Source organism: Scyliorhinus torazame, chromosome 10 (assembly GCF_047496885.1).
Source record: "Scyliorhinus torazame isolate Kashiwa2021f chromosome 10, sScyTor2.1, whole genome shotgun sequence".
Taxonomy (NCBI): domain Eukaryota; kingdom Metazoa; phylum Chordata; class Chondrichthyes; order Carcharhiniformes; family Scyliorhinidae; genus Scyliorhinus; species Scyliorhinus torazame.
The window spans coordinates 144,956,743-145,245,100 of record NC_092716.1 but is presented as its reverse complement, the minus strand read 5'-3'; the positions used below and the strand labels follow the sequence as shown (position 1 = coordinate 145,245,100).

General features: G+C 48.4%; 1 protein-coding gene across 1 annotated transcript; it reads left to right on the top strand.

Moving 5' to 3' along the window:
* The first annotated feature begins 50,428 nt into the window (after positions 1-50,428).
* LOC140430266 (low choriolytic enzyme-like) lies at positions 50,429-233,668 on the top strand. Its single transcript, XM_072517691.1, has 9 exons — positions 50,429-50,491; positions 57,186-57,331; positions 57,647-57,825; positions 107,421-107,538; positions 131,395-131,573; positions 184,757-184,838; positions 202,270-202,397; positions 233,200-233,321; positions 233,579-233,668. Exons 1-9 carry the CDS (start codon positions 50,429-50,431, stop codon positions 233,666-233,668), a joined length of 1,107 nt encoding a protein of 368 aa, XP_072373792.1.
* The last annotated feature ends 54,690 nt before the right edge of the window (positions 233,669-288,358 follow it).

Genomic DNA, 288,358 nt, shown 5'->3' with positions numbered 1-288,358 from the left:
TTTACTCACCCACCCTTCTGCGCCTTCCTCTCGGTCATTGATAAAAATGACAAACAGCAACGGCCCCAGAACAGATCCTTGTGGTACTCCACTTGTGACTGTACTCCATTCTGAACATTTCCCATCAACCACCACCCTCTGTCTTCTTTCAGCTAGCCAATTTCTGATCCACATCTCTAAATCACCCTCAATCCCCAGCCTCCGTATTTTCTGCAATAGCCTACCGTGGGGAACCTTATCAAACGCTTTGCTGAAATCCATATACACCACATCAACTGCTCTACCCTCATCTACCTGTTCAGTCACCTTCTCAAAGAACTCGATAAGGTTTGTGAGGCATGACCTACCCTTCACAAAGCCATGCTGACTATCCCTGATCATATTATTCCTATCTAGATGATTATAAATCTTGTCTCTTATAATCCCCTCCAAGACTTTACCCACTACAGACGTGAGGCTCACCGGTCTATAGTTGCCGGGGTTGTCTCTGCTCCCCTTTTTGAACAAAGGGACCACATTTGCTGTCCTCCAGTCCTCTGGCACTATTCCTGTAGCCAATGATGACATAAAAATCAAAGCCAAAGGTCCAGCAATCTCTTCCCTGGCCTCCCAGAGAATCCTAGGATAAATCCCATCAGGTCCGGGGACTTATCTATTTTCAGCCTGTCCAGAATTGCCAACACCTCTTCCCTACGTACCTCAATGCCATCTATTCTATTAGCCTGGGGCTCAGCATTCTCCTCCACAACATTATCTTTTTCCTGAGTGAATACTGACGAAAAATATTCATTTAGTATCTCGCCTATCTCTTCAGACTCCACACACAATTTCCCATCCCTGTCCTTGACTGGTCCTACTCTTTCCCTCGTCATTCGCTTATTCCTGACATACCTATAGAAAGCTTTTGGGTTTTCCTTGATCCTTCCTGCCAAATACTTCTCATGTCCCCTCCTTGCTCGTCTTAGCTCTCTCTTTAGATCCTTCCTCGCTACCTTGTAACTATCCATCGCCCCAACTGAAACTTCACACCTCATCTTCACATAGGCCTCCTTCGTCCTCTTAACAAGAGATTCCACTTCCTTGGTAAACCACGGTTCCCTCGCTCGATGCCTTCCTCCCTGCCTGACCGGTACATACTTATCAAGAACACGCAGTAGCTGATCCTTGAACAAGCCCCACTTATCCAGTGTGCCCAACACTTGCAGCCTACTTCTCCACCTTATCCCCCCCAAGTCACGTCTAATGGAATCATAATTGCCCTTCCCCCAGCTATAACTCTTGCCCTGCGGTGTATGCTTATCCCTTTCCATCATTAACGTAAACGTCACCGAATTGTGGTCACTGTCCCCAAAGTGCTCTCCTACCTCCAAATCCAACACCTGGCCTGTTCATTACCCAAAACCAAATCCAACGTGGCCTCGCCTCTTGTTGGCCTGTCAACATATTGTTTCAGGAAACCCTCCTGCACACACTGTACAAAAAACAACCCATCTATTGTACTCGAACTATATCTTTTCCAGTCAATATTTGGAAAGTTAAAGTCTCCCATAATAACTACCCTGTTACTTTCGCTCTTATCCAGAATCATCTTCGCCATCCTTTCCTCTACATCCCTAGAACTATTAGGAGGCCTATAAAAAAACTCCCAACAGGGTGACCTCTCCTTTCCTGTTTCTAACTTCAGCCCATACTACCTCGGAAGAAGAGTCCCCATCTAGCCTCCTCTCCGCCACCGTAATACTGCTCTTGACTAGCAGCGCCACACCTCCCCCTCTTTTGCCTCCTTCTCTGAGCTTACTAAAACACCTAAACCCCGGAACCTGCAACATCCATTCTTGTCCCTGCTCTATCCATGTCTCCGAAATGGCCACAACATCGAAGTCCCAGGTACCAACCCATGCTGCCAGTTCCCCTACCTTGTTTCGTATACTCCTGGCATTGAAGTAGACACACTTCAAACCACCTACCTGAACACTGGCCCCCTCCTGCGACGTCAAATCTGTGCTCCTGACCTCTATACTCTCATTCTCCCTTACCCTAAAACTACAATCCAGGTTCCCATGCCCCTGCTGCATTAGTTTAAACCCCCCCAAAGAGCACTAACAAATCTCCCCCCCAGGATATTTGTGCCCCTCAGGTTCAGATGTAGACCATCCTGTCTGTAGAGGTCCCACCTTCCCCAGAAAGAGCCCCAGTTATCCAGAAATCTGAATCCCTCCCGCCTGCACCATCCCTGTAGCCACGTGTTTAAATGCTCTCTCTCCCTATTCCTCATCTCACTATCACGTGGCACGGGCAACAACCCAGAGATAACAACTCTGTTTGTTCTAGTTCTGAGCTTCCATCCTAGCTCCCTGAAAGCCTGCCTGACATCCTTGTCCCCTTTCCTACCTATGTCGTTAGTGCCAATGTGGACCACGACTTGGGGCTGCTCCCCCTCCCCCCTAAGGACCCGGAAAACACGATCCGAGACATCACGTACCCTTGTACCTGGGAGGCAACATACCAAACGTGAGTCTCTCACGCTCCCACAAAATCTCCTATCTGTGCCCCTGACTATAGAGTCCCCAATTACTAATGCTCTGCTCCTCTCCCCCCTTCCCTTCTGAGCAACAGGGACAGACTCCGTGCCAGAGGCCCGTACCCCATGGCTTACCCCTGGTAAGTCCCCCCCCCCACAAGTATCCAAAGCGGTATACTTGTTTCTCAGGGGAACGACCGCAGGGGATCCCTGCACTGACTGCTTTTTCCCAGTCCCTCTTACAGTTACCCACCTATCTCCAATCTTTGGTGTAACTAATTCCCTGAAGCTGCTATCTATGACCCCTTCTGCCTCCCGAATGATCCGAAGTTCTTTCAACTGCAGCTCCAGTTCCCTAACTCGGTCTTGGAGGAGCTGGAGATGGCAGCACTTCCTGCAGGTAAAATCAGCAGGGACACTAACTGCATCCCTCACCTCAAACATCCTGCAGGAGGAACAGTGCACTCCCTTCCCTGCCATTCCTCTAACTTTCTACCAAGATCTGGCTAACAACTAAATTAAATTTTTTATAAAAAATAATAATAATATAATAAAATATGGTACTTACCTCAGACCAATGGGTTTTATTATTAGGTTAGAGGAGGAGGGCGGGTGGGAGACACTACACGTGTAGTGTCTCGGGTTTCCTCTCCACCAGAATTTATTGGTGAGGGTCTTCCCAGACGTCCGCGGGTCGACTTCCTGTTCCCGCCTAAAACACTAATTTAAAAAAAAATAATAATTCTCAGCTCCTGCTGAAATTGACTAACCAGCCAGCTCCACTCCCGCCGAAATCGACTGGCCTGCCCCTGCAAAGACAAGTGCTTTTAAAGGACAGACTTACCTCCCAGCAGCCACTTCCGCACTGCTCCCGCTGAAACTGACTCACCAGCTGATTCTCCCGCCGAAATCGACTGGCCTGCCCCTGCAAAGACAAGTGCTTTTAAAGGACAGACTTACCTCCCAGCAGCCACTTCCGCACTGCTCCCGCTGAAACTGACTCACCAGCTGATTCTCCCCCCGAAATCGACTGGCCTGCCCTTGCAAAGACAAGTGCTTTTGAAGGACAGACTTACCTCCCAGCAGCCACTTCCGCACTGCTCCCGCTGAAACTGACTCACCAGCTGATTCTCCCGCCGAAATCGATTAGGAAACTGAATATTATTATTAGCATTGGTTTTCCTAGAAACTTACTATTAATCATTGATTTTCAGATTATTTGAAAGCAAATTTCAAAGATTACACTGATGTGGATGTGTTTACTAGGATTTTAGAATCTAACAAATGGATAGGTAAGCATCAAATGGATCTCTTTTCAGAAGAAAGTGTGCTTAACTGATGTTTCACAAAAAAAGGGAGCAAAAGACACAACGAGACATTCAGAATAGCTGTGAAACATTGCTCAAGTTGGAACTATGACATGCAAATTTGAAATCTTTGGTTGGAGCCCTACTTCATGCAGAATTAGCTAACTAATTAATTAGTGTGGAGATGAGTAGAGCAGAATAAGCCACGCTGTAGAATGTTGTGGGTTCCTGAAATCACTAACTTCAAGGAATTCCAACAAAGGTAACTTATTCCTGAGTTCAACAGCTATACACAACACCTGAGCTCTGCCCGCACTCCCATGGATAACTCCCGCACTCATACCACGTGAACTCTTATGTAGCCACATCAACACATTCTCACATGACCACTTGGTCTATATCTTCCCCATTTAGTTGGGACACCCAGTGGCATGAGATGCAACACTGTGTCCAAAAGAAAACTATGCACAGACCATTGTGCGACATACAATTAAGCAAACTTGACAATTGATATGCATTTACATATGAATATCTATATTGAGGCATGGATTAGTACATAGCCCCACTTCTACCCTCCACAGAATCTTGTTTCGGCCTGCTCAGGGACCCTGTATTACACTAGTTGATGTTGTTGTAGTTTTTCTGTGGCCAGTGTCCTTTCTCTTAGCAACATGGGATATTTCTCTGTGTGTTTGTTAGGTTCAGGATTCGCTGTTTTGGTCCCTGTGGGAGTCTGCATGGCCGCTGATGCGAGGGCTGATGCCATGGCCGCATGTCTCAAGAGCTGTGTTATCAGTTGGTGCTGGTTCTGCTACTTGCAGAAGGTAATGGTGATTGCGTACATAATAGGCACCATCTGAGGCTACCACGGAACTGTTCACTTGCAGGCATTACTGTGCACCACCAACTTATCTTGGCTATGTGCAGTCTGAATCTTTACTATTTGACCTGGCGTTAATGGACATCTCGATCATAGTGCGTTTTGCTTTTCAATCTGTGTTGCAGGAGGAAATAATTCATGGTGGTTTCAAGTTTAGGCTGCAGCGGAACTTGGCAGTAAGAATTGTGATCCTAGTGTGCCTGAAGAAATATCGTGCTGCCGAGGGTAGGATTTGCACACTGAGAAGTGCAGGATAGTAGTCTCTGCAATCCCGTACACACATCTCTAGAAGACGCTTGGCTGAGCCAACTGACTTTCACCAAATCGTTTGGCCATGGATTTAGAGGACTTCTCAAAGTCCCATGTATGGACAAATTTGCAAAATTCAGTGGCAACGAATTGGCGAGCATTGTTTGTCATGAGACATGAAAGTACTAGCCCATGGGACTATCATGACCCCCCCTTATCCAACACCCCACCAAGGCTAGGCCTGTCCGATCCTGTGCAAAACATGGGACCGGAAGAAACTCTCCCAAAAGGGACTAGCCCACCAACATACCACCTACCACCAAGAAAAAGAGGATACCAAGGACAACCTCGCACAAAGGTTCTGACAGCAGAAGAACAGTCAAAGAGGGAGGCCCAATTCAGGATAACTGACTCACTCTCCCCTAAAGGAGAGCCCTACAAACCACAGTTCACAACAGGATAAAACAGTGCTTGCCTGGGCCCAAAGAAGAATTAGCATATCCAAAATAAAAGTATTATTTCTAACTATGGGGGACCTTCCTTGGAAATAGCAAGGACAGTACAAAACTTGCCATCTGCAACGCTCATCCCTCACCCTGCTCTGGCTCTGCGCATCTTCCCCCCGCAAGGATTCAAAGCGATAAAGAAACTGTACACAAATCCTGCATATAATATCCAGCTTGACATGGTACAACCTTATTAATTTAAGCTAATTGACAGTGGAAGTCAACCCCCCAAATAATTCACTTGCCTGCAAGCAGATAAAATAACAACATTAACAGACAACACCATGATTATCAGGAAGTCAAGTTCAAAATCACAACTGACGACCGAGGTAGCCATCGAGAAGAAAAGATCACTCCACTGGCACACAAAGAAGGTAGACATCAAGGATAAAGCAGGATCTATAATGGAGAGCATCCTTCAGGATCTTCTAACGATTTCAACGATCAGACCACAAGCTTCATTACTTCTAGCCTGCTGACTCGACCAGGTCCATGCGGTCAACAACCTAGGCTCCCGCAGGGGTAGACAGCCCGATCGGCTCAGGCAGTCCCTATCCCTCTCGGCCAGCATCAGGAACAGGACCACATAGAACCAGGGGATGGAAGACCACCCCAACATCAGGTCTTGAAGGCAGGATCCAATGTGCTCCACCAAATCTCAGCTGCTCACTCTGCAGTTTGAGGCTCCTGAAGTACGGCAACCAGCTCCAAAACTTGGCTGGGAACTTTCATTGGAGAAACCAGGTGCAGCAATGCTCCTCGCCGTTTCTCTCATCCTCGTCTGCACCTGCCAGAATAGACAACAGGCCATGCAACAATACCTCAACTTGGGCTCCCACCAAGGATCATGCTCTCTCACAAGAACCACCATATGCCTACACTGCCTTCATAAAGACATCTTGCAACACTTAAAACTGGGCCCCGATGTTCCGCATCACAGAGCTAAGCCACCCAGATGGAGCAACCTCAACGCAAGCAGCCACCATCCACCCGCAAACAATGCACTGTCAGGGTGAGAATCCTCCCAAAAGCGGCTACGCTACCAAACACAGGATCCCACCCCAACCTCTTTCAACTCAATCCAACAAAGCCACCAACCACCAACATGGACAGAGCAGGGATAGGAATGGTTGTTGCAGGTCCCGGGATTTAGATATTTCAGTAAGTTCAGGGAAGGTAGTAAAAGAGGGGGAGGGGTGGCATTGTTAGTCAAGGACAGTATTACGGTGGCAGAAAGGACGTTTGATGAGGACTCGTCTACTGAGGTAGTATGGGCTGAGGTTAGAAACAGGAAAGGAAAGGTCACCCTGTTAGGGGTTTTCTATAGGCTTCCGAAAAGTTCCAGAGATATAGAGGAGAGGATTGCAAAGATGATTCTGGATAGGAGCGAAAGCAACAGCGTAGTTGTTATGGGGGACTTTAACTTTCCAAATATTGACTGGAAACACGATAGGTAGAGTACATTAGATGGGTCCATTTTTGTCCAATGTGTGCAGGAGGGTTTCCTGACACGGTATGTAGATAGGCCAACGAGAGGCGAGGCCATATTGGATTTGGTACTGGGTAATGAACCAGGACAGGTGTTAGATTTGGAGGTAGGTGAGCACTTTGGTGATGGTGACCACAATTCGGTTACGTTTACTTTAGTGATGGAAAGGGATAGGTATATACCGCAGGGCAAGAGCTATATCTGGGGGAAAGGCAATTATGATGCGATGAGGCAAGACTTAGGATACATCGGATGGAGAGGAAAACTGCAGGGTATGGGCACAATGGAAATGTGGAGCTTGTTCAAGGAACAGCTACTGCGTGTCCTTGATAAGTATGTACATGTCAGGCAGGGAGTAAGTGGTCGAGTGAGGGAACCGTGGTTTACTAAAGCAGTCGAAACACTTGTCAAGAGGAAGAAGGAGACTTATGTAAAGATGAGACATGAAGGTTCAATTAGGGCGCTCAAGAGTTACACGTTTGCTGGGAACGACCTAAAGAGAGAGCTAAGAAAAGCCAGGAGGGGACATGAGAAGTCTTTGGCAGGTAGGATCAAGGATAACCCTAAAGCTTTCTATAGATGTGTCAGGAATAAAAGAACGACTAGGGTAAGAGTAGGGTGAGTCAAGGACAGTAGTGGGAAGTTGTGCTTGGAGTCCGAGGAGATAGGAGAGGTGCTAAATGAATATTTTTCGTCAGTATTCACACAGGAAAAAGACAATGTTGTCGAGGAGAATACTGAGATTCAGGCTACTAGACTAGAAGGGCTTGAGGTTCATAAGGAGGATGTGTTAGCAATTCTGGAAAATGTGAAAATAGATAAGTCACCTGGGCCGGATGGGATTTATCCTAGGATTCTCTGGGAAGCTAGGGAGGAGATTGATGAGCCTTTGGCCTTGATGTTTAAGTCATCTTTGTCTATAGGAATAGTGCCAGAAGACTGGAGGATAGCAAATGTTGTCCCCTTGTTCAAGAAGGGGAGTAGAGATAACCCTGGTAACTATAGACCAGTGAGCCTTACTTCTGTTGTGGGAAAAATCTTGGAAAGGTTTATAAGAGATAGGATGTATAATCATCTGGAAAGGAATAATTTGATTAGAGATAGTCAACACGGTTTTGTGAAGGGTAGGTCGTGCCACACAAACCTTATAGAGTTCTTTGAGAAGGTGAACAAACAGGTGTATGAGGGTAAAGCAGTTGATGTGGTGTATATGGATTTCAGTAAAGCGATTGATAAGGTTCCCCATGGTAGGCTACTGCAGAAAATACGGAGGCATGTGATTCAGGGTGATTTAGCAGTTTGGATCAGAAATTGGCTAGCTGGAAGAAGACAAAGGGTGGTGGTTGATGGGAAGTGTTCAGACTGGAGTCCAGTTACTAGTGGTGTACCACAAGGATCTGTTTTGGGGCCACTGCTGTTTGTCATTTTTATAAATGACCTGGAGGAGGGCGTAGAAGGATGGGTGAGTAAATTTGCAGATGACACTAAAGTCGGTGGAGTTGTGGACAGTGCGGAAGGATGTTACAAGTTACAGAGGGACATAGATAAGCTGCAGCGCTGGGCTGAGAGGTGGCAAATGGAGTTTAATGCAGAAAAGTGTGGGGTGATTCATTTTGGAAGGAATAACAGGAAGACTGAGTACTGGGCTAATGGTAAGATTCTTGGCAGTGTGGATGAGCAGAGAGATTTCGGTGTCCACGTACATAGATCCCTGAAAGTTGCCACCCAGGTTGAGAGGGTTGTTAAGAAGGCGTACGGTGTGTTAGCTTTTATTGGTAGAGGGATTGAGTTTCGGAGCCATGAGGTCATGTTGCAGATATACAAAACTCTGGTGCGGCCGCATTTGGCGTATTGCGTGCAGTTCTGGTCGCCGCATTATAGGGAGGATGTGGAAGCATTGGAAAAGGTGCAGAGGAGATTTACCAGAATGTTGCCTGGTATGGAGGGAAGATCTTATGAGGAAAGGCTGAGGGACTTGAGGCTGTTTTCGTTAGAGAGAAGAAGGTTAAGAGGTGACTTAATTGAGGCAGACAAGATGATCAGAGGATTGGATAGGGTGGACAGTGAGAGCCTTTTTCCTCGGATGGTGATGTCTAGCACGAGGGGACATACCTTTAAATTGAGGGGAGATAGATATAAGACAGATGTCAGAGGTAGGTTCTTTACTCGGAGTAGTAAGGGCGTGGAATGCCCTGCCTGCAACAGTAGTGGACTCGCCAACACTAAGGGCATTCAAATGGTCATTGGATAGACATATGGACGATAAGGGAATAGTGTAGATGGGCTTTAGCGTGGTTTCACAGGTCGGCGCAACATCGAAAGCTGAAGGGCCTGGACTGCGCTGTAATGTTCTATGTTCTATGAGAGTGGAGATGGCGATGTCAACTGCATACTGAAGTTCCACGAGCGAAATCAGTGTCGTTCTCTTCTTGCATTTCAACTGGTTGAGGTTGGAAAGTTTTCTGTCCATCCTGTAGACCATGCCAACTCCACTGGGAAGCTTGCTCTTGGCAAGGTGAAGGATGGTGGTGATGAAGATGGGGAAAAGCGTGGTGGCGATGACATATCCCTGCTTAACTCCAGTCTTGACTTTAAAGTTTCTATCTTATTTCTTAGCATGAGCTGTCACCGACATTCTGTTGTGGAGGGTGTTGCTGAATTTCTCTGGTCAGCCAGCCTTTGACAGGGTCTTGCAGAACACTTCCCAATTGACTGAGTCAAAAGCCTTGGCCAGATCAATGAAGGGCATGTAGCGTGGTTGATGTTGCTCCTGGCATTTCTCTTGAAGTTGACGAGCAGTGAAAATCATGTCCGCTGTTCATGTCCTCATTGGCTTTCTAGAAGGATTTCTTCAGAGACTGGGAGAAGGTGGCTTATGAGGATTCGGGTGATGACTTTCCTGGCGAAGGAGAGTAGGCAGATTCCTTGGTAGTTCCCACAGTCCGCTTTATTTCCTTTCTTGAAGATGGTGGCGCTAACGGCATCCCTGAGGTAGGCAGGAATTTCTTCTTTGTCCCAGACTTTCAGTAAGAAGTCTTACAACACCAGGTTAAAGTCCAACAGGTTTGTTTCAAACACTAGCTTTCGAAGCACTGCTCCTTCCTCAGGTGAATGAAGAGGTGAATGAAGACAGCAGTCAAGGGCATTCAGCCTCTGATCTCCGGGTAATTGTTCTCCAAGACGGCCTTCAGGACGCTCGACAACGCAGAGTAGCCGAGCAGAAACTTATAGCCAAGTTCCGCACACATGAGTGCGGCCTCAACCGGGACCTGGGATTCATGTAGCATTACATTCATCCCCCACCATCTGGCCTGGGCTTGCGAAATCTTACCAACTCTCCTGGCTTGAGACAATTCACACCTCTTTAACCTGGGGTTACCCCTATCTCTGGATCTGTAAACACTTAATGAACTGCAAATGCTCACATTCAAAGCATTGTCTTGCATCTTTGAATTTGTCTATATATATATATATGTTTCTGGAACATACCTCTTCATAGACTCAGACTTTCAGCAACAGCTGATGGAGATGACGAGTGATCTTTTCAAAAGTGACACTAGTTCTACTTCATTGACGGTATGTTACTATGTTGTTGACTGACAATACTATAATATATACATATAATATAGAAATAAAGTTGAGCACAGATTGAGCATAAATTTACAGATTTCAAATGAACCAGCTTCAAATTTTGCCTAACACAGTATTGGCTGTGTGGGATACATTCACACAACTAAACATTTGCAGTTTAACTTCTCTAAACACAAATTCAATAATTATCTGGTTCGGAAAAGGACTGGTGGTTGTGTGTTTCTTTGAAAACTGCAATGATCAATTATTCTCCAGGTCACAATTAGTCAAGTGCAACATTCCCTCTAATTGTTATGGACTGCATGAGCAATCTATTCTAGTGTGTTGTGTGTCTCGTAGAACTTAAGGCAGACTGCATTTTGTTCCCACAGCAAGCTTTTCTTGGAACAAGTTGTTAGCCTATCGCCAGAGGCTTTTAGCTTGAGTGGCGTCATTCCACATAATAATAATTTTTATTCGTGTCACAAGTCACTGCAATGAAGTTATAGTGAAAATCCCCTCGTCACGACGCTCCGACCGGGAATCAAACTCAGGTCCCTGCCGCTTTGATGCAACAGTGCTAACCACTGTGCTGCCATTAAGTGGGGAGGCAGTGGCATGGTGGTTTTGCCATTGGACTAAAAATCCAGAGACCCAGTGAAATACTCTGGGGACCCAGGTTCAAATCCCGCCATGGCAGAAGGGAAAATTTGCATTCAATAAAAAAATCTGAAATTAAAAGTTTAATGATGACCTTGAAACCATTGTCGATTGTTGTAAAAACCCATCTGGTTCACTAATGTCCTTTAGGGAATAAAATCTGCTTTCCTTACCTGGTCTGGTCTAAATGTGACTCCAGACCCACAGCAATGTGGTTGACTCTTAAATTCCCTCAGGGATGGACAATAAATTCTGTCCCAGCCAGCGACGCCCACAGACTATGAAAAGAAAATCAAGCACAGTTGACCAGGAGTTTCTCCCACTTTTATTGCCTGACATTGGTGTGTGCTGGAAGGATTTTGCAGATTGATGCTCAATCTGTTGGCCATGCTATGAATGCACTTTCCATGGCCATTGTTATAATTCTATAATAATAACTCTCTAGAGTTATTATTATGCATCTTCTTATTTAAATACATTACTGATGTCATCAGTAAGTGCTGTGATGCCATTAGTTGTTGCTTTTGTTACCTGTGTATAATCGGATTTAACTGTCGTTAGTTATAATTATATTCTTACAGTTACAGTTATTTCAAAGTCTAGCTAGCTGCTCCCCATTTTTTGAGTCTATGTTGTCTTTCAAACTTTGATACTTTTATATATTGAAGAAGATTCACTATTACTTTAAGATTAATGCCTTTCAACTTCCCTTTTGGGGTCAAGTTGCCATATCTTTTTGGCATTGAGAATTAAAAAAATTGAGTTTCACTGCGTTCAACCTTTTTACCAACAGAAGACAGGTTAGCAACAACATCACTAAGTTTGGGTCATTCAGTGAGTTTATGGAAGAGAACGTGAACTGAATATATGGAAAGGTTGGAACACATTTTCTTTTAAATGGGATTGCAGACGAGGCTGGAAAGTGCTCAATTCGCCTGAGCATGTGTGGGTAGAGGACTTATAAGCTAGTGACAAATTTAGCGACACCATGGAAACCAAGGTTGCGGGGGGGGGGGTGGCGGTATTTAATTTGCAGATTTAGTTACACTTGTTCAGAATCACCATAATCCTTAACTCTCGGTAATTGTACAGTGTTTCAGGTGCCATGGTCATTTTCAGACGTGGGACAGTCAGCAGCTAATTTTGTTGCTGAATTCTTCCAGCTCTCTGAACATTGCAAGTTCGGGGCAGTTTTGATAGACGTTGGGACAGTCAAATTTGTGGCATTGACGAATACAGCATTCAGAGGCACTTGCTGGGAGAAGCCACACTTACTTTTAATAAGGTTCTAGAAATTTCTCAGAACATGGAAATGGCTTCCAATAATGCAAAAAATACTCAGAAGGCCAGATGTGGCACACAGGCAGGTGCACTGCATCAAGCAGTGGAGTGTTTTAAGTTTGGAGGAGCACACTATACGAAGCATTTTAAGTTTTTGGCCGCTGTTTGTCACCAATATGACAAGAAGGGGCATTTAACGAAGAAGTGCTGAGAGAAAATCGAATGCGGAGCAGGGAAATTTAAATGCACGGAAGACTCAGTCGACAGCGCATCACTTGGAAAACAGAGACTAGGCAGAAGAGCACTATTACGACTAGTTTAATATGAGTGAGGGGCGTTCAGAGTTTATTTTGGCTGCAATAGAAATCGATGGACAGAAAATCAAGATGGAGGTGTACCCAGGAGCCTCTGCATCAGTAATCAGTGAGGAGCCCTTCAGGAAGACTTGTGGCTCGAAGCAGGTACCAACCAGTACTCAGGCAGGAATCAATCTTTGGATATATACCGGCGGGACTATTCCATTGTTTGGAGCATTAGAGGTTGATATTGCATATAACAAGAAGCAAGAGCATGACTCCTGATAGTAAAAGGGCATGGGCCTCGCCTACTCAGGTGTGACTGGCTCAGGAAGATTCACTTGAACTGGAGTGAGATGAAGTACACAAAAATGTCATTCAGAAGCATCCTGAGGTTTTCAGAGATGAACTGGGTTCATTGAGGGGCACTACAGTTAAATTGTTCGTTGATCCTCAAACCGAAGACAGTGCCCCACATCATGAAAGACGAAGTGGAGGAGGAGATGGAGTGGCTGCAAGGCTCTGAATCATTGAGCCCATTCAGTTTTCACATTGGGTAGTTCCAATTGTTCCTGCTCTTACAAGTTATGGTACTGTGCACATATGTGGGAATTACAAATTTACTATTAATCGTGTTTCCAAGCTGGACACTTACCCGTTGCCGAGGGTAGAAGATCTGTTTTCAAATCTTGCAGGAAGCAAGACGGTTTCAAAACTGGACATGAGCCAGGCCGATCAACAACTCTTGCTGAAGAAAGATTCGAAGCAGTATGTGTCGATCAACATGCAGTAAGGGTTGTTCAAGAATAATCGTTTGTTTTTTGGTGTATCCTTCAATCTGACGATCTTCCAAAGTACGATGAAGAACCTGTTACAAGGCATTCCTCATGTTGCAGTTAACTTAGATGACATTTTAATTTTGAGAAAGACTGAGGAGGAGAACCTCAGCAACCTGGATTGGGTTTTAGAAAGGTCTTCGGATAAAGGTCTGCATCTGAAATGGAGCAAGTGCATTTTTCAGGCACCAAGTGTGGAGTATCTAGGCCACTGCACAAGGCTTATTGCTTGAGGAAGGGAAAATTCTAAAGATTAAGGAAGTTCCAGTGCCCAGGAATGTGGCTAAGCTCAGATCATTAGTAGGTCTGATAAACTATTCTGGAAAGTTTTTGCCAAACCTGTCTATAGTGTTTACTCCATTGTACCTCCTTCTGCACAAAGAAACAAAATGCAAGTGGGAGTCAGCACAAAAGAAGGCTTAAAGATGTGAAAGTGCTGCTGCAATTGAAAAATCTGCTCTTCCATTTTGATCCGGACAGGGAACTTATTCTGTTGTGCAATGCCTCGCGCAACGGTGTGGGGCGGTACTTTCTCATGTAATGGAGGTTGGTCTGGAAAACCCATTGGCTTTGCATCTAGTATGCTGATAAAGGCTATAAAGGGGTATTCACAGTTGGACAAAAAAGGTTGAGCTATTGATTTTGTGGTAAAAAGATTCCATCAGTGCCTCAATGGTCATTTGTTCACCATATATACCGAACACAAGCTTTTCAGTGAGTCAAAATGTATTCTTCCCACAAAAAACAGAAAATACTGGACAATCTCAGCAGGTCTGACAGCATCTGTCGAGAGAGAAGGGAGCTAACGTTTCGAGTCTGGATGACTCTTTGATAAAGCTGTATCCTCCCATGTCCTCAGAAAGACTACAATGCTTGTCGTTTACATTGTCAATGTATCATTAACAGCATCATGCACAGAGTAGGAAAGGAAAATGCTCATGCGGACACGTTAAGTCGTCTCCCATTACCAGATTTGCCAACCCAGGTATTGTGTCTTCCCCAGACAATTTTCTCACCAGAGAGACTTGCCCAATCTCATGTAATGGAGGATGGGTCCGAAAAACCCATTGGCTTTGCATCTTGAACGCTGATAAAGGCTGAAAAGGGGTATTCACAGTTGGACAAAAAAGGTTTAGCTGTTGTGAGTGCTGAACAAATTAAGCAGTGGACGGACAGAGATCCTATTCTGTCACAAGTTGAAAGACTTCTGATACAAGAATAGCTATCTATCATCGAAGATGGTGGGTTGAAGCCTTGTGTGAGGTGCAAAGAATAATTAAGTGTGTGGGATAGTTGCGTACTGTGGGTATGAAGAGTGGCATTCCCACCCCTGGTCATTCGCAAGTCATGGATGAAATTCATGAGGCACATCCAGCTGCCTCTTGAATGAAATGTCTAGCCAGGTCGCATGTTTGGTGACCTAATGTGGATTAGAAGAACAAAATGAAATCCCGTTCTGCAAGTCAATCTAACCAGAAGATGATGACACTAGCACCTTTACATCATCGGAAGTGGCTTGATCATCCTTGGTCGAGTGTTCATGTAGATTTTGCAGGTCCTTTCAGGGGTCACATGTTTTTAGTCATTGTGGATGCACATTCCAACTGGTTAGATGTATACACTATGAGAAACATCACAGTTCCGAGTACCATAGAGAAGGTATAACAAGTCTTTGCAACTCATGGGTTAATGGATTCTTTTGTTTCTGATAATGGTATAACATTTATGAGTGAGTTGTTCCAAGAATTTATGCAAAGGTATGGAATATGCCCTATGCATACTGTGCCTTTTCAGCCAGTTTCAAATGGTTTGGCAGAGCGAGCTGTTCAGACATGAAGGAAGGATTGAAGAGGAATGGCAGGTGATACTTATGGGACCAAGCTCTTGAGGTTCTTATTTCAACATTGTGGTAACCTGACCGCAATAAGCTAGTCGAAAAGATGTGGTAAAAATTAATCCTTTTTAAGATATACAAATAGCAAAGTTTAAAATATAGTATGGACTCAAAAATTGGAGCAACTAGCTAAACAGCAAAATAACAATTGCAGAATAGAATTAAAACTAATGACAATTAAATACGAACATTCATAGATAACAACAACAACTAATAATGTCACAGCACTGACTGATGGCATCAGCAATGTATTGAAATACGAAGATGCATATCTTATAATAACACTTATAATAAATATTACATCACACCACACACAACTACGGACTCTCACCAGCTTACTTGTAGATGGGTAGAAGACCAAAGTCTCATCTGGATTTGCTACATCCAGATGTCACAGCAAAAGTGAGAAGGAGACAAGAAAAACAGTAAGAGAGACATGATTATCATGCTAAGGAGAGACAGTTTTAACCTGAATGATGGTGTTTATATTAGGAATTTTGGCAGTAACCAGCATTGGCTACCTGGAGCTATTCTTAGCTAAAGTGATCCAGTATCATTGGTCGTGAAATTCAACGATGGAAGAGTTGTTCGCAGACTCCAAGATCATATTCGTCTATGCCATGACTCGGAGTCAGCAAAAGTTCCAGTTAACAGAATCAAAGGGAATACAGCTGTGGAAATGTACCAAGAAGTGGTTCCTTGTAACAGGACTTCCAATGCACTCTACTTTAGGAGAGCGACTCTCATGCACAGATACTCAACCTACTCCTCCGCCAATAAGTTCAATTGAACAAAGTCAAGCATCACCAGATGCTTAATGGAGTCACCAGTGGTACTGCAAAGATCACAGCGCAGTCGCAAAGCACCTGAAAGACTGACATATAATTAAGGCATTGGTCTAATTGTATTTCTGTCTTTAAACGGGATAAAAATTTAAGGCGGAGGGAAGTATTATAGAGTGTTATTATTATGCATCTTCTTATTTAAATCCATTGCTGATAACATCAGTAGGTGCTGTGATATTATTTGTTGATGTTGTTACCTGTGTATATTCATATTTAACTGTAATTAGTTCTCATTCTATTCTGCTGCTGTTATTTCGATGTTTAGCTAGCTGCTCTCATTTTTGAGTCCATACTGTATTTTAAATTGTTATTTTTATATATTAAAGAAGATTTACTTTAATATTACCTTTTTGTGGTCAAGTAATCACATTAAGTCCTAGGGTGGGACTTAAACCAAGAGCTTCTGGCTCAGAGGCAGGGAGGATACCTCTTTTGCCACAGGACTTTCCTATCCAGTTTGTGGTATATTTACATCTTTACGGCACACACAAATAGTAATTTGAAGAAAGCCTTGTGTGTGGTTTATGGAGGGACTTTGGAGTTACTATGTAGTCACACAGCTCAAAAGAAAAATGGGTCTCTCATAAGATCAAATAAATTAATCCATTTGTCTCTGAGAGATTTAGCCTTGATAGATGAACTGCTCTTTTCTCATTCCATGCTTTATGTTCTCATCCCGCCAGGGACATCTACCTTAAGTGTCTTCAGTCTGGTCATGGTTACCTATACTGGGTCTGTTTGTGAAACTTGGTCAGTGAAGGGAAACTAGATCTAGGAAACATATTTTAATCTTCAAATAAAGAAGGAGTTGTGGTCTTCGCATTTTGTGTGATCTGCTCCAGAATCAGTCTCAAGTGCAAACTTGCCATCCAGATCAACTTTAGCAGTGGTGATGATTGATGTTGGCAGGATGCTGGTTGTTGTGTCACAATTCAATGTTTCAAATCAAGCTTTGCTTCACTGAGTTTAACCAGGTTTGTCTTCAGAAAGTGTAAAGAAATATATGTACAAAAGGCACGAGTGTCCAGTCCAACATCAACTTGTTCCTAGTAACTGGCAACATGTGACACCGACTCAAAGAGCATGATATTAGGATAGGCCACCGAAAACTTAGTCAAGGGATGAACCACTCTAGCATCTTTTCAGCATTAGCTCCCCAATAATAGTATCGAAAGTTTGGCAAGATCAAACTGATGTGACCATCAATTCACGTGAGACAGTGAGCGGAAGTGAACTGTGGCTTTAATCGACTAGAACAGTGCCTGCCTGCGACTCCTCTGCTAGTAAGAGCTGCCTACAGGGCAGCTGCTCTTTATACCTCCCCTCAAGGGGGCGGAGCCCACAAGGGCATCAACATGATACATTCTGTGTCGTACAGTACAATGGCCCATAGGTGGAGCCCACATGGGCAACAGCATGATACAATGTGATACAGTGGTGAATGGTTGGTACAATACGTTCACCACATTCACCCCATGTTAAAAAAATTTAAGTCCGGCAGGGGGGAAGGGCTCACAGTTTCAGTCTGTCCGGCGCCCAGATCGTGCTGTGATCGCCGGAGCTCTGGTACCACAGTGGGCCCGGGCGTCGAACTCGTCGGTGCAGGCACAGGCGTAGACTCCGGGAGTGTGTCTTCAGGAGCTTCATTCCTGTGGGCCGGCGAAGGGGGGAGGGAGTATAAGAGGGGGTGTGGAGGCCATGTAGGGGCGGGGGCGCTGGTCGGTGTAGGTTGAGGGGGGTAGGTTGGGATGGTGGTAGGGGAGCCTGCGGGTGCCAGGTCCCTGAGGGAAACCGTATCTTGTCGGCCATCGGGGTGTTCTATATATGCGTACTGGGGGTTTGCGTGAAGGAGCTGGACCCTCTCGACCAGGGGTCGGACTTATGGCTCCTTATGTGTTTGCGGAGTAGGACGGGCCCCGGTGTCTTCAGCCAGGACGGAAGCGAGACCCCGGAGGTGGATTTCCTAGGGAAAACAAAGAGGCAGCCATGAGGGGTCTCATTCGTGGCTGTGCAAAGGAGGGACCTAATGGAGTGGAGTGCATCAGGGAGGACCACCTGCCAGTGGGAAACTGGGAGATTCCTAGACCGAAGGACAGGAGGAGGGCCTTCCATAACGTCGTGTTCTCCCTCTCCACTGGTCCGTTTCCCCGGGGGTGGTAACTGGAAGTCCTGCTCGAGGCGATGCCCTTACTATGAGAAATGACAGGTACTGACGCAGTTCGTCGCTCATAAACGAGGAGCCCTGGTCACTGTGGACATAAGTGGGGAAACCGAACAAGGTAAAGATACTATGTAGGGTCTTGATGACGGTGGCCACGGTCATGTCGGGGCAGGGGATTGCAAAGGGAAGCACCGTTTCAGGGCCTTGGGGCAGTGGGGAAGAGGGAGTTGTAGGAGGGGGCACATACCGTCGGGGTCGGGCCCTAGAACTCCGTTTTTCACGATGTAGCTGAGGATGGCTAGTTTGGTTGTGCGGAAAACGCATTTCTCCTTGTTATAAGTGAGATTGAGGGCTTGGGCGGTTTGGAGAAATTTTTGGAGGTTCACATCGTGGTCCTGCTGATCGTGGCCGCAGATGGTGACCATTCGGTCCATCGTTCTTTGGAAGACCGAGATCCCGTTTGTGACGCCGAAGGGGGCCCGGAGGAAGTGGAAGAGGCGGCCGCCTGCCTCAAAGGCCGTGCAGTGGCGGTCCTCTGGGCGGATTGGGAGCTGGTGGTATGCAGACTTCAGATCCACCGTGGAGAAGACTCGGTAGTGTGCGATCTGATTAACCATGTCCGCTGTCCAGGAGAGGGGGTACGCATCAAGGTGCGTGTACCGGTTTATGGTTTGGCTGTAGTCTACAACCATATGGTTCTTTTCCTCGGTCCTGACGACCACCACCGGAGCTCTCCAGGGGCTATTACAGGCCTCGATGATCCCTTCCCGCAAGAGTCGCTGGACCTCGGACCTGATAAAAGTCCTGTCCTGGATGCTGTACCGCCTGCTTCTGGTGGCGACTGGCTTACAGTCGGCTGTGAGATTTGCGAAGAGCGGGGGAGGGTCGACCTTAAGGGTCGCGAGGCTACATACGGTGAGTGGAGGTAGGGGCCCGACGAACTTCAGGGTTAGGCTCCTGAGGTTGCACTAAAAGTCCAGCCTCAACAGGAGAGGAACGCAGAGATCGGGGAGTACATATAGTTTGAAGTTGACGTACTCGGTGCTCTGTATCATAAAGTTCGCGACAGTGTACCCCTGGATCTGTACTGAATGTGACCCGGAAGTGAGGGAGATTGTTTGAAGTGCGGGGAGGATTTGGTGCGCGCAGCGCCTTACCGTGTCGGGATGAATGAAGCTCTCCGTGCTCCCGGAGTCAAAACAGGCAAGGCGTTTCGTGTCCATTGACCCGGACGGTCATCATGGAGTTCCGAAGTTGGTTTGGTCGTGACTGGTCGAGGGTGACCTCGCCGAGTTGCGGGTGGCCGGCGTGGTCGGAGGTGGTGCGGTGGTCCCAAGATGGCTGTCCCCGTCGGTCGCACGTGTCGAGCGGCGTTGCAGATGGCAGCCAATATGGCGGCTCCCGTTGGTCGCACGTGTCGGGCAGTGAGGAAGATGGCGTCCAAGATGGCGGCCCCGGTGAGTCGCACATGGTGTGCCGAGTTGAAGATGGCTGCCCCCACGGACAACACAAGGCAGATGACGCATCCGGAGGGAGCGGAGCCGGCAGGCACGCAGCCACACTGCCGGGTCTGCGGGCCTGTGAATCCGAGAGTCGGGCCTGCGATTTGGAGGATTTGGACCTGGCCAGGCAAACTTTGGCAAAGTGTCCCTTTTTGCCGCAGTCGCTGCAGTTCGCGTTCCGGGCTGGGCAGCGCTGTCTGGGGTGCTGGAGCTGGCTGCAGAAATAGCAGGGCAGCCCCCCGGGTTGGTCGGGCAGCCGCGCGGCACCGGCCTGGGGTACTCTCTGGTCGGGGTCCACGAGGGGGTCGCATGATCAGACGGGAATGTGTTGAGGCTTTGGAACGCTACTTCTAGGGAGGTGGCAAGTTTTACCGTCTCTTCTAGGTCGAGGGCGTCTTTCTTGAGCAGGCATAGTGGGACCTGACTCCAGCCACGTAGGCGTCCCGGACGGCGGGGTCCATATGTTGAGAGGCCGTGACGGCCTGGTAGTTGCAGCCTCGCGCAAGGACTTTGAGGTTGCGTAGGTACTCCTCCAGCGATTCCCTGGGGCATTGGCGGCGAGTGGTGAGGAGATGCCGCGCGTACACTTTGTTCACCAGTCTTATGTATAGGCACTTCAGGAACGCAAGGGTGTCCGTGTATGTGGAGACTTCCTCGAGTTGTACAGAGAATCAATGGCTCACCCGGGTGTGGAGGAGGCTCAGCTTCTGATGGTCAGTGACGGAGGGCGAGGAGCAGGCGGCGAGGTAGGCCTCAAAACATCGGAACCAGTGTGAAAAAATCCCTTTGGCTTCCACGGCCTGTGGTCGAGTTCTAGTCGGTCAGGTTTGAGGGCTGATTCCATTGTGGTGTTGTTGTCGATTATATTGATGCGACCATCAATTTACGCAAGACAGTGAGTGGAAGTGAACTGTGGCTTTAATCGACTAGAACAGTGCCTGCCTGCGACTTCTCTGCTAGTGAGAGCCGCCTACAGGGCAGCTGCTCTTTATACATCCCCTCAAGGGGGTGGAGCCAGAGGCGGAGCCCACAAGGGCACCAACATGATACATTCCGTGTAATACAGTACAGTGATCCATAGGTGGAGCCCACATGGGCAAAAGCATGATACAATGTGACACACAATGTGATACAGTGGTGAATGGTTGGTACAATACGTTCACCACAAACCCCCTCATTGTCTCTCCTTCTGGAGCAACATCCTTCTGATCCTTGGGCTCTTCCCCACTATCATGTGAGAGTACCTTTCAGACATGGATGTTTAAGCAATGTACCTTTAAGAAAACAGTGATGTCAGCGAGTGGGTGGAGCTGGGCTTTAGGTCAGCCATTTTGAAGGTTTTTAGTTTCAGTTTAAAAACAGCTTGTGTGTGTCTGTGTGTTTCCAGAGAGCTGCAAGTTTGAAAAGAGCTTGGGAGTGTGTATTTGCAGGGAGCTGGATCTCTGACATGAAAGACTATCTCTGGATCATTTGGGTGATTTAAACTTATAATAGTGAAGCCTTTAACCTGATGTGATTTTGTTTAAAGGTGTTAAGTCTCTTGGAAGTTTGAAGGAACATTTTAAGGAATTATTTACTGTTGCAATATTTTCTGAGTTATCTTTGAAGTAAGGGGTGTTAAGAGATCCAATGTTTATTTAAGATGTTAAGTTGAGTTCATGGAATAAACATTGTTTTTGTGTTTAAAAACCATGGGCGAGATTCTCCGACCACCCGCCGGGTCGGAGAATCGCCGGGGGCTGGCGTGAATCCCGCCCCCGCCGGTTGCAGAAGTCTCCACCACCGGATATTCGGCGGGGGCGGGAATCGCGGCGCGCCGGTTGGCGGGCCACCCCCCGCGATTCGCCGGCCCGGATGGGCCGAAGTCCCGCCGCTAAAATGTCTGTCCCACCGGCGTAGATTAAACCACCTACCTTACCGGCGGGACAAGGCGGTACGGGCGGGCTCCGGGGTCTTGGGGGGGTGAAGATACCGGGGTCTTGGGGGCGCGGGGCGATCTGGCCCCGGGGTTGCCCCCACGGTGGCCGGGCCCGCGATCGGGGCCCACCGATCCGCGGGCGGGCCTGTGCCGTGGGGGCACTCGTTCCCTTTCGCCTTCACCACGGTCTCCACCATGGCGGAAGCAGAAGAGACTCTCTCCACTGCACATGCGCGGGAATTCCCTCAGCAGCCGCTGACGCTCCCGCGCATGCGCCGCCCGGAGATGTCATTTCCGCGCCAGCTGGCGGGGCACCAAAGGCCTTTTCCGCCAGCTGGCGGGGCGGAAATTCGTCCGTCGTCGGCCTAGCCCCTTAAGGTTGGGGCTCGGCCCCCATAGATGCGGAGCATTCCGCACATTTGGGGCGGCGCGATGCCCGACTGATTTGCGCCGTTTTGGGTGCCAGTCGGCGGACATCGCGCTGTTTCCGGAGAATTTCGCCCCATGTGTCCATTATTGTAATATCACACCTGGGGAACCAGCCGCGTGCTCGGAAAAGCAACAAATCCATTAAAGGGAGAGGTTGGTTGAACTCCATGATACATTTTGGGGTTCTGAAAAGGCCTCGCCCATAACACCCACCCACACCCTCGGTACAACGCTCGACCCAAATCCAAATTTTTCAAAAATCGCAAACAGATTTCCCACTCTACCCGGTCAAATGCGTTCTTCACGTTGAGCGAGATTATGATCTCCGGGACCTGACCCTCCCCCAGTGCAAGCATCACACTTAACAGTCATCACACGTTCGCTGTCAACATCCACCCCACCCAAATCGACCCAGTCACCAGGCAGTCAATCTCTCTGAAAAAAACCTTGGGTAAGAATATCAGAAGGCACTAGAATAAAAAATATCTCGGCAAGGTATTCACCGGGCTGGATTCTCCATCCTGCCACGCCAGATTTCTGGTTCAGCACACCGGCGGGATGCTCCGTTTCGCCAGCTGGTTAATGGAGTTTCCCATTGTGGGGCAGCCCCACCCCGTCGGGAAACCCACAGGCTGCCGGCAGAGAATCCAGCCCCCTATCTTTAAGATTATCTTTTCACCAGAAAAGGCCCCAACACAATGCAAGATTCCCACAGTGTTACCTATTGATGACTCCGGAACCCTCACGTACAATAGTAAGTCATAGGCATCCAGCGAGACCCTGTGTTCCACCCCACCTCTAACTATTCCTCCCGTGTATTCGAAGACCTCTGGGCCATGGCTAGTAGCTCTATTGCTGTTGCAAACAGCCGAGGTAAAGATGAAAGAGGCGGAGGTCACGTTGTTCGTGTGAACACTGGCAAAAGGAGCCTTATATAGCAGCCAAAGCCTCGCTACCATGCACGACCCAAATCCAAATTTTTCTAAAATTGCAAACAGATAGCCCCACTCTACCCATTCAAATGCCTTCTCCACGTTGATCTCCGGGATCCGACCCTCCCCCAGAGCAAGCACCACACTTAACAGTCATTTCACATTCGCTGTTAACCTCTGCCCCTTAACTAAACCCATTTGGTCTTTCCCCACCACCTCTGGCAGACAAGGTTCCAGCTAACAGCTTCACGTCCATATATAAGAGGGAGATTGGACGAAGCGACCCACAATCTAGGGGGCCTTACCTTTTCTCAAGAGCACGGAAATCGAAGCCTGCCTCAACGTCTGTGGCAAAGCAACTCTCTCCAAGGAGTCCCTGCCTTCGTGCTGGTATAAGGCCTCCACATTTTTCAATTTCTCCGCCTGCGTGCCTACCGCTTTAATTGTTTTGCTCAGCTGCTCCCTGACTGGGCCCAAAGCTTCCTCCACCATGGCTTCAAATGAAGTCTTCAATTCCAGAACGTGTTTCTTGAAGCGCTCATCCATTTCTTCAACAAATTTCTTTAATTCTCTGGCTACCACCCCTGCCATCATGTGGAGGGTGATAGGCATAGCCATCTCCTCCGCCATCTTTGATGTCTCATTGCTAGAGCTTGACATCTGCAATTTAACCCCTCCGCCCCTCCTCAATGTCAGTTTTGACATTGAGCTCTTTGTGGTCAATTTCACTGCCGGGATGTCCATTTTAAAAAAAATTCCTCGAACGGGCAGGAATGCCCAAAGTGCCAGCGACTGCATGGGAGACACCCAAGATGCGGCCGCTACTTCATGCCGCTGCACTGGAAGTGACCTCCAGATACTTTCCAAGAACCTCATAGAGGTTCCCCATTACCATCCGGAAAATCTGCTGCCAATCGAAGCAGAGTACTCGCAGCCAATCATGACCCAACAGGTTGGGCCCCAGCCCTTGCACCACAACCAAAGGTAGCCTGACTGTTTGGTACCCGTGGGTCTCCGGAGTCATGGTGGATCCTATGATGTGAAATGGTTTTCCAGTATACATCGCCTATCTAGCATTGGTGTTGTGAAGATTCAATGGCAGGATTCCAGTGAGAAGCCGACACAAGGTCTTCTGACCGATGATGGAGATGGTAACTCCTGTGTCTATCTCCATCATTAGGGGTTTTCCATTCACTTGTAGTTTAACTTGTATCAGTGTCACTTTCGGGGCCTCCTCAGATGGGGCCTCAGGCAAGGCCCTGGCTCAAGGCAACCTCATCACCTGTCTAAAGCGATGCGCTTTCAGCCAATTCCCACGGCCTTGGTTGCTATGTTCTTCGCCAACAGAATTGGAAATGTTGCCAGAGCTCGCCCTCGCCCTCAGGGGAGGTGTCCCGCTGGTCCGTGGTGGCCAATGAACATTGAGCCTGGACGCAGTATTGTACCCTTGGTTGCCGTTTGTGAGGTGACCTGGCCATTGGAGCACTGCCCTGAGATGCATCTGGAGTCCGGTAAGGGGGTTAAACACTATGAACACCATAGTCCATGGAACCTTGGAGTTCCTGAATCTCTTTTTCTGCATTTTTGTGGAACAGCGCTAGCTCAGTAGCTCTTTTTAAATCCAGCGTAGGCTCCACCAACTGCCTCTTCTTTGTGGCCATGCTACTAATTTCGCACACCAGCCGATCCCTCATCAACTCAAAAAGGAATGGCCCAAACTCGCAATGCTCAGCCAGCCATCAGAATCGATTCAAGAAAGCCGTAACTGACTCCCCCAGAATCCGAGCAGCAGTGTTGAACCGATGCCATTACATCATTACCAACGTTTTCGAGTCATAATGGTTGGACGCCAGCTCTACCAATTCATCAAACAATTTGAATCTGGAGTAGTTGGGTACTTGAGGCTTTTTATAATGCCGAGGGCAATCAGGAGGATTATCTTCTGTCGGTCCTTTCTAGCGATGCTGTTTGCCCGGAAAAAGTACCTCAGCCGCTCTTCGTAATAAGTTCAATCTTCCAGGCCTGCATCGAAAGCCCCAAAATGTAGCATATTTAAAAGTCAGTTCCACACGTTGCTGTACAGCAATCTTCCAGAACGCAGAAACTGAGTGAACATTTATTTTACCTCATCGCCAATATTAAGATGCAGGAAGCTGAGCGGTAAGGTGAATGTTAATTTATTCATGGCCACAAAATGTCTGCTGATGGCAGCGAACAATTTATAGTGTACAGTCTCATTAGCACAACCAACATGCCAGTTCCTGTCCGGGCCGGCATTTATACTTGGTTCTTATGAGCCCAAGCTGGGCAGGTCTCCGCCCACTAGCGGGGAAGCGCATATTCCATGAGTCCCACAAGGAGATCAGTCAGGGTATCCCCATGGGCCTTGTGGGGGTTATTACATCTCCACAGCAGCTTCCCTGGTGGCAGTTTGGATAAGCCACGCAAAACACCATAGACATGGGCACGACTGGAGGATCCATTGATGCACCACCTCTGCTGCTGGAACACACATCGTTGAGGGGCGAGAAAAGCTGCCCAAGGAATTGTAATGGGACTGGAGGAGCTTACAAATAAAGGGGAGCTTACAAATAAAGGGGAGCATTCAGGCCCGGAATGGATTTGAAGACAAGTTTAAGAGTATTAAAACTGAGATATTGCTGGACTGAGAACCATAACAGGCCAGAAAACACTGTGGTGAAGTACAGACTTGAATGGAGGTGACATGTATGATGATATGCATAAGCAATCATGTAACTACTAATAGATACGACATCCAACCAGCAGGTGACAGTCGAGAACAACCATGTGACGCTGTTACCTCAGGGAGTCTGGAGGTTGTTGTTGTAGTGGATAGTCGCATTTGTAGTAGCTCTTAGATAATAGTAATTTATAGTTAGTAGATTTTGATAGTTTTCTTATTGTTATCTGACCCACGTTATTGTTTAAAAATAAACATTTAACTAGATGCTCTCTAGTGCATGAATTCCGTCTGGCCAAGCACCAGAACGTAACATGATACCAGGTGTGGTTTTGAAGATCTAACGTGGTACCAGGAATAGTTATGCAGATCTAATTATATGATACAAGGATTGGTTCTGAAGATCTAAGAAGACCAGAGACCAAGATAACAAGGGAAATAAGAAAAACATTTCCACTAACCACAAAGAGTAGTGGCAAGATATATCAACGGACTACTAGTCATTGAAGGCGATGATGGAAGGTTTGAAAACACCACACCAGCTTTGAGTGATTGGTAACGTAGATGTGAATTAGCGTGTTTTTAAACAGCAATTCACACTCTACGTAACAGCCCTCGGTCTGCAGGCACAGCCTGATGAACGGAGAATAGCGTTGCTGCTCACAGTATCAGGTCCACAGGTGATAGAATTTTTTAGCACCTTCACATTCAATAATAAAGCTGATAGAAATAACTTTGACGAAGTCAAGAAAAATTTTGATCGGCACTGTACACTGAGACGTTTGAACGGGACGTTTTTCGCAAGCGTACACAACAAGCAGGCGAATCGTTCAGCTTCTTTAAAAAATTTTTTTAGAGTAGTCAATGAATTTTTTCCAATTAAGGGGCAACTTAGCATGGCCAATCCACCTACCATGCACATCTTTTGGGTGGTGGGGGCGAAACCTACGGAGAATGTGCAAACTCCACACAGACAGTGATCCAGAGCTGGGATCGAACCTTGGACATCGGCACCATGAGGCAACCATGCTAACCACTTGCGCCACCGTGGTGCCATGTTCAGCAGCTTCATTTTTTTAAAAAAATGTTTTTTATTGGGTTTTTGAACAAAGTATATTTACCGTTATGTACACAGAATAAGATATATATATATATATGGAAGAGAAGGGCACACACAAACATACCAACAAAAAAAAGTAATAATAAAAAATAAATAAAAATAAAATAAAGTACCTGGTAAGGTATTATGCACCAGCTCAACAGCAGCAACTCTGTACAATTGGCAAAATTATTTACAACACATAAGTAGGCATCTGTCGAGGGGGGGGGGGGGGGGGGGAAGAGGTGGAGACTGGAGAGATAGATATACATTTTGGTGCCGGAGAAACAATTACAGAGGGCAATACTTAAATGGGTCTGGTGTTGGTGTTGTCACTTGCTTCTCCTGGACGTATTTTACTGCCGTTGTCATCTCGCACTCACCACTGCTTCAGGCGTTCCTCCCGTCTTTTGCCTGTATTCTCCTTGTTCTCTGTTCCTGTAGATGCCAAGTTTGTTTTCGTTTCCCGTGCCCTCCTTCCGGCTATCATTTCCCTGCCTCACCCCCCCCCCCCCACCTCCCTGGTTCTCCTCTATTGTTCCCTGTCTCTTCTCCCCCTCCCCTCCGCTTCTGCCCCCTCCTGTGGTTCGCCTTTCTTTCCTCTTAGGTTTAGCTGTCCCCCCGCACCTCCCCCCTCTTCTGGTCTATCTATCTCTCTCATGCTTTGGCTACTTTCCCCTGATTTTTGGCTACCTGGCTATTCTTCTGCTTGTTCGTTAGCACAAACAGGTCCCGGAACAATTGGGTGAATGGTTCCCACATTCTGTGGAAGCCGTCGTCTCCCCCTCGGATGGCAAATTTAATTTTCTCCATTTGGAGAGATTCCAAGAGGCCGGACAGCCAGTCTGCAGCTTTGGGTGGTGCTGCTGACCGCCAGCTGAACAGGATTCTGCGGCGGGCGATCAGGGAGGCAAAGGCAAGGGCATCTGCTCTCCTCCTCAGGAATAGATCTGGCTGGTCTAAAACCCCGAAGACCGCCACTTTCGGGCATGGCTTGACCCTCATCTCCACCACTTTGGACATTGCCTCGAAGAAGGCTGTCCAGTACCCCGCAAGTCTGGGGCAAGACCAGAACATGTGGGAGTGGTTGGCCAGGCCTCTTTGGCACCGTTCACATCTATCCTTCGCCTCCGGGAAGAACCTGCTCATACGGGTTCTTGTTAAGTGGGCTCTATGTACCACTTTTAGTTGCGTTCAGCAGCTTCTTAACAGATTTGAGGTTAAAGGCTCAGACATGTAACTTTGCAAGCATCCACGATCTGCAATCAACTTGTGTTTGGTATTAGCAATGACAAAGCCCGTGAGAGATTGTTGAAGGAGAATGAACTCCAGCTTGACAATGCTGTTAAAACTTGCCATGCCAGTGAGTTAGATTCGCAGTAGGTTAGCACCCTAAACTTAAAGAATTTTGGCATGAAGCTCGGAGATGCAGCCGATGCCATAAATGTCGTGACACACCCTGAGGCAAAAACGTGGTCCCAACAGCGGCAGCCATTTTAAACGAGTAACCGATACCACCATTTTGTGTAAACGAAGCAGCAACAAGCATTTGCAACATCAATGTCCAGCATTTGGAAAAGTGTGTTTTTTAAAAATAAATTTAGAGTACCCAATTCATTTTTTCCAACTAAGGGGCAATTTAGCGTGGCCAATCCACCTATCCTGCACAACTTTGGGTTGTGGGAATGAAACCCACGCAAACACGGGGAGAATGTGCAAACTCCACACAGGCAGTGATCCGGAGCCGGGATCAAGCCTGGGACCTCGGCTTCGTGAAGCAGCAGTGCTAACCACTGCGCCAGCATGCTGCCCTGGAAAAGTGTGTTTGAAATGCAAAGGTAGGAATCACTTTGCAAAACAATGTTTTTTCATATGAAAAATAAGAAGTACAAAAATCAGTCAACGTGATTGAACAGAGAAATCTCAAAGAAATTTTTTATTGATATAATGCTTATCTTCACTAGACATTACAACAGAATGCAAGCGGAAAAGTCTTTGAAGTCTGCAGTAAAAGCAATGCAAATTCATCTGTTCAAAGAGATAACTGGACAGTTTCTCTCATCATTAATAAAACATTAATCAATGTTAAACTTGACACGGGAGCGAGAGCTAATCTTATAAGCTTATCGGATATGCAAGAAATGAACATTAAACCGTACATTTTAAATAAAATGGTACTTTTCATAGAAGTTACAGTGCAGAAGGAGGCCATTCGGCCCATCGAGTCTGCACCGTCCCTTGGAAAGAGCACCCACTTAAACCCCACCTCTCCACCCTATCCCCTTTGTCCCCGTAACCCAGTAACCCCACCTGCCCTTTTTGAACACTAATGGGAATTTAGAATGGCCAATCCACCAAACTTGCACATCATTGAACTCTGGAACGAAGCCGGAGCACCCGGAGGAAACCCACGTACACACGGGGAGAACGTGCAGTCTCCGCACAGACAGTGACCCAAGCCGGGAGTCGAACCTGAGACCCTGGAGCTGTGAAACAACTGTGCTAACCACTGTGCTACCGTGCTAACCACTGTGCTACCAATTGAAGGATTATAACGGCAAAAGAATTAACACGCTAGGAATATGCGAACTAGAAGTCAGTGTAAAGAATAAAATGCATAAATTGAACTTTTCCATTGTAGAGGCTGAGCGTGAATTACTGCTGGAAGTGGAAATATATGAAGCACTTGAATTGGTAAAAAGAGTATGCAGTGCTGACTGCTGTAACCACACAAAGTACATCAATGGATTCAATCCTTAAAGCTTTACCAGAAATATTTCAAAGAATCGGAGTTTTGCCATTCCTTTATCGGATTCAACTGAAAGAATGTGCAACCAGCTCTATTGAAGGATGACTGAAAAATGAACTGGAGAAAATGACTAATCTGCGGGGGGTGATAAAACAAATTGAGGAACCAACGGATTGGGTGAACTCTATGGTTTGCGTGTAGAAAGGAAACAGTGACTTGAGAATCTGCATGGACTCCAAGATTTCAATTTAAATATAAAGGAGAACATTATCCAATCCAAAAATGAGAAGAGATTACGTGTGACATGTCAGGAACGACATGCTTTAGCAAACTAGATGCATTGCAGAATTTTTGGCAACACAAGTTGGATGAGGAAAGCACAAAGCTGTGCACTTTTAACACTCCATTCAGGCCATACTGTTTTCTCAGATGCCATTTGATTATTTCAGCATCTGAAAGTTTCCATAGGGCAGTGGAACACATCGTAAAAGGAATTCCAGGCGTCAGAGTGCACGTAGACGATATGATCGTTTGTGGTTCAACAAAAGAAGAGTATGATGAAAGACTTGTCAAAGTGCTGAGAAGCATAAAAACATATGGGGCGGGTTTCTCCCCCGTCAGATTTTTGGTTCAGCACGCCGTCGGGATTCTCCGTTTTACCGGCTGGTCACAGCCCTACGCCGTCGGAAAACCCCCGGGCTGCCAGCAAAACGGAGAATTCCGATGACGGAGAATTCAGCCCATGGTCTCAGATTAAATAAAGCCAAATGCCAATTTGGTGTTGAAGAAATTACATTCTTGGGAGACAAACTGTCTGCTCTAGATATACAACCAGACCAGGAGAAGATAAAGGCGATATTAAACATGCCACGTCCAACAGACGGAAAAGGAGTCCTCAGGATACTAGGTAAGATAAATTTCATATGTAAATTCATTCCTAATTTATCAGCAAAAACAACATGCTTGCGGGAAATAATCAAAAGGATACTATTTCCCAATGGTCTGAAAAACCTGAGCAAGAGTGGTGAATGCTACAGGAAGCATTGGCGACAACTCCAGTGCTGACATTTTTTGTCCCAACAAAGAAGACAAAAGTATCGACAGATGCGTTGAAAGATGGTTTGGAAACAGGTTATTGCAGCAAGACAATCATGAAAATTGGCTTCCAATTGCCTATGCTTCTAGGTCAATAACTGACACCGAGCACAGATCAAGAATGAATGCTTAGGTCTGATAAGTGGCTTAGACAAATTCCACGATTATGTACCTGGCCGACCAACATTCTGAAACTGATCATACACCACGAGTAGCAATCATAAGAAAAAATTTCAATGAAATGTCACCGAAAGACAAAGGATGATGATGACACTATGGAGGTACGATTTCAATCTCATTTATTTTCCAGGAAAACATATCGTAGTAGCTGATGCACTCTCTCTCGAGCTACAGATATGATGGAAGAAAAGCGCATTGATGAGGATGTGCAAGTACACGTAAATCTTGTGACAGAAACACTTTCAGTGTCCGATGCGAAATTAAAATTGATCAAAGAAGAAACCAAGAAAGACGAAATGCTACAAAGAATCATAAAATATCTCAGTGAGGGATGGCCAAAAGGATCCTGGGCGGGATTCTCCAACCCCCCGCCGGGTCAGAATCGCTGGGGGGGCGGCGTGAATCCCGCCCCCGCTGGCTGCCGAATTCTCCGGCGCCGTTTATTTAATGGGGCGGGAATTGCGCCGCGCCAGTCGGGGGCCGTTGGCAGCGGCCCCCCCCGGTGATTCTCTGACCCGCAATGGACCGAGTGGCCGCCCGTTTTCGGCCGGTCCCGCCGGCGTAAATCACAACAGGTCCTTACTGGCGGGACCTAGCTAAACGGGCAACCTGCAGAGTCCTCGGAGGGGCGCAGGGGGATCTGGCCTCAGGGGGAACTCCCACGGTGGCCTGGCCCACGATCGGGGCCCACCGATCCGCGGGCGGGCCTGTGCCGTGGGGGCACTCTTTCCCTCCGCACCAGCCGCTGTCAACCGCCGCCATGGCTAGTGCGGAAAAGATCCCCCCTGCGCATGTGCTGGGATGACGCCAGCACACGCTGGCGCTCCCATGCATGCGCCAACTCGTGCCAGCCGGCAGAGGCCCTTCGGCGCCGTTTGGCGTGGCGCCAAGCCCTTCCGCGCCGACTGGCGCGGTACGAACACTCCGGCGCCAGCCTAGCCCCTGAAGGTGTGGTGGATTCCGCACCTTCGGGGCAGCCCGACGCCGGAGTGGTTCACGTTGCTCCTCGGCGCCAGAGTGGCCCGCCCTGCCGGTTCGCGGAGAATCCCACCCCCTGTTCCAAATATTACAACATTCAAGCAGAGCTAAATACAGCCAATGGTTTTTTTGCTCTGGAAAAGCAGGATTGTCATACCACAATCTCTAAGATCGATGATTTACCAGAAGATTCATGAGGGGCACTTAGGCATAAAAAAATGCAAATGAAGAGCTAGAGACACGGTATACTGGCCAGGCATCAATCAAGACATTCACATCATGATAGAAAACTCTGCAGCTTGTCAGAAATTTCAGTACAACCAATGAAAAGAACCAATGCAAATGGGTGGAATAATAACAATTCCATGGCAGAAAGTAGGAATGGATCTTTTTATGTGGCAGGAAAAGAATACCTGGTAGCAATTGACTATTTCTCTAATTTTCTGGAAGCATCAGCTAGGTGTGGCAACAAATATAACAAAGACATTTTTGCTCGTCATAGAATACCACAAGTAGTCATGAGCAACAATGGTCCATGTTTTAACAGTCATGAATGGACAGGGTTCACACAGAGCTATGATTTTCGTCATATTACTTCTAATGCTCTTTATCCGCAATCCAATGGGAAGGCTGATAAAGGTGTTCACATTGTGAAGCAGCTACTCAACAATGCTATGGACAGCCGGGAAGATCCATATCTCGCGTTACTTAGCTATTGAGCAGCACCATTGATTCATAGGTTGTCACCTTCACAGATGTTAATGAATCGACAACTCAGAACTACCTTACCATATATCCCACAGGAACCAACTAATTGAAAACTTGTGAAGAAGCTCACATTCACCTGAGGAAGGAACTGCGCCCCGAAAGCTAGTGATTCGAAACAAACCTGTTGAACTTTAACCTGGCGTTGTAAGACTTCTTACTGTGCCCACCCCAGTCTAACACCGGCATTTCCACTTCAAAAAAGGAGTCAGAAGAAGTATTATGACAGATCTACAAGACGTCTGCAACTGTTAGCAAAGAATGACACAGCCAGGATAGAAGATCCTGATGGATGTGGATGGTTGAGGTGTGCAAAGGTAAAACAATCATCAGGTCCACAGTCATCCATCATCATTATGGATGAAGGGCAAGTTCTACGAAGAAACAGGAGAGCCTTGCAGAAGGTTCATCAACCCTCTGTTTCAGAACCCCAGGATGATGTAGAAAGCAATCTCAGGACAACTGAACAAACGCTACCTCAGCACACAGAGACAGAACAAGCTGAAGATGTACAAGACACAGAAACAAAGCAAAAACCATCTTCAGAAACAGTTCAAAGCAAATCAAACTCACAAGTTCAACCAGTGCTTAGAAGGTCGACAAGACACAGAAAAAAGCCAGACAGATTGAGTTTGTGATAGACTTTAAACATGCAAATAATTAAGGTATTATGCATATCATGTGCATTATACATTGAATTTAAATAATGTATTTAAATATTATTCATTTCCAAAGGAAAGGGGATGTGATGATATGCATAAGCAATCATGTAAATACTAATCGATATGACCTCCAGCCAGCAGGCATTGGAAGAGAACAACCATGTGACACTGTTACCTCAGAGAGTCTGGAGATAGTCGTCGTAGTGGATAGTCTCATTTGTAGGAGCTCTAAGATAATAGTAATTTATAGTTGGTAGATTTCAATAGTTTTCTTATTGTTATAAGAACATAAGAACTAGGAGCAGGAGTAGGCCATCTGGCCCCTCGAGCCTGCTCCGCCATTCAATGAGATCATGGCTGATCTTTTGTGGACTCAGCTCCACTTTCCGGCCCGAACACCATAACCCTTAATCCCTTTATTCTTCAAAAAACTATCTATCGTTATCTTAAAAACATTTAATGAAGGAGCCTCTACTGCTTCACTGGGCAAGGAATTCCATAGATTCACAACCCTTTGGGTGAAGAAGTTCCTCCTAAACTCAATCCTAAATCTACTTCCCCTTATTTTGAGGCTATGCCCCCTAGTTCGGCTTTAACCCACCAGTGGAAACAAACAGCCTGCATCTATCCTATCTATTCCCTTCATAATTTTATATGTTTCGATAAGATCCCCCCTCATGCTTCTGAATTCCAACGAGTACAGTCCCAGTCTACTCAACCTCTCCTCGTAATCCAACCCCTTCAGCTCTGGGATTAACCTAGTGAATCTCCTTTGCACACCCTCCAGTGCCAGTATGTCCTTTCTCAAGTAAGGAGACCAAAACTGAACACAATACTCCAGGTGTGGCCTCACTAACACCTTATACAATTGCAGCATAACCTCCCTAGTCTTAAACTCCATCCCTCTCGGAATGAAGGACAAAATTCCATTTGCCTTCTTAATCACCTGTTGCACCTGTAAACCAACTTTTTGCGACTCATGCACTAGCACACCCAGGTCTCTCTGCACAGCAGCATGTTTTAATATTTTATCATTTAAATAATAATCCCTTTTGCTGTTATTCCTACCAAAATGGATAACCTCACATTTATCAACATTGTATTCCATCTGCCAGACCCTATCCCACTCACTTAGCCTATCCAAATCCCTCTGCAGACTTCCAGTATCCTCTGCACTTTTTGCTTTACCACTCATCTTAGTGTCGTCTGCAAACTTGGACACATTGCCCTTGGTCCCTAACTCCAAATCATCAATGTAAATTGTGAACAATTGTGGGCCCAACACTGATCCCTGAGGGAGACCACTAGCTATTGATTGCCAACCAGAGAAACACCCATTAATCCCCACTCTTTGCTTTCTATTAATTAACCAATCCTCTATCCATGCTACTACTTTCCCCTTAATGCCATGCATCTTTATGTTATGCAGCAACCTTTTGTGTGGCACCTTGTCAAAGGCTTTCTGGAAATCCAGATATACCACATCCATTGGCTCCGTGTTATCTACCGCACTGGTAATGTCCTCAAAAAATTCCACTAAATTAGTTAGGCATGACCTGCCCTTTATGAACCCATGCTGTGTCTGCCCAATGGGACAATTTCCATCCAGATGCCTCGCTATTTCTTCCTTGATCATAGATTCCAGCATCTTCCCTACTACCGAAGTTAAGCTCATTGGCCTATAATTACCCGCTTTCTGCCTACCTCCTTTTTTAAACAGTGGTGTCATGTTTTCTAATTTCCAATCCGCCGGGACCACCCCAGAGTCTAGTGAATTTTGGTAAATTATCACTCGTGCATTTGCAATTTCCCTAGCCATCTCTTTTAGCACTCGGGGATGCATTCCATCAGGGCCAGGAGACTTGTCTACCTTTAGCCCCATTAACTTGCCCATCACTACCTCCTTAGTGATAACAATCCTCTCAAGATCCTCACCTGTCATAGCCTCATTTCCATCAGTCACTGGCATGTTATTTGTGTCTTCCACTATGAAGACCGACCCAAAAAACCTGTTCAGTTCCTCAGCCATTTTCTCATCTCCCATTATTAAATCTCCCTTCTCATCCTCTAAAGGACCAATATTTACCTTAGCCACTCTTTTTCGTTTTATATATTTGTAGAAACTTTTACTATCTGTTTTTATATTCTGAGCAAGTTTACTCTCGTAATTTATCTTACTCTTCTTTATAGCTTTTTTAGTAGCTTTCTGTTGCCCCCTAAAGATTTCCAGCCCTCTAATCTCCCACTAATCTTTGCTACTTTGTATGCTTTTTCCTTCAATTTGATACTCTCCCTCACCTCCTTAGATATCCACGGTCGATTTTCCCTCTTTCTACCGTCCTTCCTTTTTGTTGGTATAAACCTTTGCTGAGCACTGTGAAAAGTCGCTTGGAAGGTTCTCCACTGTTCCTCAACTGTTTCACCATAAAGTCTTTGCTCCCAGTCTACCTTAGCTAGTTCGTTTCTCATCCCATTGTAATCTCCTTTGTTTAAGCACAAAACACTAGTGTTTCATTTTACCTTCTCACCCTCCATCTGTATTTTAAATTCCACCATATTGTGATTGCTCCTTCCGAGAGGATTCCTAACTATGAGATCCTGAATCATTCCTGTCTCATTACACAGGACCAGATCTAGGACCGCTTGTTCCCTCGTAGGTTCCATTACATACTGTTCGAGGAAACTATCGCGGATACATTCTAGAAACTCCTCCTCATGGCTGCCTTGACCGACCTGGTTAAACTAATCGACATGTAGATTAAAATCCCCCATGATAACTGCTGTACCATTTCTACATGCATCAGTTATTTCTTTGTTTATTGCCTGCCCCACCATAATGTTACTATTTAGTGGCCTATAGACTACTCCTATCAGTGACTTTTTCACCTTACCCCAATGGATTCAACCTTATCCTCCATAGCACCGATGTCATCCCTTACTATTGCCCGGATGTCATCCTTAAATAACAGAGCCGCACCACCTCCCATACCATCCACTCTGTCCTTCCGAATAATTTGATACCCTCGGATATTTAACTCCCAGTCGTGACCATCCTTTAACCATGTTTCAGTAATGGCCACTAAATCATAGTCATTCACGATGATTTGCGCCATCAACTCATTTACCTTATTCCGAATACTACGAGCATTCAGGTAAAGTACACTTATGTTGGCTTTTTTACCTCTGTTCTGAATCTTAACACCTCAATCAGTAACCTCTCCTAAGTTATATTTCCTCTTAACTTTTCTCCTAATTTTCCTTGTCGTTGAACCCATATCTTCATGTAACAACCTGCCGCGTCGCTTACCATTAATGTTTTTACTTCCCGTTTTATTCCTTTTAGTATTCCTGGTCCTATTCACTGAGCTCCCCTCAGTCACTGTACCTTGTACTGTCGTCCTTTTAATTTTTGACTATGGCTTCTCTGCCTTACACTTTCCCCCTTACTGCCTTTTGTTTCTGTCCCTGTTTTACTACCTTCCAACTTACTGCATTGGTTCCCATCCCCCTGCCACATTAGTTTAAACCCTCCCCAACAGCTCTAGCAAACACCCCCCCTCGGATATCGGTTCCAGTCCTGCCCAGGTGCAGACCGTCCCACGTTATCTGACCCACATTATTGTTTGACAATAAACATTTAACTAGTCACAGACTAGACGTTCCCTAGTGCATAAATTCTGTCCGGCCAAGCACCAGAACGTAACAGCAAGAAGAGGCAACTAGAGTATTAAGAGAGCGAGAGAGAAAGCCCAGAACAAAGCTATGACGACCAGAAGTGACAGGCTAATTTAGAAGCAATAAAGCAAATCAAGGAGCGGTGTCACAGGACAGCATGTAAATGATTTGATTGGTGAGTATTACTGTTCCGTTTCTCTAAGGGGTTATGAGTTGAACTAAGAAATTTAGTTGGTAGCTTATATAGAGGGATTTTTGGACAGCCTAATGCTTGTCATTTGCCATGTGTGAACTCGAGAAAACATTTCTTCGGTGGGATTCTCCGTTTCTGAGACTAAGGACGGGATTCTCCGATTTTGAGGCTATGTCCGGGGGGAAGTATCTAGTTTTACAATGAAAAAATCGTCGGCACACCCGCACCGATGCTCCGCCCAGTGGGGGGGCTAGCAGTGGCGCCGGGTAAAACACCCGGCATTCCCGACATAAAAGACTGGAGAATTGCCGGATCCGTGGCCGCACATGCGCACGACGACGACCTGCAGCAGTCGCGCCATACAACATGCTGCCGGCCGCACGCGGACCCGGCCAGCCAAATAGTGTCCCTCTGGAAGCACCCTCGCCACCCTCTGACCACCCGTCAACAGTTCCCCCAGCCCTTTCCGAAGCCCCCCCTGCCAGCAGCACGGCACCTCCTGACAGTGGCGGCGCTGGACACAGGTTAACTGGTCGGGTTAACGAAAACTCAGACCACACACGGCCCGCGCGGATGTGAACTCGGCCCATCAGGTGCGGAGCATCAGGGGAGTGCCTCAAAGCAACGCGCCGACGGCATTGCAATGGCATGTGCCGCTCCTAGATGATGCCGATTTGGAGGGGGCGGAGCATCCGAAAAACAGCGCCAATCCCGATTCGGTCGCAAAAGGGATTCTCTGCCCAATCGCCGGATACGATTTTGTCGTCGGGCAACAGAGAACGCATGCGGCCTCTCCTTGGCATCTCCTCCTGTTGGGCGGCTCGCTCTCCATTCTGTGCAGCTGCCACCAGTTCCTCTGGGCACGCTCCACTGCTGCTTGCTTTGCTGCTGCAGCTTCCTCCTTGAGCAGCTCCAGCTCATACAGCTGCAGGGCATCCCCCAGGACTGTGGCAACTATCGGGAAGGCCACTATCGGGAAGGGTTCTCCAAGGCGGCCTTCAGGACGCGCGACAAGGCAGAATCGCCGAGCAGAAACTTATAGCCAAGTTCCGCACACATGAGTGAAGCCTCAACCGGGACCTGGGATTCATGTCGCATTACATTCATCCCCCACTATCTGGCCTGCAAAATCCTACCAACTGTCCTGGCTTGATACAATTCACACCTCTTTAACCTGGGGTTACCCCATCTCTGGATCTGTAAAGATTTAATCACCTGCTAATGGTCGCATTCCAAGCATTGTTTGGCATCTTTGAATTTGTCTATATATATGTTTCTGGAACATACCTCTTCATTCACCTGAGGAAGGAGCAGCGCTCCGAAAGCTAGTGACATCGAAACAAACCTGAAGTAAGACTTCGTACTGTGCTCACCCCAGTCCAACGCCGGCATCTCCACATCATGAAGTTTGTGACATCCCTGTGGACTTTGACCTTAGACAACTTGGTCTATTTATGACAGTGTGAGTTTGAAGTGAGGAGATGATTCACTTCACCTGGTGAAGTGCATCAGATGATTAATCCTTTGCTACACTGCAGGGAAGTCTTTTTTTGTGGCTCATAGATGCTGACCTTCTTCCAGGCTGGCAGGGTCAAGCTAGTGGACCTCCTGTACCCATTCATTGGAAAGAGGATGCTATTTTTGTTTGGTCTGTAAGGAATTTCCAAGGAAGCTTCGCTGAAGCATGGAGTGAGGGGTTTATTTCTTTTGACTGTCAGGCTAATTTACACCTTCAACCCACAACTGTTCTGCAGTAAATGAATGTGTATCCTGGTGGTGGATATTCGACCCAATGAAGTAATGCCAATGTGGATGAACTCCTGACCATCTTTTTTTTTATTCGTTCATGGGATGTGGACACCACTGGCTGGACCAGTATTTAATGCCGTTCCCTGAGGGCATTTAAGAGTCAACCACATTGCTGTGAGTCTGGAGTTACATGCAGGTCAGACCCGGTAAGGGTGAGAGATTTCCTTCCCTAAAGGACCATTAGTGAACCAGATGTTTTTTTGCGACAATCGACAATGGTCAGCATTAGACTTTTAATTCCAGATTTTTTTTAATTGAATTCAAATTTCACCATCTGCCATGGCAGTTTTTGAACCCGGATCCCCAGAGCATGACTCTGAGTCTCCAGCCCAGCAAAATATCACTATGCCACTGCCTCCTCTTGCTACAAGGTTCCAGAAGCTCCATGCTGATGCATAAGTAATAAACCGAAAAGCGGAAGATCTGGTGCAAAATTCCACCACGCCAACCAGTGGGAATCATGCTGACTTTACTGCCTGCCACTGTGCTTGGTCTCCAGAACAAAAAAATTTGACTTAAATTTCTGCTTTCTTGGTTATGATTTTCAGTCAAGAAACCTATTTGCATCAGTTAAAGCAAAGAAAAACTCCAAGTTAACTCCAAAGTAATTGACGTGTGCTGTTTGACATAATTTGGTAGGTCTAAAATAAGTCTTCGTAGTCTTAAGTCAGTAAGTCAGTTAATTATTGTCATGATATTCAGATAGACATCATGGTGCAAACACACATACACACTGATGGACAGATCAACGGACCAATCAATACACACGCAACATCACAGCCAATCACAAGCAAGAGCAGACACACCATAAAACGGGGAACACAACGCTTCCCGTCCATTCCAGCAGGAGACAGCTCAGGGCACAGAGCTCACAGCAAGCCACTCAGACATTCACCATGTGCTGAGTGCCTCTCCAAGATAGTGTTAGGGCTGGGTCCACAGGTTAGAGGGTAATGAGCGAACCACAGTAACCAGTTTACAAATGTTAATATTGTTATTAATAAAACTGAGTTGTACCTTCCGCAACCGTGTTGGTTCGTCTGTGTAGCAGAGCACCCAACACGACAATTATTTGTTTATTGCTTTAAAAACATTGCCTTAAATACAAGAAAGGCTTCAAGCTAGGAGTTGTCTCCATGCTTGGTTGTGCACACGGCCCCGCCAACACCAGACTAACTCCTAGTTAATGGATGGTGATTTCTCTCAGATCACTTTGTGGGTGGTGATGTCCTCAGACCCATGTTAACACTATGGCGATCCTGCCGACGGGAAAGGCCAGAAAAATCCACACTTGATGTGCCAGACCCTTTTACTGAACCGTCCCCAAATCCTTATACAATGGCCCTGATTCTCTGTTCTGGAGCCTAAGTGCTCCCGCCAGTGGAGAATCGGGACTGGTATCTACTGGCATTAGAAGCTGGGTCCAGGATGTGGGTGTCTCTCCTTAACCAAGCAAATATATGCATGATGGAGAGCTCACTGGATTCCGCTGGCATTCTGGCATCGGGCTGCCATTTTGAGCTGGTAGCCTGATCCTGAGGTCCGGCAGCGGGCCCCCTCCCTCCCACAACACTAATCATGCCCCCGCTAAAAAGTAGGGGCATTCTCTCCCCCCCCCCTCCACCCACCATGGGAATAACTGTCAGTCCCCCCACAGCATGCATGCATGACGGTGACCAGACCCCTTTCCCACCGACCCCCCTAAACACCTCCATCAGTCACCCCATCAGACCCCTTCAGAAACCCCATTAGACTCCCCCATCAGAGACCCTGATCAGTCACCCCTGCCAAAATGTTGAAGAGTAGTCGAAGCAGCACAGTGAAAGATCACTGCATTTTCACTTAACCTTCCAAAACTGTGACCTCAGACAAAGGTGTTTAAACCAGAAGTTGTTGCAAGTGTCAGAGGTTTCCTCAAAAGCCAAGTACACTTGAAAGGGCTTCAAATCCCTTGACAGCCTTTGAAATTAACAGCTACTCACCACATCAAAAGGAGCAGTGTGCTTTCTGCTGTGAATAGGAGGAAGTGAAACCGGAGGCCCAAAAACCTTCGATATCTCATTCACGCTACTTTCGGAGGAGTGTTAGGCTCAGTTGCTGCTTGTAAACTTTGTTGATTTGGATGGTGTTTTAGCATCTGAGCATCTTTCTGTCTTCTTTTCCATTCCTTGGCATTGAACTGCTCTTTTTTTTAAATTATAATTTTACAGTACCCAATTCTTTTTTTTCCAATTAAGGGACAATTTAGCGTGGCCAATCCACCTACCTTGCACATCTTTGGGTTGTGGGGATGAGAGCCACGCAAATACAGGGAGAATGTGCACACTCCACATGGCCAGTGACCCGGGGCTGGGATCAAACCCGGGTCCTCAGCACAGTAAGGCAGCAGTGTAACTACTGTGTCACCATGCCAGCATTGAACTGCTCTTTGTTGATTTGACAATTGTGGTGATAGGTAATTATTAGATCCCCTTCCTTACTGAGTGGGTGAGCCTTGAATTCACCTGCATGTCATTTATTTTATTTTCTCCCTTCATCGTATAGATTGTTGTGATGTCCTCTGTGACAGAGGATGATCATTTCTGTTATGAAGATGTGGCGGGATTCTCTAGTCCGCCAGCCGCGTTTTCCGGCACGGCGCTCCCTCTCCAGCAGCCGGCCAATGGGGTTCCCACAGACGTGGGTGTGCTGCCGGTGGACCGAAGGATCCCGGCAATGGAGAATTCTGCTGGTGTTTTTTTAGTAAGCTCACCTCTGTGTTTGGTTATGTGGTGTGTTATAGCAATGGATGGCTGGTATTCAGTTCCAGCATAATCCGTGGCAAACTCATGCTGGCTGGGAGTTTCAGTGTTTGCTATGTGGTTACAGTTGTGACCTCATCAATAGCCATCAGAGCTGGAGGTTGAGGATCCTCTGGTTGGTGGTTCATCTCTTGTGTATCCTCTAATGGAGGTGTCATGGTAACCATCTAAGTTGTTGGCTCGTCTGGCCCACGAGGACTTTCCAACAACAAAAATGGACAAACCTGCTCTGCAAAGAGAGAAGATAGTTCAGACCACAGATCCATGTCAGACTATTCTTTCTTGTTTGAGCTCTCAGTAACATGCAGTTTAGTATAATTTATGGCAGCGGTTGTCTTGATCTCTTATCTGTTTTGAGATTATTTAGGGTTGTGCAGGCATCTCTGCTCAAGAGAAAAAAAATCTGGTTAAGTATGACATACATCAGCTCAAATATTCATTTATGGTTCAGGACCATAATATTGGCATATGTGTCCAATTTAAAGTGAGAAATGGCTGTTCACAGAAATGTCTACATTCCAGAAAGAAAATCAAGAATCTTTGACCTCATCCAAGAAGCATGGCTGTCTGCCTTTTTTTATTTTTATAATCTTTATTGTCACAAGTAGGCTTACATTAACACTGCAATGAAGTTACTGTGAAAAGCGCCGAGTGGCCACATTCCAGCACCTGTTCGGGTACACAGAGGTAGAATTCAGAGTGTCCAAATTACCTAACAGCATGTCTTTCGGGACTTGTGGGAGGAAACCGGAGCACCTGGAGGAAACCCACGCAGACCCGGGGAGAACGTGCAGACTTCGTACAGATAGTGATCCAAGCCGGGAATTGAACCTGGCACCCTGGAGCTGTTAAGCAACAGTGCTACCCACTGTGCTACCGTGCCTCTTGGCACTTGCTCGCAAACTCATTTTTGGGTTTGCCGTGCTTTTAGATGTTTCGGCCTTGCACTGTTTTCCAAGCTGTCTCTGTTAAGTTAAAATAATTGGGCTGAAACTGCAGGACATTGATTTCACCTGTGGGGTGTGCTTTGCTCCACAGCGCTGGCATGGCTGCTCTGCTAGTTGGTTAGGGAATTGCTTTCCTTGGACTGAAGAGTCACTGGGCAATATTTTTCAACCCTGAAGTGATGACTGTCAAAAATTAAATAGATACTTCCGGTGGCGGCCATGGAGTAAACGGTCGTACATTCAGCAGCTCTCGCCCTTACTGGTTTTTTTAATGGTGTTTAAGCTGGATTTTTCAGAAAATTTCTCAACATAAGTTGATCAAAGGGAGAGGAAAAGGAGGTGACCCTCAATTTATGGAATCGTGTCCAAATAAGAGTTGAAAAAGGAGAAACCAAAAGTTGAGTGGAAGCAAGAACCAGAGGTCATCGAGCTCAATGGTATCGAGACAAAGCGTGTCCACGTCAGCTGACTGGTCGATGGAGCAATGGGTCGAGTACCTGGATGAGAAGTTCGCCCGGCATCGCAAGGAGTGTACAGAAGATGTAACCCAGATGATAGCCTCGACTAAGGAGGTGGTTGACCGGGTGGAGGAGAAAATGACGACCCAGGGACAGGAGATTCTAAAGCTGTAGGAGCTGGCGACTAAACGAGAGGAGGAGTCCACTGCAATGGCTTTGGAAATTAGCATACTACAGCACAGACAGGAACGACTGCTTGATGAAATGGAAGATTTGGAGAATCGGTTTCGCAGGCAAAATATCCGAATCGTCGGGCTGCCAGACGGGAAGGAGGGATCAGATGCGGGAGTGTATGTGGGGAAGATGTTGCAGGAGATGATCGGGGCCGATGTGTTTGACAAGCCACTGGAGTGGATCGGGCGCATAGGGTGCTCGTACGTAAGCCCCAGGGTCGTGAGCCCCCGAGGGCCATGGTGGTGAGGCTACATCGATTCGTCGACAAGGAGCATATCATGAAGTGGGCCAGGCAGACGAAACGGTACATGTGGGAAGAATCAGAGATCCGGGTGTACCAAGACTGGGGACCAGAACTCGCAAAGAGGGGAGCAAGTTTCAACAAAGTTAAGGCGGCCCTGTTTGAGAAAGACATTAAATTTGGACTGTTATACCCGGCGCGTCTTTGGGTGACCTACGAGAACCGGGAGCTGTACTTCACTTCTCCGGAAGAGGTGGTTACTTTCATGAAAGACAATAGTCTGGCTTAAGGACTCTTAAATGAAGGACTCTTAAATTCTATCTGTGGTGCGCTGAGTTTGAGGGATGGGATGGAGTGGCGGGGTGGAGAGAAACATGGTTATCTGTTCTGCTTTGACTTGTTTAAAATTTCAGTCTTTTAATTCTGTGAGTTAAGTTGCGATTTTCGGGAAGAAAAGGGTTTGGGTGTTTTATTTTTGGAAAAAAATGTTTTTCTTTCTTCTTTTCTCTCTTGTGTAATTTGATTTTGATTTAGTCTCTGTAACAAAGATGGTTGATTCTTGCATGCATAATTTTGATTAAGTTGCTTGGAGCTTCTTCTATTGTGTTTGATTCTCTTTGAAAGTGATGGGACTGATAAGAATCGGTCAAAGGGGGAAGGGTAGAACCTGGCAATTTGGTGTAACGACTTTTAAACTGAAACTGTGGGGATCTGAGTTTGGGGGAGGAGACAGGATGGCGGGGAGGTGAGAAAAATGGTTCTATGTTTTGCAATGTCAAATTTAAAATTTCGGTCTTTTAATTCTGTGAGTTAAGTTGCGATGGTCGGGAAGAAAAGGGGTTTCGGTGTTTTCATGTTTTTTTTTCTCTTCCCTCTCTTGTGTAATTTGATTTTGATTTACTGCTTTATGTATATCATAGAGGGAAGAACTTTTAAGATGCGATGGGCTGTTTTAGTCTCTGCAAGAATGATGGTCGATTCTTGCATGCATAATTTCACTTAAGCTGCTTGAAGCTTCTTCCTTTGTGTTGGATTCTGTTTGAAGGTGATAAGACTGATAAGAATCGGTTAAAGGGGGAGGGGTTTGCATCTTTGCCTGCGCGTTGGGGGAGGGTATGTTTGCTTTTTGGGATTGTTGTTACTGTGTTGAGTGCTTGTTTTATTGATCGGTGTGATAGAATCTAGCAGTCGGCAGGCTTTTTGATGCCAGAGGGTGGGAGATGCTGAGCTGGATAGCTGGTTCACGGGAGCAAAGTGGGGGGAGAGCTGAGGAAAGACGAAGTGGGGGAGGAGGGGGGTGTGGGAGGGGGGGTACTGCTGACGGGTAAGGGACAGTTAGGAGACTGGAGATGGAGATCAGCTGGCAGTCGCCGCCGAGGGGCGGATCAAGCGAGGTGTGGAACACGGGCTTGGAGCTGGCCCAGGAAACGTCATGGTTGACCGACCGGGGAGGGGGGCAACCCCCCCCCCCCCTCCCCGGCCATCCAGACTGGTTACATGGAATGTTCATGGACTGAATGGACCGGTTAAGAGAGCTTGTTTGTTCTCAAACCTGAGACAGTTAAAACCGGACGTGGCTATGTTACAGGAGACCAAATGTGATTAAAGAAGGGATGGGTCAGGCAACTGTTTCACTTAGGACTGGACTTTAAAACAAGGGGGGTGGCTATCCTGATTAATAAATGGGTGACATTCGAGGTGGGGAGGATAGAAGTAGACCCGTGAGGCAGATTTATTATGGTTAGTGGGAAGCTAGAGGGAATGGCAGTGGTGCTGGTGAATATATATGCCCCAAACTGGGATGATGTTGCGTTTATCAGGAAGGTGCTGGGGAAAATCCCAGACCTTGACTCGCACCGGCTGATCATGGGGGGTAACTTTAATACGGTCCTGGACCCGAGGCTGGACAAGTCGAGTGCTAGGTCGGGGAAGCTATCAGCAATGGCAAAGAAACTACGGGGGTTCATGGAGCACATGGGAGGGGTGGATCCGTGGAGATTTGCGAGACCAAGGAGCAGGGAATATTCATTCTACTCCCATGTATATAAGGCATACTTCAGGATAGATTTCTTCGTGCTAGATAAAACACTGCTAGCAAGGGTTGAGGACACTGAGTACTCAGCAACTGTGGTCTCAGATCATGCACCACACTGGATAGACCTACGGGCAGACACGGGAATGTCCCAGGGCCCACAGTGGAGACTAGATACAGGGCTATTAGCGGATCAGGAGATCTGTGAGCGAGTGAGAGAGGCCATTCAGGGATACGTAACGATCAATGACACGGGAGAGACTGCAGCTGTAGTGGTCTGGGATGCACTGAAAGCGGTCATTAGAAGGGAATGTATTTTGATTCGAGCCCACAGAGATAAAACTGAGTGGTCGGAGTTGGACAGGTTGGTAGGAGAAATCTTACAGGTGGACAGGAGATTCTCGGAGTCTCCAAATGAGAAGCTCCTGAAGGGTCCAAATGAGAAGCTCCTGAAGGAGCGTCAGAGACTTCAAATGGAGTTTGGGCTCCTTTCCACAGGAAAAGCGGAGGGTCAGCTGAAGAGGGTAAAAGGGGCAATATATGAACATGGGGAGAAAGCTAGCAGGATGCTGGCACATCAGCTGAGGAAACAAGAGGCGGCGAGAGAAATAGGGGAAGTAAAGGATTTGAGAGGGAAGACGGTGCGGACTCGGGGGCAGTGAATTAAGTGTTCGGGGAATTATTTTAGCCAGCTGTACGAGTCGGAACCCCCGGATAGGGAGGAGGGCATGAATCAATTCCTGGGGAGGCTAGAGTTCCCGAAGGTAAATGAGAAGCTGGTGGAGGCTCTGGGAGGCCCGATTGGGCTTGGGGAGGTGATGGACTGGGGGCGATGCAATCGGGTAAAGCCCCGGGGACCTGATGGGTTCCCAGTGGAATTTTATAAGAAGTTCTCTGGGTTACTGGGGCCGCTCCTGGTTAAGGCTTTCAACTAGTCCAAGTAGCTGAGAGTATTCCCCCCAATGTTATCACAGGCATCAATTTCTCTCATCCTGAAGCATGACAAGGATCCGGAGAGCTGTGGATCGTACAGGCCAATCTCCCTCTTGAATGTAGATGCCAAATTATTGGCAAAGGTCCTGGCCACTCGATTAGAGGATTGTGTCCCAGAGATAATTGGGGAGGATCAGACGGGATTTATAAAGGGCAGGCACCTCACATCCAACATTAGACGTTGTAATTATGATGCCAGTGGAGGAGCACGAGGCTGAGGTGGTAGTTGCCATGGACGCGGAGAAGGCTTTCGACTGAGTGGAGTGGAAGTATCTATGGGATATTTTAGGCAGGTTTGGGTTTAGGCAAGGATTTGTGGAGTGGGTCCGGCTACTGTACCAGGCCCCGGTGGCAAATGTAAGAACTAACCGAGTGCGGTCTTTAGTCTGTGTCGGGGTTAAGGCAGGAATGCCTGCTCTCCCCATTACTGTTTGCCATGGCCATAGAACCCTTAGCAATGGCTCTGAGAGCAGCGAATACCTGGAGGGGAATAGTGAGAGGGGGGGTGGTAGAGCACATGGTCTCTCTCTCTGCAGACGATTTGCTGCTTTATATCACGGACCCGGGGTGGGGAGATGACCAAAATCATGGAGGTATTAGGAGAATTTGGGCGATTTTCAAGCTATAAGTTAAACATGGGAAAAAGCGAGATGTTCGTGATTCAGGCACGGGGGCAGGAAAGGAGGCTGAAGGAGCTACCTTTTAAAGTGGTTGGGAAGAGTTTTAGGTATCTGGGGATTCAAGTGGCCGAGGATTGGTCTGTGACAATCACCGGTTTGTCCCGGGGGGGCTGGATGGGAACTTTAAGGCAGAGCAGTGGGCAGGGATTGAGTGGTTTGGGGATCTATTCTTCCAGGAGAGCTTCCCGACCTTGGAGACATTAGAGGAGGAGTTTGACTTGCCGGGAGGGAACGGGTTTCGGTATCTTCAAGTGCGGGACTTTGTACGGAGCCAGGTCCCAAGCTTTCCTCGCCTCCCCTTGAGAGGACTACAGGATAAAGTGCTGTCAAAAACAGGGGTTGGAGGTGGGTAGGTTTCGGACATATACAGGGAATTGTTGGACTGGGAATGGGCCCCTATCAGAGAGGTGAAGAGGAAATGGGAAGAGGAGTTGGGAGGGGAGCTGGAAACTGAACTGTGGGGAAAAGCCTTGAAAAGGGTAAATGCATCCTCGTCCTGTGCTAGACTCAGCTTGATTCAGTTCAAGGTAGTCCACAGGGCCCACATAACAGTATCCCGGATGAGTAGGTTCTTCGAGGAGGTGGAGGACAGATGTGAGCTGTGTGGGGGTAGCCCGGCTAACCATGTTCATATGTTTTGGGCATGTCCAAAATTGAGGGAATTCTGGCAGGGATTTGCAGATGTTATGTCAGAAGTCCTGGAAGGTAGGGTAACTCCGAGTCCAGAATTAGCAAGATTTGGGGTGTCGGAAGATCCGGGGGCAAAGGGATCTTCTGGCCTTCTCCTCCCTGGTGGCCCGGAGATGGATCGTGCAGAGATGGAGGGACTCGGAGCCCCCGAAATCAGGAGTGTGGGTCAGCGATATGGTAGAGTTTCTCAGTCTGGAGAAAATCAAGTTTGGTTTAAGAAGATCAATACAGGGATTCACGTGGAGTTGGCAGCCGTTCATCAATTTCTTTAACAAAAACTGAACGTCAACAGTAAGGGGGGAAAAGGGAAAAAGGGGGGGGGAGGAAAATAGGAGGCATGGTAATGTTAAACAAGGACAGGGAATTTAGAATACGGGTAATTGGGGATAGGGCGGGAGAAGTGGGGTACATGGTTTATTGTGTGTTGTTATTTTTTATCATAGAATTTACAGTGCAGAAGGAGGCCATTCGGCCCATCGAGTCTGCACCGGCTCTTGGAAAGAGCGCCCTACCCAAGGTCAACACCTCCACCCTATCCCCATAACCCTGTAACCCCACCCAACACTAAGGGCAATTTTTGGACACTAAGGGCAATTTAGCATGGCCAATCCACCTAACCTGCACATCTTTGGACTGTGGGAGGAAACCGGAGCACCCGGAGGAAATCCACGCACACACTGGGAGAATGTGCAGACTCCGCACAGACAGTGACCCAAGCCGGAATCGAACCTGGGACCCTGGAGCTGTGAAGCAATTGTGCTATCCACAATGCTACCGTTTAGGGGGCATTTTGTGCATCGACCCGCGCGGTTGTTGTATAAACGTCAATATGTTAAATTGTGAAAATTACAAATGCTTCAATAAAATATTTTTTTTAAAAGAATATTATATAAATTATATTTCATATCTGTTACAATAAGTTTTTTAAAAGCCTGGGCTAAGGTATATATTTGTTGCAGTATTATTATGAAAGAACCTAGGTTAAGGTATCTGGACTCCATGTCTGGCAAGGTGGCACAGTGGTTAGCACTGCTGCCTTATGGTGCCAGGGACCTGGGTTCAATCCTTGGGTCTGTATGGAGTTTGCACATTCTTCCTGTGCATGCATGGGCTCTCTCCAGATGTGCAGTTTCGGTGGATTGGCCATGCTACATTGACCCTTAGTGTCCAAACGTTTAGGTGGGGTTACGGGAATAGGGTGGTGGAGTCAGCCTAGGTAGGGTGCTCTTTTGGAGGGTTGGTGCAGACCGATGGGCTGAATGGTCTCCTGTGCTGTAGTGATTCTATGTCTGCTAAAGCTGCAATTAAGAAGTCATAAAAGGCAAATTCATGATTGATTCTGTCCACTTACTTGGTTACAGATAAAGAACTAATGGAATATTGTTTTGAGTGTTGGAGATTCCCTGGACAGTAGACTATTTAAGAGGGGTTGCATTTAGTCTTAGCTAAGCATGTCATATGATATCTTAGTGGGATACAGATGATTTAATTAATTGGAAGAGCCAGGGCTGTCTGTAGTTTTGCAGTTTGTCATAGGATTTGAGTCGGACAAGAGAGAGGATTTTAAGTTGAACTGCAGATTTGCCAAATGCTACTGGGTTGAGCAGGAGTATACTGGTTCTGCCCCTGAAAGGGCCTCTCTCTCCAAAATTCACCTAAGCAAATAAGCTGTTAATTTTATTTATAAGTGACATTTGAATTATCTTTGGTTGCTTAATTGGAGTTAGTACCAGGTATAGATAGTAAGTTTAGGTTTTTCCTTTTGTTTAAGAAATGTTTAACTTATAATTGTAATGCTATTTTATTTGATGTTAATGTGGTTAAATCTGTGTTTAAATTAAAGTTTGTTTTAACATAAAATATACCTATTGGTCAGAGTCATCACTCCTGGGGTGAAGTATCTTTTCCTCATAGTTTTACAGATTTAATGCAATTGTTTGGGATTCTTGTCTGGTATCCAAACAAATTTTGGGGTCTGGTCCAATGTCCTAATACCGCCCATTGCCGGGATCATTTGGTCCCGCTGAAAGTCAATGGACTTTTGGCTGGGCAACCAAATATTCCATGGTGGTTCCTGCCATGATGGATCTTGAAAGTCCCAGCCTCTGCTTCTGTGCTACTTTAAAAATAGGACAATGGGATTACCTTTGCACTGCGGTTTACTCTTAAAATGGACCTGGAGTTCAGACTGCCCAACAATCTTTCTCAAGGGTTAGACCTTCTTTCACTTGCAGTATGTCTAAGAGTATATCCTGTGCTACTCTTCTAACAATTCTATCTCTGATATGTTCAGATTATAGATTTCTACACTTATAGCCCTCAAACATCCTGCACAGATCATTAATGAATGGATTGACAGGTTCTTCTGGGTGCTAGATATGATTGCTAAATTAAGCTCTTCAGAACATTTGTTACTCCTTAGTTAAAATCAATATTGAATGATTTTAGTACTTCAAATTAGCTGTTTATTTGTTGATTTCTTGCTTAACAATAATATCTTATTGCCTGTTTTTTGGTTTTGTGAGGCCCCCGCTGCAACGACTTTTGTGCTCAGTCCTGAAAACATTCGAAACAATGGCTGTTTGGTTGGACTATCTTCATATTTTTCAATTTTATCACTATACTTTAGCATCATGAAAACATTGAATCTTGGCCTTTGCTGATCCTTTAATCTTAATTTTCTAAATTGTTCCTCAGTCCTACTTTCTGATTGAAAGACTTTCTGACCAGTAGATTACTTAAAAGTTTCTCAGGACTTGTTTGATCCTAAAAGTTTTAATGCACCCCTGCTAGACTTGATGCACCCTGATAATTGAAGCTGGACGTCCAAGAGACCCTATGGAATCTTCTGCTGCAGTGAGCCATTTTATGATTCTGCCTTCAGCTTCCAAGCCTTTCTTTGGAGCTTTATCCTGCTGATTTTCCTATGCGGGCCAGCTTCACTAGCTTTTGTTCAGGTCAGAATGTTTTTTCTCATTCTCTTTTAGTCTTGAGGATTTTAGCTTCTCCCTGCATTTTTTTACAAGGATTTTGGTGTTCCCATTCACTGCTGCCATATTGTAGGCTGATGGATACCATTTTGGCTCCATAGTCTCAAGTAGGTTAATTGTAGGTACTTATTAACTACACATTTACAGTCAATGGTTCACACTAGGAGCTTTCTCCATGCTTGTTTGTGTACAAGGCTCTGCCGAACCCTAGACTGACCCTAGGTGTGGGTCACGCATTCTCTTACATCACTGTTTGAAATCCAGACCCACATTAACCCAATATGTGCCAGACTTTAATACTACAGCAATCAATGATCACTGATTAGGAGTTACTGATTCATATTCCTGTCCAAAGTCAACACACCTTTGTGGTAGTCAGTATTAGAGGTATTACGGTACTATGTAATGCCGGAAGACCATTATGTTACTCTGTTCTCTATGGTTAAGCCTATCTGCTGGCTCCGCCCAGCAAGGCGGGGTATAAGAGCCCGTGTCGCCCCAGCAGCTGCCTTCTGTACCTGCGCTGTTGGGGGAAACATCTAGTGTAATAACGCCTTCAATTGTCTCCAATCTCGCTTCTGGAGTTATTGATCGCGCATCAATTTATTACACTAGATTTTAAAGAATGGAGCTCCGAATCAAGCCAGAGTGTCTGCAACTCAGCCCCCATGCGGCAAACTCAGCAGCAACCTTCAAGCACTGGCTGGCGTGCTTGAACGGATATCTTGGGATGGCCGAAAACACACCCACGGAAGACCAGAAACTACAAATTCTGCACTCGAGGGTGAGCCCAGAGATGTGCACCCTCATCGAGGATGCGGGCAACTTCGAGGCCGCAATGGATCTGCTGAAAGGACATTATATTCACCCTGTAAACCAGGTCTACACCCGACATCTACTAGCGACGAGGCGCCAAATCCCCAGGGAATCGCTGGAGGAATTCTTCCATGCGCTCCTGGTGTTGGGGAGAAACCAGGTGCCCGCAAGTTTCGGCAAGCAACCACACAGAACGTTTGATCCGGGACGCTATCGTTGCAGGTATGCTGTCCTCCCAAATCCGCTAGCGATTGCTGGAGAAAGAGACACTAGGCCTCAAGGAGGCACGGGCCCTTGCCAGCTCCCTGGATGTGGTCTCCCGAAATGCCCACGCTTACGTCCCCTTGGGCAGCGTGGAACCACCCCGCGGCCGACCCCGATGCACCTCCCATTCCCCCCCCCCCCCCCCCCCCCCACCCACACGCTGGTACTGCGAGACTGCCGGGGGACCCCGCTGCTATTTTTGCTGGCAAGCCAAGCACCCCCGACAGCGCTGTCCGGCCCGCTCATCCTTATCATAGAATCATAGAATTTACAGTGCAGAAGGAGGCTATTCGGCCCATCGAGTCTGCACCGGCTCTTGGAAAGAGCACCCTACCCAAGGCCAACACCGCCACCCTATCCCCATAACCCAGTAACCCCAATCAACACTAAGGGCAATTTTGGACACTAAGGGCAATTTATCATGGCCAATCCACCTAACCTGCACATCTTTGGACTGTGGGAGGAAACCGGAGCACCCGGAGGAAACCCACGCACACACTGGGAGGATGTGCAGACTCCGCACAGACAGTGACCCAAGCCAGAATCGAACCTGGGACCCTGGAGCTGTGAAGCAATTGTGCTATCCACAAGGCCACCGTGCTGCCCTTATGCAAAGGATGCGGCAGAAAGGGCCACTTCATGGCGGTATGGCCAGTCCCGGGCGGTCGCTGCGGTCCCAGGAGGCGAATACGGACCGCCACCACAACCCTCTCCACGGGCCCCGTGCGGCCAGCAGGCACCGCAATCTTTCTCCTCCAGGGCCACGTGTGGCCTCCGGGCGCTGCCATCTTGTCTCTCGGACACCACGTGTGATGGATGGGCGTCGCCATCTTGTACACCCCCAGCCATGTGCGACCAGTGGGCGCCACCATCTTGGCTGGACTCTCAGGACCCCAATTCGGATGACCACACACCGCCCGAAGAGAACATCCAACTGCTGCCACGACTAGCCTCGGTGACCCTGGACCAGTCGCGGCCCCGAACACTCTCCACTGCAACGACAACGGTGCTCATCAATGGGCTTGAGATGTCCTGTCTGATCGACTCTGGGAGCATGGAGAGCTTCATACACCCCGACACGGTAAGGCGCTGTTCTCTCCCCGTTCACCCTGTTAACCAAAAACTCTCCCTGGCCTCCACGGTCTCATTCAGTAGAAATCAAGGGGTTTTGCATAGCGAATCTCACGGTCCAGGGAAGGGAGTTTAAAAACCACCGGCTCTACATCCTTCCCCACCTCTGCGCTGCCACACTCCTAGGGTTAGATTTTCAGTGCAACCTCCCAAGCCTAACTTTCAAATTCGGCGGCCCTATAACCCCCCTCACTGTCTGTGGCCTCGCGACCCTCAAGGTCAATCCGCCTTCCCTGTTTGCGAACCTCACCCCGGATTGCAAACCCGTCGCCACCAGGAGCAGACGGTACAGTGCCCAGGACCGGACCTTTATTAAGTCGGAGGTCCAGCAATTACTGAGGGAAGGTTTCATTGAGACTAGCAACAACCCCTGGAGAGCTCAAGTAGTGGTTGTAAAGACCGGGAGAAGCATAGGATGGTCATAGACTCTCGCCAGACCATCAACAGATATACACAGCTTGGCGCGTACCCTCTCCCTGGCATATCCAACCTGGTCAACAGGATCGTGCAATACAAGATCTTTTCCATGGTGGATCTCAAGTCCGCCTACCACCAGCTCCCCATCCACCCTAGCGACTGCAAATACACTGCTTTCGAAGCAGACGGGCGGCATCTACCACTTCCTAAGGGTTCCCTTCAGTGTCACTAATGGAGTCTCGGTCTTCCAACGAGAGACGGACCGAATGGTTGACCGGTACGGTTTGCGGGCCACATTCCCGTACCATCTACGGCCACGACCAGCAGGACCACGACACCAATCTCTTAAAATTCCTCCATACCGCAAAAACCCTTAACCTCACATATAACAAGGATAAATGCGTGTTCAGCACCGACCGCCTAGCCATCCTCGGCTATGTAGTGCATAATGGAGTTATAGGCCCAGACCCTGAACGCATGCGCCCTCTTATGGAGTTCCCCCTCCCTCACTGCTCCAAGGCCCTGAAACGCTGCCTACGGTTTTTCTCTTATTATGCCCTGTGGGTCCCCAACTATGAGGACAAGGCCCGCCCGCTGATCCAATCCACGGTTTTTCCCCTGTCGACAGAGGCCCGCCAGGCCTTCAGCCGCATCAAAGCAGACATTGCAAAGGCCACGATGCACGCCATCGAAGGGTCCCTCCCCTTCCAGGTCGAGAGCAACGCGTCCGACGTAGCTCTGGCGGCCACCCTCAACCAAGCGGGCAGACTCGTGGCCTTCTTCCCACGCACCCTCCACGCGTCAGAAATCTGCCATTCCTCAGTTGAAAAGGAGGCCCAGGCCATAGTAGAAGCTGTGCGGCATTGGAGGCATTACCTGGCTGGCAGGAGATTCACTCTCCTCACTGACCAACGGTTGGTTGCTTTCATGTTCGATAATGCAAATAAAAAAACGACAAGATCTTATGGTGGAGGATCAAACTCTCCACCTACAACTATGAGATCTTGTATCGTCCCGGGAAGCTAAACAAGCCTCCTGATGCCCTAACCCGCGGCACATGTGCCAACGCACAAGTGGACCGCCTCCAAGCCCTCCACGAGGACCTCTGCCACCCGAGGGTCACGCGATTATTCCATTTCATCAAGACCCGTAACCTGCCCTACCCCATCGAGGAGGTCAGGACAGCCACCAGGAACTGCCAAATCCGCGCGGAGTGCAAGCCACACTTTTACAAGCCAGAGAAAGCGCACCTGATAAAGGCTTCCCGTCCCTTTGAACGCTTCAGTATGGACTTCAAAGGCCCCCTCCCCTCCACCGACCGCAACACGTACTTCCTGAACGTGATTGACGAGTACACCCGGTTCCCATTCGCCATCCCCTGCCCCGACATGACCGCAGCCACCAACATAAAACCCCTCCACAGTATCTTTTTGCTGTTCGGTTTCCCCGCCTACATACACAGTGATAGGGGGTCCCCCTCTATGAGCGACGAACTGCGTCAATTCCTGCTCAGCAAGGGCATTGCCTCGAGCAGGCCGACCAGTTACAACCCCTGGGAAAACGGACAGGTAGAGAGGGAGAAAGGAACGGTCTGGAAGACCGTCCCACTGGCCCCACGGTCCAGGAATCTCCCAGTCTCCCGCTGGCAGGAGGTCCTCCCGGATGCCCTCCGCTCCATCCGGTCACTGCTGTGTACCATGACCAACCAAACAGCTCACGAACGTCTCCATGGCTTCCCTAGGAAGTCCTCCTCTGGGACCTCGCTCCCGACCTGGCTGGCAGCTCCTGGACCCATCCTGCTCCGCAAACACGTACGGGCGCGCAAATCGGATCCATTGGTCAAGAGGGTCCATCTCCTCTACACTAACCCTCAGTACGCCCACGTGGCGTACCCCGACGGCCGACAGGATACGGTCTCCCTACGGGACCTGGTGCCCGCTGGATCCCCACACACACCCCCACCACCAGTCCCACCCTCCCTCCCACCGGCGTACCCCACAGCCGCTGCCCCCTTCCCAGGTGGATCGGTTCTACCACCGGTACCGTCGAGGGGTGATGAAGCAGCTGCCGAAGAAGCCGAAACCACGCTCCCGGAGCCACAGACGCCCGAGCCGCCGCCTGCATCACCAACAAAGCTACGACGATCGCAGAGGACGACCAGGGCCCCCGATCGACTAATTGCTTCATTCTGAAATGTAAATAAATTTTGTAAATAATTGCGATGTGACGAGGCGAAACACTGTACGGAGGAATACCAGGTACCTTCATACCTTAACTTCTGTCACTCTGTAATGCGAGGCCACCAACCCCGCCAGAGCCACCACCCCCGCCGGACTTTTAACGGGGGGGGTGAATGTGGCAGTCAGTATTAGAGGTATTACGGTACTCTGTAATTCCAGAAGACCATTGGTGTAGCAGATACTCTGTTCTCATTGGTTAAGCCTGTCTGCTGGCTCCACCAGCAAGGCGGGGTATAAGAGCCCGTGTCGCCCCAGCAGCTGCCTTCTGTATCTGCGCTGCTGGGGGAAACATCTAGTGTAATAAAGCCTTCAGTTGTCTCCAATCTCGCTTCTGGAGTTATTGATCGAGAATCAACCTTTTGTTGGCCTGTTAAATTATTCGTCCCACCTGCTATGCTTCCCTGGTGGACAGGACCAGAAAATTGAGGCCAACTGCAGATGCAGTGCAACATGAATGACAAACCATGAAATCAAGGAAGAAATGGTTACTCACAACAATTTAAACAAAATTATTTTTTGCAGTTGACTGTTTTGATTTTTTTAAAATCCAGTAATACTCATGTAGTTGTTTGGTAGTACAGAAATTGAGTGTTCTGAGAAAAGAGATGCATCAAAGCTGTTCATCATGCGCTGTACTGGAAACTTCACAAGAATACCAGTATAAAGTTAAAACAATATTTAATACTGCAGGAGAAGAGAATGCTGATTGGTTGGAAAATGTACTCTGATTAGTAGAGACATTGTCATGGAGAATGCCCCAGTTGACAAAAAGACCATCTTCATTGCAGGCAGAAAGAACATTTTCATATAGTGCGCCTGTTTCAACCGAACATTGTAAGTGACAGCCATCCACTGAACCATTTCCTCGGGCAATGTCTTGACCAATCAGGGTCAAGCTGCCTGGTTTAATTTTCAAACATTGTTTGGCAGTTATCTGCAGGTCACCATTAACTCTTGCATTCTCTATGACAACTCCTCAACCAATTAGAATCCACTTGTCAACCCTCAATATTATCTTCTCATATCGTATAAATTATTGTTTTTGCCTTATTCTTGTGTTCTTGCGAAGTGTCCCGATGGGTGCAAGAAGCAAAGCTTGTACATGTCTCTTTTCTTCAGCAATAATACTTCAGAGTTAGAGTTGCTATTATATGGGAAATCTCACTGTGGGAAAATATCTCTCTGGAACAACCTAAGAATTTTCTTAAGAATTTGGTAATTCAAAGCATGTTACTTTCTCTGCTGCATATTTTCCATTATGAATGAGATTACTTGCAATATTTTCCTGGAACAAATTTTATTCTTTCAATTCATGATTTTGCAAGAAAATAGAATGCTATAATTTGACCTCTGCCAAACTGACTTGACATGGAATATAGTATGCTTTTTATTTTGAAGGCATAGGCCAAAGTTAGCCTCAGATTTCCATTGTTTTGGCCAATTGATAAACTCCCTGGTGTGTAATCTCAAGAAAATCTTAAAACCCTGAGTGAATCGATAAAATTGTATTTTTATATTTCATATTTTTAGCATTTGGAACTTCTTTCTTATCTTAGAGGAAAACAACAAAAAGGAAATTGTGTATGGAGATATTGCAATTGGAAGTTCCAAAAATGCCATGAAATGTTTAGTTAGCCCAAAATCCTGCTTGTGGCCTCGTTCAAGCGATGGGATTATTTATATACCATATACCATGGAACAAACCTTCAGTAAGCTGAACTACCTTTCTTAATATTTTCTTCTGATGAAAGAATACATGTGTAATCTTGTAATAATATTGCGATAAAATATATTACCAGTCACATATAAATTTAAATTTATTCTTTATTCACAAGGCTTATTTAATGCATGAATTAGCACGTCAAGAGTCATTTTTAATTCTTACACATTAATCTGGTAACTCTATTGCTATAACGTATGTAGTTGTACAGAGAACTAATAAATATGTTTTGGACTACTGATTTAATTACGTTGAACTTTGCATACTATTTCAGTGATGCATTATTCTGAATTTAGAGTTTCTTGATTACCAAATTAATCCAAGTAGATGAATTTATTTCTGAACTTGATTTAAGGGCAAAATAGAGTCAAACTTTTACTTGATTGAGAATTGCTTTTATTTATGCCATTGTACATGTTGAATGTGTTATGATATGTGGCTTGCTCTGTCTATGCCTTAGAATCAGCATGGTAGCACAAGTGATTAGCACTTGTGGCTTCACAGCGCCAGGGTCCCAGGTTCGATTCCCTGCTGGGTCACTGTCTGTGCGGAGTCTGCACGTTCTCCCCGTCTCTGCATGGGTTTCCTCCGGGTGCTCCGGTTTCCTCCCACAGTCCAAATACATGCAGGTTAGGTGGATTGGCCATGATAAATTGCCCTTCGTGACTATTGCGTTACGGGAATAGTGCTTAAGTGGGTCGGTGCAGACTCGATGGGCCGAATGGCCTCCTTCTGCACTGTATATTCTATGTTCAATCCCAGAGAATAGTGCATGAGTGACAAAAATTGCTGAAGAACTGTTTGTTTTTGTCACTGGCCTCAACAAATGAATATAAATTAACGGGCATAATTGTCATTTATCAAATTATTATCTCATTGAATTTCCATAATTCTTGTCCTCACGAGGCTACTCATGGTGCGGGATTCTCCGTTTGCAAACAACAAAATCGTGAAAAACGATTGGGCGTAGAATAACAAAGAACAAACAAAGAACAAAGAAATGTACAGCACAGGAACAGGCCCTTCGGCCCTCCAAGCCCGTGCCGACCATACTGCCCGACTAAACTACAATCTTCTACACTTCCTGGGTCCGTATCCTTCTATTCCCATCCTATTCATATATTTGTCAAGATGCCCCTTAAATGTCCCTATCGTCCCTGCTTCCACTACCTCCTCCGGTAGCGAGTGCCAGGCACCCACTACCCTCTGCGTAAAAAAACTTGCCTCGTACATCTACTCTAAACCTTGCCCCTCTCACCTTAAACCTATGCCCCCTAGTAATTGACCCCTCTACCCTGGGGAAAAGCCTCTGACTATCCACTCTGTCTATGCCCCTCATAATTTTGTATACCTCTATCAGGTCGCCCCTCAACCTCCTTCGTTCCAGTGAGAACAAACCGAGTTTATTCAATCGCTCCTCATAGCTTATGCCCTCCATACCAGGCAACATTCTGGTAAATCTCTTCTGCACCCTCTCTAAAGCCTCCACATCCTTCTGGTAGTGTGGCGACCAGAATTGAACACTATACTCCAAGTGTGGCCTAACTAAGGTTCTATACAGCTGCAACATGACTTGCCAATTCTTATACTCAATGCCCCGGCCAATGAAGGCAAGCATGCCGTATGCCTTCTTGACTACCTTCTCCACCTGTGTTGCCCCTTTCAATGACCTGTGGACCTGTACTCCTAGATCTCTTTGACTTTCAATACTCTTGAGGGTTCTACCATTCACTGTATATTCCCTACCTGCATTAGCCCTTCCAAAATGCATTACCTCACATTTGTCCGGATTAAACTCCATCTGCCATCTCTCCGCCCAAGTCTCCAAACAATCTAAATCCTGCTGTATCCTCTGACAGTCCTCATCGCTATCCGCAATTCCACCAACCTTTGTGTCGTCTGCAAACTTACTAATCAGACCAGTTACATTTTCCTCCAAATCATTTATATATACTACAAACAGCAAAGGTCCCAACACTGATCCCTGTGGAACACCACTGGTCACAGCCCTCCAATTAGAAAAGCATCCCTCCATTGCTACCCTCTGCCTTCTATGGCCTAGCCAGTTCTGTATCCACCTTGCCAGTTCACCCCTGATCCCGTGTGACTTCACCTTTTGTACTAGTCTACCATGAGGGACCTTGTCAAAGGCCTTACTGAAGTCCAGATAGACAACATCTACTGCCCTACCTGCATCAATCATCTTAGTGACCTCCTCGAAAAACTCTATCAAGTTAGTGAGACACGACCTCCCCTTCACAAAACCGTGCTGCCTCTCACTAATGCGTCCATTTGCTTCCAAATGGGAGTAGATCCTGTCTCGAAGAATTCTCTCCAGTAATTTCCCTACCACTGAAGTAAGGCTCACCGGCCTGTAGTTCCCGGGATTATCCTTGCTACCCTTCTTAAACAGAGGAACAACATTGGCTATTCTCCAGTCCTCCGGGACATCCCCTGAAGACAGCGAGGATCCAAAGATTTCTGTCAAGGCCTCAGCAATTTCCTCTCCAGCCTCTTTCAGTATTCTGGGGTAGATCCCATCAGGCCCTGGGGACTTATCTACCTTAATATTTTTTAAGACACCCAACACCTCGTCTTTTTGGATCACAATGTAACCCAGACTATCTACACCCCCTTCTCCAGACTCAACATCTACCAATTCCTTCTCTTTGGTGAATACTGATGCAAAGTATTCATTTAGTACCTCGCCCATTTCCTCTGGCTCCGCACATAGATTCCCTTGCCTATCCTTCAGTGGGCCAACCCTTTCCCTGGCTACCCTCTTGCTTTTTATGTACGTGTAAAAAGCCTTGGGATTTTCCTTAACCCTATTTGCCAATGACTTTTCATGACCCCTTCTAGCCCTCCTGACTCCTTGCTTAAGTTCCTTCCTACTTTCCTTATATGCCACACAGGCTTCGTCTGTTCCCAGCCTTTTAGCCCTGACAAATGCCTCCTTTTTCTTTTTGACGAGGCCTACAATATCACTCGTCATCCAAGGTTCCCGAAAATTGCCGTACTTATCTTTCTTCCTCACAGGAACATGCCTGTCCTGTATTCCTTTCAACTGACACTTGAAAGCCTCCCACATGTCAGATGTTGATTTGCCCTCAAACATCCGCCCCCAATCTATGTTCTTCAGTTCTCGCCTAATATTGTTATAATTAGCCTTCCCCCAATTTAGCACATTCATCCTCGGACCACTCTTATCCTTGTCCACCAGTACTTTAAAACTTACTGAATTGTGGTCACTGTTACCAAAATGCTCCCCTACTGAAACATCTACCACCTGGCCGGGCTCATTCCCCAATACCAGGTCCAGTACCGCCCCTTCCCTAGTTGGACTGTTTACATATTGTTTTAAGAAGCCCTCCTGGATGCTCCTTACAAACTCCGCCCCGTCTAAGCCCCTGGCACTAAGTGAGTCCCAGTCAATATTGGGGAAGTTGAAGTCTCTCATCACCACAACCCTGTTGTTTTTACTCTTTTCCAAAATCTGTCTACCTATCTGCTCCTCTATCTCCCGCTGGCTGTTGGGAGGCCTGTAGTATACCCCCAACATTGTGACTGCACCCTTCTTATTCCTGATCTCTACCCATATAGCCTCACTGCCCTCTGAGGTGTCCTCTCGCAGTATAGCTGTGATATTCTCCCGAACAAGTAGCGCAACTCCGCCTCCCCTTTTACATCCCCCTCTATCCCGCCTGAAACATCTAAATCCTGGAACGTTTAGCTGCCAATCCTGCCCTTCCCTCAACCAGGTCTCTGTAATGGCAACAACATCATAGTTCCAAGTAGTAATCCAAGCTCTAAGTTCATCTGCCTTACCCGTAATGCTCCTTGCATTAAAACATATGCACTTCAGGCCACCAGACCCGCTGTGTTCAGCAACTTCTCCCCGTCTGCTCTGCCTCAGAGCCACACTGTCCCTATTCCCGAGTTCTCCCTCAATGCTCTCACCTTCTGACCTATTGCTCCCATGCCCACCCCCCTGCCATACTAGTTTAAACCCTCCCGTGTGACACTAGCAAACCTCGCGGCCAGGATATTTATGCCTCTCCGGTTTAGATGCAACCCGTCCATCTTATACAGGTCACACCTGCCCCGGAAGAGGTCCCAGTGGTCCAGATAACGGAAACCCTCCCTCCTACACCAGCTGTTTAGCCACGTGTTTGTCTGCTCTATCTTCCTATTTCTAGCCTCACTGGCACGTGGCACAGGGAGTTATCCCGAGATTACAAACCTCGAGGTCCTGTCTTTTAACTTTCTGCCTAGCTCCCTGAACTCCTGCTGCAGGACCTCATGCCCCTTCCTGCCGATGTCGTTAGTACCAATATGTACAACGACCTCTGCCTGTTTGCCCTCCCCCTTCAGGATTCCCTCTACCCGTTCAGAGACATCCTGGACCCTGGCACCAGGGAGGCAACATACCATCCTGGAGTCTCTTTCACGTCCACAGAAGCGCCTATCTGTGCCCCTGACTATAGAGTCCCCTATTACTATTACTCTTCTGCGCTTTGACCCTCCCTTCTGAACATCAGAGCCAGCCGTGGTGCCACTGCTCTGGCTGCTGCTGTTTTCCCCTGATAGGCTATCCCCCCCGACAGTATCCAAAGGGGTATATCTGTTCGAGAGGGGGACAACCACAGGGGATTCCTGCACTGACTGCCTGCCCTTTCTGGTGGTCACCCATTTCTCTGCCTGCACCTTGGGTGTGACCACATTTACATAACTGCGATCTATGACGCTTTCCGCCACCTGCATGCTCCTAAGTGCATCCAATTGCTGCTCCAACCGAACCATGCGGTCTGTGAGGAGCTGCAGTTGGGTACACTTTCTGCAGATGAAGCCATCCGGGACGCTGGAAGCCTCCCAGACCTGCCACATCTCACAGTCAGAGCACAGCACCCCTCTAACTGACATTGTGTCACTTAATTAAAATTTGTCTTTTTTTTTTTAAATACTTTTTTTTTTAAATTGCAAAGTTACTGTCAACTATCTGTTTCCTAGCACTAGATTTCTATTAGAAATGCGATAGTAAACTATAATACTCTCCGATCTCTGGCTTAGATATCCTCTAAATTATAATTAAATTATTATGTTTAATTAGTTCCCAAATACTCAAATTTTTTTTTTTTATAAATTTAGGTTAGAATCCCAACCAGCCACTCAGGTCACAGCTTTTCTGTGATGTCACTTCAGTTTCCCCCCGACACACAATTTGAAAAAAGGTATAAAAGTAAAAAATCACTTACTTACCTTCTGAGTGTCTGAGATGTTCTCAGGTTTTCTCGCTGACAGAGACTGCTCCTCCACCTCCGATCCTTGACCTGCACAATGCTAATAATATAATATGGCACTTACCTTACACCAATGGGTCTTATTATTAGGTTAGAGGAGGAGGGCGGGTGGGAGACACTACACGTGTAGTGTCTCGGGTTTCCTCTCCACCAGAATTTATTGGTTGGGGGGGTGGGGGGGCGGGGGGGGACTTGCCAGAGGTCGAACTTCCGGTTCCCGCCTTATATAGATTCCGATGCCAAAATCGCGGCGGGTGACGATTTGACGACAAATTGCGATATCCGTCACTTCAACAGCGGCGTCAATGCATACGGGAATGCACGTACAGTAAACACCATTGGCCTATGATTAGCGGGCCCGACCCGATATTCTCCAGGGCCGCCGCGATTCTCCTCCTCTGATGGGCCGAATTCCTGATGGCGCGGTTCACTAGTGCTTTTAAAAATTGTAAAACGGCGTGGTGGCTGATGAGGGAGAGAGAGAGGGGATAGGACACAAAGAGGAGGGGGGGGGGGAACAAGTGGGGGCAGAGTCCCCAGTGCCAACCGGAGCCACCATGTAGACCGATGGACGTCGTTGGGCACGGGGGTACCCACTATGCTAACATATCGGTCTTTCACCACCTGCAGACAACGGATATTGGAATTCAACCAGCAATGATGGCCTTCCTGCTGGTCACCGCAGCCCTGAGGGATGCCCATCGGTTATACGAGTGGGCACTGCTTGAGGAGGATAAAGCTGTGGCAAGCACAGCATGGCAGTGGAGCGTGCCGCAGAGGAACAGGTGGCAGCCGCCCAGGTTGGAGACCCAGTCACCCAACAGGCTGATGAGGAGGAGATGCCAACGATGCGCTGCATGAGGCCTCGTGTGCACCGGCAATGCCTGTCATTCGGGGAGCTGCTGGACCCGGCATGCCACCAAAGACTCTGGCTGAGCAGAGAAGCAGTGTGACATATCTGCCGGATGATGGCACACGTGGCAGCCCGGGGGTATGGGGGAGGACACTCGCTCCCGGTGGCTATCAAGCTGACGGTCGCCCTGAACATTTACGCCCTGGAGTCCTTCCAGGCGCCGAGTGGGGACCTGTCCCGGATCTCGCAGACCTCGGTGCACAGGTGCATTCGGGGCCGTCACGGAGGCCCTATATGCCCAGGTGGTTCAATACATCCTCTTCAATGTGAACAGAGCCCACCAGGATGCCCAGGCAGCGGGGTTCACGGCCATCGCCGTGAAGCCCAGGGTCCAGGGGGTAATCAGTGGGATCCATGTCCCCCGACAAACATCTGCAGATGACAGGCAGCTCTGCACAAACCGAAAGGGGTTCCACTCAATGAGTTGTTATGGGCCAGAGTTTAGAGAACCCCAAAGTGTATCATGGAGTTCGCCTGACCCACAACCTTTAATAGATTGTGGTATGGGGAGCACACAGCCCACTCCACAGGTGTGGTACAGCAGAAAAGGACAAGTATTTTTTAAAACAAAACAATGTTTATTCGATGAACGCAAGTTAACCTTTTTTAAAACAAACAGTGAACATCTAAACATCCATTAATTCAAATACAACCCCAAAGACAACAACTCTAAGGACAGCCCTGTAAGCTGTCCTTTTAACATCCCAAAAACTTAACAAACCTTCAAACAGTAGCACATTAGGTTTACATTCAATACTGAGACCTTTTACAACTCTGGGTTCACAAAATGATCCATAGATAGTCTTTGGATGACACAGATCAACCGTACAACTCACTGAAAAACACAGACACACCCAAGCTTTTTCTCAAACTGAAACTAAAAAGCAGAAGTAGAGCTCAGCTCCACCCACACTCTGACATAACTCCAGTAATATGAGCAGCTCCATTTCTTAAAGGTACATTTCTTAAACACCCATTTCTTAAAGGTACTCTCACATGACATCTCCCTCCAAGAAACAAAAATGAATCATCAACTACAAGATAGTTTCATTTTTCACCTTTGCACTATCCTTTAAGAAATGCACACAGTAAATTTACTTTATCATTTCAAAAAACAACACAGGCAAACAGGCATACATAATAATATCGTCCTTTTGTTTTTCATTCTTCTTCCTCCATTTGAAATCCTTCCTGATTGACAGTCTCTTTGAACAAGAAGGTCTCTGCACGATCCGTCCATTTCTCTGCTCCTCGGCATTTCCCTTTAAAGTCAGATACTTTAGCTCAATCTGATCACAGAGTCCCTTGTAATCCTCCAACACATGCGCATTGGTTATCACAGGTTTCAGGCAGTCAAATGCCTGTCGAAAGTCCGCTGTCCATTGAATCTCGACATTTCTTAAGCAAGTCCATCCGTGGAGCAATCACGCTACAAATCTTTTGCACAAATGTTTGTTCAAATCCACTCATGCCAAGAACTCGCATTATTTCCCTTTGTCTTGAGGGTATCGAAAACTCCTCAAGGAAAGTGACTTGGGCTTTTCCAAATTCACTTTTGGCTAGGATTATCACCAAACCCGCCTCCTGAAGTCGATCGAATAACTCCATCAGATGTTTCAACTGTTCTTTCCATGTCAGGCTGAAAATTATCAGATCGTCGATGTATACCGCACAATTGGGTAATCCTAAAACAACTTTGATAGTTAACCGGTGAAATGTGGTATACCAAATGGCATAACTTTAAATTGGTATATATCATCTGGAGTCACAAAAGCTGAAATCTCCTTCGCCCTTTCGGATAAAGGTACCTGCCAGTAACCTTTAAGTAAATCCAATTTGGAAATAAAAGCGGACTGTCCCACTTTCTGAATGCAATCCTCCAAACGTGGGATAGGATAAGAGTCCGTTCTTGTAACTGCATTAACTGGGGCAGCACGGTAGCCTTGTGGATAGCACAATTGCTTCACAAGTCCAGGGTCCCAGGTTCGATTCCAGCTTGGGTCACTGTCTGTGCGGAGTCTGCACATCCTCCCCGTGTGTGCGTGGGTTTCCTCCGGGTGCTCCGGTTTCCTCCCACAGTCCAAAGATGTGCAGGTTAGGTGGATTGGCCATGATAAATTGCCCTTAGTGTCCAAAATTGCCCTTAGTGTTGGGTGGGGTTGCTGGGTTATGGGGATAGGGTGGCGGTGTTGACCTTGGGTAGGGTGCTCTTTCCAAGAGCCGGTGCAGACTCGATGGGCCGAATGGCCTCCTTCTGCACTGTAAATTCTATGAAATTAACCTCTCTATAGTCCACACACAACCGTTGGGTACCGTCTGGTTTTGGTACCATCACTATGGGTGAGCTCCATTGGCTGCAACCCACTTCAATTATGCCATTTTTAAGCCTACTCTCAATCTCTTTGTTAACCTGTGCCAATTTTAAAGGGTTAAGTCTGTATGGATGTCGTTTGATCAGAACAGCGTTTCCTACATCTACATCATGTATAGCCATTTTAGTACTTCCCAATTTATCTCCACAAACTTGCCCATGTGATATCAATAACTCTTTCAGGTCAGTTCGTTTTTCCTCTGGAAGGTAACTCAACAAATTATCCCAATTTTTCAGAACATCCTCATTTTCCAATTTAATTTGAGGTATGTCAAATTGACAGTCATCTGGATTTGGTTCGTCACTTTGAGTTAGAATCATTAAAACCTCCTCCTCAATCATTTTAGCTGTAATATTACGTACTGGAATGGCCTCTGGAAACTAGTAGACACATCCATTATAGTTAAAAGATATTGATTCCCACTTTTTGTTTTAGGAAGCGGTCCTACGCACTCAATTCGGACCCTTGTAAAAGGTTCCTCAAATACTGGAATGGGTATTAAGGGCGCTGGTTTTATCACTGCTTGATGTTTCCCTATCACTTGACATGTGTGACATGATTGACAAAATGTAACTACATCTATATGTAATCCAGGCCAATAAAAATGTTTCTGGATTTTAGCTTGAGTTTTCCTCATTCCCAAATGACCTCCCACTGGTACCTCATGTACAACTCGCAACACTTCCTTTCGATACCCTTCTGGCAATACCACTTGATGAACTTCTGCCTATTTTTCATCTGCCTGCATATGTACAGGTCTCCATTTTCTCATCAAGACATCACTTTTACAGTAATAACACTCTGGTATACACTCAGATTCCTCTTCTGTGTATGCTTTCTGATACATCCGTTTTATTTCTACATCTTTCTGTTGTAACTCCGCCAATTTTCCTGAAATAAAAATATCCACCTCATCCTCCACCTATTCTTGTTCTTTTTCAACCACCTGATCAAAAATCATTTCTGATAATTGCAGTTCAAATTCATCTTCACTCTTTGATTCCTCCTCTTGTCTTAACCTGTGACTTTGTGACCTTGTTACTACACTATCCGGAGAAATCCCAGGATACTAGTCCTTTAACACTTCAGTTGTCTGATTTTCCACTAGCTTATCAACCACAGTAGGCATCACTCCCACTTGCGATCCAGCTATATCATTACCCAAGATTAACTGTATTCCTGGACAAGATAGTTTCTCTATTACTCCAACTACCACTTCACCATTCTTCACTGGACTTTCCAACCTTACCTTATATAATGGAACGCTACTCCTCTCACCCTGAATTCCACATATTACCACCTTTTCTGGCAACATTCTTCCCAAACTACATAACTCCTCATCTCTTACCATTAAAGATTGATTAGCTCCCGTATCTCTTAAAATTGTGACTTCTTTACCTGTTCTTCCTGATACACATGAGTAAACTTTACCCACACAAGTAAATTCTTTGAAGAGATCTGGCACCTTCTTATCAATCACCTTTTGATCAGGCTGTACAATCTTTTGCACCTCCTTCGCTTCATTTGGGCTTTCCTTTACCACTTTAACAAACCCAACTGTCTTATCCTGTTTTACCACATCAGCCTTCCCAGTGCTTTTATTCAACCACCAACACTGCGACTTTACATGGCCTAGTTTATTACAGTGAAAACATTTGAAACTTTTCATTTCTTTTCCAGCCTCCTGGATTTCTTTTTTAATCTGAGGTACAGTATCCTTATTATCTCCCATCAGATCACCTTTACCTTTCCCTCTTGAGTATTTCTCATGTCCCCAGTTTCTATCCCTCACAGGCTGAAACTGATGTCGGAAATCAAGCTTCGATTTATGAACTAATTCATAATAGAGCATAGAACATAGAACGATACAGCGCAGTACAGGCCCTTCGGCCCACGATGTTGCACCGCAACAAAAGCCATCTAACCTACACTATGCCATTATCATCCATATGCTTATCCAATAAACTTTTAAATGCCCTCAATGTTGGTGAGTTCACTACTGTTGCAGGTAGGGCATTCCACGGCCTCACCACTCGTTGCGTAAAGAACCTACCTCTGACCCCTGTCCTATATCTATTACCCCTCAGTTTAAAGCTATGTCCCCTCGTGCCAGCCACTTCCATCCGCAGGAGAAGGCTCTCACTGTGCACCCTATCTAACCCCCTGATCATTTTGTATGCCTCTATTAAGTCTCCTCTTAACCTTCTTCTCTCCAACGAAAACAACCTCAAGTCCATCAGCCTTTCCTCATAAGATTTTCCCTCCATACCAGGCAACATCCTGGTAAATCTCCTCTGCACCCGCTCCAAAGCCTCCACGTCCTTCCTATAATGCGGTGACCAGAACTGTACGCAATACTCCAAATGCGGCCGTACCAGAGTTTTGTACAGCTGCAACATGACCTCATGACTCCGGAACTCAATCCCTCTACCAATAAAGGCCAACACTCCATAGGCCTTCTTCACAACCCAATCAACCTGGGTGGCAACTTTCAGGGATCTATGTACATGGACACCTAGATCCCTCTGCTCATCCACACTTCCAAGAACTTTACCATTAGCCAAATATTCCGCATTCCTGTTATTCCTTCCAAAGTGAATCATCTCACACTTCTCTACATTAAACTCCATTTGCCACCTCTCAGCCCAGCTCTGCAGCTTATCTATGTCCCTCTGTAACCTGCTACATCCTTCCACACTGTCGACAACACCACCGACTTTAGTGTCGTCTGCAAATTTACTCACCCACCCTTCTGCGCCCTCCTCTAGGTCATTGATAAAAATGACAAACAGCAACAGCCCCAGAACAGATCCTTGTGGTACGCCACTTGTAACTGAACTCCATTCTGAACATTTCCCATCAACCACCACCCTCTGTCTTCTTTCAGCTAGCCAATTTCTGATCCACATCTCTAAATCACCCTCAATCCCCAGCCTCCGTATTTTCTGCAATAGCCTACCGTGGGGAACCTTATCAAATGCTTTCTGAAATCCATATACACCACATCAACTGCTCTACCCTCGTCTACCTGTTCAGTCACCTTCTCAAAGAACTCGATAAGGTTTGTGAGGCATGACCTACCCTTCACAAAGCCATGCTGACTATCCCTGATCATAGTATTCCTATCTAGATGATTATAAATCTTGTCTCTTATAATCCCCTCCAAGACTTTACCCACTACAGTCGTGAGGCTCACCGGTCTATAGTTGCCGGGGTTGTCTCTACTCCCCTTTTTGAACAAAGGGACCACATTTGCTATCCTCCAGTCCTCTGGCACTATTCCTGTAGCCAATGATGACAAAAAAATCAAAGCCAAATGCCCAGCAATCTCTTCCCTGGCCTCCCAGAGAATCCTAGGATAAATCCCATCAGGCCCCGGGGACTTATCTATTTTCAGCCTGTCCAGAATTGCCAACACCTCTTCCCTACGTACCTCAATGCCATCTATTCTAATAGCCTGGGTCTCAGCATTCTCCTCCACAACATTATCTTTTTCCTGAGTGAACACTGACGATAAATATTCATTTAGTATCTCGCCTATCTCTTCAGACTCCACACACAACTTCCCATCCCTGTCCTTGACTGGCCCTACTCTTACCCTAGTCATTCGCTTATTCCTGACATACCTATAGAAGGATTTTGGGTTTTCCTTGATCCTACCTGCCAAATACTTCTCATGTCCCCTCCTTGCTTGTCTTAGCTCTCTCTTTAGATCCTTCCTCGCTACCTTGTAACTATCCATCGCCCCATCTGCCATTTCTGCTGCTAATCTCGCAGTTTTAACCCTCTGCTCTTCCACATGAGTTCTCACTGCATCAGGAATTGAATTGTTAAACTCCTCCAAAGGTATAATTTCTCTGAGAGCTTCATACATTTTGTCTATTTTCAAAGCCCTTATCCACCTATCACAATTACTCTGTTTGAGCCTTTCAAACTCCATGTATGTTTGACCAAATTCTTCCCTTAAATTTCTAAACGTTTGTCTGTAGGCTTCAGGCACTAGTTCATATGCACCTAAGATGGATTTTGTCACCTCCTCATATGTCTCAGATACCTCCTCCGGTCGTGATGCAAACACTTCACTAGCTCTACCTACCAGCTTTGTTTGAATCAGTAATACCCACATGTCCTGTGGCCATTTCATTTGTTTAGCTACCTTCTCAAATAAAATGAAAAAGGCTTCCACTTCCTTCTCCTCAAACCTTGGCAATGCTTGGACATATTTAAATAGATCCCCACCAAGCCATCGACTTAGACGCTCTTTCTCACTATCCTCATCACTATCATCCAACTCTACATTTCCCTTTACGTCTGCCACTTTTAACTGACATGTTTCATAGCCATTTTCTGAAGTTCAAATTCTCTCTCTTTTTCCCTTTCCTCTCTATCTCTTTCTTTTTGTTCTGCTCGGGCTACTCTTTCTTTGTTTCTTTCTTCTCCTTTTCTTTTTCTCCGATCTGTATCTCCCTCTCTCTTTCTTTTTCCCTCATTGCATATTCAAGCTGCTTTCATTCTTTTTCATGTTCAAGTTGCTTAATCTGCAACTGTACCTTTGCCATTTCTAATGAGTCAGACTATCTCAGGCAACTTTAAATGCTTAGCCACCGCCATAATTACCTAACCTTTTAGCATTTTGTCAGGTAATATTAACTGCAATGTTTTTGCCAAATCCAAAAGTCTGTTTTTAGTCTCTGTCCGTAAGGTACTGTGTGTGACCGTCTTCACCCTCAAAAACATCTGAGTCTGAAAGAGCCATGGTCCACAACACACTCCCCACTTAAACTAAAATACCACACCTGAAAAGCAACCACAATATGCTCATCCCTCACTGTCTTTAAGTTCACTTAGCCAATCCAATAGATAGGCTTTTATCCCCCTCGAGCCCCCAATTGTTATGGGCCAGAGTTTAGAGAACCCCAAAGTGTATTTTGGAGTTCACCTGACCCACAACTTTTAATAGATTGTCGTATGGGGAACACACGACCCACTCTACGTACATACGATTGATCCGGATTACTGATTTGAAGTGTGGGTAATGTTGTTCTCACATCACGGTTGAAAAGCATTGGAGCTGGAGGTACCCCTGAGCTTAATGGTGATGCTCCATAACAAAGCAAAACCAAATGAATGTCGGATTGCGAGTCATTCGCCTTGCTTATGAGTTGCTTGATAATGTGCACACCTTTCTCAACTTTGCCATTTGACTGTGAAAAGTGTGGACTCAAGGTGACATGGTTAAAATTGTACTGATTGGAGAATTCTGTCCACTCCCAGCTCGCAAAGCAAGGACCATTCTCGGACATAACCATTGGTGGAATCCCATGTCTCGAAAACGTCTCCTTACAATCCTTAATTACTGACGAGAAAGTGAGATCCGGAAGTTTCATCACATCAGGAAAATTGGATTCGTAGTCCATGATGAGAACATAGTCACAACCTGTAGCATGAAACAAATCGATGCCCACGTTTGTCCACGGTGACGTAGTTAACTCATGCTGCTGGAGTGTCTCCTTACATTGTGCCTGTTGATGTTTTTGGCAAGTGGCACAAGCTATTATCATATCGGTTATCTCTTTATTAATACCAGGGCAATATACAGCCTGCTGTGCTCATCTCTTGCATTTCTCGATTCCGAGATGACCCTCGTGAATCTTGCTGATCACCTCTGACCTGAGAGTTAGCGGAATGACGATCTGGTCATTCAGAGCAACAGTCCATCCACTTCTGTCAATTCTGTCTATGTTCTGATACTGTGGACACCATCCCTTTGGCCAACCATGCTAGAGATGATGCATTACTCGGAGCAAGGTCACATCTTTTTGTGTCTCGAGACAAAGACAAATTTGTTGCAGCTTCTCGTCAGATGCCAGAAGATTCTCTGTGCACAACTGCATTTGAGATTCAATATCGTCAATGGACTCAGATGGTGAGCTTTCAAAATTGATAGATCTAGACAGTGTGTCAGCTATGATGAGGTCCTTTCCTAGAGTGTATACTAGTGTGACGTCATACCTCCTCATCATGCGTTGTAGGTGAGGAGTCATGTCATTAGTTTTTTTTCAATTATGTTGACTAGTGGTTTGTGATCCGTTTCTACGAAAAACGTAGGAAGCCCGTACATAAAGTCGTGAAATTTCATGATGCCTGTGATCAGCCCAAGACACTCTTTTTCAATTTGTGCATACCTGCACTCCGTGGCGGTCATTGCTCTGGATGCGTATGCAACTGGAACCCAGTCTGATTGATCATCTTGTCGAAGAAGCACTGCACCGATTCATCTTAACTGGCGTCGGTGGAGATCTTTGTAGTTCTGATTGGGTCAAAGAAAGTCAGAATTGGAGCTGTCATCAGTTGATGCTTGAGATCCACCCATTCTCCTTGGTGGCGTGGAGTCCATTCAATTTCTGTGGTCTTCCTGATTAAGTTTCGTAGATCTGACGTCCTCATTGACAAGTTGGTTATGAACTTGCCTGAGAAGTTAATGAATCCTAGAAATCTTAGCACAGCTTTTTTATTTTTTGGTTGCTGCATATTCTGGATTTCAGAAATTTTATCATCATCTGGCCTGACACCTTGAACTGATATTGTATCACCCAAGAAGTTTAAAGATGAACTGCAAATGTGCACTTTGATTGGTTGAGTTTCAATCCATATTGGTGGATCCTATGAAACACTTTTCTCAAACGAGCAATGTGGTCTCCTTCCGTAGTCAACCATATGATTATGCCATCTACAGAGACTCTGACACCTTCAATATCCTCCATCATCTGCTCCATGATTCTGTGAAAGATTTCAGAGGCTGAGATGATTCCGAAAGGCATGCAGTTAAAACAGAAACGTCCAAAGGAGCATTGAACGTACAAAGCAATTTACTTGAGTCATCTAGCTGCATCTGCCAGAAACCTTGCGAAGCATCGAGGTTGGTACAAATGCGAGCATTTGCCATCTCACAAGTTATCTCCGCTCGCTTAGGGATAGGGTAATGTTCCCTACGAATATTCTTGTTCAGATCCTTGGGATCTATACAGATTCTGGGATCACCTGATGGTTTCTTGACACAGACCAACGAGCTGACCCAGTCAGTCGGTTGCATGACTCTTGAGACTGTAATCGTTGTAATTCTAATTTCAGCCTTTCGCGCAAAGGAGCTGGAACCCTCCTAGGCGGGTGTGTCAAACCCCAAATTTCTTTACCCGTCAGTCTGGCCTCAATAAAAGTCGAGATGGATTTGCAGGTACAGCATTAGTTATTTTATTTGGCGTGCAAGCTTGATTCATCTCAGAGGCATAAGACACATCCAGTCTCCTACACCCCGGAAAGCGAATGAACAAAGAGACAAAGAGATGTCTGCAAATCAATTCAAATGGTATCAAGTTTCACATACACGATTCTCATAGGTCATCCTATGCCCCTCCTGACCTAGCCAGACATTCTGATTGGCTCACTTCCAATCCCTTCCTCTGGCCCCTATTACCCAGCATCCTTTTCTCCTCCTTTGGTGGACACACCTCCTCCTTGCTTTGCCATGTGGTCTGAAATCCTTTGTCTGTGAACTCACCAGAATGAGACTGGCCTATCTCTACATTACAGTAACTAATATCTCTAAAGTAACTATTTTATATCACATTCGTCATTCCCTCCTTTTATCATTCCATGATAACCGAACTATCCAATCCATAGCTACGGTCCCTCATCTAAAAAGATCCGTCGCTGCATTTCCAATTCCTGGCGTAGCCCCCCTTCATCTGCTGCACCCTCATGGATTTTGGCAGCTAAGATTTTAGGGGCGTTGATCTGTTCCAGTGTACCCCACATTCTACCCATCACACATTTAAGGATGGCTGGGCCCACAAAGATGCAGCCGATAGCCACCACTAAATACATGACCATATTTATCAACCAGTCCTTCCAACCTCCAAATCCCCAGTTACCCCAAGCGCCAGGATCCTGCATTCCGTCTAGGTGATCCCGTATGTGATCCATAAATTTAGTGATGTTAGCGGTCAAGTCCTGAACTCCCATGATACACTTGCCCTGCACTATGGCGCATACCCCACCCTCACGGGCCAGAAGATAGTCAAGAGCATACCGCTTCTGCATTGCAAACAACCGTAGCTGAGACAATTCCTTGGTTATTGCCCCGAGGGCTCCCAAGGTTTCATTTCCCAAGATGGTAAGGCCACAAATAAAATAATTCCTATTGCTGACAGCTAAGGAACCCCCCAGTAGCCCAGTTTACCTAGCTTCGAAACGCCCATTCAGGCCGCCTAGCAATGCGGAAAGCCCTCGTCCCAACAGTGATATGAGAGACATTCCCCCAGCCACAAAGGAGCTGGAGGCCGACGTTCAATGGAACGCAAGTGGTGTTGTAACAAACGCATTGGCCAGACGCCTGGGTGATATGGCACCTCCTGTCCGTACAGGTGGGGAACAGACATGTTATATTCGTTTCCACCTCTACCAGCAAACAGCCGTATCCTTCACTGCTGAAACAATTCTCGTACGACCGGGAATCCCTATTGGGAGTGAAGTGGCTTGGTATATATGCCCTCCACCGTTGCAGTCTATCATACTGTGAATGGGAATTATCCCGAGGAAGGGGAAGGCAAATAGCCGGTGGTGCTGAACCCGGATCGTAAGGAAGAGTGACTTGCTCGGGCGGTGGCTCGGACCGCTGACAATGAACCACCATTTGGGGAGTGCCCCAAAGCGGTGAAACAGAAAATAACCTAGACACCGCTGCGGGGTTCGGGTAGCAGACAACCCGTCCGTGGCCATACAAGCGGTGGTAAATCTGGTAGAAGTGATTCATACTGCCCAGGTTTTCCTCAGTTTGGCCTTTAACTAAATTAAGTGTATCTCCCGATAACCTACGTTCTAGCTGTACTTCCCTTCTCACACGCCCCGTCCTCTCTCTCGTCCCTCTCTCTCTCTCACAATCTCTTCCTACGCTCTCCTGACGGTCTGATGTTACCTTTATCGCACCAATCTTAACACATCCAAAATCAAATTTACATGTACTCCAAAAACAAGGCAATGTCCATATAATGTTCCCTTCCCATCGCCGGGACCGGTGCAATTGCTTCATGACTCCTGCATTCTCCTTAACTTTGACGACCTTCCATGAGTCGATACCATGTCTTCGTATATGGGGGCAGCGAAGAACATCACCCTTGCATAGGTGATGTATCCTTGTAAATTGGTTGGGGTTACAAATATAGATAATATTCCCCTTTTCTATGTCCGTCGCCAATAACACTCCAAGCGAGGTGATGCCAAATATCACACAGACGGTGCGTAGCCACCCCATCATGCTCCACACCTGTAAAATAGCACTGGAGAAGGGAGGCAGGTTAATCTGTCCAAGAAAATGAGGCCCGATCAGAACTCAACTGAGCTGGTCTACTGTACCGGGGAATGATTTCCCGCATCAAAACTTTAACCACAGTAGCAGCTTTATTATCGGTATTATATTGATACGCCTCAACCCATCTGCTGAACCCATCCACAATGTCCAAAACATATTTATAACATTGACACCTTTCCAACTCAATGTAATCCATTTGGAGCGTCTCAAAGGGACCACTGGGCAACGGGGTTTGCCCCATCCCACAAGGGATACCTTTTCCGGTGTTATACTGCTGACAAATCAAACACCGATTACTGATACTCTGGGCCAACCCCTGCATTTTAGGGTGCCACCAAGTGTCCAGCAACAAATCACTGTAACCATTTCCACATTTGTTTATCACTCTCAGAACCGTCCTCCTGTAACCTTATGACGTCTTGGATGGTTGGCATTGACTTGTCAGAAGCAGACATATTTATAGTAGATCGTTTAGTCTGACTTAACATTTTAGGCACCATCACTTGCTGAATTTGCGCGGCTGTCCGCGCTGCACAATCTGCTTGTTCATTACCAACGTCAACTGGGGTCTTACCATTTGTGTGGGCAGCGCATTTAATAATGGAAATCTGCGCGGGCATAAGGAGGGCCTGCAGTAAGTCATTAACTAAACCCCGGTGGGATATTTGACCACACATAATCATGTCAGGTTGTTCTGACGAAATGTCACTCAAATCGTCCCTTATTGTGGTAGTTTCCTGAATCAAGGCTAAACAGTCGTGGCCAGGTGCGTCTTCATGGACAGGGGGACCGCTAAGAAAACAGGATGGATTGATAGTGGTACAGTGTTTAAATGTCAGACGTGGATTGTTCAAAAGGTATACCTCATACCTATTCTGACGAGCTGCGGTAAGATGCTGAGTCTGCAGTTGCCTCAGTAGTGCGATGACCGAGTGGGAGCTATACACCGTAATATCCTGTTGGAGGGTGAGAGTATGTAACGGCTATGCGATGGCATTGATTGAACGTAAATCCTGTACTAATCGGTACTGGTCTGGTTTGGCTGCTTTAGGCACAGCAAGTATGGGGGTGTTACATTCTGATTGGCAAGGGACCAAAATACCCTGTTGCAACAGCTCTTGAATTAATTTGTCTATAGACGGAGCAGCTTGGGATTCAGGGGGTATTGCCGAATGGAAGGTAGCTTTACATGATGCTTAATCGTTACCTTTATAGGTGTAACATTTGTCTATCCCACTTGTGATGGGTATTTCGCCCAGACCTGTGGATTGACATATTCCAAAACATCATGTCCCATGTTAATTGAGTTTCGAGTCGAGTGTTAATTGTTTCAGGGACCTCAAAATATTTTATGGCAGTGCCGTCCGGCATGACTTGAAGTGCGTACTCTGTTGGATCCGAATGATCCACTGCCCTCCTTACCATTTGCCCCAGATCCCTGGCATGGTACTGGTCGTGGACCTGACGTGTAATATGAGGGCTTACCGAAGCTGACTGTGACCATAAATGTGGTGGTATTGTAACAAAATCGGCTGTACCTTCTTTTCCCGTGACTGTGGCTGTACCTTTGACTGGCCATTCTGTCCCAATTAATGGCCGGTATTTGTCCTCCAACTCCCTGTTTTGTCCGGTTCTGTCATAGGCCAGGGTAACGTGATGCAGTGAATGTTCAGTGTCTAACGTCCACCACTGGGGGTGATAGAAATATAGCACTGTTGTCTCATCCTCCATGATTGGACCGTTACCCCTTTGTCTCCGTACTCTAGCTGTAGCTGGAAGATACACAGTAAATCTCAGGCCAACAAATTACAGTCCAATCCAGTAGTCACTACAAACTGATGATCTGCAGACTTATTCTCGTAAGTGACTGTCACAGGTTCAGAAATAGGATACTCACACACCTGTCCTTGGAACCCCGACAATTGCTGCGTGTGGTCGGATAATGGTAGTCGAAGTTCTGATTGCACAGAAGACATGGCTGCTCCAGTGTCGATTACAAATGAGTGATGTTAATCTCCTATCTGCAGAGAGATAATAGGTTCACTGTCCGATTGGAGAGTCCTTATGGCTAAATTAGCTAGTCAATCCTGTGTTGGGAAAGGGTTTGCCTGGGAGAAGTCAGTGTATCTCGTCTGTCCTCCCCTTGGTGGGTACCCCCTCCTTTGGGTCGGATAATCTCCTTCTGCTGCCTGTCTTTTAAAGGGGCATTCCTGTTGCCAGTGATCTGCACGGCCGCAGTTAAAACATGCATTGCTCCCTCTATATCTGCCCCGTCCTCTTCTCCCAGTAGACCAATGGCCCCTCAGAGGGGGCGGCGGTTGTAAAGCTGTTGGTGCATACGGTGGGCCATAAAAAGGAGCTGAGGGTCCCTTTGGGTGGGTTTGATATCCTCCCCCTCGCTGATCCACCCACCCAAAGTCACAATATTGGGGCTCCTGCTGGTAAACTACCATTTCTGCCGCTTGTTGGGGTCGCAGATCATCCTTTTTCATTACATACTCAGTCTTAACCTTTGTAACTGAGCCTCCTTCCTGGCCTACACCCTCCTTCCAATAAAATCTGACTGCCCTTGCCATCTGGGAAGGGTCGTTCTCTGTCCAATTCATGTTATTACATTTCACAGCAGTAGCCACAGAAGGTGGTAGGCAATGCATTAACATAGCACAATATTGAGGGGAATTCTGACCATTTTGATATGGCAAGTCGCCTGACTGCCCACGGTAGATTTCATTAAAACGCTCCAGAAATTCTTCTGGCTCTTCAGTCTTCTTAGGTTTTAGGTCTAAGATAGCAGAAATGTTTATGGGCTTTTGAAATGTGCTATTCAACGCATTCAGGATCTGTGTCCGTCTATCGCCGTCTAACACATGGGCTTGCTGAAGTGCGGCGTGGCTAGCATAATTCAGGTGATTGGTATCTTCCTAATCGGCAACTGTCTCCGAGTCTCACCAGGGGGCACTCTAGCTATTTCCTCTGGTTCTTCCAAGACTTCGACGTCCCTCCCTGTCACTAGAGCGAGTTCTTTCTCTTCAAAATCATCTGTTGCAGCTCCCTTTGTTCTCGAAATTTGCGGTTTCACCTTGGTTTGGAGGGATTTAGGTGGTATGCTTAATTGTTTCTGGTTAGGATCAAGCCCTTCTCTCGCTGCCCGAGATCTGGTCCTAGAGCTAACTGGGCTTGCGGAACAGAGCTCCTCTTTCTCTACTGATCGTGAACATGGTAAATCAAGACCCACACTATCAACCAAAAAGGGCTGGAGTTACTGGCGTGATTGGAATCTGGGGAGCAGTGACTGGATATAAATTATTATACTCTGGTGGTTCTGGAATTAGTGCAGACAATGCTACAGGTGCAGTCAAAACTTTTACTGACATTTTTAAATTATTGAATTAATCATTTTCTGTCAATTCAAGGCCAGCCATTGAACTACGTAGCTCATCTTTTGTTTGACCCGAGCCTTTCCTGTCTCTACTTGCGCATTTTTTTTTTCTTGGCAAAACGATTGAAAAGGTTCTAACAGTGTTCTTTTAAAACTTAAAAATGTTTGAAAATTCAAATTGAATTACTGCAACTTACAAGCTTAGCTCTGATCTCAACTCAGAACTAAATTTATGATTTGCTTGACACAAACTTGTATAACATTTACAACTTAATTAATTCTTTATCTTAACAATTTTTCTTTTAACAAGTTTTTCTTACATTCACAAAAATGTTGGCAAAGTCAACTATCATCTCCAGATTTACGCTTTTTAAAATGGTGTCAGTGATCTTCTTTAAGTTTCTATTAATTCACAAATAAAATGAGATAAACATTATTTCAAGTCAGTAAAACTTAAGATTCTGGCAATTTCAATCAATTGCTTTCGAAAATAATAACTTTTATCAAAGAGGTGGAGAAACCCACTGGTTTCCTTTAATTAATTCAAAACGTAACTTTGCTGGAGTTCACTGACTCAAAGGAAAGGTATCCGATTACACTACAGGCTGCTGCTGTTATCTCAAGGCCTGAGTGAGAAGCACTGTCTGTCGTCTTTAACTTTGGCTGCTGCTGTTAACCCTTTGAGAGACTTCTGCTTCAACCAAGATGCAGCATTCCCCACAATCTCAACTAGTCCTCAGAACTGCGTCCTTCGCCACTACAGTCCAAGGGTACAATTTTTTAGCTTAATCAACTATAGATTTAAAACACTCACACATGGAATTGAATCATCTTCAGATTTAAAAACACTTATACTTGACTGAACCTTCACTACTGAAGTAACATCAGCCATAAAAACACTTATACTTGACTGAACCTCCATCTACTAAAGTCACATCAGCCATAAAAACACTTATACTTGGAATTGAATCATCTTTTAGATGTCCCATCAACCCAAAACCTAACCCAAGCCGAATCAACAATATGAAATCCCATCAATTAAATTTCTAATCCCCAGACTGACCTTTTATTTCGTCGAGACGATCTTTCCGTACCAACCGCGAGTGACCAGACTAATCAGACGATAAGAAGAGGGGAAAAATCAATGCGCAGCCATTTTCCAGCTGTACATTGTGGGCCCTTTTTCCCCATCCTCCTGTTCATAATCAGTCTAATTCTGATTTCGCAGTTGGTCAGAACCGTCTTGAGAAATCCCGGGTTTTCGGCACCAATTGTCAAATCCCAAATTTCTTTATCCGTCAGTCTGGCCTCAATAAAAGTCGAGATGGATTTGCAGGTACAGCATTAGTTATTTTATTTGGCTTGCAAGCTTGATTCATCTCAGAGGCATAAGACACATCCAGTCTCCTACACCCCGGAAAGCGAATGAACAAAGACACAAAGGGATCTCTGCAAATCAATTCAAATGGTATCAAGTTTCACATACACGATTCCCATAGGTCATCCTATACCCCTCCTGACCTAGTCAGACATTCTGATTGGCTCACTTCCAATCCCTTCCTCTGGCCCCTATTACCCAGCATCCTTTTCTCCTCCTTTGGTGGACACACCTCCTCCTTGCTTTGACATGCGGTCTGAAATCCTTTGTCTGTGAACTCACCAGACTGGCCTATCTCTACATTACAGTAACTAATATCTCTAAAGTAACTATTTTATATCACATTCGTCAGGTGAATGACGGGTTTTGCATCTTACTTGAGCAAAATTTTATATTGGTACGTTAAAGTATCCATACCTCGAAATACATCAGGGTATTCACTGAGCAGTTTCTGGATGTCATCGTTCAGTGTTGATGTGTCTTTGGTATTCATGAAAATTCTTTGGACAAGCCGCAAGTCCTTGCAGGCTTGGGCACCTAACAGCGAAGATTTCTGGTCATCCACGATCTCAAACCGTAGTACTTTCTTGACCTTATTAACTACTTTCAAATGGCACGATCCTCTTGAAGCAATCTGGTTGCCATTGTAGTCTTTCAGCTTACATGCAGCAGGTGTCATCTCGTGTTCCTCTGGAATTGATGCGAGATCTTTGCTTGTCATTAAGTTTTCTGAAGCCCCAGTGTCAAGCTTGAACAGGATTGGGAAGTTGTTGACTTGCACTGTTGAGGTCCATATTTGTTGAGGAGCCTTGGTCGTTGCTTGAAGTTTCTATGTTGTGTTTATGATTCCTACGAAGAAACTGTTCCCCAAGGAAAAATAATCTGCTTCGTCTGAAAAATCTTTCTTAGATTTGTGATTCTCCGTCTTATCAATGCTGCGAACATTGATGTTTTGTTGTTTCTGTGTTGGAGAATGATATATCACTGTTGACTTGCATTTGGAGGCAAAGTGATTGAGTTTGGAGCATTTTAAACATCTTTTCCCTTGTGCAAGGCATTTCCCCTTTAAGTGGGTGTTACCACAGCGGTAGCACATCATGACATCGTCTCTCTGACGCACGGTGCACGTTCGCACATGCGCAGACTTCTTTTCTTGACCCCCGCATTTTTGTATGAACTGCGCATGTCCCAGGCTAGAGTATGCACGTGCAAGATAGCTGCCATCCAGAACGTGCTTCTTTGCTGCCTGCAACACCATTTTTACAGTCTCAATCTTGTGGTGGACTTCCGCGCACTTTTCCCGGTGATAAACTCTAAATATTGATTCTTGCTTTGCTCACACGAAACACATTTTTCAATCGTGATTTTAAGCGTTAGATTATTTTGTCTTAATCATACTTCCCTCAAACTTTCATCACAACTTCCACAAACAATTTGATCCCTTATTAGTGAATCATCCAAATCAGTGAAATTACATGTTTGTGCTGGCAACTTTAAGTCGGTGACAAAGCTTGTGATCGGTTCGCCGTTTTTTTGCAACCTTTTATGAAATCTGAAATGTTCCAAGATCTCATTAGTTTGCATCTTGCAGTGGTCATAAAACTTTGCGATTATCACATTAAATTTGCTTTGGTCCTCCCCTTCATAGAATACAAACAAGTTATATATCTCAATAGCTTGCTGACCTGCCATTGACAGTAGTAGTGCAGAGGCAGTGTTTAAATCAGGCGCTTCCAAATAAATTTAGAACTGCTGCTTAAACAGTTTCCAGTTTGAATTTAAATTACCAGTAGTTTTTCGTTGCCATGGAGCTTGAACGTGGTCCATCTAGTCGATTGGTTGTCGAGGATCCGAATGCTGCGAAGTCTTCCACAGTTGTCATCAGAATGAAAACCTATACCACTCCACCCCTTTGCATCTCTCATAACATTAACAGCATCCCGACGCACCCGCGTGACATTAGTATACATGCGATCACTGGACTTGACTTCAGCAATGTCCGGCTCCTTCCGCGTCCCTGGCGAGGTGGTCGATATTGATGATTGCAACCAGAGATGAGATAGGATCCAGAGGTGTGCTGGCAACAGAATCCTGTAGGAATAAACAAACACCTTCCGGTGCTCAATTAGTATTATATCATTCACACCATCGCCACTCCTACCTCGTATACATCCTCTCTGTGCCTTAGTCCCATATCCTGAGCCACTCTAGTGACCCATCTACAAATCCAGATAAGTCCCATTATAAGTGCCGCAGCTGGCAATGCCATGGCTACCCCCCACTCCCTGGATCCACCGGAGGGTTCTCTCAATCCTTGTGACTATGGGATGACTCATGAGGGTATGATTTCAACTGCGTCCAGTGCCGCCACCGCGGACCGGGTTTCATGTATATTAAGGCACATATTTGTCCAGCGCTGATTACTGCATAGGGTCCCTCCCATCAAACCCCTGGTCCTTTTTTGCCTGTCATGAGTTTGACCATGACCCTATCCCCTGTTGTCGGTAGTTCTGGGGTATCCTTTCCAGTCAGTTTGGTCCAATCTCTATGTTGTTGCTGTGCAATTACCTGACCCTTAAGGGCAAGCAGGCGGTTCACCAGATCTTGCATGCACTGGAGTACAGTGCCTTTGCTTATCTCAAGTTCCGCTCCTCCAGTTATCACCTCCTCCGGGAGGTGCATTGCTCTTTCTGGCATTAACTCAAAAGGGGTTAGACCCGTTCCCCGGACGGGAATGGCTCTTTGTCGCAACAATTTTGCATTCAGGGCCCGTACCCAATTATTCCCTTCCTGCAATATAGCTTTGGCTAGGCTATTTTCAAAGATTGGTTCATCCACTCTACCATTCCCAAGCTTGGAGGATGGTGTGGGATGTGGAATCATTGCTGGATGCCAAAAAACCCACAAGCCTCCCTCATGACTTTCCCTGTGAAATGGGCCCCTTGGTCAGAATCCAGTTGAAGTGGCACCCCCCACCTTGGTATTATTTCATTAGCCAATATCAAAGTCAAGGTACTAGCAGTGGCATCATTAACGGGAATGCTTCCACCCACCGGGTGAATTGATCTACAATCACCAAACAGTATGTTCTACCCTGTACCTGAGGCAAAGGCCCAGTAAAATCTAGTTGCAAATTTCCCCCTGGTCCCTTGGGCCGGGGGCTGACTTTCCATTTATCTTGCAAGGACGGCGTGGTTCCACCAGAGTGCACTGTATGCATCGCTAGCAGAATTTGGCCACATCCCTGTCCATTCCCTTCCACCACCAACATTCCCTTAATAGTTTGATCATATTGTCTCTCCCTGTGTGCGCTTGTCCATGGCATATGTCCCACAGGGATTGTTGCACGGCCTCGGAAGCTATTATCTTTCCCTCTCTCCTCCATATTCCATCATGGCCTATCCGTCTCCCGTTATTTCTCCCCCGTCCCCCCTTTTCCTCCACTAGTGCTTGTTCTTGCACCAGCCTTACGTCAATATCAGCATTGCCTGCGGCCTTCACAGCTGCTTATTCCTGGAGTCTACATCCCCACCTGTTCCTGCTCTAATAGGTCTTGCAGCCTGATCGGATCAAACTGTTACCTTGCTGCGCATAATTCTCATTTCTCCGATGGGCCTAGACCTTAATCACAGCTACTTCTAAGGGCTGTCGGGCGGCCAGGATCAAGTCACTGATTAAACTCTCATGCTGTATGTGTCCTCTACTGGAGGTCACAAACCCTCGCCTACTCCAAACTGTCATATAGGCATGAACTACGCCAGAAGTGTCCCGACTGTCAGTGTACACATTGATTAGCTTTCCCTTGCCCCATTCCAGGGTCTTCGTTAGAGCTATTAATCCAGCTATTCGTGCTGAGTGGTTCCCGGGGATCTGTTCTTTTTCTCTACAATATGGAATTGGGGACTGAATGCCAATATCCATCCATGGATACGTATTATTTTGCACGTTGTTGTACTTTTGCGGCTGTTTATATTGTTTGTCTTTTTTATTATGCTCTGTTGCCTCAGACGCCACATTAGGAAATGGCAGACAGACTGTCGCCCCCTAGTTAAAGGGGAACTGTTGCAGCTCTACCTGTTGAATATTCCACACATCAGCCGGACTCCAGTAAATTCAGTATGTCTCTTTAATGGCCTATTCTTGGGCTAGCCAAGGGCCAAAAGGGGGGATTGAAGGGGTGTTCAGCGATGATGTCTCTTAAAACTGAATCGTTAGCATGAGTAGTTTTACATAAGTTGTTTTATTAAGGATTGAGATGAATTATACGACTGAGTAATTATTATTAACCATTAAACATGTATTTTTAGGACATAGCAGTAATAAGTGCTCAAATGGGATTTAGGATAGCTCACTTGACCAAAAGGACATTACTTCTGACATCTTGTCTTTGTGAAACAATTCAGGGTGCTGGTTCTGTTCTGTTTCTTACAGACAGTCAGCAAGCTACTGGGATTGTAAGCAGCTGTCAGGATGAGGATCAATCATGCGCTGCTTGCGACTCTATTGGGTGAAGTTTAAACACTGCTTGCAATTCTATTGGATAAGTTTAAAAGAAGCAGCTTCAGGGATTGGATCGTGTTCAGCTGGGGTGGGCTATTGATTTTTGAATGTTGTATAATTACTGTGCTCGGCTCTTTGTTCGGTAGAACAGGTCTTGGCTGATATCCAGTCTGTTCTCCGTGTACACGTAACAAGCTTGATTAAATAGCCATCTTGTCCAGGTTGTGGTGTTTTTGTTTCTCTCTGTACTGAACTGAGCCACAGGGACTAACCCCACGTGGAAGCTGACTCAATACACAGGTCTTGAAACCGCTCCAACAGTCAGTACTGGATTTTCTCTGTTTCTTGTCTAATCTTACTAGTAATCTTTCTTAAAGCTAGTTACCTGGTATCATGTAATATTACTTGAAATATTATGTGTTACTCATTTGTTTATGCCGAGAAGTTCTTAACTTTGATGATAATGAATTTCAAAGTTGTCCAGTGATAACAAATAATTTATTGAGTAACTAATTATTTAACTTGTGAGTTTGATTCTTTAATACTTTCACTAGCTATTAAATTAAACAGATAGAATTAGATTAAAATATGAATATTACACTTGCACTCTGAGCTAACTCTACACTTCTGTTCTCTCGTCACAACACACCCAAAGTGAGCGGGAAAACAGATTGAGCTTGTATTTATACCCCCTGTTAGTGTTGCCCTCTAGTGTTCATCTGCCTGTACTGACTACACATTAACCCTTTATGTATATACACATACAGAGATCACTACAAGGACATCTGTGCGTAGTGTGGGAGGGGTCCTGCTAACCATGCACATATGTTCAGGTCTTGCCCGAATCTGGAAAGGTTTTGGAGGTCAGTTTTTAGCATCATGTTGATGGTCTTACATGTCGATGTGGAGCCTACTCCCCTGGACGCCATATTCGGGATGCCGGACCTCCCAGAGTTGCAGATGGGTGCCGGGGCAGATATTTTAGCCTTCGCCTCATTGATTGCTCACAGGCGGGTTCTGTTGGAGTGGAGGTTACCTTCTCCATCCTGTGCCTTGTCATGGTTGGGGGACCTAATGGAGTTCTTAGTGCTGGTGAAGATGACATTTCCCCGTGGAGGGTGGTGGGGGGCCGGGGGGCGGGGGGGGGGGGGGGGGGAGGGAGCGGGTGGGGGGGGGGGGGGAGTTGGCAGTGATGGGTTCCACAAGAGTTGGGGTTTGTTCATTTTGCATTTTGGGGAGCTGGTTACCATCGACCGACAAGGGGAGGGAGGGGGTATTCTTGTGTAGGGGGTTTCATATGTTGCATATGTTTTTGTTATTGTAAAATGTTGAAAATTGGAATAAAAATACTTCAAGTAAAAGACAAAATTAAAGACACTTCATCTGAATGCATGCAGAATTCCTAACATGATAGAATCATTGATTCCATAAATACTACCAAATTGGCATGATCGGATAAACGTTACCGAGGTGGTTGCAAGACTGACAGCTGAATGTTCCTGGGTTGCTTGATGTTTTCAGCGAATAGGCAGAAAGGACAAGGAACCTCTGTTGATAAAGGGTGAGATTTGTACAGTAGCAAGAGATGAACTTGGCCCTGAAGCTCAAGATGCCGAATCAGTTTGGGTGGAGATAATAAATAAGGGAAATAAATCACTGGAGAAGGTAATCAATTGATCCTCCAACAATGGCCACACTATATACCAAGTGTAAATCAATTCATAATGAGGGATTGTAAGAAAAGTACTGCAATAGTTCTGGGAAATGAAATTGACAAAGGTAGCCTTGGGGATCAGTTCATAGAATATATTCTAGACAGTTTCTTAGAGTAAACAAGTTGTGGGATCAACCAGGGACCTTCGTAGATCTGGTAATGTGTAATGAAATAGGATTAATTATGTCCTTATAGCAAAGGGTCCTCCAGGAAAGAGTGATCAAAACACAACAGTTTCCATATTCAGTTTGGGGGTGGAAAAAACGTGAGTCTGAGAGTAGTGTATTAAACTTAAATGAAGACAGTTACAAAGGCATGATCTCATTTCCATAGAATTCCTACAGTGCAGAAGGAGGCCATTTGGCCCATCGAGTCTGCACCGACTCTCTGAAAGAGCACCCCACCTCGGCCCACTCCCCTGCCCTAGCCCTTTAACCCCATAACCCCACTTAAGCTGCATATCTTTAGACACTAAAGGGCAATTTAACATGTTCAATCCGCCTAACCCACACATCTTTGGGCTGTGGAAGGAAACCGGAGCATGCGGAGGAAACCCGCGCAGACATGGGGAGAAAGTACAACCTCCACACAGACAGTCACCCAAGGCTGGAATTGAACCCAGGTCCCTGGAGCAGCAGTGCTAACCACTGTGCCACCATCCTGCCTCAAGGAGGTCAAATGAATTAAAAGGTAAGTTAGTAAAAAAGTACTGACGGACAGTTAGGGAGATATTTCATCATTCTGAACAAAGATATATTTCATTGAGAAAGAAAATCTCTAAAAATAATGATCCTTGCAGGACCCTCTTCCCACTCCCCCTGATCTATTGCGATCAGTCTCGGAGACCTTCCTGTGCCCTGAGCTCTCATGAAAGGCACATGGACCCACCCCATACTTAACCTGTGAGGCCATTCATGCAACACTGTCAGCCGATGGAGGGGGAGGGGATTCAGTTGTGAACCGTCACTGCAGCAATGTCTGTTGGAGGAGGGTGACCTGCCGAGCTTTGAGGCCTTTTTCCCTTGTCAGGGATAGTATATATCTGCTCAATCTCTCACCAATCCTGAAGGCAAGCCTCAAGATTGACACTAGAGGCTTACAATACAGCGAGCAAAGTGTCAACTGGTCACTGCTAAGCAGTACCACAAACACACGTCAGTGCAGAGTTTTGGGCATACTTGGCTCGTCCATCAAAGCTAAGGAATGTAAATAGACTAGTGGGTCAGTAATCTGGCAGGATTGAGTGAGATTGTTGATGTAGAGCTCAATATTTTCGATCACGTGCTTCATCATTAAATTACCGGCAGACCACTGCCTCCCCCTCGCCAAAATAGTGGAACTTACAAGACTTGTCTACTACACACTACTCACCCAGTAACCCATGCTTCCCAAGTCAGTGGCAGGGCGCTTCCAGAAGGTAGAGGCCTTGCAGGCCATATTTTCAGGGTTGGTGAGCTTTAAAAGTGGATTTCTGCCCCCCCCCCCCCCCCCCCAATTGTCTCCTCTCAGAATCCTATTCTTGGGGGCCAAAACCATTCCCCCTTCTATGAGATAGGCCAAGGCCAATGCCCGGCACCCACTTCCTGCCCCATCCCCCACCCGTTCTTCTGTTTTGTGCCTTTCATCCTCCCTCCTGTTCAGCCACAGTGACCCTTTGCCTAGCTGCCTCGCCCACCCCCATTCAGCCTCAATGTCACGATGCATGGCCTCTATGGCCCAAGTGGATAAGCATCCCCACCCCGTCACTGACTGACCTGGATCCACGAACCCCCTGGACCTATGATGTCCTCCACCCCACCCCACTGGTGGATCCCCACTGCATGTCCGTTGTCTTATACTCCCTTGGAGTTCCTGGTGGCTGGTGGTGATCTGTGGCCTCACCTCAGAACTCCCCTCTGGAAGTGAGGTCACCAAGTTCCCATTTTTGAAAAGCAGTCGTAAACCATGCTGGCATGACGCCGTGGCACCAGGGACAGATTATCGAGTGTGAAGGGAAGCTATGGCAGGACTGTCTCCAAATGATACTGGCCCATAATCTCCTGGTTCCCCAGTGTCACATTTTTGGGGATACCCCAATGATGCGCTGTGGAATCCCTCAAGGAAATTCCCACGTAAGGGTTTATCTGGCAATTGCCCAGAAGTGCTAACTTCCTCTGGACAATTGTGCTGGGTTGCGAACCTGTAAGGAACCTCTTTTAAATCCTTGTCTGAGCCTGGTTTCCTTTTAATGCCTGTCCTGCTGTCTGTTTTTAAAACTTTTGAGACGCAATTCTCCGGCCTCGTTGCACTCTCGCTCAAGAGTAAAGAGGCCTGTGAAGAGCGGGAGAGGCCAAAAACGAGATTTGCGGCAGGTGTCTAATAGTTTACGATGCCAGCGGCCCACTCCTGTAGGTGAAATCAGGACCTCGCCGTAGCATGGCGAGAAACCAATTATCATCACTTAAGGCCCATTTCTATACAATTAACGTGAACTACCCCATATTCAACAGCCGACTGTCATTCAGCGGCCTCCCCAGCGATTGCTCACGCTGGCGTCAATTTGAAAAGTCCTTTTGAAAAACGTGAACCTAGTGGAAGGGCTTCTGTGGGGAGCTGAGGAGGTGAGTCGTCATCTTGGCTCACAGGCAAAGAGCCCGGTGTTGCTGGGCTTACCACTCCAGTGCTCAGCGGGGGGTGGGGGGCCCTCAGCTGGGAGTGGGGGACCTTCCGCAGGGGTGGGTCACCATTTGGGGGGTTGGGGTGGCAGCCAGGGCGAAACTGCTCGCAGCACCACCATGCCAACCCTGGACCACGTGTTCCCTTTCCGACGACGAATCCTGTCCCTGCCCGTTCCCCTGGATGACCACCCGTAACCCCCACCGACTGCTGAGGCCTCTGTCTGCACAGCTGAAGGCTATTGCTGATAGGGAATTGGTAACCGTGGATAAGTGAGCACTTCACAGATGCCAAGTGGATTTCCGTGAGCAGGCGGGCCATGTAGCATGAGGGAATCATTGTCTAGCATCCCAATAAAACCTTGGTGCCTGGACACTGTCCTTAACACTGAGGGAGGCAACACCACAAACGCAACATCTGAAAACCCAGGGGATGGGAAACAGCTCTGGGTACATGTCCACGGCCAGAGTGTGGGTGAGCGCCATGGGGAAGGGTGGGGGAGGGATGCCTGGAAAGACGGGTTCAGCCCGCATTGCGGAAGAAAGTGACAGAGTCATCATAATGGTTGTGCAAAAATAATTTTAATGTACTGTACAATACCCCACCCCCAATGGTGCCACCCTCCTAAACCCCCTTGCGCCCTACCTACCACCCCCACTTCCACCCCCCCCCCCTCCCATATCCCCCGTGCCCTCAGTGATCCTCAACATTCCTGGCCCTCCTAGTTCTACCGCTGCGTCGAGGTGTGTCTCCAGGATCCACATCTGAGGTGGAGCAGGGTGGAGGCCTCATCATGTGGCTCTCGATGCCCCTTGCGGGCTCCTCTGGGGGCTCTGGGGCCGTAGGGAACCAGCTCACTGTGGGCGGCACATGCACAGCCATGTCGCCAAGTCCCGTGTGCTGACCCCGAGATGCGGACTCATCAGAGTGGTGGAACTCGGGAGAGCCATAGGATGATCCGGGTTTGCACTCAGTGCCCCGTCCTCCCGGTCAGTGCCCACTGGGGTTCTCCTTAGGGTGGAGGGGCAGCCGGTTCGAGTCCTGGCTGTCTCTGCATCATGTGGCTCTGCCAGCCCTGGCAGTTCCCCAACATCTGCACCATGGTGCCGACGCTCTCAACGATGCTCCTCAGTGCCTGGGCCATGCCTATCTGAGAGTGGGACATGTCCCGCAGAACCTCATCAAAGTCAGCCTGGTATTGAGTGACATCCCCCAGCGGAGCAGACATTTTGTTGAGATCCTCAGCCATGTCCGTCACCGACTGGGCGACACCTTGGACACCTTCACTAATGGCGCTGACGTTGTGCGCCAGGCTCTCCACTGCGGTCGGCACCCTAGCAGTGTTGACCTCGGTGCCACGCATTACCAGCGCCACCTCGCTTTCTCTGGGACTCCTCCAAGTGGCTATGGATCTGCTGGAGGACGTTGACATCTCCCTCTGAATGTCCCGGCTGCTCCCTATCGTTTCCATCAACTCCGGGCAACCCACTTCCAGAGGCTCAGCATTAGGCTGGGATCCAGCAGCCCTCCAACTGCTGTGTCGCCTGGGAGTTCCTGCCTCCACCATGTGCATCGTCAGCAGTGCGGTGCTCACCAGATTGTGCCCCACCACTAACATTTCCCACTGAGGTGTGTGTATCTGCATTGGTGGAGGGTGGAGATGACGGCTGTGCCGTGACTATAACTGTTGCATACTCAGAGCTCCCCTCCAAGGTGTTCTCCTCGAGTCAGGAAACGGGCCACCTGGGAGGTGCCGGCACCGTCGGCTGGAGGACCTGTGGGAGAATGGACATGCGGTCAGTGAGAGGGATGGGTCAGTCAGTAAGGCAATCAGTACTCATGTTTGACAGGTCCTCCGAGTGGAGCCCAGTGGTTCCTTGCCTTTGCAGCGTCAGCCAGCCTGTGTGTTGGTAATCACGCTGTCCTCAGCCAAACTGGTCACCTCCAGGGCCTGCTCCTCGAAGGAGGTGAGGATTCTGATGTCCGGCACTACACCGCCAGTCTGGGTCCTCTCCCGCCGATTGTGGGAGAGCTTTCCTGAGGAGACTCAGAGAGGGCATCGTTAGCCACACGTGTGGTTCACAGTGGTGGATGAGGGGTGTGTGTGAAGGAGGGGTTGGGGAGGTAGAAGGGAGAAGGGGGTGGATGAAGAGTTGGGAGAGTTGAAAGAGGAGGGGGGTGGGTGGATGCCCCAGTGAGGGACGGGAGTGGCCTCGGGGGGGCATTGATGTCTGCACACTCATGCTGCCTGGTGTAGGTCTTTGACTTTCTTCCAGCACTGAAGATCAATCCTCCTGATCACACTGCCCGAGCTGACTGCTGCAGCCACCCCGCACCAGCCAGTACTGGCTGTCTTGTGGCTCACCCTCCGGGACCCTCGGGGTAACAGGACATCCCTCCTGACCTCCACCGCATCCTGGAGCCTCCCCAGGTCAGCATCCCCGAATCTTGGGGCTAGTCGCTATTGTTGCGAGCTGGCTGGGGATGGCCGAGCAATAGCTGCTGAAGTGCTGCTCGAATTTGTTAGTGGGGGGCTGGCGACCACTGTCCAAACGAATCAGCTGGTGAGCCATCATATGCAGCGAAAAGTCTGTGAGACCTTGTTAATTGGACCAATTAACATTGAATAGCATTGCCGGCCTCACTGGGCCGAACAGCGGGAAGCTCGTGGCAATTCCCTCTTGCTACAACATTTGGAAATCTTTCCGGAGAATTGCGCCCTTAGTTTTGAACTGAACCCCCCCCCAACCTCTGTAAGGTGCTAATTGGACTGGCCCAGGAACACCCCTTGATGCAGTGTGCTCTGTGGCATAGCTCGTGATGTCATCCTTTCCTTCCTGCCCACCGTGTGTCTGTCTTGTGTTGCCTGGGAGGAGGGTGGAATGGGTTTTGAGAATGGTTAGATGAGTAAACCATTGTTCTATTGTTTCCATTCGATGTTTACCCCTTCTGTTATAAATAAACAGTTTTTTAAATGTTTTACTTACAAATCTAGGGCTGGATTCTCCGATCCCCGATGCCGAAATCGCGTTCGACGATGGGGTGGCGATGCTCGCCCCCTGAAAAGCGGCGTACTCGGAGATTATGCCGCGCTCCTTATCCCCGGCCTCCAAACGTTGGCTGAGGCCCGCCCTGTGATACTCCGTCCCTGACCGGCCAAGTTCCCAACGGCGTAGATCTCACCCGTCGGGAACTCAGTGTGGCGGCTGCGAACTCAGTCCAGCGCCGCCACAGTCGGGGGAGGGCCGATCCGCGGGTAGGGGGGACATTATTTGGGGCTGGGAGCACTGTGGTGGGGCGGTCCGGGGGTCACGAGCCAGCCGAAGGGGAGGACTATTTTTTGCGGGCCGGGTTCCACGAGCGGCAACCGCCATGAAGCACGGTGCGGCCACTGCAGGCCATCGCCTCGGGCATGCTCGGCCATCGACCAGGTGATTCTCCAGGCCGTATCGGCAGCTAGAGATGGGTGCTCTACGCTGCCTAGCTGCTAGCCCTCCCCAAAACAGGGAATCGGTGGCCGTTTTGCGCTGGTTTTCCTGACGTAAAACACCACCGTTTTCACACCAGCGTGGGAACTTAGTCTCCAGAACGGAGAATCCGGCCCCTGGTGCCTGTAAGTCATTAGAGCAGTCGAGAGTCAAAGATCTCAGGAATATTTACAAATTATTGGTTAACTCACTTAGGTTGGGACTCCGGGGTCTGTGGGGCTGGTATTGACCGCGCACTCGCCCAGCGTGTCATAACAACTATCCAACAGAAGGGGTTTAAATTGCTAACTTTAAATGGTCCTGCCAGTTTTACCCAGACAGTTACCCTGTAGGGGTTGGAAAAAACACGAACTGCAGAATAACTATGTGTGGTAGTATGCATTAGGGGTCATGTGGGACTGTGAAGCCATGATGTCATTGGCTGACAGATCCCGGGTCCTGGTTGGACGTTGACCTCTAGCTCCGCCCTGAAGGCGGAGTATAAGTACCTGGAGTCCTCCCCCGCAGGCAGTCTACTACCGAACTGTGGGGGAAACAGTCACGCTTAATAAAGCCTCATCGACTTCACTCTATTCGTCTCTCGGAGTCTTTGTGCGCTACAATTTATTAAGCGTGACTAAAAAGGACTATGGAGCTCAGGATCATCCCGGAATGCCTGAGGATCAGCCCCCACGCAGTGAACGCGGCAGCAGCTTTCAGCACTGGCAGACTTGTTTTGAGGCCTACCTCAGTCCGCCCAGTAAACCAGATCTACGCTCGCTATCAACTCGCAACGAGACGGCAAAGTCCCGGAGAATCGATAGATGAATTCTACGCCGCGCTACTAATTTTGGGACGAGCCTGCAGCTGCCCGTCGGTGAACGCAAATGAACACACGGACATGTTAATGCGCGATGCTTTTGTGGCAGGTATGAACTCCTCCCAAATCCGCCAAAGACTTCTAGAAAAAGAGTCGCTAGGACTCTCAGAGGCACGGGCCCTAGCAGCCTCCCTAGACATGGCCGCGCGAAATACCCGCGCCTACGGCCCCGACCGCGCGGCAGCCCATTGGGCTCCGTACGTACCCGTCGCGACAAACCCACCACCCCCCCACCCCCCCGGACACCCCACAGGCTTGCGCGGTCCAAACACCAAGTCGCACCGGGGGCGCCCGCTGCTATTTCTGCGGCCAGGCGAAACACCCCCGGCAGCGCTGCCCGGCCCGCGCAGCGATCTGCAAGAGCTGCGGGAAAAAGGGCCATTTCGCGGTTGTGTGCCGGTCCCGCGAGGTCGCCGCTGTCCCGGGAGAACAGGGAGCCCTGCACGCCGCTTACGCTCCCAACCCCCCCTGCGCCCCAGGTACGACCCGCAGGCGCAGCCACTCTGGGTCCCGACCACCGCGGTCCCGGGAGAACAGGGAGCCCTGCACACCTGCACACCGCTTACGCTCCCCAACCCCCCCCCCCCCCCCCGCGCCCCATGTATGACCCGCCGGCGCTACCACTTTGGGTCCCGACCACCGCTCTCCCCGGAGAAGAGGGAGTTCTGGGCGGCTCTAACGCCCCCCCCAAACCCCCCCTCCGCGCCCCACGTATGACCCGCCGGCGCTACCAATTTGGGTCCCGACCACCGCTGTCCCCAGAGATGAGGGAGCCCCGCGCGTTCCTAACGCTCCCCAACCCCCCCAGCGCCCCATGTGTGACCCGCAGGCGCAGCCATTTCGGGTCCCGGCCACCACGAGGGGAGGAAGGGTGCCACCATCTTGGACCACCCCAGACCTGTACGACGCATGGGGGTGGCTGTTTTGTCCACCCCGCCGCCATCTTGTGACCCCCCCAGCCATGTGCGATGCATGGGGGCAGCCATTTTGTTCAACCCCGACGCCATCTTGGACGGCAACAGCGGACCCCAGTGTCGACGGCTCCACGGGGTTTGAAGAAGACGCTCAACTACTACAACCACGTCTCGCTTCAATAACGCTGGACCAAGCTCGGCCCGGACACTCCAGACGACGACGACAACGGTGCTGATAAACGGGCACGAGACAACATGCCTAGTCGACTCCGGGAGCACGGAGAGCTTTGTCCACCCCGATACGGTAAGACGCTGTTCTTTGACCACCCATCCCAGCACACAAAAGATTTCCCTAGCTGCAGGATCCCACTCCGTACAGATCAAAGGCTTCTGCATAGTTACCCTAACGGTGCAGGGGAGGGAGTCCAAAAACTACAGGCTCTCCGTCCTTCCCCAACTCTGCGCCCCCACATTACTGGGATTAGACTTCCAGTGCAATCTACAGAGCCTTACCTTCAAATTCGGCGGCCCAATACCCCCACTCACTATCTGAGGCCTCGCAACCCTCAAGGTGCAACCCCCGTCCTTGTTTGCAAACCTCACCCCGGATTGCAAACCCGTCGCCACTAGGAGCAGACGGTACAGCGCCCAGGACCGGACCTTCATTCGGTCCGAAGTCCAGCGGCTACTAAAGGAAGGCATAATCCAGGCCAGCAATAGTCCCTGGAGAGCACAGGTGGTAGTAGTAAAGACAGGGGAGAAACAAAGGATGGTCATAGACAATAGCCAGATCATCAACAGGTACACACAACTCGACGCGTACCCTCTCCCCCGCATATCCGACATGGTCAATCGGATTGCCCAATATAAAGTCTTCTCCACCGTGGACCTCAAGTCCGCCTACCATCAGCTCCCCATTCGCCCAAGTGACCGCAAGTACACAGCCTTCGAGGCAGACGGGCGATTATACCATTTCCTAAGGGTCCCATTTGGCGTCACAAACGGGGTCTCGGTCTTCCAACGAGAGATGGACCGAATGGTTGATCAACACGGGTTGCAGGCCACGTTCCCGTATCTCGACAATGTAACCATCTGCGGCCACGATCAGCAGGACCACGACGCCAACCTCCAAAAATTCCTCCAGACCGCTAAAGCCTTGAACCTCACGTACAACGAGGACAAGTGCGTTTTTAGCACCAACCGGCTAGCCATCCTGGGCTACGTAGTGCGCAATGGGACCCCGAACGTATGCGCGCCCACATGGAATTTCCCCTCCCGCACTGCTCAAAAGCCCTGAAACGCTGCCTGGGGTTATTTTCATATTACGCCCAGTGGGTCCCCCAGTACGCAGACAAGGCCCGCCCCCTAATACAGACCACGATCTTCCCTCTGTCGACAGAGGCTTGCCAGGCCTTCAGCCGCATCAAAGCGGATATCGCAAAGGCCATGATGCGCGCCATCGACGAGTCCCTCCCCTTCCAAGGTCGAGAGTGACGCCTCCGACGTAGCTCTAGCGGCCACCCTTAACCAAGCGGGCAGACCCGTGGCCTTTTTCTCCCGAACCCTCCACGCTTCAGAAATCCGCCACTCCTCAGTGGAAAAGGAAGCCCAAGCCATAGTGGAAGCTGTGCGACATTGGAGGCATTACCTGGCCGGCAGGAGATTCACTCTCCTCACGGACCAACGGTCGGTAGCCTTCATGTTCGATAATGCACAGAGGGACAAAATCAAAAACGACAAGATCTTAAGGTGGAGGATCGAGCTCTCCACCTTCAACTACGAGATCTTGTATCATCCCGGAAAGCTGAACGAGCCGTCCGATGCCCTATCCCGCTGCACGTGTGCCAACGCACAAATTAACCGTCTCCAAACCCTCCACGAGGACCTCTGCCACCCGGGGGTCACTCGGTTTTACCACTTTATCAAGTCCCGCAACCTCCCATACTCCTTAGAGGAGGTCCGTACAGTCACAAGGAACTGCCACATCTGCGCAGAGTGCAAACCGCATTTTTTCAGGCCGGATGGTGCGCACCTGATTAAGGCTTCCCGCCCCTTTGAACGCCTTAGTCTGGATTTCAAAGGACCCCTCCCCTCCACCGACCGCAACATATACTTCCTTAATGTGGTGGACGAGTACTCCCGCTTCCCATTCGCCATCCCCTGTTCTGACATGACCGCGGCCACAGTCATTAAAGCCCTGAACACCATATTCACACTGTTCGGTTGCCCCGCATACGTCCACAGCAACAGGGGGTCCTCTTTCATGAGTGACGAGCTGCGCCAGTTCCTGCTCAGCAAAGGAATAGCCTCGAGCAGGACGACCAGCTACAACCCCCGGGGGAACGGGCAAGTAGAGAGGGAGAACGGCACGGTCTGGAAGACCGTCCTACTGGCCCTACGGTCCAGGGACCTCCCAGTTTCATGGTGGCAGGAGGTCCTTCCGGACGCCCTCCACTCCATCCGGTCACTACTGTGTACTAGCACTAACCAAACGCCTCATGAGCGCCTCCTTGGCTTCCCCAGGAAGTCCTCCTCTGGAACGTCGCTGCCGACCTGGCTGGCGGCCTCAGGACCCACCTTGCTCCGAAAGCACGTGCGGGCGCATAAGTCGGACCCGTTGGTCGAAAGGGTTCACCTCCTTCACACGAACCCGCAGTACGCTTACGTGGAGTACCCCGTCGGCCGACAGGACACGGTCTCTCTGCGAGATCTGGCGCCCGCCGGCAACACACACACCCCCCCGACACCAATCACCCAACCCCCCCCCCTTCCTGCCACCGCCGCACCCCGCGACCGCCCCCTTCCCAGGAGGATCAGTCCTCCTCCCAGGCCCGACCAGGAATGAAGCCCAAGCTGAAACCGTAAGGCTCCCGGAGAAGACAACACCGAAACAAGCACCACCACCATCACCGGGGCCGAGGCGATCGACACGGACGACCAGACCGCCCGACCGACTCGTGGCGTCGATCTAACAGTACAATGTGGACTTTGTGGACTTTTAACGAGAACATTTTGTATTTTCCTGACGATTACTGTAAATAGTTTGAAACAAAAAAAAAAAAACCTTGTACATACTGTTATACCATGTGAAAGTTTTCCTCCCAGGACCAGCCTTGTAAACCCTTACCACCATGCGAAGCATCACCCCGCCGGGTTCATTTTTAACAAGGGGTGAATGTGGTAGTATGCATTAGGGGTCATGTGGGACTGTGAAGCCATGATGTCATTGGCTGACAGATCCCGGGTCCTGGTTGGACGTTGACCTCTAGCTCCGCCCTGAAGGCGGAGTATAAGTACCTGGAGTCCTCCCCCGCAGGCAGTCTACTACCGAACTGCGGGGGAAACAGTCACGCTTAATAAAGCCTCATCGACTTCACTCTATTCGTCTCTCGGAGTCTTTGTGCGCTACACTATGCAAACCCCAGACCCAGTCTCGCACGGGACACACACACAAATGAACCCAGTTGATCCCCCACAACCCCATCCCCCACCCACAATCCAAACACCCCCCCTGACCCGACCTGACCCCCACTCGTGGCCCAATCACCCCTCCAACCCCCGATTCTCTGGTGTGGACCAACACCCCACTCTGGTCCGGGACACTGGCAGTTTTCCCATCCCCCCTCAGCCCTCTGGTCCGGGACAAGAACCCAACTCTGGTCCAGGACACCAACACTGCCCTCCTGGACAACCTCCACCCCTTATCTTGTCTGGAACGCTCTCTCCCCTCCGGTCTGGAACACCGATTCCCGGTGCGGAATCCCGGCTCCAGTACCCCCCCCCCCGACCCCATGCGCTCTTCTCCCTCCTCCAGTGCACCTTGCCTTGCCACCTTCCCTCAGGACCGCCCCCTCCCCTATCCTCTGGTCCGCCCTGTCCCCTCTCCTCCATTCTGCCTCCTCCCCTCCCCTCCCGTCCTGATCTGCTCGGCCCCCCCATCCACTTTATGGTGTATTTCTGAGTCTCTCCCCTCCCCCCACTTCCCAGTTCCCCTTCCCCGTTTTCTGGTCTTCCCTGATTGCTTGAATCTCTTACACTTAAAGCTTACCCATTAAATTATTTCCTTAAACCTTCCCTTCATGGCAGCTACCACCATAAAAAGGGGCGTGACTTCACTCTCTGCACTCCTGTTGCTCCATGGTGATTCAGCCAGCAGAGCGCTTCACTGCTCCTGTCTCACTCAGCCTGAGTGAGGAAGGTTGGGCAAGACAGGGGCTTTGGAATCCCAGCGAAGATAAGTCCATCCAGAGTGGCAATCCAATGGAGATTGTCACTCTGAAGAAGTTACGGGCAATGATAATTAATTCAAACAAGGTTCCCAACCTTTCCAGGTGGGAACTGCATCACATTGATGATGGGTGGAGGGGTCTATCGCTGCGGGAGACCCACCATCGGAACTCCCGTTTTTGCTCCTGCATTATTTTATGTCCCTGATGCCATTTCCGCCTGCCGTAAATGGGGGCATAAAATTGTTGCCATAGGTTTTGCCATTTGGGTAAGCAGAAAGTGCCATTGCATTGCCCATACTAATTCTCATCTGATTTGAGAACAAAGTATCGCAGCATGCAAATAACTTCAGTTTGATATGGTGTCACTGCATAAAAATTGTATGACTTTTAAATCATTAATAAAGACACAGGGAGCCATGCTGAGTAAAATAAAGAAAGGTTTTTTTTTTAACAATATGTACACTGCCCAGCAGATCCCTACTGGGTTCCTGTTCTGGTCAGTGTCTGACTGGCCGACCTTTTATGCAGAGGTTAATAGAGATTCCCCACCCCTTGCGGACCGAAGGGAAGATAATCATTTCCACCTCGTAGGACCCATGCAGGATATTACAAAATCATTTAAAATTATTAACCCTAAAATTGAAACTGGGACATCATGAACATGGAAGTGCAGCTGTAAAAGATTGGCAAAATTGTGGGCAGAATTTAACGGCCATTCACATCGGCAGGATATTCTGGTCCCACCAATGGTACGTGGGTTTCCCAGTGACAAAGGGTGCAGAAAATCCCGCTGGCGGGCCGCCTCTGCTGCCGAAAAGCATGCGGCGGGTTGCTCGGTAAATCCTGCCCTGTGTCTGTGTTTCCCACGCACTGTTGCTAATGGTGCATGACATGGAAATCATAGCACTGCGCCGTGAATTCTGTGGCCTTACTGAAGTTGTCCCACCTCTACTGAACACACAACATAATCTGACTTGGCACATTTTGGGATCTTTTCTATCCTTATTCTTGATGTGGAGATGCTGGCGTTGGACTGGGGTGCGCACTGTACGAAGCCTTACAACATCAGGTTAAAGTCCAACAGGTTTGTTTCAAATTACTAGCTTTCGGAGCACTGCATTCACCTGAGGAAGGAGCAGTGCTCCGAAAGCTAGCAATTTGAAACAAACCTGTTGGACTTTAACCTGGTGTTGTAAGAATCCATGGGCGTCATTCTCCGACCCCCCAGCGGGTCAAAGAATGGCCGTTGGCCGCCGTGAATCCTGCCCCCGCCGGTTGCCGAAGTCTCCGAAGGGAGAAAAGTCAGCGGGCCGTTAATGGCGCCGCTGACGTCTGAGAATGGCACGGGTCTGCGCAAGGCAGTCGATTTTCGGCCTGCCGATATTCTCCCTTCCGGATGGGCCGAAGTCCCGTCAACGTGATGACCGTTCACGTCGACGTAAATCAAACCTCCTTTTCGTCGGCGTGAACCTGTGCTCCAGGTTCACGCCGACCAGCGTGTAGGTGAGTGACGGCCTGGGGGGTTGGCCGCTGGGCAGGTGATGGTGTGGCCGCAGTCTGAATGTGTGGGGAGAGGTGTATCTCGGGTTGTGTGTGTGTGTGTGCGGCGGGGGGGGTGGTTAGAGTGGGCTGGGCTCCGGGGGAGTGCCGGGAGGAGGGTCCGTGCCGGGGAGGGGGATGGGGTGTCCGTGCCGGGGAGGAGGTTGGGGGGGTCCGTGCCGGGGAGGGGGGTGGGGGGGGTCCGTGCCGGGGAGGGGGGTGGGGGGTCCGTGTCGGGGAGGGGGATGGGGGGTCCGTGCCGGGGAGGGGGATGGGGGGGTCCATGCCGGGGAGGGGGATGGGGGGGTCCGTGCCGGGGAGGGGGATGGGGGGCCCGTGCCGGGGAGGGGGATGGGGGGTCCGTGCCGGGGAGGGGGATGGGGGGGGGTCCGTGCCGGGGAGGGGGATGGGGGGTCCGTGCCGGAGAGGAGGTTGGGGTCCGTGCCGGGGAGGGGGATGGGGGGGTCCGTGCCGGGGTGGAGGTTGGGGGGGTCTGTGCCGGGGAGGGGGATGGGGGGTCCGTGCATGGGGAGGAGGTTGGGGTCCGTGCCGGGGAGGAGGTTGGGGGGGTCCGTACCGGGGAGGAGGATGGGGGGGTCCGTGCCGGGGAGGGGGGGTGCGAGGGCAAGTGAGTTGGTCCACCTGGCCAGGTGCCAGCCTCCAACAGTTGGACCCATGTGGTCCATGCCACCTGGCTGGGGGGAAGGAGGGGATATGGGCAATGATGACATGTCGTCGTTCCCCCCCCCCCCCCCCCCCCCCCCCCCCCACAACCAAGCCGTCATGTTTTCCGATCATCCAGCGATGTTGGCCGCCGTGGCGGCAGCCGCTAATGTCCATGTTGCCCTGGATGAGGAGGAGGAGGAGGAGCGTGCCAGCGAGGCAGCGCAGGCTGCCGCAGAAGGGCAGGCGGCAGCCGCCCAGGCTGGAGGGACACCTGACCGACAGGACCAGGAGGGGGAGGAGGACGTCGCGGCCCCACGGCAACGGAGGCACCCGAGGGCGCCCCGTGTGTACCGGCCCCGGCAGTCATACCAGGAGCTCACGGACCGGGAATGCAGGAGGAGACTCCGGATGAGGCGGGAAAACGTGGCACACATCTGCCACCTGCTGGCACACCTGTCACCGCGTGGCACTGGCGGGGGACACCCTCTCCCCGTGTCCGTCAAGGTTACGGTGGCCCTGAACCTTTATGCAACGGGGTCATACCAGGCACCGAGTGGGGACCTGTCCGGCATATCGCAGACATCGGTGCATCCGGGCAGTGACAGATGCCCTATATGCCATGGCGCACCGCTACATCCGCTTCCCTGTGGACCGAACCAGCCAAGATGCCCGGGCCGTGGGCTTCTCTGCCGTGGCCGGGTTCCCTATGGTCCAGGGCACGATTGATGGGATGCACGTCGCCGTGCGGCCACCTGCAGATAACAGGGCCGTGTTCACCAATAGGAAGGGGACCTATTCGATTAACATACAGGTGGTCTGCGACCACCGCATGATGATCCTGCAAGTCTGCGCCCGTTACCCAGGCAGTGTACACGACTCATACGTGTTGTCGCGGTCATCCATCCCCAGCATGTACGAGGGACGCCATCCCCTGCTGAAGGGCTGGCTGCTGGGCGACAGGGGCTACCCATTGCGATCGTGGCTGATGACGCCTATACGGAGGCCATGCAATGAGGCAGAGAACCGCTACAATGATGCCCATGTAGCGACAAGGGGAGTGATAGAGAGGTGCTTTGGCGTGCTGAAGATGCGTTTCAGGTGCCTGGACCTCTCTGGGGGCGCCCTCCAGTATCGGTCAGATAGGGTCGGCCGCATCATTGTGGTGTGCTGCGTCCTGCACAACATAGCCCAGCAGAGGGGCGATGTGCCGCAGGCAGAGGAGGGCGGAGTGGAGGAGCAGCAGGAAGAGGCGCAGTCCTCCCCAGATGAGGGGGATGGGGGTAATGGTCAGGGCAGACGGGGTAGACACAGGCGGGTGGCTGTCCACTGTTACCGGCTGGCCCAGCGGGCACGGGACAGACTGATAGCCGCCCGCTTCACTGACTAGATGGGCGTGGAAATCGGGTAGTATGGCCACAGACCACACACCATGGCAACAGCCGACCACCCACACCCCCCACCCATCCACCCACCCAGCACCCTCACCACCCACCCCACCCGCATGCACACCACCCCCCCCATTGCCGATTCACCTGCGGCACAACGGGCAGGGCTCACACAGTTGCGGGTGGACGCGTGTCTATTGCAGGCCATGGAGGATGATGACAACCCGTCCTGCGGTGAGCTCCTGGCTCCACATCGTTGGGCTATGTCTGACCCATGGCCACAGTACCACCATCCACCCGGACCATCCCTGCATGCGGCTGTGACACTCCAGCGCACGGTCCCGTCCTCTGCCCGGGGGGATGTTGATGGCGGCCCAGGGGGAACGGGGCAGACTCACCTGGGGCTGAGGTAAGACCACCCCTCACACACACACTTGCGCTCAACGTACATGACACCCCCGCACGCTTTGGACAGAGCACAAAGGCAGCTTCTGTAGGTGGAACATTGACTTTAATAACCAAACGAGTTCATGCACGTGCCCTAGCCCCTAAAACTCATCTGTGCCCTGCACCCGTGCCAACTTACTCAGTGTCTAATTGTTTGGCCTTACGGGCCCTTTGACTACGTCTACGTGGTTCCCCAGACGGTACAGCAGAACTGGAGGTGGACTCCTGTGATTCCTGCCCTCTGACACTGGATCCCTTTGACGGCCGTTTCCTGGGGCGTCCTGGCCTAGATGGGCCAGGCTGCGGCCCGGGCGACTGGGATGGCGAACTGCCAGCCTGTCCTGCCCGTTGCCCACCCGATGCACCTGGGACGGAAGGGGGGGGGGGGGGTCCGAGGTGTCGCGGTGTTCCCGGATCTCCCCTACAGGGGGAGCCGGGACGGACCACACCACCTCCTCCTCCCTCGGGGTGCCCGATGGCCCCCAGGCCTCTACATGGGTGGGGGATGTGAACGGACTGGCCATCCGACGCCCCCCCGACATCTGGCGCTGCCAGTCCTGGAGGCCCGTGCTGGTATCGACAGGGGTCTGCAGGTTTGCAGCCATGGAGCCCAGGGGGTTGGCAAACCCTGTCTGTGACAGTGCGACGCCGGCTCGCACATGGCCACTGGCGCCGATGCTCTCAGCGATGGCCTGCAGAGACTGGGCCATGGCCTGCTGAGACTGGGCCATGGCCTGCTGAGACTGGGCTATGGTGTTGAGCGCCTCTGCCATCTGGCGCTGGCACTGGCTCATGGCCTCCTGTGAGAGGGCAGCCATGTCCTGGGCCACAGACGCCGCCTGCACGGAAAGCCCCAGGCCTCGCAAACCGTTCCCCATGTCTGACACCGTCGCACCCATTGCCTCCACCGCGGACGCCACCCGTGCGGTGTCGGCCTGGGTGGCACGCATGACCGGCACCACTTCCAGCTCCTGGACGCGGGTGGACTCCTCCACCTTCGACTGCAGCCGCCGCAAGCCGGCCGTCACCCTCTTCGCTCGTCTCCGGGTCGGTGGTTGCATCGGATCTATGTGTGGGTGTGGAAACTCCAGGAACCCGGAATCCATCTGGGCGGCAGATGTTCGCTTGGGCTGGGCTGCCCTCCGACCGCCCGGCCCCTCTGCTGCTCCTACCTCCACCTTCTGTACCGGGATGGCTGTGTTGTGCGCACCAGTGAGTGTACCAGACGCCTCATCACTAAAGTGCCCAACCGAGGTGAGTGTTTCTGCGATGGTGGAGGGTGTTGGTGACAGCAGTGGCGTTGTGTCGTGCTCTTCGTCCCACTCTGAGTCCATGGCACTTTGGGGTGGGGGTTCGTCTCCACCCATCCACTCTGAGTCACTGTCCGGTATTTTGTCTTCCTGGGTAGTGCTGTCCCGGGTAGGGGTGTCCCGGGTAGTGGTGTCCCGGGTAGTGGTGTCCTGGGTAGTGGTGTCCTGGGTAGTGGTGTCCTGGGTAGTGGTGTCCTGGCGGGGCGTGATTCGTGCCGGTCACGGGGATTTGCCGGCCCGGCCCCGGACTGAGAGAATCCCACCCCCTATTTGGAGTTTTAAGAAGAGGAGCCAGGATGAATTGCAGAAAATCCTTGTTTGATGTGGTGGTTGGAGTTGGATGGGTGGGGCTCAACTTGCAGTGGTGTTGTTGCTGGGGAGTGGGATTTTGCCACGGCGGTGCTGTGTGCATTTGGATGATGGCTGCTGTTGAGAATGTTGTGAATGTTCTGGATTAAGATCTCGGCGCTGTGGTGCAGGTCTAAAGAGGTCACTTTGAAGATCTGCGAGATATCCTTGGGAGAATGGTGGAGGCAAATGAGAAAATTCTTGCATTCAAAAGAGCACTTTCCCTAGTAAGGGCTTTCCTTCATGTTGTTGAGATTCTGCTGCATGGTGTGTCCTTTATCCTGACGGCATCGGGAGGCAGGGGCCAGACAAGAAGTGTCCGTGAGCCCAGTCCCTGGCGAGAATAGGAGGTAAGTTCCCGATTGAGTTTGAAGATTGGCTCTTTAGATTCTCCTTTGCCTTATCAGCCAAAGCAACCTCATGTCCCCTTTTTGCCCTCCTGATTTCTCTTTTAACTCTACTCCGACAACCTCTGTACTCTTCAAGGGATCCACTTGATCCCAGCTGCCTATGCATGTAATCTGCCTCCTTCTTCTTTTTGACCAGGGCCTCAATATCCCAAGTCATCCAGGGTTCCCTCCATCTACCAGCCTTGCCCTTCACTCTAAAAGGAATGAGCTTACCCTGAACCCTGGTTAACACACTTTTGAAAGCCTCCCACTTGCCAGCCCTCACTTTGCTGCCAACAGACTCCCCCAATCAACTTTTGAAAGTTCTTGCCTCATATCATCAAAATTGGCCTTGCCCCAATTTAGAATTTAAACTTTTGGGCCAGACCTATCATTCTCCATAGCCATCTGAAAACTAATGGAATTATGGTCACTGGTCCCAACGTGATCCTTCACCAACACTTCTCTCACCTGCCCTTCCTTATTTCCCAAGAGGAGGTCAAGTTTTGCCCTCTCTCTAGTCGGGCCATCCATATACCAAATGAGAAATTCCTCCTGAATACACTCACAAATTTCTCTCCACCCAACCCCTAATGCTATGGTTGGCCCAGTCAATGCTAGGAAAATTAAAGTCCCCAAATATTATCACCCTATTTTTCTTCCAGCTCCCTGTAATCTCCTCACATATTTGCTCCTCAATCTCCCGCTGACTATTTGGGGGCCTGTAGTACAATCCTATCAAAGTCATCTCTCCCTTCTTATTTTTCAGTTCGACCTATATAGACTCAGTGGGCGAACCCTCGGATATATCCCCTCTCAGTACTGCCGTGATATTCTTCCTAATCAAAAACGCAACTCCCCCTCCTCTCTTACCTCTTGTTCTATCTTTCCTATAGCATCTGTACACTGGAACATTGAGCTGCCAGTCCTGCCCCTCCTTTATCCATGTTTCAGTAATTGCTATAATATCTCAGTCCATGTACCCATCCATGCCCTGAGTTCATCTGCCTTGCCCGTCAGGCCTCTTGCATTGAAATAAATGCAGATTAATCTAGACTTCTCTTGCTCTCTGTCCTGCTTTCTCAGACCATCTGTCCGGTCATGTTTTGTACTCTCCCTGTGTTTTATTTCTCTTAGCCTTACTGAACCCATTCATTGAGCTCTCCACAGTCTCTGTACCCTGTACTGTGGCCCTTTTTGATTTTAGTTTCTCTGCCTTTCACTTTTCCCTTTACTGCCTTTTGTTTCTATCCCCACTTTAATTCCCTCAAACTTCCTGCATCGGTTCCCAACCACCTGCCACATTAGTTTAATACCTAACATTGCCAATTCCCTATTAGCGATAGCTTTCAGCTGATCAGCCAGAGGCTGCTTACAGTGAGAGAGAGTTAAAGTGACCTGCACCATATTACCATAGGCAGAGTTCTGCACTGGATGTGTTCAGTGAGCAGACAGGCAGCAGCTATAGTTCCCCAAGTTATCGGTGCACATAATCCGGGGGATGGCCTATAGGGCCCACGGGCCCTGAGGCCTTCAACCTCCGAACCCAGGTGCGACCCCTCACCGATGGCACCCAGACCCCTGACCAGCCCCCCCCCCCCTCCGGGTGCAGCCACCAACCCCCCCCCCCCCCACCCCCCACTCCCCACCCCACCCGACCAATGGGGCAGCAGCTTGAGTACCCTAGGGCTGTATGCCCAATTTCATGAACGGCAACTCACCTCCTCCGATCGCCACAGCAACCATTGTGCTAGCTTCCCGTTTTTAAAAAGATGTGCTGAAAGGCGCTCACGTGGCCTCCCGTTGGAGAGCCAGTTTGATCCCTGGAGGCCATTAGATCGGGCATCCGTCTCGTTAATAAAATGGAGATTGCCCTGAGTTGGTGTTAATTGGTATCTCGTCATGCCCAGAGGTGATCTAAAACCTGTCAATGGGAGCGGGCCGGTTAAATTGGAAAATAATCGGTGGCTGGTGTGGATACTTATTTGACCTCTCACATGATCTAACCGGCTCACATGGATCCGTGCAGGGCGCAACGCAGCCATTAGATCGCGCCCCAAATTTCTCGCTTTATTTCATACTCTCTCCATATTCTTACTGTCAAAATGAATCACCTCGTATTTCTCTGAATTGAACTTCAACTACCATTTTTCTTCCTGACCTATAAATATATCTATGTCTATGTCCTTTTAAAGCTTAAGACTATCCTCATAATAATAATTATTAACAGTAGCAATAATTAACATCATCAATTATAAACAGCAGGTAATAAAGTCAGAATGGCTTTCAACAATTTTATTCGGGTTTCTTTTGTTAGAGTTTTGTATCATTACATAATATTGATGTATAACCAGTAAATAATATCCTCGTAAATCAGAATTACAAAATAATTGGTAAATTAAATACATCTTATTGTGTTTTTATAACTCTAGGTAAATCTCAGCAATCTCAAATACAGCACTCTATGGAAGAGTTTCATCTTCTAACATGTGTTAAATTTGTATATAGACGACATGAAAGAAAATACATAAGAATTATTTCAGGACGAGGGTGAGTTGAGAATACAAATAATGATACCTAATGAGTTTTTGTTAATTTATGTTCATTGTAATTCTTTTTTCGGTGAGATGTTTTGCAGACAGGAAGGGGTTAATTCAAACAGCACTGTTTTCTTCTTGCCACCTGTCCGTAAACAGAAGGTGTTTTGAATTTGTTTGTTTTTTAGAATAAGCTGTGGCATATTTTCCCAAACCCCTCGGTTTTTGAGTGATCCAATTTTACTAATAATCCACAATAAACTCAAATTAGGATTTATTCAGCAGGTTAGTTTATTGTACACATACAAACCTGCAAAAAGGAATGTTAGCAGTGTCCCTCTCTTCACACCAGTAAAAGGAGGATAAGAGAATATAGTTATAGTATAAGGACCACAACGAAAATTGCTTCATGTGAGTTGCAGAGTAGCAAAATCAGAGCTCACTGAAAATGTCTTTCACACCGGCATTAAATAGTCAGCTGACTAGAGACAGGTGTTGTAAAATTCACCTTTTTCAGATGGCGTTGATGTTGCAAGATGAAATAGGCATAATAGAAGGCATCAGGTCTGTCAGCAATTATATGACATTTTCCAGTGGAGTCAGGCAAGTTTGACTATTGAACCTATCTGGACAGAGTTTGCTCCTGTGTGGCATGCCTATTGGGTGCTAAACAGCAGTCTGGCTACATAGCTCAGAAAGGTAATATTAAACTTCCCAAAAGGCTTTTGGCCATGTAACTTTCCTTTCTTTCTCCACAGTGGCTTCAACAAAATATATTTATCCGGTATCTGGAATTTGGCTTTGTTTTCAGGGCTGACAATGTCTCAACCATTATGTGTTGAAAGGCGTACCATTCATGTTGAGAGCTTGATGTTGGGAAGCCATTATCTCAGCAGACCCACAGAATCGGGAAGCATGGTTGGCTTATCAAATGCAAATAACTTTCCTGTTGTTCCTTTTGAAATTGGTCCCAAGTCATTGTGGTGTTGGGTGCTCTGGTGCACAGATGAGCCAACACAGTTGTATGTGGTACAACTCTATTTTATTTTAACTCTTATAATACAGTTCGTTCTGGATACTCTGCACGTGCTGTCTCCCTGAGTGTGTCGTGTAGCAGGTCTGTCCTGGTCCTCCTCTGCAGCTAATACTGACCACCAGGTGTCGTGTTTGTGCTTTTATATCTTTCTGTGATTGGTTGTGGTGGTGTGTGTTCTGATTTGTCTGTTGGTGTGTCTATCATGATGTGTGTGTTTGAATATCATGACAGTCATCTGTTAGAAGCTCCTTTGGCCTAATTAGGTGCGGTATGCCTGAAACTAAGAGAACTCTGGTTCTGGAGACCACTGGGCATAATTTTCAGAGGGTCAACCATCATTAACTGTCTTTGTTCAACAGTAAAGTCATTTAACGATGAGAAATAGTAATAAGGATAACATTTTGTAAAGACCTAGGCTGGAATTTTCCAGCCCTTCCTGGCAGCAGTATCTTCTGGTCCTGTCGAAGATGCCCTCCGCAACAGGGTCTGCCGGGCACGCGGCTGGCGGGCAACACGAATGGCCATTGACTTTGGCTTGAATGGAAGGCCCCACTGCCTGGAAGCCTACCCAGCTGGATGGGGGAATCCTATAATCCCAGCCTTGGTGTATTTCAGCCAAATTTGCTGATAATGCAAAGATTAGTAGGAATACATGTCAAAAGGAATACGTAAAGAGTCCTAAAAAGTAAATGCATAGGATAAAAGATGAATGGGTAAATGTTTGACAGATGGAGTATAATGTGGGAAGTTGTGACACTTTCCACTTTGGTGGGAAGATTAGAAGAGCGGAATATTATTTAAATTGGAGAAAGACTATGGAATGCTGCGGCACAGAGGGGCCTGGGTGTCCCCATACATGAGTCACAAAACCTTGATTTTGTAACCTTGCAGCTGTGGGTAGGGGTGATAGCATGGTGGTATTGTCACTAGATTAGTGTCCAGCAACCCAGGGTAATGTTGTGGGGACCCAGGTTCACCATCATGGCAGATGTTGAAGTTTGAATTCAGGAACAAAATCTGGAATTAAAAGCGTGATGATGACCATGGAACCATTCTCGATTGTTGTAAAACCCATCTGGTTCACGCATCTGTCCTTTAGGGAATAAATCTGCTACCCTCACCTGCTCTGGCTTACATGTAATTCCAGAACCACAGAAATATGATTGACTCTTAAATGCCCTCTGAAATGGACAAGCAAGCCACTCAGTTCAAGGGCAATTAGGGATGGTTTTGTAAAGGGCACCAAGTTGGTCGAAAACAAAAATTTACTTTATTTTACAATTACTATTATATATACAGAACATGCATACAGAACATACAGTGCTGAAGGAGGCCATTCGGCCCATCGAGTCTGCACTGCCCCATTAAGCCCTCACTTCCACCCGATCCCCGTAACCCAATAACCCCTCCTAACCTTTTTGGGTTATATCGCTTCAATAGTTCCCTACTGGGTCTTCCCTAGTCGGTGCCTTACTGGTCAACCCTCTTTATACAAAGCGAACATTGTTAAAGGTCTCTCTGCCCCCTTATCGGGGAGCTCATATTCGGCAAGATCCACAGGGTAATTAATTATCCCTATCCCGTAGGACTGTGCGGGTTATAACAGATGGACAATAAATGCCAACCCAGTGATGCCCACATCCCATGAATTAATCAAAAAAGGTAAATAATTAGGAAGGTAAATATAATGTTGGCTTTTAATGCAGGACAGAATGGAGTAGGGAAGTCTTGCTCCACATTGGTGAGACTGCACCTAAAGTAGTGCATGCTGTTCTAATGTCGTTATCAAAGAGGGAACAACACTTGGTTGTTCCAACGGGACTGCACTGTGTAAATATTTTGCTGCCATAGGAGAGGTTTTGTAACCTTTAAAAATTTTTTTTTAAGAGTACTCAATTATTTTGTTTTCCAATTAAGGGCCAATCCACCTAACCTGCACACCTTTGGGTTGTGGGGGTGAAACCCACGCAGACATGGGGAGAATGTGCAAACTCCACATGGACAGTGACCCAGGGCCAGGATTCGAACCCGGATCCTCAGCGCCGCAGTCCCAGTGCTAACCACTGCGCCACATGCTACCCACCAGGTTTTGTAACCTTGATTAAATCGACGTTCACCTTACCACTCGGTTTCCTGGGTCTTATAATACTGGCGACAAGGTAAAATTAATTTTAACTCTGATTCTGGACGTCCCAGCCACTCCGGAAGATTGCCTTACAACAACATGTGATACTGACTTAAGTTTGTGACGGGCCTGGAAGATTGAACTTAGTATGCAGAGTGGGTGGGTACTTTTTCCATGCCAAAGGCAATGTTGGAGTGGACCGACAGAAGGTAATCCTCCTTATTGCCTGCAGGTACCCAACCTTCAGCATTATAAAAAGCCTCACTAATACAGCTACGCTGGATTCAAAATCATTTGATGAATTGGTAGATAGGTGTCCAATCATTCTGACCCAAAACTGTAGGTAATCACGTAATGGTGCTGGTTCAACACTGCTGTTTGGACACCGGGGGCGTCAGTTACGAATTTCTTGACTCGACTCTGATGGCGAGATGAGCGTTGATACTGAGGGATCGGCTGCTGTGCGGAATCAATGACATGATTACACAGAGGACGCCGTTGGCAGAGTCTACACTGGATTTAAAAAGTGCCGTTGAGCTAGCGCTGTCATGCTAAAACATTGAAAATGGGGTTCAGGAACTCCAAGGCTCCATGGACTATAGTGTCCATAATGTTGCTCGACCTCCATGTCAGACTCCAGCGGTGTCCCAGTGCAGTGCTCCAATGCCAGGTCATCTCCAAAACGACAACCAAGGGTACAACATCATGTTCGGGCTCAATGTTCAGAGCCACCATGGACCAGAGGGATATCGTGCTTCAATGACTACCGTCTGGTGGCCCTGACATCGATTGTAATGAAATGCTTCGAGAGGTTGGTCATGAGGCAAATCAACTCCATACTCCCAGAATGTCTAGACCCACTGCAATTCGCATACCGCCGCAACCGGTCCACAACAGACGCCATCTTCCGGGCCCTATACTCATCCCTGAAGCATCTTGACAACAAGGACTCCTACATCAGACTCCAATTTATTGACTACAGCTCCACTTCCAACACCGTCATCCCAGCCAAATTTATATCAAAGCTCCAAAACCTAGGACTTGGCTCCTCACTCTGTAACTGGATCCTCAACATTCTGACCCATAGACCACAATCTGTAAGAATAAACAACAACCCCACCTCCACGATAGTCCTCAATACCGGGGCCCCGCAAGGCTGCGTACTTAGCCCCCTATGATATTTCCTATACACACATGACTGCGTGGCAAAATCTGGCTCCAACTCAATTTGCTGACGACACAACTGTCGTGGATCGGATCTCAAACAACGACAAGTGAGAATACAGGAGGGAGATAGAGAGCCTAGCGGAGTGGTGTAGTAACAACAACCTCTCCCTCAATGCCAGCAAACTAAAGAGCTGGTCATTGACCACAGGAAGCAAAGTATTGTACACACCTCTGTCTGCATCAACAGGACCGAGGTGGAGATGATTGACAACTTCAAATTCCTAGGCATGCACATCACCAAAAATCTGTCCTGGTCCACCCACGTCGAAGCTACGACCAAGAAAGCATAACAACGCCAATACTTGCTCAGAAAACTAAGGAAATTCGGCATGTCACATTGACTCTTAGCAACTTTTATAGGTGCACCATAGAAAGCATCCAAACTGGCTGCATCACAGCCTGGTATGGCAACTGCTTGGCCCAAGACCGTAACAAACTTCAGAGAGTCGTGAACACCGCCCAGACCATCACACAAACCTGCCTCCCATCCATTGACTCTATCTACACATCCCACTGCCTTGGGAAAGCAGGCAGCATAATGAAAGACCCCTCCCATCCAGCTTACTCACCCTTCCAACTTCTTCCATCGGGCAGGAGATACGAAAGTTTGAGAACTCAAACCAATTGATTCAAAAACAGCTTCTCCCCTGCTGTTATCAGACTCCTAAACAATTCTCTTATGTACTGATCTGACTGAAACTACACTCCTGTATGCTTCACCAGATGTCTGTGTCTATGTATTTACATTGTGTACCTTGTGTTGCCCTATTATGCTGGGGGGGGTTTTCATGTACTAAATGATCTGTTGAGCTGCACCCAGAAAATGACTTTTCACCGTACCTCGGTACCCGTGACAATAACAAATCCAATCCAATCCCTGAGAATGAGAGGGAGTTCTGGCAACATTGCCAGGGCTGTGGGCATAGAACACTTGGAAACCAAGACCGCCAAAACGAGCAGAGAATGCACCGCCCTGGTCAGATGATGAGGTCCCCTTGAGCCAGGGTTTTGCATGTGCCCCATTTGATGAGGAAAATATGATGCAATCGATCTGCATAATCCTGAAAGTGGTGCTGATTCAAGTTGAACTAAAGGCAAATGGATACCCCCTTATGATGGAGATGGACATAGGGGCAGCTGTCTTTATCATTGGTCAGCAGATCTTCCGCCAGCTTCACACAGGAATTGTGCCATTGAATCTGCACAACACCAAGGCCAGACTGGCGATGTACACTGATGCGTACATCATTACGCATTATAGGAACCACTGTGACCCTGGTGACCCATGGACAACAAACAGTCAGGCTACCTTTGTTCGTGGTGCAAGGGCCAGGACCTCACCAAATGAGGCATGATTGGCCGCTTCGATTGGCAGCAAATTTTCCAGATGGGCACCGGAAACCTCTATGAAGTCCTTGGAAAGTTTTCGGACAAATTCCAGGAGAATTTGGGAAAGATAAAAGGAGCCAAGGCACGTATTTGTGTGGACCCAGAGGCCCAGCACAGGTACTTCAGGGCATGATCAGTCCCATGCGCCTTGCTCACAAAGGTGAATGTTGAGTTGCAGCCCCTGGAGAGTTTGGTCATCATACACCCTATGCAATTTGCAGAATGGGCTGCACCTGTGCTCCCAGTGTTATAATCTTTATTATTGTCACAAGTAGGCTTACATTATCACTGCAATGAAGTTACTGTGAAAATCCCCGAGTCGCCACACTCCGGCGAGCGCCTGTTCGGGTACACAGAGGGAGAATTCAGAATGTCCAATGCACCAAACAAGCAGGTCTTTCGGGACTTGTGGGAGGAAACCGGAGCACCAGGAGGAAACCTATGCAGGTACGGGAAGAATGTGCAGACTCCGCACAAGCCGGACAGGTCTGTTCACCTCTGTGGGGATTATAAACTGGCTGTAAACAGGGCATTCTGTCTGGACCATTACCCAAAACCACACGTAGAGGATTTGCATGCGAAACTGGTTGGGGGATACTCGTTACCAAACTGTATATGAGCCAAGCATATCTTCAGTTATAATCGGACTCAGAATCTCAGAAATATTCGACTAGAAATCCCCACGGGGGGCTGCTCGAATACACTCGCCTTCCCTTTGGGGTCTCTTCCGCCTACGCAATTTTTCAAAGGGTGAAGATGGAGCCACCAAAAAAGAACACATGAACAATCTGGAGGAGGTACTTAGGCAATTTTTCTAAGTAGGCATCGGCCTGAATTTGATTTGATTTGATTTATTGTCAGATGGATCGAAGTACAGTGGAAAGTACTTTTCTGCGGCCAAGGGAACGTACACAGTACATACATGGTAGACAAAAAAGAATAATCAACAGAGTACATTGACAAATGTACATCGACAAACAGTGATTGGTTACAGTGCGGAACAAGGGGCCAAACAAAGCAAATACATGAGCAAGAGCAGCATAGGGCATCGTGAATAGTGTTCTCACAGGGAACGGATCAGTCCGAGGGGGAGTTGTTGCGGAGTCTAGTAGCTGTTAAGCAGAAGCTGTTCCTATGTCTGGATGTGCGGGCCTTCGGACTTCTGTACTTCTGCCTGATAGAAGGGTCTGGAAGAAGGCAAAGCCTGGGTGGGAGGGGGATCTGATAATGCTGCCTGTCTCCCTGAGGCAGCGGGAGGTGTATACAGAATCAATGTGAGCGTGGCAAGCTTGTGTGATGCGTTGGGGTGAGTTCACCACACTCTGCAGTTTCTTGCGATCTTGGGCCGAGCAGTTGCCATACCAATCTGTGATGCAGCCGGAAAGGATCCTCTCTATGGCACATCTGTAGAAGTTTGTGAGAGTCGATGCAGACATGCCAAATTTCTTTAGCTTCCAGAGGAAGTAGTGACGTTGTTGGGCTTTCTTGACTGTTGCATCAACATGAGTGGACCAGGACAGACTGTTGGTGATGGTGACCCCCAGGAGAGGCAAGTGTGTCTTCTAAACAAAGGCATTGACATAATTGAGTTATAAAGTGAATCAGGATGGCTTCTTACCCTAAGGAGGAGAAAGTTCAGAGAAAGGTCAGCATGGTAGCGTAGTGGTTAGCACAAATGCTTCACAGCTCCAGCGTCCCATGTTCGATTCCCGGCTTGGGTCACTGTGCGGGTGCACGTGGGTTTCCTCCGGGTGCTCCGGTTTCCTCCCACAGTCCAAAGATGTGTAGGTTAGGTGGATTGGCCATGATAAATTGCCCTTAGTGCCCTAAATTGCCCTTAGTGTTGGGTGGGGTTGCTGGGTTATGGGGATAGGGTGGAGGTGTGGGCTTGGGTGGGCCAGTGCAGACTCGATGGGCCAAATGGCCTCCTTCTGCACTGTAAATTCTATGAATCTATTAAATAAAAGGGGCCTTGACTCCACAAAATGCCACGGAATTGAATCATTTCTGGAACTCATAAATTATTATGAGAAGTTTATTCCAACTATGATCCATCCCGACCACTCGAACTCACCTGCAATGCCACTCTATACGGCATCGGGGCAGTACTATCCCATAGATGGGGCGATGACACAGAATGTTCCAGAAGCCTGGCAGATGTGGTACGCCACTACGCCCAGATTGAAAAAGATTATGGCTGTGATGTTCACCATAAAAAAACTCCATCAATATGTCGATGGTTGGTAATTTTTTAATATCACCGGCCATAAGTACTGCTGGGTCAATTTAAGTAATACAAGGGGATTCCTCCCATAGCCTCAGCCTGGTTTCAGCACTGGGTTCTATTGCTGGCGGTATGTGAATACACTTTTCAGTGTCACCCAGGAGTCAGATTGCCCATGCTGAAACCCCCAGCCATCTGTTGCTGCGTGTGAGCCCCCTGTCTCCACCAGTGGCAAACAAAGTCATGAAGATTGTAAAACTTCATGGACACTCTGCCGGTAACAGCCGCACAGATACACATGTGGACGCAGAGAGATCCCACATTGGCGAAGCTTCACCACATTTTACTGCATGGTGGATTACAGGTGACCTCCCTGCAGCCCCCTGTCCTGAAACAGCAGGAACGGAGCATCGAAGATGACATCCTCCTGTGGGGAACTTGTGTAGCCGTTCTGCAGCCAGGCCAGGAGTTGATTGTCTAGGACTGGCAGATAGTTACCCAGGGGTTTCAAAAATGATGTTGTCACAATGTCTGGTCGCTAAGGATTGATGCTGACATTGAGCAGGTTGTGCGAAGATGCCTGGCCTGCCGAGAGCACCAGATACTCCCTTTTTCGGCCTTTATTCACCCATGGGAATGGTCAGGGCTTCCCTGGGGGTGGGGGGGGGGGGGGGGGAGTACTGATATGAAGTACTCATTGAGCACTTCACCCATTTCCTCTGACTCCACACATAGATTCCCTCCTCTGCCCTTGAGTGGGCCAATCTTTTCCCTGGCTATCCTCTTGCTCTTTATATACGTATCAAAAGCCTTGGGATTCTCCTTAATCCTATTTCCCAGTGACTTTTCATGACCCCTTTTAGCCCTCTGATTCCTTGCTTAACTTTCTTCCTACTTTATATTTCTCAAGGGCTTTGTCTGTTCCCAGCTTTCTAGCCTTTACGAATGCTTTGTTTCTCTCTTTGACTAGGCTCACAATATCCCTCGTTGTCCAAGATTCCTGAACCTTACCACACTTATCTTTCATCCTCACAGGAACATGCCGGTCCTGAATTCTAATCAACTGAGGTTTGAAAGACTCCCACATGTCAGATGTTGATTGACACTCCAATCTAAATTGTCCAGTTCCTGCCTAATATTGCTATAATTAGCCGTCCCCCAATTTAGCACCTTCACCCGAGGACTCTTTTTTTTTTAAATTTAGAGTACCCAATTATTTTTTTCCAATTAAGGGGCAATTTAGCGTGGCCAATCCACCTACCCTGCACATTTTTGGGTTGTGGGAGTGAAACACACGCAAATACAGGGAGAATGTGCAAACTCCACACGGACAGTGACCCAGAGCCGGGATCGAACCTAGGACCCCGGCGCCGTGAGGCAGCAGGATTAACTAACTGCGCCACCGTGCTGCCCTCCCCGAGGACTACTCTTATCCTTATCCACAGTACCTTCAAACTTAATGAATTTTGGTCACTGTTCCTGAAATGCTCCCCTACTTAAACTTTGACCGCCTGGCCGGGCTCATTAAGGACCCCACGCACCCTGGACATACTCTCTTCCACGCTCTTCCATCAGGAAAAAGATACCAAAGTTTGAGGTCACGTACCAACCAACTCAAGAACAGCTTCTTCCCTGCTGCCATCAGGCTTTTGAATGGACCTACCTCGTATTAAATTGATCTTTTCTCTACACCTTGCTATAACTGTAATATTATATTCTTCAGTCTCTCCTTCCTTCCCTGTGTACGGTATGCATTGATTGTACAGCATACAAGAAACAATACTTTTCACTGTATACTAATACATGTGACAATAATAAATCAAATCAAATCATTCCCCAATACTAGATCCAGTATGGCCCCTCCCCTTGTTGGACTAGGTATATTTAATCATCTTTATTATTCTAACAAGTAGGCTTACATCAATACGGCAATAAAGTTACTGTGAAAATCCCCTAGTCGCCACTCTCCGTTGCCTGTTCGGGTACACAGACTGTGCAATTCACCTAACAAGCACGCCTTTCGCGACTTGTGGGAGTAAACCGGAGCACTGGAGGAAACCACGCAGACACAGGGAGAACGTGCAGACTCCGCACAGACAGTGATCCAAGTGGGAATCAAACCTGGGACCCTGGCGCTGTGAAGCAACTGTGCTAACCACTGTGCTACCGTGCCACCCACTGCATATTGTGCAAGAAGCCCTCCTGGATACTCCTTACAAATTCTGCCCCATCCAAGCCCCCAGCACTAAATTTGTCAGAGTCAATATAGAGGAAGTTAAAATCACCCACCACAACAACCCTGTTGCCTTTACAACTTTCCAAAATCTGGCTATATATCTGCTCCTCTATCTCCCGCTGGCTGTTGGGAGGCATGTAATAAACACCCAACATTGTGACTACACCCTTCCTATTCCTGAGCTCTAACCATATTGCCTCGCTGCATGAGGCCTCCGAGGTGTCCTCCCACAGCACAGCTGTGATATTCTCCTTAATCAGTAATGCAACTCATCACTCCTTTTACATCCCCCTTTGTCCCCTATGAAGCATCTAAATCCTGGAATGTTTAGCTGCCAATCCTTTCCTTCTCTCAAACAAGTCTCGGTAATAGCCACGACATTATAGTTCCAAGTACTAATCTAAGCTCTAGGTTCATCTGCCTTACCTTTTCCCCAGGGTAGAGGGGTCAATTACTAGGGGGCATAGGTTTAAGGTGAGAGGGGCAAAGTTTAGAGTAGATGTACGAGGCAAGTTTTTTACGCAGAGGGTAGTGGGTGCCTGGAACTCTCTACCGGAGGAGGTAGTGGAGGCAGGGACGATAGGGACATTTAAGGGGCATCTTGACAAATATATGAATAGGATGGGAATAGAAGGATACGGACCCAGGAAGTGTAGAAGATTGTAGTTTAGTCGGGCAGTATGGTCGGCACGGGCTTGGAGGGCCGAAGGGCCTGTTCCTGTGCTGTACATTTCTTTGTTCTTTGTTTGTTCTTTGTACCTGTTATACTTCTCACATTGAAACAAATGCACTTCAGGCCACCAGTCCCGTTGTATTCAGCAACATCTCCTTGAGTTTTTTTCTCCTCAGTTATTTCACTTGCTGACCTACTGCTCTGGCTCCATCCTCGTCCTCCCCTCCCCACCACACTAGTTTAAACCCTCCCGAGTGACGTTAGCAAACCTCGTGTCCAGGATATTTGTGCCCTCCAGTTTACATGCAGATCCCACCTGCTTCTGAAGAGATCCCAATGATCCAGATATCTGGAACCCTCCCTCCTACACCAGCTGTTTAGCTCCACTATCTTCCTGTTTCAAGCCTCACTGGCAGATGGCATAGGGAGTAATCCTGAGATTACAACTCTAGCGGTCCTGTTTTTTAATTGACTACTTAACTCCCTCAGCTCACCCTGAAGGACCTCATCACTCTTCCTGCCTATGTACCAATGTGTACCATGACCACTGACTGTTCACCCTCCCCCTTAAGGATGCCTCCGCCCATTCAGAGACATTCTGGATCCTGACACCAGGGAGGCAACATACCATCCTGGAGACTCTTTCAATTCCACAGAAGCACCTATCTGTGCCTCGACTATGGAGTCCCCTCTAACTATTGCTCGTCTGTGCTTTGTCCCTCCCTGCTGAACAACAGACCCAGCCATGATGCCACTGCTCTGGCTGCTGCTGTTGTTTCCCTCTGATAGGCTATCCGTCCACAGTGTCCAGAACAATATACTTGTTCGAGAGGGAGACAGTCACAGGGGATTCCTGCACTGACTGCCTGTTCCTTCTAGTGGTCACCCATCTATCTACTGAACATTGGGTGTGACCATGTTTCCAAAACTCCTGTCTATGGTGCTTTCCACCACCTGCATGCTCCTAGGTGCATTCAACTGCTGCTCCAACTGATCCATGCGCTCTGTGAGGAGCTGCAGTTGGGTACACTTGGCAAGATGCAGTTGGCCAGAACGTTGGAAGTTTCATGGACTTCCCACATCTCATAGGTTAAGCACTCCTCTAACTGACATTTCTAGCACTAATTAATGAATTGATTTTAAATAAATATTTATTCAATCCTTACTAAATTGAGTTACAATTAACTATATTGCCCCTGGCACTAGTTTCTACTAGTTCTAATATGAAATCCTAAATACAGCAATTTCCTCCCTCCGGTTTAATTACTCCTCTACTTAGTTAATTATTTTAGTTTATTTAGTTTATCAATGTTTTATTTTCAAATTCAGTGCAGATTCCCTACCAGCCAATCAGGTCACAGCTTTCCTGTGATGTCACTTTATCAGTTTTTTTTCACCTGAGGTAAGTTATTCTATATACTCACCACTCTAGCACTCCGCTCACCGATACTGCTCCCTGGAACTAAGTCACAAATCCCACTCTCCTCGTGCTCTTCTATTCTGTGTCTCTGACGCTCTCCTTACGCTCTTTTACTGTGTCTCCGCCGCTCTCCTCGTACTCTTTTATCCTGTGCCTCCGCCGCACTCCTCGTGCTCTTTTACTGTTCTTCCGCCGCTATCCTTGTGCTCTTTTGCTGTGTCTCTGCCACTCTCCTCGCGTTCTATTACTTTGTGTCTCCGCCGCTCTCACGCTCTTTTATTCTCTCTCTGCCCCTCTCCTCATGTTCTTTTATCCAGTAGCCAAAACTATCCTTGAGAATGGGGATAATTCCGATGAAGTGTTTGGTAGGACTTTATTAATTGAGGCCCAGGAGGAACATTCAGCAATACAAAGATTAGCACAGTCAGCTGTCACAGAAGTTCAGGTTGAGGGGGTTGCAGAGTGCTATGACATTAAGAATGGAATTCTGATGAGGAAGTGGAGACATCCTCACAGACCTGCGAATGAGGAACAGATGATTGTTCATCACATATGGTCTGCCCAAATATCGTAGGGACGTACTGCAGATAGCACATGAGATACCAATGGCAGGACATGTGGAAATTTGGAAAACTCAGGCATTAGTCAACAAACATTTTTCCTGGCCACTACTGCATAAGGATTTAGGGCAATTCTGTAGGACCTATCATATCTATCAGGTAATAGGTAAACCCCAACATGTATTAAACCTGCAACTTTCATACCCATACCAATGTTTGAAGAACCATTTAGTCTGGTATCAGTAGATTGCATAGGACCATTGGCTAAAATGAAAGCAGCACGTCAGTACATTCTTATGGTCATGGATATGACGACTCGATTTCCGGAAACTATCCCTTTGAGAACAATTACAGCTAAGGAAAGGTTGACACAGTTTTTCGCACACTATGGCCTACCTTTAGAAGCACCATCTGATCAGGATTCTAACTTCATGTCTAAACTTTTCTTGGTCATAATTATGGCCTAGGTATCAAACAATTAAAATCAACCGCTTATCATCCACAAACTCAGGGCGCTTTGGAGAGATATCATCAGACTCTAAAAACCATGATTAGAACCTATTGCCACGAATATCCAAGAGATTGGGACAAGGAATTAGATTTTTTGCTATTTGCCACCTGAGATTCTTTGAACGAATTTACTAGGTTTAACCAACTTGAGTAAGTTTATGGCCATGCAATATGAGGTCCATTAAAATTAATGAAAGAGAAGTTTCTGAAACCACAGTACAAATCTGCAATGTTGGATTATGTACCATATTTCTGGAATGACTCAGAGGAGCTTGTCAGATAGCCCAAGAGCATTGAAAGGCTTCTAGAGCAAGAATGAAACTGTAAGAAGACAAACATGCTATGTCCAGAATCTTCCAGGCTGGATGTGACGTATTAGCATTGTTGCCATTGCAGGGTGAACCTCGGAAAGCAAACTTCAGTAGCTCCTATAAGGTTGTTAGGTGAGTGAGTAAAGTGACTTGCTTGATCAATATTCCAGACCATAGGAAGAAGGGCCAGTTGTGCCATATAAACATGTCAAAGAAATACTATTATAGGAAGGAGGATAGAAAGGAACAAATGTGCCAGGTGGTACAAGTAGTAGAAGAAGACAGTGATGGGGAGAGTGAAGTAGGAGAAGAGGAGTAGATAGTGCACAGAATTACCCTCTGGTAGTACGACTAACCAATACAGACATCTTTGGACATTTAGAGGCCCGGTTTGCCAATTCAGAAGAAGAGCAGCAGAAAGACCTAATAAAGATAGGTCTGTATGGACACACCAGGGTGCACTACGTTAACTAATCATGATGTAGGGGTCAGCACGGGGGCACAGTGGTTAGCACCGCTGCCTCACGTTGCCGAGGTCCCAGGTTCGGTCCCGGCTCTGGGTCACTGTCCGTGTGGAGTTTGCACATTCTCCCCATGGGTTTCGCCCCCACAACCCAAAGATGTGCAGGGTAGGTGGATTGGCCACGCTAAATTCCCCCTTAATTGGAAAAAAATAATTGGGTACTCTAAATTTAAAAAAAAAAAGAAAAAAAGCTAATCATGATGTAGATATAGGAAATTTCTAACTAATTAAGAAACATTCAAACCCATGGAGACTGGCTCAACATGAAATCCAGTGCATGTTGGATATGCTGCATAAACAAGTGAAAATGCAGTGGTTTGCAGACTACCAAGCGGCGGTTGAGACGTTGAGGGCCAGATTAATAAGTGAACTGGTGCTGGCTGTCCTGGACTTTTCCAGACCATTTAAAATGGCTGCGGATGCTAGTGGCCTAGGGGTAGGTGCAGATGCAGTGCTATGACAAGACGATGATGAAGGAATAGAGAGACCATTGGGATTTTGTTTTTAAAAACAAAGTCTGGGCCAAAGAAAGTATTCCACCATTGAAAAGAAAGCCTTAGCATTGCTACTAGCCCTTCAGCACTTTGAAGTATGTGACCGGCATGACCATAAATTAAGCTTGGACTATAATCCACTTGCATTTATAGAAAACTTTAAATCCAAGAATGCAAGATTATTCTGTTGGAGTTTATTATTACGACAGTTTAATATTGAAATTGTACACTTCCCGGAAAGGATGATATGGTAGTAGATGCTTTGTCATGGGTTTAAGGGTTGGTGAGTTACAAATGTAGAGTCTGCGAAGGAACCGTATATAATGGGGATGGATGAATGGATATCTGTTTGTGCTGTTAGGTGCATTGGACATTCTGAATTCTCCCGAACAGGTGCCTGAATGTGGCGATTAGGGGCTTTTCATAGTAACTTCATTGCAATGTTAATGTAAGCCTACTTGTAACAATAAAAGATTATTATTATTTATGTCTTGCATACCTCATAATGATACACCCGTGCCCTGATCTTTCATTCCAGGCGGGAGGTATGTAAGGGCCCTTCATGTTGATTCCCTTTTGTCCCATTTCTTTTAGTTTGCTGTTATCATTTTGATCCATGGTTGCTGAATGGACTTATACCTTTAAGTCAAGCAGGGAAATTGAGGATCTCAAAAGCTGCAATATAGTACCCTGTGCTAGCTTTTGAACAACAGGGGCGTCATTCTCCGACCCCCCGCCGGGTCGGAGAATGGCCGTAGGCCGCCATGAATCCCGCCCCCGCCCCCGTCGAAGTCTCCGGTACCGGAGATTGGGCGGGGGCGGGAATCGGGCCGCGCCGGTTGGCGGGACCCCCCGCTGGATTCTCCGGCCCAAATGGGCCGAAGTCCCGCCCAGAAATTGCCTGTCCCGCCGGCGTAAATCAAACCTGGTATTTACCAGCGGGACCAGGCGGCGTGGGTGAGCTTCGGGGTCCTGGGGGGGCGGGGGGCGATCTGACCCCGGGGGGTTGCCTGGCCCGCGATCGGGGCCCACCGATCCGCGGGCGGGCCTGTGCCGTGGGGGCACTCTCCCTTCCGCCTCCGCTACGGCCTCCACCATGGCGGAGGCGGAAGAGACTCTCCCCACTGCGCATGCGCGGAAACTGACAGCGGCCGCTGACGCTACCGCGCATGCGCCGGGAAACTGTCAGCTGACGCTCCCGCGCATGCGCCGCATTTCCGCGCCAGCTGGCGGGGCAACAAACGCCATTTCCGCCATCTGGCGGGGCGGAAATCCCTCCGGCGTCGGCCTAGCCCCCCAATGTTGGGGCTAGGCCGCCAAAGATACGGAGCATTCCGCACCTTTGGGCCGGCGCGATGCCCGTCTGATTGGCGCCGTGTTTGGCGCCAGTCGGTGGACATCGCGCCGTTGGGGGAGAATTTCGCCCCTGAATTCAGACTTTTTGGAACCTGCGAGAGATTGGATGGATTTGGGTCAATTGGTTGTCTGGTGTCAATGAATTGGAAAAAATCCGCATTCAGCCCAGCAACAGGAGGTGATTGGGTTCTACCCAATTGGGATGGTTTTCAGAGAATCACAGAAAGGACAATTGGGTCCTGTACGCTCAGAGAAGAAGATGTGATTCTGTCTCTCTCTCTCTCCCTCTCTCTTTCTCTTTCTTTCTCTCTCCCTCTCTCTCTCTTTCTTCAGAAAAACTGCATAGCTTCTATACTTCTGAATCTTCAGAGAACCTGAATGAAAATCATTACAGACTGAAATCAGAAACTTCGAACTGAAAGCCTAGATTGAAGCGAGGTGGGCTGGAAGATGACTATCTGAAACAAAGACTCTTATCCTTTTACTTTCATCATTATTTTTACACACGCCTTTTCCCCTCTGTTTGTTTGTCTGTCTTGTGTGTGTATGTGTGTGTGTAGAGGGTGGGTGCGAGTGAAAGGGAGGGTGGTTAGGAATTCAATAATAGTGAATCAGTTGTATCTTTTGCATATTTAATTGTAGTTCGTATTAATACAAATTAATTGTGTTTAATTTTACAAATCTGGTGACTTGGGCTGGCAAGGGCCAAAGACTTTAGGTGTTTTTCTAAGAATTATTTGTTCATTTCTATTGTGTTGCGACTCCGGGTCAAGTGGGGTTAGAATTGACCACCCACTAGCCCAGGGGGTCGTAATAGTAATTGTTTCTCAAAGTGAGATGGCTGCAAAGTGAGATGACCCACAGCGATGATGGTCTCGCAAACCACTCACACATTTCAGTGTCTGCTAAACAATTCTCATTAATGTGGCGATGACTAGATCAAGTCCTTTGATACAGGGATTGCACTGTTGTGCTAACTTTCACATCCCAGAGTGCACAGATACAAGTTCTCTGCTGATTTTTCCAAAGATAAAGGCCTGGTGAATCATAGGGTTCAAGATGCAAGTCCAAATGCTGAAGGCATTGGAAGCAGAGGTCATTTAGGAGTAAGGAAAACTTGAGCACAAATGCAATTTTTCTTTGGCCTGGACTGCATAAGAATATGTAAAGGTCTCAATTTTCTCAAGTGAGATTCAATGGAACCTTGCGAGATATCATGATCTGCATCTCACACTTGTTGAGCAAGATCCAGATATGCATATTTCTGGCACAAAAGTAAAATGGGAAAGGTGGCCAAGGTATTCGATACAAGGAAGAAGCAGACAAATTGGCCAAGGAAAACAACAGGTCTGAGGATTGAGAGCAGTTTAGAATTTAGCAAAGATGGACCAAAGGATTGAATAAGAAGGGGAAAATAGAGTACAAAGTAAGCTTGCAAGGAACATAAAAACTGACATTACCGTTTCTACAGGTACGTGAAGAGAAGAAGATTGGTGAAGACAAATGTAGATTACAGTCAGAAACAGGGGAATGTATAATAGGGGACAAAGAAATGGCTGAGCAACTAAACATTTACTTTGGTTCATTCTTCACAAATGAGGATACAAATCAGATACCAAACATTTTGGGGAATGCAGAGTTTAGTGAGCGTGTGGACCTTTTTTACAATTCATTTATGGGATGTGGGCATCGCTGGTTAGGCCAGCATTTATTGTTCATCCCTAGTTGCCCTCCAGAAGGCGGTGGTGAGTTGCCTTTTGAACCGCTGCAGTACTTGAGGGGTAGGTACACCCACTGTGCTGTTAGGTCGGGAGTTCTAGGCTGTTGCCTCAGCAACAGTGAAGGAGCGGTGATATATTTCCAAGTCAGGGTGGTAAGTGACTTGGAGGGGAACCTCCAGGTGGTGGGGTTCCCAGGTATCTGTTGCTCTTGTCCTTCTAGATGGTAGTGGTCGTGGGTTTAGAAAGTGTTGTCTGAGGAACCTGAGTGAGTTACTGCAGTGCAGGTTGTAAATGGTATACATTGCTGCCACTGTTCATCGGTGGTGGAGGGTTTGAATGTTTGTGGGAGGGGGAGCAATCAAGCGGACTGATTTATCCTGGATGGCGTTGAGCTTCCTGCGTGTTGTTGGAGCTGCACTCATCCAGACAAGTGGAGAGTATTCCATTACACTCCTGACTTGTGCCTTGTAGATGGTGGACAGGCTTTGGAGGGTCAGGAGGTGGGTTATTCGCCATAGGATTCCTAGCCTTTGACATGCCCCAGAGTCACTGTATTAAGGAATTCAATATTAGTATCAAAATGACATTGGGGAAATTGATGGGACTGAAGGCTGATAAATCCCCAGGGCCTGATAATCTGCATCCCAGAGTACGTAAGGAAGTGGCTCTAGAAATAATGAGTGCATTGGTGGTCAACTTCCAGGATTCAATGGACTCTGGAACAGTTCCTGCAGATTGGAGGGTGGCTAATGTAACTCAACTATTTAAAAAGGTAGAGAAAAAACAGAGAATTATAGACCGGGAAGCCTGACGTCAGGAGTGGGAAAAATTCTAGAAGCCATTATTTACCGTTCGTCGTCCAGTACTTCTCCGGAGTGAAGAAACCACGATATCTTCTTCGCAGCCTTCAACATGTCATCGATGAAGATGATTATCTTGCCAAGGTCACCCCCACCACTTGCCTTCAAACAACCGCGCAACCTCAAACAAACCATTGTTTGCAGCAAACTACCCAGCCTTCAGAACAGCGACCACGACACCACACAACCCTGCCAGGGCAATCTCTGCAAGACGTGCCAGATCATCGACATGGGCACCACCATTGCACGTGAGAATACCACCCACCAGGTACGTTGTACATACTTGTGCGACTCGGCCAACGTTGTCTACCTCATGCGCTGCAGGAAAGGATGTCCCGAAGCGTGGTACATTGGCGAGACCATGCAGATGCTGCGACAACGGATGAACGGAGATCACGCGACAATCGCCAGGCAGGAATGTTCCCTTCCAGTCGGGGAGCACTTCAGGAGTCAAGGGCCTCTGATCTTTGGGTAAGCATTCTCCAAGGCGGCCTACAGGACGCGCGACAATGCAGAATCGCCGAGTAGAAATTTATAGCCAAGTTCTGCACACATGAGGACAGCCTCAAACTGAACCTGGGATTCATGTCGCATTACATTCACCCCCCACCATCTGGCCTGGGCTTGCGAAATCCTTCCAACTGTCCTGGCTTGAGACAATTCACACCACTTTAACCTGTGATTATCCCTTTCTCTGGATCTGTAAAGATTTAATTACCTGCAAAGACTCTCATTTAAAGTATCGTCTTGCATCTTTGACTTTGTCTATATATATATTTCTGGAACCTACCTCTTCATTCACCTGAGGCCGGAGCAGTGCTCCGAAAGCTAGTGATTCGAAACAAACCTGTTGGACTTTAACTTGGTGTTGTAAAACTTCTTACTGTGCTCAACCCCAGTCCAACGACGGCATCTCCACATTAAAGATTTTATAGCAGAGCACTTGGAAAATAGTGGCAGGATCGGACAAAATCAGCATGGATTTATGAAGAAGAAATCGTGCTTGACAAATCTACTGGAATTCTTCGAGGACATAACTAGTAGAGTTGGCAAGCAAGTGGATGTGGTATATTTGGACTTTCTGGAGGCTTTTGACAAATTCCCACGTAAGAGATTTGTGTGTAAAATTGAAGAGCATGGGATTAGGGGTAGTGTATTGAGGTGATATAAAACTAGTTGGCAGACAGGAAACAAAGAGTAGGAACTAACAGGTGTTTTTTAAATGGCTGGCAGTAACCAGTGGGGTACCGTAGGGATCAGTGCTACTATCCCAGCTAGTCACAATATAAATGGTTTAGATGAGGGAACAAAATGTAATATCTCCAAATTTGCAGATGACACCAAGTTGTAGAATCAAAGAATTTACGGTGCAGAATGAGGACATTCGGCCCATCGAGTCGGCACTGGCCCCTACTTAAGAGCACCCTACTTAAGCCCACGCCTCCACCCTTTTCCCGTAACCCAGTAACCCCACCTAAACTTTTGGACATTAAGGGCAATTTAGCATGGCCAATCCACCTAACTTGCACATCTTTGGACTGTGGGAGGAAACTGGAGCACCCGGAGGAAACCCACGCATACACGGGGTGGAAGTGCAAACTCCGCACAGTCATCCTAGGATGGAATTGAACCCTGGAGCTGTGAGGCAGCAGTGCTAAGCACTGTGCCACCGTGCCACCCCTGTGGGAGAGTGAGCTATGAGGAAGATGCAGGGAACCTTCAGTGTGATTTGGACAAGTTGAGTGAGTGGGGAAATGAATGGCAGATACAGTTTCATATGGAGAAAAGCGAGGCTATCCACCTTAGTAGCAAAAATGAGAAGGCAGATTATTATCTGAATGGCCATAAATTAGTGGAGCGGAATGTGAAACGAGACCTGGGTATCCTCGTACGCCAGTCACTGAAGGTAATCATGCAGGTACCACAGGCGGGAAAGAATGCCAATGGTATGCTGGCCACCATAGAGAGAGGATTTGTGTGCAAGAGCAGGAATGTCTTGCTGGAATTATACAGGGCCTTGGTGAGGCCAAATCTGTAATATTGTGTAAAAAAGCAAATTACTGCGGATGCTGGAATCTGAAACGAATGAGAAAATGCTGGAAAATCTCAGCAGGTCTGGCAGCATCTGTAGGGAGAAAAAAGAGCTAACGTTTCAAGTCCAATGACTCTTTGTCAAAGCTTCTCTTTCGCCTGTAATATTGTGTGCAGTTCTGGTCTCCTTATCGGAGGAAGGATGTTCTTGATCTAGAGGGAGTGCTTTACCAGACTGATTCCTGGGATGACAGGACTGACAAATGAAGAGAGATTGAATCGGTTAGGATTGTATTTGCTGGAGTTCAGAAGAATCAGGGGGATCTCATAGACACTTTTAAAATTCTAACAGGACTAGAAAGCATAGATGCAAGAAGGATGTTGCTGATGGTGGGTGTGTCCAGAACCAGGGGTCACTGTCTGAGGATAGACTATTTAGGACAGAGATGAGGAGAAATTACTTCACCCAGAGAGTGGTCGACCTGTGGAATTCGTTACTACAGGATTTTTTTCAAGAAGCAGTAAGATATAGTAGTTTGGGCGAAGGGGATCAAAGAATATGGGGGAAAGCGGGATTAGGCTATTGAGTTGGATGATCAGCCATTATCATAATGAATGGCTGAGCAGACTCAAATGGCTGAATGGCCTCCTCATGCTCCTATTTTCTATGTTTTTATGTTACTTATCAAAATGGGCATCCTGATATTTGTGGGTACACTGCATTCTCCTCGTCCTTGTAATTTTGAGGGCACAGCACTTGTCACCACAGATGCAGTGATGACCTCAGAAGAAGGAGTAATTTACGGGCCCCGGAATGAACAATGTTCTGTCGCCTCCCAGCGTGGGGCCTGTTGGATGGCCCATACTTTTTCTTTAACCGGATGGAGGCTCTCCCAGACCACGCGATAGCCCAGATGGGTCACTTCTCGGGCATGAAAAATGCATTTTACTCTGCGGATGCAAATGCCTGACTCAGCAAATGACGGAGCACCTTGTCCAAGTTATTCAGGTGGTCCTGTTCAGTCATTTTCCTGACCAAGACGGTGTTCAGATAGACCACTACGCGTGGAAACTCCCGCAGAATATTCTCCATCGCGTGCTGGAAAATGATTCCACACCAAAAGGCAAGCTGGATACTCGTAAAACCCCTATGCGTGTTCACCGCCGCATACCGACGAGACTCCGGGTCCAGCTCCACCTGGAGATACCCGTGGCTCATATCGAGCTTGGTGAATCAGTGACCTCTGGCCAATTTGGCATATAGGTTCTCAATCCGCGGCATTCAATACCAATCCTGATTGGAGGCCCGATTCACTGGCGATTTATAATCGCCACAGAGGCGAACTGTGCCATTGCATGGGGATGACCAGAGTGCCTCGTTCACAAACTTCACCAGCCAGAATATCCCTAGGCTCTTGAGCTGACCGAGCTCCGCTTCCAACTTAGGCAGAAGCACCTAGGGAGTTGAGCAAGCATGAAAATACCTTGTTTGCCCTGCAGGTTCCACATGGATCTTTTCCATGGTACCGCTGATCGCCCCCAGCCCGATCTGGAAAACCTCAGGGTACTTCACCAACATCGCGTTGAGGCCTCCTGAGACCATTCGGAAAACCTTCTGCCAATCAATGTGGAGGTGTTGTAGTCAGTCGCGGCCCAGCAAACTGGGGCTGTCACCATTCACAATGATCAGGAGCAAACAAGCGGACTGATGTCCATAGACCACCTGGGTCACCATGATCCCCGTAATGGCCAGCGGTTCTCTGGTATATGTGGCCAAATGAGCCTCAGTGTCCCGTAATGGCAGGACCTGCACTCCCATTCCGAGTCTCACAAAGCTGTGCCTTCTGACAACTGAGAAGGCGCACCTGTGTCTAACTTCATTAGCAATGAGTGGCCATTTACTGGAACCGTGACCCTAATGGGGGCAACTTTGGGTGACACAACGCAGTTCAACTGCAGACAATCATCTGCGGGCTCTTCCACAAAAATGCTGCGTAACTGGGGCAGATGATCAGTTCAAGCGGAGGAGCGGATGGATGGACCATCTCGCGGTCACTGCTCCCTGCAGCGTCTCCGACCACACGTTTCATATCACCTGGAGTTTTCCTCTTCCGGATCAGAGGAGGGGCCCCGCCTGGTCGTCAGGTTCCTAGGCCACCGGCCTGACCCTGGACAGGCTGCTGTCCTGAGCAGAGAACCGGGCCGTAGGGATGCCCCACTCCAGGGAAGGGCGCGCCCGAAGCTGAGGACGTCCATCACATCCTTGTTGCTAGTATTGAATTCACAGAAGCAGCCACATGGGAGTGTTGGGAATAAAAGGTTTATTTACTGAGATGCGAAAACTATGTACACAGGTGCCGGATGGAACTACGCTCTTGCTCACACTCGGGCCACATTTAAATACTCTGATTTCTTCTACTGCTTATGAGGGGGCTCCTAATTAGCCGAGCCTCATGGGTCCACTGTGGGTTATAACATTAACCTTGACAGTATCATTGCTGAATCTAATTGCTAACGTTTACGTAATAGGTCACTGGATGACTTTTTAAAAATTCAATCGTGGGTTGCGGGCATCGCAGGCTAGGCCAACATTTATTGCCCAACCCTAATTGCCTTGAAAAGGTGATGGTGAGCTGACTTCTTGAAGCACTGCAGTCCACAGTTCTCTTCCGGAGGGTGTTCCGGGATCTTGGCCCAGCGACAGTAAAGGAACGGCAATGTATTCCCAAGTCAAGGTGGTGAGTGCCTTGGAAGGCAACCTCCAGATGGTGGGGTTCCCATACATCTGTTATCTATGTCCTGCTAGATGGTAGTGGTGGTGGATTTGAAAGGTGCTGTCTAAGAAGCCTGGATAGTTTCCTGCAGTGCATCTTGTATATGGTACACACAGGAGCAGAATTCCGAGCTGATTTTTCTTCCCTTTTCTGGAAATACTGAAGGAAGTTTAAAGAGTTCCCATTGACTGACTCAGCACAGAGAAACAATTGAGTTTCAGACTTTCCTGATATGTATAGCTCAGCACCACATCTTTTAATGGGATTACTAACACTACCAGCAGAGACCCCATTAAAATTTGACGAAATTCATCATTTCCTTTGACAATTTATATGATTTATAAGATATAAACATCAATTTAAGTCTTTACTATTATTTATTTATTTTTTACTTTTTAGCTGCTGGTCAAACATAGGATATAATAGACGTGTCCAGTTTATTTCATTGGAAAAATATAGCTGTATACAACCTGGCATTATACAGCATGAGTTACTACATTCAATTGGTTTTAATCATGAGCAAAGTAGAAGTGACCGCGATAACTATGTAACCATCATTGAGAAAAACATTAGGAAAGGTAAGCATGCTTGAAGCATTTGTGTTTGCAACTGAAGTCAAGTTGGAGAAAAAGATACATCTTACGTACAATCAATAAATGCTAAAAGTACTAAAATAACTTTGCCTTGTTTTTTGCAGAAGTGTATTCTAGTGGGTTTGAAAGCGTTCTGGAGGAGACACTGGAGTAACAATTGGGATTATATAAAAGTAAAAATGCATCTGGTGCTTTATTAGTCAGTTGCAACTCTTTATATTAGGGAAAAGAAAATTCCTTTGAATTAATGGTATCCACATGTGTTGGTTTCTACAATACAATCCCTGCAGCTGGCTCCACCTTTAGCCATGTCGACCAAATTGCTAGCCAAATAGTGAAATGCATACCACTCACTGATAATTCTGAAAATATTTTCTGGTGCATATGAAAGAACTCCACCTAATCTATCCAGGCATCAAAAGTGGGTATTCACCAGCCTAAAATTACATGTGCCTCATTGTACTGCTCTTCTCTTGTGTTTGGAAACCTCAAAAAGAGTCATCAGCCATTAGTAGGGACACAAGGAGAAGTGTGTTGTGTTATGGGCCAGGGTTTAGAGAACCCCAAAGTGTATCATAGGGTTCACCTGACCCACAATGTTTAATAGATTGTGGTATGGGGAGTACACGGCCCACTCTGCAGGTGTGGTATAGCAGAAAAGGAAAAGTATTTTTTCAAGCAAAACAATGTTTATTCTATGAACGTAAGTTAACCTTTTTAAAACAAACTGAACATCTAAGCAACCATTAATTCAAATACAACCCCAAAGACTACAACACTAAGTAACCCTGTAAGCTGTCCTTTTAACATCCAAAAGACTTGACAAACCTTCAAACAGGAGCACATTAGGTTTACATTCAATGCTCAGACCTTTTACAATTCTGGGTTCACCAAGTGATCCATAGATAGTCTTTAGATGGAAGAGATCAACAGTACAGCTCTACTTCAGATGCAGCTCACTGAAAAACACAGACACACCCAAGCTTTTCTCAAACTGAAACTAAAAAGCAGAAGTAGAACTCAGCTCCACCCACACTCTGACATCACTCCAGTAACATGAGCAGCTCCATTTCTCAAAGGTACATTTCTTAAACACCCATTTCTTAAAGGTACTCTCACATGACACCTCCCCACAAGAAAATGAAGTAAACCATCAACTTCAAGATGGTTTCATTTTTCACCTTTGCACTATTCTTTAAGAAATGCACACAGCAAATATACTTTTTATTTTGAAAAACAACACATGCAAACAGGTCCATATAGTCCATTTTTTTTCTCGTTCTTCCTCCAAATTAAATCCTTCATGATTGACAGTCTCTTTGAACAAGAAGGTCTCCGCATGATCCGTCCATGACTCTACACCTCGGCATTTCTCTTTAAAGTTAGATACTTTAGTTCAATCTGATCACAGAGTCCCTTGCAATTCTCCAACACAAGAGCATTGGTTGTCACAGCTTTCAGGCTTTCAAATACCTGTTGAAAGTCCGCTGTCCATTGAAATTTTCGACGTTTCTTCAGCAAGTCCATCAGTGGAGCAATCACACTACAAAACATTTGCACAAATGTTCGATCAACTCCACTCATGCCAAGAAATCGCATTATTTCCCGTCGTCTCGAGGGTATTGAAAACCACTTAAGGAAGTGATTCGGGCTTTTCCAAATTCACTTTTGGCTAGGTTTATCACCAAACCCGCCTCCTGAAGACGATCAAATAACTCCACCAGATGTTTTAAATGTTCTGTCCATGTCTGGCTGAAAATTACCAGATCGTCGATGTATACCGCACAATTGGGTAATCCTGAAACAACTTCGTTAGTTAACCGTTGAAATGTGGCTGGGGCGTTTTTCATGCCAAATGGCATAACTTTGAATTGGTATATACCATCTGGAATCACAAAAGCTGAAATCTCCTTCGCCCTTTCGGATAAAGGTACCTGCCAGTAACCTTTCAGTAAAACCAGTTTGGAAATAAAAACTGATTGTCCTACCTTCTCAATGCAATCCTCCAAACGTGGGATAGGATAAGAGTCCGTTCTTGTAACTGCATTAACCTTTCTATAGTCCACACACAACCGTTGGGTGCCATCTGGTTTTGGTACCATCACTATGGGTGAGCTCCATTGGCTGCAACCCACTCCAATTATGCCATTTTTAAGCATACACTCAATCACTTTGTTAACCTGTGCCAATTTTAAAGGGTTAAGTCTGTATGGATGTTGTTTGATCGGAACAGCATTTCCCACATCTACATCATGTATAGCCATTTTAGTACTTCCCAATTTATCTCCACAAACTTGCCCATGTGATATCAATAACTCTTTCAGGTCAGTTTGTTTTTCCTCTAGAAGGTAACTCAACAATTTATCCCAATTTTTAAGAACATCCTCATTTCCAATTTAATTTGAGGTATGTCCAATTTACAGTCATCTGGATTTGGTTCATCACTTTGAGTTAGAATCATTAAAACCTCCTCCTTTTTCTCTCCTTCCCTTTCAAAGTACCCTTTAAGCATATTCACATGACACACTCGGTGAGTCTTCCTTCTATCTGGTGTTTTTACCACATAATTCACCTCACTTAATTTCCTTTCAATCTGATAAGGTCCACAAAACCTAGCTTTTAAAGGTTCACCTACCACTGGTAACAATACTATAACTTTATCTCCACAGGCAAAACTACGAACTTTGGATTTCTTGTCCGCTACCCGTTTCATCGCATTTTGTGCAACTTTCAAATGTTATCTAGCCAATTCACCTGCTCTATTTAATTGTTCCCTAAAATTTGACACGTAATCCAATAATGTAATTTCTGATTTCTCACTCACCAATTTTTCCTTAATCAATTTAAGTGGTCCTCTTACCTCATGACCAAAAATTTGTTCAAAAGGACTAAATTTGGTTGACTCATCAGGTGCATCCCTAATTGCAAACAATGCGAATGGAATTCCTTTATCCCAATCCTCTGGATAATCTTGACAATAAGCCCTCAGCATTGTCTTTAATGTCTGATGCCACCGTTCTAACGCTCCCTGCAATTCTGGATGGTACGCAGTTGATTTAAATTGTTTTATTCCTCAGCTTTCCATAACTTCTTTCAATAACTTTGAAGTAAAATTTGATCCTTGATCAGATTGTATTTCTGTGGGTAGTCCATATCTAGTAAAGAATTTAAGTAACTCCTCCACAATCATTTTAGCTGTAATATTACGTGCTGGAATGGCCTCTGGAGCCCTAGTAGACACATCCATTATAGTCAAAAGATATTGATTCCCACTTTTCGTTTTAGGAAGCGGTCCTACGCAATCAATTAGGATCCTTGTAAAAGGTTCCTCAAATGCTGGAATGGGTATTAAGGGCACTGATTTTATCACTGCTTGAGGTTTCCCTATCACCTGACATGTGTGACATGATTGACAAAATTTAACTACATCTTTATGTAGTCCAAGCCAATAAAAATGATTCTGGATTTTAGCTTGAGTTTTCCTTATTCCCAAATGACCTCCCACTGGTACCTCATGTGCACCTCGCAACTCCTCCTTTCAATACCCTTCCGGCAATACCACTTGATGAACTTTTGCCCACTTTTCATCCGCCTGCATATGTAAAGGTCGCCATTTTCTCATCACGCCATCACTTTTACGGTAATAACACTCTGCTATACACGCAGATTACTCTTCCATATATGCTTTCTCATACATCCGTTTTATTTATATATATCTCTGTTGTAACTCTGCCAATTTTCCTGAACAAAAAATATCCGTCTCATCCTCCACCTGTTCTTGTTCTTTTGCATATTCAAGCTCCTTTAATTCTTTTTCATGTTCAAGTTGCTTAATCTGCAACTGGATCTTTGCCATTTCTAATGAGTCAGACTGTATCTCAGGCAACTTTAAGTGCTTAGCCACCGCCATAATTACCTCATCTTTTCGCATTTTGTCGGGTAATGTTAACTGCAATGTTTTTGCCAAATCTAACAGTCTGCTTTTAGTCTCTGTCCGTAAGGTACTGCCTGTGACTGTCTCCACCTCCAAAAACTTCAGAGCCTCTGAAAGAGCTATTGTCCACAACACACTCCCCACTTAAACTAAAATACCACACCTGAAAAGCAACCACAATATGCTCACGCCAATCCACCTAACCTACACGTCTTTGGACTGTGGGACGAAACCGGAGCACGCAGAAGAAACACACGCAGACATGGGGAGAACGTGCAGACTCCGCACAGACAGTGACCCAGCGGGGAATCGAACCTGGGACCCTGGCGCTGTGAAGCCACAGTGCTAGCCACTTGTGCTACCGTGCTGCCCCAGATGTGCGGGCTAGGTGGATTGGCCATGCTAAATTGCCCTTAGTGTCCAAAATAAAGTGGGGGTTACTGGATTACGGGGATAGGGTGGATAGGTGGGCTTGAGTAGGGTACTCTTTGTAAGGGCCGGTGACAACTCGATGGGCCAAATGGCCTCCTGCACTGTAAATTCTATGATCTGTTTGAAAGACCAGCGACGCCTGTACACTTTGGCCGTCGCGGGCCTTCCCCTCTGGGTCCCTCCTTGGCCTGATGGGCAGCCGATTGCTCAGGGTGTAGGATGGATCTGCTCATGCACCACTGTCCTAGATATCGTCCATTGCATGTAATGACTAAGGAATTGGGAGAGGGTGAGTGTCTGCCAACCAGTGTTATGGACTAGGGTTGAGAAAACTCCAAAGTATATCATGAGTTCACCTGACCTACAACTGTTTATTAATTTTGGTTACAATGAGCACAAAGGGCCTGTCCTTTAGGTGTTATTCATCAGAGGCCTTAAGCACTTTATTCTATGAATTTAGGTAACATTTTTATAAACACACACAGTAAGCATTTTTATCAACTACAAACATAAATACCCCACACAGCTACTATACTCTATGTATAACCCTTAATAAATTTCCCCTTAAGCTGTTCCAATTTAATAACAAGAACCATGAACCAGAAAATCCTTTCAAAAGGTGTGGCCAACACACAGCACTCAAGACCTGGTTTGGATGCTCTTGTGTCCTTTTCAAAACAGCAGGTTTGAATTTCTTCTAGAACACAATTATTTCTTTTCAAGTTATCAAGCAGTCTGGAAACAGCTTTTAAAATGCAGATGGAGAAATACTTATTTTTCAACCTGTGCTGTACAAATCAGTTCAAACCCAAAGTGAAAGTAAAACTCAGAGCCACAGCCCAACTCCCTACTCAAAAACGAAAGTAAAAACCCAGGGCCACAGCCCAGCTCCACCCACACAATGACATCACTGAAGCCATGTGATAAGATAAAAACATTTCTTAAAGGGACACTACCATGACACCAGAGAACTACGGACCATCCATTTCTCCCCCCTCCACGGTGCACACACTCACCCTCTGGTCGCCAAAATGTTCCCGGTGCTGGGACTCAGCATCTGGGTGCCCGGATGTTGGCCGCTGCGTCTGTGGTGTTGCTCTCTGCAGTGTTCAGGCACAGTGTCCAGGCACCACGGTCTGATTATGATGCGAGGCAATAACTCCCACATGCTACATGGCACACACGCCTACCTATGGGGTTCAACTTGGGAGCTGTGAAATTCTCACTTAACTATGATTGCCAATTCCCAATTAGCAATAGTCTTCAGCCGTGTGGTCACATGCCTCCACGGTCAGTAAGGGTTATGGCTGGACGGTAGGGCATGCAGGCGGGGTAGCCACCGGAATGGTAACGCACGATCCAGGGGCTGGCATGATCGACCTGTGGGCACTGAGAAATGCATCCCTCTCCTCCCCCAGCTGAGGCCATGAGCGGGCACCTCCCCTGCACTGCAACCCCTCCCCATGACCCCAATGGCGGCTCACCTCGACCGACCCCTGATGGCGGCCCACCCAACCGATCCCCAATGGTGGCCCAGCCCGACCGAGGCTGGTACTCTGGGGACTCCCTGTCCAAAACAAGACATCGGGCAGGAGATACAGAAGTCTGAGAACACGCACAAACAGACTCAAAAACAGCTTCTTCCCCATTGTTACCAGACTCCTAAATGACCCACTTATGGACTGACCTCATTAACACTGCACCTTGTATGCTTCACCCAATGCCGGTGTTATGTAGTTAAATTGTGGACCTTGTGTTGCCCTATTATGTATTTTCTTTTATTTCCTTTTCTTTTCATTTACTTCATGATCTGTTGAGCTGCTCGTAGAAAAATACTTTTCACCATACCTTGGTACACATGACAATAAACAAATCCATCCAATGCTCAGGTGGAGTCCAAAGAGCCTTGTCCACTTCTCTGATACCTCCTGGCATTAGGAAGATGAATTGGCAAAATTGTTCAGGCTAATTTCCATACAATTGACGAGAGCAACCCCATATCCAAAGGCCTCGCATCATTCAGCGGCCTCCCAGGAAGTGCTCACATTGGCAACAATTAGTACTCCTCGTGAACCTGACGGAAGGGCTTCTATGGGAAGCTGAGGAGATGAGTAGCTATCTTTGCTCACAGGCAAAGAGCCCGGAGGTACTGGGCTTGCTGCCCCGGTGCTTGGCAGGGGGTGGGGGACCTCAGCTGGGGGTGGGGGTCCCTCCGCAGGGGTGGGACGCCATGGGGTGGTGGGGGTGAGGTGCTTGACGGGAAATCAGTGGGGCAACTGCTCGCAGCACCACCATGCCAACCCCTGGATCGTGTGCACCAGTTCCGGGGGTAACCCTTGTCCCTGCTTGTCCGCCTCACCAATCACCCATACCTCCACCAATTGCTGAGGCCTCTGGCTGTGCGGATGAAGGCTATTACTGATAGGGAATTAGCAATTGTGGTTAAGTTAGCATCTCGCAGATGCCAAGTGGACTCCCGTGGGTGGGCGGGCCATGTATGTGCGAGTCAAACCTTGCTGCCTGGAAACTGTGCTTGAACACTGTGAGAGGCAACACCACACACGTAACATCCAAACATCCAGGGGACGGGACAATGCTCCACAGTCAAAGGGTGGTGAGCACCACGGGGAGAGGGGGTGCCCGGAGAGATGGGCAAAGGGTCCGGAGGTCAAGAAAGTGACAGAGGCATCATAATGGTTGAGCAAAAAGGAGTTTAATGTGCTGTTCATTACTCCTGTTGGTGCCGCCCCCCCCCAACCCCAACACCCCCCCCCCCAATCTCTCTATCCCCTATTAAAACCCCCACCCCCTGTTCCTCCTCCAGTACCCTCAGTCACCCTCAACATGCCTAGCCCTCCTAGCACTACCAATACAGCTTGGTGTTTCCCCAGGATGCACATCTGAGGTGGAGGCAGCCAGCTGCCTACCTCATCCTGCTCAATCGGCTGCACATTCACAACCATGCTGCCCTGTTCTGTGTGTTGAACTCGAGATGCATCCTCATCATAGAGGTGGAACTCAGGGGAGCCCACCGTCGCCACTCCATTGCGGTTTGGGTTGGCACTCGGCACCCTCGGAGACTATCCTCAGTGACTGGGACATGCTCTGCAGCACCTGAGACTGGGACAAGCTCCACAGCGCCTCGGCCATGCTCATCTGAGAGCGGGACATGTTCCGCAGAACCTCATCAAGGTAGGCCTGGTACTTACTGGGTGACATCCCTCAGCGAGGCGATCATTCTGTCGAGGCCCTCAGCCATAGCCGTCACCGACTGCGTGACACTTTGGACACATTCACTAATGGTGCTGATGTCATGCACCAGGCTCTCCACTGTGGTCACTACTCTAGCAGTGTTGAACTCGGTGCCACTCATTGCCGGCTCCATCTCCTGCGCCCGTAGCCTCTGGGACTCCTCCTCTGGGACGTCCCAGCTGTTCCTTATCGTCGCCATCAGCTCTGGGTAACCCACTTCCAGAGGCTCAGCATCAGGCTGGGACCCAGCTGGAGCCTGAAATCCAGCAGCCCTCCGACTGTTGTCTTGCCTGTGGGTTCCTGCCTCCAACTGATGTGCATCATCAGCAATATGGTGCTCACCAGGTTGTGCCCCAGACACCTGACCACTAGTATTTCCCACCGAGGTGCGTGTATCTGCGCTGGTGGAGGGTGGGGATGACAGCTGTGCCACGACTATAACAGTTGCATCCTTGGAGCTCCCCTTCGAGGTGTTCTCCTCGGAGTCAGGAGAGGGGAACGCTCGGGATGGGCCAACTCCGCAATCTGGAGGACCTGCGGGAGAATGGACATGTGGTCAGTGGGAGGGATGGGTCAGTCAATAAGGCGATCAGTACTCATGTTTGACAGGTCCTCCAGGTGGAGCCTGGTGGTTCCTTACCTCTGTGGCGTCCGCCAGCCTCCGCATGGTAACCACCCTGTCTCGGTCTCACCGGTCACCTCCAGGGCCCGTTCCTCGAAGGAGGTGAGGATTCTGATGTCCGACACCCAACCGCTAGTTTGGGCCCTGCCCCGCTGATTATGGGAGATCTTTTCCTGAGGAGACACAGAGAGGGCATTGTTGGTTTACAGTAGTGGGAGAGGGGGTGTGAAGGCGTGAGTGGGGGTTGAGGGGGCGGAAGGAGGGCTGGGAGGGTCACCTGGGGGGGTTGGGGGTGGATACTCCCTTGGGTGGGTTGGGGGGGCGTTGATGTCTACTCGCATGTGCTGTCCGGTGTAGGTTGTTGACTTACTTCCGACACTGGAGGCTAGTCCTCCTGGTCACACTGCCCGAGCTGACGGCTGCCGCCACCTCATCCTGGGCAGCACTGGCTACCTTGTGGTTCACCCGCCGGATCCTCGGGGGAACAGGACATCATTTGCGGAGAGAAGCCCGTGAGGTCATGTTAAGTAGACCAATTAAAGTTGAATTGCGGACTTCTGGTGGCGGCCATGCGGGAGACGGCCATGGACTTGGTGGCTCCCGGGCGGATAATTTTTTATTTGCTTACCTAAAGTCCCGATCAGACGTTTTAGCACAGTCCCAAAGTTCGGACTCAACACAGTGAATGTGCCGGAAAACCTCTCGAGTGGTCCAGCATGCATTCTGCAGGAATCAACAAGGGAGAGAAAAAACGTGAACAAATAGACTGCGAGGTTCTGGAGAGCGCGTTTGAAGGCGCGATGGCGATAGGCCCAGAGCCTGTGCTTCCGGCCCAATGGTTTACAGCCCAATTAGTGGACCTTTTAAACACTCAATTTCAGAAGCAGAGGATGGAAATCTCCGAAGACCTGGCAGGTACCATTGACCCAATAAAAGCAGCAGTGGGGCGGGTTGAGCAATGGTTGCAGTCCCAGGGCGTTTCCCTCCAAAAATTGGAGGAGTCTGTCACCGAACTCAAGGACCGGTTGGCCGTGATGGAAGCAGAGCTTTCCCTGATTGTCGGCAATTTTTAAAAAGTATTGGATAGAGTGGACGAGCTGGAGAACCGCGACCGGCAGCTGAATGTCCAGATAGTGGGTCTTCCGGAGGGGCTGGAAAGTTCGCAACCATCGGAGTTTGTGGCACAGATGCTGAGAAAGCTGTTGGGGAGGCGGATTTTAATTATCCCCAGAGGTGCATCATGCACACAGGGCGCTGAGAAGGAAACCCAAGGCAGTTGAACAACCGAGGGTGATTGTGGTGCATCTGCATCGATTCCTGGACAAGGAAGAAATTCTGAGGTGAGCCAGGCAGACAAAGAAAGGGAGGGCAGCGTTATCAGGATTTACCCTGTAACGAAAAGAGGGTTTCCTTTACTGCACAACAGGCTGGTATTGGGTGTCACAGATAACTGTGGGTGTCTCTCTCCTGCAGGTGTTAAAACCACGACCCGGAAGTGTCGCACTGGGACAGCTTCGCAAGAGAGAGGGGACAAGTCTCACTGTTTATACCTAACCAGTGAGGTTGTCCTTATGCCACACCAGTTACCTTGACTGCCACCTACGCCTGTGCGAGTCTCTCTCCTGTGATGGTGAAATGTCACCCGGAAGCGCCCCACTAGTGCAACTTCACAAGAGATAAAGAAAGAGGGACCACTGTTTATTCCTGACCAGTAGCCTCTCTTGAGTGAGCATGTTCAAAGCGCTCAGATTCCCTTTTCCGGTCCTTGACTACGGGATTATGTCCTGGCAATTATTGTGACTTGACCAGAGTGGACAGTGAAAGGAAGGTGAGACCACAATAATGGTAGTTTTAAAATAATTGATTTATTCAAGAGAAATTAAGTCTTCTGCAACTCAGATTAACCCATACACAAAAACACCGATTATGAAATACTATGTGTAAAACAAGAGACTAAACGGCACATCGAAAATTCTTACAGTTTACACAGATTTACTTTAGCGACGCAAACACAGATACATTCACTCACCCACCCCAAACCTCAACAAGCTATACTAATTGGGAGTTTTCTGTGAGCTGGAGGAATATACTCACCACTCCAGGGACAGAATAGTTAAAAAAACGTTGAAACAGATTTCTTTAGATCTTCTTCCAAGGTGGCCGGTCCTTGCGGCTGTTGTTCCTCCGGCTCTCGCGGTCTGTTTTCAGCAAGACGAAGCGTGTGCCAGGCAAGAGAGCAGAGTTCTCCAACAGTTCCTCAGACTTGACCTTTTAAGGGCAAAACCCTGAATGGGTCAAACACTGACCCTCCCACAGGTGAGTTCCAGGACAAAGGAAGCCGTTCTGATTGTTGACAGAATGGAAGTGATCAAGTTCCCCAATCAAACGGTGTCATAATGTAATTTGATTTTAATCAGTGCCCTTGCAATGTCTCTGGTTTCTGCTGGTCTCTTGACAATGGTCGCTGGAGACAACTTTAATCGTTATCTCATTAAGGTATTGTGCTTCCGTCTGGCCAGGGCAATAAGTGATTTGCATTTCAACTGCCCCTGTTCTCTTGACAATGGTCGCTGGAGATAACTTTAATTGTTATCCCACAAAGGTATTGTGAGTCTTTCTGGCCGGGGCTGCAAGTGATTTGCATTTCAACTGCCCCTGGTCTCTGAATGAGACTGGGCTGTTTCGTGACTCATGGCCAGTTTGTCTTGATTCAGTTTTCTGCCTGATCTGCCCATTTAAAATGGAATGTCCTGTTCCAACATGTCCAGTTCATTTTGGTCCTTTGATGAGTTTGCTACAACTTACAACCCCAATCGGGGTGTGCAACTAGCTAAATGCCTGCCGGTTTTAATAAAGTCAAGACAGTTCTCCACGAAGAAGGTGTGAGATTTGGTATGCTGTATCCGACCTGCCTGTGGATCACCTTCCATAAAAAGGAATACTTCATGGATACCCCGGAGGAGGCGGATAGGTTTCTTCAAGACCAAGGGATTGGGACTTTGTAAATATGTTAAACTTTTAAAATGTTCTTGTTCTGAGTTGTTGGGGATTGTGTTATTAGTTTGATTACTGTGTATTCTAATACTGTTACTAGGTTCCTCTATCCATCGCTCTCCTCTCGGTTTTCCTCCTCGTTCTTATGAGGCGGGACTGGTGCTCACGAGCTGGGGGGATAGGGGGTGAGGGGGGTATCTGTTTACTCGGGCACTTTTGTCATGTGAGAGTACCTTTAAGAAATGGGTGTTTAAGAAATGTACCTTTAAGAAATGGGTGTTTATCAGTGATGTCAGAGTGTGGGTGGAGCTGGGCTGTCTGTCAGCTTTTTACTTTCGTCTTAGGCTGTTTGCTGCAGGGTGTATTTTAGTTCTGTTTTCAGTGTTGGAGCTGAAGCCAGACCAAGCAGATGTACTGCTGTTCTCTCTGGCATCAAAAGACTATCTCTTGATCATTTGGTGAATTCAGAATTATAAATGTTCTCAGTAGTGAATGTTGTTTGGGAAGTTATTAAGGATTACTTAGTGTTGTATTCTTTGGGGGTTGTATTTTAATTGATGGTTGCGAAGATGTTCACTGTATGTTTTTAAAAGGTTAACTTGAGTTCATAGAATAAACATTGTTTTGTTTTATAAAATACTTTTCCATTTCTGCTCTACCACACCTGTAGAGTGGGCTGTGTGCTCCCCATACCACAATCTATTAAAAGTTGTGGGTTAGGTGAACTCGATGATACACTTTGGGGTTCTCTAAACCCTGGCCCATAACAAATTGGGGGCTCGTCCGGGATAAAAGTCTATCTATTGGATTGGCTTAGTGAACTTAAAGACAATGAGGGGTGAGCATATTGTGGTTGCTTATCAGATGTGGTATTCTAGTTTAGTAGGGAGTGTGTTGGGGACAATGGCTCTTTCAGAGGTTCTGAAGTTTTGGGGAGTGGAGACTGTCACACGCAGTACCTTACGGACAGAGACTAAAAGGAGACTGTTAGATTTGGCAAAAACATTGCAGTCAACATTACCTGACAAAATGGGGAAAAATGAGGTAATTATGGCGGTGGCTAGGCATTTAAAGTTGCCTGAGATACAGTTTGACTCTTTGGAAATGGCAAAAATTCAGTTGCAAATTAAACAAATGGAACATGAGAAAGAATTAAAGCAACTTGAATACGAAAGAGATAGAGAGGAAAAAGAAAGAGAAATGGAGATACAGATCAGGGAAAAAGATAAAGAGAGAGAGTTTGAACTACAGAAAATGGCCATGAAACATGACAGTCAGTTAAAATTGGCATGCGTAAAGGGAAACGTACAGTTGGATGATAGTGATGAGGATAGTGAGAAAGAGCGTCATAGTCAAAGTCTTGGTGGGGATCTATTTAAATATGCCCAAGCATAGCCAAGGTTTGACGAGAAGGAGGTAGAAGTCTTTGTCATTTCATTTGAGAAGGTAGCTAAACAAATGAAATGGCCACAGGACATGTGGGTATTACTAATTCAAACAAAGCTGACAGGTAGGGCTAGTGAAGTGTTTGCGTCACTACCGGAGGAGGTATCTGGAACACATGAGGAGGTGGAAAAAATCCATCTTAGGTGCATATGAACCAGTGCCTGAAGCAAACAGACAAAGGTTCAGAAATTTAAGGAAATAATTTGGTCAAACATACATGGAGTTTGAAAGGCTCAAACAGAGTAATTTTGATAGGTGGAGAAGGGCTTTGAAAATAGACCAAACGTATGAAGCTCTCAGAGAAATTATACTTTTGGAGGAGTTTAAAAATTCAATTCTTGATGTAGTGAGAACTCATGTGGAAGAACAGAGGGTTAAAACTGCGAGATTAGCAGCGGAAGTGGCAGATGATTATGAATTAGTTCAGAAATCAAAGATTGGTTTCCGACATCAGTTTCAGCTGGTGAGGGATAGAAACTGGGGAGATGAGAAATACTCAAGTGGTAAAGGTAAAGGTGATCTGATGGGAGATAATAAGGAGAGTGTACCTCAGATTTTTTTTAAATCCAGAAGGGTGGAAAAGAAATGAAAAGTTTCAAATGTTTTCACTGTAATAAACTAGGCCATGTAAAGTGAAAAGCACTGGGAAGGCTGATGTGGTAAAACAGGATAAGACAGTAGGGTTTGTTAAAGTGGTAAAGGAAAGCCCAAGTGAAGCGAAGGAGGTGAAAAAGATTGTACAGCCTGATCAAGAGGTGATTGATAAGAAGGTGCCAGATCTCTTTAAAGAATTTACTTGTGTGGGTAAAGTTTACTCATGTGTATCAGGAGGAGCAGGTAAAGAAGTCACAATTTTAAGAGATACCGAAGCTAGTCAATCTTTAATGGTAAGAGGTGAGGAGTTATGTGGTTTGGGAAGAATGTTGCCAGAAAAGGTGGTAATTTGTGGAATTCAGGATGAGAGGAGTAGTGTTCCATTATATAAGGTAAGGTTGGAAAGTCCAGTGAAGAGTGGTGAAGTGGTAGTAAGAGTGATAGAGAAAATATCTTGCCCAGGAATACAGTTTATCTTGTGTAATGATATAGCTGGATCGCAGGTGGGAGTGATGCCTACTGTGGTTGATAAGCCAGTTGAAAATTAGCCAACTGGAGTGCTGATGGACGAATATCCTGGGATTTTTTCCAGATTGTGTAGTAACAAGGTCGCAAAGTCACAGGTTAAGACAAGAGGAGAAATCAAAGAGTGAAGATAAAGTTGAAGTGCAATTATCAGAAACGATTTTTGATCAGATGGTTGAAAAAGAACAAGAACAGGTGGAGGATGAGGTGGATATTTTTAGTTCGGGAAAATTGGCGGAGTTACAACAGAAAGATGTAGAAATAAAACGGATGTATCAGAAAGCATACACGGAAGAGGAATCTGAGTGTATACCAAAGAATTATTACCGTGAAAGTGATGTCTTGATGAGAAAATGGAGACCTTTACATATGCAGGCGGATGAAAAGTGGGCAAAAGTTCATCAAGTAGTATTGCCGGTAGGGTATAGAAAGGAGGTGTTGTGAGTTGCACATGAGGTTCCAGTGGGAGGTCATTTGGGAATAAGAAAAACTCAAGCTAAAATTCAAAAACATTTTTATTGGCCTCGACTACATAAAGATGTAGTTAAATTAGGAATAAAACAATTTATATCAACTGCATACCTTCCAGAATCACAGGGAGCGTTAGAAAGGTGGCATCAGAGACTTCCGGGTGCAGCGATGACCAGCTAAGTCGTACGTTTCGGCACCTCCCGTTTTAACGGACTTTTGGGCTCTTATCGGGAGCCCCAACGGCAATTTTCGAAGACTAAACCCACTGTGAGGCGACATAGAAGGGAGTCCCCCCGGATGTGAATGGATAGAAGAGATAATAGTGGCCAGATTGCGGAGGATCCTCTGGAGCAGCGGCAAAGAAGGGAAGTGAGAAGCAAGATGGCGGCGGAGGGAGGCCAGTTGGTATGGGGCCTGGAACAGCAGGAGTTCCTCCGGCGATGTGTGGAGGAGCTCAAGAAGGAGGTGCTGGCGCCGATGCTGCAGGCGATTGAGGGGTTAAAGGAGGCGCAGAAGACCCAAGAAATGGAGCTCCGTGGAGTGAAGGCAAAAGCTGCCGAAAATGAGGACGAGATACAGGGCTTGGTGGTGACGACGGAGACGCACGAGGCACTACATAAGAGGTGTATGGAGAGACTGGAAGCCCTGGAAAATGGTTCGAGGAGGAAGAACTTAAGAATCTTGGGTCTTCCCGAAGGGGCAGAGGGAGCGAACGTTGGGGTGTATGTGAGCACGATGCTCCATACCTTAATGGGAACTGAGGCCCCGTCGGGCCCCCTGGAAGTGGAGGGAGCGTACCGAGTCCTCGTGAGAAGACCAAAGGCAGGAGAAATACCTCGAGCAATAGTGGTGAGGTTCCCCCGCTACAAGGACAGGGAGATGGTCCTGAGATGGGCGAAAAAGACACGGAGCAGCAGGTGGGAGAACGCGGTGATCCGCGTGTATCAGGATTGGAGTGCGGAGGTGGCGAGAAGGAGGGCGAGTTTCAATCGGGCCAAGGCGGTGCTCCACAAGAGGAAAGTCAAATTCGGAATGTTGCAGCCGGCAAGACTGTGGGTTACACACCAGGGTAAACACCACTACTTCGAGACGGCAGAGGAGGCGTGAACATTTATTGAAGAGGAGAAGTTGGACTAGATTTGAGAAAGAGTGTTTGAAATGAAGTAGCGAGGTGGTGGCAAGGGACTGTGAATCAGATGGGGGAAAATTTTCTTTCCCCTCGAAGAGGGGGGACACGAAGAAATGTGAGCGCCGGTGGGGAAGGGGAGGGGGAAGGAGAGAGGGAGCCATCAGGGGCGGGGCCGAGAGGGAAGCACGGTCTTTGTTCCCGCGCTATGGAAATTGTGGCGGGAAAAGGGGGCGCAGGAAGGAGGGGGCCTCACATAATGGGAGGCTAAGGATAAACGGGGGAAGCCGAGGTCAGCCAGAGTTTGCTGACTTCCGGAAGCAATATGGGGGGGAGCAACTAAGCTAGAGAGGGATCTAGCAGGAGGGGGGGGTTAACTGGGTTGCTGCTGCTAAGGGGAAGGGGGGGCTGTTACGGGATGGGATGGTCGGGACGGGAGGGCACCGTCCGGGGGATAAGCGGGTGCGTGGGAACCGGGTGAGGAGCTGGTCTAAAAATGGGGATGGCTAGTCGACGAGTGGGGAGGGGTAAAGAGCCCCCCAACCCGGTTGATCACGTGGAACGTGAGAGGGTTGAATGGGCCGATTAAGAGGGGAAAGGTATTTGCGCACCTAAAGAGGCTAAAGGCAGACGTGGTCATGCTTCAGGAGACGCACCTGAAACTGGCGGATCAGGACAGATTAAGAAAAGGATGGGTGGGACAGGTATTCCACTCGGGCTTGGATGCGAAAAATAGAGGGGTGGCAATACTGGTAGGGACACGGGTATTGTTTGAGGCGAAGACCACAGTGGTGGACAGTGGGGGTCGATACGTGATGGTGAGTGGCAGATTGCAAGGTGAGGCGGCGGTGCTGGTGAACGTATATGCCCCGAACTGGGATGATGCGAACTTTATGAAGCGTATGTTGGGGCGCATCCCGGACCTGGAGATGGGAAAGTTGGTAATCGGGGGGGGGGGCTTCAACACGGTGCTGGACCCAGGGCTGGACCGGTCCAGATCTAGGACCGGGAGGAGGCCGGCAGCGGCCAAGGTGCTTCAGGGCTTTATGGAGCAGATGGGAGGAGTGGATCCCTGGAGATTTACTAGACCAAGGAGTAAATAGTTTTCCTTCCTCTCCCATGTCCACAAAGTGTACTCCCGGATAGACTTCTTTGTCCTGGGAAGGGCGCTGATCCCGAAGGTGGCAGGAACGGAGTATTCGGCTATAGCCATTTCAGATCATGCCCCACATTGGGTAAATCTGGAAGTAGGAGAGGAAAAGGAGCAGCGCCCACTCTGGAGATTAGATATGGGAATGTTGGCGGACGAGGGGGTATGTGTAAGGGTGAGGGGATGTATTGAAAGGTACCTAGAGATCAATGATGACGGAGAGGTCCAGGTGGGAGTGGTCTGGGAGACGCTGAAGGCGGTGGTTAGAGGGGAGCTGATCTCCATAAGGGCCCATAAGGGGAAACAAGGGTAAAGAAAGGGAGAGATTGTTGGGGGAGATTAGGCAATATGCGGAGGCTCCAGAGGAAGGGCTGTACAGGGAAAGACGGAGATTGCACACGGACTTTGACTTGTTGACCACGGGTAAGGCAGAGGCACAATGGAGGAAGGCACAGGGAGTGCAGTATGAATCTGGAGAGAAGGCGAGCCGGCTACTGGCCCAACAACTTAGGAAGAGGGGGGCGGCGAGAGTGATTGGAGGGGTTAGAGACGAAGAGGGAAAGATGGAACGGGGAGCGGAGAGGGTGAACGGGGTGTTTAAGGTATTTTACGAGAGGCTATATAAGGCTCAACCCCCGGAAGGGAAAGAGGGAATGATGCGTTTCCTAGATAAGCTGGAGTTCCCGAAGGTTGAGGAACAGGAGATGACAGGACTGGGAGCGCAGATTGAGGTGGAGGAGGTGGTAAAAGGAATTGGGAACATGCAGGCAGGGAAGGCCCCGGGACCGGATGGGTTCCCAGTGGAGTTCCACAGGAAATACGTGGACCTGCTGGCCCCACTACTGATGAGAACCTTTAATGAGGCTAGGGAAAGGGGGACACTACCCCCGACGATGTCGGAGGCGACGATATCGCTGATCCTGAAAAGAGACAAAGACCCGCTGCAGTGCGGGTCATACAGGCCTATTTCCCTCTTGAACGTAGATGCCAAGCTTTTGGCCAGGTGATGGCGACGAGGATAGAGGACTGTGTCCCTGGGGTGGTGCATGATGATCAAACGGGGTTTGTTAAAGGGAGGCAATTGAATGCTAATATACAGAGGCTGTTGGGGGTGATGATGATGTCCCCACCGGAGGAGGAGGCGGAGATAGTGGCGATGGATGCAGAGAAAGCATTTGATAGAGTGGAGTGGGACTACCTGTGGAAAGTACTGCTGAGATTTGGATTTGGAGAGGGGTTCATTAGATGGGTTCAGCTCCTGTACAGGGCCCCGGTGGCAAGTGTGATTACAAATAGGCAACGATCTGACCACTTCCGACTACATAGGGGTACAAGACAGGGATGTCCCCTGTCCCCGTTACTGTTTGCGTTGGCAATTGAGCCATTGGCCATAGCGATGAGGGGCTCTAGGAAGTGGAGGGGGGTACTTAGAGGAGGAGAAGAACATCGGGTGTCATTGTACGCGGATGATTTGTTGTTGTATGTCGCAGACCCAGTGGAGGGGATGCCTGAGATAATGCAGACACTCAGGGAGTTTGAAGAATTTTCAGGATATAAATTGAATATGGGGAAGAGTGAACTGTTTGTGATGCACCCCGGGGAACAGGGCAGGGGAATAGATGATTTACCGTTGAGGAGGGTAAGAAGAGATTTCCGGTATTTAGGGATCCAGGTGGCCAGGAACTGGGGAACCTTGCATAAGCTTAACTTGGCACGACTGGTAGAGCAGACGGAAGAGGACTTTAGGAGGTTGGACATGGCGCCCCTGTCATTGGCGGGCAGGGTGCAGGCGGTTAAAATGGTGGTCCTTCCGACGTTTCTTTTTGTGTTCCAGTGCCTTCCTGTACTGATTACAAAGGCCTTTTTTAAGAAGGTGGACAAGAGTATTATGAGCTTTGTGTGGGCTGGAAAGACCCCAAGAGTAAAGAGGGGGTTCCTGCAGCGCAGTAGGGACAGAGGGGGACTGGCACTGCCGAGTCTAAGTGATTATTATTGGGCCGCCAACGTGTCAATGATATGTAAGTGGATGAGGGAAGGGGAAGGAGCGGCGTGGAAAAGACTGGAGATGGCGTCCTGTAGGGGAACTAGCTTAAAAGCACTGGCGACGGCGCCGTTACCGTTCTCCCTAAAAAATACACCACAAACCCAGTGGTGGTGGCAAATCTGAAAATTTGGGGGCAGTGGAGACGACATAAGGGAGGGACGGGTGCCTCAGTGTGGTCCCCGATAAGGAACAACCGTAGGTTCGTCCCGGGAAGGATAGATGGGGGATTTAAATCTTGGCAGCGAACAGGAATTGCAAAATTGCAGGACTTGTTCTTCGACGGGACGTTCGCGGGTCTGGGAGCACTGACAGAAAAATATGGGTTGCCACCTGGGAATGCATTTCGCTATATGCAAGTGAGGGCATTTGTGAGGCAACAGGTGAGGGAATTTCCGCAGCTCCCGGCACAAGAGATCCAGGACAGAGTGATTTCGGGGGCATGGGTGGGTGATGGTAGGGTGTCAGATATATATAGGGAAATGAGAGACGAGGGGGAGACGATGGTAGAGGAGCTGAAGGGAAAATGGGAGGAGGAGCTGGGGGAAGAGATTGAGGAGGGGCTGTGGGCAGATGCTCTAAGTAGGGTAAACTCTTCGTCCTCATGTGCCAGGCTCAGCCTGATACAATTCAAGGTTCTACACAGGGCGCATGTGACGGGAGCAAGGCTGAGTAGATTTTTTGGAGTGGAAGATAGGTGCGGGAGATGCGCGGGAAGCCCGGCGAACCACACCCATATGTTTTGGTCATGTCCGGTATTGCATGGGTTCTGGGTGGGTGTGGCAAAAGTGATCTCGAAGGTGGTGGGGGTCCGGGTCAAACCAAGCTGGGGGTTGGCTATATTTGGGGTTGCAGATGAGCCGGGAGTGCAGGAGGCGAGAGAGGCCGACGTGTTGGCCTTTGCGTCCCTAGTAGCCCGGCGAAGGATTCTACTTATGTGGAAAGAAGCTACGCCCCCGGGTGTGGAGGTCTGGATCAACGACATGGCAGGGTTTATAAAACTGGAGCGGATAAAATATGCATTAAGAGGTTCGGCTCAGGGGTTCACCGGGCGGTGGCAACCGTTCCTCGACTATCTCGCAGAGCTATAAGGGAAAATAGGAAAGGCAGCAGCAGTAGCCCAGGGGGGAGGGCGGGGGGTGGGGCTCATTTGGGTCTCAGGGGTTTTATGTGTGTGTTTATATACGAGAAGTGATGAAGTCGATTCACGCTTTATTAAGCGAGACTTGTCCCCAGCAGTTCAGCAACAGAATGAAGCGGCGGGGAGAAGCTTGGGTTCTTATACTCCGCCTTCAGGGCGGAGCCAGGAGTCAGGAGCCAACCAGGGCCCGGGATCTGTCAGCCAATAGCATCACGGCTTCACAGTCCCACATGACCCCTAATACATACCACCACATTCACCCCTTGTTAAAAAGGAACCCGGCGGGATGGTGGTTCGCATGGTGGTAGGGGTTTACAAGGCTGGCCCTGAAAGGAAAATTTCGGACATGTTACTACAGTTTTAGCCCTACACTGGGCTATGTACAAAGTTTGCGAAACTATTTACAATATTAGCAAGAGAAAAAAAAATTTTTTTGTTACAATACAACAACATTTTTGGTGTCACGCGGATGCCACGAGTCGAGCGGGCGGTCTGGTCTTCCTCGTCGATCGCCTCAGCCCCGGTGGTGGTGCAGGTGCTTGTTCAGGCGTTGTCGTCTCCGGGAGCGTTTCGGTGTTTGTTCCTGTTTCACTCCTGGGCGGGCACGGGAGGAGGACCGATCCTCCCGGGAAGGGGGCGGTCGCGGGGTGCGCCGGTGGTAGGGAGGGGATGATCGGTGTCGGGGGGGGGGTGTTTGTTGCCGGCGGGCGCCAGGTCCTGCAGGGAGACCGTGTCCTGTCGGCCGTCGGGGTACGCCACGTAGGCGTACTGCGGGTTCGCGTGGAGAAGGTGAACCCTCTCGACCAACGGGTCCGATTTGTGCGCCCGCACATGTTTCCGGAGCAAGATGGGTCGTGGGGTTGCCAGCCAGGTCGGCAGCGACGTTCCGGAGGAGGACTTCCTGGGGAAGACAAGGAGGCGCTCATGAGGCGTTTGGTTAGTGGTGGTACACAGCAGCGACCGGATGGAGTGGAGAGCATCCGGGAGTACCTCCTGCCACTGGGAAACTGGGAGATCCCTGGACCGTAGGACAAGCAGGACGGTCTTCCAGACCGTGCCGTTCTCCCTCTCTACTTGCCCGTTCCCCCGGGGGTTGTAGCTGGTCGTCCTGCTCGAGGCTATGCCCTTACTGAGCAGGAACTGGCGCATCTCGTCACTCATGAAGGAGGACCCCCTGTCGCTATGGATATACGCGGGGCAACCGAACAGTGTGAATATGGTGCCAAGGGCTTTAATGACTGTGGCCGCTGTCATGTCGGGGCAGGGGGTGGTGAAGGGGAAACAAGAGTACTCGTCCGCCACGTTCAGGAAGTATGCGTTGCGGTCAGTGGACGGGAGGGGCCCTTTGAAATCCAAACTGAGGCGTTCAAAGGGGCGGGAAGCCTTGATCAGGTGCGCTCTATCCGGCCTGAAAAAGTGCAGATGTGGCAGTTCCTGGTGACTGTACGGACCTCCTCCACAGAGTAGGGGAGGTTGCAGGTCTTTATGAAATGGTAGAATCGAGTGACCGCCGGGTGGCAGAGGTCCTCGTGGAGGGCTTGGAGACGGTCTATTTGTGCGTTGGCACATGTGCCGCGGGATAGGGCATCGGACGGCTCGTTCAGCTTTCCGGGATGGTACAAGATCTCATAGTTGTAGGTGGAGAGCTCGATCCTCCACCTTAAGATCTTGTCATTTTTAATTTTGCCTCGCTGTGCATTATCGAACATGAAGGCTACCGACCGTTGGTCGGTGAGGAGAGTGAATCTCCTGCCAGCCAGGTAATGCCTCCAATGTCGCACAGCTTCCACTATGGCTTGGGCTTCCTTTTCCACTGAGGAGTGGCGGATTTCTGAGGCGTGGAGGGTCCGGGAGAAAAATGCCACGGGTCTGCCCGCTTGGTTAAGGGTGGCCGCCAGAGCTACGTCGGATGCGTCGCTCTCGACCTGGAAGGGGAGGGACTCGTCGATGGCGCGCATCGTGGCCTTTGCGATATCCGCTTTGATGCGGCTGAAGGCCTGGCGAGCCTCTGTCGACTGGGGGAAGGTAGTGGTCTGTATTAGCGGGCGGGCCTTGTCTGCATACTGGGGGACCCACTGGGCGTAATATGAAAAGAAACCCAGGCAACGTTTCAGGGCTTTGGAGCAGTGGGGGAGGGGGAATTCCATAAGGGGGCGCATGCGTTCGGGGTCGGGGCCTATTATCCCATTGCGCACTATGTATCCCAGGATGGCCAACCGGTTTGTGCTAAAAACGCACTTTTCCTCGTTGTATGTGAGGTTCAGGGCATTAGCGGTCTGGAGGAATTTTTGGAGGTTGGCGTCGTGGTCCTACTGATCGTGGCCGCAGATGGTTACGTTGTCGAGATACGGGAACGTGGCCTGCAACCCGTGCTGGTCAACCATTCGGTCCATCTCCCGTTGGAAGACCGAGTCCCCGTTCGTGACACCAAATGGGACCCTTAGGAAGTGGTATAGACGCCCGTCTGCCTCGAAGGCTGTGTACTTGTGGTCACCTGGGCGGATGGGGAGCTGGTGGTAGGCGGACTTGAGGTCCACGGTGGAGAAAACCTTATACTGCGCAATCCGATTTACCATGTCGGATATGCGGGGGAGAGGGTACGCATCTAGCTGTGTGTACCTGTTGATGGTCTGGTTATAGTCTATGACCATCCTTTGCTTCTCCCCGGTCTTTACTACTACCACCTGGGCTCTCCAGGGACTATTGCTGGCCTGGATTATGCCTTCCTTCAGCAACCGCTGGACTTCAGACTGAATAAATATCCGGTCCTGGGCGCTGTACCGTCTGCTCCTAGTGGCGACGGGTTTGCAATCCGGGGTGAGGTTTGCAAACAAGGATGGCGGTTCAACCTTGAGAGTTGCGAGGCCGCAGATAGTGAGTGGGGGTATTGGGCCGCCGAATTGAAATGTTAGGCTCTGCAGGTTACGCTGGAAATCTAATCCCAGTAATGTGGGCGCGCAGAGTTGGGGAAGGACGTAGAGCCTGTAGTTCTTAAACTCCCTCCCTTGCACCGTTAGGTTCGCGATGCAGAACCCTTTGATCTCTACGGAGTGGGATCCTGCAGCTAGGGAAATCTTTTGCGTACTTGGATGGATGGTCAGAAAACAGCGTCTTACCATGTCTGGGTGAATAAAACTTTCAGTGCTCCCGGAGTCGATCAAGCATGATGTCTCGTGTCCGTTGATCAGCACCGTTGTTGTCGTCGTCTGGAGCGTCCGGGGTCGTGATTGATCCAGAGTCACCGAAGCCAGTCGTGGTAGTAGTGTCGCGGCGTCTTCTTCGGACCCCATGGAGCCGTCGATGCTGGGGTCCTTTGTTGTCAACCAAGATGGTGGCGTCCATGAATCGCACGCGGCCGGGCTGGACAAAATGGCCGCCCCCATGGATCGCACGTGGTCGGGGATGGACAAAATGGCCGCCCCCATGAATTGCATGTGGCTGGGGGGGTCACAAGATGGCGGCGCCCATCCTCCCCTCGTGGTGCCCGGGACCCAAAATGGCGGCACCCGTGGGTCGCACATGGGGCGCTGGGGGGGTTGGGGAGCGTTTGGGCTATGCTGAGCTCGTTCTTCTCCGGGGATTGCGGCGACCCCCCGGGACCGGCACACTGCCGCGTAATGGCCCTTCTTGCCGCAGCTTTTACAAATAGCTGCGCAGGCCGGGCAGCGCTGCCGGGGGTGTTTCGTTTGCCCGCAGAAATAGCAGCGGGCCCCCCCGGGATGGTCTGGCGCTTTAACCGCGCAAGCCTGCGAGGGGGGGGGAGGCTTGTCGTGACGGGGGTCCACGGAGCCCAAGGGGCTGCCGCGCGGTCGGGGCCCTAGGCGCGGGCGTTTTGCGAGGCCACATCTAGGGAAGCTTTAAGGGCCCGTGCCTCTGAGAGTCCTAGCAACTCTCTTTCTAAAAGTCTTTGGCGGATTTGGGGAGAGTTCATACCTGCCACAAAAGCATCGCGAATTAGCATGTCCGTGTGTTCCATCGCGTTCACCGGCGGGCAGCTGCAGCCCCGTCCCAAAATTAGCAGCGCGGCGTAGAATTCATCTCGCGATCCTCCGGGGCTTTGCCGCCTCGTTGCGAGTTGGTGGCACGCGTAGACCTGGTTCACGGGCCGAACGTAGATGCCCTTCAGTAATGCGAGCGCCATCGGGAAATCCTCTGCATCTTCTATGAGAGGGTAAATTTCCAGGCTTACCCTCGAATGCAGGACCTGCATTTTCTGGTCTTCTGTGATCCGGCTGGGGGCCGTTCGGAGGTAGCCTTCGAAACAAGTCTGCCAGTGTTTAAAAATTGCTGCTGAATTTGCTGCGTGGGGGCTGATCCGCAGGCATTCCGGGGCGATCCGGACCTCCATAGTCTTTTAAGCTCGCTTAATAAATTGTAGCGCACAATGACTTACGAGAGAGACGAGAAGTGATGAAGTCGATTCAGGCTTTATTAAGCGAGACTTGTCCCCAGCAGTTCAGCAACAGAATGAAGCGGCGGGGAGAAGCTTGGGTTCTTATACTTCGCTTTCAGGGCGGAGCCAGGAGTCAGCAGCCAACCAGGACCCGGGATCTGTCAGCCAATAGCATCACGGCTTCACAGTCCCACATGACCCCTAATACATACCACCGCATATTTGATTTCACAAAGTTACTATTTTAGTTATTATTTCTGTTGTTTCTTATTTTGTTGTTGGCAGTTGCCGTTAGTCAGCATATTATTTATTTAAAAAACGATCAATGTATATATTATTACAAAGTTGTAAAATGGGAAATTTTTGTTTGATCGAAAAACTTTAATAAAATATATTTTTTTTTTAAAAAGAAAGGTGGCATCAGACATTAAAGACAATGTTGAGGGCTTATTGTCAAGATTATCCAGAGGATTGGGATAAAGGAATTCCATTCGTACTGTTTGCAATTTGGGATGCACCTAATGAGTCAACCAAATTTAGTCCTTTTGAACTAATTTCTGGTCCTGCGGTAAGAGGACCACTTAAATTGATGAAGGAAAAATTGGTGAGTGAGAAATCGGAAATTACGTTATTAGATTTTAGGGAACGATTAAATAGAGCAGTGAATTGGCTAGACAGCATTTAAAAGTTGCACAAAATGTGATGAAACAGGTAGCGGACAAGAAATCCAAAGTTCGTAGTTTTGCCAGTGGAGATCAAGTTTAAGTGTTGTTACCAGTGGTAGGTGAACCTTTAAAAGCAATGTTTTGTCGACCTTATCAGATTGAAAGGAAATTAAGTGAGGTGAATTATGTGGTAAAAACGCCGGATTGAAGGAAAACTCACCGAGTGTGTCATGTGAATGTGCTTAAATGGTACTTTGAAAGGGAAGGAGAGAAAAAGGAGGAGATTTTAATGATTCTAACTCAAAGTGACGCACCAAGTCCAGATGACTGCGAATTTGACGCACCTCAAATGAAATTGGAAAATGAGGATGTTCTTAAAAATTGGGATAAATTGTTGAGTTACCTTCCAGAGGAAAAACGGACTGACCTGAAAGCGTTATTGATATCATGTGGGCAAGTTTATAGAGATAATTTGGGAAGTACTAAAATGGCTATACATGATGTAGATGTGGGAAATGCTATCCAATCAAGCAACATCAATACAGACTTAACCCTTTAAAATTGGCACAGGTTCACAAAGAGATTGAGAGTATGCTTAAAAATGGCATCATAGAAGTGGGTTGCCGCCAAATGAGCTCATCCATAGTAATGGTACCAAAACCAGATGGTGCCCAATGGTTGTGTGTGGACTAAAGAAAGGTTAATGCAGTTACAAGAACGGACTCTTATCCTATCCCACGTCTGGAGGATTGCATTGAGAAAGTGGGACAATCAGCTTTTATTTTAAACTGGATTTACTTAAAGGTTACTGGCAGGTACCTTTATCCGAAAGGGCGAAGGAGATTGCAGCTTTTGTGACTCCTTATGGTATTTACCTATTCAAAGGTGTGCCATTTGGCATGAAAAACGCCCCAGCCACATTTCAACAGTTAACTAACGAAGTTGTTTCAGGATTACCCAATTGTGCGGTATACATCGACGATCTGGTAATTTTCATCCAGTCATGAACAGAACATTTGAAACATCTGATGGAGTTATTCGATCGACTTCAGGAGGCAGGTTTGGTGATAAACCGAGCCAAAAGTGAATCTGGAAGAGCCCAAGTCACTTTCCTCGAGGAGTTTCCGATACCCTCAAGACGGAAGGAAATAATGCGATTTCTTGGCATGAGTGGATTTGATCGAATATTTGTGACAATGTTTTGTAGCATGAGTGCTCCACTGATGGACTTGCTGAAGAACCTTCAATAATTTCAATGGATAGCGGAGTTTCAACAGGCATTTGACTGCCTGAAAGTTGTGATACCTAATGCTCCTGTGTTGGAGAATTGCTTGGGATTCTGTGATCAGATTGAACTAAAGTATCTGACTTTAAATAGAAATGCTGAGGCGTAGAGAAATGGACGGATCGTGCATACCTTCTTGTTCAAAGAGCCTGTCAATCGAGAAGGATTTCAGTTGGAGGAAGAAGAACAAAAATGGACTAGATTCTTGGACCTGTTTGCCTGTGTTGTGTTTTATGAAACAAAAAAGTATATTTACTGTGTGCATTTCTGAAATGATAGTGAAAAGGTGAAAAGTTAAACCATCTTGAAGTTGATGGGGTTTTTATTTCTTGGGGGAGGTGTTATGTGAGAGTACCTTTAAGAAATGGGTGTTTACAAATGGGTGTGTATATAAATATCTGTAGTGAGGAGTACCTTTAAGAAATGTGTGTTTATTACTGCAGTGATGTCAGAGAGTGGGTGGAGCTGGGCTATCTGTCAGCCTTTTACTTTCGTTTTTAAGCAGGCTGCAGGGTGTGTTTTAGTTTCGTTTTCAGTGTTGGAGCTGAAGCCAGACCAAGCACATGTACTGCTGTTCTCTCTGTCATCAAAAGGCTATCTCTTGATCATTTGGTGAATTCAGAATTATAAATGTTTTCAGTAGTGACTTTAACCTGATGTGCTTCTGATAAAGGTTTTGTTTTTAAGTCGTATGGATGTTAAAAAGGAAAGCTTACAGGTTTACTTAGTGTTGTAGTCTTTGGGGGTTGTATTTTAATTAATGGTTGCTAAGATGTTCACTGTATGTTTTAAAAAGGTTAACTTGAGTTCATAGAATAAACATTGTTTTGCTTTAAAAAATACTTTTCCATTTCTGCTGCACCACACCTGTAGAGTGGGCCGTGTGCTCCCCATACCACAATCTAGTAAAAGTTATGGGTCAGGTGAACTCCATGATACACTTTGGGGTTCTCTAAACCCTTGCCCATAACACTATTCTCTCCTTTGCTCTTCACCCTTGCGATGAACCTTTGGCAATGGTTCTTCGGACATCTGGAGAATGGAGATGTATCAAGCAGGGGGGAGTGGAACATCGGCTTTCCTTGTATGCGGATGATCACCTACTGCATGTTTCCAACATCTATTGATAAGATCCTGAGAATTTTGAGTGAATTCAGCTCCTTCTCCGTATCCAAACTTAATGTGGCAAAGGGTGAGATGTCCTTGATTGGCTCTGGAGGGTTGTTTGAGTGGGCTCCTGTTTCGACTGGCTAGAAAAGAGTTTTCACAGTTTGGGGATTCAGGGAGCATGGGATTGGGCCTGCCTCACAAACCCAACCTGACATACTTAATAGAGTGGATGAAAAAGGAGCTTAAAATGTGGGACAGTCTGCCTCTATCTGTGTCCAGAAGAGTTCAGACTATTAAGATGGTGATACTGCTGAGATTCCTTTTTGCATTTCAGAACCTCCCAATCTTTCTGCCCAAATCCTTTTTCAGAAAGATTATTAATAATAATAATCTTTATTGTCTCATGTAGGCTTACATTAACACCGCAATTAAGTTACTGTGAAAAGCCCCTCGTCGCCACATTCCGCCACCTGTTCGGGTACACAGGGAGAATTCAGAATGTTCAAATTACCTAACAGCACGTCTTTCGGGACTTGTGGGAGGGAACCGGAGCACCCGGAGGAAACCCACGCAGACATGGGAAGAACATGCAGACTCCGCACAGATAGTGATCCAAGCCAGGAATCGAACCTGGGACCCTGGAGCTGTGAAGCAACAGTGCTACCCACTGTGCTCCCATGCTGCCTCTTGTCTTGATTTGTCTTGGGCTTTGTGTGGGCGGGAAGGGTTCCCCGTATTAAAAGAGGTCGTCTGGGGAGGGGTAGCCGAGGGGGGTGGCCTGACCCTTCCTAATTTTCAATGTTACTACTGGGCTGCTAATATTGTTATGGTCCGAAGATGTTCGTTGGACCAAGGGTTGGTATGGTGCATGGTGGAGGAGACCTCATGTAGAGGGACTTCCTTAGACATTGGTTTCAGCTCCCCTTCCCTTTTCGCCGGGTTGTCAAACCCAATGGTGGTTTCCATTTTGAGGGTTTGGAACCAGTGCCGATTACATTTTGGCTTGGAGGGCATGTACAGGAAGGCTCCGATTAATGTTAACCACAGATTCATTCCGGCCAGCTTGGATGCCAGGTGTAAGGAATGGGACCACTTGGGGATCCGCTGCTTTGAGGACCTGTTCTTGGGTGGGAAGTTTGCAGACCTAACTGAGCTGATGGAGGCCTATCAAATACCCAGCGGTAATGAATTTAGGTATCTCCAGATAAGGGCCTTTTTGAGTAAAGAGTTGAGTTTGTTTTCAATGATACAGTCCTTGGGTCTACAGGATAGGCTCCTCTCGGATGATGAGATTGGGACGGGTAAGATCTCCAATGTATATGTTAAACTGGCCAGTAGGGAGGAAGTCTTGATGGTGACGGTGCAGCAGAAATGGGAGGAGGAGTTGGGAGGTGTGGTGCAGGGCTGGATTTGGGAAGAAGCGTTGAGTAGGGGTAATGCATCCTCGTTGTGTGTTAGTCTCAGTCTTATACAGCTTAAGGTTGTGCAAAGAGCACATATAACACTGTCTAGGCTGAGCTATTTCTTCCCGGAAGTGGCTGATCAATGTGCCAGTTTCCCTGCGAACCACATCCTCATGTTCTGGTCCTGTCCAAAGTTAGTGGGGTTTTGGAAGGGTGCTACGGATGTATTGTCTCGGGTAGCAGGGGTGGCGGTCACGCCTTTTCAAAGGGTAGATACCTTTGATGTGTCTGAGGATCCTGGTGTTATGGTGGGAAAGGGGGCCGATGTCGTGGCTTTTGCCTCTCTACTGGCTCGAAGGAGAATTTTGCTTAATTGGCGGCTGCAGAACTACCAAGCACTCGATCACTGGTACAAGACCTTGCTGAGTTTCTTCATTTGGAGAGAATCAAGTTCACCATTCGAAGTTCGGATGAAGGGTGTCCGTGAGGTGGAAGTTGTTCATCGACTTTTTCAAGAACTACTCGACCACCAGCGGGGGGAGGAGGGGGCAATAGTAATTTTTTTTGGACTGTTAAGGGATGGGGGTACATCATTTTGTTTTACGAGGAACTAAAAATGTTTACTCTCTTTTATCTGTTGAGGGCGTTGGCGTCATATTTGTTTCTATAGGGAGCTCCTGTTGTATTGTTATCGTATTATATGTATTGTTAATATGTTATGCAGTGTTCATTGGTGTTTATTGGTATGGACTGTGCCTGTTTTTGTATTCTCTATATGCTTTGGATATACCTTCAATAAATTAACTTTAAAAAAAAAAGTTGAAATGCATAGCCGGCCTTGCTGGGCTGAGTGCAGGGAAACTCACAGCAATTCCCGCTCCCTACCACACTTCAAAATTTTTCAGGAGAATCACGCCCATAGAAAATAGGAAAATGAGAAGGCCATTCGGGCCTGCTCCACCATTCATTATGACCATGACCGATTATCCAACTAAACATCCTAATCCGGCTTTCACCCCATATCCTTTGATTCCCTTCGCCCTAAGTGCTATATTTAACTGCTTCTTGAAAACATACATAGCCGGATTCTCTGACTAAGTATTGATGTTGGGGCAGGATTCTTGGACTTCTATGACAACAAAACTGCCGGTGCAGCTGGATCAATTCAGCGACCGTTAAGGGGTGAGCACCGGTGCCACGTGGAGCACAGTTGATTCCAATGAAAAACAGTGCCGGAATCACAGGGTCCATGATTGACACTCAGGAGGCTGACAAGCTGCAGACTTGCATATGCACACTTCACTCTCCATACACACCATCCCAGCCAACAAGATGGCAGCAAGATGCCGTGGAATTGGGACCCCGCAAGGCACCGTGGAGGAGAGGCAGGTGACCCTGCATCCCGGGGTAGGAAAGAGGCTGCCAGCCACCACCGTTCATCGGGCCTGGACACAGGTGGCAAAGGTGGTCAGCGTCTTGGATAACACCATCCAAGAAAAAACTGCACCACCTCTTCAGGGTGAGTAGGCAGCTCTGTGTCCGTGGCACAAACCCTTGTCCCACACACCCATAAACCTAACACACCCTCCACCCGGAGGGCAGCAAAACCCCCACCCTGCAACCATACCAGCCGCCATGGCCGGGTGCCCTGGCCACTGAAGTCACCATCTGCCCACACCGTGGGTTGCATGCGTCAGACTGCCTAACATTGTGCTTTTTTTGTCTCCCCACCCCCCTCCCCCCTCAAGCTTCACTAATGTTCTTTAAGGAAGGAAATCTGCCATCCTTACCTGGTCTGGTCTACATGTGACTCCAGACCCACAGTAATGTGGTTGACTCTTAAATGCACTCTGAATTGGCCTGGCGAGCCACTCAGTTGCATTCAACTCTGGGAAAACACAAAACAGGAATGAAACTCGGCGGTCCACCCGGCATCGAACCAGGCACTGGAAACGACAACGGTAAACCTAGTCCTACCGACCCTGCAAAGTCCTCCTTACTAATATCTGGGGGTTTGTGCCAAAGTTGGGAGAGCTGTCTCACAGACTAGTTAAGCAACAGCCTGACATAGTCATACTCACAGAATCATCCCTTAAAGACAATATCGCAGACACCACTGTCACCATTCCTGGGTATGTCCTGTCTCTCCGGCAGGACAGACCCAGCAGAGGTGGCGGCACAGTAATATGCAGTCAGGACGGAGTTGCCCTGGGAGTCCTCAACATCGACTCTGGGCCTCATGAAGTCTCATGGCTTCAGGTTAAACATGGGCAAGGAAACTTCCTGCTGATTACCACGTACCAGCAATCATCAACTGATGAATCAGTCCTCCTCCCTGTTGAATACCTCTTGGAGGAAGAACTGAAGGTGGCAAGGGTGCAGAATATGCTCAGGGTGGGAGACGTCAATGTCCATCACCAAGAGTGGCTCAGTAGTACCACCATAGACAGAGCTGGCCGGGTCCTAAAGGACATAGCTGCTAGACTGGGACTGCAGCAGGTGGTGAGGGGACCAACAAGTGGGAAAAACAAACTGACCTCATCCTCACCAATCTGCCTGCTGCAGATGCATCTATTCATGACAGTATTGGTAGAAGTGATCACCGCACAGTCCTTGCGGAGACAAAGTCCCGACTTTACATTGAGGATACCCTCCATCGTGTTGTGTGGCACTACCACCAAGCTAAATGGGATAGACTTCAAACAGACCTAGCAACTCAAGACTGGGCACCCATGCTGTGGGGCAATAGGAGCAGCAGAATTGTATTCAACCACAATCTGCAACCTCATGGGCCGGCATATCCCCCACTCTACCATTACTATCAAGCCAGGGGATCAACCCTGGTTCAATGACGAGTGCAGGAGGGCATGCCAGGAACAACATCAGGCATACCGAAAATTGAGCTGTCAACCTGGTGACGCTACAACACAGGACTACTTGTGTGCCAAACAGCATAAGCAGCAAATAAAAGACGACAGAGCTGAACGATTCTGTAATGAAATGTATACAGGCATAACAATAAAGGGTTAATTATTACATCTCAGTGTAATACAAACATTAGAGGACACCACCAGTTCCCAGTATAAATATCAAAGCTCAGGGAATCTTGGGTAGTGTTAGCAGGGGAGAGAGATAGGTCACAATTCAAGGACTAGTTTAGGTTAGAGAGAATCAGCAAGTGGCATTCATTAGTTAATACTTAATCATAGATTATAGTTTAACGACTCAGTCTTACTTTATTAATTGTTACAGCTCAGTAGAGTGTGCAAACTCAATTTAATTTAATCGTTATTCAATAAATCAGTTTTGCTTCAAGTTAAAGATTGGTGGTTTCTTGATCATCACACCATCAGATCATTTTGGAATATGAGGCAAAGAATAATGAGGTATTACCACAAAGTGTAATATAACGTTGTATCAGGGATTGATGACTGAAGCTAACTAACTAGTTTAGTAAGATTAGAGTAAAGAAAACCAAGAAGCTATTCGACTTGCGAAGCAGCAACCTGTGACTGCAGAACTTCGACGAATCCAGGATCGATGGACAGGGAGGCAGGAAGCTCCACGACAATTAAGGATCACCGGTAAACTTGATGTAAACTGGCGGGTGTTCAAGCAGCAGTTTCAAATTTATTTAGAGGCTTCCGATTTGAATAATGCTACCGATGCACATAAAATAGCTCTTCTACTCACTATGGCTGGTCCACATGTCATTGAAATCTATAATTCTTACCAATATATGGCGGATCAATATGAAACTAAGTTTGCAGTAATAGTTGCAAAGTTTGATCGTCATTGCAAAATTCAAATGAATGAAACGTTTGAGCGTTTTATTTTCAAAAAGAGAATGCAAAACAAGTGTGAATCAATTGATTGCTTTTTTACTGATCTTAGACTGCTATCTCAATCTTGTAACTTCTCAGTACTGAATGATTCCATGATTAGAGACCAAATAGTCTTTGGTATAATTGATGAAAAGCTTAGAGAACAATTGCTCAGGCAAGAGGATCTCACTCTAGAAAATGCGATAGAAATGTGTCGTTTACATCAGTTATCGAAAACTCAGTGATGCACGATCAATAACCTCAGAAACGAGATTGGAGACAATTGACGGCTTTAATATGCTAGATGTTTCCCTCAGCAGCGCAGGTACAGAGGAAAGCTGCTGGGGCGGCACGGGCTCTTATACCCCACCTTGCAGGGCGGAGCTAACATACAAGCTTATCCAATGGGAACAAGTACATTCTCCACCAATGGTATTCCGGCTTTACTAGGTACCGTAATCCTCCTAACACAGACTACCACATTCACCCCCTGTTAAATAAGAGTCCGGCGGGGGTGGTGGCTTCATATTACAACATGGTAGAAGTTACAGTTTTGAAGGTACCATAATGCCTCCGTACAGCATTTTGCCTCATTACAACTCTTAACCATTTACAACAGTAATATACATTTCAAAAGGAAGCAATTAGTCGGTCGGGGTCCCTGGTCGTCCTCTGCGATCGTCGTAGCTTTGGTGGTGATGCCGGTGGAGGTTCGGGCGTCTGTGACTCCGGGAGCGTGGTTTCGGCTTCTGTGGCAGCTTCATCACCCCGAGACGTGGCTGGTGGAAGGGCCGACTGACCTGGGAAGGGGGCGGCTGTGGGGTGCGCCGGTGGGCAGGGCATTGACTGGGCCGGTGGAAGAACCGATCCACCTGGGAAGGGGGCGGCTGTGGGGTGTGCCGGTGGGAGGGAGGGTGGGACTGGTGGCGGTGGTGTGTGTGGGGATCCAGCGGGCACCAGGTCCCGTAGGGAGACCGTATCCTGTCGGCCGTCGGGGTACGCCACGTAGGCGTACTGAGGGTTAGCGTGGAAGAGATGGACTCTCTCGACCAATGGGTCCGATTTGTGCGCCCGCACGTGTTTTCGGAGCAGGACGGGTCCGGGAGCTGCCAGCCAGGTCGGGAACGAGGTCCCAGGGGAGGACTTCCTGGGGAAGATGAGACGTTCGTGAGATATTTGGTTGGTCGTGGCACAGAGCAGTGACCGGATGGAGTGGAGGGCAACCGGGAGGACTTCCTGCCAGCGGGAGACTGGGTGATTCTGGACCGCACGGCCAGGAGGATGGTCTTCCAGACCGTTCCGTTCTCCCTCTCTGCCTGTCCGTTTCCCTGGGGGTTGTAACTGGTCGTCCTGCTCGAGGCAATGCCCTTGCTGAGCAGGAATTGATGCAGTTCGTCGCTCATAAAGGAGGACCCCCTATCACTGTGTATGTAGGCGGGGAAACCGAACAGCGTAAAGAGACTATGGAGGGCTTTTGTGACGGTGGTTGCAGTCATATCGGGGCAGGGGATGGCGAATGGGAACCGGAGTACTTGTCAATCACGTTCAGGAAGTACGTGTTGCAGTCGGTGGAGGGGAGGGGGCCTTTGAAATCCATATGAGGCGTTCAAAGGGACGGGAAGCATTTACCAGGTGCGCTTTCTGTGGCCTGTAGAAGTGTGGCTTGCACTCCGCGCAGATTTGGCAATTCCTGGTGGCTGTCCTGACCTCCTCGATGGAGTAGGGCAGGTTGCGGGTCTTGATGAAGTGGAAAAATCGAGTTACCCCCGGGTGGCAGAGGTCCTTGTGGAGGGCTCGGAGGCGGTCCACTTGTGCGTTGGCACATGTGCCACGGGATAGGGCAACAGGAGGCTCATTTAGCTTCCTGAGACGATACAAGATCTCATAGTTGTAGGTGGAGAGTTCGATCCTCCACCGTAAGATCTTGTCGCTTTTTATCTTGCCCCGCTGTGTATTATCGAACATGAAAGCAACCGACCGTTGGTCAGTGAGGAGAGTGAATCTCCTGCCGGCCAGGTAATGCCTCCAATGTCGCACAGCTTCTACTGGGGCCTGGGCCTCCTTTTCGACTGAGGAATGGCGGATTTCGGAGGCGCGTAGGGTGCATGAGAAGAAGGCCACGGGTCTGCCCGCTTGGTTGAGGGTGGCGGCCAGAGCTACGTCGGAAGTGTCGCTCTCGACCTGGAAGGGGAGGGACTCATCGATGGCGTGCATCGTGGCCTTTGCAATGTCTGCTTTGATGCGGCTGAAGGCCTGGCGGGCCTCTATCGACAGGGGAAAAACTGTGGATTGGATCAGTGGACGGGCCTTGTCTGCGTAGTTGGGGACCCACTGGGCATAATAGGAAAAAAAACGTAGGCAGCGCTTCAGGGCCTTGGTGCAGTGCGGGAGGGGGAACTCCATAAGGGGGCGCATACGTTCAGGGTCGGGGCCTATCACTCCATTACGCACTACGTAGCCGTGGATGGCTAGGCGGTCGGTGCTGAACACGTATTTATGCTTGTTATACGTTAGGTTAAGGATTCTTGCGGTTTGGAGGAATTTTTGGAGGTTGGTGTCGTGGTCCTGCTGGTCGTGGCCGCAGATGGTGGCATTATCGAGGTACGGGAATGTGGCCCATAAACCATACCGGTCAACCATTCAGTCCATCTCTCGTTGGAAGACCGAGACCCCGGTAATGACACCGAAGGGAACCCTTAAGAAGTGGTAGAGCCGCCCATCTGCTTCGAAGGCAGTGTATTTGTGGTCACTAGTGCGGATGGGGAGTTGGTGGTAGGCGGACTTAAGATCCACCGTGGAGAAGACCTTGTAATGCTCGTTCCTGTTGACCAGATCAGATATGTGGGGGAGAGGGTACGCGTCCAGCTGCGTAAACCTGTTGATGGTCTGACTGTAGTCGATGACCATCCTATGCTTCTCCCCGGTCATTACAACCACTACGTGAGCTCTCCAGGGGCTGTTGCTAGCCTCAATGACACCTTCCTTCAGTAACCGTTGGACCTCTGACCTAATAAAGATCCGGTCCTGGGCACTATACCGTCTGATCCTGGTGGCGACAGGTTTGCAATCCGGGGTGAGGTTCGCAAACAGGGAAGGCGGATCGAACTTGAGGGTCGCGAGGCTGCAGACAGTGAGGGGAGGTATCGGGCCACCGAATTTGAAAGTTAGACTTTGGAGGTTGCACTGAAAATCCAACCCTAGGAGTGTGGCCGCGCAGAGGTGGGGAAGGACGTCGAGTCAGTAGTTTTTGAACTCCCTTCCTTGGACTGTGAGGTTAGCTACACAAAATCCCTTGATCTCTACTGAGTGAGATCCGGAGGCCAGGGAGATTTTTTGATTAACGGGGTGGACGGGGAGAGAACAGCGTTACCGTGTCGGGGTGTATGAAGCTCTCCGTGCTCCCAGAGTCGATTAGGCAGGACGTTTCATGCCCATTGATAAGCACCGTCGTCGTAGCAGTCAATAGTATCCGGGGCTGGTCCAGGGTCACCGAGGCTACTCGTGGCAGCAGTTGAGTGTTTTCTTCGGGCGGTGTGTGGTCAGCCGAGCTGGGGACCAGGGAGTCCATCCAAGATGGCGGCGCTCATTGGTCGTACATGGCTGGGGGTGCACAAAATGGCGGCGCCCATCCATCACACGTGGTGTCCGCGGGACAAGATGGTGGCGCCCGGAGGCTGCACGTGGCCCTGGAGGAAGAAGATGGCGTTGCCCGCTGGCCGCAATGAGAGGATTGTGGTGGCGGTCCGTATTCGCCGCCGGAGACCGCAGCGACCGCCCGGGCCAGGCATTCCGCCACAAAGTAGCCCTTTTTACCGCATCCCTTGCAGGTGGATGCACGGGCCGGACAGCACTGTCGGGGGTGCTTGGCTTGCCCGCAGAAATAGCAGCAGGGCCCCCCGGGGTTGCCAGGCCGTCTTGCAGCACACGCTTGTGGGGGTATGGGAGATGCCTCGGGGTCGGCCGCGGGGGGGTTCCATGCTGCCCAGGGGGCTGCCGCGTGGTCGGGGACGTAAGCGCGGGCGTTTCGGGAGGCCACATCCAGGGAGTCGGCAAGGGCCCATGCTTTCTTGAGGCATAGTGTCTCTTTCTCCAGCAATCGCTGGTGGATTTGGGAGGACAGTATACCTGCAACGAAAGTGTCCTGGATCAAAAGTTCTGTGTGGTCGCTCGCCGAAACCTGCGGGCAGCTGCAGTTTCTCCCCAACACCACGGTAGAATTCTTCCAGCGATTCTCCAGGGTTTGTCGCCAGCAGATGTCGGGTGTAGACCTGGTTTACCGGGTGAATATAATGTCCTTTCAGCAGCTCCATTACTGCATCGAAATCGTCCGCATCCTTGATGATGGTGTAGATTTCTGGGCTCACCCTCGAGTGCAGGACTTGAAGTTTCTGTTCTCCCATGGGTGTGTTTTCGGCCGTTCCGAGATATCCGTTGAAACACGCCAGCCAGTGCTTGAAGGTTGCCGGTGAGTTTGCCGCGTGGGGCTGAGTTGAAGACACTCCGGCTTGATTCGGAGCTCCATTCTTTTAAATCTAGCGTATTAAATTGATGCACGATCAATAACCTCAGAAACGAGATTGGAGACAATTGAAGGCATTAATACGCTAGATGTTTCCCCCAGCAGCGCAGGTACAGAAGAAAGCTGCTGGGGCGGCATGGGCTCTTATACCCCGCCTTGCAGGGCGGAGCTAACATACAGGTTTATCCAATGGAAACAAGTACATTCTCCACCAGTGGTATTCCGGCATTACTAGGTACCGTAATCCTCTTAACACAGACTACCACAATCAGTACCAAGAATTTTTTCTCCGTGAAAAGGGCACGAAAACGAACCACGAGGTAGAATGTGTTAAGGCACTGTTGCAGATGAAGAAAATGCACGTTTTGGATGGCAGCCATCTTACGCGCGCGCATTCTAACCCTAGATACGGGATGGATGAAAACCAATCTGTGTATGCACGAAGACATGTGCGTGATGACGTATACGTCATGACATGTACAAGGTGTGGAACCTTCCATTTTCTCAAAAAATGCCCTGCCAGAGGAAAATGCTCACAATGTGGCAAGCAAAACCACTTTGTTGCTCAATGCAGATCCACACACGGGTTTAAATCTGTGAAGTCCAATTCAAGACAGATTAATGTGAGCAGTGTAGAATCTAAGGAAGAAGGTTTGAACACATTTTTTCAAAGGATACAGATGTTTACTCTTTGGAAGATGTTCAAACCACTGAAGTATCATCACCTTTCAAAACAGTCCACTCCATCAATTCTGACACAGATTTGAACACTGTATTGCAAGTCAATGATTATCCAATCAACTTTAAGCTGGATACAGGCGCTTCTGCCATTTGCTTACCAAGCTTGACTTCACAAAGCTAAAGCAAACCCCTAAAATTAATTAATCAGTTTGCCAACTGCACGACTACAATGGCAATTTAATCACATCAATTAGATAATGCTATTTGCTAGTTTCCAACAATGATATAGCAATTACACTAAGATTTGAGATTGTTGCGTCAGACAAATCATCACTCTTAGATGTGCAAGCCTGCAATGATTTACATTTTATACAGAGGATATACTGTGCAATTTCATCTCAACCGATGTTTCAAGATGACATTAAAGGGATTCTCAATTAATTTCCCGACATCTTCGAAGGCAAGGGTACTCTTCCATTCGAGTACAAAATCTTGTTATGGACGGATGCCAAACCTGTGGTACACCATCCGAGGAGAGTTCCTGTTCCACTCAGAGAAAGATTAAAACTTAAACTCACAAGACTGCAACATCAAGGCATCATTTCAAGAATCACTGAACCGACTGACTGGGTCAGCTGAATGATTTGTGTGAAGAAACCTTCTGCTGATCTGAGGATATGCATCGACCCCAAGGATCTCAACAAGAATATCAAGAGTGTTATGGGCCAGGGTTTACAAAACTCCAAAGTATATCATGGAGTTCACCTGACCTACAACTGTTTATTAATTTTGGTTATGGGGAGCACAAGGGACTCCTTTTCAGGTGTTATTCAACAGAGGCTTTAAGCACTTTTAATCAAAAACAAGGTTTATTCTACAAATTTAGTTAACATTTTTATAAACACACACAGTAAGTATTTTTATCAACTACCAACATAAATACCCCACACAGCTCCAGTACTCTATGTATAACCCTTAATAAATTTCCCTCTTAATCTGTTCCAATTTAATAACAAGATCCCATAAACCAGAAAACCCTTTTCAAACATGTGGCCTAGCACACAACACTCAAGACCTTGTTTGGATGCTCTTGTCTCCTTTCCAAAACAGCAGGTTAGAATTCCTTCCAGAAAACAGTTATTTATTTTCAAGTTATCACGCAGTCTGGAAACAGCTTTTAGAATGCACATAGAGGAAAAAAAACCTTTTTCAACCTGTACTGTACAAACCAGTTCAAACTCAAAGCTAAAGTAAAACTCAGAGCTGCAACCCAGTTCCCGATTCAAAAACGATAGTAAAAACCCAGGGCCGCAGCCCAGCTCCACCACACAATGACATCACTGAAGCCATGTGATAAGATAAAACATTTCTTAGAGGGACACGCCCATGACAAGAGGGAACACTGTCCCATTCCTAAGAGAGAGGAAATCACTACTGAAATGGCCAATGCACGAATCTTTTCCAAATTGGATGCATCTAGAGGATTCTGGCAAATGCTACTTGATGAAACTTATGCACTTTCAACACGACTTTTGGCAGGTTCTGTTATAACAGGATGCCATTTGGAATCATCTCAGTGTCTGAGATCTTCCATTGCTTTATGGAACAGATGACTGAGGGAATCGAAGGTGTTCGTCTCTATATAGATGACATAACCATTTGGTTATTTACATGAGAAGAACACATCTCAAGATTACAAAAGGTATTTCAACGAGTGCACAAGTATGGTCTGAAGCTGAATAGAACCAAGTGTTGTTTCGGCATATCGACTCTGAAATTCCTTGGAGACCAGATTTCTGAACATGGTGTGCGACCTGACAATGACAAGATTGCTGCCATTCAACGAATGGAAAGTTCCAGAGGACAAGAAGGCAGTTCTACATTTCTTAGGTGTCGTGAACGTTCTCGGCAAATTTATTCCAAACCTATCATCCAGAAACACTGCTCTTCGTAATTTAATTAAGAAGTCTACTACATTTGATTGCACAACCGATCATCAAAAGGAATGGCTCGACTTAAAATCTCAATTAATGATTCTTCTTTCGTTCTTCGATTCGAATAGAGAAAATTTTGACTGATGCTAGTCAGGACGGATTAGGAGCGTTCTGTTGCAAAAGGACGACAATTCATCTTGGTTACCTGTTGCATACGCATCCAGAGCAATGACACCAACAGAAAAAATTCTGCACAGATTGAAAAAGAGTGTCTTGGTTTACTTACAGGCGTATTAAAGTTCCATGACTATGTCTATGGGCTTCCTACCTTCACTGTGGAAACAGACCACATGTACATATCATACAAAAGGATCTCAATGATATAACTCCATGACTCCAGAGAATTTTGATGAAGCTCAGAAGATATGGTTTCAACCTCATCTGTATACCTGGAAAAGACTTGATAATTGCAGATGCTTTATCACGCTTGATCACCTCAGAAAGTGAACTTTTTGAATTCATTCAGCATGTAGAATCTCAAATACAGCTGTGTGCTGAAAATCTTCCTGCTTCGGATGTAAAAATCAACCTCATCCATGAAGAAACAAATAAGGATGTAATGCTTCTATGAGTCATACACCATCTCAACAATGATTGGCCTAAGTTCAGAAATATTCAAGAAAACTTGACAGTCGTGGATGGACTGTTGCTTCGGCTTAATCGGATAGTCATACCAGTGTCTCTCCGACGTATGATTCTCAACCAAATTCATGAAGGTCACCTTGGCATTGAAAAATGCAAGAGAAGGACAAGACAAACTGTTTACTAGCCAGGTATCAATCGTGACATTACTGATATGGTACTTGGATGTGAAACGTGTCAGAAATTTCAACCTGCGCAATGCGAGGAGAAACTACAACAATATGCTTTGGAAACATCTCCATGGGCTAAAGTTGGCATAGATCTGTTTCACTGCAATGATCGTGATTATGTCCTTATAATCAACTATTACTCGAATTATCCGGAAGTCATGAAGTTATCAGATCTCACATCCAGATCTGTCATCAAAGCAAGTAAGGAAACTTTTGCCAGACATGGGTATTCCAACCACTGTCATGTCTGAAAATGGGACATGCTTCCACAGTAATGAATGAGCTGAATTTTCTCGAAATTATAATTTTGCTCACATCAAGTTGAGTCCGCATTACCCACAGTTGAATGGTAAAGTGGAGAAAGGAGTTCAAATCATCAAACAACTTCTTAACAGAGCTTTAGATTCTATAAAATATCAACCTAGCATTACTATCATATAGAGCGACTCCTCTTTCGACTGAACTATCACCTGCACAGATGTTAATGAACAGAGATTTGAGAATAACTCTACCATCGATATCTCTATCAAATCCAGATCATCTACCTGTGATACAGAAGATGAAACATCAGCGTGAACAACAGAGAATGTATGCTGATCAGCATACAACCACTCTTGACTCATAGCTTCCAGATGATACCGTCAGGATCAAGGTACCTGATGGAGGTTGGTCTGCTCCTGGAAAAGTCATCAGACAAGCAGCACCACGTTCTTACATAGTTCAGACTGCTGACGGAACAGTAGTTTGACTTAATCAAGCAACTCGATAAAATATTTCCAAGGGCACCACGGTGGCGCAGTGAGTAGTACTGCGGCGTCACGCCGCTGAGGTCCCAGGTTCGATCCTGGCTCTGGGTCACTGTCCGTGTGGAGTTTGCACATTCTCCCCGTGTTTGCGTGGGTTTCGCCCCCACAACTCAAAGATGTGCAGGGTAGGTGAATTGACCACGCTAAATTCCCTCTTAATTGGAAGAAATGAATTGGGTACTCTAAATTTATTTTAAAAATTAAATAAATTATTTCCAGATTTACAATTTCATGAAAGTATTTTCTATAATACTTGAGCCAATTCTCAAGTTTGTGATGACTCACAGAAAACTGTTAAAACTTCTACATCACCTTCCTGTGTATTAAGAAGATCTACTAGAAGAAGAAGGCCGAACAGACTGAATTTGTAAATAATTTACAGTGAACTTTGTGATCATTATTCATTTGTCGTTACTTTACAAAGAGACATACATATCATGTAATAATAATCATTTATTGTCACAATTAGACTTCAGTGAAGTTACTGTGAAAAGCCCCTAGTCGCCACGTTCCGGCCCACTGTGCTAAACCAGCCCCTATTGTGTTGTTATAATATTGTTATACATTTTTTCCTTTGTCGTACATAGAAAGGAAATGTTAACAAAAGGGGGATGTAATGATATGTATGTAGGCATAACACTAACGGGTTAATTGTTACATCTGAGTGTAATGCAAACATGAGAGGACACCACCAGTTCCCAGTGTAAATATCAAAGCTCAGGGAATCTTGGGTAGTGTTAGCAGGGGAGAGAGATAGATCACAACTCAAAGACTAGTTTAGGTTAGAGAGAATTATCACGTGGCATTCATTAGTTAATATTAATCATAGATTATAGTTTAACAGATTCAGTCTGACTTTATTAATTGTCACAGCTCAGTAGAGTGTGCAAACTCAATTTAATTTAATCATTATTTAATAAATCAGTTTTGCTCTCGGTATGGGAGCATCATGTAGGAGCACAAGTTTAGGAGCACTGGTAATGGCCATAAGACCATAAGACATAAGATAGGAAGTAAGGCCATTCGGCCCATCGAGTCCACTCCACCATTCAATCATGGCTGATTTCAACTCCATTTACCCGCTCTCTCTCTCCATAGCCCTTAACTCCTCGAGAAATCAAGAATTTATCAACTTCTGTCTTAAAGACACTCAACGTCCCGGCCTCCACTGCCCTCTGTGGCAATGAATTCCACATACCCACCACTCTCTGGCTGAAGAAATTTCTCCTCATCTCTGTTCTGAAGTGACTCCCTTTTATTCTAAGGCTGTGCCCCCGGGTCCTAGTCTCCCCTGCTAATGGAAACAACTTCCCTACATCCACCCTATCTAAGCCATTCATTATCTTGTAAGTTTCTATTAGATCTCCCCTCAACCTCCTAAACTCCAATGAATATAATCCCAGGATCCTCAGACGTTCATCGTATGTTAGGCCTACCATTCCTGGGATCATCCGTGTGAATCTCCGCTGGACCCGCTCCAGTGCCAGTATGTCCTTCCTGAGGTGCGGGGCCCAAAATTGCTCACAGTATTCTAAATGGGGCCTAACTAATGCTTTATAAAGCTTCAGAAGTACATCCCTGCTTTTATATTCCAAGCCTCTTGAGATGAATGACAACATTGCATTTGCTTTCTTAATTACAGACTCAACCTGCAAGTTTACCTTTAGAGAATCCTGGACTAGGACTCCCAAGTCCCTTTGCACTTCAGCATTATGAATTTTGTCACCGTTTAGAAAATAGTCCACGCCTCTATTCTTTTTTCCAAAGTGCAAGACCTCACACTTGCCCACGTTGAATTTCATCAGCCATTTCTTGGACCACTCTCCTAAACTGTCTAAATCTTTCTGAAGCCTCCCCACCTCCTCCATGCTACCTGCCCCTCCACCTATCTTCGTATCATCGGCAAACTTAGCCAGAATGCCCTCAGTCCCGTTATCTAGATCGTTAATATATAAAGAGAACAGCTGTGGTCCCAACACTGAACCCTGCGGGACACCACTCGTCACCGGTTGCCATTCCGAAAAAGAACCTTTTATCCCAACTCTCTGCCTGACAGCCAATCGTCAATCCATGTTAGTACCTTGCCTCGAATACCATGGGCCCTTATTTTACTCAGCAGTCTCCCGTGAGGCACCTTATCAAAGGCCTTTTGGAAGTCAAGATAGATAACATCCATTGGCTCTCCTTGGTCTAACCTATTTGTTATCTCTTCAAAGAACTCTAACAGGTTTGTCAGGCACGACCTCCCCTTATTAAATCCATGCTGACTTGTCCTAATCCGACCCTGCACTTCCAAGAATTTAGAAATCTCATCCTTAACAATGGATTCTAGAATCTTGCCAACAACCGAGGTCAGGCTAATTGGCCTATATTTTTCCATCTTTTTCCTTGTTCCCTTCTTGAACAGTGGGGTTACAACAGCGATTTTCCAATCCTCTGGTACTTTCCCTGACTCCAGTGACTTTTGAAACATCATCACCAACGCCTCCACTATTTCTTCAGCTATCTCCTTTAGAACTCTAGGATGTAGCCCATCTGGGCCCGGAGATTTGTCAATTTTTAGACCTCTTAGTTTCTCTAGCACTTTCTCCTTTGTGATGGCTACCATATTCAACTCTGTCCCCTGACTCTCCGGAATTGTTGGGATATTACTCATGTCTTCTACTGTGAAGACTGACGCAAAGTACTTATTCAGTTCCTCGGCTATTTCCATGTCTCCCATCACAAAATTACCAGCGTCATTTTGGAGCGGCCCAATGTCAACTTTTGCCTCCCGTTTGTTTTTAATGTATTTAAAGAAACTTTTACTATCATTCCTAATGTTACTGGCTAGCCTACCTTCAAATTTGATCCTCTCTTTCCTTATCTCTCTCTTTGTTATCCTCTGTTTGTTTTTGTAGCCTTCACAATCTTCTGACTTCCCACTACTCTTTGCCACCTTATAGGCTTTCTCTTTTGCTTTGATGCATTCCCTAACTTCCTTTGTCAGCCATGGCTGCCTAATCCCCCCTCTGATAACCTTTCTTTTCTTTGGGATGAACCTCTGTACTGTGTCCTCAATTACACCCAGAAACTCCTGCCATTGCTGTTCTACTGTCTTTCCCACTAGGGTCTGCTCCCAGCCGATTTTCGTCAGTTCCTCCCTCATGCCCCTGTAGTTACCTTTATTTAACTGTAACACCTTTACATCTGATTCTACCTTCTTTCTTTCAAATTGGAGATTGAATTCAACCATATTATGATCACTGCCTCCTAAGTGCTCCCTTACTTTAAGATCTTTAATCAAGTCTGGCTCATTACATAACACTAAGTCCAGAATGGCCTGTTCCCTCGTGGGCTCCATCACAAGCTGTTCCAAAAAGCCCTCCTGTAAACATTCAATGAATTCCCTTTCCTTGGGTCCACTGGCAGTATTATTTACCCAGTCCACCTGCATATTAAAGTCCCCCATGATCACTGTGACCTTGCCTTTCTGACATGCACTTTCTATTTCGTGGTGCATCTTGTGCCCCTGGTCCTGACCACTGTTAGGAGGCCTGTACATAACTCCCATTATGGTTTTTTTTGCCTTTGTGGTTCCTCAACTCTACCCACACAGACTCCACATCATCCAACCCCATGTCGTTTAGTACTATTGATTTAATTTCATTCCTAATTAACAAGGCAACCCCGCCCCCTCTGCCCACCTCTCTGTCTTTTCGATAGGTTGTGAATCCCTGGATGTTTAAATGCCAGTCATGAACCCCCTGCAACCATGTCTCTGTGATGCCTACCACATCATACCTGCCAGTCACAATCTGGGCCACAAGCTCATCTACCTTGTTCCGTACACTGCGCACATTTAAATATAGCACCTTTAATTCTCTATTGACCGTCCCTTTTTGTTTTCTTAGTGTGGTGGACCTTGGTTTACTGAGCCTTTCCATACACTGTGTCATATTTTGTGGGATGGGGACCATTGTAACCTCCCCTGAGTTCTGTCTTTTCGTGCTTTTTTGTATTCCTAAGCAGCTACGCTTCCCACTGATTACTTCACCTCTTGGTTCCCTGACTTTCCCTTCCCCCCCCAATCTTTAGTTAATGACGCCTCTGCCATTCCCACCAACCTGGTACTCTACAAGCCCGATGGTGGTGGCGGCTCTGAGAGTTTGAGGACAGTGGCGGAAGCATATGGGAGTAGAGGGAGCATCGGTGTGGGCTCCAATTTGTGGCAATCACCAGTTTGTCCCGGGGAGGTTGGATGGAGGGTTTCGGACGTGGCAGAGAGCAGGTATTGAGAGGCTGGGAGATCTGTTTATACAATGGGAGCTTTCCTTGTTTGGCGGATTTGAAGGAGGAGTTCGAATTGCCGGGTGGGAATGGGTTTCGCTATCTGCAGGTGAGGGACTTTGTACCTTTGTAAGGCGGCAGGTTTCGACCTTTCCGCTTCTACCGCCACAGGGAATACAGGAAAAGATAGATTCTAAAACGGGGGTGGGGGAGGGGATGATCTCAGATATTTATAAAGAGCTTATGGAGTGGGAGGGAATTCAGATAGGGGAGGTAAAGCGTAAGTGGGAAGATGGGCTGGGTACGGAGCTAGAGGAAGGTCTGTGAGAGGATGCTCTGAGTAGAGTCAACACGTCCTCACCATGCGCGAGGCTCAGCCTGATACAATTTAAGGTGGTCCACTGGGCACACATTTTTAAAAATTCTTTTTATAAATTTAGAGTACCCAATTATTATTTTTTCCAATTAGGGGGCAATTTAGCATGGCCACTCCACCTAACCTGCACATTTTTGGGTTGTGGGGGTGAAACCCACACAGACATGGGGAGAATGTGCAAACCCCACATGGACAGTGACCCAGGAGGATTAAAAAGACTGAAGAAAAAGTCATTTGCACAATTTTCGTAACTGTTTTATGTCCTTATGCCTCTGCTTTGTTTTAATGGTCTTCATGGTAATGTTTTTTCCTTCCTTCCAGTCAATTTGGCATCCTGTGCATCCTATAATTTGTGGTCCATCAGAAAAGAAAGAATCTGACTCATCAGACTGGGACTTCATTCTGTATGTCTTGATCAGAATTTCATTTGTGAAATACTCATTCTGCTCACACTTAAACTCCAGAGTAAAACTTGTTCGCTGCCCTGGACCTGAAGATTTCAATTCTAAGTCTTGTAAATACTTCAGGATGGGCTCATCATCCTCCAGTATCATGTCACTGAGCAAATCCACATTCTTGAAGGCTGATAACCAGAATTCTGGAATTCACTTTGGCTCTTCCATCTCTTCAACTGGTTTATCTTCTTCCACTTTTGCTGTTATCTCATCGGATAACTGCACCGTTATACCTCGTTGCCAGTCGTAATGATCCTCTGTCACAGCGCTGTCAGGAATGCTCAACGAGGTTCATAGCTTCATACACGTTTGCTCCTATGATGGACTCACGTTCCATGTCCACAGTGGAAAATGGCATGATATGACTTCTGTTGTGTACCAATGCTTCGTGTTCACATGCACCCAGCGTCGCAATCTCATTCCGATTGTAGTCTTTCAGTAGTCTCTTTTGATTGACGACTTTCGGTTTAAATTGCAGCCCATTCAAATCGGACAAACTGAGAAGGTTGGCCCTCTCTCCCGTATCAAGCTTGCATTTGATCAATGTGGCATTCAGCATTACTGGAATTGTCCATCTGTCTTCAATGATGTCAGCAACACCATCCCTATTGCCTCAACTGCATATTCAGATGCATCGTGTCCTTAGTCGATGAAAAACAGGTCTTCAATGGACATCTCAGCAATCGCATTGACTGATCCTGTTTGGTCCACTGCTGGACGCAAAAAACGTTGCTTTGCAAAATGATTTGTTCGGTCACACTTGGAATACACCTTCCCAAATGCTGGACATTGCCGTGCCCCATGTCGATTGCCACATCTCTGGCATAAAATGGCGGATGCGGTTAGCCACTTAAAATGGCCACCTGCACGGAGACCGGGGGCTGGATTCTCCGCCACGCCACTTTTCAGCCTCGACCCGCCGGCAGGATTCTCCGTTACACCGGCCGGTCAATGGGGTTTCCAATTGTGGGGCAACCCCATGCTGTCGGGAAACCCCCGGGCGCCGGCAAAACAGAGAATCCCGCCCCACATTTTTATTCAACGGCGTCACAGTGCTTATGGCGCTGGCGTCTTCTTCCAGATTGGCAGCAAAATGTTTCAGATTGAATATGCTAATTTACTGTGCAGCTAACTCACTTGCATGACAAATCTTGATAGCGTTTTCTAATTGAAGCTCTTCTTTGTGGGTACGCATATCAAATACATGACATTCAAACATTTCATTTTTCTTCGGAAAGCAATGCCGATCAAAGTACTTTATTCCTTCATCAAAGCACTTGTTTTCCTCTTCGCTGTTGAAAGTGAAGGTATTGTAAATTTCAATACTTGAGGACCAGCTACCATGAGCAGCAACGCAATACGCCTCTCGTCAGGCTGCGTCTGCAGGCCAAGGACTGCAACATAAAGTCTGAATTGCTGCTTAAAAACTCGCCAATTCTCATCTACATTACCGGTGACTTGAAGCTGGTGGGGTGCCTTCAGACCTTCCATCTCTAACTTCACAGTCTTTCCTTGCATTGAGTTCCAGTTGCCCATAGTTTACCAGGTAGGTGGAAGAATTTTCTTTTTTCTTTCTTCTTCCTGTTTCCTGCCATCTTCTCCGTTGTTATCTTTAATTGTTTGACACTCTTGGTACCATGTTATGTTCTATGTTGTGGCTGTAGTACAGATGCACACTGAACTTCTAGTTATTTGATTAGTAAGATAATTTATTAACAAGATGAACACGTGTAAAGATAACTAACGAACTATGATCCAAACAGTAATGAATAAATTAATTCAATGAATTCTCCTGGAGCTACTTCTAGTGCAACGATCCTCTTGTATGACTTACTACCAACTGCCGGATATCTCGAGTCACATGGTGGATCTCTATCACCACCAGCTGGTTGGAGATCACATCGATAACTATATACCTCGAAAGACGACTATGCCGATCAGAGCGATCCATAACCGTTGGCCCTGACGCACATTTTGCGGCCTACCTGGGCCCACGTCCTGCCCACCCTCGGCAATCCCCGCATGCTCCTCGTCAGACGAGGCATGGCGTTTATCCCCCTCCTCCAGCACATCGTCCCTCTTCTGCGCAATGTGGTGGAGGACGCAGCAAGCCACCATGATGTTGAAGACCCTCCAAGCACTATGCTGGAGAGCCCCTCCAGAGCAGTCCAGGCACCTGAACCACATCTTCAGGATGCCGAAGCACCGCTCGATCATGTGTCTGGTCGCTGCATAGGCGTCATTGCAGCGGGTCCCTGTGTCAGTATGTGGCCTCCGGATAGGTGTTATCAGTCACAGCTGCAGTGGGTAACCCCTGTCACCCAGGAGCCAACACCCCAGCTGGGAGTGCACCTCGAAGGGGCCAGGGACCGTCGCGTGTGCCAAGATGAATGCGTCGTGCACACTGCCCGGGTATCGGCCGCAGACGTTGATGATGCACAGCTGATGGTCTCACACCAGCTGCACGTTCATTGAGTGAAACGACTTTCAGTTTGTGATGACCAGCCTGTCATCTGCAGGTGCTCGTAGGGCAACATGCATCCCGTCAATCACCCCCTGGACCCAGGGAATCTCAGTGATGATGTCGAACCCCGCTGCCCGGGCATCCTGGTGGGCTTGGTCCACAGTGAAATGGATGTTGTGCTGACTGGGCAGTTGGCAGTTGAGCCTCCATGATGGTGTAGATGCACCTGTGCACCGAGCTCTGTGAGATCCCGATCAGGTCCCCTCTCGACGCCTGGAAGGACCCCATGGTTCAGATATTCAGGGCGACCGTCATCTTGACGGCCACCGGGAGCGGGTGTCCTCCCCCATTCCCCTGCGGTACAAGGTGCACCATGATGCGGCAGATATGTCACACCGTCCTCCTGCTCAGCCTGGCCCGACAGGTCCTTGAATAACCAACGCTGCCAATACCTGCGAGGCCTCATGTGGCGCCTCCTTTGCACGTCCTCTTCCTTGGCCTGTTGGGCGCCTGCCTCTCCATCCTCACCACTGCCTCTTGTTCCTCTGGGGCATGCTCTGCAGCTGCAGCTTCCTCTTCCTTCCAGCACCCCCAGCTCGTACAGCCTCAGTGCATCCCACAGCGGTGCGGCTGAAGATTCTTTTGCAGCCAGTCCGGATGAAATGATCAGTCGAACACCTCGTTACTTTAACATATGTTTATTTCTCGGCCGGGACTTGAGCACTGTACATCAGAGTGTCTACAGATGCAAGTCGAAGTTAATACAGCAGATACTTACTTATATAATAAAATTACAATGTTTCCTTCCCAAGGACAGCCCCTTTAGAAGAGGTCTGAGAAATACAGCATTCTGTGGCTCTCAGCTAAAATAAAGTTATCTGTAGAAATAGAAATGATTCCCAAGGCCGTGTTTTGTTACTGCAACTGTCCAGCACAAAAACATAAGAGATAACATAAATTCCGTTCGACCAAAACGTTCTTTTTGACATTTCATTTTCCCATCAAGCTTGATTCTAGATCCAAACTAAAACTCAGTTTGACATCCAGTAGCTTGATCCATATTCTCACGGCGACTAGGAAGAAGGCCACCATTGCTGGTTGAATTCCAATATCCATTGTCTGCAGGGGATGAAAGGTTGACATGTTAGCATGGTGCATACCCCCTGTGCCAAACCAGGTCCAACGGGCTACATGGTGTTCCCGGATGACATTGTGGACATTGCCCCCCACAGGTTCCACCTCCCCCATCCCCAAACCCTGGCCCCGTTGGTGCCCGGCCCCCTGGGGGCCTCTGGCTCAGGTGCCCATTCCTGCTGTCAAGGGTACCGGCAGTTGACACTGCCCTTGCCAGCGATACTTTCCAGCGCCCCTCTGTAGGGGCAATTGTGTGCGTTGCCCTTCGATAGGCTGCCTGATGCCCCACCGGCAGGTGGCTGCCGGTTGGGGGGTTGGTATGGCAGAGGGTGGGATGGTTGGGTGGAGGGTGGGGACTGGGGTGCAGTGGTGGGTTGGGGGCACCCATACGCCCAGAGGCATTCAGCAGAACCAGGAGCTAAGGCGGGTGATCAGTGGGATGCGCAGCAAGATAGCTACCTTGCAGGCCGCGGCAATGGTGGTCTCTGGCTGGACACTGCCCCAGTTCCTTGGAATGGTCACCCCGGCCCCACCACCCGTGGACCCCCTCCCCCCTCACCCACCGGCCCTGGCTGGCCCCCACCCCGGCCAGCAGCAGGACCGGCAGCCCACAATCGCACCTCTCCATGTCCTACTTCCTGTTCCTCCCTCATCGGCCTCAGTGCCTGTTTCCCAACTTTTAAAAGCACGAGTGAACCTCGCCATCGGGAATTCTCTCCAGTGGAGGCGGAGAATAGCGAAGACCCTGGAGAATACCGGGTCAGGCCCCACTAATAATATACAAACGGCATTGACTATATGCGGAGTGGAATGCATTGACGTCACGTTCGAGGCACCGGAGATTTGCGATTTGGCATGAACCCAGCGCCAACCACAATTTCGGCGAAATAAACGAATCTCTGTCCAATTGCCTTTCCCGATTTCAGTGTTGGCCGACAGAGAAGTAATTGGCTTCAACTACTTCCTGTGGTAATGGATTCCACAGGCTCATGACTCTCTGGGTGAAGGAATTTCTCCTAACCTCTGTCCAAAATAGTTTTCCCTGAATGCTCAGGCTGTGACCCCTGGCTCTGGACACACCCATCCTCGGGAACATCCTTCCTGCATCTATTCTGTCTAGTCCTGTCAGAATTTTATAGGCTTCTCGGAGATCCCCCTCATTAGAACATAGAACATACAGTGCAGAAGGAGGCTATTCGGCCCATCGAGTCTGCACCGACCCACTTAAGCCATCACTGCCACCCTATCCCCGTAACCCAATAACCCCGCCTAACTTTTTTTGGTCACTAAGGGCAATTTATCATGGCCAATCCACCTAACCTGCACGTCTTTGGACTGTGGGAGAAAACCGGAGCACCCGGAGGAAACCCACGCAACACATGGGGAGAACATACAGACTCCGCACAGACAGAGACCCAGCGGGGAATCCAACCTGGGACCCTGGCGCTATGAAGCCCCAGTGCTAATCACTTGTGCTACCGTGCTGCCCTCTTCTGAACTCCACAAATGCAATCCTAACCAATTCAATCTTTCCTCATACGGCAGTCCTGCCAACACAGGAATTATCTGGTAAACCCTCGCTGCACACCCTCTAGAGCAAGAACATCCTTCCTCAGGTTTGGCCAGGCCCAGGAGCAGATTCATGAGGAGCTCCTCCTCCCTCCTTGCCCTTCTCCGCACTAAGTACATTGGCTCCCTCCAACTGTTTTAATTGAACCAAATAAACTAAATTAAACAAGCTGAGGGACAAATTAAAAGGGGCAGCCCCTTAAAGGTATACTGCCTTAAACACAATGAGACTTAAAATCATTAAACTGAAATATGATTGAAAGGGTTAATGAAGCACCCCAGAGCCTGCGGTGCCTACCTGGCATGGAAGGCCTCGATGGTGCCCATGGACACCACATACTCCTTCTCCAGGTACCCGGCTGTGAATTAAGCCACGGAAAAGGGGCAAACAGTCAAGTTGGACGACCCCCTCGGTCACCCGCTGCCTGTTTATGGCAAGTTTGGCCAGGCCCAGGAACAGGTTCACAAGGAGGTCCTCCTCCCTCCCTGCCCTTCTCTGCACCGGGTGTGCTGGCTGCCTCCATGATGTTTCGATAAAATTATAAGTTGTGCTTTTAAGAAGCCCCATAACATCCTTAATTGGCCTTAAATGAGTACAGAACAGTTTGCAGGCACATGCTTCCCCACTTTTACAAAAGTTTCAACATCGGGACAGAAGTTGTAGTTGTCACACATGACATTGGCACCATTTTATCTTTGTCGCCCATCTTGGGCGAAATTCTCCTACCCGCCCCGCCACATTTCTGCGCCGACCGGCCGGCGGGAGTCTCCGTAACACCGGCCGGTTAATGGGGTTTCCCATTGTGGGGCAGCCCCACGCCGTCGGGAAATCCCCCGGTGCCGGCAGAACGGAGACTCCCGCCGGCGGAGAATGACGCCTCTTATTTCCGACACAAAATACCAGAACATGGATCCAAACTACCAGTCCCAGTAAATGTTAATCAAAACAGGGAGAAAAAGTATTTTTAGTAAGAAAATAATAAGAAATAATTTCAAACTCTTTTTTGCTGGGCAGCACAGTGGCGCAGTGATAAGCATTGCTGCCTCACAGTGCCAAGGTCCCAGGTTCGATCCTGGCTCTGGGTCACTGTCCGTGTGGAGTTTGCACATTCTCCCCGTGTTTGCGTGGGTTTCGTCCACAATCCAAAAATGTGCAGGTTAGGTGGATTGGCCACGTTAAATTGCCCCTTAAATTGAAAAAAATGAATTGGGTACACTAAATTTTTTTTTAAAACTCTTTTTTGCTTAGATCAGTTGGCAGGGGAAATTATTATCCTGCTTATCCGTCTGTAAGTTACTCAATGCAATAGGACTTAAAAATAAAACATACATCAGCAACAGCAGCATGGGGTAACAATCATACTCTGTTCCAGCATGAAGAATGAAGAATGAAATTCATCCCTTTGTTTTAAAGTAACTGATGGTGACTGATGTGCAAATCAATCAGCAGTGGATTGGATAGTGTTAACCATCCAACCCTATGGAAAAGAGGGATGTAATGGAGAGCCAATCCATTGTTGCCTGTTTTACAGCACTGATGAATGTTCAAATTATTCTTGGTAATCAAATTAAAAGATAATATTCTTTGATGACTTACCTAAAGATAAAGAGAGTAAATAAATGTGTTAAACTGGTCAATACAAAAGTTATTTTCGCTAGTTCTACATGTATTACTTTACAGGAACAAAATTCAATTTTGTAAAACTGGACACCAATAACTTGGGGACAAAATACGATTATTCTTCAGTCATGCATTATGGGAGGTAAGTGTGAGATTAGCATTTTGCACTGAAAGAATAGAGCAATGCAAAGGAAGCCTGTATGTTGAGGCATACGTTTAAAGTTTAATTTCAGAATATAAAAAATTAAACATGTCTGTGGTTTGTGGAAAACATTTTCAAAGAGTCGGCAAAAACTTTTTCTTTTTACTTTACTTCTACTAAGACTACTTAATGACAGACTACTAAGGAGTATCAAGAAAATCCTCGCTAAAACTGAGTAGTTGGAGGCACCAGGGGCAGAGCGGAATCCTCAACATGGCAACCTGGTTGGCAACCTGGTCGCCAACCATGGCGACCTGAAGGCGTTGCAGGAGATGACAGCAGATGTGGGGCAGGATTCACCGGTTGGTGACGCCGAAATCGCGTTCGGCGATCGGCCCAAGAATCCCCATTTGTGCCAAAATCAGGGGCAGCGCCGCTTTTGCGATGCCCGCCCCTTCGGAAATGACGCCGCACGCTGTCTGGGCGGCCTCAGGACGTCACCTGAGGCCTTCCCACGATGCTCTGCCCCCGATGGGCCGAGTTCCCAACAGAGGGAACACATCCTTTTTTTTGTGAACCTGGCGTGGCGGCTGCGGACTGAGCCCAGCGTCGCCATAGTCGTGGGGAGCCATTCCATGGGCAGGGGGGGCTTTGGCGGGGGCTGGGGACACTGGTGGGGGGATGGCGAGGGGGGTTACTGCGGGTCAGTATGTGGCAGGCCGGGTCCATGCGCGGCTGGCGCCATGTTGGGAGCTTTACGCTGCGTGCCTGCTAGCCCTCCACCAGATGGAGGATCAGTGGAGCTTTTGCACCATTTGTTCTTGCATAAAACGCCACTGTTCCCACGACGGCATCGGCACTGAGTCTCAAAATCGGAGAATCCAGCCCTTAGTCTTAGAAATGGAGAACCCGTCCAAGAAATTTAGAAATTAGAGGAAGGGATTGATTTTATTTGGAATCGCTGGTATTGATGAAGTTGGAGTAAGATTTTGAAAACCTTAGAGAAATTTTGTTAATGGATGAATTTTAAAACAGTATTCCATGAGGAATCAAGTCCCACCTCGAAGACCATAACATTTCTAACATGGGGAAATGTTGTGTCACCCTTTCACCTATCAACTAGAAGTTGAAATCTCTTTTTAACAGTTGACGGTCTAGCAGGCAATTTAAAAAGTATTGGCCGAGATCTCCCAAGCAGCAACAATGATCAGCAGTTGCCATTTCACCTTCTCCCAAGATCTTCCAAGTCAAACTTTCACAAAAATGCTCAGAGCCGACGAGGTAATCGTTACTATGGATTTTGTAGATACATTGCTCATAACGGTGGCCCAGATATGGGCATGGACATAGTCTGACCCCCTGTTATCCAAGGTTTGTCATATTGTGTTGCATGGGGCCAGGCATCATGCCCTTCCCAGTGAACAGGCTTTTACCTCGAAGACCGCTGAGTTCAGCGTGGAGGATGGTATATCTCTTTGGGAGATGTGCGCCGTGGTTCAGTCACAACGGATCAGGCTCTATCTTGGCAGAACTCCATAATGTCTAAGATGCTTCACCGAAGTTATGTACGGTGGCCAGGATTGGATGCAGAGATTGAGCGGCTTGCCCAACAGTGTGGAGTTTCCCAGGAGCAGCTGATCTCGCACCTGCAGCTCTGCTTCATCCCTGGGAGTAGCTAGGTCAACTATGGGTAAGTCTCCATGCCGATTTTGCCAGACCTTATCATGGGTTCAAGTTTCTCCTCCTCATCGATGTGTATCCAAAATGGTTGGATATCCACAGGATGTCATCAATGACTTCGAGAGCAACAATCGAGAAGCTCAGGGTCTCTAGCGTGCATGGCATCCTGGAGGTGGGGATGGTGAGGTAGTCGGGGTGATGGGGGTGGTGATGGAGGGGCGTTGCCACAAGTGGTTTAGAGAACCACATCTAATTGGGGTCTCACTTCCTTGCCTGTAGACGATCTCCACCCCAGTGACATCTCTTTCCTCAGACCTGCCAACAATACCTGCACCAGGCGTTTTCTCCTGCTCCATGCGGTTATAGGTGGCCTTCTCCTGTGGGGGCGGGAAATAGAAAATGCAGTGTTAGACAGTCAGACACATGCAGCCCAGGGGGTGGGTAGTTGATGGCTACAGTGACCTGGGCTCTTGGTCATGGTGGCCAGTATGGGTGCCGGCATGTGGCGAAGGATGAGGGTTTGGCCACCCTTTGGGTGGGTGGGGGTGTAGGGTCCTGGTTGTGTGGGATGGGGCTAGGGGCACAATGCTGCCTACTCACCCTGGCCACCTGAGAAAGTCATGCAATTTCTTCCTGCACTGCAGGCCGGTCTGGACTGTGTTCATCGTGGTGCTCACCGCCTCTGCCACCTGCCCCCAGTCACGGCAAACAGCGGCAGCGGGCAGCCTCCTTCCCGGGCTGGGGCCCAGCCTCTCCTCCACGGTGTTCAGAAGGGTCTCAAGCTTGGCGTCCATAAAACGTGGTGCTGCAGGTCTTACTGCCATCTTGTTGGCTGGGATGGTGTGTGTGGGGAGTGAAGTGTGTATATGCGGCGGCAGCTTGTCAGGTTCCTGAGTGTCAATCGCGAACCCGGTGAATCCGCACCATTTCTCATTGGAATCGATTGTGTTTCACATGGCTCCGGTGCTGGCCCTCCATGGTAGCTGAATCAGTCCACGCGTGGTGCCAGTTTTGCTGTCATGAAAGTTCACAAATCCATCTCCAGAGTCAACACAGGGCGGGATTCTCTGTTGCCCGACACCGATATTGTAATCGGTGATCGGGTGGAGAATCCTTGTTCATGACCAAAAGCGGGGGCGGCGCCTGTTTTCGGATGTTCCGCCCCTTCCAAAATGGCGTCATTGAGGAGTACGCCTCAGAGACGGCCTCAGGATATCACCTGAGGGCCCACCCCCGATGCTCTGCTCCCCGATGGGCCAAGTTCCCGATGGCTTGGGGCACGTGTGCTCTCAGTTTTCGTGAACCCGGCGTGTCCAGCACCACCACAGTCGGAGGGGAGCCGTGCTGCTGGCCGTGGGGGGCTTTGGCGAGGGCTTGGGGTACTGATGGGGCGGTGGCCCGGGGCTGGTGAGGGAGCATCCAAGGGGGTACTTTCTAGCAGATTGGGTCCGCGCACCATGTTGTACGGCGTGACCACTGCAGGTTGTCGGCGTGCGCATTGCGTGACCATGGACCCGGCAATTCTCCAGCCGGTTATATCGGGAAGGCCATGCATTTTACCTGCCGCAGCTACTAGCCCCTCACCGGTCGGATGATCGGTGCCGGGGCCTCACAGATTTTTTCAGCGTAAAACCAGACACTTCCTCCGGACATGGGCTAGATTTTCCGGTCCTGTGGCTATGACCACAGGTTCCGTTTGGTCTTACGATCAGAAAGTCGGCGCCGGCCCCGCACCAATCATCTGGTGGGGGACTAGCAGCCGGGCACTGTAAACAGCTGCAGAATGGCCAGGTCCGTGCCCCAAGTAACCCCCCTGGCCACCCAGCCCCAGCCGAAGCTCCCTCGGCCAGCGGAACGGCTCTCCCGCGACTGTGGCGGCGCTGGACACAGTCCCACACCGTCGGGGACTCGGCCCATCGGGGGAGGGCCTCAGGTGACGATCTGAGGTTGTCCATATGGCGTGCGACATACTCCCCGAGTATCCCGTTTTTGAGGGGGCAGAGCATCGCAAAATCGGCGGTGCCCCTGATTCCAGCGTAAACGTGGATTCTCCAGACGATCGCCAAACGCGATTTCGTGATCGGCGAATCCCACCCAGAGCCTCAAAATTGGAAACTCCAAACCTTCGTCTCAGGATCGGAGAATTCAGCTGCACAATTTAATGCACATGCCTGAATGTTTAATACTTGTTTTCCTCAGCACGACGGGATTAAATGTGAGGGCTGTAGATAGTTTGTACCAGTAGTGATTGTTCTAACTTGATATCTCACATCACTGCATATTTTTTTGTTTTTCCTTGTCAATTTTCATTATGATGCTAAGTTCGAGTCATGGGATGAGCTTGTCCCAGAATTCACTGTAAAATCATCTTGACTTGTCATAATTAGATTAACTAAACTAAAATAAATCATGTCACATTTGTATCTCTACGTTGAGTCTGAGATTTCCTGAGCACCTACTGCCGTGTGTCTTATTGTGTTTCCCTCTGGAAGTGTGGGTACTAGACTGGCTTTACCCGTGTCATTTTAACTCACAAATCATTTAAGGCAAACAATATTTGACCAGTTGCTATGTTATTAATTTCGTTCATTGCTTCCAATGTGAAATAAATGTCAGTTTAACTTATGAGTCACGTATAATAAGGTTCCACTTATCATAGGGTGAAATCATACTCCTTTCACCCCTTATCTAATTATTATTCTTGATCACATTCTTTCTCTAGCCCTTGAGTTTGTTGATCGTGCAGGGAGAAAATTCACTTCTTTGTGTGTTTTCTTCAATTCCAGTATTCTCTGATTTCAGTTTTCTCTTCACATACCTTGGGTGGGATTCTCCGTTTGCCGATGCCGAAATCGCAAAACGCGATTGGGTAGAGAATAGGTTCCAACGCCAAAATCGTGACAGGTGCTGATTTAACGCCAAATCACTTTTCTCCGTCACCTCAACAGCAGCGTCAATGCGTACCGGAACGCAAGTACAGTAAACACCATTTGCATATTATTTGCGGGCCCGACGCCAAATTCTCCAGTGCCTCCTCCTCCAATGGCTGACTTCCTGATTGCATGGTTCACATGTGCTTTTAAAAATCTTGAAACCGGCATCATGGCTGATGAAGGACAGAGAGGAGGTAGGACAGAGAGAGGAGCGACCATGGGCTGCCGGGCCAAACACTGGTCGGGCTGGCTGGGGCAGGGGGGCTCTGCCAGCGCTGGGGCAGGGGTGATGGGGCACAGGCTGAGTGGCTGGGGTGACCCCTCATAAGACAGGGGCGGTGCCCAGGTACAGACCGCCATTACCACGGCCATCTTGCTGCGCACCTCGCTGACCACCCACCTTGGCCTCTGACTCTGCAGAGTGACACTGGCCCGAAGGTGCTCCCACCCCTGCACCCCACCTCCGCCAGGTATCCTGAATTGCTCCAGGACTGGCGTCGCCACCGGACCATGGAACACCCACCATTCAGTCCCGGCGTCAGCACTTAGCCTCTCAAACAGAGAATCCGGCCCCTCATCTCTGGAATTAATCTTGTGAACCTCATCTGAACTGCCTGTAATGCAACTGCATCCGTCCTCAAATAAGGGGACCAAAACTGTGCACAGTACTCCAGGTGCGGTCTCACCAATGCCTTATGCAGTTGCCGTAAAAGTACCCTACTTTTATACTCTATTGCAGGCCAAATTCTATTTGTTTTCTTTATTACCTGCTCTACCCCTACATGCTAGTTTTCTGCGATTCATGCAGAAGGACACCCAGATCACTCTGCAAAGAAGCACTCTGAAGTTTCTTTCCATTTAGATAATAAGTTGCCTTTCCATTTTTCCTAACCAAAATGGATAACCTCACACTCATGTTAAACGTTATCTGCCAAATTTTGGCCCACTCACCTAACCTACCATATCCATTTGTAAATTTCTTCATTGTAACTTACTATCCCACCTATTTTAGTGTAATCTGCAAATTTGGGTATGGGACATTCTATACTTGCATCCAAGTCATTAATATAGAACGTCTCGAGTTACAGCTTGCCAACCAGAAAAAGATCCTTTTATCCACACTCTCAGCTTTCTGTTGGTTCACCAATCCTCTATCCAAGCTAATATATTACCCCAACCCCATGGCTCTTACCTGTGTATTAACCTTTTGTACGGCACCTTTTCAAATGCTTTCTGGAAGTCAAGATACACTACATCTACAGTACCCCCATTATCCATTTTGCTTGTTACATCTTTAAAGAACCTTCAAACATGATTTACCCTTCATAAAACCATGCTGACTCTGATTTTGGACTTTCCAAATGTCCCGTTACTGCTTCCTTAATAATGGATTCCAACAATTTCCCAACAACAGACATTAAACTACCTGGTCTATAATGTTCTACTTTCTGCCTCACCCCCTTTTCTGAATAAGGCATTACATTAGCATTTTTCCAATCCACTGGAGCCTTTTCCACATCGAGTGAATTTTGGAATATTATAATCAATGGATCGACTATCTCTGCCTCCCCTTCCTTTAAGACCCTTAGATGTAGGCCATTTTTGCCCTTGGAACTTGTCTACCTTCAATCCCAATAGTTTGTTTAGTACTTTTTCCCTATTGCTGATGATTGTTCTAAGTTCTTCCCTTTCTATTAACCCTGCCTTTCCTGTTATTATTGGGATGATACTGATGTCCTCCACCATGTAAACTGAGGAAAAATATTGATTTAGCATCTCCACCATTTTTGTGTTCTCCGCTATTAACTCACCGGTCTCATCCTCCAAGGGACCAACATTCACTTTAGCTACTCTCTTCCCTTTTATATACTTAGAGAAGCTTTTGCTATCCCTTTTTAAATTTTTCACTAGTTTACTTTCAGAATTGACCTTTGCTCTTTTTATTACTTTTTTTAGTAACCCTTTCTGATCTTTAAATGTTTCTCAATCTTTCAACCTGCCACTGGCCATTGCAATATGGTATGTCTTTAATATCATGAATTTCCTTGCTCAGATGTTTTTTTCCCCTCTTACAATCTTTATTCATTTCTGTGTCTGGTGCCTTTCCCCCATTTCTCTCTGTGCAGCTCTGGTGCCTTCCACTCACATCCCCAAGCAACTCCACACACCGCCCCCCCCCCCCCCCATGCCCACAAAGCACACGCTATATAGTGCCCCCCTCCACGCCTGGACAGTGCCCAGACTGTGTTACACTGCAACAAACATTGGTGCAAAATCCCAGCCAGTATATTTATTTAGTGATTCAACTATTCATTTTAATTTCCTTTTTTGCAACTCCAAAATGCATTTTTACGTATAAAAAGAGATTTTCATGACTTTTTTTCATTAAACCCAAAGGGAAATGTTTTTGGGGGGATACTGAGATATAGGATGCAATTTCCCGCCTCTTTGTGCTCTCGCTCGAGCAAAACGAGGCTGGTGAATAGTGGAAGAGGCCGAATACGAGAACTGCGCCAGGCACCAAACAGTTTGCAATGCAACCGGCCCCCTCCCATAGGCGAAATCAGGATCTCGCTGTAGCATGGCAATATGGTGGCACGGTAGAACAATAGCACTGTTGCTTCACAGCGCCATGGTCCCAGGTTCGACTCCTGACTTGGGTCACTGTCTGTGTGGAGTCGGCACATTCTCCCCATATTTCCGTGGGTTTCCTCCGGGCGCTCTGGTTTCCTCCCAAAAGTCCCGAAAGACATGCTTGTTTGGTGAATTGGATATTCTGAATTCTCCCCCAGCGTACACGAACAGGTGCCTTAATGTGGCGACTAGGGGATTTTCACAGTAACTTCATTGCAGTATTCATGTAAGCCTACTTGTGACAAGAATAAAGATTATTATTATTAGAAACCAATTGTCACCACTTAAGCCCTAATTCCATAAAATTAACAGGAGCCACCCCTTATTAAATGGCCTCTCATGATTCATCGGCCTCCTGAGCAAGTGGTCACGCTGGCGCCGATTAGAACTCCTTTTAAAAACGTGAACCAGGTTAAAGGCTTCTCTGGGGAGCCGAGGAGGTGAGTAGCCAACTCTGCTCACAGGCATGGAGCCCGGGGGACGCTGGGCTTGCCACCCCAGTGCTTGGCTGGGGTTAGAGGACCCTCAGCTGGGGATGGGGTACCCTGGCTAGCGGTGTGGGACCCTCCGCAAGGTTGGGCCGCCATCGGAGGTGGGGTGGAGGCGCTGGAGGGGCAACCACATGCGACACATCCATGCCAACCCCTGGATTGTGTGTATCTGTTCCCTTTGTCCCTGCCCATCTGACCATCCAAACCCCACCCACTGGCGAGGCCTCTGGCCTTGTGACTGAAAGCTATTGTTAATGGGGAATTGACAATCGTTGGCACTTCACACAACCCAAGTAGATTCCCGTGGGTGAGCCGGCTATGTAGCATGTGGGAGCCATTGCCTAGCATTCCAATCAAACCATGACGCCTGGGCACTGTGCCTGAACACTGTGGAGGGGCAACACCACACTTGCAGCAGCCAACATCCGAACACCCAGGGGATGGGTCACAGCTCAGGGGGACATGTCCAGGCCGGAGGATGGGCGAGTGCCACGGGGCAGGGTCCAGCACCCTGTTCAGGTGACGTTCTGAGCGGATGTCCGGGGTACAGGTCTGGGGTCCAGTGACGGGAGCCCGCTGTGGCTGGGAGTGCGTGGGCAGGGCGTTCTGGGGGGGCGGGGGGGGGGGGGGGTGTCAATGGGGAATGGAGGATTCCAGAGTGGGAGCCACTACTGTTTGTCAGTCTAACACCCTCTCCCAATGCCTTACAGATTTTGAATGCTGTGACAGGGATTTGGGGTCCAGCAGAACAGGCATCAGTGGTGCTGCTGCTAGTATGGGCAGTCAGACACCGGAGATGGTAGCAACAGCAGTGTCAGCAAATGCTCAAGCCGGCGGACCACATGCCGGTTCCCGCCTCACACCCTGAGCACCCGGCCGCTCATCAGACCAGGGACAGACCCAGAAGGAGAGACCCACGACAGCCCAGGGTGCACAGGCGTTGCTGGTCCTTTGAACAGATGATGGACAGCTCATGCTGCAGGAGGCTCCACCTCAACAAGGAGACGGTGCGGCACCTGTGCCATGTCCTCGCGGACTTGGCACCACATGGAGGAGGAGGAGGACACCTGCTCCAGGTGGCGATCAAGGTCACCGCACCCCTGAACAGGTCCTCAGGGACCTGTGTGGTATCTCACAGGCTACGGCCCACAGGTGCATCCGACAGGTCACGGATGTCCTATTTACCCGGGCAGAAAACTACATCAACTCTGACATGGACAAGCCCAACAGGATGCATGGGCAGCAGGTTTCTCTGCCTTCGCCGGGATACCCCAGGTCCAGGAGGTAGTGGATGGCACACATGTTGCCCTGCGCGCACCGGGCCATCTGGGAGTGCCCTACATTAACAGAAAGGGGTTCCACTCCCTGAACATCCAGCTCGTGTGCGACCACCACATGAAGATAATGCACGTGTGTGCACGCTTCCAGGGGCATATGCACAACAGCTACAGCCTGGGGCAGTCTCTTCGAGGATGACCCCAGGTTGAGCGGCTGGCTCTTGGGGGATAAGGGGTACCCGCTGAGGACTTGGCTAATGACGCCAGTATGGACGGCGGAGACCGAAGCGAAGACCCTGTACAACGAGGCCCATGCGGGCACCCAGGCTGGCATAGAGCTGTGCATCGGACTCCTCAAAATGCTTCGACATCTCCGGTGGTGCACTCCAATACACCTCCCGGAGGGTCGCCCGCTTTGTGGTGGTCTGCAGTGTACTCCACAACCTCGCACAGCAGTGGCCGACGATATGGAGGTTGGGGATGAGAAACATGTGGGCTCCTCCGAAGAGGAGGAGAAGGAGGATGAGGATGATGAGGCGGCGTTGAATCAGCAGGGCCTGGGGGATGAGCCCAGGGATGAACCGGAGGACCAGCCGGAGGGTGCAGGACAGGCGGCAGCGGTGAGGGTCTGGGAAGCCCGGAGGACCAGGGAGGCACTCTTACTCGCCGGATTCACATAGGATGTGGTCTGTCATTGCTACCTTACCAACCCTCCCACCCCCATTTACCATCCACCCCCGGGTCTTTGTCACATCACTCCAGGGTGCTGGGACTGGTTCAGCACCATCAGCGGGACACTGTCGAGCGCAAGGGGGAGATGATAACCCACAGAGAGGTGAGCACCAGTGCTGACCCCTGCCTGTCTGTTGAATGCTTGCTCACACCCATCACCTGCATGAGGTGTGCCCGGGCGGGAGGGGGAGATGCCTAGAAAGATGGTCCAAAAGTTCAGTGGTCAGCCCGTATTGCGGAAGAAGTTGTCAGAGGCTTCATACTGGTTGTGCACAAGGATGTTTAATGTGCAATGCAATTCCGCACTCTCCTGATGGGGCCGACCCCCCCACACCCCCACACCCTATCCCTCAACCATACCGACCTCCCTTGCTGCCTCGGTGCCCTGTGTTCCCCGATGTGCTTTGCCTTCCTATCTCTACCCCTACATCGAGGTGTGTCCCCAGGATGCAGATGAGAGGTGGAAGCAGCCTGCTGCTTACCTCGTCCCGTGGCCTTTGTAGCCTCTGGGGGCTCTGTGGCTGGAGGGCCCCAGCACACTTGTTGGCACATGAACAGTCGTGCCGCCCTGTTCCAGGTGCTGACTGTGAGACGCGGCCTCAGCATCGGACGGGTCCAGTTTGGCGCCCAGAACTGCCTCCTACTTGTCGGTGCCCATAGGGCCCTGGGGTTCACCTTGGGATGGAGTGGCAGCTGGTTCGGGCCCTAGCTGCCTCTGCATCATCTGGCTCTGCCAACCCTGGCAGCTCCACGATGCCTGCACCATTGTGTTGAGGCTCTCGGCAATGCTCCTCAGTGACTGGGCCATGCTTTGAAGTGACCCGGCAATGCCCACCTTCGGCTGGGTCAAGCTCCATAGCGCCACGGCCATTCCCATCTGAGAGAGGGACATACCTCGCAGCACCTCAACACGATCAGCCTGGAACTGCGTGACATACCCCAGTGAGTCAGACATTCTGCCGAGATCCTCAGCCATGGCCATCACCGCCTTGGTCACCTTCACAAATGGTGTCTAGTTATAGCATGGTAGTGTTGTAATTCACCAACTGACCCCTAGGAGTCTCATAAGTATATAAGGGAATATTAGTCAGGTGACCTCAGATTCCTAGGAAGCTGGGGGAGAGGTTGCTTGTGCATGATCAAACTATTATTCATCTGTTGTTTGTATGTATATGACCCACAATTAATGTTAACAGATCGATTAAAGCTTTAGCTACAAGTGTTCTTGTGATATAAATCAGGCCACCCGGCAAAAACATTACAGTGCCCATGTAGGGTACCAGGGTCTCCACTGCGGTGGCCACCCTAGCAGTGTTGGCCTCAGTGACACACATTGCCGGCGACATCTCTTGCACCTGTATCCTCTGTGACTTCTCCAATCGGCTATGGATCTGCTGGAGTGTCGCGGGAATCTCCCTCAGAATGTTCTGACCACACCCTAATGTCCTCACCACCTCCGGGAATACCTCTTCCATCGGCTCAGCGTAAGTCTGGGACCCAGCTGGGTCCTGGGATCTAGCAGACCTCTGATTGCTGTCTCCCCTGGGGGTACCTGCCTCTACCTGATGTACATCAGCAGTTGTATGGGGTGCTCACCAGATTGTGCTCCAGAAGCCTGACCACTAACATTTATCACTGAGGTTCCGTGTATCTGGGCTGGTGGAGGGTGTGGATTACAGATGTGACGCCTCGATCGTCTCTTCCTCAGAGCTCCCCTCCGAAATGGTCACCTGGGAGGCTGGAGAGGGAGCCACTTGGGATGAGCTGGCAACATTGGCTGGGGAACCTGCGGGAGAATGGACATGTGGTCAGTGGGAGGAATGGGTCAGTCAGTAAGGCAATAAAACTCGCGTTTGACAGGTCCTCCGGGTGGAGCACAATGGTTCCTCACCTCTGCAGCATCCGCCAATCTCCGCGTATGTGACTGCCCTGTCCTCGGCCACACCAGTCACCTCCATGGCCCATTCCTCGAAGGAGGTGAGGATTCTTAAGTCTGGCACCCCACTGCCAGTCTGGGCCCTCTTCCGGCGATTGTGGCAGAGCTTTTTCGGAGGAGACACAGAGAGGGCACCGTTAGCTACATGGTGGGAAGAGGGGTGTAAAGGAAGGTTTGGGGGGATTGAAGGGAGAAGGAGTGTGATGAACGGTTACTGCCTTATCATCATGTAAGGTGATGTCCCCTTTAAGACCAGGCTTGGAACCCTGGGGACTCCGCCTCTGGCTCCGCCCATCTGGGAGCCATACATAAAGGCCTGCCTCATGGTCTGTATAGCAGTCAGCTCTCGTCCAAATCTGTAGCATAGATATTAGCCTAATAAAGCCTTCTTTACTGTTTAATCTCTAAGCATCATTATTGAGGGTACCTCAATTTATTAGGCTAAACTAGATTCAGGATGGACGCAGGCCTAAAACCAGAGAAGCTCAATCTGGAAGCACGAACGCCGGAGGCTAAGGACATTTTTAAATACTGGCTGCGGTGCTTCGAGGCCTACCTGGACTCCGCAGAGACTCCCATCCTGGGGCCACGCAAGCTGCGTCTACTCCACGCCCGGGTGAGTCACAGAATCTCCGCCACGCTCGAAAAGGCGACGATTTATGAGGAAGCGATTGAGTTGCTCCGCAAGCGGTTTGTCAAACCCGTCAATGAGGTGCACGCCCGGCATCTGCTCTCTACCTGCCGGCAGCGCTCGGGGGAATCGCTCGACGAGTTTGTTGAGAAACTCACCGCGCTGGCCAGGGACTGTGACCATCAGGATGTGGCAGGGGAAGTCCATATGAACCTGCACATCAGAGATTCTTTCATGTCCGGCATCCGCTCGACCTACATCTGGCAGCGACTGCTCGAAAACGGGGCAAAAGACCTCCAGGAGACGCTAACGCTCGCCTCCTCGCTGGAGGTGGCCCGACATAACTTGGGTACGTACCCCGCGGACTCTGCCAGCCCCCCCGGACTTCCTCAGACTCGCCCGTATTAAAGGCCTCCGCCACGCGGCGACCCGCTCACCATGGGGGCACACCTTGCTACTTCTGCGGGCAGGGCCAGCACCCACGCCCACGCTGCCCAGCCCACTCCGCGATCTGCAGCGACTGCGGGAAGAAAGGGCACTTTGCGAGGGTCTGCCTGGCCAGACCCAGGGGCCAGAAAAACAAAGAACAGCCGGCTCGAAAATCAGGCTCTCAGGCCCGCAGGCCTCGCAATGCTGCTACGCACCGACCCGACACGTCCTCTTCTGACGCATCATCAGCCTCGTGCAAATCATGGGAGCGGCCATCTGGTCGGCGGCCATCTTCTCGACCCAACACGTGCGACCAACGGCAGCGGCCATTTTACGACTCCGACTACCCGCGACTGGGTGCGATCACCCTCGATCAAACTCGGCCAAAACACCTGCAGAACTCCATGATGCAGGTCCAGGTTAACGGGCACGACACTGCATGCCTCTTCGACTCCGGGAGCACGGAGAGCTTTATCCACCCTGAAACGGTAAGGCGCTGCTCCCTACGCACCCATCCCACATCCCAAACCATAGCCCTCGCATCTGGGTCCCACTCGGTACAAATCACGGGTACTGTATTGCGGATCTCTCGATCCAGGGTGCCAAATACACCCGTTTCAAATTTCATAACCTCCCTCACCTCTGTGCCCCCCTGCTGCTCGGACTGGATTTCCAGTGCAGCCACCGAAGCCTGACACTGAAGTTCGGCGGACCCTTGCCCCCCCTCACGGTGTGCTGCCTTGCGACACTGAAAGTCGCACCCCCCTCGCTATTCGCTAACCTCACTCCCGACTGTAAGCCCGTCGCCACCAGGAGCCGGCGCTACAGTGCCCAAGATATGGCTTTTATCAAGTCAGAGGTCCAGCGTTTACTGGGAGAGGGGGTCATCGAGGCTAGCAACAGCCCTTGGAGAGCGCAAGTGGTGGTAGTCCGGTCCGGGGAGAAGAAACGGATGGTCGTGGATTATAGCCAGACCATAAACCGATTCACGCAGCTTGATGCGTACCCCCTTCCTCGCATCGCGGAAATGGTAAATCGGATTGCCCAATACCGAGTCTTTTCCACGGTCGACCTCAAATCTGCCTACCACCAGCTCCCCATCCGACCAAAAGACCGCCCCTATACTGCCTTCGAAGCAGCCGGCCGGCTCTTCCACTTCCTCAGGGTCCCCTTTGGTGTCACAAATGGGGTCTCCGTCTTTCAAAGGGTGATGGACCAAATGGTGGACCAGTACGGTTTGCGGGCTACATACCCGTACTTGGACAATGTCACCATCTGCGGCCATGATCAGCAGGACCATGACGCTAACCTCAAAAAGTTCCTCCAGACCGCCCGAGCCCTTAACCTGACCTATAACGAGGGCAAATGCGTTTTCCACACCACCCGGCTGGCCATCCTCGGCTATGTCGTGGAAGACGGGGTCCTAGGTCCCGACCCCGACCGCATGCGCCCCCTTAAGGAACTCCCTCTCCCCTGCAGCCTCAAGGCCCTCAAACGGTGCTTGGGGCTTTTCTCCTATTACGCCCAGTGGGTCCCCAAGTATGCGGACAAAGCCCGCCCACTCCTAAAGACCACCATTTTTCCCCTCTCGGCTGAGGCTCAATTGGCCTTCAACCGCATCAAGGCCGACATCATCAAGGCCGCCATGCACGCGGTGGACGAAACCATCCCTTTCCAGGTAGAGAGCGATGCATCAGACATTGCCCTGGCTGCTACCCTCAATCAAGGAGGCAGACCAGTAGCGTTCTTCTCCCGAACCCTCACCGCCTCCGAGATTCGACATTCTGCAGTCGAAAAGGAGGCACAAGCCATTGTGGAGGCTGTGCGGTGCTGGAGACACTACCTCGCCGGTAGGAGGTTTACCCTCGTCACCGACCAACGGTCGGTCGCCTATGTGTTCGATAACACGCAACGGGGCAAAATAAAAAACGATAAAATTTTGAGGTGGAGGATCGAACTCTCCACCTACTCGTACGATATCAAGTATCGTCCAGGGGAGCTCAACGAGCCCCCAGATGCCCTGTCCCGCGGCACATGCGCCAACGCGCAGGAGGACCGCCTGCAAGCCATCCACAATGACCTCTGCCACCCGGGGGTTACCCGGCTCGTCCATTTCATCAAGTCCTGCAACCTACCTTACTCAACCAAGGAAGTCAAGGCCATGGTCAGGGCCTGCCAGGTCTGTGCGGAGTGCAAACCGCACTTCTATCGGCCAGACAAGGTTCGGCTCTTGAAGGCCTCAGGCCCCTTTGAGCGACTGAGCGTGGACTTCAAGGGGCCCCTCCCATCCAAGAACCGTTATGCCTATTTCCTCACCGTGATCGATGAGTTCTCCCGTTTCCCATTCGCCATTCCCTGCACCGACATGACCTCAGACTCGGTGATTAAGGCACTGCACAGCATCTTCACCCTGTTCGGTTTCCCTGCTTATATCCACAGCGACCGGGGTACATCGTTCATGAGCGATGAACTGCGTCAGTATCTGCTCAGCAAAGGCATCGCCTCGAGCAGAACGACCAGCTATAACCCACGGGGAAACGGGCAGGTGGAGAGGGAGAACGCGACCGTGTGGAAGGCTGTCCTTCTGGCCCTGCGGTCGAGAAATCTCCCAACCACCCGCTGGCAGGAGGTCCTACCCGATGCCCTACACTCCATTAGGTCACTCCTCTGCACGGCCACAAATGAGACCCCTCATGAGCGATTGTTTCTCTTCCCCAGGAAGTCTACCTCCGGGGTCTCGCTTCCACCTTGGCTGACGGCTCCGGGACCTGTTCTTCTCCGGAGGCACGCGAGGAGCCATAAAACGGACCCCCTAGTTGAAAAGGTCCGACTGCTCCACGCCAACCCCAGTTACGCCTACGTGGAGTACCCCGACTGCAGGCAAGATACGGTTTCCCTCCAGGATCTGGCGCCCGCTGGATCCTCCACCACAGACGCCCCTTCCCGCGCCGCTCCCCTGCAGGACCCGTCGCCCCCTACAACACACCCCCTTCCGGCCCTACCACCCGTTGGTGAGCTCCTACCTTGCGCCCCTTTACACACCCCGCTGGCTCCGCTACCCCCGGCCCTGCCTAGTTCCTCTGCCCCGACCCGGACCGAAGCTCCGACCGCTGTGCTCCCGGATGTGCCCTCAACCGGGACGTCCGTGCCCGCCGCACCACCGCCCGAACTGAGGAGATCGAGGAGGACGATCCGGCCGCCGAGACGGATGGACCTATGATGGCACTTCACCCCACCGGACTCCTTTTTAAACAGGGGGTGAATGTGATGAACGGGTACTGCCTTATCATCATGTAAGGTGATGTCCCCTTTAAGACCAGGCTTGGAACCCTGGGGACTCCGCCTCTGGCTCCGCCCATCTGGGAGCCATACATAAAGGCCTGCCTCATGGTCTGTATAGCAGTCAGCTCTCGTCCAAATCTGTAGCATAGTTATTAGCCTAATAAAGCCTTCTTTACTGTTTAATCTCTAAGCATCATTATTGAGGGTACCTCAAGGAGGCTGAAGGGAGAGTTGAGGGGGGTTGGAGGGAGAGGGAGATGAAGGGTGTGTTGGGGGGTCACATGGAGAGTTAGGGAGAATGGATGCTCGCATGGGACGGAGAGGTCTCAGGGTGGGGTGGGGAATTGTGGTGCGTTGGTGTCTACTCACTCGTGCTGCCCGGTGTAGGTCGTTGGAATTTGTTCGGCACTGGAGGTCATTCCTCCTGATCACACTCTCGGAGCTTACAGCCGCCGCCTCCTCAGCCCAAGGCAGCATTGGCTGCCTAGTGGCTGATGCTCTGGGACCCTTGGGGACACAGGACATCTCTCCTGTCCACTGCGTCTAGGAGCCTCCCACGTCTGCATCACCGACTCCTGGGGCCGGTCTCCTGGGCACCATCGGTGCGAGCTGGCTAGGGTTGATTGAGCAAGCGCTGCTTAGGTGCTGCTTGACCTTGTTAGTGGGGGGGGGGGGGGGGGGGGGGGGGCTCTAGCAGGCGCGGTGCCGACATTTGCGGCGGAAGTCAGTGGGGCCTTGTTACGTGGACCAATTAACATTGAATAGCGTTGCCGGCCTCACTGGGCCGAGCGCCGGGGAGCTCGCGGCAGTTCCCACTCGATTTTAATTTTAAATTTTAATTTAAAGATATTGTAAGGTATTAAGCCATCTAGTTGTCAGATCACATAACTGCTAATAGGTGGGTTCCAGTGCTTTCCTCCACTATCCTTCCCTTAAAGATCATTGTGATGCAAACAATTTTGTGTGAATAATTCATTCCTGACATCAATCCAGAACTTGCCTTCTGTCCCCATGGTCCTGTATTCTACGGTCTATTTAATTTGAAATAATTCCCCAGTTAATAACACTGCAGAAAAGATACCTCTACCCACCTATCTACAATTGGCTATGATCAATGAAAATTATTCAGTTTCTTTGTATCGTCCCCATAATACCCTTTTTTTGGTAGGTCCCCATACCTATTCTACAAGTAAAAAAGAAACCTTAAGTACACCCAGAATTACAATAAGGAGCAATGTCTATTAGTTTGATTGAGGTTGATTTAACTAGAGTTTTTATTTGTGTTTTGCACGGCTTTACCAAGCTGAATGTCAAATTGTCTGTTGCAAATGGAAATACAAAATTGGATCGTTGTGTTAAAACTGAAAACTGAGCAGTAGTTTAAATATTTATATATTTTGTTGCAGGTTTGCTTTTTCTAAAGATAGCCAAAGTGCTACCATTGTGCCCAAACCAAATCCATACGTAAATATTGGACAACGATTTGGGATGTCTAGCCTTGATGCTTTGAAGGTTAACAAGTTGTACAATTGCCGTAAGTGTAAAACATGTACTAATGTTTGAGTGAATTTCACTGAACACACCAACTTGGAACTTTGTGCCCAAAATTAAAATAAATTGGTTCCTGAGCAAATAACAAATTTAAAAGCTACAGCATGTAGGAACTGGTGAATGTTAATGATTTGTTAATTGTATTGTTAAGGTTATGGAGGTTCAAATGGAGGATATAAATTGATAAAATACCTTGAGCACGCAATATAAAGAGAGATCTCTCTCGGCCCCACAATTTAAGCCGCCACTTGGAGGTACCTTTTGTGCCTTTCGTTTGGCATGGAGGGTTTTCCTGTACGGACTGCTGCATCACACCCTTCATTTCCACACCAACATCAACCATCTGGACACGCCATGGCATTCTGTCCTGCCCTCTGGAGATGGTGGGTGTCACTAGTGGACGGCCCTCTACGTGAGAGCCGTTCCTTTGCTGTGGAGGATATTACATTCAGCAGTCATGTGCAATTGTAACTTGAGATGGTTCACGGACTCCCAGGCTACCTGTTTTTTCTGCAGCCTTGACGAATCTGTGTTCCACATTTATATTGGCTATCGGAGGTTGTAACCCCTTTCTGATTATTTAAAGAGGCTGCTCCTATAATTTTGTTTTTACATTAGGCCCATTGTTCTCTGTTCCAGAAACTAAAAGAGTTGACGTCTGGACTGAACCAATGGAGTTCTACGACGGCAAAATTGGCGCCGCTCCCAGACCAATTCATGGACCGTTAATGGACTAGCACCAGTGCCACATGGAATATGACCAATTCCACTGAACAGCAGTGTCTGATTTGCTGGTGTCGGATTCATACTTGAAAGGCAAACAAGCTGCAGCCGCATATCAGCACTCCACTCCCCCCACACACAATCCCAGCCACCAAGATGGCAGCAAGGAGAGCGGCACCGCCGATCACCAACACAGAACTTGAGACACTGCTAGACGCCGTGGAGGACAGGCAGGTCACCCTGTACGTCACCTGGCATGGGAAGGCGGTTGCCACCCGCCGCTATGCACCCGGGGCTGGGCGCAGGTGGGGGAGGTTGTGATGCCGTGGGCAACACCGCCAGGATCGGCCAGCAGTGCCATAAAAAACTGCACAACCTCCTCAGGGTTAGTAGGCACCACTGCCCTGGCATGAGCCCCCAACCCACACAACCCGTAAACCACCCCCAACTGGAGGGCGACCAAACCCCCACCCTGCACAACCAGCCAGCACCCATACCGGCCGCCATGGCCGGGTGCCCTGGCCACGAAAGTCACCAGCCACCAAACCCCTGTGCTGCATGCATCCGACTGTCTACCACTGCGCGTTTTCTGGTTCCCCGGTCCCCAGAAGAAGTCGGCGCACAACCACCGTGAGAGGGAGAAAACAGGAGGGGGATCTCTGGAACTGCGGCCCCTCGCTGCAGCTGAGCTGATCGGTGAGGCTGGAGAGAGGGTGGTCACTGAGGCAAAGGTTGGCATCAGTCGAGCAAGTGAAACCCCACTGAGTTGTGGTTCCCTATGGCACATGTGTCACCACACCCATACCCACCACCACGCCTCCACCCTGCCCACACCCACACCACCCATACCCACCACCCTCCACCCTGCCCACACTCACACCACCCATTCCCACCACCACGCCTCCACCCTGCCCACACCCACACCACCCATACACCCTCCATCACCATCTCCCCCCACACTACCCCCCCACCATCACCAACCCCACACCCCTATACCCCCCCCCCCCCCCACACAATGCCCCCTCCACCACAACCCACTACCCAACCTGTTAATCCAATTATGTGACTTGCCTTGCGTCTTGCAGGATCACCTAGCGATGAGGCGAGCCCTTATGCTGCCCCTGTTCCCGAGCCCAACCACAACTCCAATCCCAGGAGGAGAGCAGCGAGGAGGACTAGTTCACTGACAGGAGACCTCGACCCGCAGCCCGAGACACTCTGGAGCACCAGTCCGGGGATGACATTGACTTCGCGAGACCACTGTCTCCAACACCCTCCATCATCCCAGAGACTCGCACCTCGGTTGGACATCTTAGTGAAGAGGATCCTGGGACACTACCTAGTGTGCACCACACACATGTCACAGTACAGCAGGTGGAGGTAGGAACTCCTCGAGAGGGTGGACCATTGGAGGGCAGGTCGACCCCAGGGGTTAGTTGCTGTTCGGTTGGGTTTCAAGCTTCTGGATAGGGCGGTCCCATCGATAGTGGAAATTCAGTCACAGAGCCAGGAGGTGTTGGCAACCATAATAATAATAATCTTTTATTGTCACAAGTATGAAGTTACTGTGAAAAGCCCCTACTCGCCACATTCCGGCACCTGTTCGGGTAAGCCGGTACAGGAATTGAAATCCCGCGCTGCTGGCCTTGTTCTGCATTACAAACCAGCTTCCCAGCCCACTGAGCTAAACATCCAGCACCTGGAGGTGCAGTTGGAGGAGTCGAACTACCTGCAGGAGCAGGAGGCGCTGCCGACCATGCGTGTCATCAGACCAAACACCGCATGTGTGGCATCCGCGTGAAAGCCTTGGGGATGAAGGTTTTGGCCATGGGACAAAGGCTTGGGGCACTCTTGTGCAGGCAGTGGCCAAGGCCCAGGACAGGTCTGTCCTCTGACAGGCAGCCATTGCCAGGGCCACGTGGACATTGCAGCGGCGCTCCAGAGTGTGGCCCAGCAACAGCGGGTCAGCTGAGGGTGTCAGCGGCATTGCCCGGGCACTGGCCGACGTGGCACAGACCGAGAGGGATCACCCAGGTGGAAGTTGAAAAGTGCTACCGTGGACAAGAGTCAGATGATGTCGAACGATGTGAGCACCAGAGCACATCCCAGATTGAGTTGCCATCATCCTCCATCCAATGGGCCAAACCCATTGTTACTGCCATCCCAGACCCCAATTGCAAGGGAGGAAGGTTGCACAGAGAGGGTGCTCAAGGGAGCGGGTGGCCGGTCGGAAGGGGTATGGTGTGGGGTGGGATGGGATGTTCGTGTTGCTGGCCAGGCCCCCTAGTCGGTGAACCTGAAGGCAATTAGAGTGTCCCTTGCGCAAATGGTCTCCCATGCCTCTCCAGGGCATCGTGCCCTGCCCATCCTCCCCCTCCCCCCATGTTCTCCTCATCGGACAAGGACTTTCATTCATCCCCTCCTCCAGCACGTCGCCCCTCTGCTGCGTGTTGTTGAGGAGGATGCAGCAGGCCACCATGATGTGGGAAACTCTCCTAGAGTTACACTGGAGGGCCCCTCCAGAGCGGTCCAGCCACCTGTTATGTTCTTGTACAGAGAGAATTAATGAGTTGACGTACTATTTATGATGAAATGGATCTTCATGTCACCAGACTCGCTTCCTTGAACAGATAATCTGTCTCCCAGGAACGTTATTTCCTTTACACCAAACTGACACGTGGCCTTATTGAGCCATAGCCCATTTCTGATATTCTGTAATACCCTAATAAGCCTGTCATTGTGTTCCCCTTGGGTAGAACCCAAATTATGATGTCATCGACGTATACTGGAACACTCTGAATGCTGTCAATAATATGTTCCACTGCTCTGTGGAATATATCTGGCGCTGAGATTATGTCAAAGGGCACATGAAGAAAGCAACATCTGCCAAACCGAGTATTGAATGTACAGTACTTGGTACTTTCTTTATCAAGCTTGAGCTGCCAAAATCCTTGCGAAGCATCAAGTTTGCTGAAATATTTTGCACCAGACATCTCACTAGTGGGCCGGGATTCTCTAAAAATGCGGCTAAGTGTTGACTCTGGCGTAAACACTGGAGTGTTTCACGCCGGTGTCAACGGGCCTCTTGGCCCAGTGATTCTGTAGCCCACTGAGGGCCAGCACAGCGCTGGGGTGCTCCGCGCTGCTCCAGCTGCTGTACGTGCAGCAGGCGCCCGCATGGCGGAGCCACATAGCGGGCCGAGGCGGAAAAAGGTAGGCACCCCCCAGGTTGCGAGCGCCCGCCGATCGGAGGCCTGGCCGTCGTGGAGGCCCCCCCCAGAGACTGATGCCCCCCGCCCTCAACCAGGACGGGCACTGCAGCCGCGACGCCGAGCTCCCGCTGGGTGGAACCATACGTGAACCACGCCAGCGGGAACCCAGCCGGTCGACCACGGTCTCTTTCAATGGCCCCCAACCGCCGCCGCGTCGACCGCGCGCGTTAGCGACTGGCACCGATTCTCCGGTCGCCAGAGAATCGCGTCCCAGCGTCGGACCCGAGGCCCCATTCTCCGCCCCCGTGCCGAGCGCCATTTCGGCACGGAGGCTTGGAGAATCCCAGCCGTGATCTCCTCTCTTTTAGGTGTCGGATAGTGTTCCCTTTTTATATTTGCATTTAAATCTTTGAGACCATACATATTCGAAGATCATTGTTTCTTTTTATTACCCATGCCATTGAATTGACCCAATATGTCTGTTGTTCAATCTTTTTTATAACACCTAGATGTGTCATCCTGTCTAATTCTGCCTATACATGGTCATGGAATGTTGCTGGACGGTAGCTAGCCCGCAGGCAATTGAGATGCAGAGCACATTCGTATATGAACAAGAGAGAACACTGCTTCTCAGTGTATGTATCACCAGTTGAGCATCATTTTTTAATTGAATCTTGTTAGTGAAAGGTAAAACACCAAAACCCTGGAATATTTCTGGAAAGACCTGCACAATGGACTCCACTGATCCACTGTGTGTGCTCAATGCACAGTCAGTGCTATATTCTCTTCTCACCAGCTCCCGTGCTTCACACGCTTCATTGCCTAATAATAATTCACGCCCTTCAGCAACTATCGAAATTTTAATTTGTGCAGTTAATTTTTTACTTGTACGTCCAATTCACTCATTCCCGATGTGTCAATTTATAGTCCTTCAACAAGACTGGTTTATTCAATATTCTCGGTTTTAATTGCATAGTCTTGATATCACTGATGCTTATGAGGTTTGCTCTTGCTCTTGTATCTAACTTCACAGTGATAAGCGATCGATTTATCAAAAAAGTCCATTTGTCCTTTGTGACTATTCCAGTATCACTTTCTGTTCTTTTAGGCAACATTTTATTCCTTTTGGCTGTGTTTGCCCTGTCTTCATCTGTGACTACATCAACAAAAAATGTGTTTTCCAAATTAATGTCATCAATTGTATTAATTGACTTCCCTGCATTAACTTTTTTGCTTGTGAAACATTGTTTGTGCAAATTTTACCATAAGCTGGACATTGCCTTGGTAGGTGTCTGTTTCCACATCTTTTGAATATAATGTCTGCTTCCGACCATTTAAAATGGCTGCCACTGCTAAGACCACGTTTTATTTTTGAGTGTGCATTGAATGTGCTGATACGTTGCGCAGCTAGTTCACTAGCGTGGCAAATCTTAATCGGGACTTCTAACTGAAGCTCATTCTCCCGTAAGAGATGTTCATGCACCTCATCATCATTTACTCCAAAGACAATTTGATTCCGAATCAATGAGGATTTTAAAGTCGCAAAGTTACATGTTTGTGCTTTTAACTTGAGATCGGTAAGAATGCTATCAAAGGACTCCCCCACCTTCTGCGTGTACTTTCTAAATTTATATCGCTCTAAAGTTTCATTCTTTTTCGGCGGCGTGACAGCATCAAAGCTTTTACTGTCATCCTCTTGGTCATATACGAATGTGCTCTACATCTCAATTGCCTGCGGGCCAGCTACCGTTAGCAACAACACAGTCTTTCTTTCATCTGGCTGTGCCTGCAATCCTAGAGCAGCTACATACAGTGTAAACTGTTGTTTAAATACGCGCCAATTGCCATCAACATTACCAGTTACTAGATAAAAGCAAATTACTGCAGATGCTGGAATCTGGAATTTAGTTACTAGAAGTTGTTCTGGAGTTTTTAAACTATCCACCTTTTTCTTGCAATGGTGTTGCGTTTTCAGAGAATTTTTTTTCGACGAGATTGCTATTACCGTTGATGTCCACGTTTTCCTTGCAGCACCGTTTCACCAAATTTGAAATTGTCTTCACACTCCTGATCTTTTAGTTTCTGACTACACCTGGTACCATGTTATGTTCTTGTACAGAGACAATTACTGAGTCGGCGTACTGAACATCATCTAGCACAAGACTAGTTAATTTTATTCTAGTATAACAAACTGTGGGTAGGAAACTAATGCAATAAAACTGGAACTAACACAAACCCGGCTGACCACGATGGTTTCTCCCAAAGATCCCCCCTGCCCTGACATTTCACCCCCTCCTCCCCTTTGTTTTCATTCCATTTCACCTTTTATTTATTTCTTGTCTGTACTACAGCCCCATCCCCACACCCACACCTGGCCATTCCACCGGCACCCTTCACACCACACCCCTGGCCTCGTCGGTGCCTGGCACCGTGGAGGTCTTTTGCCTGTGGCACTGTCTCTACTGCCAGGTATACCATTGGCTGGCACTACCCATATCAGCGGTACGCTCCGAGGCCCCCTGTTAGAGGGAAGAAAAACCTCAAAGTCTGTTCTCGACCGCGTGGTGTTGATAACACTTTGTTTAATTTGGAAAAACTGTGTGTACACAGGAGAGATAGATTCTGCAACTATCCTGTAACTCGCAAAAGTCAGCTCTGCCTATCCTCAGAATTACATGCATATATATTTAAAGTTCTTCGGAGTCACAAGCAGGTATTGACATCACTGAATCATTCGGAACAATACAAAGTGATCAGTATGCATATTTTTCTGGTCCCCGTAATGGGAAAACGATTAAAGAATACAATGTTTCCTTACAATCTCATGGGTTTGCGCTTAACATATTTAACTTCTAGAAGAGGTGTGAATGTGTTGGACAATGGATCCCTTAGACTTACTGGGCCCTCCTGTGTTTCCCTTTTCATATTCAAATGCTCTGTGAGATGATTAAATCATTTCCAATGTGGGTGACGTTAACCCCTTGCTTGCTGGTTTTCCCTTGGTATATGTTTAACCCCTTGCCTGCTGGTTTGCCCCTGACCTGTGCTATTACAATACTTTGAGACATTTATTATACCAATCCTGACACATATAGCAATTTCTTCCGCTAAAACTCTCCCCTGATGACTCTTGGTAATATATATAATCCCAAAAAGCCATATAAACACTCCCATCTCTCTGTGTGCTTCCTTTGGTTGAAAACATATTTTATAGCCATCTTGTGGATTTATCATGCCTGCTCGCCTATGGGTGACTTCCTACCATTTTACTTATTTGTTGAAGACACCGACCGCACCTGATCCCATCGGGTCACCAGCCCTCCGGTTCCACGTAACGTGTCCCAAACAACATGGCTGTAAATTCCAGCCGCTCCTTTCTCTTCCCCTCCCCCATCTCAGACGAATGCCATTGGGATGTACTGAGGGGCAATTGGCCTTTCCCGTGCCTTTCTTTGCTTGCAGCACATAACTGTTGCCCATATCAGTACAGCACATGTCCCCAGGGTTATCCCTAACATCACTGTCTCCCATACGCCTGCTCAACGACCCCCTCCGAATATGTCCCACCAGTGGTGTGCCCCTGAGAGTCCCATCTTGATGGCTGTCTGGAGCGCTAAGTTCACCTGAATTCTCCCCTTGTTTAATATGGTATCCCAAATATACCACCTCTCCCCGCCCTAACTGCGCCTTCCTGCGGTTGATCTAAAGGCCAACTCACTGTATGGTTGTTTAGGTCCGGGTGTGGGCGATGATGTGGTCTTGCTCCTCTACTGAAGCTATTAGGATGTTGTCTACATACTGGAGTATGGTATTTTGTGTCCCGCTAAGATTCACTTGGGCAACCACCTCGGCCATGTGCCTATGAAAAATGGCCGGACGATTGTGAAAGCCTTGGGGTAATCTAGTCCACGAATACTGTTTTTCCCCTACGGTAAAAGTTGATTTGTCCTGAAGCTTACCCCACTGGAATAGACCAGAACCCGTTGGCTATATCTAAGATTGAGAACACATTCATTTTTGGGCGAAGGTTATTCCAAATAGTGGTCAGATTTGTCACAATGGGGTATTCCCTTACCGCGTGCTTGTTTAAGCTGGTGTAATCTACCGTCAGTCGGTACGAGCCGTCTGGCTTCCTCACTGATGTGTTGGGTGCTCTGGATCTGTGGAAAACATACAGGTCACCAACACTTAAAATAGTGCAACACTATTTTATTAAGTTAGAAACTGTTGAACATACTTTCACTGTGGGTTAACACGATGTTAGATTAAACTAAAGACCTATGCCTGTCCGAACCAGTCTATGCACTCAGCACATGGTGAGGATCTGTGCTGTAAGCTGTAAGCTCTGTCCTTGTAGGAGGCTGCATCCCGAATGAACGGGAACTCTGATGCCCTCTGTCTATATAGTGAGTGTGCTCTAACTGGTGATTGGCTGCGGTGTTGTGTATGTTGATTGGTCTTGCTGTGTGTCCATCAGCGTGTGTGTATCTGCACCACGATATACTGGTGTATATTATGACATCCCCCTTTTATAAAAGAATGTATGTGTGTGGCAATAAATAATGTATGGTGAGAATGTTCCTCACTACGTGTGGGGTGCGAAGACATATTTACAGGATTACGTACATGAGAACTAAGCTATTTACATGGGAAGGTGCCTGGTGCAGAGAAGCAGTATGTAACAAGAATAATGAGATCAACACTATATACAAACCAGGGAAACGATCAAACAAAGCAACAAAACAATTCAGAGAGTCTATAAGTCTGCAAAGTTCATAAATTAAGTCTCTGAGGTGGGCGACGAATTCTGGTTGACCGCCTCAAGGGTGGGTCGAGAGCCGCCGGTTCAGGAGCGGGCTGGACTGCGTCAGAGTCAGGGGGATGCAGAGTGACAGGGAGCTCTGCATAGTCCGTGGCAGGGTCAGCAGGAGGGCGAGGCGACAGTGGAGGATCACGTGGAGAGCGTGGAACGAGATGAAGGGCGCGTCGATTGCGGCGCAGAATAGAGCCATCCGGTAGACGAACCAGGAACGAGTGGGGGGGCCACCTGCCGAAAGACAACAGCGGTTGTAGACCAGCCCCCATCTGGAAGATGGACACGGACGTTGTAATCTGGAGCCAGAGCAGGGAGATCAGCTGCACGGGAGTCATAAGCCGCCTTGTGCTGTGCACGAGACAGCTGCATCCGGCGAAGGACCGGAACGTGGTCGAGGTCTGGGACATGGATGGACGGCACCGTCGTCCTCAGGGTACGACCCATAAGTAACTGGGCTGGCGACAGGCCAGTGGACAGCGGGGTGGAGCGATAGGCCAGCAAGGCAAGGTAGAAATCGGACCCAGCATCGGCAGCCTTGCATAGGAGTCGTTTGACTATATGTACTCCCTTCTCCGCTTTGCTGTTGGATTGGGGGTACAGGGGACTGGATGTCACATGGGCAAAATTGTACCGCCTGGCAAAGTTGGACCATTCCTGGCTGGCGAAGCAGGGGCCATTGTCCGACATAACCGTGAGCGGGATGCCGTGTCGAGCAAATGTTTCTTTACATGCACGAATGACTACAGACGGGGTGATGTTGTGCAACCGTATCACCTCCGGGTAATTCAAATAGCCCACGATCAGGACATAGTCTCTACCCAGCGTGTGGAACAGATCGATGCCCACCTTGGTCCATGGTGACGTGACCAACTCATGGGGCTGCAGTGTCTCACGTGGTTGGGCCGGCTGGAAGCACTGACAAGTGGGGCAGTTGAGCACTGTGTTGGCTATGTCCTCATTAATGCCGAGCCAGTACACTTCCTCTCGGGCCCGTCGGCGGCACTTTTCCATGCCAAGGTAGCCCTTGTGTAGTTATTCCAGGACAAGTTGGCGCATGCTATGCGGAATGACAATGCAGTCCAGTTTTAGAGGAACCCCGTCTACTACCGCCAGATCATCTCTGACATTATAGAACTGAGGGCATTGGCCCTTGAGCCACCCGTCCGTTAGGTGGCGCACGACACGCTGTAGCAAGGGGTCAGCCGCCGTCTCGCGACGAATTTGGACGAGGCATTCATCCGTGGCAGGTAGATTGGAGGCCGCGAATGCCACATAGGTGTCAACCTGGCAGACAAATCCCGCTGGGTCACATGGAGTGTTGACTGCCCTGGAGAGAGCGTCAGCAGTGATGAGGTCTTTGTCTGGGGTGTATACCAGCTGGAAGTCGTATCGCCGGAGCTTGAGAAGAATACGCTGGAGGCGAGTCATCATATCGTTCAAGTCTTTCTGTATTAGATTGACCAGCGGGCGATGGTCGGTCTCAACAGTGAATTGAGGAAGTCCGGAGACATAATCGTGAAACTTAACCACACCGGTCAGAAGGCCCAGGCACTCCTTTTCTATCTGCACGTAGCGCTGTTCCGTGGGAGTCATCGCATGTAACGCATATGCAACAGGGGCCCATGATGAGGCCTCATCACGTTGGAGGAGCACTGCCCCAATGCCGGATTGACTGGCATCGGTCGAAATTTTGGTCTCCTTTGCTGGATCAAAGAAAGCTAAGACAGGGGCCGTGGTCAGTTTTGCTTTGAGTTCTCACCATTCGCGCTAGTGGGCAGGGAGCCATTGGAAGTCTGTTATCTTCCTTACCAGGTTCCTGAGAGCCGTGGTATGAGGCGAGGTTAGGGATAAATTTCCCTAAAAAATTGACCATGCCCAGAAATCGGAGGACCGCTTTCTTGTCCCTTGGTGTTTTCATAGTTGTGATGGCAGCTACCTTGTCCGCATCTGGCTGCACACCCAATTGGGAGATGTGGTCCCTGAGGAACTGGAGTTCCGTCTGACCAAAAGAGCATTTGGCCCTGTTGAAGCGGAGGCCATGCTCATGTATACGTCTGAATACGCACTGTAGGTGACTAACATGCTCCTGCGGGGTGGTGGACCAAATGATTATGTCATTGACATAGACGCGAACACCTTCAATGCCTTCCATCATTTGTTCCATAATCCTATGGAACACTTCTGATGCAGATATGATCCCGAACGGCATCCTGTTGTAACAATATCTGCCAAAGGGGGTATTAAATGTGCCAAGTTTCCTGCTGGATTTATCGAGCTGGATTTGCCAGAATCCATTTGATGCGTCAAGTTTGGCGAAGAGCTTGGCGCGAGCCATCTCACATATGAGCTCTTCGTGCTTGGGAATTGGATAATGCTCTCTCATGATATTGCGAATTAGATCCTTGGGATCAATGCAAATTCTCAATTCGCCGGAAGGCTTTTTTACACATACCATGGAACTGACCCAGTCAGTCGCTTCCGTGACTTTGGAAATCACTCTTTGGTTCTGGAGGTCCTGCAGCTGCTGCTTGAGGCGGTCCTTAAGGGGTGATGGGACGTGCACCACAGGCGTGGCATTTGGTTTTAATAAAATCTTGTAGGTGTACCGGAGCGTGCCCAAGCCCTCGAAGACTTTGTGGTACTGGTTGATAATGGCGTCGAGCTGCGCCCTGAAGTCGGTGTCCTGAAAGGCAGATGCGTCAGCAGAAGAGAGAGAGTGAACTCTCTGAACTGGGTTCAACAGCTTGCATGCCTGCACGCCAAGTAGGGAGGCTTTCGAGGAGCCCATGATTTCAAAGGGAAGGATGGCTTTGCGTGACTTGTGCGTCACTTCGAGCTGACACGAGCCGCTGGCAGCAATGGCATTGCAATTATAATCTAATAGCTGGCAGGCTGATGGCTGGTTTGACACAAAGGCTTTGGAGGTCAGACCGCGCAATGAGATTGGCGGAGGCACCAGTGTCCAGGCGGAATTGTATTTGGGACCGATTGACCGTAAGGGTGGCACACCACTCATCGTCTGGATCAATGCTGTATACCGATAGAGGCTGGATTCTTTGCTTCGGGGACACCCTGTTTTTTGTAACGATACCGATTCGAAAAGGTGCCTTCGGGTCCTCAGTGTCAATATCGGGTAGTAGGTCCGCATCGGATTCAGTGACATTGGGTTGAATGGCCCGGACATTCCTGCGAGGCTGGCCGGAGCGATACGAATTGGCAGGCCGAGCTGATCTGCATAAAACAGCATAGTGGCCAAGTTTGCCTAATCTCAGGCATTGTCGGGATTTGGCAGGGCATTGCCGCTTTAAGTGGGCGGAGCCACAGTTGCCGCACGTTGTAGTGTCAGTACGTTCGCTGCGCCACCGCGCATGCGCGGTGCGGCCGTACGTGGTGCGCACCTGCGCTGTCTGTTCGTCGACGTCGCCGTCCCCTCATTCAGTGCGCACAAGCGCGGGTGTCCACGAAAAGCGCGCAAAATGGCCACCCTCATCCAGGCTGAGGCCCTGGAGTTGCTCGATTGCTTGGACCTGTTCTGCCTCGTGGGGACCTTGCCGTGCCGTTTCAGCCACTTGGATGTGGGAATACCGACTAGTGGTGTGTTCGTGTAGCACGCTGGTCTCGATGGCGGTCGCTAGGGTGAGCTGCTTTACCTTGAGGAGCTGCGGGCGTAGAGGGTCCAACTGAACACCAAAAACGATCTGGTCGCGTATCATGGAGTGGGAGGTGGGCCCGTAATTACAGGACTGCGCAAGGATGCGGAGGTGGGTGAGAAAGGACTGGAAAGGTTCATCCTTACCCTGCAAACGCTGTTGGAATACATAGCGCTCAAAACTTTCATTCACCTCTATGTTGCAGTGAGTGTCAAACTTGAGGAGGACCGTCTTGAATTTTGATTTATCTTCACCATCAGCAAAGGTGAGAGAATTGAAAATGTGGATGGCATGTTCCCCGGCCGTGGATAGGAAGAGACCGATCTTCCTGGTGTCTGAGGCAGCCTCCCGGTCTGTGGCTTCCAGATAGAGCTGGAAGCGTTGTTTGAAAATCTTCCAGTTGGCCCCCAGGTTACCTGTGATGCGGAGCGGCGGCGGCGGGCAGACGCTGTCCATTTTGCAGGATGACTGTATGCTGGTGGAAGGCAGAACACTTGCAGGTAGGTCTAAGAAGTTCTAATATCCTTCAACTCCTGGTATCATGATGTGTTGGGTGCTCTGGACCCGTGGAACACATACAGGTCACCAACACTTCAAATAGTGCAACACTATTTTATTAAGTTAGAAACTGTTAAACATACTTTCACTGTGGGTTAATACGATGTTAGATTAAACTAAAGACCTATGGCTGTCCGAAACAGTCTATGCACTCAGCACATGGTGAGGATCTGTGCTGTAAGCTGTAAGCTCTGTCCTTGTAGGAGGCTGCATCCCGAATGAGCGGGAACTCTGATGCCCCCTGTCTTTATAGTGAATGTGCTCTAACTGGTAATTGGTTGCGGTGTTGTGTGTGTTGATTGGTCTTGCTGTGTGTCCATCAGTATCTGCACCATGATATACTGGTGTATATTATGACACTCACCGGCCAAATTGGGGAGTTAGTGGATGAGTGGGTCTCTTTTACTATCCCCTGAGCTTCTAATTCTTGTACTATCTCCCTTACTGCCTCGGTCGCTTCCCGTTTTATGGGATACTGTTTATGTGGTGAGTGTGGGTCTCCGGTGATTGTGACTGGAGTCACCTCCGGGTTCCCACAATCTTGCTTGTTCCTGGCCCATACTGCTGGATATGCCTGTGCTATTATTCCCTACATCCCCTGCTGCCCCCAGTCAGTGGTGACTGAAGCCATGCTGTGGATGCGATGCCAGGCCTTTCTTCCCCACCGACCTACATTGTATGGCCCTTTCCACTCAATGGCCTGTGTTTTAGTGTTTATTACTGCTCCCAATCGCTCTTGCCAGTCTATTCCTAATATTGTCCCCTCAGCAATCTTGCATACCCAGATTTGGATTCTAACCGTGAAATCCATGATTTCTAAAAGGGTGGGTTCGCTTAGTGTGGCTACACGGACCCCATCCCCCACCCCCCTGATCTGGGTTGTGTGACCGGTTATGGGTAAATATCGGTGATGGATATTGCGACTCGGGTATCTATTTACATTGTGCACGGCTGGCCCCCTAACAGCGCATCAACAAATATCCAGGAGTCCCTTCCTTTAACAATGAGGGCTGAAACGTGTCATTGCTTTCGGACACTGACCATCTTCGCTAAATCTTAGCTGAAACCTGTATTACCGATCCTGGGGCACCCGACTCCCCACTGCCGTTTAGGGCTGTGGGACCCTGACCTTCCTTGCCCCCTCCCTTTGCCCAACAATTTTCATGCTCGTGTCCTGGTCTCCTGCAATTCAGACACCTCAGGAGTCCCTGTTTGGGTTCTTTCTTGCTTTTACACTCCCTTGCGAAATGCCCTTCTTTCCCGCAGGTGTAGCACTGCCTTCCTCCTTCTAATTTTCCTGCGGAGATAACCTTGGACCCCTTTCCTATGTTAGCCTCTGCCTTCATAGCCATGCTAAAACCTGATTAAGGTCGTTCCCTACCGGAAGTCCCATATCGACGATCCTAGTTAGGTGCGGACCCATTCCATCCGTCAACATTTTTACAAAGGTTTTGTCATCTCTACTGGGGGCTACTGTCCCTGAATGATGCTTAAATGCCTCAAATTTCTTCTCTGCATAATTCTCGACCCTTTCCTTTGGTCCCTGTTTATGTAAGGTGATCAATGTCCAATTTGGGCTACCTCTCCCTAGGGCAGTTCGCACTGCCATTCCAAAAGTTGCAAAACAGGCATCATTGTTTCCCCCACCCCTCTGCGTGACCCACGTGCGATCCCAATGTGGTTGTGGCATGATTGTCCATACCGGTGTGGGAATCTTTGCCTTTAACAATAAATGGATATCATCATTGGTTAACCCATGAGCCTCCCGTAATTCGTCCAGTTTATCCCATAAAGGGTCATTATCATCCTATCGTTTTAGTGAGGGGCAGTTCGTTCAAGATCATTTGTTTTTCCCCAGCTGTGAAGGGCGTTTGAATATGCTGCTCAGTGGTTTGCCCCTCCACCGTTTTCCTCACTACATGCATTGGGGCTCCAGGCAACGTTTCATCCTTTTCCTCAGAAGGAGGGGGGTATGCATAATCCCCGTGCATTCCCTCCTCGGCACTGTCCCAGTCATCCCCGGAGTCACTCTCCTCCATGACATGTGGTGCGGTCGGGGTCACAGTCCCCACAAATCTGCCCTGCGGTTTTCTCCTGTATCCTTCCTGCGCGCATCTTACAGCTGCTACTCTCGCCTCCTGCAATTCTTTGCTCCCTATGCTCCTTAAAATTGCAGTTGCAATTATTACCCCTTTCTCATGCTTATTCTTGGTTTGGCCTGCCCACCAGGTCTTTTGCTCAGCCGCGGGTGCGTCTGGGTTGTATCCTTTCTCCCTCATCTTTGTAATTAATTTACTATTGTGGGTTACAATCATCTGCACGATCGATCCCTCCAGCCCCCATCTATCTTGCTCTACCTTTCTCTAGTTGCCTGTCTTATCTGACCCGGCCATCTCTACCGTTCACTCTCACACACACACACACACAAATCACTCCTGCGGGTTTCCTCCTCGTGGCTCTACCCTCTCGCAGTTACTCCTGCGACTACTCCTTTCTCACACGAGGTGAGATCCTTCTAACTAGTGGGCAGCACGGTAGCATTGTGGATAGCACAATTGCTTCACAGCTCCAGGGTCCCAGGTTCGATTCCGGCTTAGGTCACTGTCTGTGCGGAGTCTGCACATCCTCCCCGTGTGTGCGTGGGTTTCCTTCGGGTGCTCCGGTTTCCTCCCACAGTCCAAAGATGTGCAGGTTGGGTGGATTGGCTATGATAAATTGCCCTTAGTGTCCAAAATTGCCCTTAGTGTTGGGTGGGGTTACTGGGTTATGGGGATAGGGTGGAGGTGTTGACCTTGGGTAGGATGCTCTTTCCAAGAGCCGGTGCAGACTCGATGGGCCGAATTGCCTCCTTCTGCACTGTAAATTCTATGATAAAACTCTTTCTCCCATGGTATTTCGTCCTACGGGTTTTTACTTTTGACCAGGCACTTCAATCTCCAAAGCAAGTTCCTTCACAAGTTTTCCTTACCTTAACTACCCGATCCCACACCCCAATTTCCCCCAACGATTTTTACTTCACCTCACGCGGTCACTTTTCCTCCGTTTTGTTCTTCACGTTCGCAACTTACGGCCGGCCAACGACTAACGTGGAATCGCTCCCTAACTATGGGTGGTACATTAAAAGACACTCACCCGATTTGGAGCCACATGGTCGTCGGTCGTCCTGTGTTGATCTCCTGCCCTGACTACGTCAACTGTTGGAGGGAAGAAGAACCTCAAAGTCTGTTCTCGACCGCATGGTGTTGGTAAAACATTGTTTAATTCGGAAAAACTGTGTGCACACAGGAGAGATAGATTCTGCGACTATCCTGTAGCTCGCAAAAGTCAGCTCTGCCTATCCTCAGAATTACATGCATATATATTTAAAGTTCTTCGGAGTCACTAGCAGGTATTGACGTCACTGAATCATTTGGAACAATACAAAGTGATCAGTATGCATATTTTTCTGGTCCCCGTAATGGGAAAACAATTAAAGAATACAATGTTTCCTTACAATCTCATGGGTATGTGCTTAACATATTTAACTTCTGGAAGAGGTGTTAATGTGTTAGACAATAGGTCCCTTAGACTTACTAGGGTCTCCTGTGTTTCCCTTTTCATATTCAAATGCTCTGTGAGATGATTAAATCATTTCCACTGTGGGTGACGTTAACCCCTTGCTTGCTGGTTTTCCCTTAGTATATGTTTAACCCTTTTCCTGCTGGTTTGCCCTTGACCTGTGCTATTACAATACTTTGAGACATCTTTATTATACCGATCCTGACACAAATAGCAATTTCTTCCGCTAACACACCCTATCGGGCCCCGTCCTGCAGGTGCTACTGTGGCCGCTGCCCTTGGTTGGACCGCATGCTGCCCCAGCAGTGGGTGATGCCCATTTGAGGGGGAGGGGTTGGTTGATTGGGGGTGTGGTTGGGGGGGCAGGGGGTTTTTGGGGTGGGGGCACCCATACGGTCAGTGGCACTCAGTATGACCAGGGGACACGGTGGCCGGTCAGTGGGGTGCGCAGCAAGGTGGCTTCCTTGCAGACCGTGGCAATGACGGCCTGTGCCTAGACACCCTGTACCTGTGAGGGGGGGAATGAGGACCCCACAACCCATCCCCGTCACCCCCCGCTGCCCCCATGGTGCTAATGGAGGCCCCCAGCCAGCCCAAACAGTGGACCAGTAGCCCACGGCCGTGCCTCTGCATGTCCTGTCTCCTCTTTCTCCCTTATCAACCTTGGTGCCTGTTTCCCGATTTTTAAAAGACAAGTGAACCATGCTGTCAGGAATTCGCCCCCGGAGGAGGTGGAATCACGGAGGCCCCAGAGAAAACCAGGTCAGGCCAACTAATGATATGCAAACTGCGTTTACTGTACGTGCAGAGAAGAACGCATTGACGTCGCTGTCAAAGAACAATACAGTACAGGAACAGGCCCTTTGGCCCCCAAGCCTGTACCGGTCATGATACCAACCTTGGCCAAATCCCTCAGCACTTCGTTGTGCCATATCCCTCTATAGCCATCCTATCCATGTATTTGTCAAGAAAAGAGGCAGCGGAACATGGCATTCTGGCATCCGCTCAGCATCCGCCACAATTTTGGCTTCATGACTGATTCTCTGCCCAATCGCGATTCCAGCATTGACCGACAGATAATTCCGCCCCTGATCTTTGGTCACCCGATGCGGGGAGTGAGATGAAGGAAGGAGGACCACCTTGTAAGCCTGCTCCTGAACTCAACCAAGGTAGTCATTAACAGATCCAGGCAGTGGGTGGTCAAAGAGGTCACCTGGCTTGACTGTCCACCCTACTTCCTTTTTTCAAATTAATTTACGGGATGTGGTCATCGCTGGTTAACCCAGCGTTTATTGCCCTTCAGAAGGTGGTGGTGAGTTGCCTCATTGAACCGCTGCAGTCCTTCAGGTGTAGGTACACCCACTGTGCTGTTGGGAGGGACGTTCCAGGATTTTGTCCCAGTGACAGCGAAGGAACGGCAATATGTTTCCAAGTCAGGGTGGTGAATGACTTGGAGGGGAACCACCAGGTGGTGGAGTTCCCAGGTATCTGGTGCTTTTGTCATTCTAGATGGCAATGGTCATGGGTTTGGAAGGTGCTGTTGGAGGAACTTTGTTGAGTTATTGCAGTACATCTTGTACATGGTACACATATGGCTGCCACTGTTTGTCGCTGGTGGAGGGTTTGAATGTTTGTGGAAGGAGGAGCAATCAAGCGGGCTGCTTTGTCCTGGATGGTGTAGAGCTTCTTGAGTGTTGTTGGAGCTGCACTCATCCAGGCAAGTGGAGAGTATTCCATTACAATCCTGACTTGTGCCTTGTAGATGGTGGACAGGCTTTGGGAGGTCAGGAGGTGAGTTACATGCCGTAAGGTTCCTAGCCTTTGACCTGCCCTGGTAGCCACAGTATTAATGTGGCCAGACCAGTTCAGTTTCTGATCAATGGTAACCCCCAGGATGTTGAATGTGGGGGGATTCAGCGATGGTAATGCCATACAATGTCAAGGGTGGTGGTTTGATCCTCTCTTGTAGGAGATGGCCATTGCCTGACACTTGTGTGGTGCGAGTGTAACTTGCTTTTCCACATCTATGTTCACGCCAGATGCCCCTGGAGAGGGAGTACACATTGTTTGCCGATGTATATGAGGCCTTCCGTGACGTTTTGTGTTTGTCATGTGCCCATCAGGATCTGTCATCCCTTTATTTTTTTATTTTATTGATTTATAGTTTTGTCCAAAAGAGAAATTTACCAAAACCTCCCTTGGGAACCTCCGCCCCGCAATTTCAGCTACTTCGCAGAAATATACTCCTTACCCTTTCATTCAGGCAAATGGGTGTCCTTTATGGATTGCTGCTGCACACCCTTCATTTTCCCAGAGGAATCCATGTTTCATATATACATAGATTGTGGGAGGTTGCAACCACTTTTTGATTATTTGAAGGTGCTGCTCCTCAAATTCAGCTGCTCTTCAGTCCATGCTTATGATCTTTGGCCACACGGTACAGAGGGGCTAGGGAAAGGTGGACGACCTACTTGCTCCTGGGTCGAGCCAAGCTGACCATTAATATGTCCAGACAGTTGAAGGTAGGTGATCGTCTGGCCCAATTGTCTGTTCCTCTTCCATGACTATCTTTATGCCTGGGTATCCATGGAGAGGAAGATCCTCTCCATCCTCAGCGGCTGTCTCCTGATCCGCTGCTGCACGCTCTGCTGCTGTAGCTTCCTCTTCCTCAAGCAGCTCCAGCTTGTACAGCCACAGTGCACCCCTCAGGGCTGCGGTGACTAGCAGGAAGGCCACCATTGTTGGTTCAATTCCAATAACTATTGTCTGCAGGAGGTGAAAGACCGACATGTTAGCATGGTGCATATCCCCGTGCCCAACCAAGACTGATGGGCTATATGGTGGCTCGGCTGGCACTGCGGACTCTGTACCCACATGTCCCCCTCCTCTCCATACCCCGGGCCCAATCGGAGCCCAGCACAGTGGGGGCCTCTGGCCCTGCCACCCATCCCTCTGCCAGGACACCCAGCGGCTGGCACTGTCCTTGCCAGTGGCATGCTCCACGCCCCCGCCCGGTGCCCCCATAGGGGAACAGGCCGAGCAGACGTGATGCCCCACACAGGACTGGGGTGATGCCCGAGCACCAACCGCCATTATGGCAGCCATCTGGCTGTGCACCCACTGACCACCCAACTCTGCCCCTGGTTCTACACAGTGACAATGGCCGTATGGGTCCGCTGCCACAGCGCGCCCCAGTCCCGGCCCTGGACACTCCGCCCAACCTGCCGCCACCCATCTGGGTAACACACAGGGCTACACCCAATATGGGCAATGGCAGCCAACAGAGATGGGCGCCAGGACCGGGGGCGCTGATGGTGCCGGATACCGATGGGGCAGTGGTGCGGGGGTGGGGGAGGGACATGCGTGCTGGGGCCCGCAGTGCCAACCGGGGCCACCGTGTAGCCTGTCATGCAAGAGTGCCTTTAAGAACTGGATGTTTAAGCAATGTACCTTCAAGAAAACAGTGGTGTCATAGAGTGGGTGGAGCTCAGCTCAGGTCAGCCATTTTGCAAGTTTTTAGTTTTCAGTTTAGAAAGCAGTTTGTGTGTGTCTGTGTGTTTCCAGAGAGCTGAAAGTTTTGAAAAGAGCTGGGTGTGTGTCTGTGTTTTGCAGTGAGCTGGATCTCTCCCTTGAAAGACTATCTCTCGATCATTTGGGTGATTCAAACTTAGAATAGTGAAGCCTTTAACCTGATGTGATTTTATTTAAAGGTGTTAAGTCTCTTGGAGGTTTGAAGGAACATTTTACGGAATTATTTACTGTTGCAATATTTTCTGAGTTAGCTTTGAAGTAAGGGCTGTTAAGAGATCCAATGTTTATTTAAGATATTAAGTTGAGTTCATGGAATAAACAGTGTTTTGTGTTTAAAAACCCACATGTCCATAATTGTAATTCCACACCTAGGGAAAAAGCCGTGTGCCAGGAAAAGCAACAAATCCATTAAAGGGAGAGGTTGGTTGAACTCCATGATACATTTTGGGGTTCTGAAAACACCTCGCCCATAACAATTGGGAGCTCGAGGGGGATAAAAGTCTATCTATTGGATTGGCCTTTGTGAACTTAAAGACAGTGAAGGATTGTTGCTTTTCCGGTGTGGTATTTTAGTTTAAGTGGGGAGAATGTTGTGAACAATGGCTCTTTCAGAGGCTCAGAAGTTTTGGGGGTGGAGAATGTCACACGTAGTACTTTACGGACAGAAACGAAAAGCAGACTGTTAGATTTGGCAAGAACATTGCAGTTAACATTACCTGACAAAATGCGAAAAGATGAGGTAATTATGGCGGTGGTTAAGCATTTAAAGTTGCCTGAGTTTGACTCATTGGAAATGGCAAAAATTCAGTTGCAAATTAAACAAATGGAACATGAGAAAGAATTAAAGCGGCTGGAATACGAGAGTGAGAGAGAGGAAAAAGAAAGAGAAAGATAGAGAGAAGAAAAAGAAAGAGAGAGGAAAAAGAAAGAGAGAGATTGGGAAAAGAAAAGGAGAGAGAAGAAAGGAGAAAAGAAAAAATAGCCCTAGCAGAACAAAAAGAAAAAGAAAGGGAGATACAGATCAGGGAAAAAGATAAAGAGAGGGAGTTTGAACTTCAGAAAATGGCCATGAAACATGACAATCAGTTAAAATTGGCAGACGTAAAGGGAAACATACAGTTGGATGATAGTGATGAGGATAGTGAGAAAGAGCGTCATAGTCGAAGGCTTGGTAGGAATCTATTTAAATATGTCCAAGCATTGCCAAGGTTTGACGAGAAGGAAGTGGAAGTCTTTTTCATTTCATTTGAGAAGGTAGCTAAAGAAATGAAATGGCCACAGGACATGTGGGTGTTACTGATTCAAACAAAGCTGGTAGGTAGAGCTAGTTTGCATCACTACCGGCGGAGGTGTCTGGAATGTATGAGGAGGTGAAGAAATCCATCTTAAGTGCATATGAGCTAGTGCCTGAAGCTTACAGGCAAAGGTTTAGAAATTTAAAGAAAGAATTTGTCAAACATACATGGAGTTTGAAAGGCTCAAACAGAGTAATTTTGATAGGTGGATAAGGGCTTTGAAAATAGACCAAACATATGAAGCTCTCAGAAAAATTATAGTTTTGGAGGAGTTTAAAAATGCAATTCCTGATGTAGTGAGAACTCATATGGAAGAACAGAGGGTTAAAACTGTGAGATTAGCAGCGGAAATGGCAGATGATTATGAATTAGTTCATAAATCAAAGATTGGTTTCCGACATCAGTTTCAGCCGGTGAGGGATAGAAACTGGGGACATGAGAAATACTCAAGTGGTAACTGTAAAGGTGATCTGATGGGAGACAATAAAGAGAGTATACCTCAGATTAAAAAAGAAATCCAGGAGGGTGGAAAAGAAATTAAAAGTTTCAGATGTTTTCACTGTAATAAACTAGGCCATGTAAAGTCACAGTGTTGGTGGTTGAAGAAAAGCACTGGGAAGGCTGATGTGGTAAAACAGGATAAGACAGTGGGGTTTGTTAGAGTGGTAAAGGAAAGCCCAAGGGAAGCGAAGGAGGTGCAAACGATTGTCCAGCCTGTTCAAGAAGCAAAAGTAATTGTTAAGAAGGTGCCAGATGTATTTAAAGTATTTACTTGTGTGGGTAACGTTTATTCATGTGTATCAGGAGGAGCAGGTAAGGAAGTCACAAATTTGAGAGATACAGGGGCTAGTCAATCTTTAATGGTAAGAGATGAGGAATTATGTAGTTTGGGAAGAATGTTGCCAGAAAAGGTGTTGATATGTGGAATTCAGGGTGAGAGGAGTAGCGTTCCATTATATAAGGTAAGGTTGGAAAGTCCAGTGAAGAGTGGTGAAGTGGTAGTATGAGTAATACAAAGAACAAACAAACAAAGAAATGTACAGCACAGGAACAGGCCCTTTGGCCCTCCAAGCCCGTGCCGACCATACTGCCCGACTAAACTACAATCTTCTACACTTCCTGGGTCCGTATCCTTCTATTCCCATCCTATTCATATATTTGTCAAGATGCCCCTTAAATGTCCCTATCGTCCCTGCTTCTACTACCTCCTCCCGTAGTGAGTTCCAGGCACCCACTACCCTCTGCGTAAAAATCTTGCCTCGTACATCTACTCTAAATGTTACCCCTCTCACCTTAAACCTATGCCCCCTAGTAATTGACCCCTCTACCCTGGGGAAAAGCCTCTGACTATCCACTCTGTCTATGCCCCTCATAATTTTGTATACCTCTATCAGGTCGCCCCTCAACCTCCTTCGTTCCAGTGAGAACAAACCGAGTTTATTCAATCGCTCCTCATAGCTTATGCCCTCCATACCAGGCAACATTCTGGTAAATCTCTTCTGCACCCTCTCTAAAGCCTCCACATCCTTCTGGTAGTGTGGCGACCAGAATTGAACACTATACTCCAAGTGTGGCCTAACTAAGGTTCTATACAGCTGCAACATGACTTGCCAGTTCTTATACTCAATGCCCCGGCCAATGAAGGCAAGCATGCCGTATGCCTTCTTGACTACCTTCTCCACCTGTGTTGCCCCTTTCAATGACCTGTGGACCTGTACTCCTAGATCTCTTTGACTTTCAATACTCTTGAGGGTTCTACCATTCACTGTATATTCCCTACCTGCATTAGCCCTTCCAAAATGCATTACCTCACATTTGTCCGGATTAAACTCCATCTGCCATCTCTCCGCCCAAGTCTCCAGACAATCTAAATCCTGCTGTATCCTCAGACAGTCCTCATCGCTATCTGCAATTCCACCAACCTTTGTTGTCCAGGAATCTATCTTGTCCAGGAATACAGTTTATCTTGGATTATGATATAGCTGGATCGTAGGTGTGAGTGATGCCTACTGTGGTTGATAAGCCAGTGGAAAATCAGTCAACTGAAGTGTTGAAGGACGAATATCCTGGGATTTTTCCGGATTGTGTGGTAACAAGGTCGCAAAGTCACAGGTTAAGACAAAGAGTGAAGATGAAGTTGAAATGCAATTATCAGAAACGATTTTTGATCAGATGGTTGAAAAAGAAAAAGAACAGGTGGAGGATGAGGTGGATATTTTTAGTTCAGGAAAATTGGCAGAGTTACAACAGAAAGATGCAGAAATAAAACGGATATATCAGAAAGCATATACGGAAGAGGAATCTGAGAGTATACCAGAGTGTTATTACCGTAAAAATTGTGTCTTGATGAGGAAGTGGATACCTGTACATATGCCTGCGGATGAAAAGTGGGCAGAAGTTCATCAAGTAGTATTGCCGGTAGGGTATAGAAAGGATGTGTAGCGAGTTGCACATGAGGTACCAGTGGGAGGTCATTTGGGAATAAGGAAAACTCAAGCTAAAATCCAGAAACATTTTCACTGGCCTGGACTACATAAAGATGTAGTTAAATTTTGTCAATCATGTCACACATGTCAAGTGATAGGGAAATCTCAAGCAGTGATAAAACCCTTAATACCCATTCCAGCATTTGAGGAACCCTTTTACAAGGGTCCTAATCGATTATGTAGGACCGCGTCCTAAAACAAAAAGTGGGAATCAATATTTTTTGACTATAATGGATGTGTCTACTAGATTTCCAGAGGCCATTCCAGTACGTAATATTACAGCTAAAAGGATTGTGGAGGAGTTACTTAAATTCTTTACTAGATATGGACTACCCACCGAAATTCAATCGGATCAAGGAACAAATTTTACTTCAAAGTTATTCAAAGCAGTTATGGATAGCTTAGGAATAAAACAATTTAAATCAACTGCATACCATCCAGAATCGCAGGGAGCGTTAGAAAGGTGGCATCAGACATTAAAGACAATGTTGAGGGCGTGTTGTCAAGATTATCCCGAGGATTGGGATAAAGGAATCCCATTCGTATTGTTTGCAATTAGGGATGCACCTAATGAGCCTACCAAATTTAGTCCTTTTGAGCTAATTTTTGGTCATGAGGTAAGAGGACCACTTAAATTGATTCAGGAAAAATTGGTGGGTGAGCAATCGGAAATTACACTACTGGATTACGTGTCAAAGTTTAGGGAACGATTAAATAGAGCAGGTGGCTCGACAACATTTGAAAGTTGCACAAAATGTGTTGAAACGGGTCGCGGACAAGAAATCCAAAGTTCGTAGTTTTACCAGTGGGGATAAAGTTTTAGTGTTGCTAGTGGTAGGGGAGCCTTTAAAAGCAAGGTTTTGTGGACCTTATCAGAGTGAAAGGAAATTAAGTGAGGTGAATTATGTGGTAAAAACACCAGATAGAAGGAAGACTCACCGAGTGTGTCATGTGAATATGCTTAAAAGGTACTTTGAAAGGGAAGGAGAGAAAAAGGAGGTTTTAATGATTCTAACTCAAAGTGACAAACCAAATCCAGATGACTGTGAATTTGACATACCTCAAATTAAATTGGAAAATGAGGATGTTCTTAAAAATTGGGATGAATTGTTAAGTTACCTTCCAGAGGAAAAACAAACTGACCTGAAAGAGTTATTGATATCACATGGGCAAGTTTGTAGAGATAAATTGGGAAGTACTAAAATGGCTATACATGATGTAGATGTGGGAAATGCTGTTCCTATCAAACAACATCCATATAGACTTAATCCTTTAAAATTGGCACAGGTTAACAGAGAGATTGAGAGTATGTTGAAGAATGGCATAATTGAAGTGGGTTGCAGCCAATGGAGCTCAACCATAGTGATGGTACCTAAACCAGACGGTACCCAACGGTTGTGTGTGGACTATTGAAAGGGGAATGCAGTTACAAGAACGGACTCTTATCCTGTCCCACGTTTGGTGGATTGCATTGAGAAAGTGGGACAATCTGCTTTTATATCCAACTTCCAGACATGGAAAGAACATTTAAAACATCGTATGGAGTTCTTCGATCGACTTCAGGAGGCGGGTTTGGTGATGAACCTTGCCGAAAGTGAATTTGGAGAAGCCCGAATCACTTTCCTTGAGGAGTTTCCGATACCCTCAAGATGAAGGGAAATAATGCGATTTCTTAGCATGAGTGGATTTGATCGAACAGCTGTGCAAAAGTTTTGTGGCGAGATTACTCGACTGATGGAATTGTTGAAGAAACGTAAAAAGATTCAATGGACAGCTGACTTTCAACAGGCATTTGACTGCCTGAAAGCTGTGATCACCAATGCTCCTGTATTGCAAGGGGCTCTGTGGTCAGATTGAACTGAATTATCTGATTCTGAAGAGAAATGCCGAGGAGTAGCGGAATGGATGGATCGTGCAGAGACTTTGTTCAAAGAGACCGTCAATCGAGAAGGATTTCGGTTGGAGGAAGAAGAACAAAGAAAAATGGACTATATTATTATACCTGTTCTAATGTGTTGTTTTTTTTAAAAACGAAAAGGTATATTTATGGTGTACATTTTTAAATTGATGGTGCATAGGTGAAAAATGAAACCATCTTCAAGTTGATGGTTTTTTTTTTTTTCTTGGGGGGAGGTGTCATGCGAGAGTGCCTTTAAGAACTGGATGTTTAAGCAATGTACCTTTAAGAAAACAGTGATGTTATAGAGTGGGTGGAGCTCAGCTCAGGTCAGCCATTTTGCAGGTTTTTAGTTTTCAGTTTAGAAAGCAGTTTGTGTGTGTCTGTGTGTTTCCAGAGAGCTGCAAGTTTTGAAAAGAGCTGGGTGTGTGTCTGTGTTTTGCAGTGAGCTGGATCTCTCCCATGAAAGACTATCTCTGGATCATTTGGGTGATTTAAACTTATAATAGTGAAGCCTTTAACCTGATGTGATTTTGTTTAAAGGTGTTAAGTCTCTTGGAAGTTTGAAGGAACATTTTAAGGAATTATTTACTGTTGCAATATTTTCTGAGTTAGCTTTGAAGAAAGGGGTGTTAAGAGATCCAATGTTTATTTAAGATATTAAGTTGAGTTCATGGAATAAACAGTGTTTTGTGTTTAAAAACCCACATGTCCATAATTGTAATTCCACACCTAGGGAAAAAGCCGTGTGCCAGGAAAAGCAGCAAATCCATTAAAGGGAGAAGTTGGTTGAACTCCATGATTCATTTTGGGGTTCTGAAAATGCCTCGCCCATAACAAGCCCATAGAACCTGTTTGGGCATGGGAGTATGCGCCATGCTAACATGTCAGCCTTCCACCCCCTGCAGACAATGGCGTTTGGTGTTCAACCAGCAATGCTGGCTGCCATGGCGATGGTTGCAGTTCTGCGAGATGCCCTGCGACCGCATGAGCGGGGGCTGCTCTGAGCGGAGGGGGAAGCTGCAGCAGCGGAGCGGGTGTCAGCAGAGTGGCTAGCAGCAGAACGGCCAGCAGAGGACCGGGCTGCAGAGGAACGGGCTACAAAGGGGCAGGTGGCGGCTGCACAGGCTGGATGGCCGACTGCCCAACCGGCCGAGGAGGAGGAGGTGCCAAGGAGGTGCCGCATAAGACCTCATGTGTACCGGTGCCGCCTGTCATTCGAGGACCTGCTGAACTGGGCATGCCATTGGAGACTCCAATTGAGCAGAGAGACAACGCAACATACCTGCCAGATGATGGGCACCCACCCGCAGCCCCCCCCCACCCCCCCAGCTGAGGGGTCGGCTCCAGGCCAGCAGGGGTTACCCGTTGCGGCCATGGCTGATGACACCTATCCAGAGGCCACAGACCGACACAGAGACCCGCTACAACGACGCGCATACAGCGACCAGGAGTGTGATCGGCTGGTGCTTCGGCATCTTGAAGATGTGCTTCAGGCGCCTGGATCTTTCTGGAGGGGCCTCCAGTATGAGGCTGAGAGGTTCGCCTGCATCGTGGTAGCCTGCTGCATCCTCCACAACATCGCGCAGCAGAGGGGTGATGTGCTGGATGAGGAGGAAGGGCAGGCCTCGTCCAACGAGAAGGATGAGGGGGAGAGGGACAATGAGCAGGACATGGGGCCTGGGCAGACACGGGGAGCCTCACAACATTATTGCCAGGGCCAGCACGCACGGGACGCTCTGATCGCCTCCAGGTTCACTGATTGGGGGGGGGGGGGGGGGGGTGGTGCTCGCCAGCAGCATGGACACCACATCCCAGACCCACACCCCCTCACTTCCCACACCCCCTCACTTCCCACACCGCCAAACGTCCCGCTTGCACACCCCTCCGTTATACATACCTGTGGCGCTATGAGCTGAGGGCCCTGGGTTGGCAGTGACAGCTGGTCTGGTCCATGGGTTGGAGGATGATGACAACCAGCTGTACAATGAGCTCTGGTGCTCCACATCAAATGATATGTCTGTATCATACGATGTCATGCCCACAGTAGTACCTTCCACCTGGGTGATCCCTGCATGGGAGCTGGCCGGTCCATCACATGGCCCCGTCGGATCCCTGGGCTTGATGAGCTGGGGATGGTCGGACCACGAGGAGGGGGGGTGGGGACTGAGAGAGGAAGGGTGGGGACCATATACTCCCATTGGGCCTTCACTCGCCTCCCACCCCCCACTCCCACTGGCCAGCACTGACCGCCCCACCTCCACACCCATCAGACAGAGCACTGAGGCAGGTTTGAACGGTGTTAACTGGTGTTTATTGTGAATAAATATATACAGTCTGTGCCCTAAACCCTATGACTGAACTGTGCCCTTCACCTGTGCCAACCTAACTGGTGTCTAACTTTCTAGACTTACGGGCCCTAACACTACTCCAAGTGGTTCCCTAGATTGTACAGCAGGACTGGAGGCCACCTGCTGTGATGCCTGCCCTGCGACAAGGGTCCACGTTGACGTACGTCTCCAGGGACGGCCTGGCCTCGATGGGCCCGGCTACTGCTCGAGTGCCCCGGCTGGCGTGGTGCCACCCTGTTCTGCCCGCTGCTCACAAGATATACAAGGGTCAGGAGGGGGAGAGTCCGAGGTGCTGCGATGTTCCGGTAGCTCCCGTGCGGGAGTCACCAGCATGGGCCCCATCACCTCCTCCAACTCGGGGTGCCCGATGGCACCCTGGCCACTCTATTGGATGGGGGTGCGAATGGAGCCATCCCCGGAGGCTCCCCCACCACCTGGCACTGCCAGTCCTGGAGGCCCACTCTGGCCTCGACCATGGTCTGCATGGTCGTGGCCATGGAGCACAGGGAGTGAACCATCACTGCCTGGGACTACACCACATCATGCTGCGACTGTGCCACCACCCCGTGGTTCTATGCCACATCAGCCAGTGACTGGGCCACCTCCCTCTCCTTCTGAGCCACCTCCCTCTGGGACTGAGCCACCCCGCCCCGTGTCTGCGCCACACTGGCTAGCGCATGGACAATGCCGCCGACGTTCCTAGCCATGGCCTGCTGTAACTGGGCCATGCTGAGGAGTGCCTGTGAGAGGACAGCCCTGTCCTAGGCCTCGGCCACTGCCTGCACAGAATGCCCCAGGCCTTATCCATAGCCGAAACCGTCGCCCCCAATGCCTCCACCGCGGACACCACCTGTGCATTGTCGGCCTGGATGGCACGCATGACCGGCACCACACCCTGCTCCTGCATGCGGATGGACTTTTCCACCTGCGCCTGCAAGTGCTGGATGCCTGCCGTCATCCCCTCTTGTGGTCACTGGGTCTCTGCCTGCATCTGCACTGTGGATGGGACTGGATGTTCCAGAAGCCCGAGACCTGTCTGGGCAGCAGCTGGTTCCTGGGGCCGGGGGTGTGTGGTGAGAGGGTTGGGAGGGTGTGGGTAGAGGAGGTTTGTGGGGTGAGTTGGTTGTGGGGGTGTGAGGTGAGTGGGATGGGGGTGTGTGGAGGAGTGGAGTAGTGTGGTGGAGATCCGCAACTACGCAGGGTCTCACTTCCTCGTCCGCCACCGAACTCCGACTCGGCAACCTCCCTTTCCTTCGGGCTGCCGACCACGTCCAGTGCCCACTGCTCGGGCATGGTGAGGGGCCGCAGTTCTGGTCGTCCCCCTCCAGTTTTCTCTTGCTCCCAGCGGTTGTCCGCGGCCTTCTCCTGGAGGTGGAAATACAAACAGCACAACCGTTAGATGTTCCGACGCATGCAGCCCAAGGGTTGGGTAGATGGTGGCCTCAGTGGTCAGGGCATCCTGCCATGGTGTCTTGCATAGGCGCTGGCATGCGGGCCAGGGTGGGGGTTTCTCTGTCCCACGGGGGGAGGGGCCGGGTTACATGAATTTTTGGGCCGGGGCACAGAGCAGCCAACTCACCCTGGACGCCCTGAGGAGGTCATGCTCCTTCTTCCTGCATTGCATCCCAGTCGGGGGATGCTGCCCATGGCACTGACCGCCTCTGCGCCCAAGCACGGCGAACGGCGGCGCCTGGTGGCCTTCGTCCCGGGCCGGGGTACAGGGTCATCCTTCTCCCTCCACGGCGTCCAGGAGGGTCTCCAGCTCAGCTTCCCTGAACCGTGGCGCTGTTCTCCTTCCAGCCATCTTGTTGACTGGGATGGTGTGTGTTGTGGGGAAGATCATTTAAGTGCGGCTGCAGCGTGTGGACCTCATGCGGCAATCACGGACCTGCCGAATCTGGCGCCGTTTCGCATGGAAACGGTTGCGTTACTCGTGACAATGTTGCTCGCCCATTTGGAGTTGCTGAATCGGTGCAGCTGTTGTGCCGTTTTTGCTGTCGTAAAGCACCACTGTTCCCCCATCACGTCAGCACTTAGTCTCAGAAACAGAGAATACAGCCCACAATTGCTGATGGCCCCTTCCTGTGCTGTGTTGTGCTGCAACCATTCCACAATTTTATGATTTACAAATTTGAAATTTCAATTTGATTTACAAATTTCTCTTTTTTTTTAACCACAAAATATTACTTTGATGTGTTATGCAAGGAAAGACCCCCGATCGGAACCCCTCCAGCTCAGCCGAAGCACCCCCAACCCACACCTTCCCTGCAAGACCCCCCTTCAGCACACTGGAAGTAAGTGTAGAGATACCCACCCCCTTACTTCCTCTTGGGATCCACGGCACCAGGTTGGCATTGCAAAGGGTGAGGCCTGAAGGGGGGACTGAGAGGGGATTGAAGGAAGGAGGGCCCTGAAAAGCAGGCATTTGGTAAGCCCGTAACGGGGTGTCCCTCACTTGGGGGGGCGGGGGGGAACCTTGCCATGATTGGAGAAGCTTGCCAGTGGTTCGAGGGGGTCCTTGCCTGTGATTCTTTTGGCTGCAGTGTTATTTTGAGATCAGGGCGCCCTTTAAAAATGGAGTCCAAATCGGTGAGGAGCCATTAAGCCCCGCCCCTCTCCAAGCCAGTTTGTATTGTAGTATGCTGTAATACACTGCATGTTTGCAATATACTGTTTTGAACCAAGTAATTTTTAATTTCACTTTTTAGATACATGTGGAGGACTATTCAGGACTGAAAAAGGAACATTTACCTCTCCAAATTTCCCAGATTTGTATCCAAACAATGCTCACTGCAAATGGATTATTACAACATCTGATCGCGAAGAACACGTAAGAAAGAATACAGCAAACAATGAAGGGAGCCTGAAGGGAGGAGGGGCCCATAGGGCGGGCATTTGGCAGGCCCATAACAGGGTGTTACTCACTTGGGGGGAAGCCTTGCCGGTGATTCGGGAGTGGGGAGCTCACCAGTGATTGTGAGGGGGGGGAGCCGTGTTGGGCATGCTATCAACGTTATTGGAACTCTTGTAACTGGTTTCAAGTGGAATAATATTAGAGATCTTTCATTTTCTGTGATTTTCTCAAAGTTGGGAAATGAAACATTTTTACACTTTTCCGCCAATTTTATTGTTGGTTACTTCCATTATCATAAACAGTATTGGCAGTCAGCAGAGTAAAGCAATTCTCATTCAGTTCCAAAACATCTGCGCCAGTGTGACGTTTCTGTTTTTCCCCACTATCATCTTTTTGTTTATTTCTAAGTGAGACTTCAAGTTCAATGCCAAATCATGGACAGATTTTTGCTTCAAATTTAAATCACCAGCTTTCAAAGAGAGACTTACATTCTTCAAGAATTTTAAAGGCAAATATGGTTTTGTGGAAATCTGAACTTTATGGACTGAATTTTAGAGCACCCCCAAAATTGGGGCGCAGGGTGTGAGTAGATTTACTGCTCCCTTTTTCATCGGGCAGAATCGACTATGGGAGCGGGAAGTCTCATGAGATGGCTAAATTGCGGTTAATGCCATCGTAAAAGCATGGTGAGATTGTCCATGAACATGCCACTGATGTTAGCCATGATGTGGAGATGCCGGCGTTGGACTGGGGTGAGCATAGTAAGAAGTCTTACAACTCCAGGTTAAAAAACAACAGGTTTGTTTTAAATCACTAACTTTCGGAGCACTAACAAACCTGTTGGACTTTAACCTGTTGTTGTAAGACTTCTTACTATGCCAGTGATGTAACAGAGGAATGGCAGGAACATTATTATACTACATTTACATCTCATTACCAGGCCTGCATTACGGCATGGTGCACAGTTGTTCGCACTGCTGCCTCACAGTGGCAGGGACCGAGGTGCGATTCAGGCCATGAATGAATGCTGTGTGGAATTTGCACATTCTCCTTGTGTTTACGTGGGTTTCCTCCAGGTGCTGCGGTTTCCCCCCACAGTCAAAAGATGTGCTGTTTAGGTGGATTGGCCATGATCAATGTGTGGGGTTATGAGGATAGAGCTGGGGAGTGATCTTAGATGAAGTGCTCTTTTGGAGGGTCCGTACAGATTCTACGGGCCAAGCGGCCTTCTGCACTGTAGGAATTCTATGGATTCTCTCCTGTAAGACCATCCATTCATGTTGGCATGAGGACAGGCTGGTGTGCAATATTGGTCTCCCACAGCGTTCACCTGGTGGGCAGCCCTCCCAGAGGAGCTCAGGTGAGTGCATCGCTCAGGGAGGAGAAGGTCTTGCTCGGGCACTATCTGGGTTTTGCCAATGGACATGGGTGGGGGAATTGAGTGGGTGATGGGGGGGGCGGGGTTTTATATATGAATGCCTGTGCACTGGGGCGGACTTTAAAAATGGCAACCCAATATTTAAAAAAATAAGTTGCTGGTGACGTGGACTTAATGAGCCCGCTTCGCCAGTGCGATGTCATGGGACCCACCCCTTGCCTTTTTTATAGAATGTTCACAATGATATGATGGTGAAAGCTGTCGTTGGTGCCAGCAGCTTCAATGCTTCTTTTCTTGCCTGCTGTTGCATTCTACCAAACACAGGGAAAATTCCAGGGCTAGAAGTTGAAGGACCTGCAAAAGACGGGCATTAAACAGCATGTCAATTTCAAGACACTGATCCTGAGCTGGCAACAATGTGTGTGGAGCAGAGGTGAAACGGCTTGGAATATTGCTCTTTCTCCAGTTCAGGTCAATGAAACTTATTCAGAAACTAATTTAGACCTTTTTAAAATATCCTTTCACAGGATATGAACATCACTAACTAGGCTAGTATTTGGGTCCATAATTTCCCTTGAGAAGCTGGTGGTGAGCCACCATCTTGAGCTGCTGCAGTCCATGTGGTGGAGGAAAATCCACAATGTTGTTTGGGAGGGTATTCCAGGGTTTCTACCCAGCGACAATAAAGGAACAGCAATATATCTCCAAGTCAGAATGGTGAGTGGCTTGGAGGGGAACTGGCAGGTGATAGTGTTCAATGCAGGTTAAGTTGCCCGAGAGGAGCTACCAAGAGATGACCAAGATTCAGTGCCACAGAAACTGCGACTCCACAGACAGATGGTCAAAGAGATCTGTGCCCTCATTGTCAAAGACTTCACACCTCACAGCATGGTTAGCATTCCCTGCCAGCAGCTGTAGAAGTCCCAGCAGCTCCTTGAAATGATCAGCCATGGATCTTAATGGCAGCTCAATAACAGCTGTGTCTGGCTGATTACTGTTGCCTTCTTTGCCTGAGCTGGGCAGCACATTAATTTAATGGCAGACACTGGTCCACATCAACCATGGGCATTGGGTCTCATCCCATTGTTGGATTCCACTGGGTGCAGGGCATCATTGATTGAATCCACATGGTCATCAAGGCAATCAGCAACTAAATATTGAGACCCATCAACAGGAAACGCATCCACTCCCTCAGCGTTCAACTGGTCTGTGACCATAACCAGAGCTTCCTATTGTGTGCGCCTGCTTTCCTGGCAGATGCCATGACTCCTTCATTCTCCAGGTTCCTCAGGTCTTCACTCCAAATTCCAAAATGCTTGGGTGAATACTGGGGAGAGAAGCAAAATCACTAGCCAAGATGGCTATTGAATCCGCTACGTGGGCCCCAGGCAGGAGCATGGAAACAATACAGTCAATTACCTCCTTCTCAGTAGGACAATCATTGAGCAGGCCATCACATGTTTCGAGGTATGATGGCAGTGTCTTGACCTTCTAATACCCTCCTGCTTGGGTCTCTGTCATTCCGGTTGTCTGCTGTGCTCTCCATTAAAGGCCATCCAGAGTGCTGTGGACCTTGAAGACAGAGAGGTCGTGGAAAGAGCCAACATCTTGCAGGAAGAGGCACTCCTTCCTCTCCCTATGGCCTCAATTAAGGACTCATCGGCGTAGAATTTGAACTTCAGTTTCCCACTAGAAGCAGATTTCTGACCGGAACAGATCCGACTCTTGTTTCCTGCATTCATGGTGAAAATTCAGCTCATAGTATTGACAAGAATATCTATTGAACTGATCAATCAAATCTGGTGATTTAGTTCAGTCACCCACTGAATTTTGTTGCGAATGGAATACGTGCTAAATAACATTAATTATCTAATATTTTGAAAGATCTTTGGTAAAATCCCTAATAAGAATAAAACCATATAGGTTAGTTGTATTTAGTATGTGTGGTATGTATGCCGTTAAATTGTGAGGAAACACAAAGCAGTGAACTGATTTTTAGAGATATTTTCAGTGGAGTAGGATGTTTTTTTCATTCATAGGTTTTGAGCATCAAGGCCAGCTTTCATTGCCCATTCCGAATTATCACAGAGAAGGTGGTGGTATGTTGTCTTCTTAAATAGCTTCAATCCATGTATTGTAGGAACACCCATGGTGTAGGCAGTGGTCAGGCTTTAGGGAGCTGGGATGAGCAGGAATTTTATACATTATATTGCTGAGACCAAAGCCATGAGACGGGATTCTCTGTGAATTGCAATCGGGGATTACCCGAAAAACGGGGGGGGGCAGGATCTCTGATCGCTGACCCCGAAATCACGTCCGGCGATTGGCAGGAGAATTCCCACTTGCATTGAAATCGGGGGTGGCACCATTTTAGCGATATTCTGCCCCCTCAAAAATGGTGAGCTTGAAGAGTACACAGCACGCCGTTGGGACAGCCTCAGGACTTCACCTGAGACCCTCCCCCAATGCTCCGCCCGCGATGGGCAGAGGTCCAAACGGCGCGGAACACTGATGGTACTTTTCTTTTGTGAACCCCGCGTAGTGGCTGCGGACTATGTCCAGTGCCGCAACAGTCGGGGGGGATGCTGTGCCGCTGGCTGCGGGGGCTTCAGCAAGAGATAGGGAGACTGGTGGGGGTGATCCAGGGTTGGCGAGAGGGGTTATTGAGGGTCATTATTTGGCAGGCCGGGTCCGCGCGCGGCCGGCACCATGTTGTACGGTGCAGTCGCCGCCATGCGCATGCGCGGCCACGGACCCTGTTGCGCTATTTTTTCTGGCGCAAAATGTCACTGTTCCACGCCAGCGTCAGCATTTAGTCTGGAAATCGGAGAATCCAGTACAAGGTCGGCTCCAGGCGCCCAATGGAGTGCAATGCACCAGCACCTCAATGGCAGCGTTCCATGCCTCAAGTTGGCATGAGCATACAAAACATATAGTAGCACCCATTAACATATCACTAACAGGCCGAACCTGGTAGTCTCTAGCCTCCCACGATGCCCCGCTTCGCCAGGTGGAATTGACGCTGGCATGGTATTTAAAAATGGGAACGGGCGCTGTAGCTGCTGAGAGAGAGAGAGAGAAGTTCCCAGAGGTGGAACGGTGGGCAGACAGTTGTGTCATTGGCTGGGGGGGGCATCCACCAGGGCCGGGGGAAAGCGAGGGATGCCCGGGAGATGGGTCATGGGCTCGGTGCATCCCTTACCCGGGACTTAGGTGTCGAGGCAGGGACAACCATTGCCATGGCCTGGAAGGCAGCCATTTGGCTGTTCACTCCGCCGATTGTCCACGGTGTCCCATAAATATGTAGAGACCCATCGGCCATCGGGGTCACCCCCTCCCTCCCGCTCAGACCACCACCCTAGGAACCCTCAACCCCAGCTGCTCCACCCACAGGATGGGCATGGTCCAGCACAGCCAGTGTCCCACCATGTACTGGCACTACTCAGTACACCAATCCGAGGCACTGCCCCACAGCAGGGGAAGTGCAGAGAGCACCCCAAAGAGCGGACACATGCACCGTGGTCTTTGACACCCACCCTAGCACACTGTCCTGCTCAGTGCAGTACAGGCCAGAGCCAGCATGTAACCCGTTGGAACTGGATGGGCACGGGAGTAGGCAACATGCTAACATGTCTGCCCTTAACCCCTGTAGACAATGGAGTTCGGTGTTCAGCCAGGAATGGTTGCTGTCTGCCTGGCCGCGGCGGCTGAACTGTGGCTGCACAAGCATGACTTGTTCGGGGAGGATCCTGCAGAACAGGAACCTGCCCCTGGAGGAGCAGGGGCCAGCTGGTGAGGCTGGAGAACCGGCCATCCAACAGACTGAGGAGGTGGGAAGGAGGCGCAGCATCAAGCCTTGTGTATATCGGCAGCACTTGCCATTTGAGGAACTGCCCGACCAAGCATGTCGCAGACGACTTTGGCTGAGCAGGGAGACCGTGAAACATCTTTACTGGATGATGATGCACCTGGAACCACAGGGGTATGGGGAAGGACACCTGTACCCGGTGGCCATCGAGGTGACAGTCACCCTAAACTTTTACGCCACGGGGTCCTTCCAGGCGCCAAGTGGGGACCTGTCCGGGATATCGCAGATGTCCGTACACGGATGCCCTATATACCTGAGCAGCGGGATCCACCGCAATTGCAGGCATGCTCCATGTCCATGGGGTGATTAATGTGACACATATCGTCCTGCGAGCACTGGCGCACGAGGAGGTGCCATATATCAACCAGAAGGGCTTCCACTCGATAAACATGCAACTGGTGTGTGATCACCTGCAGCACATAGTGTTCATCTGGATGCGTGCACAACACATTCGTCCTGGTGCACTTGTTGTTGTCCGACACCTTTGAGGCACTCCCTCGGGTGAGGGGCTCTTGGGCAACAAGGGTTCTCCGCTGCGATCGTGGCTGATGATGCCTGTCTGGAGGCCCCAGACCGACATGGAGAACTGCTACAATGACATTCAATCACCAACCAGGGGTGTCATTCAGCGGTGCGCATTGATGTCCTGAAGGTGTGATTCAGGTGCATGAGCCACTCTGGTTGGGCCGTCCAGTGTAGCCCTCAGAGTCCCTCACATACTGTTGGCATGCTGTATCTTCTGCAACATCACAAAGTAGAAGGTTGGTATGCTGAAGGATGAGGAGGATGAACGCAAAGCCTCGACTGAGGAGGAGGATGCAGAGGAGGGCTAGGATGGACATGGCATGAGGCTCCGCAGGCACAGGTGGCTGCATGCCGTGTGCACCTGGGCCGCCGCGCACGGGACAACCTAATCGCCTGCAAGGTTCGCCAACTAGGCGGCCTGTCTACCGGTAGGCCAGCTGTATCCTGTCCCACCGCTACAGACACACCCACCCCTCCCATGTACCGCCTAACTGCACGCCATCCCCTCCCCTCCCACACCAGCACCTTCACCCCACCCCAAGCTTACCACCAGCTTCACAGCAGGGTAGTGGCCTTGAGTTGGCAGCATCAGCGGGACCGGTCCATAGGATCGAGGATGATGGCCCACAATGCAATGAGCTTGAGTCTGACTTCTGCCCCGGCGTCACGTTCCACTACCGGCTGAGTGATTCCTGCGTGAATGCTGGCAATTCCATCACATGGGCACACAGACCTTCAGGGGAGACAGGGATGGGCCCGGTCAGGAGGGATGGGGGAGTGGTGCTGGGGATGGTGAGCGGCAATGGGTCACTCACTAGTAGGCCATACCACATGCACCCCACGTCTCTGCCCCAGTCCCCTGCAGCCTCCGAGGTGAGCCCGGGGGGGGGGGGGGGGGGGGGAGGGGATACCCACGATTATCCTTTGGGCCCTGGTCGTGCCATCCTCGCACACCCTCACCCCTCATTACAGAACATCCCACCCCTGCACCCCCACCCCATTCCTGCACCCAGCCCATCCCACACACTTTGGATAGTGGACCAAGGCAGATCGGAACGTTGGTGTTTGTTGGTGCCAATTTAACTGGTGTCTACCTTTCTAACTTTATGTGTCTGAATGCTCCATCAAGGTGGTCCCCAGGTGGTGCATCAATGCGGAGGTGGCCTGCTGTTTATCCTGCCTGTGACCTGTGTCCCCTTTGTCGGCCATCCACTGGAGCAACCGGCCCTAGGTGGGCCAGACAGTCTTCCAGGTGTTACATGTGTGTGGTGCCACCCTGCTCTGCCCATTGCCCATTGGATCCACCAGGGACAGGTGGGGAGATTCAGAAGCACTGCAGTGTTCCAGCACCTCCCCTGCAGAGGTCACCGGCACAGGCCACATCACCTCCTCCCTCAGGGTGCAAGTTGGCCCCTGGACTACACCTTGAGGATGAGGGCGCAGCCAGAGCGAGCTCCGGGGGCTCTCTCTGGGTCTATGCCAGGTCCCTCTGTGACTGTGCCAGGTGAGCCAGTGCTAGGCCAATGCTCGCAGCTATAGCCCATTGTGACTGATCGCAGCAATGTCTATGTGGCCCTGGTACATGGCTGCCTGTGACATGGCTACCCTGTCCTATGCCTCAGCACACTGTACTCCAGACTTTGGACATCCTGACCAATGGCCATTACCCTTACATCCAAGGCTGCCAGCGTGGGTACCCCCCCGTGCGGTTTTGGCCAGGGTGACGCGCATGGTCAGCACTGCCTCCTGACCCTGCAGATGGTTGGACTCCACCAACTGCACCTGCAAGCACTGGTTGGTTGCTGACACCCCTTCATGTAGTCCCCGGCTCTGTGTCTGCATCTCCAACATTAATGGGATCGCCCTTTCATGAAGAACAAGACCTGTCTGGACGGCAGCTAGTCCCTGGGGTCGGGCCGCCCTGCAACCGTCTGCCCATCTGCCCACTCAGGGGTTCCTACCTCCACCTGCTGTGCCAGAGCATGTTTGTGGCACACACCAGATAGTGCCCCAGGAGCCTCTTCACTAAAGGGCCTTACCGAGGTGAGTGTCTCTGGGTTGGTGCAGAGTGTTGGTGACAGCTGTGGTGAAGTTGGTGTCGGCCCTGTACTGGTGCTCCGAGGTGTTGCGGCTGGCGATGGGGGATCCCAAACGGGCCCGCTTCATCACCAAGTGATTTGCAGGGTTGCGGCTGGGGCCAAGGGATACCAACCAATCCCTCCTAATTGGGAGGTGATCCTGCAAGACACAAGACAAGATTCTGTGATCAACGGTAGGTAGGGTGGGAGGTGTGACTCACATGCCATTGGCACATCGGAACGCATTGGGGGCACACTTAGTTGTGCCATGCCGACCTCCACCTCTGTGACTTCCCACTCGCCCACCTCACTAACCAAGTCCATCGTCCTCTGCTCCGTGACGATGAGGGGCCACAGGTCAGATGGGCCCCTTCCGATCTTCTCCCGCCCCTGGCAGTTATGAGCTGCCTTCACCTGGGGGAACATATAATGCACAATGTGAGACATTCGGAAGCAGGCAGCACAGGGGATCCGCAGCTAGTGGCCTATGTGTGCAGGGCACCTCGCCATGGTGGGAAGTATGGGGGTGTTGGCAGGGTGGGGTGTGAGCGGACTGCCGCGGGTGGCGTTCGAGCGCCCCCTGGGAGGGGGTTGGGTTACGGGAATGTGTGAAGGAGGTGGTGCCAGGGGCGCGGTGCTGCTGACCCACCCTGGCTTGCCAAGAACAGCAGAAAATCCCACTGCATCCGTGGGAATGGCCAGACCAGCCTTGGGTATGCTTATACGCTGCTTATACTGGACTTTTCCAAGGGTCAATGTTCCTTCTCATAGAGGATGTCCATTCCAAGTTGCTGGAAGTCCATTGGATGTAATCCACGACATCGAGGATGACAATTCAGTAGGTCCGGTTCTCCTTTAGTACCCACGACATTCCAGAGGTGCTGGTCATGGTTAATGGCCCCCTCTTTACCAGAGAAGAGTTTGAACGCTTCATGGAGACTAACAGGGTGCGACACATCCGCACAGACCTGTATCATCCTTCCTCAAGCGAGCTGGCCAAGTGGACGGAGCAGACCTTCAAACCGGGTCTGAATCAGACCAAGTGGTCTGTCGGAGCATGCCTTGACCGGCGAAGCGCCGTTAGAACAATTGATGAGCCGGCGACTCAGGACCTGGCTTATCAACCACAATAGGCATCACTCCCACCTGCGATCCAGCTATACCATTACCCAAGATAAACTGTATTCCTGGACAAGATAGTTTCTCTCTATTACTCCTACTAACTCTTCACCAATCTTCACTGGACTTTCCAACCTTACCTTATATAATGGAACACGACTCTTCTCACCATGAATTCCACATATTACCACCTTTTCTGGCCATACTCCTCCCAAACTACATAATTCCTCATCTCTTACCATTAAAGATTGACTATAGAACATTACAGCGCAGTACAGGCCTTTCGGCCCTCGATGTTGCACCGACCTGTGAAACCAATCAAAAGCCCATCTACACTATTCCATTGTCATCCATATGTTTATCCAATGACCATTTAAATGCCCTTAATGTTGGCGAGTCCATTACTATTGCAGGCAGGGCATTCCACGCCCCTTCTACTCTCTGAGTAAAGAACCTACCTCTGACATCTGTCCTATATCTATCTCCCCTCAATTTAAAGCTATGTCCCCCCGTGCTAGCCATCGCCATATCTAATCTTCTGATCATCTTGTATGCCTCTGTTAAGACACCTCTAAACTTCTTCTCTCTAACGAAAACAGCCTCAATTCCCTCACCCTTTCCTCATAAGATCTTCCCTCCATACCAGGCAACATCCTGGTAAATCTCATCTGCACCCTTTCCAATGCTTCCACATCCTTCCTTTAATGTGGCGACCAGAACTGCACGCAATACTCCAAATGCGGCCTCACCAGAGTTGTACAGCTGCAACATGACCTCATGGCTCCGAGACTCCATCCCTCTACCAATAAAAGCTAACACACCGTACACCTTCTTAACAACCCTATCAACCTGGGTGGCAACTTTCAGGGATCTATGTACAGGGACACAGAGATCTCTCTGCTCATCCACACTACCAAGAATCTTACCATTAGCCCAATACTCTGTATTCCTGTTACTCCTTCCAAAATGAATCACCTCGCACTTTTCTGCATTAAACTCCATTTGCCACTTCTCAGCACAGCTCGTCAGCTTATCTATGTCCCTCTGTAACCTGCAACATCCTTCCGCACTGTCCACAACTCCACCGACTTTAGTGTCATCCGCAAATTTACTCACCCATCCTTATACGCCCTCCTCCAGGTCATTTATAAAAATAACAAACAGCAGTGGCTCCAAAACAGATCCTTGTGGTACACCACTTGTAACTGAACTCCAGGCTGAACATTTCCCATCAACCACCACCCTCTGTCTTCTTACAGCGAGCCAATTTCTGACCCAAACCGCTAAATCACCCTTAATCCCATGCCTCTGTATTTTCTGCAATAGCCTACCGTGGGGAACCTTATCAAACGCTTTACTGAAATCTATATACACCACATCAACTGCTTTACCTTCGTCCACCTGTTTGGTCACCTTCTCAAAGAACTCAGTAAGGTTTGTGAGGCATGACCTACCCTTTACAAAACCGTGTTGACTATCCCTAATCAAATTATTCCTTTCTAGATGATTATAAATCCATTCTCTTATGTTCCTTTCCAAAACTTTGCCCACAACAGAAGTAAGGCTCACTGGTATATAGTTACCGGGGTTGTGTCTACTCCCCTTATTGAAGAAGGGGACAACATTTGCTATCCTCCAGTCTTTTGGCACTATTCCTGGAGACAATGACGACATAAAGATCAAAGGCTCTGCAATCTCCTCCCTGGCTTCCCAGAGAATCCTAGGATAAATCCCATCCGGCCCAGGGGACTGATCTATTTTCACACTTTCCAGAATTGCTAACACCTTCTCCTTATGAACCTCAATCCCGTCTAGTATAGTAGCCTGTATCTCAGTATTCTCCTCGACAACATTGTCTTTTTCCTGTGTGAATACTGACGAAAAATATTCATTTAGCGCCTCTCCTATCTCCTCGGACTCCACGCACAACTTCCCACTACTGTCCTTGACTGGCCCTACTCTTACCCTCGTCATTCTTTTATTCCTGACATACCTATAGAAAGCTTTCGGGTTTTCCTTGATCCTACCTGCCAAGGACTTCTCGTGTCCCCTCCTGGCTCTTCTTAGCTCTCTCTTTAGGTCCTTCCTGGCTAACTTGTAACTCTCAAGCGCCCTAACTGAACCCGTATCTCTTAAAATTGTGACTTCTTTACCTGCTCCTCCTGATACACATGAGTAAACTTTACCCACACAAGTAACTTCTTTAAAGACATTTGGCACCATCTGATCAATCACCTCTTGATCAGGCTGTACAACCTTTTGCACCTCCTTCGCTTCACTTGGGCTTTCCTTTACCACTTTTCTATACCCTACTGGCAATACTATTTGATGAACTTCTGCCCACTTTTCATCCGCCTGCATATGTACAGGTCTCCATTTTCTCATCAAGACACAATTTTTACGGTAATAACACTCTGGTATACTCTCAGATTCCTCTTCCTTTTATGCTTTCTGACATATCCGTTTTATTTCTGCATCTTTCTGTTGTAACTCTGCCAATTTTCCTGAACTAAAAATATCCACCTCATCCTCCACCTGTTCTTTTTCTTTTTCAACCATCTGATCAAAAATCGTTTCTGATAATTGCACTTCAACTTCATCTTCACTCTTTGTCTTAACCTGTGACTTTGCGACCTTGTTACCACACAATCCGGAAAAATCCCAGGATATTCGTCCTTCAACACTTCAGTTGACTGATTTTCCACTGGCTTATCAACCACAGTAGGCATCACTCACACCTACGATCCAGCTATATCATAATCCAAGATAAACTGTATTCCTGGACAAGATAGTATATCTATTACTCATACTACCACTTCACCACTCTTCACTGGACTTTCCAACCTTACCTTATATAATGGAACGCTACTCCTCTCACCCTGAATTCCACATATCAACACCTTTTCTGGCAACATTCTTCCCAAACTACATAATTCCTCATCTCTTACCATTAAAGATTGACTAGCCCCTGTATCTCTTAAATTTGTGACTTCCTTACCTGCTCCTCCTGATACACATGAATAAACTTTACCCACACAAGTAAATACTTTAAATACATCTGGCACCTTCTTAACAATTACTTTTGCTTCTTGAACAGGCTGGACAATCGTTTGCACCTCCTTCGCTTCCCTTGGGCTTCCCTTTACCACTCTAACAAACCCCACTGTCTTATCCTGTTTTACCACATCAGCCTTCCCAGTGCTTTTCTTCAACCACCAACACTGTGACTTTACATGGCCTAGTTTATTACAGTGAAAACATCTGAAACTTTTAATTTCTTTTCCACCCTCCTGGATTTCTTTTTTAATCTGAGGTATACTCTCTTTATTGTCTCCCATCAGATCACCTTTACAGTTACCACTTGAGTATTTCTCATGTCCTCAGTTTCTATCCCTCACAGGATGAAACTGATGTCGGAAATCAAGCTTTGATTTATGAACTAATTCATAATCATCTGCCATTTCTGCTGCTAACCTTGCAGTTTTAACTTTCTGCTCTTCCACATGAATTCTCACTTGCATCAGGAATTGAATTTTTAAACTCCTCCAAAAGTACAATTTCTCTGAGAGCTTCATACGTTTGATCTATTTTCAAATCACTTATCCACCTATCAAAATTACTCTTTTTGATCCTTTCAAACTCTATGTATGTTTGACCAAGTTCTTTCTTTAAATTTCTAAACCTTTGTCTGTAGGCTTCAGGCACTAGTTCATATGCATGTAAGATGGATTTTTTTCACCTCCTCATACGTCCCAGATACCTCCTCCGGTAGTGATGCAAACACTTCACTAGCCCTACCTACTAGCTTTGTTTGAATCAGTAATACCCACATGACGTGTGGCCATTTCATTTGTTTAGCTACCTTCTCAAATGAAATATAAACACCTTCCACCTCCTTCTCATCAAACCTTCTCATCAATGCTTGGACATACTTAAATCGATCCCCACCAAGCCTTCAACTATGATGCTCTTTCTCACTATCCTCACCATTATCCTCCAACTGTATGTTTCCCTTTACGTCCGCCAGTTTTAACTGACTTAAGTTTCATAGTCATTTCAAACTCTCTCTCTTTTTCCCTTTCCTCTCTATCTCTTTCTTTTTGTTCTGCTAGGGCTATTCTTTCTTTGTTTCTTTCTTCTCTCTCCTTTTCCCTGATCTGCATCTCCCTTTCTCTTTCTTTTTCTCTCATTGCATATTCAAGCTGCTTTAATTCTTTTTCATGTTCAAGTTGCTTAATTTGCAACTCGATCTTTGCCAATTCCGATGAGTCAGTCTGTATCTCAGGCAATTTTAAATGCTTAGCTACCGCGGTACATACCTCTTCTTTTCTCATTTTGTCTGGTAATGTTAACTGCAATGTTTTTGCCAAATCTGAAAGTGTGCTTTTAGCCTCTGTCCATAAGGTACTGTGTGTGACCGTCTCCACCCCCAAAAACTTCACAGCCTCCGAAAGAGCCATTGTCCACAACACACTCCCTACTTAAACTGGAATACCACACCTGAAAAGCACCCACAAAATGCTCACCTCTCACTGTCTTTAAGTTCACTAAGCCAATCCAATAGATAGTCCTTTATCCCCCTCGAGCCCCCAATTTGTTATGGGCCAGGGTTTAGAGAACACCAAAGTGTATCATCGAGTTCACCTGACCCACAACTTTTAATAGATTGTGATTATGGGGAGCACACTGACCTACCTTACAGGTGTGATGCACCAGAGACCCACAGTACCTTTAAATTAAAACAATGTTTATTTGTGAAACCAGTTAACACTCTATAAACCCACAGTAAACCCTCAGTAAACTATCAACACCAATCCTCCCCACAGATACAATATTCTATAAGTAATCCTTAATCTTTCCTTATTAACATCCATAAGACAAAATACCCTTTTTAACACAGAGATCAGGTTTAAATTCACTACTGAGAGCAGTCAGCACTTTGAAATCACCCAATTGATCTGGAGACTGTCTTTAGTTTGCAGAGAGATCCTTATACAGCTCCTTGTTTTGCCTGCAGCTATCCAGCTCTCAAAACAAAATTAAAACACATTCTGTAGCAAACAGCCTAAAACGAAAGTAAAGCAGACAGACAGCCCAGCTCCACCCACACTCTGACATCACTGATAAACACCCATTTCTTAGAGGTACATCCACTACAGATATTTTTATAAACACCCATTTCTGAAACATCCATTTCTTAAAGGTGCTCTCACATGACAACCTGCGTATCCATGGGTTTAACAGTACGGTGCTCTCCAAGAAGACCAGTCGGCATGGAAATGAGGGCAGGTGCCTGTCTGCCTGGCAGAGTGTGAACAGCATTTCAGGGGCTTTGCAATACCATGGCAGGGTTGGACTCACCCCAAAGTTGCTTGCAAACTGAGGACCATCCCGTGCACACCACTCATTAGCAATCAGGTTTTAGGTTGACACAATGTCATGCTGGCTTAACGCAAGATTGTAAGACCTGGGGCGGGATTTCCTGGTCCACAATCCGAGTTTTCCTGGGTGGCGCACCCTCGCCGGCAGCGGGATTCTCCACTCCCGGCACCTTCCAATGGGATTTCCCATTGTGGTGACCTCACACTGCCGTGAAACCCGCAAGCATGGGTGCGCCATCAACAGAATCCCGCCGGCGGAGAATCCAGCCCCTGATTCCTGGGATGGCAGGTCTGACGTATGAAGAGAGATGGAGTCAGTAAGGACTGTATTCGCTGGAGTTCAAAAGAATGAGGGGGAATCTCATAGGAACCAATAAAATTCTATCAGGGCTAGGCAGGGTTTATGCAAGAAGGATGTTCCCGATGGTGGGGGTGTCCAGAACCAGGGGTTACAGGCTTAGGATACGGTGGAGTCCTAAAGAGCGGGATTCTCCGTGGGCTGACGCCAAAATCGGAGAATTTGTTGTGAAGTCAAAATAGTGGCGTGTGCAAGGCACATGTGAATTATGAATGCTCCGGTGCCTCGACAGCGGCATCAATGCATTCTACTCCACACATACAGTAAATGTTGTTTGCATATCATTAGCTTGCCTGACCCGGTATTCTCAGGGACCTCTGCGATTCTCCACCACGGCCGGGGAGGCGAGTTTCACTTTAGATTTTAAAAATCGGGAAACAGGCGGCATGGCCGATGAGGGAGAGAGAAGAGATAGGTGATGCAGAGGCTGTCGGTACTGCTGCTGAAAGGGTTAGCGGAGGTGGGGCCGGTAGTCCCACCAAGACTAGGAGGGGGGGCAGCGGGGGGTGACCAGGGGATGGGCCGTGGGGTTGGGGAGACCCCTCATGGGACCGCGGTGTCCATGCACGGATCATCATTGCCGCAGCCTGCAAGGCAACCACCTTGCTGCGCATACCACTGCCTGCCTACTGTGGCCCCTGGCCGTGCAGAATGACACCAGCTGTATGGGTGCCCCCACTCCCGGACCCCAGCCAGCACCAATTTCCATCCTCCGTACCGGCCGCCACCTGCGCAGAGGGGAGCACGCGGTCCACCCAAGGGCAACACTCACAGTAGCCCTTGGAAGGGGCCGTGAAGTGTACTGCTGGCATGAGTAGCACCAGCCACCGGTATCCCTGGCAGAGGCGGGTGCCTGGGCCAGAGGTGTCCACAGTGCCATACACCAACGGGGCCAGGGGTGCGGTGGGCAAAGTACCGGGAGAACGGCCAGGGATGGCTGTAGAAATAGGGGAGGAGGGGAGGGGGAGACATGAGGCGGCAGGGGCTGCAGTGCAGACCGTAGCTACCGTGTCTCCTGATGGGCCTGGTTGGGCACAGGGATACGCACCACGCTAATATGTCTGCCTTTCACTTCATGCAGATAATGGACTTCGGAATTCAACCAGAAATGGTGGCCTTCATCCTACTCACCGCAGCCCTGGGGAATGCACTGAGGTTGTACGAGCTGAATCTGCTTGAGAAGGGCTCTGCAGCAGTGGAACCTGCCCAGAGGAACAGGAGGTAAATGCTGAGGATGGATAGCCGGCCACCCAACAGGCCGAGGAGGAGGAACTGCAAAAGAGGCACCGCATGAAGCCTCGTGTGTACAAGCAGCGTCTGTCATTCGAGGACGTGCCGGACTGGACATGCCGTGGATGACATATCTGCTGCCAGATCACGGCACACCTAGCACTACGGGGAATGGAGGAGGACACATGATTGGCACAGGCTTGGAGGGCCGAAGGGCCTGTTCTTGTGCTGTATTGTTCTTTGACACCTGCTCCCTGTGGTTTTCACGGTGATGGTTGCCCTGAACTCTTATGCCACGGTGTCATTCCAGGCAATGAGTGGGGATCTGTTGTCATGTGGGAGTATCTTTAAGAAATGGGTGTTAATAAATGGGGGTGTATATAAATATCTGTAGTGAGAGTACCTTTAAGAAATGGGTGTTTATTACTGCAGTGATGTCAGAGAGTGGGTGGAGCTGGGCTGTCTGTCAGCTTTTTACTTTCATTTTAGGCTGTTTTCAGAGCTGGATAGCTGCAGTCACAGCCAGAAGGTGTATTAGAGTCTCTCTCTGTAATCTAAAAACTGTAAATTGATCCTTTGGTGAAACTAATAACTGCTCTCAGTCGTGACTTTAACCTGATGTGCTTCTGTTAAAGGTTATGTTTTTAAGTCTTATGGATGTTAAAAGGAAAGCCTAAAGGATTACTTAGTGTTGTAGTCATTGGGAGTTGTATTTGAATTAATGGTTGCTAAGATGTTCACTGTATGTTTTAAAAAGGTTAACTTGAGTTCATAGAATAAACATTGTTTTGCTATAAAAAATACTTTTCCATTTCTGCTGTACCACACCTGTAGAGTGGGCCGTGTGCTCCCCATACCACAATCTATTAAAATTTGTGGGTCAGGTGAACTCCATGATACACTTTGGGGTTTTCTAAACCCTGGCCCATCACAAATTGGGGGCTTGTCCGGGATAACAGTCCGGGATAAGTTCACCTGTTGAGTGAACTTAAAGACAGTGAGGGATGAGCATATTGTGGGTGCTTTTCAGGTGTGGTATTCCAGTTTAAGTAGGGAGTGTGTTGTGGACAATGGCACTTTCAGAGGCTCAGAAGTTTTTCGGGGTGGAGACGGTCACACGCAGGACCTTACGGACAGAGACTAAAAGCAGACTGTTAGATTTGGCAAAAATATTGCAGTTAACATTACCTCACAAAATGCGAAAAGATCAGGGGCGAAATTCTCCATTATCGGCGGAAAGTCCGCCGATCGGCGCAAAAAACGGCGCAAATCCCACTTGCGTCACGTCATAAAAATGGGCCGATAGTCTCCGGCCCGAAATGGGCTAGCAGCGACGTAACGGGATCCGCGCTTGCGCAGTGGTTCACGCCATGCAGCGTCATACGCGCTGCACGGCGTGACGGCTCATAAGGCCGCGCAGCTCCCCCTCACCCGACCGGAACACCCGACCGCAACACCAGACTGGATGGCTGGCCGTCGCTCAGCCCCGAGGTTCGAGTCACGCGATGTGGAGGCGCTCCTGGACGCGGTGGAGCAAAGGAGGGACGCCCTGTATCCCGGGCACGGCCGCAGAGTTGCCCCACGCCACAGCCGGCGTCTGTGGAGGGAAGTGGCAGAGTCCGTCGCCGCTGGGGCCCTGACACCACGGATAGGCACCCAGTGCCACAAGAAGGTGAACGACCTCGTCAGAGCAGGCAGGGTGAGCCTCCCCCATATCCCCCCTCCCCCATATCCCCCCTCCCCCATATCCCCCCATATGCCCCCTCCCCCATATCCCCCCTCCCCATATCCCCCATATCCCCCATATCCCCCCTCCCCCATATCCCCCCTCCCCCATATCCCCCCTCCCCCATATCCCCCCTCCCCCATATCCCCCCTCCCCCATATCCCCCCTCCCCCATATCCCCAAGTGAATCCAGCCCTAACCTTAACCTCTGCAATGCACGCGCAACCGATGGCGTGCATTCATATGCCTGCCTAACACTGTTGCCTTTTACCCCTGCCACCACCACCCCCCCCCCACAGGAGAAGCGCGCACAAACAATAGGGAGCATGTGAGGACTGGAGGAGGGCCCGCTGATGAGAGGCCACTGACCGTACACGAGGAAAGGGCCCTGGAACTGGCTGGCGGACCTGAGGACCGGGAGGTTGCTGATGCAGAGGTCGGGGGCCCACGAGCAAGTGAGCCATCAACAGCCCATCCCCATATCCCCCCTCCCCTATATCCCCCTCCCCCGTATCACCTGATCACTGCCTGATGTCTAACCATGCATGCTTCATTGTGTATCGCAGGACCAAACGTCCAGGCACCCATCCCCGCAGATGCACACCGCCCGCAGGATGCCCCTCGGAGACCACAGGAGACGGAGAGACCCGCACCCTCCAGCATGCGACGCCCGCAGGATGCCCCTCGGAGACCACAGGAGACGGAGAGACCCGCACCCTCCAGAATGCGACGCCCGCAGGATGCCCCTCGGAGACCACAGGAGCCGGAGAGACCCGCACCCTCCAGCATGCGACGCCCGCAGGATGCCCCTCGGAGACCACGGGAGACGGAGAGACCCGGACCCTCCAGCATGCGACGCCCGCAGGATGCCCCTCGCACACCACGGGAGACGGAGAGACCTGGAGCAACAGGGAGACGACACCCCCGTCACGTGCGGGAGCGACCACCCAGCGATGAGGGGGGCAGCCACAGGCCCCCGTCACATCCGAGCCAGGACACCACTACCCAGGACACCACTATCCAGGACACCCCTACCCGGGACACCACTACCCAGGACACCCCTACCCGGGACACCACTACCCAGGACACCCCTACCCGGGACACCCCTACCCGGGACAGCACAACCCGGGACAGCACTACCCAGGACACCCCTACCCGGGAAGACGAAATACCGGACAGAGACTCAGAGTGGATGGGTGGAGACGAACCCCCACCCCAAAGTGCCATGGAGTCAGAGTGGGACGAAGAGCACGACACAACGCCACTGCTGTCACCAACACCCTCCACCATCGCAGAAACACTCACCATGGTTGGGCACTTTAGTGATGAGGCGTCTGGTACACTCACTGGTGCGCACAACACAGCCGTCCCGGTACAGCAGGTGGAGGTAGGAGCAGCAGAGGGACCGGGCGGTCGGAGGGCAGCCCAGGCCAAGCGAACATCTGCCGCCCAGATGGATCCCGGGTTCCTGCAGTTACCACACCCACGCATAGATCCGATGCAACCACCGACACCGAGACGAGCGAATAGGGTGACGGGTGGCTTGCGGCGGCTGCGGTCGCAGGTGGAGGAGTCCACCCGCGTCCAGGAGCTGGGAGTGGTCCCGGTCATGCGTGCCACCCATGCTGACACCGCACGGGAGGAGGAAGTGGTGTGGTCCGTCCCGGCTCCCTCTGTAGGGGAGGTCCCGGTACACCGCGACACCTCGGACTCCCCCCCCTTCCGTCCCAGGTGCATCGGGTGGGCAACGGGCAGGACAGGCTGGCAGCTCGCCATCCCAGTCGCCCGGGCCGCAGCCTGGCCCATATAGGCCAGGACGCCCCAGGAAACGGCCGCCAAAGGGATCCAGTGTCAGAGGGCAGGAATCACAGGAGTCCACCTCCAGTTCTGCTGTACCGTCTGGGGAACCACGTAGACGTAGTCAAAGGGCCCGTAAGGCCAAACAATTAGACACTGAGTAAGTTGGCACGGGTGCAGGGCACAGATGAGTTTTAGGGGCTAGGGCACGTGCATGAACTCGTTTGGTTATTAAAGTCAATGTTACACCTACAGAAGCTGCCTTTGTGCTCTGTCCAAAGTGTGCGGGCGTGTCATGTACGTTGAGCGCAAGTGTGTGTGTGACGGGTGGTCTTACCTCAGCCCCAGGTGAGTCTGCCCCCTTCCCCCTGGGCCGCCATCAACATCCCCCGGGCAGAGGACGGGACCGTGCGCTGCAGTGTCACAGCCGCATGCAGGGATGGTCCGGGTGGATGGTGGTACTGTGGCCATGGGTCAGACATAGTCCAACGATGTGGAGCCAGGAGCTCATCGGAGGCGGTTGTCATCATCCTCCATGGCCTGCGATAGACACGCGTCCACCCGCAACTGGGTGAGCCCGGCCCGTTGTGCCGCCGGTGGATCGGCAATTGGGGGGGGGGGTGGTGTGCATGCGGGTGGGGTGTGTGGGGTTGGGGAGGGGGGTGAGGGTGCTGGGTGGGTGGATGGGTGGGGGGTGTGGGTGGTCGGCTGTTGCCATGGTGTGCGGTCTGTGGCCATACTACCCGATTCCCACGCCCATCTAGTCAGTGAAGCGGGCGTCTATCAGTCTGTCCCGTGCCCGCTGGGCCAGCCGGTAACGGTGGACAGCCACCCGCCTGTGTCTACCCCGTCTGCCCTGACCATTGCCCCCATCCCCCTCATCTGGGAGGACTGCGCCTCTTCCTGCTGCTCCTCCACTCCGCCCTCCTCTGCCTGCGGCACATCGCCCCTCTGCTGGGCTATGTTGTGCAGGACGCAGCACACCACAATGATGCGGCCGACCCTATCTGACCGATACTGGAGGGCGCCCCCAGAGAGGTCCAGGCACCTGAAACGCATCTTCAGCACGCCAAAGCACCTCTCGATCACTCCCCTTGTCGCTACATGGGCATCATTGTAGCGATTCTCCGCCTCATTGCGTGGCCTCCGTATAGGCGTCATCAGCCACGATCGCAATGGGTAGCCCCTGTCGCCCAGCAACCAGCCCCTCAGCCGGGGATGGCGTCCCTCGTACATGCCGGGGATGGATGACCGCGACAACACGAATGAGTCGTGCACACTGCCTGGGTGACGGGAGCAGACGTGCAGGATCATCATGCGGTGGTCGCAGACCACCTGTACGTTCATCGAATAGGTCCCCTTCCTATTAGTGAACACGGCCCTGTTCTCTGCAGGTGGCCGCACCGCGACGTGCATCCCATCGATCGCGCCCTGGACCATGGGGAACCCGGCAACGGCAGAGAAGCCCACGGCCCGGGCATCTTGGCTGGCCCGGTCCACGGGGAAGCGGATGTAGCGGTGCGCCATGGCATAAAGGGCATCTGTCACTGCCCGGATGCACCGATGCACCGATGTCTGCGATATGCCGGACAGGTCCCCACTCGGTGCCTGGAATGTCCCCGTTGAATAAAGGTTCAGGGCCACCGTAACCTTGACGGACACGGGGAGAGGGTGTCCCCCGCCAGTGCCACGCGGTGACAGGTGTGCCAGCAGGTAGCAGATGTGTGCCACGGTTTCCCGGCTCATCCGGAGTCTCCTCCTGCATTCCCGGTCCGTGAGGTCCTGGTATGACTGCCGGGGCCGGTACACACGTGGCGCCCTCGGGTGCCTCCGTTGCCGTGGGGCCGCGACGTCCTCCTCCCCCTCCTCGTCCTGTCGGTCAGGTGTCCCTCCAGCCTGGGCGGCTGCCGCCTGCCCCTCTGCGGCAGCCTGCGCCGCCTCTCTGGCACGCTCCTCCTCCTCCTCCTCATCCAGGGCAACATAGACATGAGCGGCTGCCACCACGGCGGCCAACATCGCTGGATGGTCTGAAAACATGACGGCCTGGTGGGGGGGGAGGGGAACGACGACATGTCATCATTGCCCATATCCCCTCCTCCCCCCAGCCAGGTGGCATGGACCGCATGGGTCCAACTGTTGGAGGCTGGCACCTGGCCAGGTGGACCAACTCATTTGCCCTCCCATCACCCACCCCGGCACGGACCCACCCCAACCCCCAACCTCCACCCCAGCACGGACCCCACCCCCCAACCTCCACCCCGGCACGGACCCCCCCCCCCCAACCTCCACCCCGGCACGGACCCCCTCCCCAACCTCCACCCCGGCACGGACCCCCCCCCCAACCTCCACCCCAGCACGGACCCCCTCCCCAACCTCCACCCCAGCACGGACCCCCCCCAACCCCCAACCTCCACCCCAGCACGGACCCCCCCCCCAACCTCCACCCCGGCACGGACCCCCCCCCCCAACCTCCACCCCGGCACGGACCCCCCCCCAACCTCCACCCCAGCACGGACCCCCTCCCCAACCTCCACCCCGGCACGGACCCCCCCAACCCCCAACCTCCACCCCAGCACGGACCCCCCCCCCAACCTCCACCCCGGCACGGACCCCCCCCCCAACCTCCACCCCGGCACGGACCCCCTCCCCAACCTCCACCCCAGCACGGACCCCCCCCAACCCCCAACCTCCACCCCAGCACGGACCCCCCCCCCCAACCTCCACCCCGGCACGGACCCCCCCCCCCAACCTCCACCCCGGCACGGACCCCCCCCCCCAACCTCCACCCCAGCACGGACCCCCTCCCGGCACTCCCCCGGAGCCCAGCCTACTCTAACCACCCCCCCCCCGCCGCACACACACACACACAAGCCGAGACACATCTCTCCTCACGCAATCAGTCTGCGGCCACGCCATTTCCTGCCCAGAGCCAACCCCCCAGGCCGTCACTCACCTCCTCGCTGGTCGGCATGAGCCCGGAGCACCGGGTCACGCCGATGAAAAGGAGGTTTGATTCACGTCGACGTGAACGGTCATCACGTCGACGGGACTTCGGCCCATCCGGAAGGGAGAATATCGGCAGGCCGAAAATCGGCTGCCTTGCGCAGACCCGTGACATTCTTCGCGGCAGCGGCGCCATTAACGCCCCGCCGACTTTTCTCCCTTCGGAGACTTCGGCGGGGGCGGGGGCGGGATTCACGGCGGCCAACGGCCATTCTCCGACCCGGCGGGGGGTCGGAGAATGACGCCCCAGGTAATTATGGCGGTGGCTAAGCATTAAAAGTTGCCTGAGATACAGTTTGACTCATTGGAAATGGCAAAAATTCAATTACAAATTAAACAAGAGGAACATGAGAAAGAATGAAAGCAGCTTGAATACGAAAGGGATAGAGCGGAAAAAGAAAGAGAAAGGGAGATACAGTCTGGGAAAAAGATAAAGAGAGAGTTTGAACTTCAGAAACTGGCCAATGAAACATGGCAGTCAGTTAAAATTTGCAAGCGTAAAGGGAAAGGTACAGTGGGATGATAGTGATGAGGATAGTGAGAAAGAAAGTCATAGTTGAAGGCTTGGTGGGGATCTATTTAAATATGTCCAAGCATTGCCAAGGTTTGATGAGAAGGAGGAAGAAGCCTTTTTCATTTCATTTGAGAAGGTGGCTAAACAAATGTACCTTGGCGAGACCATGCAGACGCTGCGACAACGAATGAACAGACATCGCGCAACAATCACCAGGCAGGAATGTTTCCTTCCAGTCGGGGAACACTTCAGCTGTCAAGGGCATTCAGCCTCTGATCGCCGGGTAAGCGTTCTCCAAGGCGGCCTTCAGGACGCGCGACAACGCAGAATCGCCGAGCAGAAGCTTATAGCCAAGTTCCGCACACATGAGTGCAGCCTCAACCGGGACCTGGGATTCATGTCGCATTACATTCACCCCCCGCCATCTGGCCTGCGAAATCCTACCAACTGTCCTGGCTTGACACAATTCACACCTCTTTAACCTGGGGTTACCCCATCTCTGGATCTGTAAAGATTTAATCACCTGCTAATGCTCGCATTCCAAGCAGTGTCTGGCATCTTTGAATCTGTCTATATATATGTTTCTGGAACATAACTCTTCATTCACCTGAGGAAGGAGCAGCGCTCCGAAAGCTAGTGACATCGAAACAAATCTGTTGGACTTTAACCTGGTGTTGTAAGACTTCTTCGAGTAATTTTGATAAGTGGATAAGGGCTTTGAAAATAGACAAAACGTATGAAGCTCTCAGAGAAATTATACTTTTGGAGGAGTTTAAAAATTCATTTCCTGATGTAGTGAGAACTCATGTGGAAGAGCAGAGGGTTAAAACTGTGAGGTTAGCAGCAGAAATGGCAGATGATTATGAATCAGTTCATAAATCAAAGCTTGGGTTCCGACATCAGTTTCAGCCTGTGAGGGATAGAAACTGGGGACATGAGAAATACTCAAGTGGTAAATGTAAAGGTGATCTGATGGGAGATAATAAGGAGAGTGTACCTCAGATTAAAAAAGAAATCCAGGAGGGTGGGAAAGAAATGAAAAATTTCAAATGTTTTCACTGTAATAAACTAGGCCATGTAAAGTCACAGTGTTGGTGGTTGAAGAAAAGCACTGGAAAGGCTGATGTGGTAAAACAGGATAAGACAACGGGGTTTGTTAAAGTATTAAAAGAAAGCCCAAGTGAAGTGAAGGAGGTGCAAAAGATTGTACAGCCTGATCAACAGGAGATTGACAAGAAGGTGCCAGATCTCTTGAAAGAATTTATTTGTGTGGGTAAAGTTTACTCATGTGTATCAGGAGGAGCAGGTAAAGAAGTCACAAAGAGATACGGGAGCAAGTCAATCTTTAATGGTAAGAGATGAGGAATTATGTAGTTTTGGAAGAATGTTGCCAGAAAAGGTAGTAATGTATGGAATTCAGGGTGAGAGGAATAGTGTTCCATTATATAAGGTAAGGTTGGAAAGTCCAGTGAAGAGTGGTGAAGTGGTAGTAGGAGTAATAGAGAAACTATCTTGTCCAGGAATACAGTTTATCTTGGGTAATGATATAGCTGGATCACAGGTGGGAGTGATGCCTACTGTGGTTGATAAGCCAGTTGAAAATCAGACAACTGAAGTGTTGAAGGGCGAATATCCTGAGGGCACAAAGTCACAGGTTAAGACAAGAGGAGAAATCAAAGAGTGAAGTTGAAGTGCAATTATCAGAAACGATTTTTGATCAGATGGTTGAAAAAAACAAGAACAGGTGGAGGATGAGGTGGATATTTTTAGTTCAGGAAAATTGGCAGAGTTACAACAAAAAGATATAGAAATAAAACGGATGTATCAGAAAGCATACACGGAAGAGGAATCTGAGTGTATGCCAGAGTGTTATTACCGTAAAAGTGATGTCATGATGAGGAAATGAAGACCTTTACATATGCAGGTGGATGAAAAGTGGGCAGAAGTTTATCAAGTAGTATTGCCGGCAGGGTATAGAAAGGAGGCGTTGCGAGTTGCACATGAGGTACCAGTGGGAGGTCATTTGGGAATAAGGAAAACTCAAGCTAAAATCCGGAAACATTTATATTGGCCTGGTCTACATAAAGATGTAATTACATTTTGTCAATCATGTCACACATGTCAAGTGATAGGGAAACCTCAAGCAGTGATAAAACCAGCACCCTTAATACCCATTCCAGCATTTGAGGAACCTTTTACAAGGGTCCTAATTGATTGCGTAGAACCGCTTCCTAAAACGAAAAGTGGGAATCAATATCTTTAATGATAATGGATGTGTCAACTAGGTTTCCAGAGGCCATTCCAGTATGTAATATTACAGCTAAAAAGTTTGTGGAGGAGTTACTTAAATTCTTTACTAGATATGGACTACCCACAGAAATTCAATCGGATCAATGATCAAATTTTACCTCGAGGTTATTCAAAGAAGTTATGGATAGCTGAGGAATAAAACAATTTAAATCAACTGCGTACCATCCAGAATCGCAGGGAGCGTACTAAAGGTGGCATCAGACATTAAAGACAACATTGAGGGCTTATTGTCACGATTATCCAGAGGATTGGGATGAAGGAGCTCCATTCGTACTGTTTGCAATTAGGGATGCACCGAATGAATCAACCAAATTTAGTCCTTTTGAACTCATTTTTGGTCATGAGGTAAGAGGACCACTTAAATTGATTAAGGAAAAATTGGTGAGTGAGAAATCAGAACTTACATTATTGGATTACGTGTCAAATTTTAGGGAACGATTAAATAGAGTAGGTGAATTGGCTGGACAACATTTAAAAGTTGCACAAAATGTGATGAAATGGGTAGCGGATAAGAAATCCAAAGTTCGTAGTTTTGCCAGTAGAGATAAAGTTTTAATATTGTTACCAGTGGTAGGGGAACCTTTAAAAGCTAGGTTTTGTGTGTACCTTATCAGATTGAAAGGAAATTAAGTGAGGTGAATTATGTGGTAAAAATGCCGGATAGAAGGAAAACTGACCGAGTGTGTCATGTGAATATGCTTAAAAGGTACTTTGAAAGGGAAGGAGAGAAAAAGGAGGTTTTAATGATTCTAACTCAAAGTGACGAGCCAAATCCAGATGACTGAATTTGACATACCTGAAATTAAATTGGAAAACGAGGATGTTTTTAAAAATTGGGATAAATTGTTGATTTACCTTCCAGAGGAAAAAGAGACTGACCGAAAGAGTTATTGACATCACATGGGCAAGATTGTAGAGATAAATTGGGAAGTACTAAAATGGCTATACATGATGTAGATGTGGGAAATGCTGTTCCAATTGAACAACACCCATATGGACTTAACCCTTCAAAATTGGCACAGGTTAACAAAGAGATTGAGAGTATGCTTAAAAATGGCATAATTGAAGTGGGTTGCAGCCAATGGAGCTAACCCTAACCCATAGCCGAAACCAGACGGTACCCAACGGTTGTGTGTCGGGTAAGAAAAGTTAATGCAGTTTCAAGAACGGACTTGTAGCCTATCCCACGTTTGGAGGATTGCATTGAGAAAGTGGGATAATCAGTATTTATTTCCAAACTGGATTTACTTAAAGGTTACTGGCTTTGTGACTCCAGATGGTATATATCAATTCAAAGTTATTCCATTTGGCATGAAACCACCCCCCCCCCCCAGCCATATTTCAACGGTTAACTAACAAAGTTGTTTCAGGATTACCCAATTATGCGGTATACATCGACGATCTGGTAATTTTCAGCCAGTCATGGAAAGAACATTTACAACATCTGATGGAGTTATTTGATCGACTTCAGGAGGCGGGTTTGGGTGATAAACCTAGCCAAAAGTGAATTTGGAAAAGCCCAAGTCACTTTCCTTGGCCATTGAAACGGACAGGGTCGAATTGTCACACGGCATGTGAAACCAACAGTTATTGAGGAGTTTCCGATACCCTCTTGACGAAGGGAAATAATACGATTTATTGGCATGAGTGGATTTGATCGAACATTTGTGCAAAGTTTTTGTAGCGTGGTTGCTCCACTGACGGACTTGCTCAAGAAGCATAACAAAATCCAGTAGACAGCGGAGTGTCAACAGACATTTGACTGCCTGAAAGCTGTGATAACCAATGCTCCTGTGTTGGAGAATTACAAGGGACTCTGAGATCAGATTGAACTAAAGTATCTGACTTGAAAGAGAAATGCCGAGGCGTAGAGAAATGGATGGATCGTGCAGAGACCTTATTGTTCAAAGAGAATGTCAATCAAGAAGGATTTCAGTTGGAGGAAGAAGAACAAAAATGGACTATATTATTGTACCTGTTTGCGTGTGTTGTTTTTTTTTTTTGAATCAAAAAAGTATATTTATTGTGTGCATTTCTTAAAGGATAGTGAAAAGGTGAAAAATGAAACCATCTTGAAGTTGATGGTTTATTTTTATTTCTTGGGGGGGGGAGTGTTATGTGAGAGTACCTTTAAGAAATGGGTGTTTATAAATGGGTGTGTATATAAATATCTGTAGTGAGAATACCTTTAAGAAATGGGTGTTTACTACTGCAGTGATGTCAGAGAATGGGTGGAGCTGGGCTGTCTGGCAGCTTTTTACTTTTGTTTTAGGCTGTTTGCTGCAGGGTGTGTTTTAGTTTCATTTTCAGTGTTGGAGCTGAAGCCAGACCAAGCAGGTGTACTGTTGATCTCTCTCTCTGCCATGAAAAGACTATCTCTTGATCATTTGGTGAATTCAGAATTATAAATGTTCACACTTGTGAATGTAAACCTAATGTGCTTCTGGTAAAAGGTGTTTTAAGTCTTATGGATGTTAAAAGGAAAGCTTAAAGGATTACTTAGTGTTGTATTCTTTGGGGGTTGTGTTTGAATTGATGGTTGCTAAGATGTTCACTGTATGGTTTAAAAAGGTTAACTTGAGTTCATAGAATAAACATTGTTTCAATTTAAAAGTACTGTAAATCTCTGTTTGCACCATTCCTGTCGAGTGGACCGTGTGCTCCCCATAAGAACAATCTATTAAACGTTGTGGGTCAGGTGAACTCCAGGGTACAGTTTGGGGTTCTCTAAACCCTAGCCCATAACAAATTGATCGTCAGGTTATAGTTGAATTTTGTCGATCATGTCACACATGTCAAGTGATAGGGAAACCTCAAGCAGTGATAAAGCCAGTGCCCTTAATAACCATTCCAGCATTTGAGGAACCTTTTACAAGGGTCCTTATTGATTGCGTAGGACTGCTTCCTAAAACGAAAAGTGGGAATCAATATCTTTGACTATAATGGATGTGTCTACAGGTTTCCAGAGGCCATTCCAGTGTGTAATATTACAGCTAAAAAGATTGTGGAGGAGTTACTTTAAATTCTTTACCAGATATGGACTACCCACAGAAATACAATCGGATCAAATTGTACCTCGAGGTTATTCAAAGAATTTATGTAAGCTGAGGAATGAAACAATTTAAATCAACTGCGTACCACCCAGAATCGCAGGGAGCGTTAGAAAGCTGGCATCAGACATTAAAGACAATGTTGAGGGCTTATTGTCAAGATTATCCAGAGGATTGGGATAAAGGAATTCCATTCGTACTGTTTGCAATTGGGGGTGCACCTAATGAATCAACCAAATTCAGTCCTTTTGAACTAATTTTTGGTCATGAGGTAAGAGGACCACTTAAATTGATTAAGGAAAAATTGGCGAGTGAGAAATCGGAAATTACATTATTGGATTACATGTCAAATTTTAGGGAACGATTAAATAGAGCAGGTGAATTGGCTAGACAACATTTAAAAGTTGCACAAAATGTGATGAAACAGGTAGTGGACAAGAAATCCAAAGTTCGTAGTTTTGCCATTGGAGATAAAGTTTGTTACCAGTGGTAGGTGAACCTTTAAAAGCAAGGTTTTGTGGACCTTATCAATTTGAAAGGAAATTAAGTGAGGTGAATTATGTGGTTAAAAATGCCAGATAGAAGGAAAATTCACCGAGTGTGTCATGTGAATATGCTTAAAAGGTACTTTGAAAGGGAAGGAGAGAAAAAGGTTTTAATGATTCTAACTCAAAGTGACGTACCAAATCCAGATGACTGTGAATTTGACATACCTCAAATTAAATTGGAAAATGAGTATGTTCTTAAAAATTGGGAGAAATTGTTGAGTTACCTTCCAGAGGAAAAACGGACTGACATGAAAGATTTATTGATATTACATGGGCAAGTTTATGGAGGTAAATTGGGAAGTACTAAAATGGCTCTACATAATGTAGATATGGGAAATGCTGTTCCAATCAAACAACATCCATATAGACTTAACCCTTTAAAATTGGCACAGGTCAACAAAAAGATTGAGAGTATGCTTAAAAATGACATAATTGAAGTGGGTTGCAGCCAATGGAGCTCACCCATAGTGATGGTACCAAAACCGGACGGTACCCAACGGTTGTGTGTGGACTATAGAAAGGTTAATGCAGTTACAAGAACAGACTCTTATCCTATCCCACGTTTGGAGGATTACGTTGAGAAAGTGGGACAATCAGCTTTTATTTCTAAACTGGATTTACTTAAAGGTTACTGGCAGGTACCTTTATCTGAAAGGGTGAAGGAGAATTCAGCTTTTGTGACTCCAGATGGTATATACCAATTCAAAGTTATGCCATTTGACATGAAAAACGCCCCAGACATATTTCAATGGTTAGCTACCAAAGTCGTTTCAGGATTACCCAAATGTGCGGTATACATCGACGATCTGGTAATTTTCAGCCAGACATGGAAAGAACATTTAAAACATCTGATGGAGTTATTTGATCGCCTTCAGGAGGCGGGTTTGGTGATAAACCTAGCCAAAAGTGAATTTGGAAAAGCCCAAGTCACTTTCCTTTGCCATACAATCGGACAGGGTCGAAAGATCACACGGGATGTGAAACCAACAACTATTGAGGAGATTTTAAAACCCTTGAGACAAAGGGAAATAATGCGATTTCTTGGCATGACTGGATTTGATTGAACATTTGTGAAACATTTTTGTAGCATGGTTGCTCCACTGATGGACTTGCTGAAGAAATGTCAAAAATTTCAGTGGACAGCGGACTTTCAACGGGCATTTGACTGCCTGAAAGCTGTGATAACCAATGCTCCTGTGTTGGAGAATTACAAGGGACTCTTGTGATCAGATAGAACTAAAGTATCTGACGTTAAAGAAAAATGTCGAGGCGTAGAGAAATGGACGGATCGTGCAGAGACCTTCTCATTCAAAGAGATTGTCAATCGAGAAGGATTCCAGTTGGAGGAAAAACAAAGAAATGGACTATATTGTTGTACCTGTTTGCGTGTGTGTTTTTTTTAAAACAAAAAAGTATATTTACTGTGTGCATTTCTTAGAGGATAGTCAAAAGGTGTAAAATGAAACCATCTTGAAGTTGATGGTTCATTTCTTTTTCTTGGGGGGAGGTGGCACGTGAGAGTACCTTTAAGAAATGGGTGTTTATAAATGGGTGTGTATAAAAATATCTGTAGTGAGAGTACCTTTAAGAAATGGGTATTTATTACTGCAGTGATGTCAGAGAGTGGAGTGGAGGAAAGTCAGCTTTTTACTTTTGTTTTAGGCTGTTTGCTGCAGGGTGTGTTTTAGTTTCGTTTTCAGAGCTGGATGGCTGCAGTCATAGCCAGAAGGTGTATTAGAGTCTCTCTCTATGTAATCTAAAACTTTTAATTGATCATTTGGTGATTTAAAACTAATAACTGCTCTCAGTAGTGACTTTAACCTGATGTGCTTCTGTTAAAGGTTATGTTTTTAAGTCTTATGAATGTTCAAAGGAAAGCTTAAAGGATTACTTAGTGTTGTATTCCTTGGGGGTTGTATTTGAATTAATGGTTGCTAAGATGTATGTTTTAAAAAGGTTCCCTTGAGTTCATAGAATAAACATTGTTTTGCTTTAAAAAATACTTTTCCATTTCTGCAGTACCACACCTGTAGAGTGGGCCGTGTGCTCCCCATACCACAATCTATTAAAAGTTGTGGGTCAGGTGAACTCCATGATACACTCTGGGGTTCTCTAAACCCTGGCCCATAACACTGTCCAGAATCTCAGAGCTCGGTGTACGGTGCATTTGTGAGGTAATGCATTTTGGAAGGTCTAAACAAATGTGAGGTAATGCATTTTGGAAGGTCTAATGCAGTTAGGGAATATACAGTGAATGGTAGAACCCTCAAGAGTATTGAAAGTCAAAGAGATCTAGGAGTACAGGTCCACAGGTCATTGAAAGGGGCAACACAGGTGGAGAAGGTAGTCAAGAAGGCATACGGCATGCTTGCCTTCATTGGCCGGGGCATTGAGTATAAGAATTGGCAAGTCATGTTGCAGCTGTATAGAACCTTAGTTAGGCCACACTTGGAGTATAGTGTTCAATTCTGGTCGCCACACTACCAGAAGGATGTGGAGGCTTTAGAGAGGGTGCAGAAGAGATTTACCAGAATGTTGCCTGGTATGGAGGGCATAAGCTATGAGGAGCGATTGAATAAACTCGGTTTGTTCTCACTGGAACGAAGGAGGTTGAGGGGCGACCTGATAGAGGTATACAAAATTATGAGGGGCATAGACAGAGTGGATAGTCAGAGGCTTTTCCCCAGGGTAGAGGGGTCAATTACTAGGGGGCATAGGTTTAAGGTGAGAGGGGCAAGGTTTAGAGTAGATGTACGAGGCAAGTTTTTTACGCAGAGGGTAGTGGGTGCCTGGAACTCGCTACCGGAGGAGGTAGTGGAAGCAGGGACGATAGGGACATTTAAGGGGCATCTTGACAAATATATGAATAGGATGGGAATAGGAGGATACGGACCCAGGAAGTGTAGAAGATTGTAGTTTAGTCGGGCAGTATGGTCGGCACGGGCTTGGAGGGCCGAAGGGCCTGTTCCTGTGCTGTACATTTCTTTGTTCTTTGTTCTTTGTTTGTTTGCATCCGTGTCGTCAAGGAGGCCCTCTAAGCCCGGTCGCCACAATACGTCAAATTCAATGTGAATCTAGCCCACCAGGATGCCCAGGAAGTCGGGTTTGCCGTCATCGCTGAGATGCCCCAGGTCCAGGGGGTGATTGACGGGATATATGTCGCTGTACGAGCACAGGCACATAACAGGCCGGTCTTCACAATCCGAATGGGGTTCCACTCGATGAACATGCAGCTGGGTGTGTGACCATGAGCTGCGCATCATCCATGTCTGCGCCCGATACCCGGGCAGTGTGCACAATGCCTTCATCTTGGTGCACTCAACAGTTTCTGACCTCTTTGATGCGCTCCCTCGACTGAGGGCTTGGCTCCTGGAGGACAGGGGTTATCCACTGGGGTCGTGGTTGATGACGTGTATCCGGAGACTACAGACCGATGCGGAGACCCGCTATAACGATGCTCATACAGCAACCAGGAGTGTAATCGAGCATCCTGAAGATGTGGTTCAGGTGATTTGACTGCTTTGAAGGGGCCCTCCACCAAAGCACCAGGGGAGTCTCTCACATTGTGGTGGCCTGCTGCATCCTCCACAACATAGCGCAGTTAAGGGGGGATGTGCTGGAGGAGGGAGACGAATGCCAATCGTCGACCGATGAGGAGGCTGCGGGGGAGGGCGAGGATGGGCAGGACATGGGGCCCCGGCAGGCACGGGATGCCGCACAATGTGTGTGCCAGTGCCGACATTTGCGGGACCCTCTAATCACCTTCAGGTTCAATGACTAGGGGCCTGGCCAGCGGCACAGACATCCCAACCCACCCCCACCCCCCCCCCCACCTTGGCTGGCCACTCCCTATAATGAACATCCTCCCTTTGCAACCCTCTTCCCTTCCAAACCCCAGCCCCCTATGCAACCTCCTCCATGATATCTTCCTGCCTCACTACTGGGTACGGGCTCTGAATTGGCAGTAACAGCAGATCTGATCCATGGGATGGAGGATGATGTCAATCCGCTCTGGTTCTCCGCATTGTTCGGCAACATCTGACAGTAGCACTTTCCTCCATCACCTGGTTGACCCCTGCATGCGAGCATTCCATCACACGGTCTCATCGAAGGGTGGCAGAGGTGGGGACGGTGGGGGGGAATTGGGGTGGGGGTGGAACACCGGAGCGCTGGCTGTACTGCTGTTCCTGGGCCAAGCCCACCCACAACATCCGCCCATTACCATCATCAACACCTGCCCCCTGTACCCTCTCTGAGCCAGCCCGGTCCAGCCCATTCCTCACATCCTTCTGACAGAGCACCGAGGCAAATTGTAACATTGGCACATGTTTAATGTGAACAAATATATACAGGCTTGTGCCCTAGCCCCTATCGCTATGCTGTGCCCTGCATCCATGCCAACTTAACAAGTGTCTACTTTTCTGGCCTTACAGGCCCTGACGCAAAACTTAAGTGGATACCCAGGCGGTTCAGCAGGAGTGGAGGTGACCTGCTGTGATTCCCGCCCTGTGACCTGGGTCCCTTTGGCGGCCAACTTCTAGGGCGACCAGGCCTGGGTGGACCCGACTGCTGCTCGGGTGTCCCAGGTGGTGTGCTGCTGCCCTATTCTGCCTGCTCCCCACCGAATGCATCAGGGACAGGAGGGGGGGGGGGGGGCATCCTAGGCGCTGTACTGTTCCGGCACCTCCCCTGCGGGAGTCACCGGCTCCTCCCTCAGGGTGCGCGATGGCTCCTGGGCTACTCCGTGGGACTGAGATGCAACTGGAGCTAATCCTCGAGGCTCCCCCACCAGTCCTGGAGGCCCAGCCCCTCCCCGACCAAGGTCTCGATGCTTGTGGCCATGGGGCACAGGGAGTATACCACCTCCCTCTGGCACTGCTTCACATCACATTGCTTATTGTGCCAACACCTTCTGGGTCTGTGCCACATTAGCCAGTGTCTGCACCACCTCCCTCTGAGTCTGTGCCATGCCGGCCAGCTCCTAGGCGATGCTGCCAATGCCCTCAGCCAAGGCCCGCTGTGACTGTGCAATGCTCAGGAGCGCCGCTGCAATGTCCAGGTGGCCCTGGAACATGGTTGCCTGTGAGAGGACTGCCTTATCCTCGACCTTGGCCACCAACTGAACTTGGCCATCTTGACCCATGGCCAAAATCTTCACTCCTCAAGGTCTCCACCGCGGATGCCACCCATGCACTGTTGGCCTGGGTGGCATGCATGGCTGGCACGATCTCCTGCTCCTGCAGGTGGTTCAACTCCTCCAACTGTGTCTGCAGGTGCTGGATGTTTGCCAACGCCCCACTATCTCTCCTGAATCTCCTGGAGACTGCATTTCCACTAACGATGGGATCAACTTTTCCAGAAGTCTGAAACCTGTCCGGTCGCAGCTACTCCCTGAGGTCTGGCCACCCGACTGTTCACCCCCTCGGGCATTCCTACCTCCACCTGCTGTACTGCAGCGCGTGTATGGTTTACACTAGATAGTACCCAGGAGCTTCTTCATTAAAGTTCCCAACCGAGTTGAGTATCTCTGGGATGGTGGAGGGTGTTGGAGATAGCTGTGATAAAAACCTGTGATGTGTCATCCCTGGACTGGTGCTCTGGGGTGCTTCCGGCTGCAGGTTTAGAGCTCCCATCCGTGTCTGTGTCCTCCTCCTCCTTGCTGCTCTCCTCCTGCTGTTGAGATTGTGATTGGGCCAGGGGCCACCAGTGTTATATTACCCTTGGTGATAATTTGTCATTGTTCTTTGCCTTTTGATCCAGAATGTTCTGTTGAGTTGATAACAAAGAAACCACCAATCATTAGATTGAAATAAAACTAATTTATTGTATAACGATTAATTAAATGAAGTTCGCACATGCTACTGAGCTATAGTTAATAATAAAGTAATATTGAATCTGTCTAGCAGTAATCAATAATCTAGCAGTCACTAATAATATTCTCATGTTAACTCTCTCTCATCTAATCTACTCCTCGTGCTGTACTCAGGCTTTCTCCTTTGCTAACTAACCAGCATTCCCTGAAGTCTGATATATATACTGAGAACTGGTGGTGCCCTCTAGTGTTTGAATTAAACCGAGATGTAATAATTAACCCTTCACTAGCTTGTCTATCTACATATCATTACAACCAGTAGCTTTGCGTCATCGCAAGACACAAGACATGACGCACGATTGGACCACGGGTTGGGTGGTGGTGGATGCAGCAGTGTGGGGAGGGGGGGGGGAGTGGAGGAGACTGTGGGGGGACTGTGGGTTGGTGCAGGTGGACGGGGGAGTGTGGGGTGAGTGTGGATCGGTGGGGGTGGAGGAGGCAGTGTGGGGGTGGTAGGTGCGTGGAGGGAGCAGTGTGGGGGGGGGATGTGGTGGCATGTGCCATGGGGAACCACAACTCAGCTGGGTCTCACTTGCTCACTCGATGCCGACCTCCGCCTTGGCGACTGCCTGCTCCTGGGCCCACCAATAAAATCCAGGGTCTGCTGCTCTGCTGTAGGGGCCGTAGATCCGGAGGCCTCTCTCCGGTTTTCTCCATCTCTTGGCGGTTGTGCGCTGCCTACCCCGTGGTGTGGAGAAAGAAAACGCAGTGTTAGATTGTTGGATACATGTAGCACAGGGGGTGGGTAGCTGGTGGGCTTTGTGACCAGGACACTGAGGAGGTCGTGCAGTTTCGTGAGACACTGTTCTAGTGATGTTGCCCATAGTGCGCACAACCTCTCCCACCTGTGCCCAGGCCCAGCAGGTGGCAACTGCCTTCCTACCCCTGGTACAGGGTAGACTGTTTCTCCTCCACTGCATCTAGCAGGGTCTCCAGTTCCGCATCAATGAATCATGGTGATGTTCGTCTTGCTGCCATCCTGTTGGCTGGGATGGGTATGTGTGGGATGCAGAGTGCTCATATGCAGCTGCAGCTGGTCAGCCACTCGAGAGCCAATTCCAAATCCGGCGAATCAGACACCATTTTTCATTGGAATCGATCGTGTTCCACGTTGTGCTGGTGCTAGCCCCTTAAAGGTTGGTGGATTGATCAAGGAATGGTGCCAATTTTGCTGTCATAGAACACTACCGACTTGGTCCCAGCATCAACACTTAGTTTCTGGCGCATAAAATTCCACCGTGTATGTTTCCAAGAAGCAGTTAGATCTAGCACTTGGGGTGAATGGAGATCAACAGATACTGGGGGTAAGGTGGGATTAGGCTATTGATTTGGATGATCAGTTATGATCATATTGAAAGGCAGAGCAAGCTTGAAGGGCTGAATGGCCTCCTCCTGCTCCTATTTTCTATGTTTCTGTAAGGCCTGACAGGATGCTGGTGAGCAGCTGTTTAAATGAGCATTCATGAGATGCAAATGAACGCAAATAGCGTTTTTGGTCAGTGGGAAGAACGACCTGCCATTAACCTGCCATTGGGTGAATTTCCATGTGATTTTATGCTCCCACTTGGTTCTCTGCTCCCTTCTCTCAAAATAAGCTTTTCTCCAATTTATTAAACTGGTTTTGTTCATACTTTTGTCCTTTTCTGTCATCATCATAAAACAAATTATGGCATTATTGTGCAGAGGCCATCCTAATTTTACTTCTCCTGTATGGGTTCTTATATTCCCCATTATTAGATTCCTTGATGGGCTTTTTTATAAAATGACTATAATAATAATAATAATCTTTATTGTCACAAGTAGGCTTACATGAACACTGCAATGAAGTTAATGTGAAAATCCCCTAGTCGCCACATTCCGGCGCCTGTTCGGGTACACAGAGGGAGAATTCAGAATGTCCAAATTACCTAACAGCAGATCTCTCAGGATTTGTGGGAGGAAACCGGAGCACCCGGAGGAAACGTGCAGCCTCCGCACAGACAGTGACCCAAGCTGGGAATCGAACCTGGGACCCTGGCACTGTGAAGCAACAGTGCTAACCACTGTGCTACCGTGCTAGAAAGGAATCTTGTAAAAATTATACAGCTCCATTCCCTATTCCCTTTACACGCCTCTTCTGCCCATTTAACATACAGTTAATTGAAATCCCCCATACTGATTTTTACCTTAATTTTCTAATTTATCTCAATATTTCTTCTAACATCTGCCTTGCACTCGGTGGGCGATATCTAATTAATCTGATTGTTTTTTAAAAAATCTTTACCCTTTTGGATTTCTGGTTTTCTCTTGCTGATAGCTGAATCAAATTTTATCTAAAGACCATTGTCTCCCCATCAATATTTCTTCTATAAAAGGTTGCTTCAACTTCATATTTCAGATTGTTTTCTGAATCTGTATGAATAATTCTGAATCATAGCTTCTGGATAATCTGACTGGATCTTTTTTTTTACAGGTTTTCCTACAGTTTACAACATTTGAAGTACAATACTTTACAAACTGCTATAGTGATCGTGTAATAATTTATGATGGTGACAATATACTTTCTCCAATTCTTGATGGACCAACTTGTGGTGGAGAGAACCCAGCAGTGGTATCATCTGGAAGATCATTATTGGTTCGGTTTTACACTACCCAAAAATGGGTGGCAAATGGTTTCAGTGTTAATTATCAATTTGGTAATGCTGTCTTTAAGTTACAAATTCTGCATATTTTGTTGACTTAGTTATATAATTTCAAACATGCTGCTTAATACTAAATTTCTTTTACCTTCTAGTTAAGTGTGGTCATATGATGAAAGATAAGTCGGGAAGTATTGATTTTAAAGTTTGGAGAGTGACTTATCCAAGGACAAAATGCCTGTGGGTCCTATTGGTACCAAGAGCATTTCAGGTACGAGTACCATACAACAGCAATTATACTTTCTTCTTAATTTATAATAAAGACTTCTAATTGTGATTCATGAAACCAAAAGAAGTAAAATTAAATGTTGCAATGAAAAAGATCCATGGAGACTCAAAAACATACAGGAAATTAATTATCTTGAGGGTTTACAATCAATCAAAGCATTTGTAATATAAGATGACTATTCACATTGGGATTTGGAGAGGACTAATAAAGTAATACTTAAGAACTTCCTTCTACATTTCTGCATATGTTGTAAAACCTGGGGGGATGGGGGAAGTGAGTTGGGGGGCAGATGGGGGAGTTGGGTGAGGACATGGAGGTATTAGGCAAGTCTGAAAGCAGCATATTCAAAGCTGATTTCTGGTGTGGGGCCACAGGCTTCTTTGAAGGGCTGTACAGAACGAAGAGAAGGAAAGCCTGGGCACAGGCTTCAATGCAGTGAGGCAGAAGGGGTGAAGGGTCAGCATGGATGGGTGGTTTCACTCAATTATGAGGGGGTGTGAGGCAGGGAATTATGGAGGTGGTATGTAAAAAAGGGCAAGGCGAATAAAAAAACATGTCAATGATCAATGTCCTGTTGTAGCTGAGACCGTTCAGCTTGAACTCTATTGACATAGACATGCTTCGAGTTAGACTCAGCATGCAATTGTGACCAATCAAGCAGCACTGTTTTATGAGAGTGCCAATGATTGCTGCTCATGACTGCAATGGTGTGGCTGTACCATTTCCCAACTGGGCAAGCAACTTTATCCCCTTCGAAAGGTGCCCATGGTACATTGTCCAAGGATAGCTCTCCTTATCCTTGGCCCTGTGCTAAAGTGCCTGTTGACAAATGCCCCCATGGGCCAAGCTGAGTGCAAGGTCTTGGAGTTAAGATTAGGACAATACTTGCACCTGAGATGAGAGCTCATGATGCAGTAGCGCGCTCAAGGCTGTTGACGCTCGCGCATGTGGTGTGGGATGGTGTGGTGAGGGGTCTTGCCTGATTCTATACAGAACTCTGGCGGTTTTCTCACAAATGCTTCCAACTTAAGCTTTAATTCTTCAGCTCTTCCCATACACTATTCGAAGATTCCTGACCTGTGGGAAAACTTGTACTTTCATACTCAATAAGAAGTCTTACAACACCAGGTTAAAGTCCAACAGGTTTGTTTCAAATCACTCGCTTTCGGAGCACTGCTCCTTCCTCAGGTGAATGAAGAGGTATGTTCCAGAAACATATATCTCGACAAAGTCAAAGATGCAAGACAATGCTTTGAACATGAGCATTTGCAGGTAATTAAGTCTTTACAGATCCAGAGATAGGGGTAACCCCAGGTTAAAGAGGTGTGAATTGTCTAAAGCCATGCAATTGTCTTGCATCTTTGACTTTGTCTATATACATGTTTCTGGAACATACCTCTTCATTCACCTGAGGAAGGAGCAGTGCTCCGAAAGCTTGTGATTTGAAACAAACCTGTTGGACTTTAACCTGGTGTTATAAGACTTCTTACTATGCTCACCCCAGTCCAACGCCGGCATCTCCACATCATGGCTTTCATACTCAAAGAACAAAGAACAAAGAAATGTACAGCACAGGAACAGGCCCTTCGGCCCTCCAAGCCCGTGCCGACCATACTGCCCGACTAAACTACAATCTTCTACACTTCCTGGGTCCGTATCCTTCTATTCCCATCCTATTCATATATTTGTCAAGATGCCCCTTAAATGTCCCTATCGTCCCTGCCTCCACTACCTCCTCCGGTAGTGAGTTCCAGGCACCCACTACCCTCTGCGTAAAAAACTTGCCTCGTACATCTACTCTAAACTTTGCCCCTCTCACCTTAAACCTATGCCCCCTAGTAATTGACCCCTCTACCCTGGGGAAAAGCCTCTGACTATCCACTCTGTCAATGCCCCTCATAATTTTGTATACCTCTATCAGGTCGCCCCTCAACCTCCTTCGTTCCAGTGAGAACAAACCGAGTTTATCCAACCGCTCCTCATAGCTTATGCCCTCCATACCAGGCAACATTCTGGTAAATCTCTTCTGCACCCTCTCTAAAGCCTCCACATCCTTCTGGTAGTGTGGCGACCAGAATTGAACACTATACTCCAAGTGTGGCCTAACTAAGGTTCTATACAGCTGCAACATGACTTGCCAATTCTTATACTCAATGCCCCGGCCAATGAAGGCAAGCATGCCGTATGCCTTCTTGACTACCTTCTCCACCTGTGTAGCCCCTTTCAGTGATCTGTGGACCTGTACTCCTAGATCTCTTTGACTTTCAATACTCTTGAGGGTTCTACCATTCACTGTATATTCCCTACCTGCATTAGCCCTTCCAAAATGCATTACCTCACATTTGTCCAGGTTAAACTCCATCTGCCATCTCTCCGCCCAAGTCTCCAGACAATCTAAATCCTGCTGTATCCTCAGACAGTCCTCATCGCTATCCGCAATTCCACCAACCTTTGTGTCGTCTGCAAACTTACTAATCAGACCAGTTACATTTTCCTCCAAATCATTTATATATACTACAAAGAGCAAAGGTCCCAGCACTGATCCCTGTGGAACACCACTGGTCACAGCCCTCCAATTAGAAAAGCATCCCTCCATTGCTACCCTCTGCCTTCTATGGCCTAGCCAGTTCTGTATCCACCTTGCCAGTTCACCCCTGATCCCGTGTGACTTCACCTTTTGTACTAGTCTACCATGAGGGACCTTGTCAAAGGCCTTACTGAAGTCCATATAGACAACATCTACTGCCCTACCTGCATCAATCATCTTAGTGACCTCCTCGAAAAACTCTATCAAGTTAGTGAGACACGACCTCCCCTTCACAAAACCGTGCTGCCTCTCACTAATACGTCCATTTGCTTCCAAATGGGAGTAGATCCTGTCTCGAAGAATTCTCTCCAGTAATTTCCCTACCACTGAAGTAAGGTTCACCGGCCTGTAGTTCCCGGGATTATCAAGATCTCTTTCTCAGATCTGTTGGTGTCTGTATTCGTTTAACAAAGGAAAGTCTTCACAGATTTGGCTACAGTGCTTCTTAAAATCGTCTAGCACAGAGAGAGAAATGGTGAAGGAGAGAGAAACTTCAGGGACCTTGTTTGCGAGCTGCTTAACAGATCTGTACAAAAGATGGCACTCTCTAGAAGACCCGCCTTCTTCCCTGAAAGTTACTGACTGGCTTCACCAACCACAGGTCCTGATAGGCGAAAGTTGAAAATGTTATATGTATTTTTATTGGCCACTTGCCAAGTCTGTCAAATTACATCACGGATTCTGCCACAGAATCTAAAGGGGATGTTTTGGGCCATCCCCTTTGGACCATTGAGCCTTCATTTGCAGTGTGAAGCCCATGGGCCTCATTAAGTGGACCGATTAATGGTGAACAGAGTTCCCGGCCTAATCGTGCCCAGTGCCGGGAAGCCCGTGGAAGTTCCCGCTCGCTACCACACTGTAAGGAGAGATGTTGAGCTGATTTGGGGTTGTCTTTGGAAATGATATCCTGGAAATTATTCTGGGCTGGGAGAAAGCACAGTTTGAATTAACCATCCAGTCAAGCCTGAAAAGTCTTGGGCTGCAAAAACTGATCTTGTTCAAAGTGAAAACGAGATTGAGAGGTCATGTAGTATACCTTTACTGAAGAGAAAGTAGTTTTGCCTTGGGTAATATTCTTTGATTTTTATAGGAACACAGGAACAGCAAAAGGCCATTCAACCCGTTGAACTCCTCCAACATTCAATACGACCATGGCAGATTAGACATGTCAGTGCCTTTTACCACACCATCCACGTAACCCTAGGAAATCTATCGATTTCTACTTTGCACATACTCAATGATTTAACTACCACTACAATCTGGGGTAGAGAATTTCAAAGATTCACAACCCTCTGTGGAAAGAATTTTTTCCTCATTTACGTCCTAAATGGCTTTCCCCCTTATTTTGAAATTGCATCCTCTGTTTCTAGACTCCCCAGACTTCCCAACCAAATGATACATCATGTTTTCATCCACCCTGTAGATTTATAGTTAAACACCTAGAAGGGAGTGTTGTTTGGTGGGTGTTTATTTGAGGGTCTGACTAAGTAGGGCGATTTGGGGGGAATTTTTTTCAGGCTATTCTTAACTGTTCTGTTAGATGATTTTTAACTGTGTAACTGGGGCATTTTCTGCATCATTGCGTTTGCAGAGCTGGAAGATGTCCAGACTGTGCTTTTTACATGGGAGTAAAAATTCAGGTCATTAACTTGCGAGATCTTTTTATATTGATAACTTCATATTTGTTGATTTATCGCCACATAAAATCATTCAAGTAAGATATCTTATAAAAACTTTAAATCTTGCATTTCATTTGTGATTTGACTTTCCTTCTAATTGTTGGTCCCAGGTTGAAAGTTTTCATTGAAAACAGGCCTGACATATTTTTATATCCTTATTATTGAACAGATTGTTTTACAAATTACTAGATTGCACTTGAACACAAATGAAAATTGTACAATTAATTACTTGGCCATCTACGATGTCACTCGAAAACCTTCAGCTCTCCAGGGAAAATACTGTGGAACATCAAAGATGCCAATAGCTTTAACCTCAACTGGACGAACTCTCGTGCTAGAATTTTCTCATTCAATGTTAAAGCTTGGATGGGGATTTTCAGCTGAATACTATTCTATTGTGAGTAAGTAGTAAAAAGGCACACACGTTACAGAAATCTTTAACCTTGCAGCAACCTGAAGAAGCCTTAAGTTCAAAACTTTGAATACACTACTAGCCTACATCTATTGTTTTTATTTAATTGCTTTTCAATTAAACAATAAATATACATTTATCACTTTCACTCTTTAGAATCCACATAGATGGTTTTAAATCTTAATTAAGTTTAAATCTAATGTTATTGCAACATTTTGAACGCAGGTATTTCCAGATGAAAGTCTATGGGTGCAATTTAACGGAAATGTTTCATTTTGGGCGTGATTGGCGCGGTGTTTCTCGATGGCCGCATTGGCGAGATCGCAGCCTGTATTTAACGGCACTTTGTGCCGGAAATGAGTCCCCCATTCTCACTTTACTGGCTATCTCGCTGACTGATTCACCAGACACGCGCCTCAGCAGCTCGCCTCTAACAAGTGGGAGATGCTTTTAAATGCTTCCTCACCACTCATTACAGGTAATACATAAACATGGCACTGCTCAGATCTGCTCCTTACTTTTGGGATGCTGACCTGGCCAGGCTTCTGGACACTGTGGAGGCGAGATGGGACAATGTGTTTCCCTAAGGGGGTTGAAGGGCCAGCAGCAGGGCCAGCAATACCATCTGGGAGGCAGTGGCAGTGGCTGTCAGTACATGCAGCATGAGAAGGAGGACTGCCGTACCATGTAAGAAGAAGATCAATGACCTCCACCGAAATGCAAGGGTAATAAACCAACTCGCCCCTGGCATCAGTTCCGCCTGCCACCCCTCAAATCCTCCTGCCCCAAATCACTGGCTGACACCTCGCATCCTCCCCATATACAATCTTCATGTTTGTTTCTCACCACCCCTGGCACCCACCAGCACAACCCTTTCATGTCCAGTTGGGATCCCCACACATGAGACCTGCCATAAACCCCACTGATCCAACATGTGTGTGGCTCACAAAGCCTTAGAACATAGAACATAACAGCGCAGTACAGGCCCTTCGGCCCTTGATGTTGCGCCGACCTGTGAAACCACTCTAAAGCCCATCTACACTATTCCCTTATTGTCCATATGTCTATCCAATGACCATTTGAATTTCCTTAGTGTTGGCGAGTCCACTACTGTTGCAGGCAGGGCATTCCACGCCCTTACTACTCTCTGAGTAAAGAACCTACCTCTGACATCTGTCTTATATCTATCTTCCTTCAATTTAAAGGTATGTCCCCTCGTGCTAGACATCACTATCCGAGGAAAAAGGCTCTCGCTGTCCACCCTATCCAATCCTCTGGTCATCTTGTATGCCTCAATTAAGTCACCTCTTAACCTTCTTCTCTCTAACGAAAACAGCCTCAAGTCCCTCAGCCTTTCCTCATAAGATCTTCCCTCCATACCAGGCAACATTCTGGTAAATCTCCTCTGCACCCTTTCCAATGCTTCCACATACATCCTATAATGCGGCGACCAGAATTGCACGCAATACTACAAATGTGGCCGCACCAGAGTGTTGTACAGCTGCAACATGACCTCATGGCTCCTAAACTCAATCCCTCTACCAATAAAAGCTAACACACCGTACGCCTTCTTAACAACCCTCTCAACCTGGGTGGCAACTTTCATGGATCTATGTACATGGACACCGAGATCTCTATGCTCATCCACACTGCCAAGAATCTTACCATTAGCCCAGTACTCAGTCTTCCTGTTATTCCTTCCAAAATGAATCACCTCACACTTTTCTGCATCAAACTCCATTTCCAACCTTTCAGCCCAGCACTGCAGCTTATCTATGTCCCTCTGTAACTTGTAACATCCTTCAGCACTGTCCACAACTCCACCGACTTTAGTGTCATCTGCAAATTTACTCACCCATCCTTCTACGCCCTCCTCCAGGTCATTTATATAAATAACAAACAGCAGTGGCCCCAAAACAGATCCTTGTGGTACACCACTAGTAACTGGACTCCAGTCTGAACATTTCCCATCAACTACCACCCTTTGTCTTCTTCCAGCTAGCCAATTTCTGATCCAAACTGCTAAATCACCCTGAATCCCATGCCTACCGTGGGGAACCTTATCAAACGCTTTACTGAAATCCATATACATCACATCAATTGCTTTACCCTCATCCACCTGTTTGGTCACCTTCTCAAAGAACTCTATAAAGTTTGTGAGGCACGACCTACCCTTCACAAAACCGTGTTGACTATCTCTAATCCAAATATTCCTGTCCAGATGATTATACATCCTATCTCTTATAAACCTTTCCAAGATTTTTCCCACAACAGAAGTAAGGCTCACTGGTCTATAGTTACCGGGGTTATCTCTACTCCCCTTCTTGAACAAGGGGACAACATTTGCGATCCTCCAGTCTTCTGGCACTATTCCTGTAGACAAAGATGACTGAAAGATCAAGGCCAAAGGCTCAGCAATTTCCTCCCTAGCTTCCCAGAGAATCCTAGGATAAATCCCATCCGGCCCAGGTGACTTATCTATTTTCACACTTTCCAGAATTGCTAACACCTCCTCCTTATGAACCTCAAAACCTTCTAGTCTAGTAGCCTGAATCTCAGTATTCTCCTCGACAACATTGTCTTTTTCCTGTGTGAATACTGACGAAAAATATTCATTTAGCACCTCTCCTATCTCCTCGGACTCCAAGCACAACTTCCCACTACTGTCCTTGACTGGCCCTACTCTTACCCTAGTCATTCTTTTATTCCTGACATATCTATAGAAAGCTTTAGGGTTATCCTTGATCCTACCTGCCAAAGACTTCTCATGTCCCCTCCTGGCTCTTCTTAGCTCTCTCTTTAGGTCCTTCCTAGCTAACTTGTAACTCTCGAGCGCCCTAACTGAACCTTCATGTCTCATCTTTACATAAGTCTCCTTCTTCCTCTTGACAAGTGTTTCGACTGCTTTAGTAAACCACGGTTCCCTCACTCGACCACTTCCTCCCTGCCTGACAGGTACATACTTATCAAGGACATGCAGTAGCTGTTCCTTGAACAAGCTCCACATTTCCATTGTGCCCATCCCCTGCAGTTTTCCTCTCCATCCGATGTATACTAAGTCTTGCGTCATCGCATCACAATTGCCTTTCCCCCAGATATAACTCTTGCCCTGGGGTATATACCTATCCCTTTCCATCACTAAAGTAAACGTAATCGAATTGTGGTCACTATCACCAAAGTGCTCACCTACCTCCAAATCTTTTTTTAAAAAATATATTTATTAAAGTTTTTTAACACAATTTTTCTCCCTTACAAACAATAACCCCCCCCCGTAACAAAAAAAAACGAGAGATCGCGCAGAGCAAGATATATACATGGCAAAATTATATATTTACAGAGCTTTATACACTGGCCCTCATCCGTACGTGCCAGTTTCCCCAACCCTTCATGTTATCTCTTGCTCATCCACCCTCCCAGGCAGTCCCCCCTTTCCCCCCCTCTCCCAGGACGTCCCCTCCACCACCCCCCCTCCCCCCCCCCCAAGGTTGCTGCTGCTGCTGACCGACCTTCCTCTAACGCTCTGCGAGATAGTTTAGGAACGGTTGTCACCGCCTGTAGAACCCCTGCGCAGACCCTCTCAAGGCGAACTTAATCCTCTCCAACTTTATGAACCCAGCCATATCAGGTAGACGAGGGTAGAGCAGTTGATGTGGTGCATATGGATTTCAGCAAAGCGTTTGATAAGGTTCCCCACGGTAGGCTATTGCAAAAAATACGGAGGCTGGGGATTGAGGGTGATTTAGAGATGTGGATCAGAAATTGGCTAGCTGAAAGAAGACAGAGGGTGGTGGTTGATGGGAAATGTTCAGACTGGAGTACAGTCACAAGTGGAGTACCACAAGGATCTGTTCTGGGGCCGTTGCTGTTTGTCATTTTTATCAATGACCTAGAGGAAGGCGCAGAAGGGTGGGTGAGTAAATTTGCAGACGATACTAAAGTCAGTGGTGTTGTCGATAGTGTGGAAGGATGTAGCAGGTTACAGAAGGATATAGATAAGCTGCAGAGCTGGGCTGAGAGGTGGCAAATGGAGTTTAATGTAGAGAAGTGTGAGGTGATTCACTTTGGAAGGAATAACAGGAATGCGGAATATTTGGCTAATGGTAAAGTTCTTGAAAGTGTGGATGAGCAGAGGGATCTAGGCGTCCATGTACATAGATCCCTGAAAGTTGCCACCCAGGTTGATAGGGTTGTGAAGAAGGCCTATGGAGTGTTGGCCTTTATTGGTAGAGGGATTGAGTTCCGGAGTCGGGAGGTCATGTTGCAGCTGTACAGAACTCTGGTACGGCCGCATTTGGAGTATTGCGTACAGTTCTGGTCACCGCATTATAGGAAGGACGTGGAGGCTTTGGAGCGGGTGCAGAGGAGATTTACCAGGATGTTGCCTGGTATGGAGGGCAAATCTTATGAGGAAAGGCTGATGGACTTGAGGTTGTTTTCGTTGGAGAGAAGAAGGTTGAGAGGAGACTTAATAGAGGCATACAAAATGATCAGGGGGTTAGATAGGGTGGACAGTGAGAGCCTTCTCCTGCGGATGGAAATGGCTGGCACGAGGGGACATAGCTTTAAACTGAGGGGTAATAGATATAGGACAGAGGTCAGAGGTAGGTTCTTTACGCAAAGAGTAGTGAGGCCGTGGAATGCCCTACCTGCTACAGTAGTGAACTTGCCAACATTGAGGGCATTTAAAAGTTTATTGGATAAACATATGGATGATAATGGCATAGTGTAGGTTAGATGGCTTTTGTTTCGGTGCAACATCGTGGGCCGAAGGGCCTGTACTGCGCTGAATTGTTCTATGTTCTATGTTCTATGTTCTATTTATCCAGGCTGGGGGGCTTTGCCTCCTTCCACATTAGCAAGATCGTTCGCCGGGCTACTAGGGACGCAAAGGCCAGAATGCCGGCCTCTTTCGCCTTCCTACCTCCAAATCTAACACCTGTCCTGGTTCATTACCCAGTACCAAATCTAATATGGCCTCGCCTCTCGTTGGCCTATCTACATACTGTGTCAGGAAACCCTCCTGCACACATTGGACAAAAACTGACCCATCTAATGTACTCGAACTATAGCATTTCCAGTCAATATTTGGAAAGTTAAAGTCCTCCATAACAACTACCCTGTTGCTTTCGCTCCTATCCAGAATCATCTTTGCAATCCTCTCCTCTACATCTCTGGAACTTTTCGGAGGCCTATAGAAAACCCCTAACAGGGTGACCTCTCCTTTCCTGTTTCTAACCTCAGCCCATACTACCTCAGTAGACGAGTCCTCATCAAACGTCCTTTCTGCCACCGTAATACTGTCCTTGACTAACAATGTCACCCCTCCCCCTCTTTTACCACCTTCCCTGAGCTTACTGAAATATCTAAATCCCGGCACCTGCAACAACCATTCCTGTCCCTGCTCTATCCATGTCTCCGAAATGGCCACAACATCGAAGTCCCAGGTACCAACCCATGCCGCAAGTTCACCCACCTTATTCCGGATGCTCCTGGCATTGAAGAAGACACACTTTAAACCACCTTCCTACCTGCCAGTACACTCCTGCAACTTTGAAACCCTACTCATGACCTCACTACCCTCAACCTCCTGTATACTGCTTCTACAATTCAGGTTCCCAAGCCCTTGCTGAATTAGTTTAAACCCTCCCGAAGAGCATTAGCAAATTTCCCCCCCAGAATATTGGTACCCCTCTGGTCCAGGTGCAGACCATCCCGTTTGTAGAGGTCCCACCGACCCCAGAATGAGCCCCAATTATCCAGAAATCTGAAACCCTCCCTCCTGCACCATCCCTGTAGCCACGTGTTCAACTCCTCTCTCTCCCTATTCCTCGTCTCGCTATCACGTGGCACTGTTTGTCCTAGATCTAGGTTTCCACCCTAGCTCCCTGAATTCCTGCCTTACATCCCCATCCCTTTTCCGACCTATGTCGTTGGTACCTATGTGGACCACGACTTGGGGCTGCTCCCCCTCCCCCTTAAGGATCCCGAAAACACGATCCGAGACATCACGCACCCTGGCACCTGGGAGGCAACACACCAACCGTGAGTCTCTCCCGTTCCCACAGAATCTCCTATCTATCCCCCTAACTATGGAGTCTCCAATGACTAATGCTCTACTCCTCTCCCCCCTTCCCTTCTGAGCAACAGGGACAGACTCTGTGCCAGAGACCTGTATCCCATGGCTTAACCCTGGTAAGTCCCCCCCCCCCAACAGTATCCAAAGCGGTATACTTGTTACTAAGGGGAACAGCCACAGGGGATCCCTGTACTGACTGCTTCCTCCCAGCCCCTCTCACCGTCACCCATCTATCTTTATTCTTTGGAGTAACTACATCCCTGAAGCTTCTATCTATGTCCAACTCTGCCTCCCGAATGATCCGAAGTTCATCCAACTCCAGCTCCAGTTCCCTAACGCGGTTTCTGAGGAGTTGGAGATGGGTGCACTTCCCACAGATGAAATCAGCAGGGACACTGACGGCGTCCCTCACCTCAATCATTCTGCAGGAGGAACATTGCACTACCTTCTCTGTCATCCCCTCTAGATTAAAAAAAAAGAAAGAAAGAGCTTACCTGTTATTCACTCCCCTTCTCAGCAAGCACTCACTCAGCAACCTCTGCGCCCCGCACGATAACACCTGAGGCAAAATAAATAAAAACTACTTACCAGTCACCAGCCAATCCCTTACCTGCAGGCCGTGACGTCACGGTTCAACTTTCCACTTCTACCTGCCCTCGAGCCTTCCTCTTGATCCTTACAGCGGTTGTTTTTTTTTTGGTTAGAGGAGGGGGTAGGGAGGGAAACACTGAAGAAGTGTTTCGGGTTTAAGTGTCACTTGACAAGAGCTCCTCCACAAACCACCTCCAAGTTAGGGTGAGCACACGGACGTATGCAAATTTCCCCTGCAACGGCCAATCAGCAGCTCCGCTCTACTGCCCTCTGCTGGATGCTTGTCTTCACTGTGGTGGATCCAACATGTGTGTGGCTCATAAAGCCTTCTCTTTGTCCGTTCAGGAATAAATAGTCCATAATAGGCAGGAAAGGGCCAAGGCAGGAAGCAGAGTACCTGAGAACTGAGTTCCTCATCCCCTGTGAGGAACAGACCTCCCGGAGGTTGCGGAGTAGACCGAGAAGAGCACAGTCACCAATGGCGAGGTTAGTCTGTGCCACAGACGTGAGCATCAACTATCCCTTCACCTCATTGACCTGTCTCAAGTGAGTTGTTCATGTCATACAAAATGATCCTTCCCTCTCACTGACCATACGTCCATTCTCTCACAGGATCTCCATCTGATGGGGCCGGTTCATCCAGGAGACCACCATCGAGGGGTCACAGCTATCACCCCCACCTTCCTCCAGCCAGAGACACACACCTCAGTGGCAATGTTAGTGGACAGGCTTCTGGAGCACAATCTGGTGAGCACCACACAGTTGTTGATGCACATCAGGTGGACGCAGGAACATCCAAGGAGTGAGCAGTGGGAGGTCTGCTGGATCCCAGGACTCAGCTGAGTCCCAGTGAGATGCTGAGCCTCTGGACAAGGGTATCCCAGAGCTGATGCAGGTGCTAGGACACGGCTGTGAGATTCAGGAGCAGATGTCCAATGATTCTGAAAAAGCTTCATGAAGGGCACTTAGGAATAGTATAAGCGCAACATGGGGAAAAGTGCTCGGGGACGGGGACAGGGGGGGTGGGGAGTTTAGGAGGTTGCCACTTCAATTGGTTGAGGTGAGCTTTTTTTATCTTGGGATACATGTGGCACAGAGCTGGGCCCAGCTGCACAAGTTGAATCTGACAAAGCCGGTGGAGGGAATACAAGAGGACTTTAGGAGGTGGGATGTGTTGCCTTTGTCATTGGCTGGAAGTGTTCAGACGATAAAGATGATGGTGTTGCCGGAGGTTTTGTTTGTGTTTCAGAATCTTCCTTTTTTCAGTAGGGTAAATAAGATCATACCCTAGTGTAGGCAGGTAAGCTACTCCGGTCCAGGGGAATGGGTTCAGGTACCTGCAGGTGAGGAACTTCTTGAGGAAGGAGTTGAGTTCATTCCTGCAGCTGCCACCTCCAGGATTACAGCCCAAGCTGCTGTCCAAAGATTTGATATGCGAGGCAAAGGTGTCAGATATCTATGGGGATCTAATGAAGAGAGAGGGTGCTCGGTGGAAGATGTCCAGTGCAAGTGGGAGGAGGAATTAGGTGGGGCAATGCAAGCTGGTGTGTGGAGTGAGGTCTGTGGAGGATAAATTTGTCCTTGTCATGTGCAAATACAGTTTAAGGTGATGCAAAGGGCTCATATGAAATGGTTTGGTATGAGCTATCTTTTTCCAGCGATAGAAAATAGGTGTGGGTTGTGTGCAGGGAGTCTGGCTAACCTTATCCATATGTTTTGGGCATGTCCGAGATTGGAGGGGTTCTGGAAAGAGTTTGTGAAAGTAATATCGATGATTTCGGGAGTGGAGGTGGTGCCGGGCCTGTGGGATGGTGATATTTGGGATGGCGATATTTGGGTTGTCGGAGGATCCGGGTGTGCAGATGGGAAAAAGACTGACGCGGCAGTCTTTGCCTCCCTGATTGCCCGTAGATGAACCTTGCTGTGCTGGTGGGATCCAGAGCTGCCAAAAGTGGGGCATGGGTGAGCGACTTGGCAGCATTCCTCCACCTAGAAAAAAATCAAATTTGCCATAAGAGGGACGGAGGAGGGTCTCTCCACAAGGTGGAGGCTGTTCATTGACTTCTTTCAGGGATATTAACATGTTGGCGGAGGTGGTTATTTCTGTTGTGTTTTGGTTTTGGGGGGGGGGGGCTGGGTGTAAAAAGAGGGGGTGGTATGGGGGAATAGTGTATGGTTTACTGGTGCTGCTGTTTGTTCATTTCTGTTCTATGTATTTTTGAAAATACCTCCAATAAAATATTTTTGCAAAAAAAAAGAATCTACAGGAAAACCATTGTAGGCTGCAAACAAAACCAAGACTGGATTCTCCACGCCACCATGCCACATTTCTGTTTCACCCCGCCGGCGGGATGCTCCATTACGCCGGCTGGTCAATGGGGTTTCCCATTGTGGGGCTGCCTCACGCCATCGGGAAACCCCCGGGCTGCCGGCAAAACGGAGAATCCCGCCAAGGAGAATCCAGCCCTGGTCCCTCTCCCTCCAGAAACGTTGTGCATGCTGTATTTCTGAAATGGCAGAGAGCTGAATGAATCAACAATAAAAACCTCAGAATGAAAGCAAAGTTTGAAGAGGAGAAAGGTGATTGAAAAAAAACACCATTTGAAGCAAAGTCTCTTTTTTTCTTTTACTTCTGATTTTCACGTCTTTCTCCCTCTGTATTTGTCTGTCATGTGTTTGTGTGTGTAGAGGATGGGGTAAGTTAAAGTGGGGAATTAGGAATTAGATAATAGTTAAACAGCTTTTCACAGTAACTTCATTTGAAGCCTACTTGTGACAATAAGCGATTTTCATTCATTCATCAGTATGTATTTGCTGCATATTTCATTGTAGTTCTTGTTATTGATAAAAAGTAATTGTTTTTATATTTACAAACCTGGTGACTGTAATTATTGGGCAACCAAGGGCGAATTACTTTGGGTATTTTTCGAAGAATTATTGGTTAGTTCACTTGTGTTGCGACTCCGGGTCAATTGGGGCTGGAATTGACCATGCACCAGCACAGGGTTCAAACAAAAATTAAAACACTTTCTCTAAGTGTAAATCTTGTTGCAGACAATCGAGAGCTGAGGACACCCACCTCTCCCTCTGCATAACAGTCTCCTTCAAATGCTTACGGAACCTGAGATGCCTTACATTCATGATGGTCCTCACTCATTTTTATACGTTCACTCAACAACTTTGATGACTGTGAGCTAGTATAGTGAACACTATTTTGGGGGTTTACATATTACAACTGCAGCCAATGCACTCACTCCAACTCATGAGTACTTTCAGGTCAGCAGTAGACCTATTATTGGAGAAGATCTGACCAAGAGTGCTGCCTCTTACCAGGGCTATAGAAGCTGATTTGTACTAGACTATTAACTGCTTCTGTCAGCTTATAGCCGGTATAACCTTCTTCAATCCTAAATGGGGAGTATTTTGCAGAATCGTTCTTGCCAGCTTGGCATGAATACACTGCTCAAACCACAGGAATGCAAACCTGAGACAGATAACGCAGGTGAGAAAAATGATAACATTTTCTTTAAGATTCTTGATGATCAGCGCTGGTACTTTTCAAACGTTTTGAACAGCACTTTATAAGTTGTTGGAGTTATGCTATCTCCTCCAATCATTCTTATGTTTGTGTTAGAGTTAATTAAACATTCTGCCCTCTGCTTTTAGACTGAATTACAAGCTCTAACTATGTAGTCTAACAACAGACAAATGTATGTAAATCACTGTACATCAATCAGCATCTAAAAGTCATTTTCATGTCAATCTCTTATCGACCTGCGTATTTCCGGCAATTGTATTTTTGTTCAGGATTTTAACATTCTCTTTTCAGTTCTGCTATTATTTGGTATTAGGAAATGTTAGATAATTGTAAAGTTTTTTATTTTCTCTTTTTGTTGCAGATAAAAATCCTCCGAGGGTTGCTGTCTTCAGTGAGGGGAGTTACAAGAATAATGTAGCACTGGTGCCATGCATCTTTGTAATTTTATGGACAATGTAATGCCTGCAATATGTTATTTCTGCATGTTCTTCTGCTTCTGGAATCTAGAAAGATCCATGTGTTTTGTATAATGATCAACAAACATTATACCACAATTCTAAAACGTTTGAAGCAACTTGGAGATAATTGTTGCTGGTCGAAGTCGACAAACATCTGCAAGGCACTCATCTCTTCTATTTTAGCACAGCAGCTAACTCACTTAATCAACTGAACAAAAAAAAACCTAGATTTAGCTGAAACGGGCAGATATGGAGCAGAAAATATTGTGTTTTACCTCCTGAATTAACTCTGGAGCTAAATATATTGGTGGCTGTTTGGTATTTTCATTCACTTGTCTTCTCTTTAATTGTCGTAACTGAAGATACAAATCAAGTTTTTAAAATATAAAGGCATATAAATTTGTTTTGTAGGCTAGCTGGTTTACTACTTCCCCACTATGGCTGATAGGGACATGCACACATTTCCACCAGAAGTGCGCCATTCTTCAAACTGGAAAAGAACAAAAAACTGCAACTTTTTTTCTGCCTAAAACAGATGTTTTGGCAATCTGCACATGCAGCCCAATGCTTGAGTCTCCCACTTTAAGACTACCTGTAGTTTGTCCTGAGACAGTAAATCAGACCTTGAGATGGACTGGAAAGTTTTTTTTTACATTCACATATCTGCATGTGGAGTTAAACTGAAAGGCTCAATTTCACATTTAAACCCCTCTTTCCAATGGTGCAAACAATCCCAACCTTGAAACTCACCTATGACTTGGTCTCCCAACCCTGTTTCTTCTTCAGAGCAGGAGTCAGTCCTTTGGTGACTTAATTTCTCCTCAGCCACCTCTCCTAATGTCCAGTCACAGAACTAGATGACTGATTGGTGCCATCAATCCCTAGGCTCTTTGCTGCCAGCCTGTTGCATCTTGCTTGCTCTAATTGTAATGAGACCTCATGACTAATATATGGGCACCTCAGGGCTCATAATTCATACTCCATTCTACACACCGCCCAGCATATGTTCAAAAATGGACGCAACTGAATTTCTAGCCCAATGTTTCCCAAAGGTTTTCCAGCTATGAACCCCATTTTAATGACTCAGAATTTGTGTAACCTCGAGCGAAAGCTGGGGTGGCAAATGGCAGGGGGTGGGGGGTGGTATGAAAGTTGTACAGTGATGGGCGGGTACGAGGGTTAAGCTGCTGGGTTTGCCTTGAAAGAAGCATAGCACCACCTTTTTATAAGATGTGGCTGTAGCAGCATTCAGGTCTCACAGAAAAGACCATTGAGCTATGCCCAACAACAGAAGAAAACATGAATATTGCTGTCAAAACCTAGTCCGAGCTCCATGACCAACATTGCTGCCTCAGCTCATGACCCAAAAATTTCAAGCCGTGACCCCAATGGGGTCAGTTTGGGAACTCTTGTTCTAGGCAATACTTTTTGATATTTTTCTTTGCTACTTGCTGAAGAATTAATTCAGCAAATGGTCTTGGCTTGGCTACGAACTGAATATGGTGATTGGCTCCAAGGTTTTTAACATTTGAAATCAAATCAGAGCTTTTTAGTTTGTAACAACCACTGGCTCGATTGTTTACTTGTTGTCTTGCAGCTATATAGTTTGTAATATCTATGTTGAAATTATTGGTTAATAAAATGTTACTCTAATATTGTGCAACCATATTTTTATTTTTAAAATATACAAGGATAAAATAAATATGCAATAAAAAGGTATTGTAGCCCACTGATCCCATTGTGGCTCATGTATAATCTGCTGTATATCTATCTTAAGCATTCCTCATGAAGTAACCAACCAAATGCAGGAAAACCACCTAGATGATAAAATTATTTCCACAGTTGCCGAAGGTATTCAGAATATGAACATCACCTACAGTTTGCAATTATAGCTCTTATCAGTTGCAATTTGTTATGTGCAGATTATCAAACATCTAAATCTGCAGACTATTTGAACACGTGTCTGCTATGATAGCTTTCACTCTTCATAAATAGAAAAAAATAGTTA

Excerpts from the sequence above, each read along its gene's own strand:
- LOC140430266 (XM_072517691.1), top strand. The coding sequence starts at position 50,429 with ATGGACCTGGAGTTCAGACTGCCCAACAATCTTTCTCAAGGGTTAGAC. Across the intron at positions 50,492-57,185 it reads TAGACCTTCTTTCACTTGCA|TGTCCCGATGGGTGCAAGAA; the intron begins GTATGTCTAAGA and ends GTTCTTGCGAAG. Across the intron at positions 107,539-131,394 it reads AGAATTATTTCAGGACGAGG|CTGCTGGTCAAACATAGGAT; the intron begins GTGAGTTGAGAA and ends TTTACTTTTTAG.